Below are 288358 nucleotides of genomic sequence, written 5' to 3' on the forward strand. Positions count from 1 at the left end.
TTCCCACTTCGAGTTATTGATCAATTCACTCTCGCCCTACCATAAGCTTGTCGTCCCAGTCAGCTCAATTGGTAGTGCGACTGCTCCGGTGAAGCGGTGGTCCCGGGTTTGAACCCCGGACCAGGACGAATTTCTCTTTAATTGCGAAGTTTCTGAGAAAGCTGTACAGCTTTCCTTTGTAGCTGTATGGCTGCGCTCAGGTGGATGTCAATCAGCAATTACTCCCTTATTAGAGATCCTTTTTATTGGTACTTTCAAGCTAGGAGGGTGGTTCTCTCGAGTCGAGTCCAAGGATGGCTGTGGCATGCTAGGCCCTCTACCAGCCAAAGGATGTTCAAGGGGTCCGAGTTGGTCAATACCGCTTCCCACTGCTTGTGGCATCTTCTGCTGGCCTCTATATCAGAGTTATCTTCTTCGCATACCCAGACCATAAGATAAGAGATCGGAGACCTCAACACAGTCTGGGCACCTATTGCTATATTTTTCTGGCTAGACCGCATGGTGTCTAGCAAGACTAGGGTATGTCTCTGGGTATGCCTGCCTGCAGTCCCCTCCGGGGGAAACAATGTTCCTCATGTAAGTATGATTTTCTCAGCAATATATGCACCTTAAGCTGCCAAAATAGCTCCAACATAGCCAGAAAAAGCCAAGCAATGGATTTTTACCATGAACAAAAACTGGACAGAATTTGTCTTCAGTGTCACTTCCACTGTAACCAGAACCGTTAACCAGATACATTAGTAACCAGAACAATGTGCCCAACCACTTCAGTTAGAGACCAACTGACTGCCCTACATTGGCGCATTCCACAGCTTACACCAGTGTACAGTGCAGCTTGGCCAAGGTTTCTATATCGATCAATTTTCACTTCCTTCCCTTGTAATGACTTGGTGTGTGGGGTTTGGCATCCCAAACATGTACATGGCCTATGAGAGATGCCAGTAGTGCACCCATTATGCCTCTGAACATGCATCACAGACAGGGCATCAGAGCTCAAAATAAAGCCCGCTTGTACTTTTTTTGACGCAAAGACAGCCTGTAAGAAAACACTTCCATAAATTGACTTGAATTACAAATGAAGTATCCCAGCCGCGGCAGCCACAGTTCAATTGACGTGAAACGCGAAAGAGACCACAAGCAGGCAGAGTTGGTGAGGGAACAAACGCGGGCTAATGACATCCTAGTCGAAATCAAGAGGAAGAAATGGGCTTGGGCAGGGCATGTAATGCGAAGGCAGGATAACCGCTGGTCCTTAAGGGTAACGGAGTGGATTCCAAGAGAAGGCAAGCGTGGCAGGAGGCGGCAGAAATTTAGGTGGGCGGATGAGATTAAGAAGTTAGCGGGGATATGGTGGCTGCAACTGGAAAAGGACAGGGTTAATTGGAGAGACATGGGAGAGGCCTTTGCCCTGCAGCGGACGCAGTCAGGCTGATGATGATGATGATGATGAAACACGAAAGGCGCCCATGTGCTGTGCAATGTCGGTGCACATTAAAGAACCCCATTGCATGCAATGATGGCAAGTGAGTCACCAAAACAAAGACACTTGAGAGGCGGTGTCACAAGATTCAACAGACCAGTCATGTTGCTTTACTGAAGACATTAACAAGATGAACACTGTACACGGGCGAAGGCCCCACACAAACATCACTTTTTTGTCTGCCGCTTTCGAGATTCGGCCATCTGGGCGAGCCGCTTGTCCAATGCTTTCTGGACCTGCGCCCTCTTCTCCGGCTTCACATGGCTGGGTGCCACAGTGCCACCCTTCGAGCGGTGCCAAGCTATTCGTGCCTGTGTGCGAGCTTCCTCCCCACAGCCGTGCACTTCCGGCAAGGCGTGCTTGAAACAAAATCCCCGCTTGCACAACGGGCACGGCCCACCTATGCCAGCCAGGGCAGTGTGCAGCTTCTCGTTGCACTTTTCGAAGCTGCACGTCCTGTCGGACGCCATCACCTTGGCAATGAGCTCGTCAAAGTCTTCCTCTTCGTTAGCGCTGTCGTCCCTGGCCGCTTTCGGCTTAGTTTCTGGCTGCTTCTTTTTTCTTTGTGGTTTGTTTTTGGTCTCCGGTGTCTTCAAGCACGGTGACGAAACAGTTGGTTCCTCACCAGCAGACTCGTCTTCATTCGGCTTGTCTGTATTTGTAGCTTTGGCTTTGGAGTGGCTGGTTTCTGTTCCATCTGATGCATCTTCTGAGGTTCCTTTGTCAGGCTTCTTTTTTTCTTTGCTGCAAGAAGGCAGGTCGGACTTTGGTGGTTGGCCAACGTGCTTTCTCAGCACGATGTGGCGTTCGGCTCCATCACCTTCGCTGATGTGTATGAGGCCGAGTTTTTCGGCAAGCTGAAAGCGAGAAAACAGCAGCTCAGCCCAGGCTGTAACCACAATCACTGGAAGTTAATGGACTGAGATAGCAAACAGACAGATGGCCTGACAAAGACGCATAAGTACTATAAACTAAACTTCTTTTGACGCGAATTATATCAATCAGAATTTTCCAGTAAGTTGTGGAGTTTGGAAGACTCTTCTTAGCTACCCATAGACAATGCATAAAAAATACTTAAAGCAAAACATAAAATTTGAACACAATTGCAGGTAAGACAAACTTCTGCATCACTGCAAAAGTAGAACTCGATGGGCTTATGTATGCAGACATTCTTCCAGCTTGACAAGAGAAATGGTGTGAACACTGTGGATAGTCTTGAATGTTACATGAAATCTGGCACATTCCACACTTCAAGCAGAGTTGCAGTTTTTTTCAAAAGCACAAATGTTGTGGCAACACTTCGGCAAAAATTTGGCACTTGTCCTGAGCAGCAAAACTACAGATGTCTCACAAATAAATAAATAAATAAAGTTTGAGACAACTGAGCAGGTAACTGATGGCACTCAGAGGGATTCTTGAAAACATTTTCCTCTTAAAAAGTTTTACAAATTTAAGCTTTTCTCACTATACCAGTTCACTAATACTGCTTATAGATGACTCGTATGCAATGCCACTAGTGCCATTATAGAGCACCATGCTGAATTTTCACCAAGCTTCCGCAGTGCAAGTGGCAACAACAGGTTTAGACAGGTTTAGATATTTTTTCTGTACTTCTCGTCCAATAACATGGCGGCCACTCTTATGCCAGTCCAAACTGTCCACATATGCTCTCGCATGACCTGATACCTCAAGCATTTCTGTTAAGCTGAATTTCTGAAATGCTGAACAGACATGCAAGGCCCTCTCAGGTTTTGGCTTCAGATGCAATGTTAATGAAAGTGTATCGTACTTTCATTAACATCAGTGCAGTGTTCGAAGTTCAAGCATTGTTTCCTGCATCTCGTGCAAGATGCCAGTGGGGCACAGAGGTCTGCTTGCCTCAGTTATAATCACTCCTTATAAAGTGAACAAGGCTCCTACTTCAGGGCTGTCTGACACCAGCAGAGTTCAGGCAGATTAAGAGCCAGAACAGCTATAGAGTACGGACAACCTGGAAACACATCCCACCTCGTGGACTGTGCGTCTTTCGAAGGCAGTCAATGAAGCCGGAAATGACCGCTGCTTGTCTGTAGACTCTGCAAAGCTTCTGACCAGCGCTTCCCAAGGAGACTGCACGCTTGCTCCCCTGTCACAAAGAAACATGTTTGGAGTCATTTATAAGCCACAAGCGGTAGGGTGGATATAGCGTACAATGCAGTGGCCATGTACAGGCATAATAAACTCACTCTTCAGGCTTTTTAGGGCGAAGAGTGCCTTTGGCAGGCTGCTTCAGCTTGGTGGCGTCCTGACTCCTCTGGGCCGATTCCTGGCCCGGCTTCTTCTTAGACTTGTTGGCTGGTTTCTTTGCCTCCTTCAGTCGGATGCTAGATGGCCTCAGTGTCGATGAACACAATTCCAGATCTGCGGGAAAAAAAAAGCAAAAGGAAGAAGCCTTAAGGTCACAGCAGTCTGCAACTGCAAGACAGCTATTGGCTTAAATATGCTTCGCATATGCCTTTCAAGATTTGCATCAAACGGAGTAGTCCTCACATCCTGAGAGCTGCTTCAGTATGCAGTATTGACACAGCCATAGTTGGAAACAGCACTGTCATAGTCCTGACAGAGCTATTTTTTTAATAAGAATGTTCTCCTCCAACCCTGTAACCACCCAGTGTTGCGAATTCACCACATATTGTCTGCACGCTGTTTAACCATTACAGTAACTACTTCATCCAAAGCACTTCAATGCGCACTGCACTTCAGCCAATGTCATTACTCCACCACCTTTCAATTGGGAAGTGGTTGCAAGCGCCCTTTTTGTCCACAATGTGATGGCTCAGAACCAAGTGCTGTCACTACACAATTGTTTTTAAGCTCAATGTCATCTTATCAGCGGACAACGCACTGAATCTTCAAGGGCAGCGAGAGTGCAGTCTGGTTGAAACGCATCTACGTGGTTGAAGAAGACAAAAGAGAGTACCTGCTTGGCTGTGCAACAAAAACAAAAACATTTGCAGGACCACTATCACACCTTCATCATGCTGTGCAGGCCAAAGTTTTGGAGTTGGATGACGCCGATGTCAGCGTACTGTGGTGTATGTGAGGAAAATGATTTAACAAATGTTCGGTGACAACAGTGAATGAACACTGTAACGTGCTCAACATATTCACATGTCACAGTAAATGAATCGTCCTTCTTTAGGCAGTTCTTTAATCTGCCGGCTAGTGTTAGAGAATGCCTTCATTCTTTTTTTTCCTTGGCTTAGAGATTTTGTGGGGTCAGCTTAGATTCGAGTAAATATGGTACTGCTCTCTGTAGCCAGTGCTTTCATCGATATGCTTAGCGTCACTGTTAGCAAGTTGCATGAAGAAAAATGGGACACGAATAGGAGACTTCCAGTTAGCATTCAACAACTCCTCTCCTCAGCGCTGATTTTCTGACTTATTTTGTGACAACTTTTGCGGGAAAAATGGAAAAACAACTGTTGGATAACTAACTGTTTTCTGTCTCTGGGCCTTCGAGTTAGTTCTAGGCCTCCAAGTTGATTTTTCATACAATTTGAACTTGCTACACAAAATAGACCAAATATCATCACTGTGAATTCACTACATACCAATTTTTCGTATTTTAGTGGTGCTAAAAAATTTTTCATATTGGCTTTCGGAGGCAGGTACATCAGCTAGTATGATATGCCTGTAATGTTACTTTTTTTTATTCCTTCATAATTTGGGCATGAAATCTAACCAGCTTACCTGACAAACCATGCTGGCAAGGTTGTCCTCACAGCTAAGTTCTTTGGGAATAAAAACAGATGCATAAACTAGGCTTTTAAAGATTTGTTTTCAGTAAGAGCACCTTCCTTGTCATCACAATGCACTTACCCTATTGATACAGGATAGCTCCAATTTGTCCTCCACGTCTCTTTAACTAAGAAAGATGCTTTTCTGAAGGCATAGCACCAATGGTATAATGCAGAATGGTTTTTATATATGTATATATATTGGTATTGGTATATATATTGGTACCATTCTGCATATGACCATTAATACTATGCCTTCATACCCGTAAGGCGGTGCTTAAGCGTTCTCTCCGTTTTTTGCTCATATATATATATATATATATATGAAAGAAGCCAACAGCCACAGAAACCAAGGTGCACAGGGGATTTTTAATATATTTATTTATTTTGTGGTGTTGATCAACTTAGAATATTACTGATTATGTTATCGCTTAAAGCTAATTGATTCGAAAAGCATATATATATATATATAGCAAGCAACCTTTCCAAGCAACCATTCATGACCAATCCTTAATTTAACTGCCACCCGTCACGATGGGCAGTTTCCTCCCAATCCGGGACGCAGGTTGCCATATGTTATGGCTGGCAGGTTGTGTAATGACGTCACAAGGTAAGGTCTGGAGACTTCTCTGGAAATTTTTCGCTTAAGCCATCATCGATGACACCGGGTTTTTGCTCCGAACAAGACCCCTAACGCCATCGGCATTAAAAGGGTCCAGACAACTCCTTTCAGTTTTAAAAACCTCACTCACCAGCCGAGTACTCCCGTGCGCTGCGCACCTCCCCCTCTTCGCTGATGTAGTCAACGAGCGACTTGAGGAAGTCATGGCGCGACATGGTCGCACTGTCGCACACCACAGCCAAGTGCCGCCGAGCCCTCGTGACGGCCACGTTGATCCTCCTGTCCTCGGCGAGAAAGCCAATAGTACCTGGAGAGATGCAACACACTCAGGTCTGTGTGGACACCTTGAATGAGGTAACACGCCCTCCCCAAAAGAAATTTCTCAATCCAGCTGCAAACTTCTCAGGGTCATGAGTCTGCTCTCAATGTCCTCCACACCAGGTGGTGCAAAGTGAACATTGATCAATGAAGCATGACTAAACAGTTTCATTTAGTGCCCTAGCACTTATACTAGTGGCCATTCCCCATATTTAGCGGTTTATTTGTTTGTTTGTTTGTTCATTGCAGGCTGTCCATTGGGTTGTGGGCAACCTCGCTCGCACGCACGCGCACACACACGCACACACACACACACAAGAGCTTGACAAGTTGCGATGACGTCACAAGATCTGACCTAAGTGGCATGTGGATGATAAACAATGCAAAACATTAGCCACAGCAGTGCTAGGGCACCTAATTGCGATATATCGACCATCATTTTTTTTGTCCTCTATGCGCAAGGCCTACATATTTTTGCTGCTGAAAGCAAAACTGCCAGTCACTCTGAAAGCTGAGTTGCACAAACAAATAAGAAGGTGCTATATTAAGTAGAATGCAGTAAGCTGCAGTAACTCAAATGAGAGTGTGCCACATACTGAAAATGAAATGAGTATCGTTCCAGACTGCACTTGCGCACAATTGCTTTCTTTTTCCTATTTCAAAAACAGATTAAAAATGATGAATTTCTGCTCTGTTTAGACACAGAAACATCTTGCGCACAAACTCACAATCACTCGCCACGGTGGCTCAATGGCTTTGGTGCTCAGCTGCTGATTGCAAGGTCACGGAATTGACCCTTGTTGCGGTGGTTGCATTTCAATGGAGGTGAAATAAATGCCTCCGTCGCACGTTAAAGAACCCCAGGTGGTCAAAATTTCCGGAGCCCTCCACTACGGTGTCCCTCATTGCCCATGTATCTCTTTGGGACATTAAACCTCATATACTTTCTTTTTTTCTTCTTCTTGTGTCGCCCCCTAACTAGCTGTTCATATCGAATTTCTTTGCAGGAGAAATCCTAGAGGCCCGTGTACCGTGCGATGTCAGTGCCCGTTAAAGAACCCTAGGTGGCCGAAATTTCCGGAGCCCTTCACTACGGCGTCCCTCATAGCCTGAGTCGCTTTGGGACGTTAGACCCCATAAACCAAACCAAACCATATTTCTTATGTTCAAAATCTGTCAGCTGTGCTAAGCACTAGTAATATAAATTCAATTTCCTTCGTACCCACAGTGACCCCATGTGAACAATTATAGTGATCTGCAACTTTTACAATGTATGATGGAATACAAAAAGGTAAATAGATACAGTCGATCCTGGATATATCAAATTATTGTCTATATCGAACAATCAGAACATCCCTTTGAAAATCACACGAAAAAGTATAGAGCTACTTTTAGCATTTGCCGAACTCTCATTCACCAGAACAATCCATATATCAAGGTGCCATGCCCCTGTGAGTGGTGCTTCTCCTAATGGAGAGATCCCTTTTCATACGCGGAGCCACGTCAGCTGTGCGGCCTCAGGTACTGTTAGCAACGCTAGCACTGTAAGAATGTGTAACATGGTGAATGTGGGGTGCGCTTGTGGGCAGCCTTTGGTCCCTCGCACATGCTTTCCACACAACACCACTGTCATGTGGAGAAGGCAGCATTCAGTGCACACCTTGTCAACTGGCGAAGCCAACCTAACTAACTGAAGCCAAGCGACAGGCCTCACTTGGCGTGCTTCACTCACTTCCTTACCGACGGCATGCCATAAAGCAATTCTACCTCAATTTTAACATACTGGTAACAGCGTACTGGTACTGGTAACTAGTAACAAGATCAGACCTCTTTTGTGTGGGGACTCGCCCCGCTCAGTCCCCTTGGGCTTGTTTCTCCGCGATGTGGCACCCTCCCTACAGTCAGATACAACTTAAGTGTGCAGTGAAGGTTCACCCACATTTAGCCTCCGCGCACAGACTCCCTTCACGACGAAAAGTAGTCCGTTGCTTAACCGTTTCTTGTTACCTAAGCAAGAAGCTTGTTACAACAAACAAAAAATTATGAGCTCTATAATTTTGATACGTGGATTGTTTGATAGAGTCAAACATTAAAAAGCTGGTTTCGTTTACTGTTGCGATTGGCCAGTGGAGTAATACAGGACACTGCGGATCACGGCCTAGTGTTAGCAGCTGCTGTTTTTTAAAGTTGTACCCTACTATAGTTGCCTTATCAAGGGAGGGTGCCTGCTTCACAGCAACACTAGCACCAACAGAGAGCGTGACTGTTGTGGGCATGAAAAAAAAAAAAAAAAAAACAGGTTGAGCCTCTGATGCGGGCTCTGCTCTAACCAGCTGGGCGAGACATCGTGGGAAAGTTTCCTGCGAGCTTGTGCCGTCCGGCCTCGAAGTATATCTCCCCTGCCCTAGAGTAGGTGAACACTCGCTCGTAACCCTGCTTGTGAGTCGGATGCCTTCGATTCCTTAGCATGTCTTGTTGCTAGCTGGTGTTATTCTTGCTGCATTCATAAAGGCCATTTTGTGTGAGCCAGCGTCGTTGTTCCTTTGCTCCCAGATAGCACGGCCCATCGTGATCGGCGTGTGCTCGATAGCACTCGCTATCACGGGGTGGGGACAGTGGTCTGAACGGTCAGCCATGCACAAATGAGGAAGACATGCTAATCCCCCTATTCGGACTCTACATATGATACACAGTCACTAGTTCCAAACCACTGTGCCCTGCGGCTTCACTGCGAAGCAGGCTAGGCCTATTGGTGCCTAGAGAGCAGGGTACTGCCAAAAGCACATTGCCAGCATAGGTGCACTGTAGTCTTGCTTCTAGGTTATAGTATGCTTACCGATTGCCATTTTTTTTTATATATTGAAATGTTGATTAGAACTATTTCACGATTTCCTTAGAATTCAACATATCCAAGATCGACTGTAATTGTATTGAGCCCTTCTATGCAAAGTATCTAGTTTCAGATCTGCCTCTGTCAATTGATTGTGAACGTAACACAACCTCAATACAAAGAGCCTTATTTATTTGAGATTCTGATGCACATCCAAATGCACAAGAAGGCAATTGCTTGAACTATAGCATACTTCGTAAATTGGCCCTCAATGCTTGCCAAGTTTAAACAACAGTCGGAAATCTATTAAACTAGGCACCTGACTGTGTGTATCCCCTGCAAAGCACAAAACTTACATCTCACAGCAATGCGTGGCAACTTCTTTTTACCAAAGCAACCCATCAGATATACTGTTGAACTGTACAAGCAAAATTTAATGGAGCCATGAAGCCCACTTCTACCCTTTCCTCCATGCCTTCTTATTTCTTGTCTTCCTCCAGGCTCTTTTGTCAAATTTACTCGTATTCTCTCAAACTGCACAGAATGCCATGACTGGCTGAGCTCCTTACGCATAAGAGGAGGGCGCCTAGCTTCCTGAGCGCATTTCCAAGAAAAAGATTTAAAAAAAATATGAATGCGCTCACACACCTTCTGGCTGATGATGATCCAATTTCAAATGCGCAAAGGCAGTTTGGCCAAACAGCATCACGACTAACATGTTCTTATTATCTGCGCGAAATATGGTCAAACACCCAGTTTTTCAAGAGTTTCAGTCCCAGAGGGAACCGAGCACCAGGCCAGGGAAAAGCTTGTGTACCTACTGGAAGAACAGCGGGCACTTAGTGGCACTGCGGAATTAAAGTTTGCAGCATCCGCGTAGGACACATGATGGACCAAGCACCACTGGCACAACACAAGCACTTTCGGGTGGTGCAAAACCACAAGCCCAGGGCATGTGCTAGTGCTGACACATTCTAACACATTAGAAATGTTGAGAAAAGAGAAAGAAATGTCGCCAGACTTTAAGAAGGAGGCGACCAAAGCTGACCTGTGTCGTTGGAGCGCACAAACGACATGACGACAGCCTCCTTTTCACGGCCCTGGAAGCCATCGACCGAGCGCACCTCCAAGCCAGGGTGCCGAGAGGAGAGGCGCAGGCGAATGAGCTCCACCTGAAACGCAATTCGACAGATTAAATGCATGCCAAGTGGTGATCAGACACACAAACCAACGAGTGCACAACACTATAGTTGGATACAAGTCAAGAAGCAGCAGCGTTTCCCCATCAAAGGACCCCCTTCCAACCAATTGCGTTGGTCAAATTTCATGATCCTGCTAGATGAAAAGTGATAGTCCCCTCTCTGCATTGTCATGCTACTCCCTGCATCTTCATGCTACTCATGCTAGCAGGTTCATGAGAACTGGCCGATGCCATTGGCTGGTAACGGGTCCTTTGATGGGGAAAAGCTGCTTTTTGCTTGACTTTTATTCAACTATAGAGCGCTAATTAACATGGGTTAATGACATCCTAGTCAAAATCAAAAGGAAGAAACGGGCTTGGGCAGGGCATGTAATGTGAAGGCAGGATAACCGCTGGTCCTTAAGGGCAACGGAGTGGATTCCAAGAGAAGGCAAGCATAGCAGGGGGCAGCAGAAAGTTAGGTGGGCGGAGGAGATAAAGAAGTTTGCGGGATACGGTGGCCGCAACTGGCAAAGGACAGGGTTGATTGTAGAAGGCTTTTTGTCCTGCAGTGGGCGTAGTCAAGTTGATGATGATGATGATGATGACAATGAAGTCAGCTTGCTTCCCTCACTTCAGGGCAAGTGTGTACCATAGCGAATGTCACTAGAGGTTGCCATGCGACACTGCTAGATCGACACTAAAGGCAACGATCACCCATTAAAAGTGACACTGCAATTGCCCACCTGACAGGGCACACACAAGGCAAATGCAAAAGGACCTTTTAAGCTTGTCAGGGCAGGGATGCAGGCTCCCATATATCAAATGTACAAATCTTGACAAGCTCAGTAAGATGAGTAACATTGGCAGTGGTGGAACTGGCAACTGGCTTCTTGCAGCAGCTTTTGTAGCAGAAGAAATCGCAGTTTGTAGCAGCAATTTTAAGTTTTGTAGCAGGAAAAATGGCATTTTGTAGCAGAATTCGAGCTTATGTAGCACAAAAAAAAAAAAAAAAGCTTCGTACCAAAATTTCATACCAAAAAACAGTTATTTTAAATAAAGAAGCTTTGTTGTATTCCTGGAACAGGCATTTGCTCAGACGTTTTTAGCAACCACAGCCATGCAAGAGCAAGCTTCAATCCCAAATGCAGTTTAAAGTGGTTGGTTCCTTAAAAAGAGCCGAAAATAAACAAAACAGGACGTTCTCCTAAAAACATTGCCGTTTTTATTCAGAAGAGCGACATAATGAGATGCTCAACAGAACTATAAAAAATGATACCGTTCTTAAAACAAACTTTCAGGTACTATTTCTTCCCTTTTCTTGATCACTCCAGCTTAGACAGTGCCGCTGCGAGCTTTTCCTGTCCATTCTTCAGAAGGGCTTGTCCACTCTCAACGTCTGCAGAATGTTTTGACTTGACACCTTTTGTGAAAAGCAGCTCAGCACTGGTGATCATATTCCTGGCCAGTCTGATCTCTTCTTGTACCTTCTCTTCATTCTGACCACTTTTCTGGGTGTCTTTGTCCTGTACATCACAGTCTTGTTTCGCTTGTTTTGCACGGGTCTCTTCTCCTGCACCCGCCTCCAACCGTTGCAGCTGACGCTTCTGCGATCCTTTCACTGCTCTGATTAATCCTTGTGTCATAGGAATGGCAGCTGGATTTTCTGCCCGATATAAGTTAGTCATAAGTTTTGTTGCCTTTCAGCTTTGACAAAGACATCGAAGACGTGAAGCGTCCATCCACACAGGCAGTGCGCTGACAGTGGTCCCTTTGTTCACCTTCGGTTGCAAAGCAGCGATGGCGATGTGGCTGCCGGCAGATGCGTTGCCGGAAGTGTTGCCGGCAGACATCAGTTTTGGTTTCACGGAAATGAGTTTCGGTTTCGTTCTCGGCAGAGTTATTGGAGTTATTCAGAGATATTTCGGCGCAGGCGTGGCACAAAAGTAGGCAAAAAACCGATTTTGTAGCAGCATGTAGCAGGATTTCCCATTTGGCGCAGTTTGGCGCAATTGGCGCAGCAGTTCCACCACTGCATTGGAACACATACAGTCTTTGTCAAAAGTAACCAGGCTGCACGTTTTTCTTCGCAGTCGTATATTAAAGCTATTGTGACAGCCCTCAAACTCTAAATCTCTGTATGGTAAGGAGAACACCTGTTCTCACCTTCAAAGAGCTTTTTGTTCTTTAGGGAAGCCGTGAGGGCTCTGTTATACGAATGAGAAGCAAACCATGGAGCCTGGTTACTTTTGACAAAAACTGTACATACAGGCCTACACAGCAAGTGACCATGCAGTGTGAACAAAAAGAAAAGATTTGTTAAACCGAGATATTCCGGCTTCTAACCTGCAAGTTGTAAGGTGAGATCACAGCAATGTCAGAGGCCGAGATGCCACTCGAAATCAGACGCTTGACATGAATGGCCACAAGGTCGGCTTCTCCTGCAAGAGCAAGAACATCAGATAAATGAGTTTGTCGTGAATTTCCCTAATTAGGAATATATGGAAACCATGGTACCCCTTCACTGGTTTTCACCAACCTATCGCGATTAGTATCAGAAAGACATGTCTGCACCAAGGATTTGGTGCAGACGAGTCTTTCTACAAAAGAAGTATTATTGAGATACACAAAAAAAAAAAAAAGTTCGAACAACACACTCTTTTGAATTTCTACAGTCATTCATGGGGAAACCGGCATGATTTGTGTTTTGACCCAAAGAGTCATGCTTGGTAGACAATATTCAAATGAATCCCTGTTGTAGGAACTCCAGGGACCCACGCAATAACTTATAGAAGAGGCGTTGTAATTTAGCTTTCCTCATCTGAATTTAAATATATGCGAACAGCACCATGTGGTGGTCTCATTGGGGTGGTCGTCAGAAAAAGAAAGGCTCAGTAACTGTCTCATTCACAGTGGACCCCTGAACTGTGGATAGAGGGAAAGGATGAAGGTGGGGGTGAAAGAAGAAAGAGTCCCTGCAGCAGAGGACTCTTGATTAATTTTCATGCCGTCTGAGCTCCGTTATACGTTTTTGCATTTTGCACCTATCGAAGTGCGGCCGGGACGTGACTCCAAGAGACTTTTGCTTAAACAAGTTTCAGCCCACTGTACTGTTAAAACAAGTTCACCACCAAAGAGCAAAAATGTACCACATGTTTCAGGGAAGCCTGCCACTGAACTTTAAAACGGGGTTTTTGAGGTAAGAAGAAGCTTTTTGAGACGTTCTAATACCAGTGTTGGCGGAAGTAAAAAACAGACGAACGATGTAAAACTAGTAAAGTTATTAACTAAACTTTAATAGTTACCTTTTTCAGCTATCATAGATAGGCGCTCGATTGCAATTAGAGATTTGTAGCCAGCAGTTAGTAATAGCCATATCAGCTTTTGGAATTTCAAAAATGCGATTGCCCCTGCCATTGTTGCCCAACTGATTTGGGCCATTTTTCATGCCATTTGAATGCTGTGCCAGTGAGAGGCCTCAAAGCGACATAAATCCATTCTTGCACTCCATGACGCACACACTGAGTATGCACCGCAGTACCATCCCTGAAGAGGTACGCTGAACCGAAACCACACGAATCAAGCGTCCCAGAAACGTTACTCGCTTGAGGACAAATACTTCAAGATTTCAAATACCAAACACTCAGATCGAACCGAACGCAGAATACTTTACTATTCGACCGAATATTAGAAAACAATCGAAGGATATCTAATATTTGCACAGGCCTATGCGTTTGTCTTACAAGGAGACATGGGAACTGTCCAAGGTGTAAACTGCTTTTCTTGCTCCTTTCTTCCAATTCCAGGTAAAGATACTATACACGTAATGTTCAAATGAGCACTTATCATCTTCCAACACGATCCATTATGCACACATCGTCTCAGTTCTATGCAAGCCACAAATTCACTGACTACACAACCAAGCTAGCGGTGTCGTGAGCTATGGTAAACTCAGTAGAAAAAAAGAAAGCTTTCACTGCTTCAACCCCCTCTAAAACATCGCAGTATCATCATCCTTTGTCCTGCATCTACTGCAGGACAAAGGCCTCTCCCATTCGTATTCAATTAGGCCTGTCCTGCACCATATGCAGTCACCTAAACCTGCAAACTTCTTACTAAATCTCATCCACCCACCTGACACTCTGTAACTTCCTGCAGTGTCAGTAAGATTTAATAGTGTCAATTCTTTTGCATGTTTACAGTGAGAGAACAGTCACAGAAGAGGCCTGCCCCCCACCTACTCTTCCACCCCCAACCAAAAGCAAAATTCTACCGCATACCCTCATTTCCCTTGGATTCATCGTCAGGTGTGTCCAGTTCGACCATCCCACAGCCCGCTGTGTCGATGAGCAGCAAGGGCAGGGCGGTGTCCTCGTTGTCCTCCACACCGGGAAGATCCCTGGCGTTGTTCACATTTTTTCAAGAACATCAGGAAAAAAATAAAAAAATGCAGGGGGCACTTTGCTCTCTAAAGTGCTGCAAGGCCAAAGCCTTTCCTGGCGCACTGTTTCGCATTGACTGCGAGACTGTTGGTGCTGTACTAGTGCTTTATTTGACAACACACTTTGACTGCACATTACAACTACACACTTTGACTGCTTCTTTAGCACGACTCTCTCTCTGCTTCGATGAGTTCGGTTGTATCCATGGCTCTGTTCGCAGTAATGAGGTATGTGATGTGGTCAACCACGGACGCCTTACGCCCCCTGTCGGAGCGGACGACAGCTATTTTATTAGTTGTCGTCCGCTCCAAAAGGAGGCGTCGGGCATCCGTGGGTGACCTCATTACTTCCAATCTGCGCACTCTGTCGTCATAACCATTTCGGCCAACCGAAAAGCGTGACACCTCTGCTACAACCTCCTTTGGACAACGATGAGGCATTAAAGGCTTTCACCTTAAAAGAAAAACACAACTGATCCTGAATCGCACCCGCACATTCCAAGTTGCACCCTATGTTCAAACACTGTTTTTCTGGAGTCACAACCCAACTGTTGACATTTGCTTAAGCGCCAAACAAATGAGCATTTCCGCAAGTAAGTCTTCTGGATTAATTTTCCCTGATCTCAAGAGATTACCAATTTTTTTCGAAATAATTAGCTGCTAACCTTGGCTTGAGCTCACAAATCTCAAACCCACCCTCAAGAACAAGAAACAAAACAGTAGACATCTATTGCACTGGGGCAACAAATTCCTGCGCTAAAGGTGCAGGCACTCATAACCTTATTTTCTCTCCATCACACGTGCACGCACAAAAAAAGAAACTTGCCTGATGCATATGCGTTGTTCATATGCACAACATTGGCTTCGCAGCAGTAACTAACATGGAACAAAAAAATGCAGAGGCGATTACACAATATGGTGCAACAATCTGTGTTAGCAGTATTCATTTTTATGTTGATCACCTTCCCATTGCGTCTCTGAATTTGATTTTGGCATCGCTTTTTCCCATACGCTGCTATGTGGGCTTCTGGTAGGCGGGTGATGAGTGGAAACATTTTGGAAGTGGAAGTGTGCGAGTGGATTGTGGGCAAAGGCTCTTTAGCGGGCCTTTTGTATGAAATTTTGCACAGGTGTGTATAAATTAACCACTGATGCTTTGCACCGGAAAACTAACCAAACGGCTTTCTTGAGGCCTGTGCACATTACTGAGGTCAAAAATTGTTTGTTTTGCATCAAAATGATGAGCAGCTCCAGAAGGAGTAAGACATTGAGGACGCCATCCAATTTTTGTTGATCAGTGAGTGGCAGCCTTCTCATTTCTCTCTCTCTCTCTCTCTCACACACAAAAAGATATACAAAGACACAGAAAACATGTTTTCACCAAAAGAGGACCATACTTCTAACGCATTAAAACAAAGCTAATGACTGGCTCAGCACACACTTCTAGCAACCTTTTATGGCATCAGCATAAAAGCATGAATGTTTTCTGTTTTTCCCTCAATTTCTCACCTGTACTGAACACAGAAACTAGCCAGAAAATGTAGACGTATGCTCTGCACAATGCCCACAGCACACAGCTATGTACTCTGACCTACAGATTCAAGAATTTTTAAGTTACAGCCTTTGAGAATAACGGCTAAAAAGACTTAGCACCTAAAAAGAATGTTGACAGCAAGACAAAACAGTTGCGGAACGGGGCCTAATTCAATCATAACGCGAGTCCATTTACTGATGCCTCATTCCAGAACACCAAGACAAGGACTACAGGTCAGGTTGAGATAGTGAAGAAGCAATTTCCACAACGCTAATAGAGTAAATTTCTGGGCTAGTTGGTTCTTAATGCGCAAAGGTGGAACCAGTGAAACAGACGCAAGACAAGAACAAGGAGGCACACACACAACACCGCTGGACTTGCAACTGATTTATACCAAGGATTTGAGCCACATTTATACATACTTCCTGCTCAAATACACACTTTGGGCAAGGTGAGGGAAAACTTTACGAAGATAAAAACCGAAACTCCTTTTCAGTGATTATGACTGAAGGGTCGTTTACACATATCTGCTTATTTTTCCTGATTAAGACGGGACACTACCCCAAAAAGAGAACTTTGAACCGCTTGCTCGATTTAATTGAAACTTGCGAATATCACTGCTGCGACCACCTCTGCCAAATTTTATTATTCAGCGGGGGGGAGGGGGGGCCTTGTCTTGAACATTGTTGTGCTTAAAATAAAATGGCATGATTTTCAATCATGTGAGTCTATTTTTCTCACCTCCTGTTTCTTCGGTGTCAGTTTAGAAAAACTATCATTCCAATATTACTTAATAATAGTGGCACTGTAGGAGGTTCTCTGGAGCGAAATTTTATGAGGAACACAACTGTGTGCTCAGTTTGTCCATTTCTTTCCCTTTTTCACACTAAAAAATTACTTTAAAAAAATTGATGCGAAATGAAAATCCGATGTCATTCTTTATATGGTATCATTCTTTCAAAATATAGGAAAACTAAGCAAAATTATTCCACAGTTGTGTGCTCTGGACATTCCCAATGCCACATAACACAAAAAAATTGGAAAAATTACCCTTATTTTTCGAACAACAGTTTTCCTAAGCAAGCATAGTCATCCTTGGCACAAAGGTTGCATAACGTGCTTCATACTTACTCTAGAATAATTAAATTTGGCAGAGGCGGTCCCAGCAGTAATATAAACTAGCCCCACAAGTTTCAATGAAACGGAGCAAGTGGTTCAAAAGTTTATTGTTTAGGGTAGTGTCCTGCCTTAAAGGGCAACTGCAGCACTTTTTTGAGAATTTTGCGATATTCAAGGCTTAAAATCTATGTAGGGTGTAGGTAAAGCATGCCAAGTGTTTTTGCACTAGCATTTAAAATAGTGACGTAGTCGACGATTCAATTTTGTGCTTCTCCTCAATGCACTGGAGGAGTGCAGGGAAGTTCAGTGTGACGTCACAGAAGGTAAGATTTTAAATTACCGCTGTCGTCAACCACACCATGCCCTGACTCGTTAGACGCTGTCAAACAACTCTCAGCAGGGTTTGCCTTCGATGGCATTTGTTATTGTTTTTCCTTCAAAGCAGGTGTTTGTGTGTTGGAAATGTACCGATACCTTCGATGACGTCATCATGCACCCCCCACTTGGTGTTGTGCTCTGCGGAGGAGCTTGAAGGGCGTTCGGATTTTAATCGGTGATTACTTCACTATTTCAAGTGCTAGCCCAAAAACACTTTGCATGCTTTACCTCCAAGTTTCACACATTCGACCCTCTTAAGATCGTTGATTTCTAAAACCTATGCAGTTTCCCTTTAAGAACGCTTCCAGCAAAAACACTTGTCCACAACATTAAAACTACACGAAAGTGTTGCCACCCGCTGACCTGAGCAGGTGTGCGGCCACTGAGGCATGTGCCACCAGCCTGCCCCCATATAGGCGCTCCGACGACCACCGCATGATGAGCTGGTGCATGCGGTACTGCGTCACCAGCATCCGCACAACAGCCTCGCCGTGCCGCTTCAGTGTCCGCTCCATCAGCGTCACCTCCAAGCCTCCCTTGGCCGCACTGCACCAAACAGGATGCATGCACAGATATGGTGGCTCACACTCACACCATGTGCGTGAAATGATTCAGCACTCTGTAGTGTGCTCCTTGAAGGAACATTTAGGATGAATTGAAGCTTGCTTGTATCAGCAGATTACTGTTTTGTAGCAACAGAGGCACCACTTTCACTATACAGCCACTAAACAACCACTTCCACTATGAAAAACTATACAGCTTTCTCAGAAACATCGTAGTTAAAGAAAAATTTGTCCTGGTTCGGGGTTCGAACCCGGGACCACCGCTTCACCGGAGGAGCAGTCGCTGTACCAACTGAGCTAACCAGGACGGCAAGCTTGATCAAACTGTTCCCACTTCGAGTTATTGATCAATTCGCTCTCGCCCTACCATAAGCTTGCCGTCCCGGCTAGCTTAACTGGTAGAGTGACTGCTCCGGTGAAGCGGTGGTCCTGGGTTCTAACCCCAGGTCAGGACGAATTTTTCTATTAACTGCGAAGTTTCTAAGAAAGCTGTATAGCTTTTCTTTGTAGCCGTAAGGCTGCGCTTGGGTAGACTGCACTGAGTAATTACTCTCTTATTACAAATATACTCTACCTTGGGGGATTCCCCTACACATTTGACCAACATAATTCAATAGAACTAATTATTTATTAGTGGATGGACAAAAATGTATAAATTGACAAATCAAAAACTAACAAAATTATTCCTTCTCTTAATCAACTTACTCATTCATTCATAAATAGGGAGTGCACACACAATGTTCATTTTGACATGTGCACCGGCCTGCATGGTACACTAGTGGGTGGTCAGCCGCCCCACTAGACACTGGTGATGCCAAGCCAACATAGTGCCAGAACTGGAAGTGCTCACGTAGAGACATGTCTACATTGTGCACTACTGCCTCCATTGACAGCACGAGAACAAGCATTGCTGACTCAGCTTTTTCTATGGGGGCATAGCGAAATAAGTATTTTTGCGTTATGGGCTTTAAGCCAGTTTATGTACATTTCAATCTGTTCTTAACAGCTTTTAATCTTTGAATTCCTCCAGAGCGAATTTTTTTGCATGGAAAAAAAATATGTGAACTGAACTAGAATCCATCCATTACCACGAGTGGCAGTCTATTCTAGTGCAAAGTCTTCATTCCTGACCATTCTTTCTGTCTACATCATAAACACTTGAATAACACCACCTGCTAAGCTAGTTGGTTGCGATCCATATGTATCAGCATCAGCAGCACGAACACAAAACAGGTAGAAGAAGCTGAAGTATCAGAAGTATCAGCACTCTGTACTATATTCCCCTTCTTCTTCCTGTTTAGTGTTCGTGCTGCTGATACACATCACAAACACGGTCGATGCAAACCAATAGAGAGCGTTCGTACGCTTCGGAGACGATGGTTGGTGGCAGCTGGTGGTGGTCTCCAGCAAGGACACACTTGGGTGCCCGAAGCAGGGCCATCCAGCAGGCAACTTCCAGGGCCTGCAGCACCAGAGACACAGGGGGGTCACAAGACATGTGAGGGCACGGTGAAACTTACTGCAACTTGCAGGTTCTGTCCGAAAATGATCAGGAGCTAGTTTCAGTAATTCGGACCAGCTAGCAATAATCAAAAGTCGCCTCATAACTTTCTGGTTCAGCATGTAGCACAAGGAACAGAAACCAACTGGTTACTTCTTAAAGGGACACTGAGGAGAAATTGAAGTTGGCTTGTATCGACAGAATACCCGCTCCTGATTACAAAAATGCCACTCATACTGACAACAAAGCTCTTGTAACGTTGAAAAGAGCAAGAACCAAAATACAGGTATCGCCGCCACAGGCCAAACTTGCAACTACAAGCGTGATGACGTCATAGGACAAAACAGCGTTGCTAGAACCAATGCTTCTAGTAACACTGGGACACGAGAAACCATGAGTCACTGAGACGCAGCCAATGCATGCGCAAATCTCCTTGGCGTCGCCAGATGGCGCCACGTACCCAGCAGCTACGCGCGCTCCTGAAGCATTGGGACCAATCAGCGCCTGCTCACTGGCGGTAGGCGGGCTCCCGGTATTCCGCTAACGGTAACAAGGTACACGGTATGCTAAAGGTGTCTATTTGCTAGAACTACGTTGACGACTTCGAGAACGGGATCCATCGTAACGCTGGCAAAACACTGGTGCAAACGTAAACGAAGCGGTGGTAGCGACGGCCGCAATAGCCGATAGATGCCTTCAATGTGTGGCCGGTGGTAGCTTTCTTTTCGGTTGCTGCTAGGCCGCTCTGCTGGCCGTCAGAAATCACGGAGTCTGTGTTACGTCATGTGTACGTCATGTTTCACGTCACTTAGTCCTGTGTCGTCATAAGAGAATCCCAAGTTTGAATAAGAGCGGTGGGAAAAACTTTTCAACTTCGAATCCAAATTTCTTAGAAATAAATGCATCTTTCACTGCCGGCCAAGTGGCAACAAAGCCATAAAATGCCGAACTATCGGATTTTGCTACAAGAAAAATATTAATAGTGCTCTCCTCACTGTCCCTTTAAGCTACATAACCGAGGCCAGTTATCTCCTCATAGGCATCCCAGCAGACAAGTCTGGTGATAGTGCGTTCAACACCAGCCTTGGTAGCATCTTTGTAGCAGAATTTTACATATGATCTTGCAGTTATGAATTAAACAGTCTCCTGGCTATGTGAAAAATAAACTACTTCTGTGAGCAAGCACCCTAATGCCAAATAACGAATCAAGGTAACAATAAACTGGTATAAATGAACAAGTACAAAGATAGGCACAGCACCCACAGACATCATTTGCCAGCTTCATGAACAAGACTTTGATTAATGAAGCTGTGGAAACAGCTGTTGGCAAACTGGAGCAATTGGTTAAAAATACCGATCTCACAATTCTATGCATTTCAGTGAAATTTCTATCCCTTCAGTTCCTTTACTTCAGATGCAACCTGAAGCCATTTTAAGGCAAGTGATCAAACTTTCAGTCTAAACTGGCACAGAACATGAATAGTTACATGCAACTGCATGCTATCGTTGGAGCTGCCGCGGTGGCTCAGTGGTTATGACGCTCGACTGCTGACCCGAAAGACGCGGGTTCGATCCCGGCCACGGCGGCTGAATTTCGGTGGAGGCAAAATTCTAGAGGCCCGTGTACTGTGCGATGTCAGTGCACGTTAAAGAACCCCAGGTGGTCGAAATTTCCGGAGCCCTCCACTACGGCGTTCCTCATGGCCTCAGTCGCTTTGGGACGTTAAACCCCCATAAACCAACTAAACCATGCTGTCGTTGGATTCCAGCATGTCACTGAGTGCAGCAATCATGCAGCAACCACTTGCCTGAGAACACTCGTCGATGACGGCCACCTCGAAGTGGCTTTCGGAGAGGTTCTTCAGGGGGCCGTCGTCCGATGCTGTGGTGAGCGTTGACAGCACCACATCCGCGTTGGAGAGAATTCGGCCAATGGCCCTCCGCTCCCGTTCCTTCAGTTCCTTGCGGAGCTCCCCAAGCTTGCCATACGGCTGGTAGCTTTTGTCCTTTGACTTGTTCTTGGCTGCCATTGACTACAGGGAGACACGTATGCAAAGAATGCGCAAACTGAGTGTAAGCACCTTACAACTTGGCGATTGCCATTTGCAAGAAACACACCGCAAGAAACACACCTTTCTGAGCTACTACTCCTGTTTCAATTGAATGATCTCTTCAGACCACAAATATAACACCACATGAGTCATTCCTCAAAATGCAGTTAGAGGATATTGAGACAAACTGAAGTTTGCCTGTATTGATAGATTACTTCCACAGAAGACAAGAGCTCTCAATATATTAGGAAGGGTCAGAAAATGAAAAACAGGTATTGCCGTCACCAGTTGATTTTGCAAGCGAGCTGCGCCGCGTCAAGATAGTTAGTGGCACAGATCACTGAGGCTAGACTACATCACCCTTGACCGTAAGACGGCGATCACGGAGTCCTTCTCTGTCTTCAATTAGAGGAAAAATTTTTAGATACAATTTTCTGGGCAGTAAAGGCATTTTTTTTGCTGCCGGAGAGACATCAATATAGCCGAAAAGAGCTACAGAATCAGCTTTTATGAAGAATAAAAATTGGACGGAACTGTCCTCAGTGTCTCATTAAACTCTGAGCTGACACCTCCCCAGCATAACACTTTCCCGAGACAGTGTTACTTCTTCTGTACCAAGCAACACAACAAGTTGTGACATCATGACGGCAGATAAACCTGAATATGACGAAATTCACAGATGTTACAAGCTACATTGTTAGGCTGAGAACTTTGTAAAGTGAGAACATCTGGCTCTACAAGAATTTGCTACACAGGGAAAAGGAAACGTCGAATTTCTGTCACATCAGAACATGGCTATGATTCTAGTGGCTACCGCACGCCCACAAATCCCAGTAATAACGCTTCCATTCTTATTGCACATTTACAAATAAAGCTGTTGGACACGAATATATGTGTGTCTCAATGGAGACCCCAACCACACACTTTACGTAGGTGAAATACTGGACAGTGCTTTAATGCTGCTGCCACATGCACTAGTAACTGTTCAAAAGCTTTTTTTCCTGTTTAATTATTTACTACAGAGATAGACTTTGATATGTAAAATCATTTATCTCTGTAGCCTGCATTCATGCTAAGTCTTCCTCATACATTCAAGCAAGACATTCAAAGGTGGTTCCAGCTGACAGCCACATCAAAGCTTACATCAGATCTTCAGATCTCACCATCAAGCCATCAATTTCCTTGCGGATGTCACCGATGATGCCAAAGTCATCCGACCGTGCCAAGATGGCATCGAGAGAGTGCCGAGCGATGCCGGGAAGCAGCCGCGCTGGGTGACCAAGGCGCACGACTTTGAGTGTCGTATTAGAGAGCCTCTCCACCAGGTTGTCAACGGCCACGTTTGATGGGGCGCACACCAAAACCTGAAATTCAGCATTTGTACCACATTACACCTCATCATCATCATCATCACCAGCCTGACTACGACCACTGCAGGGCAAAGGCCTCTGCCATGTCTCTCCAATTAACCCTGTCCTTTGTCAGTTGTGGCCACTGTATCCCCGCAAACTTCTTAATCTCATCCACCCACCTAACTTTATGCCACCCCCTGCTACGTATGTCTTCTCTTGGAATCCACTCCGTCACCCTTAAGGGCCAGCAGCTATCTTGCCTCCGCATTACGTGCCCTGCCCACGCCCATCTCTTCATCTTGGTTTCAACTAGGACGTCACTAACCCGCGTTTGTTCCCTCACCCACTCCGCTCGCTTCCAGTGTCTTAACGTTACACCTATCATTTTTCTTTCCACAGCTCAAATCACGGCAAAGTGGCAGTAACAGCAGTAATCAAAGGAGATTTAGTAAAGGGGAAATTCGGGACAGCTGGAACTGGTCATTTAAATTAGTAATTTCTAGTGCTTACTAGAAGTCACAGGACAAAAAATTCACAGGGCTGCCTAATTACATTAGCTGTTGATGCCTTTCGTCACTACCGGTCTGGTGACATCATTTCCATCCAGCCAATCAGCGAATTTTATGACTCTCAAGTCACGACACATTTTTTTTTTTTTTCCAATGAGGTTTCTTATGCTATCTAACTAAAAAAAACATGCACACAGAACAGACACTAGTCTCCATGTGACATTTATTTCACATAACCAAAGTACATATACACGTCAGCACTGTGACTTCGTTTCTACTGCTTCCAACAGTAGCAATGTGCGTATGCAGTACACTTTGATTCTCCGCAATAAACATCAGCTAAAGGAAAGTGTCTGTCCTATGTGTATGTGTTCGCTTCATTGCCTCTCTTCTAAGACGCGCTAGAAATAATGAAAGCAAGCAACCAGAGGAGGCTTTCTTTAGCCTGTAGACATAACCATTCTCACACATCATAATTATTGTCCTCAACAACACACCAGCACCTATCCATCTTGCACAAGTTTGGACCCTGAAAAGCTATCCCAGGATATATTCACGTTATTTACTTCCTCAGTTACTTTATTTATTCACTTATTATTTGTTTCATTTGTTTAAGCGTTAAAGAAAACTTCGTGAAAAGCATGATGTCACCAAAATTTGTAGAAGACAAAATCCCTCAACCAATAATAGTGACGGTGATAATGGTAATAAGCTTCCTTTTCACAGTTTCTGCAGAGAACTGCTTTTTTGGATGCTGTTAAGTTAGACCAATTTCATTGCAGAAATAGAGGCTGATTACTATCGTCAGTGCACTGACCGGCAAAAAGAAAAGGTTACGTTCACTGATGTGCTAAAGGAAATAAAGTCTGAGAAACAGTATTTCAAAAGCATTCATACCAATGCGAATTTCTGAAATTTTGTTAAAATCCTGTAACAATTCTAATCTATATTTGCAAATTTGGAACAACTGCAGCTATTTATGACACCACTTTCTGCAATATAAGTCTGTTTTCAAACAAAAAGAGCCAAATATCGGACCTTTGAGAAATGCAAACGTTCACTGAAGGGCAACTACAGTGTTCGTTCAACCTCTATGCATTCCAATGAAAGTTTCATGGTAAGTTCTCCAGAGTCTCCTGATCCCTTGTGCTAAATTTTGCAACGAAGTGGCATTTTGTTTCCGTGCAAATTCATATCAAATTTTTCTGCTTCGTGGCTTCAGTGAGAGGGGCGACTTCTATGGGCAACCTTGTGCGTGCGACTTCACGCCTGCCGATATTCAAGCAGAGTGAACATCAACGCGAAATTCAGCAGCCGAATCAAACCGGGGTCCCTAACCCATAGAGCAAAGCCAAGTACACTTTACTTCAGCCACAAATCCACCCATTCATTCGCTACTATGGCTATTCGTGTCTTGATCAGTGGCAGTCATGCAAGGCGCCATCATTCTGAATATTTTTTTGCAAACCAGCTAGCACTGACTGCACACCATATCCTCAAGACAAGCTATTATTTTTCTGTTTTTTACAGTTGTACAGCTATAATTATCAACTGATTTTTTATTTATTTTTCACTACTTCATGGTGACAGCCTTACCGGCACTCACCTATGGGGCAGAAACATAAAGGCTAACAAAGAGGGTTCAGCTTAAGCTAAGGACAACGCAGCGAGCTACGGAAAGAAAAATGGTAGGAGTAACGTTAAGAGATTGGAAGCGGCGGGAGTGGGTGAGAGAACAAATGTGGGTTAATGACATCATAATCGAAATCAAGAGGAAGAAGTGGGCTTGGGCAGGGCATGTAATGCGAAGGTCTTTAAGGTAACGAAGTGGATTCCAAGAGAAGGCAAGCGTAGCAGGCGGCGGCAGAAAGTTAGGTGGGCGGATGAGATTAAGAAGTTTGTAGGAATATGGTGGCCGGAACTGGCGAAGGACAGGGTTGATTGGAGAGACATGGGAGAGGCCTTTGCCCTGCAGTGGGCGTAGTCAGGCTGATGATGATGATGACTACGAGACGTGAAGAACAAGGACATGCACTCGGTCTGTGACTCTGACCTTTGACCCCTGCTTGGCGCACTGGAGCACAACCTCCACCAGGGTCGTCGTCTTTCCAGTCCCGGGTGGACCATGGATGACAGCCAGCTCCTTCTGCCTCAAAGAAAAAGCTACAGCTTCCTTCTGTGATTCATCCAGGCCCTTGTTGAAAAATTCTTTTTTTTGCAGAGCCAGTGAAAAGTAAAAGTAAAAAAAAGGAGGGTTGGGGAGAAGAGAAAGTATAAGTATTAAACAGTTCCTGCGATCAGTTATTTTGGTACTATTTTATAGCTTCGTTTAAGCATCTATACACTAAACTATAGCGGCACTAAAAATGAGCACAACACTCAAAACTCGCATCCGCCTTCATTCACAGTGTTCACTTTTTAGTTTTAATTGTCAGGACAGTGGCATCTGACGTGGTGCCGTACGAGAACTCCAGCACAGCTCGTGACTAGTCTTGTCAATGCAAATCCCAATGCTCGCCCAAAATAGTTTCTTTGATGAAAACTCCCTAACTTGTTGCCATCCTCAGGCAAGAACAAATAACACCAATACATGTAGTCGACCTGGCGAATTCCGCCTTTTTCACTATCAATATATTAAAGGGACAGTAAGGAAAAATCGAAGTTGACCTGCATCAACAGATTAATTACCGCATTCTAAAGGCAAAGAGGCTAGTTTCAATAAAAACAAAATTTTTCAGATTAAAAGAGGTCAAAAGATTAAATACAGGTGTCGTCACCTACCAGCCAATTTTGCAAGCAAACTGCAGTGACGTTAAGGAAAGACAGTTTTCCTCATGTGGATCCCTGAGGCTAGCTTTAAACTATATACTACTACCATTCACTGTCAAATGGTGATCACGGAGTCCTTTCCGGTCTTGGCATCACGAGCTTGAACTAAGTGGCGGGAAGTTTTTCAATCCAATTTCCTCGGAAATAAACGCATGTTTTACTGTCAGCTTTTTTTTGATCAACAAAACCAGAAAGAACCACTGAATCGATTTTCACTAAATATCAAAGTTAGATGAAGTTGTCCTCATTGTCCATTTAAGGCTAGATATTACGAATCGATTTTCACTAAATATAAAAGTTAGATGAAATTGTCCTCACTGTCCATTTATGGCTGGATATATACCAGTAAAAAGCAAGCCAAATGATCCTTCACTTTTATATTTTTATATTATTACATGAATTGACTCAAGCACTTCACAACGCTCTTCTGAAGAGATAGAAAAATTGTACTAAGTGCTGTGCGTCTAAGTTCTAATACTGCAAACGATTTAATTTCAGTGTTTTTTGCAAAGGGCATACAACTAACGAAAAATTGTTGCCACTGATAAATTTCATCAAAATACGAACTCGTAATTCTCTCTCTCTCACACGCACACATGCAAGCATGCACGTGCACACACACACACACACACACACACACAAAAAAAAAACTTTAAATAGGACACATTGCTTTGATGAATGTGGATCTTATACAAATTAACGTTGCCAGATGAAATTCATGCTCACTCAAATACATTTACTGCCCAATACCTGGCACATATCCATTCTGCACAGCTTCATAATCCCCTTTGCTTTCACTATCCACTTCAGTAAATTATGCTGTGCGAATGGGATTTAACAGATTTTCTGCTCAGTCCACCATTACGTCCACTGCAGTTTGTTCTTGCTCTATTGCCCGCTGTATAAGAGCAGCACTAAAGGGCTTTTTGCTATTTTTACTTCGTGAAACTTAGTGCCTGCAAGATGTTTCTTAACTGCATTTAACTGCATTCATAAAAAAATTTGAGCTCAAAAAAGACAAGTCGTTTACAGCCCGTTGTAGTACCTACCAAAACAGTTTAGCATGAGACGCACAAATTCACAGCTAAGCAGCTTTGTAAATATTACCAGCGCATCCAACGCATCCAATAAAATAAAATGAATACCAGCAAAACAATTTCTCACTCAAATTTGCCATCACTGCAAATTTTTACACTCTCGTTAACTCCACTAGTTCTCTTGAAACGCAACATATTATAAGTGCAACAAGTTTTTGTCCGTAGTACTGAGCTACCAGTTTGAATGCGGCCAACACTGCTACTAGTCCAGCAGTTGATGCGAGCAGAGCATTTCTATGCAAAACTGAAGCGGCAAAAAGCAATGTGAAATTGACCTTTATTCAGCACTAAAAACTTACCCAACGGCTGCTGAGGATGCAAAAGTGGCAGTTCTGTGGGAGACGACGTTCCAAACAGGATCTCGACCAGGTCATTGTACCTCACTTCCCGACATTTTCTAAGCTTCTCGAGGGTTCTGCACAAAAAAAATAACTGTGCTGCAGTGAAAAGAAGGAAATCACAAATAATCTGCACATTTTGATTAACTAAGACATCTCGATTAAATAAGGCAGGTACATAGATGGCACATCATGAGCACCAAAACCAATATTGTTCTAATGCGCAAATGCCGTTCAGCCATCGCGGTGGCTCAGTGGTTATGGTGCTCGGCTGCTGACCCGAAGGACGAGGGTTCGATCCCGACTGCGGCGGTCGAATTTCAATGGAGGCGAAATGCTAGAGGCCCGTGTACTGTGCAATGTCAGTGCACGTTAAAGAACCTCCGGTGGTCGAAATTATCGGGAGCCCTCCACTACAGTGTCCTTCATAGCCTGAGTCGCTTTGGGACTTTAAACCCGATGAAACCAAACCAAATATCGTTCATGAGAGGTTATTTTCAGCAAAATGTGGAGAGAACTAACACACATTTCTTACTGCACATAAAAAATAAAATTCACTGTATACACAGTGACAAAGCACTTTTCAGAAGTGATGATTTCAAGCATAAAAACACAACTGTTTTTTCGTTGTTGGTTTCACAGTTTTCAAAAGGCCAGTTGTTAACACCATGACAAAGATAAAAGTCTAGACACTCAATGTATGCCTTAAAGTAGATGTAGGCTTAAAAAAAAATATTCCAATAGCATTGTGAAAACACTGCCACTGAGCAGTCAAAGTATTTCTAATCACGTACATCTCTATATAGTGATGACACGTAGATTTACACAAATTATTATGTAGTCTTCAAAAAAAAAAAAACAGCTTCCCACAGTATTGTGAAAACATTGCCACTGAGCAGTCAAAGTATTTTTAATTATGTACATCTTTATATAGTGATCACACGTACATTTACACAAATTATTAACATAAACTGTACATCATATTTACCCAGCTGTAGCACGACTACGACTGCAATGTAGGGGTTATTTCTCCAGGCACAGAATAGAAAAAAAAAAAAAAAATGATTTCACTGTCTAATGATATTAAAATGTTTGAAATAAAGTGTTCAATCTGAGTAAATATGGTATACTTGTTATGAAGACGTTGCTATATAGTGTCATTAGTTCTGTACCAAGTGCATTCACGTGACCACCTACCTCTTCAGCCTCCTGTAGGTGACATCATTGGCGAGCTTGAGCAGGTTGAAGATGCGGCCATCGTCACCATCGAGGGCAGCACGGCCGTCATCAAAGGCGAGCGTGATGTTGCCCTGGGCAACGCTGGAAACAACACCGGAACAGACAACTTCTCTGCTAGCATCACTTGCCACGACAACACCGACAATGTCTCCTGGAAGGAAGGAAAGTGCAAACACCCGGTGGTAAATATGCCACTACACACATCGCTGAGACGACAAGACCATAAAGGTCTTAAAGGGACCCTGAAATGATTTCGATGGGCATATTCTAGAGTGCAGCAGATCTGTAGAGGTGGTCTTTTTGGGTATTCCAGTCGAATTTGAAAGCTCTGAGTGGACCCTGTAATTCAGAATTAAGTTTTAAAAATCGCTGTCCGCTGTAGCTCTCAACTGATTAGGGTGACACTTCACGGTCGCGCGTCCCCTACCCCAATGACATCAGTGGATAGACTGAGCGAGCAAAGGCTTGCCCAGCCTGCCCACTGACGTTATCAGGGTAGGGGACACCGCATGGTGAAGTGTCACCCTTATCGGTTGCGAGCTACATCGGGCAGCGATTTTTAAAACTTCATTAATTCTGAATTACAGGGTGCACTCAGAGCTTTACAAATTGACTGGAATTTGACTGGACCACCTCTCCAGATCTGCTGCACTAGAATATGCCCACTGTAATCATTTCAGGGTCCCTTTAAATGGTGGACCCATTATAAAAAACTCGCAGGAAAATTACGGTAAACCGCTATTACAGTACAGCTGTTGCGAGCAAATTCTGCAACTAAATGCAGAAGTTTTTACGCAGTTTTAGGAACCTTTGATGATGTCATAAATTAAGAGCACCAATCACAGCCACCGGTGAGGTTACATGAATGATAGCGTCATGATTTTGACAACCAATTACAAGCATCAAAGAGGTCATGCGAGTGATGGCATCATAATTCTAGGAACCAATCAGAAATGTAAACGTCACACGTTCGGTCTGTAGTCACACGATCTACGAGTAGTCACATGATCTAGTTTAAAATTGCAAAGACCCATTAACAGCTGAGCTGTAAAAAGTGTATCAGTGCGGCAGTGCAAGACATGACAGGAAATAAGTACACTCACATCAAGAGTTGCACGCTTTTTCATTTGCACCAGAAGAAAACAAGCAAGACAACATGAAGGGATGAGAAAAAGAAAACAAAATGATAGTGCAAACAAGGCACATGCAAACAAGAAACAAGATGTTCTAGTTGTCTGAAAATAAAAAGAAAGGTCCTTGCTAAATCACCAGAAAGGAACTGCTATTTCTCATCAACCAGTGCTACCGAAGCTGCATATATGTGTTTTTCAGCTCCTCAGTGAAGAATCCTCAACAGAGTAAAGAATCATATCTTTCGACAAGAAGTTCAGTAAGTTGCTTGTTCAAACATGCCTTGCTGTCACTACCATTTTTATTCTGATTATTTGTCCCTCGTCCCTGCAAATTTTCATGTCAACTTGTGGAACGTTGGAGGTGAATTTGAAAGAAAAGACCATGATACTCTGACCGCTGGCTCTCTCAGTGGACTTTGGTCAGAGTGTTACGGTCCTTTCTCTTGTGTGGAACAATCACAAATGCATAAGCCATCAATACGGGCTTCAGCAAAATTTGTGGCAAGTGGTTCTTCGTGCTGTGTCGTACTTATTAACTCTCACGTCTTTCGTTACCGTACAGAAGCACCTTTCTAGAAAGCATAATAAAGGTCATCAGTGCAGCACTGCACAATTTTCGCTGCTGTCAAGAGCCACATGTGCTTCAGCAAATTGAATGACACTTTTTTTTTTTTCATGCATCTGTCCTACTTTGAACTGGGCCAGTGCCCTCTATAGCCACTCTGAAAAAGGAATTAGAAAAGAAAAAGGAAGCTCCGCTGTCATTCGGCATTAAATCTCGCAAAATTTATCCTCAAATACCGAACATAAACTGTTATTACGAGTGTCAGACCTCGACATACAATTATGTCCCTGTCGTCTTGCTTATCACATCACCACTGCAAAGTGACAGGTATAAAAATAGAGGTATGCAGCCGTATATACAGCCTTACATGCAGCCTTACAGCATGAGTTGCAACACACATCAGGTGGTACGAGCTCACGTCATGAAGAAATGAAAGCCGGGCGCTGCTGCAAGGTTTTGTATATAGCTTCCCAGCAGCATGCCAGCGTGCCTGATGAAGTGCAGCACAGCGTATTCAGTTTATATCAGACAAAAACCAGGAGAAGGTGGCCAGCACAGCGTTGCAAATAATACTGAGCGTGACTGTACTTTTCTGTACAAAGTGAAAAAAAATCTTGGCAGACCCTGCAAACAATTAAACTATACCTTCTAAGGGCTGTTTGCTGAGGCACTTTAATGTGTTAGCCTCCCCAAATAGGCCCCTTAATAGTGTGATTGAGTGTCCATAAGCTGTTACCTAGAGGGTAGCCAATTTTAGCCCGAGACTTTCAAAGCTTACCAGACATTCGCCACACATTTAAGGTAACTTGGGAGGGGATGAAATTTTTGGTAACAAGTGCACAGGTACATTACAGTAAAGCAAATGCACCCCGTGCTATGTTTGTAGCATTGAACGGAATGTACCGAGAAATAATTTTGTGATATGTTTGTAACACTGAATGGAATGTAGTGAGGAACAATTTACACAAGGGAGCTTTAACAGCTAACTCCTCAAGACATGTCAAGTCTCATTTAAAATCTATGTAGTTTTGACGTGACCCCTGCAAATATTTTAGAAACATGAGCATTTTCAATGGCCACTACAGTTGATTTTTGTTCTTCTTTGTTTTTTCAAAACACTAAAATGCATTTGCGGGTAGCACTTGTGTGTGGCCTTATGTCATATACAGTTTTAAGTGTTCCCAAAGTATCACGTATGAGCTTAGAAATGCTTTTTATGAACGAAATAACATTGTCAACAGTGTAGTTTCAATTTTAAGTGCAAAAATACATCTATGTACATTTGACTAAGATTCATTCTAAAACAGCGAAAAAAAAAGACACAGACGACAGGAAGAGACGTACGAACAGGCGCTGACTCACAACTAGGATTTTATTGCAGAGGCACCACCTTGTATAACGTGAGCGCGCAATAAAACTGAAAGTAGTGCGAAAGACACAAAAGAAGAGGGAAATAATCAAAGCATACTTGTCGCACTACTTTGTTTTATTGAGCGTCCACATTATATAAGGTGGTGTCTCTGCAATAAAATCCTAGTTGTGAGTTAGTGCCCGTGTGCACGTCTCGTGTCTTTTTTTCTCTGTTTTAGAATGAACAACCACCAACTCACCCAAGCTTCTACGTTTGACTAAGGTGCCGTGTAAGGTGAGGCAGAGTTTTATATCCTAAATCTAGTACAACCTTTGTTCTTTGATGACTTGCTCACTGCACTTGAGTGTGGTGAGGGCATTAAAGATGGTATTTCAACTTTGATACATCACTTGAGAATCGTGGTTTAGCTTTCAATACATCACTTGAGAATCTTGAATGCGGTTCATGAAATGCCAGCTTGTCCTGAGCAAGATCCGCTTTGGACGAAGCTGAGAGTGACTCTGCAGAATAGTGAGCGTCATGCTCAACCTCGGTGGTTAAATGAACAATGGAACAGCGCTTTGTGAATGTTCATCCCGCAGAACTACAACATAAATGACAAACATGTTCAGATAGCAAGCCTTCTTTTCAATCGCACATGGACGCACGCAGGTCATAATTACTTCCTGCGAAGCTGCTACGGTAAAACAAAAGAGGAACAAAGAAGTAATAAAAACCAATACGGTCGCCCGACCGTTTGAAAAGCCGTGAGAGGGCAGTGGTGCGCCGTGCTGACAGGATCGAAACTTGCATATAGTCCTCCCGTAAAGACCGGTGTGAGCGCAATCAAGGACCAGCTTAGTGATGCAAAGGCCTTTGCTCTGGAGTTCCTTGACGGAGTACTTCTCCTGCAGCTTCCTGAAGAGAAGCATGAGAGCACATCACGTTTCACTGGGTAGTACACTTTTCAATGGTCTCAAAATTTCGCTCACAATCACGTGGGTCCAAAACGAATTCACACGCATGCCATGCGGGTTCGGAGGCTAGCTCACGTGTTTTGTTCAACCTCCTCATTTCGTTCCAGTTCCAGCAGCGCCAGCTGTTTCTCGACAAATTGGTCCAAACCATCGCCCTGCGAGGAACAACCACGACGTGAGTATACACAAAACCGCACGAGCAGCTGAATACGTCGCGGTAACTCGCCAGCGAACCTCACGGCTGTCACTGTCACCGCACTGAAGATTATCCATTGATGTCACGAGAGAATCATGCCTCGCTCACAGTGAATGTGACGTTCGTAATTTTTGTAAAGTTGCTTATGAGCCAAACTGCATAAAAGAATCTCAAAAGGTTTGCCGCGTATGTTGCCGGGAAGCGAAACCACGATTTGTACGATTATTTCAGCAACGCCTTAAGTGCGCATCCATTGTTAGCGCATTTCTGTTTAAACTGACTGCTCACAGACAAAAAAAAATCAAAGTGATACAAAATTATTAGGTTTATGCTTATTTTTTTGCAATTGAATGCCTCATACGGGAGAAATGATGCATTGTTACAGGTACTCAACTCACGCTCGTTGCTACTTCGGAGTGGAGCTTTAAAAATGGACGCCACGGCGACATCTACGGGATCAACGGAGTCTTCTCCGCTAAGCGACAACGGCAAGAAACGAGGTTCTCGCAAGTATAAAGATGAAGATCTAGAATACGACATCACCTTTCCGTCAGCTAACAAACAGCTGACTCTTCCCACTGTCAAGGAACCAGTAGTTTATCTCCTCGGGTGGGCGGGATGCAAGGACAAGCACCTGTCAAAGTACGGTGCCATCTACGAAGACCAGGGGTGCGTTTGTGAAGTTTTCTTTGGTTATATTGAATGTCATAGAAGTGTAGTGACGTTTCTCTTATATTGTTGGGAAACAAAACTGGCCATCCTTGTGTCATTGTTCTGCCTTTACTGCTTTTGGCATAGTGGTGCCGGGAACGGATTAATTTCCTTGTATACCTAATTGTGCTTAATCAGATCAGGTTGATCGGTCATTGTTAGCGACACAGCATAGGGTAAATTCCCTGCGTTAGGTAAACCTAGCTGTTCTGAGGATAAACCGCCCCTGAAGATTCTGTCAAACTGAACTTTCTGAGAACCGACGCATTAACCCGAGACATTTCTAACGCAGTGCATTGACCCGGCGCGCAATGACACACTTTGCTACCGGGTTCAGTTCTCACTTTGTCCAACTGTTGTGCATCACTGTAGTGCTTCGAAAAGGATAATCAATCGCATCAAGGCCCGCAGCGCGTTTACAGAAACCATGTGTGGACAGCTTTTATGCGTGTTGTCAAAGTTGATTGTCGTCAAGATGTGTTCATGCCCGCTGTAAACAATTCTAAGCGCCTTGTACGGCATTGCTTCTTTTGTAGGTGCATCACAATTCGGTACATAGCACCGATTGAGGAGCTTTTCAAGCGGAGTTATGGCGGCACGCTCGAAGATCAAGCCTACGCGCTGCTCGCTTTGCTGGAGGACTTCAAACTCGAAGAACATCCCCTCTTCTTTCACGTGTTCAGCAACGGCGGTGCGTTCGTCTACTCGCTGATGAATCGACAGTTCCGGGACAGCGTGCAGGTGATGTCCAAGGTATAGTTCCTGTTTCTCACTTAGCAGAATTCCTCCTTTTCACGTGCTTTTACACCTAGCGCTCTGTGCTGCAGATGTGTGTCTGAAGGAGTGGAGGTAGCTCATGGATGAGTTTTTTTTTATTCTGCGTATGTAGTTGTGTTCTGTTGTTTTTGCACTGATTAACAAATTCGTTGTTTGAGCAAACTTCTGCCCTTATAGAAACAGGCTTGCTGCTGCGGGATAATCAAAATAGTGACATCTGTTGACCACGCTGTTTTAGAGCGCAGCTCTTTGGCGTTCGTTCCTGGGTTTCGCGTCGTCGGCGTTGTCGTCGGCCTCGTAACCAGCTCCGCCCCCCTTTCATCCCCCCAGCGCTAGCAGCGACCGACTGATACCACTGGATGCCGCTGACGCCGCTAGAGAGTCAAGATAACGTGACTGCATAGAACACCGTCGCCGCCATGCAGAAAGAGGAGGAAAGGGTCCCCCCCTGTTCTTGTGTGGCGGATAGGGTGCTCTTCAGTTGCCGACGCGCCGGTTATTTCACGTAGGCCCCGGCACGTCGACGAATACGTGACCACCTTCCCACGGCTAGACCTGGTTCTTAGCGCTGCAGAAGCGAGGGTATCATATTGTTTGTGTCGGCATCGGCGGCGTTGTCCCTGAAACCAACTCCGCAGCTGGGGTTGACTCACTATCGAAAAGGTGAAACAGCTTATTTGCTGCGCTCAAATTTCGCATTAGGAAGTAACGTAATCGTCGGTAATTTTTTTAAGAACAGTTCACAATGTTCTAGGCACTGGATGCACATCTTCACGAAAAGCCTGAAAGTATGGCAAACTACATGGCTGCAAACTTTTGTGAACAGTCAAATGCCAACTTTAGTCGGATACAACTCAATAACGTAGCAGCTTTTTCCCCGTCAAAGGACCCCCTTCCAGCCAATTGCATCGGCTGATTCTCATAACCCTGCTAGCATGACAATGCAAGGAGCAGCGCCACAATACAGAGAGAGGGGTCTATCCTGACCACAGAGAGAAGGGACCATCCCCTTTCATCTACCACTCCCTGCTTTGTCACACTAGCAGGATCATGAAAAATGTCATTTTGTGCAAGTCTCAGCACCGCAGAATGTAGCTTGGCACCACTGCGCTGTCCCTTTTTATCAGAAGACTATTCATCGGTGCGTTTATCATTCTGCATATTGTTTAGTGTTAAAAACAGGGTACTAGAGCAGTTATACTTTCCTGATGACCATGGTGACTGAACGGCGAGGCGGCAGCAATGAGCAACACCGAAAATGCACTGCTGTATTACAAACATAATAAATGATTTTTAACGCAACGGGGACACAACACAAGAAAGACGACAACACGGGCGCTTGTCATCAACGTTGTTGTCTTTCTTGTGTCGTACTAAAAATCGTTTATTATTTCTGAAAACCAACTAGCTCAGCGGTTAACCCTTTTAATGTATTACAAACTCTTGTCACTTGTCTTGTGTACTTGCTGAGTGAAAATCTCATATTTATATAACTTACAACTTATCTGTTACTTATTCTGTTTTTCATTTCTGTGTGCCCCACCTCTTATGTAATACCCTCTTTAAGGTATTAAAGTGAAGTGAAGTGTGTACCAGCAGCAGAGGTAGATGATGGCTGTCACCATCGTACGTTGTGTTGCCAGAAACATCACTTCTAGTGGTTAACAATTAAGGCTCCAAAAATCATTGGTGCAGTGAACAGGCAGAGTTGTTGCGGTCTTTTTGTGTGGCCGCCCAAAATTTCTGTTTGATTTTGGCTTGCTTTTGATGGCAACAACAGTGCCATGCAGTGTGTGTGTATCATTCCTGGCTGCAGATTCGAGGCGTCATCTTCGACAGCGGCCCCGCCCGGGTTGGCTTCTGGCAGGGCGTCGCCGTCATGGCAACCTTCGTCAAAGGGCGCGCGCCATTCCGTTACTCGGTGGCCTTCTTCTGGGCCGTGGCCCTGTGGGTCTACTCGGCGCTCACGTCTCTGGGCAACCTCGTGTTCGGCCCCCGGTTCCGACGGGTCGAGTCCGCGTACGATGCCCTCCTCGCCGAGAGCCCGCTCTGCCCTCAGCTGCTGCTCTACTCGGAGAAGGACGCCATCTGTTCGCACCAGAGCATCCACGCCTTCGCGGATGCGCGGAGGGCCAAGGGCGTGCCCGTCGAGGAAGTGTGCTGGCAGGACTCTCCACACGTGCAGCACTTTGTCCTCCACCGGAACCAGTACGTCACGAGCGTCACCGACTTCATGCGGCGCTGCCTGCAGGGCACAATTCAGGTCTCCTCGCCCGTCGGCAAGAAGGATCGCTGATGCGTGCCTTCCGCGGAGGATTCTCGAGCTGCAGATGCGATTTCACAGAGGGTCTGCTGGGGAACACGGCACATAGATTTCATTATCTACATGTATATTTATATTTTCTTTACGAGGGGTGAGAGTTATGCACCGGCTGAATGCACTTTGGAACCGAGGTGTAGGGAACTGCTTGCTTTTGGTTCACTTGTACCGGTTCCATCACTTAATATATGCAGGCAAGCATGCTGGGTTGCGTGAGAACATGGTTCGTTTCCCGATTCTAGAGTAATAGCTTGCCGCAATCAATTCTTACCCCAAGGGTTTCCGCAGTAAAAATGAGAGGCAAACGTGTTGTGAAGTTTAGCTCTTCTTTTTACAACTTTTGGCACTTCTACTGTAAATCAAGCGTTCTTTGTCACCCGCAGTATTCAATGCTTCTTTTGGGTACTTATGGGGTCTTGAAGAAAAGCTCTTAGATAAGTGTCACACTCTTTTTTTCGGGGGCCTAAAATGCAGCCTAACACAAAATGCTTTCCAAGTGGAACCCTTGAAACTTGGAATCTTTTTGTGGTATTTCCTTAATTACATTTGTGCTGCTATGTTCTGTGGCAACGATTGTAAGGTAATGGGCCAAGAATGCTTGTGCATAATATATTAACTTTTAATTATTATTTCAGTAGATATAGTGCAGCGTCAATTTATTTTTTACATATATTGCGAAGCATTTTATATGGAGAGCTTTTCATTTTTGTCTGCCAGTTTTTTGATGCGACTATTTTATAAGCATTCTTTACACTTTTGGAAATGGTTTATGATTTGCGTATGTGAGGCCATTAGTTTTATTTTTGTGGTGTATATGCGAAGGCAACTTTTTTTCATAGTTAGTCATTTGTGTCTTGCAGCTGTTGCAATCAAACGAAAAAAGGGCACAATGGAATCGTTATCTCTTTAACAGCATTGAATCATTTTTTCATGAATCTCCTGCTAGCAATAGAAACTACTTCCAGAGAAGTTTAGGCACTTTACTGCTTACTTGCTTGAAGAACTGTTGATCTCGTTGAATACCCTAACAAGATTAACCGATATTGCCTGTGATAAGTGTCTCAAACCACACTCCTGAGAATGTGGTGCGAGACGATGAATCCTTGCATTTGTGTCGATCGTTTTTTCTCATGCAAGGCTCTAGCCTGTTTCAGCTCTTGCTTTTTCATCAGACCAATGTCCCTCAGGGAATGCAAAATCAGGTTAATTGTCGAGGCATTTCAATGTTTGTCAGGGTCCTAGGTTTGGTTTTGTAACGTGGCTTCAGAGTATGTACTAGTTTGAAGGCATTGAGTTTAGTATGATGCAGCAGGGCATGATGAGTTAGTGCATAATGAGATCGATGTGTTGGTGAATTGGGCAGATTGATTCTGCTTCGTATCGGTTATGTCATGCACCTAAATGGGAACATGCACAACAGAATGCTGGACATGCATTGTATTCTGAGTTGATAGTTTGAGACAAAAAACTAATATAACCACATATACCTTGAAGCCTTTCCATGCCTAGAATGTCCTCTAGACATACAAAGAAAGCAAATCTTGTCACATTAGATAACAATTCTTGCATGCGGCATTTGTACCACCTGATAACACTCGGGTCCATCTCATGTTCCTCTGTGTGTATTTTTATCTAGTTCCTGGCTTTTTCAAAATGAATGTTATCTTAATCGTTATTTGAATGCTGCTGGACAGCACATTTTCTGTATGTGCGCGACTTTCAGTTTTATGCTGTACCGCGATCGATTCCTGGGATAATCCTGAAATTCGTTCATGTTGCCTTCAAGTGTCTCCTACAATGCACCGGTGAAACGCTGACGGTTTGCAGTTCGCACTTGTGTGCTTTTTCTTGAGACTGCGCTTTTGTCAGCACCAGTCAGTACAATGCAGACTGCTTGTGGTGAAACCGTCCTTGTTCAGGGGTAGGATATAGTGCAGCCGCTATTAAGCTCCCCGTCTCTTTCCTGTATGAATTAATGACTTCTTGCAGGATGGTAAAAACATAGTACAATAACTGTAATTGGCTTGGTTTATACAGCATTTGGCTACGCATAGTATCGTGCAACTGGTACTGCTTTGTGTAAACATGTCATAGAACTGTTGTAAGCATGGCATCTGTGCTGAATTTGGGAAGGGGGGGGGGGGGGGGGGGGGGAAGGTTTGTTCTCATCTCTGGCGGTGTCATGGAACTACGCTTATGCATGCAGCTAGCTCTTGCATCGAGGTTGAATCACTTTGGTGACTTCCACATCATAGGCCTGTTACTATGCGCCTTGGGAAGTCAGATAGTGCCTTGTGTGGTGTTAATGTGTGTCTGGAATATTGTGTAACATGTTCTGTCAAAGTTTTGGTCATCTACCCAACTTTGAAGTTTATTTGAGAATCGACTTAAAAAGCAAGACATTTTGAATTCATAATTTGGTGTGGCTTATAGTGTGGATTTTTGTTGTTTCCCCAGTATGTGCTACAAGTGGTCTGCATTGGATTGCATGGTTGCGAGATGTCTAGATAAAAACAGATTATTGTTTTTGTGCATTATAGTATATAACTATGTACACATATCTTTTTCTACACACCGACCTTTTTTTCCATGCAAAGTTCCAAAGGGGTTCCCATGCCAGGAAGAGTGCTACTGCAGGCGTGACTGTTGTCGGAGGCCCGGTGGTGTGCATAGATACGGCAACGTTTTACATGACGTGACAGTAATACTAGGCTTGATGAACTGACTGTATATACAAGGCTGTGTGCTGCATTTACATGCACGTTGGTAGTTATACAACTGGCTTGGTAAGTAGCATTAGGGGCATGCATGGTGATATTATTTATACACCTTCCAAGGATGATGTTTTTGTGGCCACTTTTGGCACCTTGTCTTTGGAGACAAATAAAAGTGAGCACTTCTCACTGTGTTGGAGCTTGGGCTTTGGTTTTCTGAGGTCTGGTTCCGAGTTGGAAGTTGCTTTTGTTGTTTGTGAGCATGTATTTTGACAATGTGTATTCTCTACACAGCACTCGGTTTTAAGCCTTTGATATGTTTGTCGGAAAAACATAACAGTAGGTACCACAGTAAGATAGAAGTCCTAAGTTTTGCATATTTTTTTAATTCTTAAACACTGAAACATTGACTCACCACAGTGGCTATAACATTGACATGCACAGTGCCACTGCATTGTGCACTGACATCGCACAGCACAGCTTATTTCTAAGAGCATTAGCTCTTGCTCATCACGTTTCAAGATTTCGTGGGGTCTGCTACCACCCTGAGATCACAGCGCCATCTGTGACAGCAACTAGAAAACAGCACATCTCGCATTGAGACTTGTAGCGCCATCTACAATAGCATTGTAGAAACAACCACCTCCCGCGTGCCAATGATGACACCACGGTTCAATATGGTGGATAGAGATGGAACTTGTGTTACCATTGGTGTACCACCCTTTAATCTCATTCATATCAATTCTAGTAAACCGAACAGCTAATGCTCGTTACTTCATCTTCCAAATGGTGGTGACCATTTTTTGTCATTCCAACTCTTGAGCGGGCTTGCATAAGAATTGGCGTGAATTAAAACGGAGAAACCAGTGACCATACTGCAGTTTTTGTATGCCTCGCATGACCGTGAACATGTCTTGTATGTCGCAGCCATTGTTTGGCTGTTGAAATCGAAACAGCATGAGGGAAAAAAAATTCTATTATAAATTATTTTCCTCTAGTTGGCACAATCCACATGGCTGCCTATGTTTTCTAATGTGCTGTGAAATCTGAAGAGAGGAAACACAACTAAAATTTGATGTCTCGACTCCAGTGAGCCTGACTAACTTCGTAACAGGTGAATAGCCTCCAAAACCACTAAGTTCAGAGAAGCTGTGTTAAATATAGTGGATGTCGAGCTCGGATACCATGTTGAATTATTGCTTGTATTGAACAATAGGAACATGCTCTCGAAAATCCAATGCAAAAGTATGGCACTACTGTTCGCGGTAGCTCAGTGGTTACGGCGCTCGGCTGCTGACTCGAAAGGTGCAGGTTCGATACCGGCCGCAGCGGTCGAATTTCGATGGAGGCGAAATTCTAGAGGCCCGTGTATTGTGCGGTGTCAGTACACGTTAAAGAACCCCAGGTGGTCGAAATTTCCGGAGCCCTTCACTGCAGTGTCCCTTATAGCCCAAGTCACCTTGGGACGTTAAACACCCATAAATCATAAACCATGTTTGCGTTTATCCAACTCGTGTTGAGCGGAAGATTCGATACATGAAACTGTAGTTCACACTCCTGCAAGTAGCGTTTCTCCTCACAGCACTCTTTAGTTACGTTTAGTGCATGGAAGTGGGTTGGCTGTGCGACCTCTGGAGGAACCTGCTGGCAGTGCTAGTGCTGTGAAACTGTGTGACAAGGTGAACGTGAGGCATACTTGAGGGTAGTTTTCAATCTCTTGTACTTATTTTTCACAACACATCGCTGCCATGTGGTGAAGCCACCCCAACTAAAGCCTAGCTGCAGCCCTCGATTGCCGTGCCATGCTAGCTTTTAGTGCAAAAGCACTACTTAACGTGTCCCAGCCGAGAATCTTGTGTAAAGTCTCAGAAGTAACTCTGGTAAGCTCGGGTAAGTTCAAAAGAGCATCGCGCCAGCTGTAGCCAATGGTAGGGTGACCTTGGCTAAACCTAGCATTGCAACAGCCCATCTAGAAATAAAAGAAATATTGCCGAGACTGGGTTTCGAACCCACGACGACACGAACAGATCAGCTTCACTAGCCAGTGCACGAGAGCACTATGCTATCGCTGCAGCTGTTCACGCCTCGTGTTGAACTGTAACATACACTCACACTGTTCATTGCACGTAGTCATCTTCATCAACTTCCAACTGTGGCGCGAAACGACCAGATCAGCTTAATCTGAATCCAATATTGTCGCCAGACGTGCCGACTACCCAGCAAAGCAGAACCACGAGCGAACCAGGCTAAACACGTTTTCGCACGTCTACTCTGTTTAAGTACGTTAAAAACTTTTTACCATTTTTTTGCCAGAGGCATTGCAGACACCAGCTGTAACCCAATTTTAACAAAATTATTCAATTCACAGTGCAGTGGTAACAAGATCGGTCATCTTGCGAAACTGCATAGTTGTTTTTCCTTTTGACAGCAACCAAAATACTCTGGCGGTTCTTTTGATACATTCATTTATTAAGTCCCACACATCCATCCAGTTCTTCTTCATCAGACCACTTGCAAGCCAAAGCGACTGAATATTGTTCTACTCTTTTTTTTTGTCATTAAAAGATGCGAGATAAGTTGAAAGAAAGTAGAAGAAAAGACAACAATTCACTGCAGATACCAAATCCATGACTATTGCAATTTTTTATCAAATCCAGCAGCAGCTTTATTCTCGACGAACAGGTGAATTGGCATAGACAGCTTATCCTGCTTCGCATATCAGAAATGGGGTTGCTCACTGTTTGAAGTTTGAATAACATGGCAAGTGGATTTAAAGCAGATGCTTATAAATCCTAGCAGTAGCATCCGCAGTTTCTGCAAACTCTCTTAGTGTATACCTGCAAGGTATTATTAGGAAAGCGAAGAGTGTTAAATTTTGCTTCATTGGAGGCAAAATAATTATAAAACAAAAATTCTGACTTATGCAAAGCACAAGTTTAGGGTTAACAACTGCTACATAACAAACAAAAAAGAGGAGGAACTAATGTGGAAGCTTAAAAAAAAGAATTTGAAAAAAAAAGCAAAACAAAGCTATTTAGTATATATTGCCAGCTTGGAAAGCTCACATGTGAGTACTGTATCTTGGAAAAAAATACCTAATTCAAGGCAAAGTATTATTTGCTGTTGGAGGTAGTTTGTTTGTTTGTTGGGTATTATGCCACACAGGCAGCTAAGGCCATTATGCGCCAAGCTTATGTTGGAGGTAGTGTCATTGCAACAAAGGCAGCATCAGCAACTACAGCAGTGTGACACTAGAAATCACACAACTTGCCACAGGCTGACATTTTAATCAAAACTGGTTGTTTAATGCTTTTGTCAAGACTCAAAGAATAGTGCTAGGGAGAAAGACTAAAGCAAGATGTCCACACCTTCACATAGGCTAAAATACAAGGGTCTCATTAAAATCTGTCAAGAAGGGTTTAGCCAGTTGGAAATGAGTAGAGTAAATGTTCCAACAGTAAGCCATAATGGGTAAATCAGCTCATATGATGGCAACGCTCTGCAGTTGACAAAATTGTGCAACTTTTGCAGTCACCTCCTTTGCACAACAAAGCTTGCCCAGCATTCAAGAAGTGCTAAAGTGATTTTTCTAAGTTGCGAAGCAGAAATGTCAACAGAGCCCAACACTGAAGTCAATAAGGCATTCCTGTCTCTTGCCAAAGTCCAAAGACTAAGACGTGATGCTACAGAACCTAACAGCACTTAAAATTCAATTCTGGTGGAAAACTCCAGAATGTATGCAAAATACTTTTAGGGCCAATGCCTAGTAGTAACGACACATGAGTGATTCCATCATACAGCTTGCAAAAAGCCCAAATGTTGTCAAAGTGTTCTCTCATTTATTATAGGGCTCATTACTGCAAAACAATCAAACACTGCACGTTGCTCATGCAACTGCTACAGAAACAACAACCACTTGTATTTGCTTACCAAAGATATTTGGTTCCCAAAGACCATTCATTTGCTTACACTGCAGTGATTAAGTAGTACGTCTTGTTCTTTCCAGTTACCAGCAAAACTGGCTAAGGCTGTCATAAATGCATAATGTGTCAAGCGTATAAGTGTCAAAAATTCTGGAGGGTTTAACACTTTAGACAATGGATGGCAAAAGAAAAGCAAGCCATCCATGTTCCAACTGCCGCTGCTGCTGGTGCATTTAATTAACCGCAGCCAAAGGAAAAGTGCTCAGCAGCCTATCGGCAGGTACCAAAGAGAAAGTGCTCAGCAGCCGATCGGCCGGCAGCAAAGAGAAAGTGCTCAGCAGCCTATCGGCAGGTACCAAAAAGAAAGTGCTCAGCAGCCGATTGGCCGGCAGCAAAGGGAAAGTGCTCAGCAGCCAATCGGTCGGCAGCAAAGGAAAATTGCTCAGCAGCCGATCGGCCGGCAGCAAAAGGAAAGTGCTCAGCAGCCGATCGGCCGGCAGCAAAGGAAAAGTGCTCAGCAGCCGATCGACCGGCACCAAAGGGAAAGTGCTCAGCAGCCGATCGACCGGCAGCAAAGGGAAAGTGCTCAGCAGCCGATCGGTTGGCAGCAAAGGAAAAGTGCTCAGCAGCCAATCGGTCGGCAGCAAAGGGAAATTGCTCAGCAGCCGATTGGCCGGCAGCAAAGGGAAAGTGTTCAGCAGCCAATCTGTCAGCAGCAAAGGGAAATTGCTCAGCAGCTGATCGGCCGGCAGCAAAAGGAAAGTGCTCAGCAGCTGATCGGCCTGCAGCAAAGGAAAAGTGCTCAGCAGCCGATCGACCGGCACCAAAGGGAAAGTGCTCAGCAGCCAATCGGCCGGCACCAAAGGGAAAGTGCTCAGCAGCCGATCGGCTGGCAGCAAAGGGAAAGTGCTCAGCAGCCGATCAGCCGGCAGCAAAGGGAAAGTGCTCAGCAGTCGATCGGCCGGCAGCAAAGGGAAAGTGCTCAGCAGCCGATCGGCCGGCAGCAAAGGGAAAATGCTCAGCAGCCGACCGGCCGGCACCGAGCGAGGGAACTCCAGGCGCGGCCTCTGTCGCACGTGCACTCCCTGCAGCCCCTGGCCTCCTTGCCAACCTTGGCAAATATCTCCTGCGCCACCACGTCGAAGAACTCAGCGGGGAGGCCAGCCTCAACAAACTGCACCTGTGAGGAAAGTCACCAAGTTTTAAAAGTCACACGCATAAAGAAAAAAAAAAACAGAACCGTTTGCATGAATGGGGGCATAGGTAGGAGTTACACAGGAGGGCTTGAAGGAGACGAAGAAAATGAAGCGGTAGAAAAGGACAGCTTCGAAAAATACAGAGGTCTCTATGGGAGCTCCCTTGAAAGAGCTGTAATGAAAAAGAGTGAGAAAGATATCTTAGCACATAAATACTTACAGTAGGCTCTCTTTAAGACGGACTTGAAGGGACCACGAAAATCTTTTTGTCTTACCAAAAATTCGTTCTATCAGAAGTGCCCTCAAAAAAGGATTGGGAACGTGCTATATATATAGATGTGTCAAAATATTTGTTACACTGTAAAAATTATAAAAATTTACCTTGCAGTTAGAAGATAATTTCAAAAAGACAGTTTATTGTACTATGCATGAAGTGAGCTGAGGAGTGAAGGCATGAAACAAAGCTCGTGCCATCTCACTTGAAAAAGACATTGATCTAGTTTGCTTTCTTCAGAGTCTTTTCTTACTCTCTCTTTCGCAATGACCACTAGTTGCGTTCTTTTCCTTTTTTTTATTTTTGCAATAACCCTATAAGCCTAAGTGCACCGAAGGTGACCAGCTGGCTAGCTGCGTGCAATGCAGGCTCTGAAATCACATTTTAAATTTTTTTTAGTTTATTGATACTGTTTGCCCATGGGACCGTTACAGGATGGTTCCTTTTTCCTACATGTTTATGCTGTTGCACACCACAAGAATCTTCTATCTCCTATACCACTGCTTCAGCAGCGAGGCTGTTATTAAATACACGAGTAGGTGCACCTAGCGTCTTTCAACCCGCCACAGGCAACGCAGACAGCCGTGTCAGATATCTCTGCACCGTGAATATCAGTGTTGTGATGCTGCATCAGTTTAAAATTAGACTTCCATCTAGCTGTGCAAGTGGCAAGTCAAATAGAAGCTGTACTTCACACCATGTGCCTTTTCATCTACCGGAGGCAACATGTAGCAAATGACTTGTGTGCGACACTGAGCTCTGGCCATATCGGATTGCTTGCGCTGCGCGCAGGCCTTCCCCACCTGCATCCGCAAGAACACTTTCCCGCATTTTCGCATAAGGAGCGGGGAAGCTATCCTGCAGGAGTGAGCGCTAAATGCGGGGAAGCTCTCTTGCAGGCTAGGTTTGTCTTGTGAGGAAGCGTTCTTTCAAATTTTTTATTCTTGCTTTTCTCGAGAGAGTGAGTACTGCTGCATGGACTCGCCATGAGTCACGGTCGTTTCAAAAGTTTGCCTTAACCAAAGAATGCGTGAAACAGTTTGTCCTACGCAATTTTTTTTTTTTTCATGTTGAATATATGGGAAACCAAGTAAATGTTCTCACATTATTCGTCGGGAGTTTACTGAACTAGCACAGACTAGCCTACAAGCTTTTCATGTTACCAAATGGGAAAAAATAAAGATGTTTTTAAATTCTGAGCTTCTGCACCTGCCAAATAGTTAAGTGCAATATAGTCAGCATTTGGAATTCCATTATGTTTTTGAATTATGAGTTCAAAGACAGTACTGCTCATATAAAAGAAGGGGAGGTGTGGGGGGGGGGGGGGGTGGACATTGGACATGACATTTAGCTGTACATGACAATGTGCAGCTAAATGCTTTGGAACATTATGCATAACCTAAACGAAAAAGAAAGAAGAAGCAAAAAGGCTGTTGTAGCAGTGGGAAGTGAGTAATTTCATTAAGAATTTTCTGAATGCCATGGTAAGCTTTTCTTTTGCTTTCTTCTTGTTTGATACACTTTGCTTAGTTAGTTTAACCCCCTATCAGACTTAGACGAGCCAGACTCGTCTTAAGGGGGGACACTGGTCTTTGAGACCAGAAAATGACCAAAAATTCGGTTTTCAAAAAGTGACATTCGTGGAATCTGCAGCTATTATTTTCCAACTGTACCAATTTTTTCCTTCAAGAAATCAGCATATTGATTGTAATATTAAAGTCAGGTCATCGTGTGAGCTGAATTTATGCAGGAGCAAATAATTTATTGGCATGAAAGTTTTAGACATCTAGCTATCTTAGTATGTCGATACCTCAGCATCTAAGACCGATAGAGATTTCATATTGTTTGCTAAGGGAAGCTGAAGGCAAAATGTGTGCAATAATCGAAGCAGATTTGTTCAATAGCTCTTCAAAAATTTATAATTTTGCAAAGTTTATCAATGCATTACATTCGCGCCTTGTACATTGATATTACAAGTGCTGTAAAATTACTAATGAGGGTAAAATGGAAAAATGGTTTTGATTGTTGCACTCTTTCTCATCATACTATGTAGACATGGATTAAAAATGATTTTTTATTCAGCAGTTTTTTTTGCACCGAGGTACTATTGAATGATTAATTAAAATTATTTACCTTGGGAACCGATAAATTTATGAGGAAGGTAATTCCATTGTTGAAATCAGTATAAAAAATTGAGCAAGGTGGTACAGTGTCTAAAATGGATTGGACTAAAATGAAGGAAAATAGGTCTAGGACTAGTGTCCCCCCTTAAGTTGACAGTCGTTTCTGGCTCATGATGAGTGTGGCTTGTCATGAGTTTTCTGACACTCTCCGTCCAATTTAAAGCGAGCAGTGCTCATGTAAAGCATTTCTTTAGTCTGCCGACAGATGGCAGAAGAGGTACCAAATAACCATTTCGGTACCATTTTTGAGAAAAAAAATATGTCTGTTAGAGGGCTAATCTTCGTGAAATGCTAACAGTTGCAATATTTAAGATATCAACATTTCTCAAGGGCTGTCATGCTCACTGACTGACTGCCTGCAAATGAAGAAGAAACCTGCCTAATACACCATTACATAGTGCCACCCACATATAATGCACTCCTAATAATTCGAACCTGCCTAATATTAATATACACTCTATCTGACCTTACTGTTAGGTCTTGTCAATGTCGAGCATATTAAATAGGCTCTAGAAACTCTACACAATTCAAAGAAATTTTCAATCCTCTTTGAGCCAAAGTTATTGAGAGTCAACTGTACTACCTTATATGCAGGGACCGGAAAGTAAAAATATAGCTGTGAAATGTAGTAGATTGGGAAAGAAAGAAGACAGATGAGGGAAACAGAAAGAAGAGAAACCATCAGGATCACTGCATGGGTCTCACCACAGATGCGCTTTATCAGATGGCACCAGCTTGCAATGTGGCCACCGTCTCTTTAGTCTTCAAACTAACGTCATACTTTCTTTTGCATGTCCCATAAAACATGTTTTCCGCCCATATATCATTCTGCCTGTCCTTACCCACATGCCCTTTATTTTTTGTGGTTGCTTGGCAGAATCCACGACCTACTCGACTGAGCAGGCAAGAGCTTCACAAATTGCCTGCTCTGCCAATTCACAAGACATGCTCGAATGCACCACTTACAGCAGTCTCACTGTACCTCCGCAATGCAACAAGAAGAAAAGGGGAGCTATTTCTGACCTATTCTGGTTCTCCCATAACCTGTGACCTTTTCCCCATAATAGCTACATGGAATGGGCCAAACTGCAATCGCAAGCAAATGGAACCAACTGGATTCGTTGCAGTGATGTTTTCCCAATGGGCACTGGAGCTCCCTCGGACGTCCTGCAGATGTCCTGAACGTCCGCAGTACGTCCATGGGAGTTTTAATGCTTACTGGGTTGGTCCGTTCTAATTTGCTGCTTCTTAACTGGGACATGTGGTGCGTAGCAAATGGAACCAACTGGCATTGCAGTGATGTTTTCCCAATGGACCCTGGAACTCCTTCGGATGTCCTGCAGATGTCCCGCATGTCCGCAGTACATCCAGGGAGTTTTAATGTCCACTGGTCAATTGGTTCGTTCTAAATCGTGTTTCTTAACTGGGACATGTGGTGCGTGGTGTTCGTGCCTACCTGGAAAGCAGAACCCTTGGTGGCTGCAGCCAGCTTGGCAAGAATGCCAGCGCGCGATGGGTAGTCGAGGTACTCCTCGCCGGCTGTGCTCTCAGGGAAGACGAGACCGTCAGCACGAAGTCCGAACACGCGGCCCCGCTGGTCCACGGTCGGGTAGTGAGAGAAGGCATACAGGGTGACTCCCGAGGCCAACACCTTCTCATGCAGTGCGTCCAGCTCGTTTCGGGAAGCCTGCATTGTGAGCCAAGAAATAAAATGTACATCGCCTGTGTTTACGTAGCTACAGCATAGAAGAAAATTCAGATTCACAGTGCAAAATAATCTGGTAAAGATCACAATACCCTCTTCCAGTTCAGGCACACTCAATGTCAATGCCAACATTTTTTTAACTTAACAAATAATTCAATAAATACACTTTATAATATAAGAACAGAAACTCTATGTGCAATGTATGGAATGCTTATGAGTCCTACTGCCAAAGTAGTTTTGCAGACTTGTCCTGAAATATATTTTCAGACACACAAATTTGGACAAATAAACTGCATTGTCTTTGTTTGCTGTAGAGTCCATGCTCATGAGAGGGCATTGGTCAGCATTGCCACTTCCATTAAGTAGCCTGGCTTTGTTTTCCCACTGTTATACTAAAGCTGAAGCCTGGTGACAGGCCAACTACAGCAGGCCATTCACTGTAAGCTGTGTCGTTTCTTACTACTTATTTTTCTACCTCTTCATTCTTTATACCTCCTTATGCAATGCTAAGCTGCTGGGCATTCAGCTTGAAAGACACGGGTAAGTGGCAAGCACTATCTAAGGCACCAGGAACAAACATTTTTTTTTTCTTGTAGTGCATGCCATGGGAGCAATGTTCCTCATTATGTCAACAGCAGAGAGGAAGCACAGCCCGTTACACAGAAAATCCAGCATCGGCGTTGTGAGCAAAAAATCACGAGCATTGCTTTGGTATGTGGTCCCCAGAGAGCAACCTTGGAGGCAGGTGGGCCACCTAGGTCACGTGACCTTGTGGCGTCATCACAACCTGCCCACCGGATAGTGAGCAAACTGTCCACCATGGCAGGTGGCAGTGGAATAAACGACTGGTCGCTCAGAAAGAGCAACCTGGGCCACACAAGGCTCACCTCTGGGAGCACCTGCCATCCCAGGGCAGTGGCGCATCGCTCAACCGCTGCACCACTGCGCCAGGGGTGGGTATGACGTTTCTCAGGGATCTATAAATGTAAAGCAGAGAAGACGTTCTGCATATATGGGAGTTAACCCATTACGCATACCCTTAAGGCGGAGCTTAAATGTCTCCTCCAATTTTTTGTTGTGAAAGCAACACTCTGACAGCCAAAGCGAGACCTTGGGTGGCTGCTGTCGCACCGTAGCTACGCTGACCTTGTTTCAATTGGTCGAATTGGTCGTGACGTCACAGTGTGCGAATTTCGAACGGGGCCGATTGTACTTTGGCTACTAACCATGAAACTAATTAAAGGGACCGTATAGTGATGCTCCAAGTAGGTGGAACTGAGTTTAGTTAATGGCTTAATTAACCAATTAGCCTAATTAACCTTTCCAGTCAGACCATATAAATAAATAAAACTGAGTAGGAAATTGGTCGAGTTGGGGGAATCGAACCAGGGTCTCTGGAGTGCGAGACCAGTATGCTAACCACTCCTCCATGCCAGCTCGATGGTTTGGAATGAACAATATGGTGTCTACGTCCACTCCCATCTTCCTCCCTTCCCATTACTGTGAGATTCAGACCGAGATATGCAAGACAGATACATTTCCTTTCCTCAAAAGCCAATTTACAAGACGCTGTCGCGTTCCACTCTTAGAGGCGAAGCTTAAGGTGCACTGAAGAGGATTCTGAACTTGTCTTTTTACCGTGGGAACTCGATCTACACGTTCCTAGCATTCTTAGAAACTGCAACTTATTGCCCTGTATGGCCGATTTCCCTAATTAAATCGAATTAACGTCCGGCTCCCGCCCTTTTTTTTAAATTCTCCCTTGTACGATGGGCGGAGTCGACCAACGCGTGAAGTTCCTTTCAGCCAGCTCCGTGGAGGCTTTGCTTTCGCTTTATTTTGTTTTTTAGGTTTCCATAAATAAATAGTTTTATTCGCAGATAATATAGCCGCAAAATAAGCCCGCAGAAATAAAAATACGCGCGGACTATTTGCTACTATGGACTACTACGTATTACTCCGCCGATGGCAGAGCGGCAAGCCGCCATGGGACTGGGTGAAAGGCACTCCACGCGTTGGTCGACTCCGCCCACCGTACGAGGGAGAATTAAAAAAAAAAAAAAGGCGGGAGCCGGACGTTAATTTGATTTAATTAGGGAAATCAGCCACACAGGGCAATAAATCGAAGTTTCTAAGAATGCTCGGAACCTGCAGATCGAGTTCCCGTGGCAAAAAGACGAGTTCAGATTCCTCTTCAGTGCACCTTTAAGGCTTCCGCCTCACCACACTTTAGGTCAACAAAGTGCCCCCCTGAATTTTTTTTTTATAACTAATGCTGCTCTCGTGCTTTGCGGGAAATTCAAAGATGGAAGCAGGCACTCACATTGAAATCGTTAGCCGTGATGGCGAGGACGACCCTTGTCGCTTCAGCATCAAAAGGCACAGTGTCCAGGGTGTAGTCAAGTGTGAGCGCGAGGTCAGGGGTCGTGGCCTTGCTGCTCTGGCCGATGCTCCTCAGGAGCTTGCCAGCGGCATCGATGTGAGGCACGAAGACATCCCTAAAAGAACAGGTCAGGCAGTAGTGATGTGTGAGAACCATGAAAGGATTTGAGACAGTCGTTAAACTGTAGATTAATGAAATGCACTAGCCACGTTTCTAGCCGCGCCGAAAGGTTACACAACAGGTTTAGGGAAATGAAAGCAGTAGATCAATACAATAGTCAGTGCTAGGCTAAACAACAGTCAAGTCAATGCTGTGACCTGACAACAGCAGAGCCAAATGCATCACTAGCTAATGTTCCTTTTGACACAAGATATTCAGCTGTGCTGAGCACTATTCTAAAGCCTTACAATGCAAATATAGGTCCTTTTTATATTCTTTTTTGATAGAACTAAGTTAAGTTACCTATTCACATTTGGGGGAAGCACAGCCATGCTTTAGCCATTGTGACCGGGTATTGTAAAGGATAGGCTTCCTTGCCTGGTATAAAAGTGGTAATAACCTTCTCTAACCTACATTATTCTCAAATGGTATTAAATAAAGAAAAACAGAGGTTTTCTGAACCAGGCCTGCATCGCAGCTAATTTTTTCACATCGTATGTATCAGACAAATCTAGCAAACACTTTATGATTTGTTTTGTGTGTATTTTCAACAGGCATACTCCAGTAAGAGTAAATGTTCATGCATCCCTCTTTTGGTGGGAAAGCGACGTGCATTTTGTTGCAGGTGTCAAACCATGAAATGTTCTGGAAACAGTACGTTCAGCGTGATGCACTATACTCAGTTATACTATAACACTGCACTATGGTACAGTTCTGTTCCACACCTAGCGAGCATTCTCACACTTACTTGGTCGAAGTGCGTAGGTGTGGGTTCTTGAAGCGGGGGTCACTGCCACCACCGTTCAGCACGAAGGCGTACTTCGTGTCATGACCCCGTGTCTTGAAGACCGTGTCCACGGCATCCACCAGCCTCTGAGTGCCAGCCAGAACAGAGGTCGCGACCGAAGGGTCAAACGAGCTTTCGGCCAGCACCACGACAACCTCCAGGAGGGGCGAAGACTTGACCCGGAAGCTCCTCTGACCTTGCATTTCTGGCAAGTTCACGCAGTGGTCTGCGGTTTGGGATGAATGAGACCAGTGAGGTTTTGAGCTCATATGCGACGTAAATGTCACAATAACGAACGAGGCCAACAGTCATTGAAACCCAGGAAAGCACTGGGCAATAATTTTACTCATTATTATTTAATAGTGGTGGTGGTAATCAAACTGTGAAATAAGTAGTGGAGTATTCATGCCTTAGAAGGAAGATATAATCCAACAGAAAGTAGCATTAGGACAACCACATGCCACCAGTGGTATGTTGCAAATTTAATGTCTCAATGTTGCAAATTTAAAATTAGATAATTTAAGATTAGAGATAGGCGGCCTGATGCGGATGACGAGGCACCTGCGTGTGCTCAGTGATAAATATTTATGTCGAACAAATGTCCAGTAAAGATAGTTGAAGTCTAGCGGGTGTCCTGTGTGTGTGTCTCTTGGTGTTGTGTCTGTTTCTTACCGCTAAGAATATGATTCTTTCGAGAGATAGGCATTCCATCCCTCGTCACCCCAGCGCAAGAATTTTTGAGCTAGCATCAATGACAACGAAGTTATAGACGATTAAAAGGCACGCTCCTCCTCTCCCCCCTCAACTCGTATGCGAGGAGCACCAGGAAAAATAAAGAAAACAGCTCTGGGAGTGGGCCCCACCCACGAATACATCATTCACTGACGTTCGGTTTACGACTTCCGGTTGTCGCACCCAGCACCCCTGCAGCAGCGTCAACAGCGCCTCTCCGGTCTCTCCCCGCCTTCCTGGATCGCGGTGCGCGTTGGATTTCTTCGCTTGTCACTGAGACAAATGCATTGCGAGTGGTTCCCGAACTCCCGACAGAAAGAGGCGCCAGAGGTAAATTGAAAACATATGCGTGAAGGCAATGCCCTGGCTGGCGCTTGCCTGAGGAGGTCGCGCGGCGGCTCGAGCAGACGATTTTCACAGCTACCGGAAGTGTACCCGTGACGTTGTGGCTGCCGTGGCTCCAGCGAATGACAACGTGTGGTGGCCTGCAGACGTCACGGGACTAGTGATGTCTACTTTCCCGATTTTAGTTTCAAAGTTGGTCACTATGAAGACACCAATCGGCCCGCGAATTTTAAAAAACGCTGTTTTATTGCGAAAGCAATACTACTTGCACTTTCACGCCTTTGCCGTGCCGCGGCCGGTGACCACCATCGTGCCGCGGCCGGTGACCACCATTGACCTTCATTTGACCTTGATTGCTTTAGATTGGATTAGATTAGATTGGACTGGATTTGACTGGAATGGATTAGATTAGGTTAAATTACATTGGGTTTTATTGGATTGGATAGGAGTGGATTGGATTGCACTGGATTGGTTTAAATTAGATGGGATTGGATTGCATTGTATTGCATTGGATTAGATTACATTAGATTGGAGTGGATTGCATGAGATTGGATTGGATTGGTATGGATTATATAACCGATGCATCACCACAAGTCTAACCACAAGCACCACCACCAGCTACACTACCAGCTGTACCATGGCGTACGTATGGATATTGCTTTCGCAATTACCGGGCTTAACCAAGCTAAGCCACAGCGAATTTTTTAAGAATGCACAATAAATTGCCGGCTCAGTCCCGAAGACTCATACTCGGTGTGAATGCTTCTTAGCATCATTTCTAAGTATTGAAAACATTCACAAGTGACTTAATTGATTGCATAGTCCCTTTAAGCCCAAGGTGTTGCTTTGGTGCTGCTCACCGCAGTGCAGGTTCTCCACCCAGTGGCCGTGGTGGTTGCAAAATGCCGCCATGGCATTGATGCTGGTGCAGGCACTCGCCCGGTGGCTGACGTCCCAGGAGCAGGCCTCCTGGAAGAGGTCCTCCATCTTGGTCTCCATCAGGCAGTGCTTGAGGGTCTGCGGAACCCGCTGGTGGCAGTCCTCGGCACTTTCCTGAGCACTCTTGACGGGGTTCAGGAGGGCCCGGCACTCAGTGTACCCACTGATCTCGTAGCCGGCGGCGAGCTGAGCTGCGTCCTTGGCAATGTCTCCATTGGGGAGCTGTGCACAGAATATAGTGCATTTCAGTATTACTATTATTATTGCCAAATTTGATTTAGCTGATAAGGTTGCAACTCAGATTTCAGTAAATTAAAAATTAGTGCAGGCTAACGCCTGTATCTGTCAAAATTCACGACAAATTTTAGCACGACTATAACAGGCAAACAGAAAGGAAACAAAGCAAATGAATGTGGTATGGGTGCTAGGTTTTTCTCCCCTTACTGTTTTCTCATGTCCTCATTTCTCTGTTTGAACTGAAATTCTTTTCATTACAGTGATGTGCTGACTAGCCTCTGAAAGGGTAATTTCGCATTACAAACACCTTATGAAGCCATGCAGTTAGCGTGCAAAAGGAGATAATCAATTCAGTACTGAACTTCAAAACTAGTTTTATTTAGAAAACAAAGTGTAGATGAAAATCGTGAACATTTACATATAGGATGCACACACTCACATAAGCACATGCACTTACTGCATAAATAGGTGATAAAAACTTACAGGATGGTTACCACTGTGTAACATAACATTCAGCGACAGATGCTGAGGTATTAGTATCCCCCTTCTTTCCACAGTAACCACCCTCCCAGTACAACGACCACCACCACCACCACTACTACTACTATGACACAAAACCCAGGAATGGATGCTTAACAGCTGTCAATGTCAAATTATAAGAAATCAGATAACTATGACAAGCAATTCTGTTCACCACAGTGATGCAATGACTTCAGTTTTAGCATGGCTAACAACGCATCTTTCCCTTCTGGCATTCATGCCATTAAAACAACAAATTGAAGTAGACCTATATCGGTAGGGTATTGTGCTCTAATCATGGGGAGACCACACTCACCCAAAAACAGAGCTTTTATAAGCTAGGAAAGGCCAAGAAACGAAATATAAGTGTCGCCACCGCCGGCTGATTTTGCAAGTAAAATGCGAGTGCTGGCACAGACTTTTGGTCACGGATCTCAGAGGCTATGCTACACTGTCCTTCACTTCAAAACAGTGACAACACATCCTTTCGAGTAAAGACATCAGGAGTATGAATTGAATAGCGAGAAGATCTCTAAATCCAATTTTCTCCCAGACAAGTGGACTTTTTCTTCTGGGCAAATGTCAACATAGCCAGAAAGAGAGCCAAAGAAACAAGCAGCAAATTGGATGAAGTTGTCCTCAAAAAGTTGTCCCTTTAAAATACTTTCGGGAGTTACCTGGTAGATTTCAATTTGATTCTTATAAAGATTCAATGTTTCATGTTTCATGGAGTAGTCTTTGTACACCTCCAACCTTTTCGTTTTAATTACCTTCAATCAACCCTCTCAAAAAAAGATGCAACTGATGAAGCAGAGAGAGCATTAACATTAGCGTTATGCCCGCATGGAGCTGCAGCTGACAGGTTCAGACAGTGCGAGCAGGTGGCGTGATCCAGTCCATTAATCGTTATGTCTTCTACCCCCTCTCCACTCTCCCCCACCCATCACCCATGGACTCCCACCCTCTCTTCCTCTTCCACTTTCAATCTCCCTCCTCCACTCCCACCCCCTTTCCTAAAAGTGGAGAGGGGGATTTTCTTCTCTCCACTTTGCCACCTGTCAACCAAGGCTTCAGGCAGACAGTTTTTCCGACATGGGGTTTTAATGCCAATGCATTACAACACAAGACAAACATGAATGACAATTGACAACTGTGAAGCGTTATAGTACTAGTAAAGGAACTTGCATTGCAAGCTGTTTCACAGAACCAAAATGTGCCTTTTCTCTCAAGATTCTACGTCATTGTCCCCAGCTGCCAGTAGCTCTTTGTTTTCACCAATTTTCATTTCACCATGACTGGGCAGTACCCTTGTTCTTAATTATACCCTGAAGAAAGAAAGCCCACTCTTCACTTAGTACCACAAAAGCTAGTAAACCACATAATGCTCGTAGTGTTTCAGCACATGCATTACAAGCTGCAAATGAATCACTCAGAAGCCAGGCACTTACCTCGTATTCGTTTTCAACATTGCCATCAGCATTGCCAAGTGTGCCCAGCAGGTTGCCATGGTGAGACCGGTCCAACACAAACGTACAGAAGAACTTGACAGTGTCACAATAAACAGTCAGGCCATGTCCACGAACCCTCACAAGGTGACCCTCGCGGTAGATGTCCACTTTCCTGCACAGAAGTGCCAGAAATGACTAGGCAAGCTGATTGTTGCGCCCAGCTAAACAAACTCAACAGTTTTGGGTGCTTTGTGGGCCATAGCAAGCTTTATCACCATCCTTCCCTTCATGATGAATTCTTTCAGTCACCACATCGTGACCACCCATATAAAGTTTGGTTTTAGGTTTTGGTTTTATGGGGTTTAACGTCCCAAAGCGACTATGGCTATGAGAGACGCCGTAGTGGAGGGCTCCGGAAATTTCAACCACCTGGTGTTCTTTAACGTGCACTGACATCGCACAGCACACGGGCCTCGAATTTCTCCTCCAAAGAAATTCAGCCGCCGCGGCTGGGATATAAAGTAAAACACATCAACTGCCAGTCAAACCATTATGCATGGTCTTTCATAGTGAGCACAATAACAGAATGGAACACCTTATCATTAGACACCGTCATAGAATGTGACCCAACTAAGTTTCACGAACTTATTTGCTCACATGCGTCTGCCTAATCTTATTTTTTTCCAGTTGTGCTTCTCTATGCGTTTTTGTCTTTTATTTATTTATGTGTTTATTTTTGCTATGCTGATGTGTTATCTGTTTGAATGCTTCCTTGTAATGTTTACTTTTCAGATTTGTTATTTTTGTGCCTTGTTTTCGTTATTGTGATTTGTTATTTTAAGCAATGGTTGTTTACACCCTCTCCTCAAGTGATACCCTTATAAGGAGGGCCTTTGGGAGAATTTTGAATAAATACAAATAAACAAAATGTATAAGAAAGAAGGCAATGAAAAACTAGTCTTATGCAATGACATTCTGGTCACTGAAATCAGACTGCCATGGACAAGCAGCACAAAACAACCAAGCCCAAGATTTGGCATTTGGTTTCACACACATATCCTGAGCTATAAATTATAATTTAATGGCATGCAATCATGAAACGACAAAAAGAAAAGTCATAGCCCTCCCAAAATTAGACTGCGCTTTAATCAAGTTATTCTTTGCACCTTATGGCTATGCAAATGAAGCAAGAGCAAAAGCTAGAAATGTACACTTTGTCACCTTTTGGCTGAATCCCAAAGAGGGCAAAAATTGTGCTTCCTTGAATAAAAATAAAATCGCAGCACACTGTGTTATAAGACTTTCAAACAGCTAAGCACTTCTAACTGTTAGTAAGAAACAACAAAGGCTGCTTCAATTTCGATAAATTTCACTCCCCAAAATATGTGATACACTGGGCCTAGGCTTTTTAAGCTTGAAAAAATTGGCTATGGTTTAGCTCTGGTTAAACCTGGTAGGTAGCGAGAGCCGTCTTCAACCGTCGCGGATTCACTGTTGGAGGCTAAGCGAACTCATCTAGCCATGTCGTCATTACGAAGCTTATCGAGACGTTTGACATGCTCTTCTTCGGTCTCTTCCGCACGCTGTCTCCTCCTTGTTTCGTTCCGACGCCGAAGTCTGGCTTCTTTCAGCCTAGCCGACTCATCGCTCTCCATAATGGCTCGCCTCTCACTATGCCGAACCGTATATATATATATATATATATATATATATATATATATATATATATATATATACACACTGTGACACCCTATCACCCTTTACTATGCAGCGCACAACTGGCGAGGCGAGCGGCCTCTCCTCTACGATGAGCGCAATGGCGGAGTGACGTCATGCCAGATGGCGCGCCGAGCGGCAACGCCTGCCAGCTGCGGCGGTTGCTAGGCAATGGCTCAAGGTCGGTGCAACCACGGCGAAAGCTGGCGTAGTGTAGCTCTCGCTACAAAGGAAATAAGCAAACAAAACTCAATGGGCATTAAAACTCCCCTGGACATCCTGCGGATGTTCAGGATGTCTGCAGGACATCCAAGAGAAGTTCAGTGCCCATCGGGAAGCAACAGCTTGTATTCTCAGCTCACCCTGATGCGAGCACAAGCGGAAGGTGGACAGCAGCATCGCTCCCATTCACAAGCACTCTTCCTTCTTGGCCCGAAATCGTGATGGAGATCTCCGGGAAGTCGATAAGCAGGTCTTCGGCACTAGAGGTCAGCGTGAACTGCCGACCGCCGATGTCATGGGATAGCAGGTATGTGCAGTATGATGCTGGGTAGCTGGGGAACTCGAGGAAGACGCCATCGAATGTCACCACGTGCCCACTGCCAAATATGGCCGCCACTTTCTGGCCTCTCTCTAGTCGAGGCAGGGCCCAGGACTTGGCTAGCTGAATGTGCAGCAGTTCTGCAACCTGGTTCTTAAAAGCAAGAAAAAGAAACAGTCACTTTGAATTAACTTTAACTTCAGTGTGAGTGGGCGTTCAAAATCTGTCCAATGATGTACAGTCAACAGCAAAGTTAACAGGATGTGGATGTGTAGAAAAGGAATTTATTTCGTCACTTTCATGCATGCCGATCGCCTGAAGTGCCTGCAAGGCCTACAGGTAGGAAGGGGTGTGTGTCCTCTACTGTGTGGTATTAAATAAGGTAACTGTGTTGCCAGGCAGCACTAGGGTTAAATTTGATCATGAACATATGCATCCTGCAAACTTTTGCTGTCGAGCGTATGTCACAAGATATAGCCTAAAAAGCCCACACTGGTAATATAAAATATACAGGGTGCAGGTGAGGAACGAAACAGAATACATTATTGAATATAGTTAATCACTGATCTGACAAAGTCTGAGGAAGCGACAGGGTATCTTGGTAAACCGAGAAAGAATAGGGGCTCTGTAGTTGTGTGTGCAGAATGGTAATCAGTGTGTTCAGTTAGGGAACTAAATATAACATTGAATTGCATCAAAGTACAGCTCAACAGTGCAAAATTAAAATAAGCACCAATTGAAACAGACGTAGGTTACTCTGTGAACTGGAGTGTTGGCAAGTAGTTTTGGATAAAAAGCAAAAGTGTTTGCACTTTGCTTCTGCACTCTAGGGAGTTAAACAAACACCGAAAATTTTTCAATTAAATTCTACTCAGTTTTAAATTTCCCTTTTGAACAAAGGAAAGATGAAGCAAGATACTCGTCTTTCCACACGGTAGCATTACAAAAATCAGAACCAGGAACAGCCATGCATCAGTTCAAAAACTGCCTGTACCATTCAACTAGCCGACAATCTTTTGATAAGTGGAATGTCAGTTTCTGGACAGGTAACACATAATTTTTAGTGTGAAAGCATTTCTTGTCTCATGAGGGGTGTGTAGAGGACCTGTCACCAGACCTGTCATCCGAGCATGTCGGCACAGCGTGTAATCGGAGCATGTCCGCACAAACTGTCAGTCATCCATTACAGGGGTAATTACTAGAAAAAGTAATCAAATAACTATGTAATTAGCATGACTGAATAATTCATGCTAAGTCACCAAACAATTAATTAAAGAGCAATTAATTTGACAAAGTAATTAAACAAATGGAATCTGTCAATTGCCACAAAATTAATTGGTACCTTAATCAAATTAAGAATTAGTTAGCAGCTGAATAAATGATATAAACAGTTAAACTCAATTATATTCAACTGAATCATCAAATGATTAATAACTGGCAATTAAATAATTGAACAAATTAATTAGCTCAATTGGCGAATTATTATAACATCTATTGATGATTTAATCTAATTGATGGTACACTTAATTACTGAATTGATTGTCATAATTGGTAAACTGAATAATTAACAAAATGATCAATTAATCATTAATTAATTAATTTAAGCTGTTATCATTGATTAATTAATTAATAATAACAGCTGAAATTAATTAACTAATTAATTCATACTTTGCTGTGCTTACTAGATGCTCTAGCATTGGGACCACATCTTTGGATGTGGTGGAACCGAAGTTAAAGTGAGAACACGACTTAGAGACGGCAAAGACATAAAGAAACAAACGCGCAGCAACATAATTGGCAGCAGTAAGAGAAATGCTTGCGCATTACTGCTCTTAAGCAGACTTAAGAGCACCCCTGGAATTTTTTTTATTCACTGATTTGAAGAGTCAAAGAAAAACACGCTGTTTACCACACACACTTTCAACTAAATGTTTGTTGGCCAGAGCCTGTCGACAACCGGATTAAAGCATGCCCTTTTTTCTTGGTATTGCTATCCAATGAGAAGCTATGCAAGCTAGTCATTAGTGAAGCAGCACAAAAAAAATTGCACACAGACAAGGCAGAGAAGAGACAAGGAGATAGAACTGCTTTTACAGCGACAGTGTTAGGGGCACATTTCCTGGTTCTGTCGCGTCACTGGCGTAAAACGGACAAACATTGAACAAAAGGGAAATGTCGCCCTGTGTGCAGTGGTGAAAGCTAATGATTGCATCGTTCACCCATCTTCCCACAAGAGGGCCCCACTCTAAGTTGCGACGAATGGTGCATTTACCACTGCAAACAGCTGTAGCTGAATCTTGCATTACAGGACACAGTAACCATACTGAAAATTTTTTTATGCCAGTTCACTTGCTTTAAACACCGGCCAGCTTGCCAGCCAGTCCTTCAGATGCTTGTTAAGCTAGATTAACCCACATGAAAGGAAAGGAAAATGATAGGTGTAACGTTAAGAGATCGAAAGAGGGTGGAGTGGGTGAGGGAACAAACGCGGGTTAATGACATCTTAGTTGAAATCAAGAGGAAGAAATGGGCTTGGGCAGGGCATGTAATGCGAAGGCAAGATAACCGCTGCTCCTTAAGGGTAACGGAGTGGATTCCAAGAGAAGGCAAGCATAGCAGGGGACGGCAGAAAGTTAGGTGGGCGGATGAGATTAATAAGTTTGCGGGGATAAAGTGGCGGCAATTGACAAAGGACAGGGTTAATTGGAGAGACATGGGAGAGGCCTTAGCCCTGCAGTGGGCGTAGTCAGGCTGATGATGATGATGATGATGAACCCACATGAATTGATCAACTCATTTCATGGAAGATATTGCTGAAAGGAGCACTTACTTTTACATCATCATATGACGGCAGCTGTGGAACGTCTGCAGAGAACTCAAAGACAGCAGGTACTTTGGTTGGTCGTGTGAAGTAAATTTCGGCCATCTTTGCTGATAGCTCAGGTACGTGATGCACAGTGTAGTTGAGAACATAGTCGAGGTTGAAATAGTAGAAGGCCCAGCCTGGAAAGATGAGACAAAATAACAACGTGCATTTTCGAGCACACAGTAATGCCCTACCTATTCAAATGTCACTGATGACAACCACTCACAATAACAGTCAAGCCCTAGTCATAGGAAAGATTGCAAAGGTCTTTGAAAAATAGCAACTGTACGCTATGTGAATCAGAAAGTACACGAAAAATAAAGTTCCACAATTATGCAGCACTCAATTTTGCGTCCTCGTGCGCTACTACTGTACATTCGGCACCCTAATTCTGCACAATTCAAAATATTTGTCTTTTTTATCACTATTTTCAAGAATTAATTTTTTAAAAATTGCACAAGTAGGTTCCCTCTCTGCTTCTACTTACATCATATACTGACGTATATAAATGAGGAAAACTTTCATAAAGCCATCTGCAGCCTTGTTTAACGTGTATTAATGACTAAATGCAAATGAGTACAAAGAGTTTAATAGAATTCTTTAATACACACTGCAACATCTCAACTAAGATCAGTTCACCTTAACATCTAATGTCAGTGCTTTTGTTATATTCAGCTGAATTTTCAGTGAACTTAACTAGTTCTAGGCTACAAACAGGTTTTAGAAGTTTCTCCGCACACTGCCCAACTTTAAAGGCAACATGCCCTACGGATAGGAACGCACAAAAGTTGCATGCTCTTTACAAGGCTGAAAACATCATTTGTGCTTCCTGCAAAATAGCAGCAAGGGCTTGTTAATAAATTGCTCAAGTTTCGACGACTCACGCTGCATCAAACTAGTCATCATCATCATCATCAGCCTGACTCCACCCACTGCAGGGCAAGGGCCCCTCCCATGTCTCTCCAATTAACCCTGTCCTTCGCTAGTTGTCACCACCGTATCCCCGCAAACTTCTTAATCTCATCTGCCCACCTAACTTTCTGCTGCCCTCTGCTATGTTTGACTTCTCTTGGAATCCACTTCGTTACCCTTAAGGACCAGCGGTTATCCTGCCTTCGCATTACATGCCCTGCCCAAGCCCATTTCTTCCTCTTGATTTCAACTAGGATGTCATTAACCCGCATTTGTTCCCTCACCCACTCCCGATCTCTTAACGTTACACCTATCATTTTTCTTTCCATAGCTCACTGCGTTGTCCTTAACTTAAGCTGAACCCTCTTTGTTAGCCTTCAAGTTTCTGCCCCATAGGTGAGTACCGGTAGGATACAGTTGTTGTATACTTTTCTCTTGAGGGATATTGGTAAACTGCCATTCATGATCTGAGAGAACCTGCCATATGCGCTCCACCCCATTCTTATTCTTCTAGTTATTTCCCTCTCATAATCCGGATCAGCGGCCACTACCTGCCCTAAGTAGACGTATTCCCTGCTGTGCTATTCTGCTGTTCCCTTGCGAGACTGTTGAACATTATTTTGGTTTTCTGCATGTTAATTTTTAACCCCACCGTTAACTCATTGATCATGCTTTGCAGTTCATGTCCTGAGTGACTTAGCAAGGCAATGTCATCAGCGAATCACAAATTAGTTAGGTATTCTCCATTAACTCTACTAAGTAGTCATTAAACTAGTCATAGAGAGGGCAAAAAAACAACAGCAAATGAGTGAAAGTAAAGGAGTCACACAGACCAGGAATTGTGCGCTTGAAAGATGCATGTGCCAAATCCAATGCCGTAGTTGCTCTTTCAGCCAGTGCAGAGCCAGTGTAAAGGACAGGGTCATACATGGAATGAAACGTTGCCAGCACTTCCTTTGAAGTTGCCAATGCTTCTGCAAGCATGTCGTATGCCTGAAAATTAAGCATAAATACAAACACAAATGAGGCATAAAAAAGACCCAATGGGCACCAACACTCCATGGGACGTCCTGGAGATATTCGGAACGTCCCACAGACGTCCAGTGCGGTTTCAGTGCCCATTGGGAAAAAGCGCTGCTACTTAAAGGGCTTGGGAATTGATACAACTAACACATTATTTCGAATTTACAGTAGCCCATGCATACAGTACTAGATAACTGCGTGCATAACAAAAACACTACAGCTGTCACTTCATGAATTGAGAGACTACAAAAATTTGCTACCATGCAAAAGTATCAAATGGGCACCAAACACGAAAGAGTTTTTGTTATTTCTTGTGCTGTTAGTGCCTGGTGACAGAACGAACTGTATTGGCTTTGTCCAAACGTATTGCCTCCTTAGCACTGTTGTTTCAAGATGTGTCCAGCTAGAATACTGCAGGACTAGACTGTTGCAAAGTGTGACTGTGCTCACCTTGTCTCAGGGTGCAAAGATGCCATAGAACATAGAATCTTAATACAACTAATTTTCTTTTTGTAAGAGGCACCGCGAAAGCAGGTATACATCACACAGTAACCCACATATAATGTACAAAGGACATTTAACTGCCCACACACCCCCTTCTAATTCTAGAAGTTTCAAATATTTACAGAATATTTCTTGTTATTGATCTGCATTTATTTTTTTTTAAATTTGATAACCACTTTCGCCTGCGCGTTTTCACTTGCATGGGAAAGAGGCATAATGCAGATCGAAAGCTGCTTTTTATTTTCTTTTTCGTTTTGTTTTTAATTTTTATTATTTTATTTAATTTCATTATTCCGTTATGTTGCTGTTTCCATTTTTTATTCTATTATTTTCATTTCGCGCTTCGCTGCCTCCCGAGGTCGTTTTTCATGCCACCATGGCCTTGAAGAATGGGAGGAGCAGAGCATTCGCTCGAATATCCGGCGGAGGTGGAAGCTTGAGTGGAAAAGCAGGTGACCCAAATGCCACCTAGGTCATGCGACTTTGTGGCATCATCACAACCTGCCTACTGGATAGTGAGCAAACTACCCACAGTGCCAGGTGGCAGTTAAAGTAATGATTGGTCACGAGAGGTTACTTGGGGAGAGCAACATGGTTCACACAGTTCCCACTGGTGGCAGCACCTGGTGGCAGCACTGGTGGCAGCACTGCAAGGGATGGCAGTGGCGCATCCCTTAACCATTGCACCACTGCACCAGGAGTGGTATGATTTGGTTTGGTTTATTGGGGTTTAACGTCCCGAAGCGACTTGGGCTATGAGGGACGCCGTAGTGGAGGGCTCTGGAAATTTCCACCACCTGGGGTTTTTCAACGTGCGCTCACATCGCACAGTGCATGGGCCACCGTGGCCAGGATCGAAAGGAGTGGTATACACTCCCAGGATCTATGACTGCAAGGTAGAGAATGACTAATTCCGCATATAACGGCATTAACTCATAACGCTACCGTTTAATACCCTTAAGGTGGAGCTAAAGTGTCTCTTCCAGTTTTCTCAAGGAAGGCTTAAGTTTTGCGTGCAGTAATCTCTCAGCAGGCCTCCTCCGTCTCTTGCAGCTCATACTCTGACTTTACTTTAATAAATACTTCGGAAAATGAGGTATTTGCAAACCTATAAAGAATAGATACTCTGTTGCAACCACAATTAACATTTTCACCGTCTGTATTGCATCTAATGTGCCAGGCATCATAGGGTTAACTGGTTGAATAATTTGGTTCGACATCTACAGCACTCATATTCACATGCCCTAACAATTTGAACTCTGAGCAGTTGGCTAAGTCAGCACTGTCTTCAAAATATACATCTGCTGTAATAGAAATCTGGAGACTGAAATGCCACACGCCGCATATCACACTATAAGTGCTTATGGATTTTTTCCCTCCCATTGAAATGTGTTTCCTGCACTTGCGTATTGACTCCGAGGCCTGCGATCCTTTGATCTTAACACATCTGCCAAGTCACCAGAGCGAGTCAGTTGACACGACCCACCTTTTGTTTCTGCGAGTCGAACACTTCTCCGTACGAAACTCCCATCAGTGGCTGAAGCATCAGGTTGACGGGGTGTCCTGGGTTGTACAAGTTGGAAACAGCAGCCTGTGCGTACTCAGCTGTGGAAGCGCCCGCCACTTCGAGGAGATTTTGAATGATGGCTGCATTTGCGAAACCACGAACCGCCATTTCTGAGTTGCGAGGCACAACTGACGCTCGCAACACGTTCAGCTCTTGGGCGTATGGGTCAAGGTCCTGTGGCGGAGAGTAGGAGTAGTGTTATTATGCAAACAATCCGTGAGTGCCTTGCCGGGCTTAATGCCCTTTGACAAAATGATAATTTGCTCGTTAGGCTAAGACTAAAAGCCCTCAGTCCTTTCAGCATTGGGGAGCCCCAACATATCTGAAGGTGTGCTAGGGACCCTATGCTTCTTGGCTTCCATCGCTTCCTCACTGGCTTAGACCATTGTGTTTAAAGGCAATTCCCAATGGGAACAGTTGAAATGAGGGAGTAATTATTATTAACATAGTAATTACTTATTAAGTGGTTTCAAAGTAAAGCTGTGTAGCTTTCCTTTATGGCCTCATGACAGCACTCGGAGGTAAATGGTAATATGGTAATTAGTCCAATTAGTCCTTTGCTAGTTAGGCATGAAAGAGGTGCTATGCAAAAAAACAAAAACAACAACAAATAAAAACAGAAAGACTGAGAGCTACAAGGCAAAAACAAAGACATGATGGTGTGGTAAAGACCAGTACAATTGCTGTCATTCCTAATAGTACACTGAGACACCGTATTTTCCGGTGTATAAGACGCGGGTTTTTTTCAAAAATCTTGCTGGTGCGTCCTATACAAGGGTGCGTCTTATATGAGAATTTTCCGGGTTTTTTTGCGAGTTCAGAAATTACTCAGGTTCATGTTCAAGCTTTTTTCACTGAAAAAATATTACTACCAATATTGCGGCTGTAACATGGTTAATACTTCAATACGCGGACCGCCGTGCGCAACTTTTTTAGGTTAACTTTATCATGAAACGGCGGTGCTGACCACTTCCGGGATCTTAAACACGTGGCCGTTTCGGAGGCCCCAAGGAAAGGTAATGTGAAATGCCAAAAGATGGCGACAGTCGCGCTTCTCGTCATTGTCAAGGCAAGCCATGAGAAGCCGATGTTTTTTTTTAGTCACCCTTTTCAAGTACGTAGTGCGAAGAGAATGCTTCAGACGCGTTGCCTTTTCGATAGTGCATCCGAAGATGAAGACTTCGAAGGTTTTATGTAAAAAGAAATGGTTATGGACATAAAGAGAGTTCTTTCGCTTTTTTTTCTTTTGTGCTAAAACGTGGGCTGGTATGGTGTGAGTGTTGCCTTTTTCGATCACTTAGCGTTGCTTAAGAACTCACACATACGGTTCATTTTGCGATGGTCGTATAAGCATGTTTAATTAAGCCTCACTAGCCTAACTGGGTAAATTGGGGTGCGTCTTATACACGGGTGCGTCTTATATACCAACTTTTTCAATGACAGCCTGCATATATGGCGGGTGCGTCTTATACAATGGTGTGTCTTGTACACCGGAAAATATGGTACTGCTTGATCAAAATTGATCTCACTCCCTCAAGCACCTTCAAATCAAACGCAAATCAGTTCCATTCAAACGAATTTCACATAGTCTAGTCTATTTCAGTCTTGAGAACATTTCGACAAGCACGGCTTCTGGGTCAGAATGTATAGTTTTGGCAGACGTGCTATGATTTTCCCGATGCAAAGAGTGGACAGTGCAGTTCTCTTTGTGTTTCAACTGTCAACGTTATGAAGCAAAAGTGGATACTACGGATGCCACTGTGGGCAGCAAATGTGGGTAGTAGCCCCGTACCTTTCAAAGAACGTGCAGAATGTGTCTCTCACATTGAGAAGTGTGCTAGCCTTGCTCAAGAGATACTCTCAAAGTCTCAAGAAGAAACCAAGGAAAGAACAGCTTTAGAAGATGACAACAAAATTTCACCAAGCGATAAAAAAAAGCCTTTGCCATGTAGCAGGCACATAAGAGCACAGACAAACTTGCTTAGTTTACGATACTGGCAACACTGAATGCCAAAGTTCAGTAGAAAGCACTCCATCTCATCATAAGTGCTATGCAAACGATAGATTATTTATTTATTTATTTATTTATTTATTTATTTAACCATACTGCAGGCCAATGCTTTGGCCCTAGCAGGAGGGGCATTTCACAAACAATGCGAAGTAAAAAGGCTACACAAACAAAAGAAAAATGTCCAGAAATTCAACACTAGTAAGTCTGGCAACAAATGAATACCTGTCCACAATAAAAGTTGGAACAAAACTAAACAAGAAAAAGGACATCAGTCCAAAATACAAAAAGTACAACTAAAGGGGCATTAATATAGTCCAATTAGTCCTTTGCTAGTTAGGCATGAAAAAGGTGCTATGCAAAAAAACAAAAACAACAACAAATAAAAACAGAAAGACTGAGAGCTACAAGGCAAAAACAAAGACATGATGGTGTAGTAAAGACCAGTACAATTGCTGTCATTCCTAATAGTACACTGAAATACTGCTTGATCAAAATTGATCTCACTCCCTCAAGCACCTTCAAATCAAATGCAAATCAGTTGCAATCAAATCAGTTGCAAATCAAATGCAAAACAAGATGGCAACAAAATTTCACCAAGTGATAAAAAAAAAAGCCTTTGCCATGTAGCAGGCACATAAGAGCACAGACAAACTTGCTTAGTTTACGATACTGGCAACACTGAACGCCAAAGTTCATTAGAAAACACTCCATCTTATCATAAGTGCTGCGCAAATGATACATGCTTAGCATTTGAAAGAAATGCCTTTAATGATAACTTGAGAGTTCTACATTCACTTTGGTCCAGCACAATAAGGTGCACTGCACTCATTTCTTTGAGCAAATTTTCACTTAAGCGAACATTCCCTCAGGGTTCCCTGGAGTTTGATCAAGCGGCACACGACTGCAAACAGTGTTTCTGCAATGTTTTTGTGAGCTTTTTTTGCATCAGTCTTTTGCCTTTGCTTGCACTGCCTTGTTTTTAGACAAAGTTGTCCTTCCTGATTGTCAAGTGCTATTTGCCAGACATTGCAACCAGACAGCAACATCGAAGAGTACACTTTATTCCCATAAATTCAGATAATTTATGCCTTTGCAGATGCCTTAAATTTCCCCAAAACTGCAAAACCTGAGAAACAAATATTCAGAAATATTAGTGAAAAAAAGAAAGGTAGAACACTACAAAGGCACAAAATAAAAATATTTGGGTGAGAAGTTTTGCAAACAAGACTGCTCTGTTGCACTGTCCTCAGTTAGGTATGCGTCTTGCACAAGGGCAACAAAGCTGCTCAAACTATAATCATTAGAGAAGTTACTACTGGACTCCTCTTTTAAACATTGATTAGTCAAGAAAGTATAGAACTATTAAAAGTCTGAAAGAGACACTTGAAATTGATTTCAGACTAATTGATTTGGGTAGTGTTTCTGGAAGTTCTCAGTGTTATTCTTTTAACCCTTTGAAGGTTTTTGCCGTATATGTACGGCGGCGGTTTTCTGTCCCGCAAGGTCTTTGCCGTACGGGTACGGTTTCGATCTTCCGTTTGAAATTTTGCACCAAAAGAACAATGCGTGCTCACTGGGGGGTGCTGCCACCTCTTAGGACTTACAAGAAGTGTTTGAATTTTGTGCTGCCTTCTTACGGAGATAAGCAGAACTTATGTCTAGCTTTAGCGCGGCGGCACAGACTGCGGCAACACCCCTTTTGTAGTTTTGGTTTCGCCGCGTGATCGCAACGCAGTCGTGCGAAATTTGAGTTTTCTTTTTGTCAGCACTATCTCGCAGGGGCTGCCGAAGTTGATTTCTATCTTTATTGGCGCTGCTCTTAGCTTGCTTATCACCGTTGCTCGCGAGGTATTCTCGCCCTCTGTGGCAACACGCCTACGCGGTTTCGATTCCGCCACGGGATCGCAACGGAGTCGCGCGAAACGTGTTTTCTCTTTGTGGGCACTGTTTTGCAGAGGCGGCGAAAGTTGATTTCTATCTTTATTGGTGCTGTTCTTAGCTTGCTTATCACCGTTGCTATTCTATTCTGTTGAACTTTTCCAGTTGTGAGTGATGCTGTCACCAAAGTACTGTTCCTAATATTTTTTTAATATTTATACTCTATTACATACATTTTGTAGATTCAAGATCCGCAATAAAGTAATTTGACCGCCTGGGAAAGTTTTCTTCAAAATAATTCGACCCTCAAAGAGTTAATGGACAAACACTGTTAGTTGATGTCATGGCATGCTGGAGTTGGAGCAGAACTGTATAAGCACTGCTGCCATAGACTTATGCAGGGTACATTACTGGGCTAGTTGGTTCTTGTCAGACATCATGGAATCACACTGCAACAGGTGAGGGCACAGGGAGAACACACTCACAACTGTATATCAACGTACAGTGGAACCTCGATTATACGTCCCCCGGTCATGCGACGACCCGCATTTTACGACGAATTTGTGCGGTCCCGGCAAAACCCCCATAGAGACAATGCATTAAAAACCTCGGTTATACGACGCAAATTTTAGAAGGACCCCGCTTCGTACGACGGCTGGCTCGTACCGTCCGTCAAAAAAAGGTCGTCAGCAAACGCAGGCCGGGATGTGCCGTATTTTCGCGATTCTAAGCACCCCCCCTATTTTCTGAAAAAAAAAAAAAAACTTTGCATGCGAATCTAAGCACCCCCGTTTTTGCGCGGAAGAGAGCGTTGCCGAGGCCGCCAAGTGCACTTGCTCTCTTTTTCGTCGAGCCTGTGCAGTCCCAAGGAGGCGCGGCCTGCCTGTTGTTGCGACTGAGAGAAGGATGAAAAGGAAAGCGCACGGGCCCGCCTACTGGCGTGAGCCAAGCCACCACCGCTGCCGAGGAGAGTTAAAAGATCAGAGGAAAGATAAAGAGAAAAGATAAGACGCGCGTCGGTCGCAGCAACAGATGCGTCCGCAGGAGCCGACGCTGATGAAAAAACAGATAAGCGGGCGAGGCCGCGCTCGCCCAAGCGAGGACAGCGGCGTCCACGGCGCTTTTTGTAATGGAAGTAATGGATGCTTGTGCCCCACGATAAAACTTCCGAAGTGGACAACGATGCAGAGGTTTGCGCTCCCATTCCTAGTTACGCGGACGTGTTGCAGAGCGTCGACAACATCCGGCGCTTTGCTTGCGCGCGCGACGATGTTGGCGACCTACTGCCGGACGTGGCAGCCCTTGAAAGAAAGTTGATGCGCCGAGGTTGGGCAAAGGTGCAAGAAAAAAAAAATTACCGATTTTTTTTAAACGGTAATAAAGATTTTTTTGCAAATCTGTTTCCAACAAATGCTGGGTTTTGTCTTTTTTAATCTGATTGGCGTACTTGCCGCGGGCTTGAAGCCGGTCAACAGTTTTCGGCGCAAGGCCGAGCGCCACTGGCCGCATTCTTTGATTTTCGATTATACGACACCCGGATTATACGACGGTTTCGCGCGGTCCCCTGAACGTCGTATAATCGAGGTTCCACTGTAGTTGTGTGTGTGTGTGTCCTCTCTGTGTTTTCATCTGCAAGCGCTGTGATTCCATGAAGTCTGCCACAGACTGTCTTGTTGCATGACAACAAGTCCTTGCCAGGCACCTATAACACCTTCCACCTGTTCGTCCTCACTTTGTAACACAGAAACCAAAATAAATGAACAAAAAGGCCAAGTGAATGTGATTCAAAGTGCACCAAACATGAGCACTATCACCAAGAACAGGATGCATACTGATACCAAGCAAAATTTTTAAAAAGACTGTTAACACCTTGTGAGCACTCCCTCACCTGCTGCTTATTGATGACCTTGGCATCGTAAACGGCTGCTACGCCACTGCGCACAGATTTCTTGGAAAGGCTGAGAAGCTTGACGCTCGTAGAAGCTTTGTCAGGCATCCACTTGGTGTCAAAAATCCAGTTGTCGTTTTCTTCATTGTAAACTACATCCAACGGAACCCAGTCCGAGTTCTGAATGGCACGAGAACGAAGGAAAAGGTTGTGTCAGCAGAATGAGGGGCTTGTCACCTTGTTAGCAGTAATAAAATTCTCGTAGACATAACTTTTCTTTTTGAAATAAAACTCTGCTGTGGGACGCAAAAAAATCTTGGCTCTGTTTTTAACGCTGGTAACCAGAGGACAGCTTTTTTGGTAGAGGCGGGATAGGGCTCAGACACACAATTAAAGCATTAACCTGAGTGTCCTCACGAATGCAAAGCGGGGCCCTTTATCTAAAGCTTCTTCATTTTCATTTAATGTGCTACAATGAAATTAGAACTTGTGCCAGTCTGTGTCTTTACAACTCATGTAACCGATCTTTAATGCTAGATCACTACTTCTAGTTCCAACATCTATAGCGTGTAGTGAACAGATATTTTTTTTTAACAATCTTTTTGCACTGACATCATCACTGAGCGAAATTTTTTTGCAGGTGGATGTTGTGAGCAGGAATAATGATGATTAGCTTCATGAAGCACCATGAAGCAAATGTGTTTCTTTTGGGTGCCGCGGCTACTTTGTCCCTGCAAACTTCGTAATCTCCCGACTCTTAGCCACCCCCCTGCATCTTTGCTTTCTCTTGATATCCATTACATTACCTTAAGAGACCATCAATTATCTTTCCTTTGCATTACATGCTCTGCCAATACCCATTTCCTCATCGGTGGACACTAAAGCCTCTGTCTTTTTGCACATTTTAAACTGAATTTATACAAGCATTCGTCCAGAGTAAAAGAAGAATGGCCTGAGGGGCGAGTTGGTGCATGATGAAATGAACGGCGGCGCAACAAGAACACTAACGCATGTAGTGTCCCCTTTCTTGTTAGTGTCCTTGTTGCGCCGCCGTTCATTTCGTCCAGAGTAAAACTGCCAGAAATTGGTTACAAACTCGTACCACACCTCAATGCTACTGCATAATGGTGAAATGAGCTATTCGCATGCACACTTTTATCTAAAAATGGCACTTAAGATGGGCAGTGTGGTAGACACACAAGGTCAACCTTCATCTTAAAGCAGCGCGAAACAGGACATAGTGGAAGAAACAAGAGACAACACAAGCAACACGAGAGATGAAGTTAACGCTCGCGTCGTCTCTTGCTTCTTCCACTACGTCCAACTTGCCCAGTTTTCTGTTCTAGTTAAACACAAGGTCAACATCACTCTGTTCATTCGTAGTTACTGAGAAACCACATAAAAAGGCAAATAGATACACGCGTAAGAACACGTGATGACATGCAAGTCGTGACACTTACCCTGTCAGCGAACTTTGCCTGTTTTGTAAAGGAATGTGGATCCCATCGGCCTATGACAGCGACTTTACCAAGAGGAGAAGTCATGTTCATCGATTCGTAGCCAACTGGACCCAGCTCAAAAACCTCTATTAAGATGCAAGAATAGAAAGAGGAAAAACCATCATCAATTACCAGCTCTCTATTTGTGACTACAGGCTCTCTGCTCATTACAACCAAAGAAAACCATACTTTGCAAATTCGGCTTATACAAGAGCACATGTTTTCGCCATTTTCCACTAATATCATGTAAAAAGCCATTAGTATCCCAAATATATATATTTTTTAAATTTAAGGAGACACGGACATACGAAAAAACGATTTAGAAGAAAAAGAGCCCTGATGAGAAGAAATTCACCTTGTGTCACGTATGCGGCTGCCAATAGTATAGCCAAAGAAGAAACAAGAACAAACAAGTGGTCTGTTAATTTACTCCCACACTGGCATTTGAAAGTTTCACCACATTATTACCAATTTTTTAATTCAGAACCATGTTCAGATAAGCATGAACATCACTGTGAACATCAATGCCTTTCTGAAAATAGGTACTGAGGTATAGTTGTAACAAGTTTCAACAGAAAGAAACTAGCAAGCTAACAATCCATAGACTTTAGGATAAAAATTTGAGACATTTGAAGGAGCACTGATTTACAGTATAAATGTAGAGAGCACATCATGTGCAGAACCTACGCAGGACAATTTTATGATGGACAACCATATTGAGGGTTCTACGAAAAAGTTAATGATAAATAGACACAAAAAAAAGAGAACAGAAAATGCACGCAATTTCTGTTTTTGTTTTTCTTGCATGTTTTGCCTTTTCATTTTCTTTCATATCAGTGCACCAATTCACTCAGGAGTACGTACCGTATTTTCCGGTGTATAAGACGCACCCGCCATATATGAAGGCTCTCATTGAAAAAGTTGGTATATAAGACGCACCCGTGTATAAGACGCACCCAAATTTACCCACTTAGTCTAGTGAGGGTTAATTAAACAAGCTTGCTCGACCATCGCGAAATGAACCATGGATGGACTCCTCTGATCGCATAAAAGCTCCGTAGCTCCGTAGGCCCGCAGCCTGATTTCCGTTTTCGGTAGCATACTCGACCGCAGATAATTTGAACTTTGCGGTGTAGCTCTTGCGCAACTTCGGTGGCTTACTGTAGTAAGACCGAGCACGACAGGTGTAGGTAGTGGAAAACAGACGCCGAAGTCACCAACACAGACGTAATACGTACACGGTTGCGAAGTTGCAAAGAATGACTAAAAAAGAATGCCGGCTTGGCTTGTTTTGACAATGGCGAGAAGCGCGACTGTCGCCATCTTTTGGAATTTCACATTACTTTTGCTTGCGCCTCCGAAACGACCGCGTGTGATTCTAGAAGTCGTCATCCCCGCCGTTTCATGATAAAGTTCATCTAAAAAAAGTTGCGCACGGCGGTCCCCGTATTGAAGTATTAACCGTGTTACTACCGCATCATTGGTAGTGATATTTTTTCGGTGAAAAAAGCTTGAGCACGAACCTGAGTAATTTCTGAATTCGCGAAAAAAAAAAGAAAAATTCGGTGTATAAGCAAGATTTTTGACAAAAAACCACGTCTTATACACCGGAAAATACGGTACATAAGAGGAAATATATAAGAGGAAAGTATACACATTTCCTTTGACCTTGAAAATGCACACAATTCCTGTTTTTGTCTTTCTTGCATGTTTTGTCTTTTCGTTTTCTTTCATATCAGTGCACCAATCGACTCAGGAGTAAGTACATAAAAGGAAATACATAAGAGGAAAGTATGCACATTTCCTTTGACCTTGATGTCTCCTTGATTAATCTGCTGGAAGCATCCTCATTTCCTGGGGCAGGACGTTTGGGGCATTTCATTTAACACATCCTCCTGTAGCATTAGCCTTCAAAGTGGCATATCAGTGCTTCTCTAGATTTGTTGACTGGGCCTCAACCCAATCAACAAATCACTCATGAGTGTAGCAGTTGGCCTTTATTTGAGACACTCTTGAAAGACGTCACTAGAATGCACGGCCTAGTTTCTGACAAAAAGCGATGCCATCCCTTACTGCATAAAAAAAATAAAACAATTAGGTGCAATGCCCACCTCAAGTACGGAAGGAGATCAGTGGAACAATCATGTAGTAACAGTTCACCCAAGGAACAAAATATCACAGAAAAACAGTTGCTAACATTCACACACCACAATGAGTTTCAGCAATACAGTCAAAGCTCATTACAATGGACTCGCATGCTCCAGAAGAAAATGTATCTACAGTATGCTTTATGAAGTGACATCAATTATGAAAGCCAGCTGTCTGGTCACATGTCTGTTTCAGAGCCTTTTGCAAAGCTGCTTCACAAAACTTAGTTTTTTTTTTTGAGAACTGAGAGACGATGGACTGTCTCAGTCACTTGAACAAACCTCCAGTAACCTTTTTTAGAACTTCAGCAGAGCACTCGTCTTGCTGCTGCTGGATTTATCCCTTCACAGCTTCGACGTGCTGAATGACATCGTGTGCGCCCAGTTTAATCTCGGGTTCGCTCTGTTCAGTGCTATCTTCATCATCTTCATCGCTGATGGTGACGTTCACACTTGTTGGGGCTCCACGCGTGACAGGAAAGCAGGCTCCGCAGTGCAGACTTGCTTGTCGATGACTCGTTACGCGCCACAAATGTGTGCTGTAAAGTTGCCCTGGACCAAATTTTACCCCAACTTCAACCCACTGTAGCCGACAGCCTGTTATAACCAGGTCAGCGAACACTGAATCATCATCATCATCAGCCTGACTACGCCCACTGCAGGGCAAAGGCCTCTCCCATGTCTCTCCAATTAACCCTGTCCTTCACCAGTTGCAGTCACCATATCCCCGCAAACTTCTTAATCTCATCCGCCCACCTGACTTTCTGCCACCCCCTGCCACGCTTGCCTTCTCTTGGAATCCACTCCGTTACCCTTAAGGACCAGCGGTTATCTTGCCTTCGCATTACACGCCCTGCCCAAAGCCCATTTCTTCCTCTTGATTTCGACTAGGATGTCATTAACCCGCGTTGATTCCCTCACCCACTCCGGCCGCTTCCGACCTCTGATACACACATTCAAATCCATTGTAATGAGCACTGACTGTACTAATATTTTCAGCGAAAGGTGCTCTTACACAATTCTTTTAAACTTAACTGATGAAGTGTCATCATTACTAAAAACCAGCTATCTGGCCACCTGACTGTTTCAGAAGTTGGTAGCAGGCTACTCCATTCTAAACCTTTATCAGTGCAACTCAACAGGTGAACAACTATGAGTTGTCATAAGGCTATCTGACAGTAATTCTTGCTCATGCACCACACCCAGTTCCTCTATTATAGACTGTCGACACATACTGAAAGCAATGTCCTTGAAAACTACTCTTTCCGGTTACTATTGCAGGTTAAAAGCATATTGAGTCCAAGCGAGGTGACTCTCAAAATGTGTCTTTGGCATAAAACAAGGGATCTAAAATTGGGTTCTGCAGAACCCTTAGCTTCCTTGGAGCGCTCTTTGGGTTCCTTGGTCACCTCAATCCGTGCACACCTCAACTCCTATTTTCCCTTTATCCATATTATTTGGGACTAATCACACTGTAGTAGCTCACAGAAGACTGCTTCACTATGCAGCCAGTCATCATAAGTTGAATTTGGACATTTTTCGAGGGACAATGCGTCTGAATGCCCTTTTTACGTGCTGGTCAGGCGGGACGCCCATAAGCGAAGGCACTTGGGGTACCTCAGTGGCTTTTTAAGACCTTTTGAGTTGCCATAACTAAAAAGATTGAGAGCTCCTGGTATAAAATATGAAAGCGCGACTCACGGTTCAGGTCTGCATTGAGCACTTCCCACACTGGCGATGCCGAGAAGACCGTGAGAGTCATGTACGACTTGGCCGCGTCGGTTTCGTGTGTCAGTGGGTCACAGGTATAAGTAATGTTTGATGAGTACATCCACGGTTCTGAGGTGATGTTGTGTCTGAAATCCCACGTCAGACAGGGCTTTGCAGATGTCCTTACTTGCAGCTTGTACGTGCCGAACGGCCTGTCCCTTTGGTGGATGGCGGAGCGGAAAGCGATTTCGCTCGGCAGGCTACCACTGCCTATCCGTCCCTTAGCTGGATCAACGTACTTCCAGTATGCCTCCCACCTGACGTCACTGTTAGGTGAACCCAGTATCCAGTCCATCTCGAACCTGCAAGAATGAGAACAAGGAAGATGGATGTAATAATGAAATGTGCAACTTGTTCTCTTCCAGTGTGAAGAGGGGACAACAATATAACTGCATGTTCCACCAATCCCAGAATAGTAATTGTCAAAACACAGGTGCCCACAGTGGTTTTGGAGTGCAGAAATCACAGAAATCTTTTAATATTCCTGCTGCTTGAAGGCACACCCTGACGTTGAGGGTAGTGCCGCGCAGAGCACACCTTTCAGTTTGTGACTGCATGCTTAGACTGCTAAGTAATTGAAATTTTCTGTGATTTTCATGTCCAAGAAACTTTTGTGGGTACCTGCATGCCTCTTGTGAGAATAAACTTAATGACATCCCTACTCTGGGATCATGCAAACAAATTCTGACCAATTAGATGGAGTGCAGCACTGTTTGAGGTCATGAGACTCTGACCAGCTAGATTACATGACAATAAATGGGTGATGGTGTAGAGTTTACAGTTGTGACACTCTGCAGTGACAAAACTACACTGCAAGCCTCAGAAAACATGCCTTGTTTGGCTAACAATGATATGATAGTTTTACAAGAGGTCTATGAACAAGCATTACTGCATTAAAAAAGACGCACAATTTTACAGGTAGGTTAACCCGCACCACATGAGCACCACATGATGTACAGTTCCCTGCAGGCCATATATTTTGCACCAAGCTACCTTCTCATATACAGAGTGTTCCGTATTTATCTGTCCGGGTTGTAAAAAATTCTCCTGCGCAAGTGTGATCAATTTTTACAATGTATGATCTGTACATCGAAGATTTCATCACTTGACTCATTTCAAAGCTCTCTTTATCTTGAAAATTTTGTGATCAAGATAAAAAGGGGTTTACCGCAGTGTTTATTTTTTTTCAGTGGATAGTACGAGCACTTGTGTGAGTAACAGACAACAGTTAACACTCACCCAGCGGGCAGCAGCGTCATGTTTCCAGTGAGCCGGAGAATGAGAGGTTGGCCACCTTGAGCACGATGTTGCAGCGCGGCTTCCAGAGCTGTTGAGCCCGCTGCCTTTTTGGAGCTGCTGCCGCGAACCGGTCTGGCTGACCACGACAACTTTGTCTTCGTGTGCTTGGCCTCAAAAAGGTGGCTCGTACTGGGATGCCACCACGTGCTCTGGATGAAAACAACACCAGGAGGAGGAGCAGTTTGCACAACCCTCGGCCATTATGGTAGCCAGGGTTGGTGTAATACATAGCGATTCTTTCCCGAATCAATTCCTAAATTCCCTGCCCTTTGCCATTCGCTGAGTCAACGCCAAGCCATGGACTTCAGCCAATAATGAAAGCTAAATGCAGAGCCTGGCGTCAATTCAGCCAATGGTGGAGGGTGGAAAATTAAAAAAAAAATGGAATGAAATTGGTTTGAGAATTATTATCTTATACCGACACAACTTTCAAACGTTTTTGCACACAAACCTCAGTCAAGTAGTGACACCGAATCAATGCTAGCCAAATTAACTGACTAAAACTGAACGCACAAAGCTGTCTGCAAGTAAAAACTGTCCATGGCTCGTTGCATACAACGGCTATTTGTGGTAGTAAATAATATGATGTCGGCCAGTTGCACATCATTCTTATGTGTGGAACAGCTTTGAATAGGGTTCAGGCGATGAGTTTAGTGATTGATTAGCTAACCCTATGCATAACTACTAAAATACTGCACAGTTAGTAAGGCACAGTGCATGAGCCAATTTTTGTTTTCAGGATTTCCCTGAAAAGTCTTCCTAGGGTGGAATATATTTTACATGTCCTTGTTTTAAGAGTGTTCACTCATCACGTTTTGAGATTTCGTGGGGTCTGCTACCACCCTGAGATCACAGCGCCATCTGTGGCAGCAACTAGAAAACAGCACATCTCGCATTGAGACTTGTAGCGCCATCTACAATAGCATTGTAGAAGCAACCACCTGCCACGTGCCAATGATGACGTCACGGTCCAATATGGTAGATATTGTAGAGGTAGAGGATAGGTAGAGAATATGGTAGAGGTAGAAATTGTATTCCCATTCTTGTACCACCCTTTAATCTCATTCATATCAATTCTAGTAAACCAAACATCTAGTGCTCGTTACTTCAATGTCTTTTTCAGGTCCCAATTCCTCCCCTGCCTAGTGACTTCAACTCACTAACCTCCACATCTGAGCAGAGTTCCACATCACCCGTATTAAATGTCTCAACAAAAATCTCTGCTTTTCATCAGAGAGCTTTCTCTCTCGTCATTCTTTTGCAGATGCCGAACGCGTGCACTCACAAAGAATCCCCAGTCGGACTGACGTCTCTGCATCATTTTCTCACTCAGCAGCAGGAGCTGACCGGTGACCTGCGCGGAGCTCTTTCGGCGCTCTTCGTCGAACTTGAGCGCCCACGAGTGATGAGACACCGTGAGGTTGTAGTGGGCGCTGCGCTTCGTCACATCGCCCTTCATGTGCATCCAGTGCTCCTGAGTGTAGTTGGCGAACGCCTGAGGGGACAAAGAAAGGTCGTGGCAGTGTGGCATATGCATGCGCAGGGCTGCAATGCAAAGGATGCAAGTAATGCAATTAAACGAGTTCCACTGCTGTACAAGTAAGACCAGTGCACTTTAGCTTGGTGTGATAGAATGCAGCCAAACTTTCAAGTTAATGAAACACAAATTCGTAAACTTTAGCAAGAGCCAAATAACGAGCCCCACTGAAGATGGCCACAAAGTAAAGTAAAATGTGGGGCCATGCACATTTGTGGGCACTTCTTCGACAGTGTGGTTGGTTGGGAGATGTAAGGGACAGTCCTATTTGCACTATATATTTCTTTAACATCTTTCATTATGAAGAAAAGGGGGAGATCTGAAGGAGGGGGGGGGGGATATTCAGCTCAGTTTTCCTGTGAAAAATTTCTCATCTGGGGAAAACAGCCCCCCTCTGCGCAATTCTGTTCTGTCAACGGTAGAGCCACATAGCTTCCAGTTAGGCAGGCTAAGCAGCGTCGCCATTGGCAAATAGGAGAAATTTCATGAGAACAGATAAGAGCATAATTAAGAGTGCTCACTTCCATCAGTTCTATGGTGAAATGAATTAGCACCGTGTTTATGAACACGTAAAACAGCAGTTTGAATCCTTCAACATAAGTTTTTCCCGCCTCTATTTTCAACACCAAGCATTAAGAGTCACCAAATACTTTACTGCCTCCTCTGGGTGTGTGTTACCTTTACAGTTGTATTTTGACATGTTTCTGAGCCAAATTGGCATCAGAAGAGCTCTCAGACAAGCTAGGTAGGAGGCAATACCGAAAGTTAGGGTACTGTACCAGTGACGGGACGAAGTTATGTCCCTCCCATTTAAGGGGACATGAAGCCTTCAAATTGAGAAAAATGACGAAAAAAATTGATTTTCATAAAATAAAAGTTTCCGCTCATATGACTCGTATTTTATGCTGTCTCGAAGTTTCATTGCTAGAATCTACTGGAAAATACTCCAAAAATTTGTTTTATCAGCCACAATGGTACTTTGTTGAAAAATAGGCATTATATTTGCACCAACATATCTTAGTGGCTCTGTGACCGAGCAATGCTATCTTCGGATCAGTGGAAAGTTTGGTTCTTCATCTTCAGAGTGAATGATGACAGCAAACAGCGTTATGCTAACAGATGGCATTTGACAATAACATAGAGCCTCTAAGTCTGCAGAAGTATGGTAGTGAGCGGTACCTCAAGATGCACAAATGCACTACTTAATTCAATGGCACACCATCTCACCATGCCCCCAGCTTCTCCACTATGTTACTTTTCCCCTTTCATTGAGTGTAATTCCTATCTGATAGCCAGCTAGCTGCAGAGTGCATGTCAACAATACTGACCTTTCTCAATTAAAACCGAATTTCGATAATTGGACTTGGCGTACCTTTACCGGTTTTATCAGTTTAGACCGAAAAGTCGAGCCTCTACATGTAATTGAGCAGTTAGCGTGCAAGATCTCCCAATGGGCACTGGAGCTCCCATGGATATCCTGCTGACATCCTGAATGTCCGTAAGACGTCCATGAGAGCTTTGTTGCAGACAAAAAAACGTGCACTAGTTACCAGCAGCCTCTGTGTCGCCTTCTCCAGTTTGGTGAGGTTGACATGTAGGAGGTGCCGAGACCTAGACTCGAGGAAGTAGGTTGTGAGGTCGAGCGACGTCTTTGGCGTTGCAATGTGGCCATGCGAGGAGCGCATCACCTGCATGCAGGAAAGGAAGCCAGAAAAGAAAACAAAATTGGGAAAAAAAAAGTACAACAAGTGAGTTTTAATAGTCAAGTGTCTATGATACAAATTCAAAGGGGATGAAACGTTAGTTTGAATTATGCAGAGCCTGAATTAAGTAGACCTTTTTCAATAGACCTGGGCTGCATTATGTAACAAACAAATCACCAGCCTGTCTCAAATGAATCTATCAGCCCCGCTCCTATTGGTCAACATGCCTGCCAATCCAACCAATAGAAGCGGAGCTTTGTGACCATTTTGTAACTGTCTTGAGATTGTGATCATTATGTAACTTGGCCCTGATGTTATGAGACCAAAGCTCGAGCTTGAAAAGAAAAAAAAGTTTTTTCATTTCATATTGTATCAACGAGATTTAATTTTGCCAGCCATTGTTCTGGTCACAGTGTGCGCTACTAAGTCAATATTTCAAATAAAGTCTCTAATAATATAATCTAAACTATCTCCAATCCTATTTGCTCTCCTCATAAAGAGAAAGAGATGCCTTTTGAATTTAACGGCATGCACGCTACCTCTTACAGAGACTGAACAAGTAATACAACTTACTTCAAGCAGGAAAGCAAAAAAATTATTAGTAAATAGGAACTGGCATGTCCACACTGACAATTTTAAGTTTTCTCATGTGTACACCCTATGCTCATTAACATCCAAATCTGACCGAAAGACTAGTAGCTACATAATTTAGTTTGTTTCATTAACAATGTGTAGCATTGGACACAGCACAGCTGACTTAAAAATCAACAAGTAAATAGCCAACCGCGACAACTAAAATTGCCACCTGGTGGCAAAAGATGAAAAAAACAGCCCACTGACTACTTGTACAAGTGCTTGCTTTATGTGCTCTGCAGCCGAAGCCTGTGATATAGTTAAATGACTGAACCAGACTTTCTGAACCTGGACAATGCACAAGTCTGGTCCCACATTGATCTTGGATGAACTGGCACCAATATTACTAAAGGTGTCAGTTCATCGTATTGGTGTCAGCAGTGCTGACATCTCTATCAGTCTACCCGCCGCAGTAGCTCAGTGGTTACGGCGCTCAGCTGCTGACCCGAAAGACGCAGGCTCGATCCCGGCCGCGGCGGCCGAATTTCGATGGAGGCGAAATTCTAGAGGCCCGTGTACTGTGCGATGTCAGTGCACGTTCAAGAACCCCAGGTGGTCGAAACTTCCGGAGCCCTCCACTACGGCGTCCCTCATAGCCTGAGTCGCTTTGGGACGGTAAAGCCCAATAAACCATCTCTATTAGTATGAAATGAAACAAACAGCAAAAGTGACTTTTGTGCAAGGTTTCGACATGAACAAGCCAGAGGCATGCACAAAAAAATTTGCTCTATCAGCCCTGCTTCTTGCAGGCGTGTTGGTTAAAGCTGAGTTAAAGTTCCAATAAATAGTTAGACCAAACAGATAAAAGTTGACATGGAGCAGCCTCAGAGGTAGAGCACCGGACGCGTAATTCGGAGGTCGTGGGTTCGGATCCCACCGGCGGCATGTGGTTGTTTTTTCTTCTGCTTTTCTAATCAATTAGCTTTAAGCGATAATATATTCAGTAATATTCTAAATTGATCAACAGCACAAAATAAATAAATAAATTAAAAAAAAATCCCCTGTGCCCCTTGGTTTCTGTGGCTGTTGGCTTCTGTCAATTCTAGTACAAATCACTCAAGACACAGTCAAAGAGGCCATGCAAATGACTGTCGCTAGCACCCACCTTTTGCTTGCCAATGGTTGTAGGTGCCTTCCAGTGGAAGAGGAAATGCACCCATCCACCAGAATCACCCTCAGTGAAGAACTCATCCGTCAAATATTCTCTCAGCCAAGTCACACTGCTGCCAGGGCCCCTTTAAGAAAAACGAAGGAATTAGTGTAGAGCTTCAGCTTCGCATGACATGTCTATGGGGATTTAAGCTCTAGCACTGAACTTGCTGACTGTTTGCAGGCACGAGCAGAACATAGAAATAAACATCGGAGGTGTCACTAATAAGGTGCAGGGGAGTGGACTGAGTCAGGTATAGCGCTGAAAGGGAGTGCAATTGCAATGAAGAAAGGAAGGGGAGATCACAACGGTGATGCTGCTCTCATGATTTGAGCCTTTGTCTGAAATGTAGCAGGTGCTTACAGAAACATGCTTACTTTCCCATCAATTTTGCATGATTCATAATGATATATATGGATTTTAATTCTTCACTGCCCGAATTATGAAAGAATCAAAGAAAAAAAAAAACATTACCTCCCCGTTATGCTTGCTAATGCACCCACACTTTAAAGCCAACATCACTGCTAGCACCACCAAATCTAAAAAATTGGAGACATTACCATTTGGTCCATTTTACACACCTAGTCCAACTTGTGGGCGAGACCAAAACAACTCGAAGGGCCAGTGACAGTAAACAATTTTTTATGTAAAAAAATGTCATCCTACTTTTCCAGAAAAACTTGCCACAGAAGATGAGAGGATAGCAAATGCTTGACGCTGGCTGGAAGTCACGCATTAGCTCGCTCACAGAGACGCCAAACATTTTCACAGAAAAGCGCTGGCTCGTGAGATAACGTTCAAACTTTGCATGCAAACTCGATGTAGCAATAGGTAATAGTAGGTCGCAAATTTGCGACACTGGCCGTTACTTAATTAAAAAAGCTATTGTTTCCATTTATCACTGTTTAATCCAGTTATTCAGAGCTAATCAAGAGTTAATTCAGAGCTAATCCAGTAATTTATACATGTCACAAGTCATTTGCCACGTGTTATTTCTTTATTAGTGCTCTCTTTTTTTTTCTTTTTTCATAAATATCACATCCTTGTATTCTCTACTTTTTCTTGCACAAATGAACATATAAATAAATATATTAGCTAAAAGGTTTTTCATATTATCGTTTTACTGAACCATCTGTCATGTCATGTGGTAGATCGCGATCTTCACACAGAAGCAGGCCATAAGATATCAAATGAAAAGGCTGATGGGCCAGGCCTTTGCACTATAGCTGGATACAACTTAAACAAAAAACAGCAGAAGGTAATGCCCTAATGGGCACTGAAATTCCCTTGGACGTCCTGCGGACGTTTAGGACGTCCATGGGACGTCCAATACTAGTGCCTATTGGGAATAAGCCATGGTCCATGGTGCCCTGTATTGCTTCGTTCTCCAATCACAATGGTAAATGAAATCAGCCTTTTAATGTTTGATCATATCAAACAAGCCAGAAGCATCAAATTTTGGAACTTAAAATTTTTTCTTGGGGAGGAATTCTGTGCATCAGTCCTGAATGTGGGCGGAGCTCTACCGCAGAATTGATTTGTACCCGACTAGAGGTGCCACAAGCCTCGCTTGTGCCAATGAAGACTTCGTTGTGAGCAAAAAGATACAGCTGTAGCTTGGATTGTTAAAATTTTGAGTGCAATGCTATAATAAATATGAACAAGAAATGACCTGCAACTTGGTGAACAGTTAACTAAGGGAAAAAAAAAGGCCTAATCCAGTTCTTCAAACTGCCACTGAACACCTGTGGCTTAGTGATGGCAACTCTTGTTCTGACACACATTTGCGTGAAATTTTCTGCATTACAAAGCAGACAGAAGGGTGCTTCTAGAAAAGTCGCTAACTTAACATGCAATAAAATGCATATATATAGTGCTGCCAATCAAGCCCTTTGAGGCTTTGGTAGGCCTGATTCTTTCTGTATATTAACTGACATGAATAAAGGTGCTACTTATCTACCTATCTAAATGTAATCAATCAAGCAGAAATCCTAATGAACAGAAAGTACTGTTGTTTCTTCTTTTATTCATGCCAATCCCAAGTCCCATATACTGTAGCACGCATTTTAAACTAAGGCAAGAGCTATCAGATACATTCCCAGATTTTTGTGCCAAGACTTCCTCACAAAGATTCGGATTTAGTTTTTATTTCTCAGTAACTTCCTTTTTTTTAATGTCCCAAATGGAAGAGATGGATTTAATGTAGGGAAGGAGCGAAAAGCCAGGTGGAAGGATCTATCTATGACATCCCACTCCCTAATGGGGATCAGGAAAAGGGGAGTAAGAGGTAGAGAGTGAAGGTGGGAGGTGATGATGTCACAAAACGATAGGCTGAACACAAGGCGTAAAGCGTCCAAGCCATAACACACATACATGCCCATGAAACTTATGTCCCAAAGCTACAACACAGGCTCTGAGAGATGCTAAGGGGAGGGCCTTCTGTTAACTCTGGCTGCCTGAAGTTGTAAAACATACGCCAGAAATCTCAGCACATGTCCACTTTTACATTTATGCTCCATGAAAAAGCTGCCGAGGTCAAGTATTCAACTGGCAGCCTTGTTCACAGCACCAAGACGCCACAGCTGTAAAGCGACCAGAATAGATTTCGAGGTCACACCAAGGAAAAAAAGAAAAAGCAAATAACCGCTAGAAGTCACACAGTGTTGAGGCTTCACTTTTTCTTTAGACAAAGTGCCATAGAAAGGTATCTGATTTGTTCATTTGCATACAGTACAAACCCTTATCAGGTTCAAGCAGAGCTGAATACTATAAAGAGAATAAAAAAACTCAGGAGAATGCTGGGAAAAAAAAAGTTGGCATCATTATCATTAGCCAGATTGCATCTAGTACCTCTCCTAATGCTCTGTGATTATCCTTGTCGCGCATTAGCAACCCTAATCTACCAACTTCCTTATATTATCTCTCCCCCCCACCGACCCTGTGCAGGAAGTATTATAGAGGTATGGAATCACGAGAAGAAGCCTAATGAGCACTGAACCTCTCTTGGACGTCCTGCAGACATCCTGAATGTCCGTAAAACGTCCAAGGGAGTTTCAATGCCCATTGGGAGGACAAACCTTTCAAAGTTGATTCTCAGCTCCTGCTTGACCCCAGCAGGCTGTGTGTTCACATTCCAGGACAGCCCGTACGCGTTGGAGCCGGTGTGCAAATTAAGCGACCGCTGCCTCACGCTGACTGTGACCATCTGCGCTCTGGCAATCTTATTGGCTTCCTTTGTTGGCTTTGGTCTCTGCTCTTCTTTTGACCGGTCCTGCAATAGGCCATCATGTGAACACCATTATAAGCACAAAATATTCACAAGTGGTGTTTCATTCATCTAAGACATTCCACAATTTTTAAAAATAAATGGTCTTTCTGAGTTGAAAATTTTTTTTTTCTGACATAGCATTGTCAGCGGTGTGGTACATCAGCATACAGCTAAGACGTGTTGACTAGCAGGCTGGTTAACTAATATTGAATAGTTTTTTTAAATATTACTGTTAGGCTCCTTAATTATAGAAAGGCATGTAGCCCACCATAATTAATATCCATGTCAGTTTTTAGAATTTCGAAAATGCATCGACACTGTGGCCCAACAAATTTTGGCTATTTCGACAAGTAACGTGCACTGGAGAAGCGCCTCGAAAGCACACATTTTGGTGTGGTGTAGCCAAAATTTGTCGGGCCACAGCGCTAAAGGTAATAGCAGTTTTGAAATTCTAAAAACTGATATAATGTTAATTGTGGTAGGCTAAATGCCTGTCAATAATTAAGGAGCTTAACAATAATATTTAAAATGTTAACTATTCAATATTAGTTGACCAGCCTGCTATTTAGCATGTCTTAGCTGTAGTCTGATGTACTATAATGCTGACGATGCCGCGCCGAAAGAAGAGCTCTTCAAACTCAAAAAGCCTATTTTGGAAAATTGTGTAAAGTCTTAGGTGAAATACCCTGGATAGGTTTCAAGGAGGAAAATCAAAGAAACTGAAGCACAGATCTCAGCAACAGCCTGAACATACAGAAAACAGCAATATCTAATCCAATTTATTTTCAACGTCAACATCTACAGACGGTGATGCTGCTGACAGTGGACAAAAAGCCTCAAAATTGGGGTTGACAGCATCCGCTGATCGCCTACTTGACAGCAACACAGCATTGCAAATAAACATTTCATTCAAATAAAATACTAATTTTAGGTACAGAAGGGATGCAAAGAATAGGTGAGTATCACTATACACGCGAGAAATCATAACAGAAAAGCAACAGCATCGTCAAACTGGAATGCAAATCTATACAAATAGTGTACACATATATGCAAACTAGCATACACACGGAGGCCTACAATATAATAAAATGTGGGAGAACAAATATATAAGTATAATCAATGATTAAGTAAGTTTGGATACAAGAAGGAAGACATCATAACTCAACCAATAATTGCTCTATAAGCATGAGTGAAAGGTAAGCTTTGTTCTTTCTTCTAAATAGTTTTCCTTTGGAAGAAAACCACCCATAAGAAATTTTGAACTTCAGTGGAAAAATGGAGAATTTTAGTTTCTTTGAGCAAACTGAACTTATGACAAATGTCAGAGTTCCAAGTGGTGATGTTAAAGCAATGTCACATACAGCACGAGCCTTGCACTAGGATGGTTGGACCACAAATGGCCGCCGCGGTGGCTCAGTGGTTATGGCACTCGGCTCCTAATCCAAAAGACATGGGTTCGATCCCGGCCGCGGCAGTCGAATTTCCATGGAGGCGAAATTCTAGAGGCCCGTGTACTGTGTGATGTCAGTGCACGTTAAAGAACCCCCCGTGGTCGAAATTTCCAGAGCCCTTCACTATGGCGTCCCTCATAGCCTGAGTCGCTTTGGGACATTAAACTCCAATAAACCAACCAAATCAACAAACGAGCACAGCTGCATGAGCTCTATTAAAAGCATTGCGGCAGCATTAGACACTAAGCAGCTGGCATTTAATGCATGCTGCCAGATTTACGTTGAGCTATTTGATTGAAGCATTTCATGCTTACCATACTTTCCGGTGCATAATTAAAATGTGTTCATTTTTCATTGACGCGTCTTATATAACGGTATGACTTATGTCGTATTTAGTCACATAAAGAGTGCACTTTCTTTTTTTCCAAAAAAATACGTCAAAATTTGGGAGTTGCGTCCATCATGTGAGATAAAATTTCAGAAGCCAGCATGTCTTAAGCCAGCATGCATAACTTGCGCAGCAGCCCACAATGCTGTGTGAATAAAGCACCTTTAGAGGTCCCTCTAGCAAGACCCTGAGTATTGAGCTCAAAAACCAACCACAACAAGTTGCTATTGCTATGATCCTTGTTGTGGCAGACCAAAGTAACCCTTGATTCACCAGTCATGAGCATATGGATGCGCCTGCTGGCGAAAAGGCGTTATATCCACAAAGTGCGACAAAGCGAACAGAATTTGTCCTCATTGGGGATCAGAGTACACTTCTGCTTCCAAAAGAAGTAAGTGCTGTAAGCATCGGGGTCCTTCAGGAGGAGGCGCACATGAGCAGCCACTTGGCCGGGCTCTTTCAAGTCCACAGGGCTTATCACCGAATGAGTTGGGACGTGCAGAGTTGTGTTGGGCGGGGCGAGCACGATGGGGACGAGGTTGTACTTGAACGCGTTGTAGATGACTTCGTAAGCGCTGTGGAAGCAGTCTGGTGTCAAGGAGACCACGATGAATTTGAAGCGTTTGGCGATGTAGCCGATGCAATTGGCTCGGTCCCCGCAGTGACTACGTCCGCAGTGGCGAACGATATGTACGTTGAGGTCTCCGAGAATGCTAGTTGCGATGTTCGGCCGCAAGGCAAGCATGTCTGCGTAGATGCGGTACTCGCGCTCGCCCACGATCCAGCCAAGACCGCGCCTCTCTCGGGGTTCTTCCTTCTGAGACTGCGCGGCGAGCGGCTCGTCTCCGGAAAAGCCGCAGCGCCAATACGGGACCATGATACGGTGGCTAGGCAACATGACCACGATGTCCGCGTCCCCGCTACGGCCCGCAGTCCAATTAAAGTGCGGCCCTATCACGTGGAAAGAGGAGTCGTTTGCGGAGTCTTTGTGCGTGATAGCATCAAAGTTCGGTGGCGCGAGATGAGTCTTAGACCACATGACCCACAGCTGAAACCGAGAGCGACTGTGCGGAACGTGCAGAGCAGTCACCCTATCCGTCTCGAAGACAATGGCGTCACTCCTCATGCGCTGGCTGCGGTCGCTCGTGACTTCGCACAAGACGGAGAGAACGTTGCCGAACGAGCAGAGAACGAGTTGCGACGGCCGGTAGTTTCCCACGATGTCCGGCTCGAGGAACGCGGAGGGCTCGACGAAGCGGTTCCACAGCAGGATGCGAGGATAGAATCGATCTCCGGTGCGTTCTCGCCAGAAGAGCCACGGCGGAGCCGGCCACGCTGGAGACTGGTACCGGCGCAGCCACATGTAATAGCAGCAGCTGACGGCGAAGGTGGCGAAGAGTAGAGCTATCATGGCCATCTTGAGGATTCTCTTTCCCACGCACTGCCACAGGTTGAAGTTCGCGCGTCTCGCCGGCATGGCGAGCCCCGATCGTGGGTACCCGCTGAACTCGCACCTCCTGCACACTTTCCTTCCTGCGACGCACGTCTGTTCTTCCAAACTTTCCTCTCTGTCTGCACGTGGCAGCGATCGTGGTTCAGTTCGAGCCAATGGGCAGGCCCGCGAGCTTTCCTTTAGATCCTTCCTTCAGTCCAAACAACGACAACTGGCAGCATGGCTGAAAAAGACCTAATCCATGCCTAATCCCCAAAATCGTGACGTCACAACACATGACTTCGCGCGGGTAATTCAAACGATCCAAATACAATCAGCGCGATCACGATCGCTGCGTCAACGCGCGGAACCGGCGCGTTGAAAGACAAATTCGTGCCAGTGTGCGAGTATATATAAGTTGTAAACGTCTTGAGGACATTTATATATTTAAAGTAAAGTAATTCCGGTGAAAGTTAAACAAGGGGTGAATTAGGTAGGATTCGAGCCCACGACCCTCTGATTGCGAGACAGGCACGCTACCCACAGGCCACAAACGCTCGTCGTTTGAAGCGGGATAGAGGTGGACCTGGTTAATTCGTTGTGGTCTTTGCCTTTGGTGCGATGTTTTAAGGACAGGTACTGACGCGTGCATAGTTAATTATGACTATGCTTAATGAGTGATTCGGTAATTAAACCAGATTAATTTGATTTCTGAGGTGGTTCATTGTACCTGAGCGGCCTGATACGTGTGTATGCGTGATGCATAGATGTGCAAGGTGCGATTCGGGAATCGGGTATTATTGATCAGGGAAAAAAACGGCATAAACTCTCACGCGGGGCCGCCGAGTGTACGTGGTGATGCGATACTACTTTGATATCGCGCGTTGCGCAAATAAACGCGCGCGGTAGAATGCTTCTCCCAACTAAACGGGCTTATTGTTCGAGCTGAAATTTCGCAGAGAAGTGGCATTTGTCGGCAGAATTGTTTTATACCACGTTTGCTTGGGGTACTTACCTGATTCGAACAGAATAAGTCGGATATTCACATCGTCTGCGGCGACGACGAAGGAAATTAAGCCGCTCTGACAGCGATCGCACCGGTGGCGCCATCTCGCGTGTTGGTGGTGAAGATTCGGCAAAGGAGGGGGCCTCGGGAGGTTTGAAGACGCTCTTTCAACTGACCTTTTAATGGTCACAGAAAACTTAACTTGCTGAAAACTTAGTTTGGTCAAGCTAAATTTCTGTGAGCATTAAAAGATCAGTTGAAAGAGCGTCTTCAAACCTCCCGAACCTCGCTCCATTGCTGAATCTTCACAGCCAACCAACGAGATGGCGCCACCGGTGTGATCGCCGACAGAACAGCTTGATTTCCTTCGTCGTCGCCGCAGACGATGTGAATATCCGACTTATTCTGTTCGAATCAGGTAAGTACCCCAAGCAAACGTGGTACAAAACAATTCTGCCGACCAAATGCCACTTCTCTGCGAAATTTCAGCTCGAACTATGCGCCCGTTTAGCTGGGAGAAGCATTCTACCGCGCGCGTTTATTTGCGCAACACGCGATAGGTCTCGTCTGCCTGGCGGAAAGTTTCCATCCGTCGCCGAGTCCGCCGAGGGGCGCTGCAATCTCGTTCGTCTTAGGGAGACATGAAGGCTCCCTAGTTCGTCCATTCAGCTATTCACAGGTGGCAGGCGAAGGAGAGGAAAAGGGAACAAGGTAAATTCCAGAAATGAGGTCACAGTCACAGCAGAAACCGGAAGTTAGGAGGAAGAGAGGAGTACCCAGGTGCCTCTCACTGGTGGCTCAAACGTGAGGAGGTGCAAAGGAGCTATAATGGAGCGCATAAGGGTGATAGGTAGGTATCAGTCGAGGCATTCCCTGCAGGGAGGACAATGGACGAGGTGCTGAGAGAGACAATAAGCAAACTTTCAGAGAATGTCGCAGAGCGCAATTTGGTAGTGGTAGTGGCGGGGCTGAATGATGTCCTGAATGGTGACGCCGCACAAGTGGTGGGAAGACTAGCTCAGGTAGTTGGTGATATAAGGGCAACAGCACAGTAAGTGCAGATCGTGATATGCACAGTATTGGAAGTGCTAGCACAGAATGGGGAGGCTGACAAGGACGTGATGACTGTTAATTGGGAGATGAAGATGTTAGGCCTGGAGAAAGGCTTCGAAGTGACAGACATAAACAGGGAAGTGCGTGAAGAAGGTGTTAGCAGAGGGTGTGCACGAGATGGCATCCATTTTAGTGGAGGAGTAGGAGCAGAGATCGCCTGGCACCTGAGAGTATAGCTTCTTTAGGGAGTCCACTTGGGCTCCGGGTGTAGGATGGAAGCAAAGAAAGCATAATAATGGAGGCTGAGCTCCCAAAAAATGGCCACTAGGAGGTCGAGGAAGAAAACTACAAAAAAGAAATTTAACATCAGGTTGAGTTACATAGACATGCAAGGGGGTAGAAAGAGAGAAACGGTAGAACAGCAACTAAAGAAGGATGAAATAGGTGTGTATGCTCTATGCGACACACATCTCGCTCTACTTCTTTTCCATTCAAATAATTCAGTTTTTACCTTCTGCATTCTTTACCTGTCGTTTGAACCTCTTTATTTCTCCGTCATTGTCTCCTCCATACTTACAGGTTAGTTTCCTATCCCTTTTCCACAATTATCAGTCAATGCTCTTTCTGTATAAGTATTTAAATACCTTAGCTGCCCATCTGTTATCGTCCAATTTCCTCAGGCGTTCTTCATACAGTATTTTACTCTTAGCTTCCCGTGCTTCGAACGATGCCCACCCCATATCCCCCTATACTGCCTTGTTTGTCATTTTGCTGTGGATGCCTAGTGCTAGCTTTCCAACAGCTCTCTGATTTATTTTAATCTCGTCTGAACCACTGCCCTTGGGCACAAAACCGTATTTTCAAACGTAAGCCCTGGCACCATTATTCCTTTCCAAATACCTCTCAGTACTTCATATTTATTGTACCCACATAAGGCCCTATGTTTCATTATCCCGGCATCTCTTCGCCCTTTTGCCCTAAGAGACTGTTTGCGCTTTTCTGTTATATCTGCCCTTCATTTACCCATATCCCAAGATAGTTGAATTCGGCTACTCTGGGCATTTCATGGCTTTTTATTGTAAGCACCTAATCAGTTGTATCATTGAAAATCATCAGGCTTGATTTAAATGTGCTAATACTGAACCCTGGAGCGTCTCCTTGTCTCCACAACAATTAACCAGAGTTTGCAAATCTTCCTGGCCATCTGCTAACTGTACAATATTGTCTGCATGCATTAAACCGGAGAGCCATTGCTTAACAACTTTTCTGCCCAATCTGTATGACAGATTATAACCTAGATTACTTTCTTGTGCCCTACTTTTTATATTTACCATATAGAGCATGAACAGCAGTGGTGATAGAGGACAACCTTGTCTTAATCCTTTGCGTACTTCAACAGTTGTCGTACTTCTTATCCCTTCCCACGTAATTTCAACTTTATTATCTCGGTATAGTTCCATCCTGGCTTGATAGTACGTAGTCCTCTCAGCCAGTAATCATCAGTGTGTTTATTTATCTTTGGATACTATTCCTACAGTTAATTTCAAACTTCTTAGGTTCTTACGTAACATGAAAACTGTCTTAGCTTTGCCCTCCTGTGCACACAGATGCCATCTCAGTTGTGGTCACATTTATTCAAACCTAGCTACAGGATACCGCTTCAGTCTGATACATTTGTTGGTTGCCAAGATGAAAAAACAATGTGGTTAAAACAAGAGCAAACAGAAAAAAAAAAAAAAACTGCTAGCGGTTCTGCATTGCCAACCGCAAAATATTGTGCGAAAGCAGGTTTTTGCAGGTGGACAACAATGTCACATACCTGAAAGCATGTTTGAAAGCGCGTTTCCTTTCCTTTCGTGATTTGCGACCAGATGGAAGTTGATGAAGACGACGATGAGCTATGCACAGCCGGGAGTTTGTTGCAGTTTAACACGAGGCTTGATCGGCTGCGGCGATAGCGTAGTGCTCTCGTGCAGTGGCCAGCAAAGCTGACCTGTTCATGCCGCCGCAGGTTCATATCCCAGTCGCGGCAATATTTATTTTATATCTCTGGGTTGGCCAAGATCACCTTCTGTCAAAGTCTCGTTTATTTCCCGTCATTTGCCGCATCATGCGACTAACCTCAGAGGCTTCACAACACAGGCATTTTCCAGGTTATAAGGCCAAGAGTGCTTTCGGACTAAAAATACAAGATTAAAAAATCGATAAGATTAGAAAAAAAAAATTCAAGCAGCCTTGTACAAGCTCTTTTTGGAACAGTCTAACACAGCCGTTCCGATATGGGGCACCGTGTTTCTATTCATGTGCATGGCAGGGCATGTAAAGCGAAGGCAAGATAACCGCTGGTCCTTAAGGGCAACGGAGTGGATTCCAAGAGAAGGAAAGTGTAGCGGGGGGCGGCAGAAAGTTAGGTGGGTGGATGAGATTAAGAAGTTTGCGGGGATACGGTGGCCGCAACTGGCGAAGGACAGGGTTAATTGGAGAGACATGGGAGAGGCCTTTGCCCTGCAGTGGGCATAGTCAGGCTGATGATGATGATAATGATGATACTTGTGGAAGGAGCAATGCCCTCATTTCTGTTGTAGTGCATCTGATGAAACCTGACAGGACCCTCAGCACCACTTGCATTTCTGAAACCACTTGGCTCGTATTACCGAATGAGCCTGAAACATCCTGCTTAAACATTATGCTCCAGAAAAACTGCAGTCACGTCAACAAATGCTAGCAGGCATTGACACGTTGTGTCACGCAAAAGTTACACAGAAAGTAGTTTGTGGATGATGCAGCCCCAAAACATTAGACACTTTCTTTCCCCCCTAAAGCTCACAGCTATTCAGCAACATTTTTCTCTTGAAAACAGCTTCAAGCATTATGTACGGCAGTGCAGTCAGATATTGCAGGAAATTTCTTGTGAACATTTTTCAACCAATAATTACTGCCTACACATAATACCCTCTCCTTATGAGGCAGTTTTCCCGTTGAGCTGAAGGCTCGTGATAAATTTTAAACATTGAAAGCACCAGCAATTACAACTTCAGCTCTTGAATTCTATGTGCTCCTATGTGCTGGACTGCATCAGAACCTCGTCAGAAACCGTGTGCATTATAATGCACATCTGCATTTTGCAGAATTCCTGAATAATGCATCACTTCTGCACCCTAAGCGTCATTGGAATACAGAGAGCATTTACTGTGTTTCCACATAGTAAGCCTTTTAACAAGTGTTTTTAAAATGATGGCGTTGTTCTGAGCGGCCTCCCAAGTCGGTTTTTTTCTCTAAACCAGATTTCTGCTTCCAGCCGGCTAACAGCTTGCAAGTCTGTCGTGCTTTTCCATGAAATATCTTCTAATATTTATTTAAATATGCATTCTTTCATGCTTGTATTCAATTAAATATACGCCATAAAACGTTCTTGCATGTTTATGTAGGCCCAGAGGCACGTAGCAGAGAACATGGAGAAAACTCCTAAGGGAAGAACTGCGGGACGTAGAGCTGCCAGATTTTCTGTGTACATTCACGGGACTATTGCGGCTTGATATATGTATTGAGATTAACGCTGACAGGCCGAACTTTTGCTCGTGTCTGATAAGGATATGTATCAGATGAGCTGGGGCAATTTACACAAGCAGTGAAGTGGATGCCAATATCAGCCAGATTACAAAATGAATGATTCACTGTTTTAAAGCGAGAGCGCTAGTACCTCCGTGTCGGAAGTATTGTACGGCGTCAGCGTCGGCGCTGGTGACCGTTCGAAGCCTGGTAGCCAGAGTGGCCCAAGCAACCGGCCACTTCGGCAACCCAGGTGGGCCACGTAGCTCACGTGACATTGTGGCATCATCACAACCTACCCATCGGATTGTGAGCAAACTGATCACTGTGGCAGGTGGAATTTAAATGAATGACTGATCGCGACAGGTTCCTCGGGAAGAGCAACATGGTTCACACAAGGGGGAACGCCTACTGGCGGGCGTCTGCAAGACGTGTGGCGCTTCGGCTCCGTCATTTTTTGACAGGAGCCACGACTCAAGTCATTGGATCCCATCAATTTCGCTCCCTTTGGATTCGGCAAGTTCATCGGCACCCGTGAACACCAAATTCATATAGGTGGGCCCCCTTTTACAAATTTTAACGCGGTTTTTCCTTCCCACCTCCGGCGCCGACGCTAAGCCTAACGGCTGCGCCGGCGTTCGGCTGTGAGGGAGCTGCTTCTTTCGGCAAGATGGAAGAAACACTTCTGCAACGCGGCTATGACCCGGACGCCATGTCTTGGTCGACCGTTCCCGTCACTGTGGAACCCAAATCGGCACCTGCGGACTCGATCCGCAATGCAAATCTTCTGCGTCTGCTTGAGCGCCGGTCCAGACGCGAGGCCAAGATAGCGGCGAACGCCACGCAAACCACCGACAAGGCTGCTGCTACCCGCCAAGCTCCCGCCTCGCAAAAGGCGAAGGACGCCGGCCCAAAGGGCCGCAACCCTGTTACCAAGTGGAGGCCCAAGCCTTCACCAAAATTTCACCTAGACGACTTTGTCATCGTCATAAAGCCCCGGAAGTCATTGGCCATCCGGGACGTCTTTCAATACGGCGAGCTCGGTGCCGCGTTCGGCGCTTTCCTCGGGGCGCCTAAGGCGTCCGAGTTGAGCCTCCTTTTATGCAAGGACCAAAATTTGATCCTCGCCAGCACCCGGAACGCCCACATCGCAGACCGTCTGCTGGGAGATTTTTCCATCAAATCGACCATAGGAGATGTGCCTCTCGCCGGCCATCTCAAAGAACATGACGAGGACGTCTGTTATGGAGTCATTACGGTGGCCAACCATGAGACGTCCGAATCTCTTCAACCTAGCGTGCAGTGGAGGAGCGGCACTCTACTGGATATCCGCAAGTTCGGCAACTCCAACAAGGCCCGGCTCACCTTTGCCGGCACGGTTAAGCCAAAATACGTCCACTACAACTCTGAAATCGTCTCAGTGCAGCCGTATTTGCGCACTATTCCGGCCTGCAGCTTGTGTGGAACTGTTGGCCATCGGGCAGACGCTTGCCCCAACCCAGCACAAGATAAGTGTGGCCTGTGTGGACAGCAGGCACCCATAAAAGAGGGGGTGCGGGCCCCTCACCAGTGTATGGCCAAGTGTGCAGTTTGTGGTGGTGGCCATGCCACGAACTCGCGGGACTGCACTGCAAAATACCGTCCCAACAAGCCAGCCGCCCCTAAGGGCGGGAAATCCAGCGTGACGGGCAGGCAGCCACATCACCCTGGTAGCGTCGGCAGCGACGCTTCAAAACAACAGACGCCTACCAGCGGGAAGGACGTCAAGGGCTGTCAAGTGCCACCACCGCCCCCACACGGCGGCCAGGAGAAGCAAGTCCGCTCCCAAGACAAGAATGGCGCGGCCGGTTCCTGGGCCAACGCTGTAAAAAATGGCAAACAGGTGAGCGGTTCAGGCAGGGTTGCCTCCTCCTCCCACCCCCTCTCCCCTCCCCCTCGCTCGGCGGCTGACGCTGAGCTCCACAACCTTGTAGCTTCTCTCCGGGCCCAAAACGAGATGCTACTTGCCAAAATTGAAGCCTTAGAGGCTAGAACAACTCCCCTAGTAACCCCGACACAGAGGCTATGGAGAGCGAGACGGCGGCGACACCGGCTATGGAACCTTCCCTTGCTGAACTCGAAGCCCGTCTCAATGCCAAATTTGACACCTTGTTGGAGACAGCGATGGAACGCCTTATAGCTCGAGTCATGGAGGCTATCCCCTCTATGATCGCTCAACACGTCGCGAGTAACCCCCGCCTTTCTCGCAGAGCCGGCCCCCTTAAGGACGTATCTGGTCGGCCCTCTAGATTATCCCGGCGAGTCAATGACCTCGACGATGACGAAGACAGCTGCCCCCTTCCAGGTGCTGAGCTTCAGCCCCTGGTATCTGGCTCGGGGGCAGCCTCACTACCACCTATCATGTCAAAATCTGAGCATGGCGGGACACCCTCGGTATAGGCGCTCCCCCCTTTCCAAATCGGCTTCCCCCATTACGATTACTCAATGGAACTGTCGGGGGCTCCGGTCCCGTTCCAAGCGCGCCGACCTCCGGCTTTTCCTATCAACCTTTGAGCATTTGCCAGCGGTGGTTGCCCTCCAAGAGCCAGGGAAAGGCGCCACACTAACAAATTATACGACGTTCCAGCAGGACCCCTCGTCTTGTCTCTGCGTTCATAGAAATTATACAGCCAACCAGGTCGACTTAGACATACAACTTGAATACTCCTATGTAATGATGACCCTCCTCCCACTCCGCAAGCAGGACCCACCGTTACACATCCTCAATATATACTGCAATCCGAAATTGCCGAATGTATCATTCGCGGACCTCTTTAGCCACGCGCTGAGAGTTGCGGGTCGGGACCCCCTCCTGATTGTGGGTGATTTCAACGCTCCCTCTCGGATGTGGGGTTACTGCCGTGAAGAGAAGCGGGGACGCAAGTTGGCGGAGCTTGCGTCAACGCTGGGCCTCACTCTTCACACTGACCCCATCCATCCAACTCGTATAGGCAACTCCGTGACAAGGGATACGTGTCCGGACTTGACCTTCACCCACAACATTCAGTATGCAGACTGGGTCAACACCGAGGAAACCCTCGGCAGCGACCACTGCCTCCTGAACATTACGATTAGGACCTATCCTTTCGCGCGACCAACAACACAAGCCCGACTCCCAGATTGGACCAAGTTCAGGCAAAATTATAACACTGCCACACCAATACATGAACAAGGCTACCAGTCTTGGTCAGAACAATTGGTCTCTAGCATTCGCTCCTCCGAAACTCAAATTCAGCTCTCAGAGGCGGTTTCTGATGTGGACAACCACCTGCTCCACCTCTGGGAGGCCCGGCATTGCCTCGTCCGTCGGTGGCGTCGGCAGAAGCACAACCGGAAACTTAAAGCTCGCATCGCCGAGCTCACTCAACGAGCGGCTGAGTATGCGGCCCAACTCGCCGACTCCAACTGGGTGGCACGATGCAACACGGCCGCGCGGCAAATGTCCAGCCGGAACACGTGGCGACTTTTTCGCGCCCTAATTGACCCCACGCAAACACGCACGGAAACTCAAAAACACCTCCAAAGAGCCATACACAGCTTTCAGGGCAACACAACTCAGTTGGCGCACAAGCTCCGGGACCAGTACTTGTGCACCACCCAGGACCCCCGCGGGCCGGCGTACTCTTATGCAGGTTCTGAGAACGTTGAGCTGGATCAACCGTTCCAGCTCCATGACCTGAGGGCAGCCCTGGCAAAAATGAAACGTGGCACCGCTCCAGGTCGGGACAAAATTACAGTCAAATTGTTAGCCAACCTCCCCGACCCGACATACTTGTCTTTACTGAATTACATTAACTCAATCTGGCTTGGGGAAGTACCACTCCCCATCGACTGGAAGACCGCCCTGGTCACCTTCATTCCTAAACCTGGAAAGGCCATCAACACGGACAACCTCCGCCCCATCTCTCTGACTTCTTGTGTGGGCAAACTCATGGAGACGATGGTACGCGACAGGCTGTCCGAGTTCATGGAATCCAAACATCTTTTCGCGGACACCATGTTCGGGTTTCGCCCACAGAGATCTGCACAGGATGTCCTGCTACAACTCAATCGGGCTGTCCTTGACCCCGTCGAATGCGCTCACAATGACAAGGTCGTACTCGCCTTGGATTTGAAGGGAGCATTCGACAACGTTACCCACGAGATCATTCTCACCCACCTTTCTCACACTAACTGCGGCAGAAACGCCTTTCAATACATTCGGCAATTTTTGACAGACAGACAATCTTACATTCGAATCCAGGATAAGGAACATGGCCCTTTTCATTTAGGAACCAGGGGTACACCACAGGGCGCGGTGCTCTCTCCCCTTTTATTCAATCTGGCTATGATGCGCCTACCGGCCCAGCTGGGCGCTGTCACCGGTGTACAGCATGCGCTGTACGCCGATGACATCACCCTGTGGGCCACACAGGGTTGCCTTGGAGACATTGAGGCCAACCTGCAGGAGGCGGCGACCATAGTGGACCGTTATGCTCGCCGCTGCGGCCTCCAATGCTCCACCCAAAAGTCTGAATTTGTGCACATACGCCCCTCACCAAAGTGCACAGCCAAAATTTCGTTGTCTCTTGAGACAGGTCCAATCCCTGAAAAAATCGAAGTCCGGGTACTGGGGCTCTTTATACATCAAGACAGACGGTCAGAAACAACATTGGCCAAACTCCGTCAGGTGGGGGACCAGGTGGGCCGCTTAGTCCGCCGGGTTTCTAACAAGCGCGGGGGGTTACGATGTAAGGACGCCTTGCGGCTGGCACATGCATTTGTAACCAGTCGAATTCTATATTCGACTCCATACCTCCACCTGCGGAAGCAAGACGAGGATTCACTTGAAGTCATCCTCCGCAAAATTATTAAGCGGGCTCTACACCTCCCCGTGACCACCTCCAACAAACGCCTCCTGGGGCTGGGCATGGTGAACACATTTCGGGAGCTCCGGGAAGCTCACTTGACCAACCAATACACACGTCTCTCGAAGACATCGTCGGGTCGCCGCCTTCTTGCCCGACTACACATCCAACATACCACTCTCATGGAAGAGCGCGTACGTATTCCATCCCAGTGGAGATGCGCCCTCCACGTGCGCCCTCTTCCCGCGAACATGAACCGTGAGGACCATAATGGCCGGCGCCTGGCGCGGACGGAAGCCCTGGCCCGCCACTATGGATCGAAACCCGGCGTATTCTACGTGGATGCCTCCGGCCCCCACCATGGGGGATGGTTCACGGCCGCAGTCGTCCACGAATCCAAAACAGTGAACGGCCTTACTTTCCGAGCCCGTGACATAACACACGCGGAGGAGGTCGCCATTGCTTTGGCTGCATCTCATTCCAATTCAAAAACAATTATTTCCGACTCGCGAGGGGCATGTCGGAACGTCGAGCAGGGCTGGGTACCGTATCTAGCCTACCGCATTCTCCAAAACAGCGTCTATACCGGGGACCCCGCTCACCGACGTATCGTTTGGGCTCCTGCTCACATGGGCCTTGAGGGAAATGAGGCAGCTGACGCCGCCGCCCGCGCGCTCTCTCACCGGACATTCCCCTCCGACCCCGACGATCAGGAACTCGAATTCTCTCCAGCTTACTCGTTTAAAGACATTTCTTTACTTTATCAATCTGGCCATAGTCTTTATCCCCGCCCGTGTAAAGGTCTCTCAAAGGCGGAGGAGCGGCTTCTGCTTCGCCTATATACAAATACTTTACTGTGCCCGGCAGCTCTAAAACACTTTGACCCTTCTTTCTCTGGCAGCTGTCCGCACTGTGCGGAGAAGTCTTCGGACATCTACCACATGGTGTGGGCCCGCCCCTCCAACCCTGCTATCCCCCCTCACCCCAACCCAACCCGGGAGGACTGGGAGGCGACCCTGCTCGGCTGCTCTGACCTGCAGGCCCAACGGGCCCTGGTCGCGCGAGCCCGGGCAGCGGCCGACGCCACTGGGGTCCCGAACTAGGGACTTCCACCTAGTACTTGTGAGGGCTGGCCCCCTTTGGGTCAGCTCATACCTCACCTCCCGAAGTTTATCTGTAAATAAATGTTTTCCACCACCATCACACAAGCCCCACCGGTGGCAGCACCTACCACCAGGGGGGCAGTGGCGCAGGGGGCAGTGGCGCATGCAGGCAAGAAAACAAGGATCTAGTTAAGTGCCTCAATGACGATATAAAGCAGATTGGAGACGGTGTCGATATTATTTTGCTTGGAGACATGAACGGCCACATCGAGGATCTGGATGGATACACAGATTGTAACGGGAAGTTAATGCTAGACTTGTGTGAGCGGCACAACTTAGTTATTGTCAATAGAGAAACTAAATGTGAGGGACAAATCACGTGGGAATCCCGTAACAGTCAAACAACCATTGACTACTGTCTAATGTCGCAGGGCATCTATAGCAAGCTCGCAATAATGGAAATAGACGAAGAGGGGAAGGACAGCCTAGGAAGTGATCATAAACGTATTAGTCTACAGTTGGGAGCCCTAGTCAAAAGAGAAATGCAACGAAGTCCAAAAGACAACGCAAAATTAAATGATGAACAAATAGCGCTAATATCAGCCGATATAGAAGAAATAATTGAGAAACGCCACATGGAAAATTGGGATTATAATCAGTTGGAACTGCTCATCGCTACAAAAATGAAACAAGTGAAAGGAGTTAACCGCTGGAGAGGAAAGAGGAAGCCACGAAGCTGGTGGAATATGGAAATTAAGGAGGCCATCGAACAACGACGGGTGGCTTCAAGGGAACACAGAGAAGCAAAGAGGGCGCAGTTATCTGTAGAGGAAATAGGAAAAAAATGGGAATCTTATCGACAAAAGAAACAGCAAGTTCAGGTCCTAGTCCAGGCTAAAATAAAGCAGTCCTCTGATAAATGGCTGGCTGAAGTTCGCGAGGCAAATAAAGGGGGGCCAAGAAAATTCTGGAACCATATAAGCTGGTTGGGAAAAACAAATCAAAGAAAGCAGGAACAGATTATAGATGCTGAGGGAAAATGTTTGGAGGGAGACGATGCTGTGGACTACATTACGTCATTTATAGCTGCGTCTTTTAGCGACGCCAATGGGGTAATCTCCCCAAGTGAGGCGGCAACACAGGACAGCACAAAAGAGAACAGCTTAGAACTGACTAGTCTTAACTGGGAAAAGGCGGAAGCGATTATTCCTAAAACCACATCCGAAGGGATAGACGAAATTCCAATTAAGCTGATTAATGAACTTGGCCCAAGAAGCAAGGACGCGCTGATAAAAGCATTGGAGGCAGTCATAACAAATCAGCAAATTCCGCACAGCTGGAGACAGAGTAAAATGAATTTGATTTATAAAGGGAAAGGAGATAAGATGAACATAAAATCCTTCCGTCCGATTACGATAACATCTGTTATGTACAGGCTGGCAATGCAGGCGGTGAAATTAAAAATGCAGTCATGGGTAGAAGGGAATAGGATACTCGGAGAACTTCAGAATGGGTTCAGAAGGGGTAGGCGGTTAGATGATAGCCTGTTCGTGCTTACCCAATGCATAGAAATAGCTAAGGCGGAAAATAGACCTCTGTTTATAGCCTTTCTAGACATAAGCGGTGCATACGATAACGTGAACAGGGAACTCCTGTGGAGCATATTGAAAGATTTAGGTATTGGTGATGAGGTAATTGATTTTCTACAGGAAATCTACCGAGATAATGAAGTTGAAATTACATGGGAAGGGAAAAAAAGTACCACAACTGTAGGGGTGCACAAAGGATTAAGGCAAGGTTGCCCTCTATCACCGCTGCTGTTCATGCTTTACGTGATAAATATGGAAAGAAGGCTAGAAGAAAGTAATCTGGGTTATAATCTATCGTACAGATTAGGCGGAAATGTAGTTGAGCAGCGACTCCCGGGTTTAATGTATGCGGACGATATTGTACTGTTAGCAGATAGCCAGGAAGATTTACAAACTTTGGTTAATTGCTGTGGAGACGAAGGAGACGCTCTAGGATTCAGTTTTAGCGCAACTAAATCAGGTGTGATGATTTTTAACGATACAACTGATCAGGTGCTTACAATACAAGGCCACGAAATACCCAAAGTGGCCGAATACAAATACCTCGGGATATGGCTAAACGAAGGGCAGATATACACGGAAAAGCATGAACAGGCTCTTAGGGCAAAAGGACGAAGAGACGCCGGGATAATGAAACATAGGGCATTATGGGGGTACAACAAATATGAAGTACTAAGAGGTATTTGGAAAGGAATAATGGTGCCGGGACTTACTTTCGGCAATGCGGTTCTGTGCTTAAGGGCAGAAGTTCAGTCGAGATTAGACGTAAATCAGAGAGCTGTTGGAAGATTAGCACTAGGTGCCCACGGCAAAACCACAAACGAGGCAGTACAAGGGGATATGGGCTGGGCATCGTTCGAGGCACGGGAAGCTAAGAGTAAAATACTATATGAAGAACGCCTGAGGAAATTGGACGATAACAGATGGGCAGCTAAGGTATTTAAATATTTATACAGAAAGAACGTTGACTCACAGTGGCGGAAAAGAACTAGAAAACTAACCAGTAAGTATGCCGGTCATGAGGACGGAGAAAGAAAGAGCATTAAACGACAGGTTAAAAACGCGGAAGTTAAAAATTGGATGAATTCAATGGAAAAGAAACATAGTGTAGAACTATATCGATTCTGGAAAAGGCAGATCAGGAAAGAATTTTTCTATGATAACTCAAGAGGCAGTGCCCTACTTTTTGAAGCTAGATCAGGGTGTCTTAGAACGCGCAGCTACATACAAAAAGAAATTTAACGAAGAAGATGACACATGTGCAGTGTGTGGTAGATCTGTGGAAACAATTGAACACCTCATAATCAAATGTGATGGTATCCATCCGGATGTCGATGCAGGCACAGTCACTCTTTCTGAGGCCCTAGGGTTTAAAGATAACAATGGTCATGTAAATAAATCTGCAGTGGAAGTCAGCAAAAAGCGATTGGAGGATTGGTGGCTGAAAAGCAGAGATGTGGCATAAGGTTAGAATAGTAGGAAACCGTAGGCAAAGTTGATGGAGAATCTTAATGAGAATTGCCAACACAGTAAACAAAAAAAATAATAAATAAAGAAAAGCTGAGCATGGTGGCAATTGCCACCACCCCGTTTCAAAGGGGGCGCTCCTATCCATCCATCCATCCATCCACCGCTGCACCACTGCGCCAGGAGTGGTATGACGACTACCGGGGATCTATGAATGTAAAGTAGAGAATGACCGATTTTGCATATATTGGGGCATTAACCCATTAATGCTATAGCGTCATACCCTGAAGGTAGATCTTAAAGGGACAGTGAGGAGAGCTCTATTGATATTTTTTTTAAAGCAAAATCCGATAGTTCGGCATTTCATGGCTTTGTTGCTACTTGGCCGGCAGCGAAAGATGCATTTATTTCTAAGAAATTTGGATTCGAAGTTGAAAAAGTTTTCCCGCCGCTCTGATTCAAACTTGGGACTCTCTTATGACAACACAGGACTAAGTGACGTGAAACATGACGTGCACATGACGTAACGCAGACTCTGTGATTTCTGGCGGCCAGCAGTGCGGCCTAGCAGCAGCCGAAAAAAAAGCTACCGCCGGCCGCGCGTTGTAGGCACCTATCGGCTATTGCGGCCATCGCTACCGTCGCTTCGTTTACGTTTGCGCTGGCGTTTTGCGAGCGTTACGATGGTTCCCATTCTCGAAGTCGTCAACGAAGTTCTCGGAAATAGACACCTTTAGCATACCGTGTACCTTGTTACCGTTAGCGGAATACCGGGAACCCGCCTACTGCCGGTGAGCAGTAGCTGATTGGTCCCGATGTTGCAGGCGCGCGCGTAGCTGCCGGGTACGTGGCGCCGTCTGGCGACGTCAAGGAGATTTGCGCATGCATTGGCTGCACCTCAGTGATTCGTAGCTTCTTGTGTCCCAGTGTTGCTAGAACTATTGGTTCTAGCAACACTGTTTTGCCCTATGACGTCATCACGCTTGTACTTGTGAGTTTGGCCTGTGGCGGCGATACCTGCATTTTGGTTCTTGCTCGTTTCTACGTTACAAGAGCTTTGATGTCAGTGTGAGTGGCGTTTTTGTAATCAGGAGCTGGTATTCTGTCGATAAAAGCCAACTTCAATTTCTCCTCAGTATCTCTTTAAGTGTCCCCTCCACTTTTTTTTTTTTTTTTTCACATCAGATCTACCAGGCAGCAACCAATGCATTCACCTCAAGTTTAAAATTCTTGAAGAAGTGACTGAAGTGTACTTTAATTTTTGACTGCAGGCGTACAGGTTCAGTCGCACCTTTCCATTGTAAAAAGCTGCAAGCAAAAAAAAAACGATGCTCCGCTGCGGTGGCTCAGTGGTTATGGCACTCGGCTGCTGACCCGAAAGACGCGGGTTCGATCCCGGCCGCGGTGGCCCAATTTCGATGGAGGCGAAATTCTAGAGGCCCGTCCACTGTTCTACTGGTCGACATTTCTGGAGCCCTTCACTACGGTGTCCCTCATAGCCCGAGACACTTTGGGACATTAAACCCCCCTAAACCATAAACCAAGATGCTAATTCTACTATAAATTTGATTCTTTAAACTTGCCCAGTGCCACTTCACATTAATTCTATGGCCGCCGCGGTGGCTCAGCGGTTATGGTGCTCGGCTGCTGACCCGAAAGACGCGGGTTCGATCCCGGTCGCGGCGGCTGGAATTTCTTTGGAGGAGAAATTCTAGAGGCCCGTGTACTGTGCGATGTCAGTGCACGTTAAAGAACCCCAGGTGGTCGAAAATTTTCGGAGCCCTTCACTACGGCGTCTCTCATAGCCTCAGTCGCTTTGGGACGTTAAACCCCATAAACCAAACCAAACCACATTAATTCTATGTTTAAAAATATTGAATATGCAATAAACTGATGCAGACATCCAGCAACTACACAACAGATGCAATAATTGCCGAAGTGTCTGTCCTATTTAGACCTCTCAGAAACTGATACTGAATTCAGAGTTTTGATGGACTAAGGAGTTGCAAAGCACGTGCTGATGTGTCCTGTGCCTTCTCACCTCGTAGGTGAGAACCAGTTGCTGTCCGGGCCCATATCCAAGAATGTATTCCGTCGCTATAGCACTGCTGCCGTCTTGTCCGTCAGTCATCTTCTTTCTCATTGATGCTTTCAAGAAGGGTGCGTCAGGGACAACCATCTCAAACCAGCCACTGCCTTTGTCCTGGAGAGTCAGCTGGTTTTTCACAGCTGCACCTGAAAACGTAAAATGACGGACAAGATGTTTTTGGCGCTTTTTCTAGCTCAGGTAAGCATCGCACTGACGATTCAGCTGTGTTTATTCACAGTAAATGCACGCAGATAAATGAGCGCTGCAAAAACTTGACATCAAGGTGCAATGGCTATTGCATGAGCTTTTTGTTTGAATGTCAGTTTTGAGTACTAGTATATAAATAATAAATTATTAGTGAAAAAAACAAACAAATAAACACATGCCTATATACAATGTAGTTGAAAGCAGATGTAGTGTACACGTGCTTAGCACTCATTAGTTGGGTACCATTTGTTGCTATGCAAAGAAGAAATTGGGAGGTTAGCTCAGCTTCTTGGCTTGGTGAAGTGACTCAGCTGTATTTTTTTGCACACCAGTGGAACATTTCTATTAGGGCTTCAACTCTTACACACAAACACAAACGCAGGTTCGATCCTGGCTGCGGCGGTGGAATTTTGATGGAGGCGAAATTCTAGAGGCCCGTGTACAGTGCAATGTCAGTGCATGTTAAAGAACCCCAGGAGGTCAAAATTTCCGGAGCCCTTCACTACGGCGTCCCTCATAGCCTGAGTCGCTTTGGGAAGTTAAACCCCATAAAACCAAAACCAAACACGAACCTGCATGTTAACTGTTTAATATGCCAAGTTTTCAAGACACATGCTATTGATTCAAATTTGGCGCTCAAAACTTTCTTCCACAGCCTCAAAAGCAAATGTACTGTTCAGTTCATTACAGTGTTGACTTCAGTTTTGTTGAGTTGAAATCTTTGAAATCTTTGGAATGCTGTCACTCATGTCTTCTTGCTTAGAACAGTAAAGTGTGCATGTACTGATGTTCTCACAGTTGTTCGAGACACTGAAGGGCGATACTAATAGAGAAAACTCAGCTGCGCTAAACTCATGGATTACTCTTCGAGAACACTTCCCATGTTTTTTCTGCATGAAAGAGCAACTGCACTGCTGAGAAAATCGCAAATGATGTCCCTGATTTCCTCCATCATTTATGTGTTCGCATATTGCAAACAGTATTTATATCATTTGTAAGACGAGTACTCGGTGAATCAGAGGAAAGAAATGGAAACGAACCTGCTTGACCTGTCAATCAGACAGCCCTCCTTTGATGCGAAACAAAATACAAACAGCAAATGCCTTTTCTTCAACATCATGTGCGATATCAGGGATGTAGAAGAATGCGGCAGCAACAGAGTACGAACAAAAAAAAATCATATGTGTAGATGGACTTTTGTGCAAAGATTTCTTGCAGTGATCAAAATTAAATACCCTATTAACGCCTCAAATAATATGAATGTACACACAGAATAACAATACACAAACACACATTTTTAAGGAAAAACAGGAAAGCTCTTCAGAATGCACTAAATGTTCACAACTCGTGAATTTACACAGATAAAAACAATACACAAACATATACTTTTAAGGAAACAAAGAAACAGAAGACCTCCTCAGAATGCAACAGACCAAAGTGTGTAGCCAGGCCTTGAAGACCCGCTGTGAAAACTAAGAAGGTTAGAAATTTGAAAACTAAGCATTTTATAGCTGTAATTCATTGAAAAGCTCGCACATACCAGATATCGCTGCTTTGTGTTGCGTAACTTTTATTATTAAGCTGTAAGCTAGCCAAATAGTAAAAAAAAAAAGAAGTCATGCTTCATTCGGCTTCATTCATAGCGCTCATGAAACGCTATGTTAGTTATTTTCAACGATGGAAAAAAAACAGGTCAGCTATGAGCAGAAAACGAAAAGCTTGCAACAATACAGCCGGCCTTTTTCCGTGTTTTGTGTGGCCCATATTTCTGCTTGGAAATGTTGTTCGTGCCCACACCAGCTGATGCTAGGAAAGGTTATCAGCAGATTGTGCCTCCATGCTGTTTGCTGTTTTCTCAAGAAATGATGGCCACGCTGGTCAGAAAGACGGCCAATGACCCCGAGAGCCGGTGTGTTTAGCTTGCACTTCAGAAGTTGCTGTGCACGATGGCGTCGTGCAGACTGCCCGGGCGGCATGCAAACCAAGCGAAACCTGGCACTCTTCTATCTCGGCAGCACTTGCTGCACTACCTTTCTCCTGTTTCAATGGCGCTTGTCTGTCAGAGCAGTTGCACGTGGAAGCAGAGAGCCAACTGTTGCTGGCAAGGAAGTCATTCGACTGGGCGTTGTCACCAGAAACTTCGAGACTGTCACTACATGTTATTTCCGCTTTTACAAGATTTTCCAGTTTATCCAGGCTCCGTTTTCACTAAATACGACTTACGTGCAATCTTGGGATCCTAACTGCTTGTTCTAGCTAAATAAAGAATGCTGCTCCTGCTCTCATATCTTTGTTTTTTGTCATCAGCCCTTGCACACTCTTCAAATTATTTGTCTGGTTTGGTTTGGTTTGGTTTATGGGGTTTAACGTCCCAAAGCGACTCGGGCTATGAGGGACGCCGTAGTGAAGGGCTCCGGAAATTTCGACCACCTGGGGTTCTTTAACGTGCACTGACATCGCACAGTGCACGGGCCTCTAGAATTTCGCCTCCAAAGAAATTCCGCCGCCGCGGCCGGGATCGAACCCGTCTTTTGGGTCAGCAGCCGAGCACCGTAACCACTGAGCCACCGCGGCGGCCTCAAATTATTTGTCATTAGCCCTTCTGTATTTGAGTAATTTCAACCAACTTGCTTGTACGCTTTGCATTTTTCCACCATTCATATGTGCATTATTCTGACATGCAGTAGAAAGCATAAATCCTCAATAATCTCTTTGCTTTATTGCATGGATCCATAACTAGCCTTTGGCTAAGGATCCAGGCAGTGATGTTATGTACTGTGCTGAAAAAGTGATAATAATAAAGAACTTTACTGAACTGAATTGACATTGCCGTCAGCGTCCCTTTAAGGACTTTGGGATATCTATCTTCTAGTTTGACATGTCAGGTACTCTCAGAAGTAGCTGAAACTGTTTAGGAGACAAATTTTTGAAACAAAGCAAGACCCAGAGATCAGGAATACCGAAAACTAAAAAGACCGTCAAGCTACATCATCATCACTATTATAACCACCATCATCAACAATTGGAATACATACAGATGCAGGATAATGGTCTATGCTCATGCCCTTTAATGATTCCTGACCCATGAACCAGCAATGGCCACTCCGTATAAGCAAACTTCACAACCTTACCCCTCCACGTGATGTTTTGTGGCCTCAAGCTACGTTTTCCCTTCTTTGGAAACTACTCTGTTGCACTGACCAATCATTGGTTATTTGTTCACTGCATTATAAGTCCTGCCGAAGTTCGTTTTTTCGTCTTGATGTTGGCTAGGATATCACTGATGCACGCTTGTTCTCAAATTTACATTGCTCTCTGTCTCTCCGCTGAGAAGCAAGAGCAGGTTCAGTGAAATAAATCCGCAGGCAGAAAGATGTGTTCACCAAGAGTGCTGGGTAGAAAAGAAGCATCTACACTCTGATCCCACACAAGTGGCCAGTGTTAGTGCACGAGCCAAAGTGTAGAATGGGCTTAGAAAAATAACTAAAATAGAAAACTTCCCGGCCTGGACTGCCAGAGGAGTGCACCAGGCAGTAAAAATGAGTGACCAAGTGTCATCAATATTCTAGCCAGTGAAAAATCAAAATTTTCCCTTTTCAGCAAGAAGACAAAAAGGCAGCCTTCAGTGAGCATATACAGGGCGCATGCCTCTCAACGCTAGAACGTGCATATCCATTTACCTTGAAACATGTTGTCATTCCAAAGCAAAATAATACAGGTTTCAGTATGAAAAAGTACCATCAACCTGCACTAATACTGCGCTTTATCAAATATGAATACTTTTTATCCACTCGACAAGTACATACCAGGCATATACAGTCACTTGAAAAACCTTTCAATGACGTCATGCTAAGATGCAGGAATCCATGAGCGTGAACACCATAAGTACTCTGAATATATTGCGTACCTTTTGTGAACAAGTCGATCTTGAGTTGGCTGTGCTTCGATGGAAGGACAGTATCTATGCCTATCGATGTTATCTCTCTGGAAAAGAAAAGCAAAAAAAAACTAATGTCAAGCTGCTAAGATTGGTCAAATATCTGACTTTGCAAAAAAAAAGAACTGAATATTTATTACATGCCAGCATAAAAACAGTGGCACTAGCCAATTGTAGTCAGGGCAACCAACAAGTATCCTACACTCAGCATAAAAATGCAACAACAGGGAGCAAGCCATGTAAATGTGCTGTTTAAATTAACATACCTAGCCTAACTACTTGACTTGATTGAAACAGACTAAGGGGTTGTGTTATTGTTTTTACTTTTACTTTGGTTAGTTCAAGCTTTCTTGGGAATAAGAGGGGGGTAATAGTAGTTATGAGGTCATTTAGGAGTCAACTCAAGCTTGAGCTTTTAGATGAAAGACTTGAAGGTTAACTATACATAACAATCATGTACATAACCAATCTGCCTACAACTTGCAAAAAGTGACTGATTAGTGAGCTCAAACCATTGAGCTCAAATTAAAAAGCTCCCCAAAGTTCAGCCAGAAAAGGAAAATAGTTGATGACCTTTAACCATTCATGAAACCATTCTGCAGAGCACTGCCTACCGAGGACAATTCTCTACCTAACTTTTGTTCTTTGTAAAACATTATTGCGCAGCTCCTTTTGGCCATGTTGTTTTTTCAACATTTATCCCTGAGAAAATTGAATTTATAAATGTAGCATTTTTTTCCTTCCACTTATTGACTCAAATGCATGAAATCAATCACGAAAAGAGTTCCACCACCACATGATCACCATTCGAAAACGAACAGCAAATTGAATTTACAGTGCACGAAGCCTAGCTTCAGAGGTAGGAGTAAAAAAAAAAAATTTCTGCTTTTCATCCCAGTTTGCTCGTGAAAATGATTGGCAGGGGCGACACCAACCTCTCTATATTGGGCCTTCTCTGACTAATATAAAAGTTCCGTTTTCAATTGCAGTAGCCTCTTTGCCATCAGAATGCAGCAACCTATCAATACAGCTCAAGCTCAGATTGTCACCTTTTTAAAAACCACCATCATCATCATCAGCCCGACTACGCCCACTGCAGGGCAAAGGCCTCTCCCATGTCTCTCCAATTCACCCTGTCCTTTGCCAGTTGCGGCCACCGTATCCCCGCAGAGTTCTTAATCTCATCCGCCCACCTAACTTTCTACCTCCCCCTGCTATGCTTGCCTTCTCTTGCAATCCACTCCGTCACCCTTAAGGACCAGCGGTTATCTTGCCTTCACATTACATGCCCTGCCCAAGCCCATTTCTTCCTCTTGATTTCGACTAGGATGTCATTAACCCGCGCTTCTTCCCTCACCCACTCTGCCCGCTTCCGATCTCTTAACGTTACACCTATCATTTTTCATTCCATAGCTCGCTGCGTTGTCCTTAACTTAAGCTGAACCCTCTTTGTTAGCCTCCACGTTTCTGCCCCATAGGTGAGTACCGGTAGGATACAGCTGTTGTATACTTTTCTCTTGAGGGATATTGGCAAACTGCCATTCATGACCTGAGATAACCTGCCATATGCGCTCCACCCCATTCTTATTCTTCTAGTTATTTCCCTCTCATGATCCGGATCAGCAGTCACTACCTGCCCTAAGTAGATGTATTTTCTTACTACTTCCAGCACCAAGTCATAAAAAGGCCAGAAAACAATGAGGCACAGTCATGTTCAGCACTGCAGTGCAGAGCAAGAAAGATGACAATTGATGTATAGCACAAATGAGCTTACTGGCTGTATGGCTTCAGCACAAACTGCCAGCTAGCAGGTGCTGCCATGAGGAACCACGGTCTCATCAAGTGCGTGACATTGGCGTACGACCGGTCGTGACAGAACTGCAGGCCAGACCATCCCCCCAGAGCATCGCCGGTACACCAGTTGACGTTGACACGCTGGACGTTCCAGTCACCCATCTCTTCAAAACGGTCATGCTTGATCAGCTGATTGGTACGACTGAAAGGAAAATTTTGATGACGCTAATGATGCTGCTGAGTGACAATCGCCTGGTCATACAGTAAGCACAAAAAGGTTAGTCAAAGCAGCTGCCATACATAGTTCATGGCTAAGTGTAAGCTTGTCTGCGTGACACAGGTGCTGTGAGCATGATAACTTAGTGCTAACACCACAAGGAACTGCTCACCAGTTCAAGTACTATGCTCCTGTTGTCGCACAGTAGTGACAACAGGCATGAACTAAAGCCACAGATCACAAGAAGGCTAGTGCAGAACTGAAACTTGTTTATTTCGGCAATCTTGTGCTCCCCCCAAAAAAGAAAGTCAGCTCAACAGCGACGACATCAGCAAGTGCACTTGGCAGTGGTAGATCAGAATGCTTGTTTCTTTGGCTGCGCGCAATTTAAGGATGACATTAAACTTTACAGATAAGTCACCTAAAACACAGATAAAACACCCATCTCCATAACACAACTTCTTGTCATGAGATGCTTAACCAACCGGCCCCTGAACATACATTCAAAGACGACAGTTGCATTTATTTCACTGCTAGCAGCAGTGCAAACTGTGGGCCTAACTCCTGTTTGCTAATGCACTAAGGTAGTGCGTTGAGTGACACCACCATTTGTCGCTCGCAAATGGCTGCTTAGTGGATGCCATATCCAGCTGAAAAACTGTGGACGAAGTATCCGAGATGAAGAAAAAAAAGGAAAGATGACTGTGAGAGGATAATGCTCTAAGCAATGGCTGTGTTTTTATTAAATACGTGATTATGTTTGTTCACCTACCAACTAGCCCAATTTTCCAATATTTTCATCAGATGGCCATTTGAAGATTATTATGACTAAACAGCTCAGAAACAGAGAAACGGCAATGAAGATTTTCTTATTGTAGTCACTAGTAGCATGCCCTCTCATTTTTTTAGTAGCTTGTCTATGATACCAGTAAACGCCAAGTGCCTCGGTGTACCAGAAAGGTCTTGAGCTTTGGGGTTTCATCAAAAGACCAGTTCAGACTGCTGAAATGGTAAAACTTTTTTTTTTGTATAACGTGAACTATGCGGAAATTGCCGCAAGCCAACGGGTGTGAAACAGTGTTTGATATGAACTCACACAAGTTGGAGGATCTTCTGTTCTTTCCTCGGAATTTCAAGCTCGATGCGAGTGGACTGGCGCAGGAGGTTGAGTTCAGCGTTGAGCTGGGTCGTCGTGTACGCCGAGCTGTTGGCCTGGACTCCCATGCGCGTCTTGGTCGGGAAGTCAAGCAGCATACGGTTCAGGAAGGTCAGCGCCCCACTGCAGTTGCATAAATTGCGAGGGAAATGATAGGCTCATTTTGACAATGACACAAGAACAAGAACAAACATTATTGCAGGGTTTATAGGTAAAATTGGTAAATTGGTTTTTGAGGAAAGGAAATGGTACAGTATCTGTCTCACATATATCGGCGGACACCTGAACCACGCTGTAAGGGAAGGGAGGAAGGCGGGAGTGAAAGAAGAGAGAGAGAAAGAGGTGTGGTAGTGGAGGTCTCTGGTTTGGTTTGGTTTATGAGGTTTAACGCCCCAAATTGACTAAGGCTATGAGAGACGCGGTAGTGGAGGGCTCCGGAAATTTCGACCACCTGGGGTTCTTTAACGTGCACTGACATCGCACAGTACACGGGCCTCTAGAATTTCTGGAATAATTTCGACCACCTGGGGATCTTTAATGTGTACTGACATCCCACAGCACACCAGCGCCTCTTATGCTGTGCGATGTCAGTGCACATTAAAGATCCCCAGGTGGTCGAAATTATTCCGGAGACCTCCACTACGGCACCTCTTTCTCTCTTTCTTTCTTTCACTCCCACCTTCCGAATGCCGTAAGGGAAGGGAGGAAGGTGGCAATGAAAGAAGAGAGAAAGAGGTACACAAAGCGAGAATTTGGTATGTCAAGCAGTGCGAAATGTGGCCAAGGAAAATGCAGTATGAGGGCAGTACTCTTTTTTTCCTCACTAAAATTACTGATGTGGAGGAATTTTCATCACACTGCACTGACTTGAGGTCACAGTGTACTGGCACTGTTTTTTAACCCAACATTAATGAAACAAAACTTTGCTTACACCTCTGGTTTCTGTTTACATTTAATGGAATAGCTCAGCTTCACGGCGGTCCAGCAATAGTTAAAAAAAAATTAACTGATACATGATAAAGGGGTTGTAGTCGGTTTAAGTCTGCAGTGAAGCTCCACCCACATTCACACAAAAATTCCTCCACGACAAAAAAACAGTCCTTCGTTAAAACTTCTCTTGTCACCCCCCCAAAAAAAGCTAATCCAAGAAAAAACTTACAAGCTCTACAATTTTGACATCTGGCTTGTTTAATAAAGTAAAATGTTAAACCGCTGGTTTCATTTACTTTTTTGACTGACTAGCGGAGCAATACAGAATGCTGATGATGATGTTTGTAGCCCTCCCTTTGCAACGGGCAATCGACGAAAGTTCGGATCAGGCCGAAACGTCTAAGAAAAAAAAATAAAATAAAAGAAAAACTTTCACTCTTCTAGGTGGACCATGGCCCAGGGTTAACAACTGCTGTTTTTTTTAAGTTGTATCCTACTATAATAGTTTAGCACAAAAGAAAGAAGTTAATATACAAAATGTGCTGCTTGTGAAAAGCACTATGTAGAAAATCCAAAGCGATACTTCGTAAATAAAAAAAGATTAAAAGTATATGCGTAAAGCTGATGATGCATTGCAATCTACTTGGAATAAATACTGCATACGTGTCATCATCATCATCATCAGCCTGACTACGCCCACTGCAGGGCAAAGACCTCTTTCATGCCTCTCCAATTAACCCTGTCCTTCGCCAGTTGCGGCCACCGCAACTGTGAGATGAAGTTCCACCACAACAAACCTTGGGTGGAGTTTGACGGCAAGGTTGCTTGGGCTGGTCTGGTGTGCCTCTGTTCTCATGGACGCCACCAGTGTAGCACTGGTGGTCCAGTTGAGTGGCAGACCCATCATGGTGGGCACCTGGTGATACCCCTCGATGATTCGAATGGTCCGTGTCACATCAAAGGAACGCGGGTGCTTCAGCAGCTCGTGCAGTGGCTCAGGTGGCATAAACATGCTGACGAAGGCTGCCAGAATCTCGCCATAGCTTGAGAATGTCAGGTCAGTGCCTGCGAGATGAAGGAGCAAACCACCATGACCTCAAGTTCCTTTTAAAATACTTTTGAATTCATTCAGGAGCTCTGATGTATTCTTCTTGTGACCATGGCTAGAAAGACAGCATACCACTTTCCCCCTAAACCAGCATTCACTAGAACCACCTATTGCATATGTCTCGGCTATTAGTGGCGTTGTCCATATACAATCTTAACCGCCCATAAGGCATGAGCCATATTTATTTATTTATTTGAACTGCAGACCAATATATTGGCCCATGCAGGAGGGGCTATACAAGGCATTGAAAAAACAAAAGCCAAATGAAATACATGGAGGTTATCAATGAGCAAAACAACAAAATAATCAATGAGCAAAACAACGAAATACAACACTCATTCACTGAAGAAAATGCTTCTCGAGAGCTTTACTGAAATTGGAGGACTGAAAAATGGCCTCGGGAAGAGAGTTCCAGTCGGAAACAGTCTGTATATGTGTGTCTTACATGCATAGAGAGGGTAAAATAGATATAGTAGTTAATAATAGAGAATAAATAGCTAAATAGGATTCTAGAAATTAAATGACATCACTTTTAAGCTGTTTAGACAACTTGTTTTGTCTTTCTTCCCTCGAATTCTTTATAGCGACAGCTGTATATGGTATGTTACGTGAAATTATATCGACGTCAGCGTCGCCCGCACTCTCTCCCTCGCCAATTTACAACATTCCGCTTGTCACGCCGGACACTCACCTTAAACGAATGAATGAGTGACTGTGATACAAGGCCACACCCGAGACGCATGCCTACACCACACCCCTACCCCAGCTCCTCGTGACCTCGACACTCTCAGTACAGGGCATACACTCGACCATACCCGTGGCGCTAGTGTGCTTGCAGCAGCATAAACAACACCGACATCCTACACCCCTACCCACAGTTAGTAAACACTTTGACTGGCATCGGCATTTTGCACCACTCTCACCTGTTGCTGAAAGCCATGCAACTAAAACTGTAAATGTTAGGTTAATTTTTCTCCAGAAAGCACCGGCCAGCACCTTGATACCCTTAATGGGTGTATGCAAAACTCCATAATCATAGTTTCTCTGCACAGCAAAGCTTCCTCCACCACGGTTAAGTGGCCTGCTGGAGACCTCTACCGCAAGTCTCATAGCTTTCGCAATGCTGCACTTAATTCCTCTATAGAAGAGTCTCACGACTGCAGCAAGAGACAGGTGCATGCAGGGTCCACATGTGGGCATAAGACTTGCATGAGGAGTGTCCAGCACTGCACCTAATTTCTGCCTCAAACCCACATTATGCAGCCAGGTTTCACTGTTAGGGAGGCCACAATTAAAAGTTTCAGAAAAGAGTCTACAGTGGCTAGCTGCACTTCAAATTCAGTTAGAGCAGCACACACTATTCAGCAACGTCAGCCTTTCCAGACTTAGCTTAGCTTACACCATGGCTCCCCAAACAGCAAAGCCCTCTCTTACTATTTCCTGCATTTGTTACATCAGTGCATATCATTTTGGCATGAAAGCTCAGAACTAAAAAACACCCCACTTAAACAAAACGCATGCAAAACAGAGTGTGCAGATGCACAGCCTCTAAAAAAAATAGTCAAATTCAAAAACAATCACTGGCTGCATAGCAGAACAATATGCTACGAGCAATTACAGTATGATAAGTCCCAAAATAAAGCAGGCAAAGGAAAAGTCGGGATTGAGGCATGCATAGATTTAGATGCTCAGGGAAGCAAAAAAGCACTACAAGGAATAAAGGGTTCTTCGAAAACCAGTTTGAGAGCCATTGCTCTAGCTCCTTCACCCTCAACCTCCTGTTTTGCACATTCATCATCATATAAGCAGCAGCATAGGCATGCATATGGTAGTGCCTGTTCAAGTTTTCTAGGCAGCAGGACACCATATGGGAAAAAATCTGCATCTCCTTCCCCCATGCCCCCTTGGGGGAGGAGGGGGGTGAGGAACTTCCTTTTACCCTTTCTCTGCAAACCTCCTATGATTATCAGCCTAACTACGCCCACGGCCGAACAAAGGCCTCTCCTATATCACTCCAATTAACCCAGTCCTGTGCCAGATGCGGCCACCATATCCTCGCAAAGTTCCTATTCTCATCCACACCACTAACCCTCTGACACCCATTGCTATACTTGCCTTCTCTTAGCCCTTTGAAGGTTTTTGCCGTATATGTATGGCGGCGGTTTTCTGTCCCGCAAGGTCTTTGCCGTACGGGTACGGTTTCGATCTTCCGTTTGAAATTTTGCACCAAAAGAACAATGCGTGCTCACTGGGGGGTGCTGCCACCTCTTAGGACTTACAAGAAGTGTTTGAATTTTGTGCTGCCTTCTTACGGAGATAAGCAGAACTTATGTCTAGCTTTAGCGCGGCGGCACAGACTGCGGCAACACCCCTTTTGTAGTTTTGGTTTCGCCGCGTGATCACAACAGAGTCGCGCGAAATTTGAGTTTTCTTTTTGTCAGCACTATCTTGCAGGGGCTGCCGAAGCTGATTTCTATCTTTATTGGCGCTGCTCTTAGCTTGCTTATCACCGTTGCTCGCGAGGTATTCTCGCCCTCTGTGGCAACGCGCCTACGCGGTTTCGATTCCGCCGCGGGATCGCAACGGAGTCGCGTGAAACGTGTTTTCTCTTTGTGGGCACTGTTTTGCAGAGGCGGCGAAAGTTGATTTCTATATTTATTGGTGCTGCTCTTAGCTTGCTTATCACCGTTGCTATTCTATTCTATTGAACATTTTCCAGTTGTGAGTGATGCTGTCACCAAAGTACTGTTCCTAATTTTTTTTACTATTTATTCTCGATTGTATACATTTTGTAGATTCAAGATCCGCAATAAAGTAATTTGACCACCTGGGAAAGTTTTCTTCAAAATAATTCGACCCTCAAAGGGTTAGAATCCGCTCCGTTACCATTAAGGGATCACGTGTTACCTTATCTTCGCATTATATGAGCTGTCCATGCCCACTTTTCTCAGTCATTTCAACTATAATACTACTGACTCACGTCTGTTCCCTGATGGACTCTGTTCTCTGTCCGCCTCTTAACGTTACCCTGATCATTTTGCTTTGCACGGCTCGCTGCGCAGTCCTCAATTTACGTTCAAGTCCATTCAGAGCTCACCAAACATGTTCAAGTCCACAACTGGTGTCAGTGACATGCGGCCAGCAGGCGGCATGAGCTCCAGGAGTCTCTTCAACCCCTCCTGGAGCTTGGGGAAGTGCTTCAATGGCCGCTTCAGCCTGGCCGCACCACCTTCGGGGAGGAGCAAGTTGAAGAAGGCCTCCCAGTCCGGCCGCCACTCGCCGTCCTTGAGCTTGGCCGCTCCGAGCACAAACTGCTCGATCTCTGCAAGGCATGCACACAATGTTTGGCACTACTTGAGCTAAGTTCACGTCCCCCAATGAGGAAAATGAAGGTGAAGGCAGATTACACCGAACACTGCTGTTGCCATGGCAGAAAACACCAAAATGGTTTCATTTCGTATTGAACTCATTAGTCAACAATGACCTTGAGGACTGTTATGTCTTTCTTGCATGCGTGAGTATGTTAATAGAGAGTTTTAGTATAGCGTACGTAGACATACGCAAAGGCATAGTGTACGCTATAAAATAGCGTCAGTCGTACTGCGCATGCGCCAAACGCTATTTCAAACCGATGGCTTACGTACGTTCGCGTTACGTACGCTATTTTTTTAATTTAGCGTACGTGCTCTTGCGTACGCAAGGAAAAATAGCATTGTCAACATGGCGGCGCCCATGTCGCCCGCTTCGGAGAGAAAATGTCATGTTATTGGGTTTTAAGGCACATTCATTGCCCTTAAATGGAACGTGTGATATTCGCTTTACCTCCTCTCGCCGACAGCAGAACGAATGAGGGATAAACTTGTCCTATTTTGGATTCTGTGTAATGATTCCGCCGTTCCTAACCCTAACAAAACACCGCCGACTGTGGATTGGCTTGATTTGGATATTTATGCCAAGGTAGTCATAGCCTTGACAAAAATAGCCATTTCGGCTGTAGGGTAGTAGGGGTCCAAAGGAATGCTAGTATGTACCATGACGTTCTTAAAAAACCTTACTCGCTTCGGTTACCTAAAAAAAAATTAAAAAGCTAGGCCCTGCCTCGACTGCGCAGTGCGCGACTCATCGGGGACGCCATGCAACCGGCTATCTACGTGACACGACTTGGATCAGCTTGGCTAATGCCTTGGCTAAGCGCGAAAAATACGACACAAAATGTTTTTGCATTATAACACCAGATTATAACAGCATTATAACACCATTATAACACTGCGGCCTTAGCTATCGTTGCGTTCGGGCGGTTGTACGGTAAACTAAAAGTGCTCTTGCGACTTCCACAGTAACCTCCCGCTAAATGCTTGCGTATAGCGTACGTAAGCGCTCATACGCTATACTAAAACTCTCTAATAAGTAACGTGCGTTTTTCAAAACCTTATTGTCAGATACGACTCAAAAATGCAGTTTAAAATCCCGCTAAAAGGCGGCCCTCCAACAATTGATATCTTATCAGCAACAAATGTAACGCGAACAAGAAAACTGGAGTGCTAACACAAAAATACCAACGTATTAGTAACTGGAGAGCAAATAAAAGTGAGGTTGATTAACACTTCTGAAGAAGAGCCCTCGTGTTTTAGAAGTGAAATTGTCGTATGCTAGTAATAGGCTTCTTCTGGCTAACAGCTGCTTCTTTTGCTGTTCGTGGCTCAGTTGTCTTCTGCGGGTTTCAATTCTTGCTGATATTATGATTGCTGCTATTCCCAAAATGTTGCGGTCAACTGCCTTGCTTCTGCTGGTGTGGTATCACAGCTGGCTGGCAGGTGCAGGGCGGTTGACCACAACATCATGGCAATAGGTAGTGTGTCATTAGATAAAGGCCTCCTTCGAGAGGCATTTGACATTGCGTTTTAGAATTTTATCCAACTATAGCGCAAGGGATGCCCCATAAAACTATTCTGCAGTCACCCCTCCCAGGTCAGCTACTGGGTACCTACCACACAATTCCCCACAAGAAAGCAAGAAATTGGCAAATGTATAAATGCCAGTATTCTTAAAATGGAGTTTGTGGTGCTACTGCGATAAGATGGCCAAACTTTGATGTGAAAACCTGGTTTCTCTGCCCACAGTGTTGAACGTTCTTGTTATGCTTATTCTATTTAGTTATAGAATCAGAAAAAGATAAAAAATACGAGATTATTGCCAAAAAAATGTGCCTTCCTTGAGCCTTGATATGGTGTCTGGTAGATAGGAGCTGTAATTAGCTCTTCATAAGATGCAGAGTTACAGCAAATCTATGCTTATCAGCATACGCTGCATGCAAAAACTCAGTCCCATGATCACTGAGTTTAACAGTGGTGTTAAAACATCCTGCATTCAAATCTACATTTGAAAATCCATGTATCACTGAGTGAAGCATGGCATTTTTAGCCCTTCATGAGATGCAGTTACAGCAAATCTATGCATATCAGCATACGCTGCATGCAAAAACTCAGTCCCATGATCACTGAGTTTAACAGAGGTGTTAAGACATCCTGCATTCAAATCTGCATTTGAAAATCCATGTATCACTGAGTGAAGCATGGCATTTTTAGCCCTTCATGAGATGCAGAGTTACAGCAAATCTATGCATATTAGCATACTGCATGCAAAAACTCAGTCCCATGATCACTCGAGTTTAACAGTGGTGTTAAAACATCCTGCATTCAAATCTACATTTGAAAATCCATGTATCACTGAGTGAAGCATGGCATTTTTAGCCCTTCATGAGATGCAATTACAGCAAATCTATGCATATCAGCATACGCTGCATGCAAAAACTCAGTCCCATGATCACTGAGTTTAACAGAGGTGTTAAAACATCCTGCATTCAAATCTGCATTTGAAAATCCATGTATCACTGAGTGAAGCATGGCATTTTTAGCCCTTCATGAGATGCAGAGTTACAGTAAATCTATGCATATTAGCATACACTGCATGCAAAAACTCAGTCCCATGATCACTCGAGTTTAACAGTGGTGTTAAAACATCCTGCATTCAAATCTACATTTGAAAATCCATGTATCACTGAGTGAAGCATGGCATTTTTAGCCCTTCATGAGATGCAGAGTTACAGCAAATCTATGCATATTAGCATACTGCATGCAAAAACTCAGTCCCATGATCACTCGAGTTTAACAGTGGTGTTAAAACATCCTGCATTCAAATCTACATTTGAAAATCCATGTATCACTGAGTGAAGCATGGCATTTTTAGCCCTTCATGAGATGCAATTACAGCAAATCTATGCATATCAGCATACGCTGCATGCAAAAACTCAGTCCCATGATCACTGAGTTTAACAGAGGTGTTAAAACATCCTGCATTCAAATCTGCATTTGAAAATCCATGTATCACTGAGTGAAGCATGGCATTTTTAGCCCTTCATGAGATGCAGAGTTACAGTAAATCTATGCATATTAGCATACACTGCATGCAAAAACTCAGTCCCATGATCACTCGAGTTTAACAGTGGTGTTAAAACATCCTGCATTCAAATCTACATTTGAAAATCCATGTATCACTGAGTGAAGCATGGCATTTTTAGCCCTTCATGAGATGCAGTTACAGCAAATCTATGCATATCAGCATACGCTGCATGCAAAAACTCAGTCCCATGATCACTGAGTTTAACAGAGGTGTTAAAACATCCTGCATTCAAATCTGCATTTGAAAATCCATGTATCACTGAGTGAAGCATGGCATTTTTAGCCCTTCATGAGATGCAGAGTTACAGTAAATCTATGCATATTAGCATACACTGCATGCAAAAACTCAGTCCCATGATCACTCGAGTTTAACAGTGGTGTTAAAACATCCTGCATTCAAATCTACATTTGAAAATCCATGTATCACTGAGTGAAGCATGGCATTTTTAGCCCTTCATGAGATGCAGTTACAGCAAATCTATGCATATCAGCATACGCTGCATGCAAAAACTCAGTCCCATGATCACTGAGTTTAACAGAGGTGTTAAAACATCCTGCATTCAAATCTGCATTTGAAAATCCACGTATCACTGAGTGAAGCATGGCATTTTTAGCCCTTCATGAGATGCAGAGTTACAGCAAATCTATGCATATTAGCATACACTGCATGCAAAAACTCAGTCCCATGATCACTCGAGTTTAACAGTGGCGTTAAAACATCCTGCATTCAAATCTGCATTTGAAAATCCATGTATCACTGAGTGAAGCATGGCATTTTTAGCCCTTCATGAGATGCAGAGTTACAGTAAATCTATGCATATTAGCATACACTGCATGCAAAAACTCAGTCCCATGATCACTCGAGTTTAACAGTGGTGTTAAAACATCCTGCATTCAAATCTACATTTGAAAATCCATGTATCACTGAGTGAAGCATGGCATTTTTAGCCCTTCATGAGATGCAGTTACAGCAAATCTATGCATATTAGCATACACTGCATGCAAAAACTCAGCCCCGTGATCACTGAGTTTAACAGAGGTGTTAAAACATCCTGCGTTCAAATCTGCATTTGAAAATCCATGTATCAATTAGAGAAGTGCGGCATATTTAGTGACGCTTCCGGAGAATTAATGAATCAGTAAGTTATGTTTAATCCACTTAATCCAGTGAGATTCCTAACTATTAGCTAGAGCTGTACAGTTAGGCAGAGATAGTTAAGCATACCAGAGGCATGCCGTCTCACAACAGCACGTTAAAAACAACACGACTGCAAGGACAAAGAGAAAACAGAACATAAACGCTATTTTTAACATGCGAACATTATACCAAGTAGCCTAACATTTGCACTCGTGCAATCTCACCTTTGAAGAAGATGGTGGTGTCGGCAAAATGAAACTCGGTGCCAAAGAGCTGCAAGGTGACGTTTCTGGAGAAGTCCGAGAGAAGATTTCGCCAGCCACCAAAGATCTCCTCGGAGCCCGCCTTGACGACAAAGTCGCTCAGTTCAGTTGGCATGAACGGCAGCCTGATTCTCCTTTCAAAAGTGCGGCGGTTGGACTTGCGGATTTTTCCAGTTCCAGTGCTACCGTAGTGCTTCTCCGATGTGTAAAGCTTTTCTCCGGGGCTGGAAATATGATACAAAATTGCAAGTCTGTTACACTGTCACCACTGGGTAAAAGTATTAGATATTTTGCGCAGGTACAGCAGTACATTAAAAAAAGATGTAATAAATAAACTGTTAAATTTTAAGACGACTCAGACAACAAAAGATTCCTCTTGCTGAAATAGCTGGAAGCTTTCAGCTTAAAATAAAAATGCACTCATTAAAAAGAAACTTAAGGGGGGACGAGGGTCTTGAAACTAACTTTTTTATTTATGGCTAGAATCTCATGAAATTTTGCACACTGATGTATTTTTCTCTTTTGATTCCAAATATGTAATCATAATTGAGCTGGCGGTCTTAAATCTTAAAGTCTAGATTGTAATTAGGTAATTTCTTATGCAGCTTTAATGAACTTTCTCATTCCATTTTGTTGCTTTTATTTACATGAATTGATAGCCAGAGAGTTCCCATACCCAATGACATTCTTCGTTTTTCTCTAAAGGCAAGTCGTCCTGATATACTAGTCGAGAGTAAAAGGTCGCAGTATTTGACACTGCAGCTCGTTAAGCTAATTGTATATTGCTAGCTATATGTGGCTTAAACAAAAAAAGTAAGAATGTCATCGGTATGGGAACCCTCTGGCTATCAATGCATGTAACTAAATGCAACAAAATGCAATAAGAAAGTTCATTAAAGCTGCGTAAGAAATTACCTAATTACACTCTAGAATTTAAGATAACTTTTGATCTAAGACCACAAGCTCAATTATGACTACATTTTTGAAATCAGAAGAGAAACACACATATGTGTGCAAAATTTCATCAGATTCTAGCCACAAATAAAAAGGTCAGTTTTAAGACCCTCGTCCCCCCTTAAGACGGAACGCATCTTTGTAATCCCAAAAATCACCAGAAACTTTTGAAAATTGTCGCATCCACTTGTATGCCTCGTTTTTATGCTGTCTCGATTTTGTGTTGCTGAAATCGACTGGGAAGTACTCTTAAGAAAAAAACACACTGCATTTCTAACAAAAAGACACTACAGCAGATAAGAAAGGCTTCTGATTTGCCAAGCAGAGCTTGTCACGTGGAAGCCCTTTTCATTGCGATATTGAGCAATTTTCGTGGCAATAAAGGCATCTTTTGCTGCCGGAAAAACGTGAGCAAACCCAGAAGAGCCATAAAATCATTAATTAATGAGAACAATAATTGTATGGAGTTGCCCTGAATGCCCTTTTAAGAGTCAATAAAATAAGAATATATCACAAAAAAGGAATCCATAGCTGCAATGGAACAGATTTGTGTATCATAGTACTGCCGCTCCAAGCGCTGCTTCATGTATAGTACCGTCTGTGTGGTCCAAGCACCGTATTTTGTTTAATACCCAGGCTCCCCGGTCTCAGCATGTACACAACTACGTATATGGACACGGAACTCTCTTCACTCCCTTTCCTCCTTCTCACATGACTGTCTACCCTGCTTGTATGCTTTTGCTCTAAAAGCAGTTCTGCCTCAGACTCCAACCAGAGAACACTTCAAAGACCTTAAACAGCCTTAAACAAAAAGCGCAGCACAAGATATATTTTCGCAAAGTTGAAAAAGAAAGTTTTAAGACCCCCAAAATAAAGTGACCAGTATTAAGTATGTGCATCAATTACAGCACATGCAATGCTAAAAAACTGTAGAGCAAAAGAAAGCGTCCCATGATCAGGCGTTTTCAAGGGAAAAAAACACCTCAGTAAGAGCATTCAGGGGTTCCTTGCACCCATCAAAGTAACCAACAGGTTCCTAATTGTACTGGGATTAGAACCCAGCACCTACCATATACAAGACCACCACGAAAATGTGCCACCACTAAGCCACTGTTGCACCAGCGTAGTAGAATTACAGCCACAACCAATATGCTGGCTGTCAGCTTTCAAAGACTTACATGACGCTGTCACTGTCAAACTTTCCCTGCTCCAATGCTGCCTTCAGCTCTGAGGGGAGCGAGTCGAGGAAGTCCGAAATGGCGTAGTCCACCAGCTCGGAGTGCCGTGGCTCACTGTCCAGCGCATTGGCGACTGCCTTGCCAAACTGCCACCGATCCGGCTCTTTGGTCAGTAGTTTGTACACCGCTATCCGCAGTTCCCATGGCCTTGTGCGGTCGCTGAGCAGACCCCTCGTCATCCTCGACAAGGTGTCGTACGTTGGTCGGAATTCACGCATGGCCTGTGAATTATTGCGAGATAAGCAGAGTCAGGGAGCTTGACAAGAGAACTGGAATGTCCATCGTGCTAAAACGCACTGTCACATGCAGTTTTCTTTCTTGGCATTTGTTCTGGGGTATCAAGCAGGAATACGCCATGTGTAGCTTAATAGGAACACACACCTGATAGGCATTGCTTAACCTCCCCAGCTACTTTGTAACTCATGTTTTGAATCAACAAGTAAGTGACCAAAGAAAGCCTAGTTAGCTTCAATTCATTGACAATTCAGGAACGGTAACAGCTAGGACACACTGAAACTGTACACAGATAGCTGGTCATGTAGTTGCAGAAACCTCTATTACTCTTAGATACTCCTTGTTCAGGTTCAGTATGAAAACTAGCACTTGCCAAAATTTGCTTGTGTTTCATGCGATTACTTGTGCCACATCTCTATGTTGAAAAATTTTTTTGAGCGCCACATCTCTTAAAGGAGTACAGACAACTACATTTGATGGAATGTTTTCATGTCTACGATGATGCGGGAGACACTACTACGCATGAATCACCATGTGGTATTTGCTTATGACGGCTAAATAATTTATAATCGAATTTTCTTGTCATACTGTTTGGGTTTCAACAACTGAACGATGGCTCTGACGTCAAAGTGTGGTTATATGTCACGTGATCCATGGAAACATGTCGACATAATCGCTGCTTCATCGTTTGAATTCCCTACAATGCTGAAGACAGCCTTTTTCAAGAGCCTAAATGACAATGAATCTAGAAGCAGCGATTACTATATTGCAGTTTTTCATGCCTCGTGCGACCTATAACCACACTTCAACGTCACAATCATCGTTCAGCTGTTGAAGCTGAAACCCAAACAGCACAAGAAAGAAATTTGATTACAAATAATTTAGCGGTCATAGAAGAATACCACATGGTAATCCATGTATAATAATGCTTTACATATCATTGCAAGCAAGAAAACACGTACCCAAAAGTTAGGTGTCTATACTCCTTTAGCCCCGCTTTACAGGTTTGGAAATGTAGCCCTCCTATTAGCAAAAAAAAAATACACTCTGGTTACCAAAGACATCTAAGTCTGACCATCAATAGAGCAATAGACCCTTTTTAAAAAGTCTGCAAGCTGGCATTTCCGCTTTGCACACTGACAACAAAAAATAATGGCAGCACATGCAGACGATCGCAAGAAGGCAAAGTGTCAAATGCACTTGCCAACACAAGCTATCGGCATGCGTTGTGATCCCAACAGCCATGCTAACATCTCCAAAGACTCACAGCACATCAGCTGCACCTGTGTTTTCTACAACAGAAACTGACTGTTGCACCATTTCTTGATCAAGCCGCATTGCTGTGAAGCTTCCTTGACAATTTCGGAGGGGGCTAATGAATCCTTCGCGTAGTTACCTCGATTGCGAACACTGCAACTGGAACAGGTAGGTCCCTGTTTTGAGCACAGGCCAGGAGTGTAGCCTCCAACTCAGGGTTGGCGATCTGAGCCACGACACCAGCATTCTTCAGAGCCTACAAAGAAAAGCAGGGGCAAAAAAAAAAATTCAGGGGGCACTTTGACAATCTAAAATGCACGAGGCAAAAGCCTTTCCACGCAACTTTTGCTGCTACTTGCGCAGTAAGCCACCAGCGAGACAAAGGCCGTAGGCACACACGAGGCAGCTATGAGGCGACTTGAATGGATTAGTCATGACTAACTAGTCGTGATCGGTTAATGACTAACTAGTCATGACTAATTAGCTGATGACTAACTAGACATGACCGGTTCATGGCTAACCAGTCATGAGTGGTTAATGACTAACTAGTCATTACAAACCAGTCATGAGTGGTTAATGACTAGTTAGTCATGATTAATTAGCTGATGACTAACTAGTCATGATTGGTTAATGACTAACCAGCCATGACTGATTAGTTGATGACTGGTTAATCCTAGTTAGTCACGACTTGTAACTAGCAATGACTAGTTATGACTTTCACTTCAGATGTAATGGTCATACAGAGTCACAGCTGTGAGTATAAGCTATTAAAAGCTTTTGCCTTAAAATGACTGACGGTCACCATGCCTGTGTAATGCGACAATGTGTGACAGCAGTTTGCGGGACCTCCTCCTTTGTGCCTCGGCTACCGTGGCCCAGAAGCAGGCTTTCTTGCTTTCTCAGTTTTGCAGCAGCGTTTTGTGCGCCACTGCGCACGAAGAGTATGACGAATCCAAAGAGCGGCAGTGTGCACAAGTGCTACTTTGCTCTGCTGCCCACAGAGGGCACCACGGATCCAAACTTGACGCTCGGTTAGTTCGACGGTGCAGCACCGCTCAGCTGACCTTCTCTCCTTTCTTTACACTTCTTCGTTTTTCTACGCCAATGCCTCCAACGCTAATGCCGCTAGCCACGCCTACAGTGTAGTCAGAAGCTGTGCAAGAAAGCACAGGTATGCACCACGTCCAACTCCACCGAAGTGCTTATATTAAAGGAGCAAAGACAAAGAGCTTTCTGATACTCTCTTTTTTTTTTGTTCTTGCTGATGAAGATGGTGCAGAGGGCATTAAGAATGACCCAATGAGCACTGAAACTCTACTGGATATCTTGTGGATGTTAAGGACATCCATGGGACGTCCAAGAGAAATACTAGTGCCCACTGGGGACAGAATTCAGGCAGAAGATATGCACCAGTGTACTTAAGTTAATCTATTACAGGTCAGATTTTCTTCTAGAGTGTTTCCATTTTGGTTTCCACAGACAGTGATGTCAAAGCACACAAGTAATGTGCTCTCCTAAGGTTAGTTTTGTTGTGTTATGCAGTAAACAAAAAGATGGTTTTAAAGGGACACTGAGGAGAAATTGAAGTTGGCTTGTATCGACAGAATACCAGCTCCTGATTACAAAAACGCCACTCATACTGACAACAAAGCTCTTGTAACGTAGAAAAGAGCAAGAACCAAAATACAGGTATCGCCGCCGCAGGCCAAACTCGCAAGTACAAGCGTGATGACGTCATAGGACAAAACAGTGTTGCTAGAACCAATGGTTCTAGCAACACTAGGAGACGAGACGCCACGAATCACTGAGGCGCAGCCAATGCATGCGCAAATCTTCTTGAGGTCACCAGATGGTGCCATGTACCTGGCAGCTACGCGCGCCTGCAGCATCAGGACCAATCAGTGCCTGCTCACCGGCGGTAGGCGGGCTCCCGGTATTCCGCTAACGATAACAAGGTACACGGTATGCTAAAGGTGTCTATTTGCGAGAACTTCGTTGACGACTTTGACAACGGGATCCATCGTAACGCTAGCAAACTGCCGGTGCAAACGTAAAGGAAGCGACGGTAGCGAAGGCCGCAATAGCCGATAGATGCCTTCAATGTGCGGCCGGCGGTAGCTTTCTTTTCGGCTGCTGCTAGGCCGCACTGCTGGCCGCCAGAAATCACGGAGTCTACGTTACGTCATGTGCACGTCATGTTTCACGTCACTTAGTCCTGTGTCGTCATAAGAGAATCCCAAGTTTGAATCAGAGCGGCGGGAAAAAATTTTCAACTTCGAATCCAAATTTCTTAGAAATAAATGCATCTTTCGCTGCCGGCCAAGTGGCAACAAAGCCATGAAATGCCGAACTATCGGATTTTGCTTTAAAAAAAATATTAATAGAGCTCTCCTCACTGTCCCTTTAAGGTATTTTCCACGTAACTAAGTTTAGAAAGAAGTAAGTAACCTACAGAAGTTTCCCAGATAAGTAACGGAAGTATGGGCGTACAGCATATTAAATGGAACTGTGCGTTCCACGATGAAGTTAAAATCTGCTTCACAAAATGACCTGACAATGCCAACATGAAAAGCCTAATGTTGCACTCGAACTGAGCTGGTTTGTAAACCGCTGCATTTTACTGCACGTTACAAGCGTTGATCAGATCCTAATTTAAATGCGCTATGTGTGCTTCCGACTACTTGCCTATAGAATCATGCTGAATGAAGAACTGTGTTATCAGCAGTGCTAACTAACTAGCTGTGCTGATGATGGTGTACTGTGCTCTGTCAGCTTTTGCAGCATAAGCAGTAAGTTGTTGTTCACGCAACAAAAGGTAGCAGCGACTAACATGCACTAAAAAAACACACTTTGGCAGAATTACGTAACAAAAACATGAAGTTAGAAATGCTGTCATACTTAACAAAGCAGTCAAGCATTAGTGCTTATGAGAAGCCTCCAAGCGGAGAGCATTATTTCCTGAAACAATAAACTAATGGAGAGCTGCTCTTTACCACTGAAGGCACAGTACTATACTTCAAGGTAAGTATCAAACCACAAAGATAAAGATGAAATAATCTGCCAGGCATCACCCACCTTCAGCATCATGATAAGATAGTTCATCTTCTGTGGCTTGGTGTACAGTGATGGGTAGGACACCGTATCAATGTCACAATTTCTGCCCAGGAAAGTGGTAACGTGTCTGAGGACTGTATTGAAGATGGGAAGCACCTGAAGTAAACGAGCAACAGTACTGAATCCAAAGTAAACCAACAAAATAAGTCCTCAGATAAGACAAACCAGTGTCATTATGATGTGCATTAAAATAACGATTCACACTGTTAGAAGTTTCTACAAAGATAATTTATTCATGCTTGGTAGATAATAAAAAGTAAGTAGAAAGCTATCCCCTAGAAAGTGATATCTGTGATGAAATGCAAGATGTATGATTTCACAGTGCTTGCATAGTTGATTCTACTGATCTATATTTAGTTTTCTTTGCAACAATAAAAGCCACCAACCAGAGATAGAAGATAGTGGCAAAAAGATAAATATTAACCTAAGTACTCTCGAAGATAAAGGGTATCACGAAAACTACCCAAAATGCTATTCCGCACTGGCATGCAAACACAGAAAATAACATCTTACGGCTTGTTCTTCAAATAAGAGACAAAAACAATAAATTTAATGTATGTGAGAAAAGCATTTGCTTCAAAACTGTGCAGTTGACAATGCCAATGAATGTATTCATCAGAAAGACAAAAAAACTGGCCACAACTTACTGCGTTCTTGTCAACGTTGTTGGCATGATACTTTTGTACCATACGCCCCAAGAGAAGCCAGCACATTCTGTGCTCAGTCGTTTTGCAGATTTCCTGTGTACAAGAACAGAGGCATCAGCCGCCTTTTTCTCAATAAGCTAAAAAATGCAAAGCTGCAGTTTTGTTCCTATTATAATATGTAGTATACTAGTAATAACTGGTTATTGGTATTGGTAATATATTGTGAACATATCGGTAATAATAATCAGCGATTGGTATTGAAGTTGGCCTGTATGGATAGGGCACCATGCTCTAATCGCAAAGAAACCACACTCACCAAAAACAGTTTTTATAAGCTAAAAAAAGATCAAGAAATGAAATACAGATGTCGCCACCACTGACCAATTTTTGCAAGTACAGTGGGTGTGTTGACACCGATTTTTAGGCACGAATCCCAGAGGCTATACTAAACCGTTATTCACTTCAAAATGTTAGCAAACCATCCTTTTCGGTAACGACGTCACAAGTTTGAACCGACTGATAGATGATTTTTAAATCCAGTTTTCTTGGTGCAGTAAATAATGTGACTTTCCGTGCGTGAGCTACCAGGGCCCATATCTTCGGCGGAATCTTCTCTGTGCTCAACCGTCCTACTCCCTTGTCTCCCCTTAAACGGTCCGCGTTCGACGGCGCTGCGTAGACGGAGCCCCCAGCGGCGGCAAAGCCACTGAAGGGGTACAATGGTACAAAGACGCCGGCGGGAGGGAAAGCCAGCCCAATTAGGCTGCCTGGCTGTACAAGGACGCAGGAGAGGCTGACAACCCGACAAGAGAAGAAAGCTGCCGACGGGAGACAAACGACATCCCAACGAGGGAGGCCGGCAGGAGAGGCTGACAACCCGACAAGAGAAGAAAGCTGCCGGCGGGAGACAAACGACATCCCAACGAGGGAGGTCGGGGGTGGCGCATGCGCCGCCGTGGAAAGGAGGACGAAGGAAACAATCCAGCCGGGAAGACAGGAGATCGGGCGTGAGCGGCGGAGCACATATAGCTGGCCAGTGCGGACGAAGAGCACGCTCAGGACGACATCGTTCACGAAAAGGGTCCTTCAGCGCCAAAGCCCGATGGCGCGCAGCTTCTGCCAGCCACTAACGGAGCGCAACTCCGGAGCCCCTCCATCGCCCCCATGAAGGCGTCGCCACGTAAGCTCGGACGCCCCAGCCTCTGATGTACAATGTATAATTATTGAATACATCATTTTGTTTAAACTGAGCCATACGGTGTCTTCTTGCCTCTCCGTCCCGTGTGGACCTGCGCATTATGTGGGGTCGTCACAATAATAACTGCACAGAGTTAGTTCATTTTGGCATCCTTTTAACATCCCAAAAGTGTCACACAGGCTATCGAGAGCTCCGTATTTATTTAGAGGAGAGTTCCAGACTAATTTAAACCGTATAAGTTTTTAAATTTCACTGACATTGCACAGCACACGGGCATTACTGCATTTTGTCTCCATTGAAATGCAGTCACCGTAGCTGGGTTCAATTCCCAATAATTGGTAATCGAGTAGTAATTCCTGCTCTGAAAGGATACAGTTGTAACTCAAACTGTGAACTGATGTAACAGTGTGATGTCAGTGCACGTTAAAGAACCCCCGGTGGTCGTAATTATCCGGAGCCCTTCACTACGGCGTCCCTCATAGCCTGAGTCGCTTTGGGACGTTAAACCCCATAAACCAAAGCAACCAAACTGTGAACTGAGGTGAACAGTACTAAATGTCTTGTCAAGGAAGCAATGTTGTGGTGTTACAGACTCACAAAAACTTCCTCAAGGTAACGTGTATCGTTGTTACGCAGAAAACTCCAGGAGTGGAAGGCAAGTGGCAGGTAGGCATCATTCACGTGACCATTCGTCACGAGATGACGGAAAGCACGCAACGTTGGGACCGTGTTGCTCTGTATCAGCGCATCTTGTAGGAAGGACATGGCCAGCGTCTGTGGGTATAAAAAAGTAAAGTTTTCACAGTTAGGTTAGTCAATGGGCACAACGTGCTTCCAGCGGATAGAGTCCTACACAACGTGAAAAGAAACGCAGTACACTCAAAGCACTGCAGTGTCTCAGCAGCACATTCGTCTTCCTGCACAAATCACTCGCAGGGAAACATGGATCCCTACCGAAGATCACTAACAAGGATTACCCTGCCTTCAAAAATTTGACCAGAGAATATCAAGGCGAAAGCCTTTAATGCCTCATCGTTGTCGACAGAAGGTTGTCAGCAGAGGTGTCATGCTTTTCGGTTGGTCGAAATGGTTATGATGTCAGAGCGCGCGGATTCGAAGTAATGAGGTCACCCACGGATGCCTGGCGCCCCCTTCTGGAGCAGACGACAACTAATAAAAAATAGTTGTCGTCCGCTCTGACAGAGGGCGCAAGGTGTCCGTGAGTGACCACACATTACATACCTCATTACTGCGAACAGAGCCATGGATACAACCGAACTCATCGAAGCAGAGAGAGAGTCGTGCTAAAGAAGCAGTCAAAATTCGGCAGTCAGTGTGTGCTAGTAATGTGTAGTCAAATAAAGACTCGTACAGCACAAACAGTCTCGCAGTCAATGCCAAACAGTGCGCCAGGAAAGGCTTTTGCTTTGCAGCACTTTAGAGAGCCAAAGTGCGCCCTGAATTTTTTTGCGATTTCATTTTCTTTTCATTTTTCTCTTCTGTCAAAAATTTATTTGGTTCGCATTATATCTGTCGCATCTCTTTGCATACCTGTCATGCCAGTGTTTTGTCCTGGTCTTTTCTAGTGACCTCGTCTATACACCAAAAACGTGTAAACATATAACAAACAAACTAAACAAGCAGCAAGCAGTAAAACAACTCACCTTCCATTTGTGAGTGCACAAGTTCTCATCAACGTCGACGTCATCCGGTTTGCGATTGCAGTTTGCAACGGAATCAACAAACTCCAGCAAGTCATTCGACTCCCTCAGCAGCTCCACAAATTCGTGAAAAAGCGGAATCGTGAAGAGCCTGATCTCAGTTTCGGCCGTTTGGACGAGGTCGGCCAGTTGGTATTTCAAAGCATCATTCCGACTGGCCTTTTCGTTGGCATCAAACTTAGCCAGCGTTGGATCTGGCGAGGGTAGGTGCTTGTAACTAATTCCAGCTGGTACCAAATCGAGGAGGTCCCCGAAATCGCTGGAGGACATCCCAGTGGTTCCTTGGGCCTTGAGGGACATCTTGTAGCTAGTGAAAGAAAGGAAATGGTGACTCACTCAAATTGCACTTCCATCAGATACACCATGTGGACTGCATTTCTCGCAAATGAAACTGACAAGGAAGCACTCCCAATTTACACAAGGGCACAAATGTTTGGCTGCCTGTAAAGGACTCAAGGGAGGCTTCTACCTTTGGATCATTGTCTCTGCTCTTAACGAATAACTAGACAAGGCATGAAAACAAGATATCCTTCACTCTCAAAAAACTGTGTGATGTCAATGGGGAGTTAGTACGCCTACAAATTTCATTTCTTATACTGCATCAAGTTATTTGATGCTCGGCCAGTTGGCATGTGCTAGAAACGATGCCACTGAAAATGATCATTCCACAATTTGATGGAACATATGCGCACTGTGACAACTGAATACGAGGTCAGGGTATTGTGTTGTGTTGCTGTCGTGCGCCAGACAATTGTCTGTTGTGCTGAAAGGATTGAAAGTTTTCAAAAACTTACAACTTGTTTAAGGGGGGAAGAGGGTCTTAGAAATAAATTTGTATTACTGAAGTGACAACTATGAAATCTTCAGGGAACATGCATTTTTGCGAGCCGATTCCAAATATGTAACTTAATTTTATGTATAACAAGTCCTTGTGCACTTATGCAATATGTTATGCAACGTTTGCCGAGAGTTTGAAAGAAATTATACTGCAGGGAACATGTTAGATTGCATGCCATTGGTTTCTCTTGACATCAAGCTATGCAATAAGGGTAAAGTTATCATCCTGCCTGTTATAGAAGGTGAGTTATAGGATTTTGAAATCATCAGTTTCTTCCCGTTTGTGAAGTGGCAAATTCAAAACCCTGTAGCTCAACTTCTATGACAGGCAGGATAATAATTTTGCCCTTATTGCATAGTTTGATGTCAAGACAAGCCAATGGAGTGCGTCCTAGCAAGTTTCCTGCAGAAAAATTTATAGAAACCTCTCGACAAAAAGTTGCATAACATACTACATAAGTGCCGAAGATTAAATTGCATATTTGGAATCAGCACGCAAAAATACCTGTTTCTTGGAGATTCCCTTATAGTGACTTAATTAACAAATTTTTTTTTTAAGACCAGCTTCCCCTCTTAAAAGACATCCTTGTTCTAGGATCATAAAGTGACACGGGGGATCTGTATCTGCTTATTCTCCTAAAAGTGAGCTAGAGTAAAAGGGTTGTACATAAAACTGTGAGAAGCTTCTTTTCACTTGATTTCTCAAGTCGTTTCTGTTATGGTCATTTAGAGTCATCAAAACCAAGCTGTTATGAAAGTAAACATTATTGCTGTACTGTATAGCCACTACCAACAAGCGACAGCAATCTCTGGAGGCCGACAGACTTACAAGATGTTGGTCTGCACTGCGGTTGTGGTGCTGTGGGTGGATTCCAGCTTGATGGCATGCCTCTCGTGGCAGCGAAGAGACTCCAAGTAGTCAGCATTCTCGGAACTGACGTACGTACAGTCAACCGTAGAATTTATCAGGTACTGAATGAAATGCTGCAAATGAACAAAAAGGTAGGCTGAAACCATGCCCACATTTGTACAAAGCTACAGAGCCAATAAATAAATTTATTCAAAAATTACAGACGACTCTCAGAAATTAAAACTTTAGAGGGCCAGAGTTTTTTGTTTGAATTGTCAGAAGTGCATCTTAATATGATCCAAAATTAAATGCGATTTGCTTTATGGGTATTTACACATAAAAATAGTACCTTGGATCTTTTTCTCCATGCTAATGTGGCTAAAAGTTTTAACACTACAAGAAATATGGGTGAAAAGCAGTGATATGTTTACTCAAGTGTGGTTGAAAAAAAAAAGTGATCAATAATGCGCTGGTTCCTCAATAGAGTAAAACCACATTAATTCAGACCTCAAGGGACTAGAAATGTTCGTAGGTTGAATAGTCACATGGCTACAAAGAAAAAAAAAAACTTTCAGGAACAGTTCTGCAGGCAGTGGTCGTCTGCTTTTAAGAGAAAGCTGCACGGCAACGATCCTTTTCACGCAAATCTGTTACGGTGTACCGCATTACCACAGTCAAGAATACCAAAGCAGAACTACTGCAAAATAGTATGGCCTTCCGTGGCTTGCATTGTGATGATGACGCAATGGCGGTGGAGCCTCATTACAAGCAGTGGTGTAACGTAGGAGGCTTCACTACACAACAAGCAGCTCGTGGCGAATGCGCATCATCGATGCACCATGTACATGGAAGCAATGGGAACGAATATTTGCACCCAAACGGCGAAACGCCCTCTAAAAATTTTTAGATCTAAGATTACCGGCTTAGCGGATTATTTAGGGAAAGCTGATTGGCATTAGTGGCCAAGAGGTCTGGAGTGGAACAGGTGCAGAGGGACCTCAAGGTCGTGCTTCATGTTGTATGCAACTTCACTTTGATGAGCGACTGCGATGGACACACTAGCACTTTGAAGAGCACAGCCATACGCTCACTTGTTCACTATAAGATTCGACGGCATTGTAAATACACCATGACTCCAATCATGACAACAGTACTACGGTGCTTGTTTGTTTTAGTATGGTGGGACTTGTTAAAAGAAATAGAAATAAAGCGTCCTGGCCCATACCACTAAAGTATAACGAGCTTAAACCAATTAAAAGTAAAAGAATGGGATAATTATATGCAACTATACCACAGCGGTGACCTAGTGGTATGAACATCCACATCGAATGTGGAAGCTGTGGACTGCAATGCCTGGTCCTGCCATGCATTCACCAGTCTTCCGATGGGCAAAAGCCTGGACTGATGCTTGGCTTCTCTGGTGCAGAATATCCCAACAAGCACTGAAACTCCACTGGACATCCGCAGGATGTCCCACACGTCCCCAGGACATCCCAGGGAGTTTCAATGCCCATTGGAGAATGCTTGGAAACACAAGCCTTTGACCTCATGCCATGCAGACCGAACACGTTAGCCATGGCGCTCTTAGCCAAGATATTTAGCCAAGTCATTTGAAGCCGCTCTCAGCTTCAGATGAAACGCGAACAAGAGAATTGAAACGCAAACAGCACAACTCGCAGATAATATACAATGCAGGCAAAGTACAGGAGCAGTTGATTTCCCCATCGAAGGTGAAGAGACCGCTCTTCCAAAGTGTTGATTGGCCATGCGTGTATTTCATCTTCAGCCGCTAATATGCTTGATTGCTTGTGCTCGTGTTTGAGGTGTTTTGGTTGCATTTCATTTGATGCTGATAGTACAAGTACATAAAATGCACACAGAAATGGAGGCTCACCAAGTTCCACATTATGGCCCAGGGACTCAGGTTCCAGTCAGCCCTCTCGGGGTAAGCACAGTACAGCATGTCCTTGGAGCTGTGGGCCGTCCTCGGCTCAGTTCCGGACCACATTTTCCAGGGACAGGTTCCGTGAATGTCAACACGCTACAAAATGTGAAAACACTACAAATGTTGAAAGGGAGTGCCACTCTCTTGTGCCAGGAAGGATTCTCTTGAAGCAAAAGGGAAAAGTGTAAAACAAACCAAATCTGTGAATTTTCAGAAATATGATTAGGCTTATTCTAGCTGATTGTTCTTATGAGAACATCGATTTGCGCTGTTACATGGCTTGCAGTCAGGTAGCACTTCCTTTGCAATGACTAACCACTCAGGCTAATGTTAAACACTTTGTAGATTTCATGAGATTTCAAAGGCTGTCCCTAGATTGTAGTAAATGGCCAAGTAGGTGCTTTCAATAAATGATTCTAATCAAGGGGGTACAGAATAAATTTAGCGGAGAGATGACAACTGGAAAAGAAGAGTGGCTTGAGGAAGTTTCATCCATCTTGAAGATGTAAGTTTAGTTCAAAGGCAACCTTCAGGCCAGCTCAATCAAACAGCCTCATAAAAAGTTCTCCAAAGCTCTCTGTGCACCAAAAAAACGTCTAATTCATGTAAAGAGGCTATCTTTTCTGTCCTTATTGACCATGCATAAAGTAAACTTTGATCTACACATCAATATGCCGAACAATTTTGAGAAAACTGAATTGGTTAAGTGTGCTGATAAGATATAGAAATCAAGGCACCTTTGTTGCACTGTAAAATGTGTAGGGACAGATTTATGAGTAGAAGAACCACATGATCAGCATATGAGAACAGATGCTTGTTTGTTTGTTTATGGGGTTTAACGTCCCAAAGCGACTCAGGCTATGAGAGACGCCGTAGTGGAGGGCTCCGGAAATTTCGACCACCTGGTGTTCTTTAACGTGCACTGACATCGCACAGTACACGGGCCTCGAATTTCTCCTCCAAAGAAATTCAACCGCCGCGGCCGGGATCTTTCGGGGCAGCAGCCGAGCACCATAGCCACTGAGCCACCGTGGCGATTGCTATAACAGATGCTATAACATTCACTGCACCAGCGATCTGCTGCACTAAGCCCACACCAACGTCTTAGCTACAATGCTTGATAGAAATTTAGACAATTCGTCAAAGACTAAGAGAAACCAAGGAAATTAGAAAGGGTGAATTTGCCCTTACCGATGTCTCGCCTCCTTTTGTCATGTGCGACTTCTTCAACACAAAGGCCGAGATAAGGGCACGCTTGATGTTGAGGATGTGCTCAGGCTCCAAAGGCGAAACTTCAAGACCGGTCACCGCACCGCCCGAGAGTGACACCACGACGGGGAAACTGGGGACAATCAGAGGACCAGCATGCTTGTGAAACAAATATATCAAATAATAAAGAACACAACAGCAGAGAGACGTGAGCACCCAGTAAAGGCACAAAAGCGAATCGGTTCAGAACTCAATTACACTTAATGTCCACCCAACAGCAGCGATATGAACTATGCAGAAAAGCTGTAAAGCAACTTCGCTTGAACTTTCACTGACAGAAATGTGTATTGGTGTTGGGACAGAACCTGCAACAACCTCAATTAATTGGCTTACTAGATTAGCTAACAAAATGGCAAATCAATGGGAAGAAAAGCCTGAATTAATCAGTGATATAAACCGACTGGTTATGGCACAAGAAATGTGCTTCTACACAGAAAGACCCTCCTGAACGCATTCTAATAACACTGCTGTTTGGCCAGCTTAATTGGTAGACTACAAAAATTCAAGACTCGTCGTGGTCTTGACCTCAATGCTCTAATTTTCCTGAAACTATGAAGAAAGAGTTCTCTATTCTCACCTTGCAGGCAGCCATATAAGGCTCGGTTCAAGCAGGTGTTGAATGCAATTAGATATTACAAGTTTACAAACTTATTCCACCATGGGAGACTTTCTCATGCTTGCCAAAGCAATGTGACTTGCTCATTCACTGTTAAGCAACGCTGACATGCATGAGAGGGAAATTAGTTGACAAGAAAAAAGTCATTCAATTGACCCTCAATGACACGAACTTAAGGAAAACTGAAAATTCGTTTACGAGCTGCATCTTTGACATACTCGACATTCACAATAACCAGAGTGTTGCTTTTAAATTAAGCAAATTCAAATTAGCGAGAGTTAAACACATTGTTTAGCAGTATTGAGTGCTGCAGTGCAGACAGCCAACCAAGCTAGTACAGATCCTCTAAGTGTGAAAGGGAACAGAGTCTGAGCACTCAATTAAATATTACTCGAAAAATATGTCATGAGCACACTTTTCCTGTTTTCTAACTAGTTTTCTTTTTTACATATAATATCCAAAAGCCATTTTCCGCTTTAGCAGAGAAATGACCAGGAAGTTTGTTGTAATGTGCAAACTTCTTGTTTCCATTCATTATGGAAAGACTTGTACAGGGTTGGTTACTCTTACAGTGAACATACGAGCATGTGGCCTGCTCTTCGCAGTGCCAGTGCATGTGACACAGCCGTGCATTGAAGCGAAGCACCACCTCCAGGTCCCTCTATGCCTATGCCACTTTGCTTCGATGCGTGGCCGTGTCGCACACACAGGCCCTCCGAAAAGTGCGACCATATGCTCGCATGTTCACTGTAAGTGAGGACGATCCTGTGCATATACTGCACTATATATCACCTTGCATATACTGCGTTATATATTATCCTGCAAGATGTATGCTAACCAACTAGCCTGATACGCCGCACTATACGTTACACCCAGCAAAGTAGTGGCTCACTGTGTCATCTCTGAGAGGTCGTCGCGGCCTATCCACATATCCTTGTTGCCAGGAGGTCCACCTCCAGATGAGAAGGCACAATTTTGTACCTGCAAAAATCATTCAATTAGAAAACAGATAAGGTTAACTGGAAATGAATTGCTGTTTCTGCAGTACATGTTAATTTAAGACAGAAGGCTCTAAAGGCATGACATAGTTTGTGGGTGCCTTGCATGTATGTTATGCCTCTATTACAACTTTACTTCAATAGGCACCAAGAACAGACATTACGTGCAATTCAACTCACCTCAAACCACAACCTTACACTTAACAGGGGGACACGGATTTCACCAAAAAATTTTTTATTTCTTGATGTATTTACATGAAATTTTTTCAGCACATAAGAAATAATTATGTGACCTCTCACAGAAAATTTCACCTTTATATCTCTAGGAAATTGTTCCATAATGTCTATTTTTCCTCTGAATCTTGTGAAAAGGCTATGGAGTTCAGAAAATGAGGTAGAAGGCTGGTTCAGCATGCACTATATTCCTACTGGTGTGTTACAGGTCAAGACATTCTTAGAATTTTTTTTTTTTTTGCAAAGCACATGTCTTGATTTTGGTTCTGAATTTTTATAATGCAGTGTCCGTTGAGATATCTGACTAAAGCCATTCTTCATATTATGAAAAATCAGCACAAAGCAAAGATGTCTAGCAGGAGAACAGAAAGTTTTGTTCAATTTATCAACAGTACGCTTTATATAAATGCCTTAAATATGCTATTTACAGAACTGCTTGCAATAAAGTATCAGATGAGAAAATGTCAGCCACTTTAAATGCAGCACAGCATAATTTTATTTGGATGCAGTAAAAACAGTTACTTTAACAGGTATATTTAATGCCCCTCCAACACTGTTAAAGTGAAACTTAACTGAAAACGTAATGCACTGAAAGAAACCACCATACTTTACTGAGTTTGCCATATATAAAATCACATCAGCTGCTGAGTAGTCAAGTGCAGGTATGCAAGAAACCCACAAAACAAAACTGTGCTCATACCTCGAAGAGATACTTGCATGTGCCGATGTGGGAGACCTTGACCTGACATGTCAAGTCCATTTCACTGACATCATCAGTGCTACCCACCGATGCAGCTTCAGCCTTGATGTCGAACTCATACTGGTACCAGTGACCCGGCACCAGCATGTTCTCTGGAAGTGCAATAAAAGTAATGGTCATCTACCCCTCAGTGACGACATTAAAGCTGCCTACACACTGGTAGCTTCTATCTCAGTACAAAGCTCATGACAGTACCAGTGATCTGGTACCAGCATGTTTTCTGAAGGTGAAATATCAGAAATGGTAAGCTTCACTTCCATATTGGCAGCTTCTGCCTTGGCACATGGCTTGTACCAGTAACCACTGATACCAGCAATTCTGATGGTATACTGAAGCTGTTAAGGATCATTTCACTGCTCTCAGTGCAGTCCACAACTGTGCCCCTTGATTTTGATGTGAAGGTTGAACTAGTACCTTTGACCTGGTACCAGCATGTTCTCTGGAAGTGCAATATCAATAATGGTAATCTACCCCTCAGTGATGACATTAAAGTTGCCTACACGCCAGTAGCTTCTGCTTAAGTACAAAGCGCATGCTGGTACCAGTGACCCAGTACCAGCATGTTCTCTGGAAGTGTAATATCAATAACAGTCATCTACCCCTCAGTGACGAAATTAAAGTTGCCAACACACCAGTACCTTCTGCCTAAATACAAAGCTCATGGTGGTACCAGTGACCTGGTACCAGCATGTTTTCTGGAAGTGCAATATCAGAAATGGTAAGCTTCTGTTTCAGAGTGGCAGCTTCTGCCTAGGTGCATGGCTTCTACTGGTACCAGTAACCATTGATACTAGCAGTTATTAAGGCGGAAGCCTTTAATGCCTCATCGTTGTAAGCAGGAGTTGTCGACAGAAAATGTCACGCTTTTCAATTGGTCGAAATGCTCGTGACGTCACAGTGCGCGAATTTCAAATGGGGTCAATTGTACTTTGCCTAGTAACCATGCAACCAATCAAAGGGATCGTATAGTGATGCTCCAACTAAGTTGGACTGAGTTTAGTTAATTGCTTAATTAATCAATTAGCCTAATTAAAATATAGGAGGCTGAAAAGGTCAGAAGAAAGAGGAAAAGAAAAGAAAGACGCGCGCCGCAGCGACAACAGCGTCCGCGGAAGAATACGCTGCTGAAAACAACAGATAAGTACGAAACCGCGTTCGCTCCACCGCCACGCACTTCCCCACTCAGTTCGACGTTGCTCGTTTCATATATGTTGTGTCGAACATCCTAGACAGTTCCAACAATTGACAGGTGAATGACAGAACACGATGGATAGAAATAAAATAATATAACTATGAAATAGCCTAGTTAACCTTTCTAGTTAGACCGCATAAATCAATAAAACCGAGAACGAAATTGGTCGAGTTGGGGAATCGAACCAGGGTCTCCGGAGTGCGATACGAGCACGCCAGCCACTCCGTAATGCCAGCTGAATGGTTTGGAATGAACAAATGCGCGTCTAGCTAATACGGCGTCTTCGTTCACTCCCATCTTCCCCCTTTCCCTTACGGCGAGGTGCAGGTGTCCACCCAGACATGCGAGAGAGATACATTTCCTTTCCTCAAAAAATAAATTTACCGTCCAGCAAGGCGTACAGCCGAATTGGCGATGGCGTTCTGTGGACTCCCTGGCAGCGTTGCAAGACGCTGTCGCGTTCCACTCTTACAGGCGAAGCTTAACATGTTAACCACACATCAGTAACACACGCAGACAGCCAATGGACGCGTCATTCGCTGGCAGCACTTGAATCATCATTCACAACCACATTCGTGACAGAATGCTGTACTAAGGCTTTCGCCTTGCACCACTTTAGTCGCCAAAGTGGCTCCTATTTTTTATGGTATTCTGATGCTGTTAAGAATTATTTGACAGCCCTCAACGCAGCCCACAACTGTGCCCCTTGATTTTTATGTGAAGGTTGATCTAGTACCTGTGACCTGGTACCAGCATGTTTTCTGAAGGTGCAATATAAGCAATGGTAAGCTTTCGCTTCCGCATTGGCAGCTTCTGCTTTGGTGCATGGCTTGTACCAGTAACCACTGATACCAGTAATTCTGATGGCATACTGATGCCGTTAAGGATCATTTCGCTGCTATCAGCGCCGTTCACAACTGTATGCCTCGATTTTGATCTGACAGTTGAACCAGCGCCTGTGACCTGGTGCTGGCATAAGGATAAAGAAGGCCTTCACACTTGTTTCCTGGTTTGGCTCAGTTTATTTATTTATTTACTATGCTCTCAGGATGAGAGGCTTAAAGAGGGCAGTGGCTACAGGTACAACAAGAAGTACAGTACCACATAGTGCAAATTAAAACACGACGTGTAACTTTTCATTACCCAGTGTTGACTAAGGTTTTGACTAACGGCAAATGGGCATTAATGGTTAGTGGTTACAAGTTCTGCAGGTAAGTGGTTCTAGTCAGTGGATTTACAAGACAAAAATTACTAATAAAAAGACCTTATGCGACTTATCTAAGTGCCAAATTTGCGGCAGTTTTGAAAGCTAAATGTTTATATACGGTGGACCTTTCCAGAGAAAGCAGATGTGGTTGGTTGGTTTACGGGGTTTAACGTCCCAAAGCAACTCAAGCTATGAGGGGCATCGTTTCGACCATCTGGAGTTCTTTAAAGTGCGCTGACATCACACAGTACACAGACCTCTAGCATTTCGCCTCTGCCGAAATGCAACTGCCGCGGCCGGGATTGATGAAAGCAGGCGGCTGATACCAAGATGCAAAAGCTACCGGCACCAATCAGCGGCTGCTTTCTCGTATCAGCATTAATCACACTCTAAACAACACTGGTTACTAAAAATGAAGCACAAAAGCAATTGCACAGGTCATTGCAGTGAGCACATAATATACGAATGACTAAAACTTTTGCCAGTCTTTAAATTTTTTACCAATGTAACATATATGGCATTTTATGACCAAACAATGAAATAGAATTCTTATGTCCTGATCTCCCTGGAATCCTCATCATCGTAATAACAGAGAGCAATACAATTCTACTCTGGCATCAAGATCAAAGGGTGCTAATTTTGTGGAGAACGGCTTACCGCTGTGGTCACATTCTTCAGCAGAGGTCGAAAGTCGGCCTGGAAAGTGCAGCACAAGAGATAAGTGGATGGATAAGATCAGCAAGATCAAATGCAGCAAGTTTTCTCTCGATGAATGCGGCACATGCAGCCTTTACGCTGTTTAACCTTCGCTATTGCTTAGTTGCCACAAACATGAGCCTAGTTTCATACTCGCCACGTATGACGTGACCTAAAACTTTCGTTTTGTAAACAAAAAGGGAAGGGCAAAGTATCTTGCAGATATCAAGTTTCAGTGAGATCACGGCATGAAGACTACCTGGTTCAACTTATTCTGTGCCCTGAGTCAGTGTTCTACAAGGGCAACTTTTTTAGAGCTAACAAAAACAAGTAAGCATATTTCATTAACTAATTAATCCATAGAGAGCTTAGTGAACTAAGAATGGTAAATTCACTTAAAATTTTCTCTGTGATGTGTACAGCATGTATTAGCCAAAAACCTGTCTTTGTATTTATTATCAAGTAGCGCTGCATTGACGAACACTAGCATTTCTTTGTATATCATAAGCAGAGTCCACAGTGAGTGAAGAGTGTAGCTTGCATAGAACACACCATCACTGCTGAAAAAACATCCATGCTAGCTCCTGCAGAGTAGTCAGTGTATTTAGTTATGTTATACTGGGTTTAACATCTCAACGTTGCATATGGGCTATCAGAGATGACGCAGTGGGGGGCTCTGGGTTAATTTCAACCACCTAGGGACCGTCACTGTACATACACACGGGCATTCTTTCACTTTGCCTCCACTGAAATGCGGCTGCCATGGCCAGGATTCAACGTTGCAGCCTTTAGCTAGGCAGCCAAACCACTGAGTCACTGCAGCAAGTGTATGCAACAAGAATGGGCATGACTGACCTATGCATTGCTGAAACTGGGGCACTCATGCAAGGTGATGCTGATAAAACGGAACGGTACACAGAGATGCACAACATACACAGACGCACATGCTGCTAAACTGTCTACAAAGCTCCCATTAGTTCAGCTTGATGACTACAAACTATGCTGCACAAGCAAGCTTCAAGGCAGAAGCATTCGCCATGCTCTCACCAACTCACCATCTGCAAAGATTAGGAGAATGGTAATAAGGGACACGGACTTCATCCTTCTTAGAGATAGCTCCGCCCTAGGGAGTCATTCCAGATGTTCGCCGATCTTGTCCCGCCTTTCCTAATCCCGACAAAGCCCTTCACTCCACGTCACGCACAGGAGAATTGCCACCCGTCCGCAACCAAAGTCTTCTCGACAGCGCTAACAATCTGTCGTGCGGTGACCGAGAAGGAATCCACACCTACGCGAAGACTCAAAGGAGGAGCGTTACAGCGAACACTCCACACTTGGAGTTCTGAGCAAACTGTCTCCCAGAGAGGCTCCAATCGGCAGGTCCCTGACAGAACTGAAAGCGCTCGAGAGCAGAAACGATGGTATCCCCAAATCAGCGCCCAGTCCGTCTCCTCAGGGGCTGGCCATGGGGTGATAACAAACAGACGGGCATAAGCAGCTGCAGAAGAGATAGTGTGGCCCTTCAAAAACAGGCTCTTCGCGCTCTGCCAGGAGGATACAAGTGCTGAGCGAAGGGGGGGCACAGATAGCTGGGACTTGCGTTCCAGGCGCTTTGAGAGCGCGATACAGAAAGGCCGCAAGCAGGAGTCAGCTTGCGTAACCTAGCTGTTCACTCTCACAAAAAACACAGTCAGTAAGGCGATGCACTTCGGCAACTAATCTCACGAACACTACTGTAGTTGTTGTTAGGTGGGCGAGGCCTTCTATCGACCTCAACCTACAATATTTATGTAGTTTATTTATTTATTTTCAATACTGCGGGCCCCTTTACAGGCCCCTAGCAGGTGGGCATGCACAACATTTACACTGAGGCAAGAGCTACATCACTAAACACAAGGAAACTTCACGATACGGCAAGAACACATGCCAAGATAAATCCGGTAGAACACTGGTTCATTTGCCTAACTGAGGACAAATGATGTACGATCGGCTCTTGACGAGCTTATCATAAGAAGTAATCAAACACAGTTAACAGTGAACAACATGCACGCAGAAAAGAAAATAAAAAATGAGAGAGAAAACCTTGGCGCTTAAGATAAGATGTGTATATGATGAAAACAATATCAATACTGAAGGATTGCAGACAATCAAACCCAGGAAGACAAACTATGACTAAGCAAGAGGTGATGCACTGATTAACACGACAAGAAGGAAGGAAAGTGAAACAGATTACGAATACTCAGAGCCTCATGTGTATCCCTGAGAGCGTTACTCTGCGGCAATACCGGCCTCGAGCCTTGTAGCGAATGTTGTTAAGGTCGGCACATGGGCCACTGCGCACTATGTAACATCTACTACACCATGTAATATTCATCCCCGTACTCATGAAATAAAAAAGAAAGAACTTCAGCCTCGAGGCCTGCACAGATCCCCGCATAAGATGCACAGCGAGGTTGAAAGGAACGTGAGCGACATCTCAATCCAGTTCCAATGTTTTGCGTGCCCGAGGCTCCACCCTCGCTCATTTCTGGGTATTCCACATCCATCTTCTGTTTTCTATGTCTACAAGATGCATAGAATGCTGTTCACTTCCCACTTTGTTTCATGTGGCTTCCTAGAAATGGATTTGGAAGACACTGACTTAAAAAGCAGCATGCACACACCGTTCCTGGATACTGAAAAATGTGTTTATTCAGTTAGGTGACAAGTAGCCGACATATATCTAGTGAAAATGAATAGGTTCACTATACGTTGCTAAACGTAAACATAAAGCTTGTAGGCGACGCATTTTTCCATTGCTAGACAATGTTTTCATACTTCTATTACGTCTTCCAAAAAAATATAGACATATTAAATATGTCAGCGGTTTACTGGACACAATGTCTGGGAGATGCCAGTTAGCTATGCCCACTAAGAAGCATAGTAAACAATAAATATACTCGGACAGTCCATGTTAAGATAGGCACAACAAGAAAAAGGCCTCAAAGTCATCAACAGGACTTAGGACCCAGTGCTAAAAGAGATTACCACACAGTTGCAGTATTAGAAACTACATCACCTGATGTAGCTTTGAATAAATATAACACAACACACAAATGCTGTACAACTACTAACGAATAGTGCGTCACGCTAATAACAACTGTCAAACTTCATTTAAGCTTTTCACACACATCAGTCTATATCTTAAAAAACAAATGAAACAAAAAAATTGTAACTGCCTTTCCGAGAAGAAACAATAATTTTATGAAAAAAAAGCCAAAAAAACCTTACATTCCTGACAGTGCTGCTAACGATAATTGTGTACAGTTATAAATATACCGGGATGCTGTATACACATGACAAAGGAAGACATATGGAAAGGATAATGGAATCTGCGTGACAAACTGACAGCAGGCACGCAGCTCGCAAAGTTACACGACACTTCCAGCATATGCGATTGAACATGCAAAAAAATTAGACACTCTTCCTTGCTTTAGTGACGTAATAGCTCGATGGGCCATTCATTGTATTATAGGCACGAAACAGCATGCGAATCTAAAGCCTTCCAACAGAGTGATGGAAGCTAAGGAAAAGGTAAGAAAGAGAACAAAACAAGATTATCAGAAAAGCTGCCACACCGGAGCATAATACCACTAACAGCAGAATATGCTTAAGAGTTGCACACCTATGACTATGCGTACGACCAAAACATCTTCCTGGTCGTGTGTAGGGAATGTAGAGAACAGTTGAAAAAGCGTACGTTTCACAAAACACTTTCATTTGTGGATACCGGTGGTCACCATGAGGATGAGAAATATGAGTGAGCACAGGTCAAAATACTAAAGGAAGCCACAGAGCAATGCATGCCAGGCAATTAGTGGACAGTCATGACGTCATGCCGCGTAGATGTTGCATTAAAAAAAAAAGAGAGAATAGGAAGAGCGTGGAGTAAAGACTTGACAGTGGTAACATAAGGTATCGTCCAGAGGATCACCTCAAGGATGTTAACGAACAAGGGCAAGAAAAACTCTATTGTGTACAAAATACACCGAACGGCAGTGGCTACTTGTATAGGTCATCGCGACTTAATATGAAGAGATCCTTTGCCTTGGTCGCAGAGAGGAATTGGAGCCCATCTTGTTCATCCTCATCACAGGCTACAACTGCAACTTGGAAACTGACTTGTGTTGACCATTGGCTTGGCTGCAAGGTGTGCTCCTGAAAGCCGCAGCCGGGACTGAGCAGCAGCTCGGCATGTCGGCATCTCACCATGTACAGTACTGTCCACAGTTAAAGGGAACATGCGATCGCATGCCCTCCGCACTTCACGAAGCCCTGCTGCCTAGATGCAGCGAGAATATGTGGCATGAGGCGCATGCGTGGAAAGACCAACCACCGTGCTTTCTGCACATGCGTCTTGAGCCGACAATTCCCAAAAGTTCTCGGTGGCAGTGCGCCACGAAGCGCGGAGGCCACGTGATCGCATGTTCCCTTTAACAGTGGACCGTACTGTACATATGTTTCACACAGGCTGCATCATAACAGCTCTGAGGATCCACAGTACCACTCCTACAGCAGCAGACTCGCATACGGCTGCTTTTCAAAGTACCGGTACAGTTTCGAAGAGAACAGCAGGCTTCGGAAGTTCGTCATGCGCATGTCCGGAACGTAGTGCTCCCGCGTGTTCCTCACGGGGAACAGAGTACCGCACTCGCGATAGACGTTCACCACGGCCGAGCGTTCGGGCACGAGGATGTTGTCCTCGACGGGATGGTTTGGGTTCCTCAGGGCTGCCACCACCTGCTTGGAAAACCCGCTGGCGACGAGGAAGACTCGGTGCTTTTCCGACAGCCGATGGTACTTCACCTTCCGCTGCGTCACAAAGCGAATCTGCAGAGAGCTCGCCACAATGTCATCGGAAAATTCGTCGCAAAAGTAGTGCGTATGAAACAACACTAGCGGTGTCCTCGTATTGTTGCCATGACCGCGCGGGTTTAACGAGCTGAGTCCACGTGAGAGTTGGTTTAGGTTCTTCGTCGTGGCTAACGATACGAACTGGTTGGTCTCCAGGAATACGGAGTTTCGAGCTCTCTTTTTCGTTCGCAAAAGACAGTCGGCGATGCGTGCAGCCTCGGACACGTTAGAGAACCTCTTTGGAAGGTTCCACGGAAGCAGGTTCAGGCTGGCCAGCGTTCGACCAGGAACCGCGGCGAGGAGTCTTTTAGCGTCGGGGAGGGCGTCGGTGTCATAAAAGACGAAGTCGTCCACACCGAGGTGTCGGTGGTAGGTGACGAACTCGACTAAAGTCAGTGGCGTCACCGCCGCGGAAATCGGCGGAACGCACACGCTGAAATTGCGCGTCACATTAACGGCGGGCGCTCGCGTGGACTCGAGTGGGATGATGTGCGACTTCTCGGAGCGGCCGGACGCGGAGGTCGCCAAGAAAGAGACGCCGACGGGCTCGATCGAGACGTCGCGGACCGCGCACTCCAGGACGAGCGCCGAAGACGCGGGGTCGCCGCTGCCTTCGTCGGCGCCGCTCAACGTCACAACCGTGAGGGAGTCAGCGCGGACGCTATGTTCGCTGTCGAACCACAAGAAGCACATGAGGTCTGCCGGCAGGTCTCGCTCGACGACGGCCACGACTCGCGACACGTTCGCCCCGTCCTCGGCTACGTCCCAGTACGCCGCATAGACGAACAGCGAAGAGCTCTCGAAGGCGAAGACTTCTCGCCAGACAGGGAACACGATGGGCGTCACGGCGGCGCCGGAGTCGAGCTGGGAGCGACGCAGCAGCTCGATCTGTCGGTCACACTTCACGGCCGCTTCCTTCGTCTCGAAGACGTCCATCACCTCGAGGATCACCTTCATGTTGGCGTACCGTCGTTCGCATATCAATAGCGCGAGTACGGAGAGAATGCAAATGACGATCAGAGCCAGCTGCGTGTATTTCTTCATCTTGGTTTCCTCGAAAATTCGCGCTGCGAAGTTCTGTCAATTTCTCCTTCCGGCGTTCATCGGATTTAATCGCTCAGGAGGAGGAGACTCATCATTGTTTCGCAAAGGCGCGCCCCGCCGCAAGCCGTTATTCGCGACTTGAACATGACCTGCAGCGTCTGAGCGTTGATAACATAGCTTACGGCAATTTTCAGGTTGGACCTTGAAGGCGAATGCAATCACCTAAGACAGAACTTTCGTACGACATACACTTCGGCCTCAAATTGAACAAGCTGCATGAAAAATGAAAGTTTACTTACAAAAAAACAAACATCGCACGCGAACGCAAAACGCACAGGCCACCTGGCAGGCTGCCATTTAACTAATGAAAAACACTTTTTACGGTAATCATTCAAAACTACTATCAGTCAATATTGTAGTTAAACGTTATAGCAAATTAGTTTAAATTAAAGCTTGAAAATATTGTAAAACACTTTTTAAGATCGCCCTAGTCGCACAATTTCGAGATGGAAGCAAAAGTCGCGAGAATCACTAACACTGTGCTTGCAAAAACGCGGGTCGCGCTCCCAAGCGGCCAAACCGTGCAACGAAGGGAAACGTTCGCCCCCCTTCCGAAGAAAAGAACACTCCGACGGCTCAGCTCAGTTGCTCAGCACTGCAGTTGCAAGCCTAGACGGCGGTCGAGCGCGCGGCGCCCACCACACCTCACGCCATGGATGTGTTTCTCATGGTGCGCCGGAAACAGACCACCATCTTCCTCGACGCCAAGGAGACGACCTCGGTGCGCGAGCTGAAGAAGATGATAGCCGGGATCACCAAGGTCGCGCCCGAGAACCAGGTGCTCTACAAAGACGACCAGTGCATGGATGACAACAAGGTGCTCACCGAGTATGGCCTCAACAGCAGCACGGCCAAGGCCCAGGCGCCGGCCACGGTGGGGCTCGCGTTCCGCGACCCCGACACGGGCAAGTTCGAGCCGCTCGAAGTGACGCCGCTCTCGAGCCCGCCTGAGCTGCCGGACGTCATGAAACCGCCCGAGTCGCAAGCCCACGAACAAACGGTGGCTTGAAGAAGAAAAGCAGCTGCGTTTTGCCGTCGACGACTTATTTCGCCCCCCTCACCAACTACGCACTCGTGAGAGTGCCTGCAGCGTCGAACTGCGCTAGCCTTTTCCCCGTTTTTTTTTTTCTTTTTTTGTTCCAACCTTATTTGAAACCCCGCAAAGCTCTAACGCCATTTCTTTCTTGTCTGGTTCATCCTTTTTGCCCCTCCAGCGTGCTACCTTCTTGAGCATCATCGCCAAGTGCATAGTGCCTACGGCGCCGGGGAACTCCGTCGGGTTACTGCAGTCACCAGTGGTTTTGCTTCGCTTGTCTCGAGTTTGGCCCTTTGGTTCGCCCTCGCACCGTCACCCCATGGCGTTCTCGGTCGCAGCTACGTGATTCTTCAATTTCCCAGTGCCGGATTGTCATCGATTCGGGAACGAAGGAACTGAAAAAAAAGAGAGCATGATTCGGTGGACGACTCAATTGCTGTGAGGCGTGTGCGCGATAGCGTGCTTTATTTTTTATTTTTTTGCCCCCGAATGAAGTTGGCCATTGAGCACCGGGTGTCACGTGCTTTGCTGTTGCTACCAGCTTGGCGCGCAGTTAGCGATGACGCTGCACTTTCAGCCTGAATGGCAACGAAGTCGACGGGAGGGTGAAGAAGTTTTTTTCGGTTTTCTTTTCCAACTCTCGAGTCTGGGCATGCCGCGTGTATTTTGTCACGTGTGAAGACATCCCCAACTGTCAGATAGCCTGCTGCCCTCTTAATTGTCATAAAAGCCCGCATTAAAACCGGCTTTTTAATTTTTTTTTTACTTCAGCCGCGTTTGCTTGAGCGTCTTTAAAGAACTAAGGGATGAAGGTGTGCATTGACCCGACAGAATTTTTTTTTTCTCATTTTCTGTGACCGGGCCCCATTTTTCTGTCGTGGGATTTACTGGAATGAAAAGATGTTCAGTGTTGCTGTGGTTGAACAGAAAAGATCTCCCTTGTTTGTTCAGGGTTTTGCATGAGAGCTAAATATAAAGCTGTTCTTGGTGATGTTTATGCTGCATTGTTCTTCATTGTGACCTGCCCCAGTGAAAGCCCATTTGATGAAAGGCAGGACTAGGATTTCGCAATAAATAGCAGTTTTTTTTAATATGGCATGTACAGATTTTTGCTTTACTGGCCTAGCAGTTTAAGTTGGCTTTTCTTTTTTTACGTGTGGAATGCAACTGTCGTGAGTGCCCCATGCTACAAGAGAGAGTGATTTAGCAATGTGAACAAATACTACTGTAAATCATAAGACAAGCCCAGATGGGGCAGTCTGATATTTCTTGCCTTTTAAAAAACACCTCTATTCACCCCGAGATTTCTGACCCTCTTTCTCACTAATGCACATTTCTAAGACTGAACACTACAGAGTGTACAGTCATGAAATTTATGAGCGTGAACACGGCAGCGCGTGCCCGATAGCCTCGAACCCTACTCGTGGCGACATGCAGCGGCCGCTTTCATAAACAAAGTGGAAAGGGAGGCGTGTCCTTTGACTTGCCGGAAGCTGGCAAAGCGGCGTTACCCTTTCCACCACGTTGCGGAAAGCTGCCGCCGCGTATCGCCACAAGTAGGGCTCGAGGATATCAGCCACGCACTCCCGTGTTCACGGTCATAAATTTCATGACTGTACACTCACTATCCTAGTTGCACTCTGAGCTCTGCATCTTTTCCTATTCATGGTTTAAAAAGTTGAGCCTTCCACACGCAAGTCGACCAACACGTGAACTGCACGAGCCAGTAGTAGCCGTGATGCTGTGCGCTGCAATCATTGTGATAGATACTCCCTTGAAGAAAAAAAGCTTTTACCGCTGGCTCGCCCGCTGTGATGCATGGCTGGATTTTCAGCAGGTTTTTAACGGTCTTAAGAGCGAGCGTTTGCAGGGGGTAAGGGGGGTGTTGGGTTTTGCTATTGGACACCGGTAAAGGGGTAACGCATAGCTGACTTTGTTGCTGCATCATGACTGGCTTTTCTCGGATAAAAGCAGAAGTCCAGCAAAGGGCCTTTCTTTTGTAGCAGCCGAAGCACTTTAGTGTCGGCCATGTGTGCATGTGTGTGTATAAAGATGGAATGGCAAAAGAGGAGACATAATTTAATAATTGCAAACTTTATCCCCTTGCTCTTCACTTATTGCTAACGTAAAAGAAAACTGTATGTTGCCAATTTGTGTGAGATGAGAGAGATTACTTTTGTTACTGTTAAAACTTGTCTATTTAACGCGAAGGACCCCACCCAAGCCACATTATGTATGCACAGTTCTGAATGGTAGGAAATTTGTACTTAACGAAAAGTTTCTGTAGCAGTTTATTCGGCACATTAAAGTGGTTTGTTTTACGATTGTGCATATCTGTGTCAACCTGGTTCTTCCCCTGGTGTCCGGCTTATTGCACTGAAATGTATGTGCCTCTTGTGTGGCACACATAGCTGGGGTCAAGGTATCCTGGTGCAGATGTGTTGCTAGGAACTGCAATGCTTGGCGTGCCATCTTTGAGATGTTGTGACTGGTGGGAGATTTGCTGTAAACTCTGGGCGCACAATTTAAAACAAATCTGAAAAGACGTCGAACATCTTTGAAAAAGAGGGGATATCTTTAATGGAAAATAATGTGGCGTTTAGGGCAGCTTTTGACGTCCTGTCCAGAGCTTCCTGGTATGAGTGGAAAACTGGGGTTGGCAGAGTACATTGCTGTGAGCATCTCAGTCTAGTTGTGCAACTACAGCCAAAGCAGCTTTTCTATCCACTTTGCAAGTGCAAATTCAAGTTTAGGCTTTCATAAAGCAACCGTTTGTGTAACTGTACGTGGCTCTTACTAATAGAATGTACAATTCCACTGATGGTGTGAGCGTAATAACAGTCTATGAAAGTGTTTTGGTTGATGGAAACTGCTGAACCTAACCACGTGTACCTTCGGTCAAATGTTTGAGGGGAATCGCCCAAGATGGCGTAGATTTGTAATAAGGGAGTAATTACTCATTGACATCCACCTAAGCGCAGCCATACAGCTGCAAAGGAAAGCTATACAGCTTTTTCAGAAACTTAGCAGTTTTTCTTTAACTGCGAAGTTTCTGAGAAAGCTGTATAGCTTTCCTTTGTAGCCGTATGGCTGCGCTTGGGTGTATGTCAATGAGCAATTACTCCCCGATTACAAATCTACTCCACCTTGGGGGATTCCCCTAAAACAATTGACCAACACTGTTCCCACTTCGAGTAATTGATCAATCCGCTCTTGTCCTACCATAAGCTTGCTGTCCTGGTTAGCTCAATTGGTAGAGCGATTGCTCCGGTGAAGCGGTGGTCCCGGGTTCGAACTCCGGACCAGGACGAATTTTTCTATAACTGCGAAGTTTCTGAGAAAGCTGTATAGCTTTCCTTTGTAGCCGTAAGGCTGTGCTCGGGTGGATGTCAATGAGTAATTACTCCCTTATTACGTGCACCTTTGATTTCTTTTGAGTATGACATTGCATGTAAGGTGCCTATTCCATGTTATCCTTCATTAAGCAAAAGCATCGTGCAGACAGCTAGGTATAAGTTAGCATCATGCAACGCTAGTTTTAGTAGATTGTTTAAGTGAATGAGCTTTAAAGGATGTCACAGCCACTGCAGCTGTTGGCTGTTTCTCAGTATTGCATTTATTGTTGTGACAGCGCAGTGCAAAGTGACTTGAAGGCAACCGGTTAGTGGCCTAACTGGATTACGGTGCTTTATTATGGCTTCGTATTGTGTGAAGGCTGAAGCAACATGCAACTGTAGTTTGTCCTTTAGCTGCTCTACTCTTCGGACAGTTTTAAAGATGACCAAATGGCCGTTTCACTAGGAGAGTTCTCTTTAGGCTGATGTGCTACCATGACTTCATATTGTATCTGGCTGTATGGTTACTGTTACACTTACTCCGAACATGCATGCTGTTTTTCATGCAATCTTGTACAGAATACAGAAGCTGCCAGGACTAAACAGTTTTGGGAAAAAGGCTAATATGGCTAGTATGTGCGTTGGCGAGCCAATAGTAGTAGTTTACTCTTTCGGGCACTACGTGCATGATTGTCTACATTGTGAATTTGCAGATTCTTCAGGGGGTGTGCAACAACTAGCATCGGATTTTATTTCAGGCAAATTTAGCAGCTTTCGTATCCAAACTGGGGAGCCATTTCAAGAGAATAATTCTCAAAACAATGAGTTTGGTAGCACGTCCTCTGGCATACCTGCGCAGACTGATTTTGTCACTCGAATTAATTTTTTTTCCACATTCCCAAAGCCATAAGTATTTTTGGAGGAAAAAAAAAAAACCAACTGCTTCACCTCGAGTAGCCATTTAATATATCCTGGCGCAATTACCAATAGTCGTGGCATTTTGTGCAGAATTTTGTACGTGCTTGCAAAAAAAAAGTACTCACTGGTAAAAAAGTATGCATTGTAAACCTTGCCAATTGCCTTTCTTGAGGTTTGCGTATATTATTCAGGTGTAAAAAAAATTCCGAATAGAAATTGTGAGTGGCACTTGAAGGGTTAAAGCACGTTTGTGTCAACGCTCCTATGTCTGAAGAGCCTCAGCGATATATTTGAACTGATGATGATACCACTTTGCTTTCCACTCTAATGTTTGCTTTCTCTAGGCTGTTCAGTAAGCACATCTTTATATCCTAGAATACTTTCTGATGCAATCAGACCCTTTCTTTCGGATGTGAAATGCCTCTATCAACTCACGCGATAGTGTGTTGTTGCCGCTTCCAATTCGCCTTTTTTTAAGAAATGGTGAGCATTTTCCACGCCATTCGCGAAACTTGGAATGAACTGTTAAGTTTCTTCCGGTCCCATTCTCTAAGCATCTTTCATGCTCAAAAAGGCGCCGATTCAGACAACGTCCAGACTGACCACTGTCCCGTTCATTGCTGTCCCTTGTCTTTTCTATCGGGCTACATATATTAAGGCGGAAGCCTTTAATGTCTCATCGTTGTAAGCAGCAGTTGTCGACAGAAAATGTCACGCTTTTCAATTGGTGCAAAAGGTCATGACGTCACAGTGCGCGAATTTCAAACGGGGCCAATTGTACTTTGGCTCGACCACTTAACGCGACCTCTTGCCAAGCTCTTCCCGGCGAATAAAATGTTTTACAATCCAATAGTAACCATGCAACCAATTGAAGGGATCGTATAGTGTGACTGAGCTTAGTTAATTGCTTAATTACCCAATTAGCCTAATTAGCTTTACTAGTCAGGCCATAAAATAAATAAAACCGATTAAGAAATTGGTCGAGCTCAGGAATCGAACCCCGGTCTTCGGCGTGAGAGACGAGCATGCTATCCACTCCGCCATGCCAGCTCGATGGTTGGAATGAACAAAGGCGCGTGTAGTGAATACGGTGTCTTCGCTCGCTCTCATCCTCCTCCATTCCCTTCCGGCGAGGTTTAGGTGTCCACCACCGTGGTGTCCACCGACAAATGAGAGACAGATACATTTCCTTTCCTCAAAAACCGATTTACCGGCGAGCGAGGCGTAGAACCGAATGGGCGATGGCGTTCTATGGACTCCTTGGCAGCGTTGCAAGACGCTGTCGCGTTCCACTCTTAGGGGCGAAGCTTAACATCTTAACCACACATCAGTGACCACACTTTAGGTCAAAAAAGTGCCCCCCTGAATTTTGTGAGACAGTTACTGCGTAATTTCCTTTCCTCAAATACAATTTTCATTTTCTTCATTACGGCTCCTCTTTATCTACCTTCTTTCACTCCCACTTCCTCCCTTCCTCTACGGTGCGGTTCAGGTGTCCACCGAGATGACAGAGAATTACTGCGCCATTTCCTTTCCTCAAAAAGCGTTGCGTTCAAAGGGCAAGGCATCGCGCCGAACGGGTGGTGGCGTTCCGTGGACTCCCTGGCAGCGCTACAACGCGCTGTCGCGTTCAACTCCTAAAGGCGAAGCTTAAGCGTCATTAATTAGCAGTTAATTAGTATTCAGGCATTAATCAGTAATTAACCATTGATTAGTGATTTGTCATCACTTAGTATTTCCAATAACATCTTTATATCTGACAGTATTACGATATTCGTGTTTAAGCGATGGTACTTTATCTGCAAACGGAGCTTTTAAGCTAGAAAAGGCCAAAAAGTGAAGTACAGGTGTTGCCATCACTGACCAGTACTGCAATAAAACTCTGCATTGATGCAGTTTTTTGAGTGCAGATCCCAGGGGCTAGGCCATTTAATTAATTTATTTATAGTACCCTCAATCGCTGAAGCATTGTAGAGGGGATTGGGTTGAAACAAAGATATTGCAGGCAAGGAAAATGAATACGAATGCGTGGCAATATTTTATACAACAGCGAACATTCGCTAATCAGCTTGCTAGAAGTTGACTAGTAAATTTACTAGAAGTCTGCTCCATCACCACTCTAAAACGGTGATCATGGAGTCCTTTTTGAGTTTGAATCATAAGGCAAGAAGATTTTTAAATGCAATTTTCCCTGCAATAAATTTGTTTTTTTAGGTGCTGGACAAACATCAGCACGCTCAAAAGATGCCCCAGAATAGATCTTTACTAAGAGCAAAAACTAAATGGATTTCTGCGAGCATCACTATAGCTGTTTCTAAAAATGTTTTTATTCTGCGCATTCTGGCAAGTGAGAATGGTTGCATACAGTCTGACTATCACCATTTTCTTTACTGAAAAAACATTTCTGCTGAACAACTAATTCCTGCGGAAGACTTTAATGTACTTCCAGGGATAAAAGTCTCCAGGATGCACAAACAACAACAGATGCCTATATCTTTGCTGTTAGCCACTGGCTTGAGACCACACATGTTGTGGTTAAAGTCTGACTCATGCTCCAATATGCAAGTAAGATTAGGGGACCATTGACAGGCACGGCATGTATGCTCCTGAATTGCATTTTACGTGCTTGGAGACTTATGCCCCCTCATAGTACATTGATAAAAACAACGCGTGGCATTGAGAACTGGAGAATAAAACACAAAGCTAAAGCAGAGAAAGTTAGCTAGCCAACTTGTAAGCACAGGCAGTTAGTTATAACAGGTGGAAAACAAGATCCACTGCTTTCGTGTTTGTAGAGTGGTCTTTGACAGAGAAGGTTGAGTCCGTATTTAGCAGAGTGAGGTAAGCCAAAATGACCATTTTTTTTTTAACCGATATTTCAGGAAGTCTGTCCTCTACCTGGTACAACAGAACTCGCATGCCTAATTCAAGCACTCCTTTACCTTGGTGTACGCAGAGTCACGTTCACATTGTGCTCATGTTTTCTGTCTAGGGATGAACTTTTTGATGTGTGCCGTAAGACATGCGATAGCATGGCATCATCACGAAACTGCTACGTTGACAGTCAAACATTGCTTAACTAGGATATATGTAGCATCCCAGTTGTCACCAGGGTTGTTTTGAGTGCCTGTTCTGATGAGCAGAGGTTATTCTAGCTCTTACAGGCTTCCAGTGATGTGAATTGGAAGATGGGAAACAGACAGTGATAAACAGCAAGTGTGCAGATGGCATGGATGCTAAGGCTTGGACTTTCTTGAAGCTTGACAGGCCAGTTCCTGCAGGCATATCGGGTCCATCAAACCCAAGCCAATGATCTTGCCAGGATAATGAGCTGCAAACTTGTTTATGTTCAATTACGCTACAAAAAAAACTTTTCCTCTTGAAACTGTTGCTGACAAAGAAAGGGACAGTACTTTGAAATGAAACTCCCATCGTGAATTTGGAGGCTTTAAATTCCCATCATGGGATGCAGTTCAAGATTTAAAAATACCTGTCCACTTAGTCTGCTTTACGAGCACAGTTGTTTTGAAAGAGCAATTTCAACATCAGCACAACAGGACTGAAAGCAGCGGCAGAACTTTGTGCACAGGAATAAACTGACTAATGTCCACAGCAGTTTATACTCTTTTCAAGAAATTTTCTAAGCTTGACACACTTTCTTTTTGTTCCCAATTGTAACTCATTGAGTCAATGAATTTATGAAGAACTTCCAGGAGAATGGGTAGCAGGAGGATGATACAAAATTGGCAGAGACTTGCTTCACATGGAAGCACCAAAAACCTGGAGGGGACACTTAAAGGTGCACTGAAGAGGAATCTGAACTCGTCTTTTTGCCGCCGGAACTCAATCTACACGTTCCGAGCATTCTTAGAAACTTCTTTTTATTGCCCTGTGTGGCCGATTTCTCTGATTAAATTGAATTAACGTCCGGCTCCCGTCTTTTTTTTTTAATTCTTCCCGTACGGTGGGCGGAGTCGACCAACGCGTGGAGTGCCTTGCAGCCAGCTCCATGGCAGCTTGCCGCTCTGCCATCGGCGGAGTAATACGTAGTAATCCGTAGTAGCAAATAGTCCGTGCGTATATTTATTTCTGCGGGATTATTCTGCGGCTATATTATCTGCGAATGAAACCATTTATTCACGGAAACCTAAAAAAACAAAATAAAGCGAAAGCAAAGCCTCCACGGAGCTGACTGAAAGACACGTAGATTCCGCCCACCGTATGGGGAAAATTCAAAAAATAAAGGCGGGAGCCGGACGTTATTCACGGAAACCTAAAAAAACAAAATAAAGCGAAAGCAAAGCCTCCACGGAGCTGACTGAAAGACACGTCGATTCCGCCCACCGTATGGGGAAAATTAAAAAAATAAAGGCGGGAGCCGGACGTTAATTTGATTTAATTAGGGAAATCGGCCACGCACGACAATAAGTCGGAAGTTTCTAAGAATGCTCGGAACGTGTAGATTGAGTTCCCGCGGCAAAAAGACGGGTTCAGATTCCTCTTCACTGCACCTTTAAGCTCAGGGTATGATGCAATAGTGTTAATGGGCTATTGCCCATGTATGCGGAATTGGTAATTCCCGACTTTTTATTCATAGACCCCCATGAGTCCTCGTATTCCTCCTGGCACAGTGGTGCAGCGGTTAAGCCATGTGCCCAGCAGTGGGACAGCAGTCGGTTACTCCAGCCACACTGGCTGTGAGACTTCCAACGGTTGCCGACGCTGGACAATTCTTTCCGATATGGGGATACTGACACTCAACAGGATAGCTATGCGGGCGAGTTGGTGATACATTACGCAAATAAACAGCGCGAACAAACGGGGACGACAGGAAGAATACATAGGAACAAGCGCTGACTCTCAACTAAAGTTTAATCCCAGGAAACACGCTTATAAAGGGAAACAGAAAACAAAAAACACCAAAACCAGAACGCACATGCTACTAAGTGATATCCAGATATGCAACCTCACAGTCACGCAGGAGCAGGGATGGTTTGCTGACACACAATCTTGCTTTCTTTGCCATGTTACACGCCTCGATGATTTCCCCGGTCAACTGGTCGGGGTGTTTGTACAAAATGTCAGTAAAATGGTTGGTTGGTTGGTTGGTTTGTGGGGTTTAACGTCCCAAAGCGACTCAGGCTATGAGGGACGCCGTAGTGGAGGGCTCCGGATTAATTTCCACCACCTGGGGTTCTTTAACGTGCACTGACATCGCACAGTACACGGGCCTCGAATTTCTCCTCCAAAGAAATTCAGCCGCCGCGGCCGGGATCGAACCCGCGTCTTTCGGCAAGGACGGAAAACAGGATTGACACTCTCGGCAATGATCAACTAGATTAGTGGAGCGATTAGATTCTAATGAATTGAGATGTGGTCAGATATACATTGGGCAAACTGGACGTTGTATCAACACATCTCAATTCATTAAAATCTAATCGCTACACTAATCTATTTGATCATTGCCAAGAGTGTCAATCCTGTTTTCCGTCCTTGCATTTTACTGACATTTTGTACAAACACCATCATCGAGGCGTATAACATGGCAAAGAAAGCAAGATTGTGTGTCAGCAAACCATCCCTGCTCCTGCGTGACTGTGAGGTTGCATATCTGGATATCACTTAGTAGCATGTGCGTTCTGGTTTTGGTGTTTTTTGTTTTCTGTTTCCTTTTATAAGCGTGTTTCCTGTGATTAAACTTTAATTGAGAGTCAGCGCTTGTTCCTGTGTATTCTTCCTGTCGTCCCCGTTTGTTTGCGCTGTTTTTCTGCATGATACAAACACTGTTGTGTTAAAAGCAACAAGTACCTGACACACCTCAAAATCCCAGACGTATGCAGCGTTGGTTTGACAAGTATAAACGTACAGTTCTCTACCAGTGCCTCAGGAAATATGCGAGTTTCAAGCAAATCAAACAATTAGAAGAAAATTTTGATTGCCACCTGCCCTGACTGCAATGCGCACGAAAAGTAATTCATTCACGTGGGTGCCTCTAGCTTAACCCGAACTTTTCACACATCTCAAAATAGTATCCGCCGCCGCGGTGGCTCAGCGGTTATGGTGCTCGGCTGCTGACCCAAAAGACGCGGGTTCGATCCCGGCCGCGGCGGCTAGAATTTCTTTGGAGGAGAAATTCTAGAGGCTCGTGTACTGTGCGATGTCAGTGCACGTTAAAGAACCCCAGGTGGTCGAAATTTCCGGAGCCCTCCACTACGGCGTCTCTCATAGCCTTAGTCGCTTTGGGACGTTAAACCCAATGAACCAAACCATCAAAATAGTATCCATGATGCAGGCAATCTGCAGCAAAGAGTGGCTAAGCAAAAACATTTGCACAGAACCCGCTGATAATCAAAAATGTTTGCACAGGACTCGCTGATAATCAGACACCAAGGACCAAGTGGCTAATCTTAAAGCATATCAATGATAAGCAGCTTTGATTTATCATTTTGCTGTGTTTTTCAAGCCATGGTGATAGTGGCTTTGCAGTGCATTCTCAGTAGAGAAAGCACATGCGACTTTCTGACTGATGAACTGGCTTCCGTGGTACAAGCCGTAGAAAGGAATAGTAGTAATAACAATAAATAACAATACTAATAACTGGTTATGAGGAAAGGAAATGCACACTGACTGTCTCACTTTTGGTGGAGCCGCACCATGGGGGAAGAAGGCATGAAAGGAAGCTAGAAAGAAGCACTGCAATGGAGGGCTCTGAATTCATTTCAACCAACTGGGGTTCTTAACATGCACCGACATCGCACAGCACGTGTTTTTTCACTTTGTCTTCATTGAAATGTGGCTGATGTTACTGGGATTTGATCCTGCACCCTCATTCATAGCCAAGTGGAGAGTGCAGGTGTGTCCAGGTATCACAGTAAAAGTGCAGCGCACTGCACGGGTGAAACAAAGTTCACTTTAACTTTAAATGCTACTTGCTTTAGTGATAAACCATAACATTGTCTTAACCCCAAAGACTCTGGTTCTTGAAGAACCACAGGTAAATGACAAGATGGCACAAACATACCAATACTAGAAGAATAAGAATTGGGTGGAGCGCATATGGCAGGTTCTCTCAGATCATGAATGGTAGCTTACCAATATCCCTCAAGAGAAAAGTATACAACAGCTGTATCCTACCGGTACTCACCTACGGGGCAGAAACGTGGAGGCTAACAAAGAGGGTTCAACTGAAGTTAAGAACAACGCAGCGAGCTATGGAAAGGAAAATGATAGGTGTGACGTTAAGAGACCGGAAGAGGGCGGAGTCGGTGGGGGAACAAACGCGGGTTAATGACATCCTAGTTGAAATCAAGAGGAAGAAGTGGGCTTGGGCAGGGCATGTAATGCTAAGGCAAGATAACCGCCGGTCCTTAAGGGTAACGGAGTGAATTCCAGGAGAAGGCAAGCGTAGCAGGGGGTGGCAGAAAGTCAGGTGGGCGGATGAGATTAAGAAGTTTGCGGGAATACGGTGGTCGCAACTGGCGAAGGACAGGGTTAATTGGAGAGACATGGGAGAGGCCTTTGCCCTGCAATGGGCGTAGTCAGGCTGATGATGATGATGAAGGAAAACAACACAAGGTAACATTGTAAAGTAGGATGTTTATGAGACCATAAAAATAACGTATACGCTGTACATACTTGGAGTACGTTTGTCGAATGCGCATCGAATAAACAGTCCCAGAAATCCTGGTCCCATAGGGTACAAAAATACATCTGCCGTTATACAGTCCTCAACAAGAGCCATTTACCGAACACAGACTGAGGTGGTGCATCACACATTTTCGATCATCACTGCGATGCCTTGGCCACCGCCGATGCATGCGGAACCGATCGCATATTTTCCCTTCCGGTGCCTGTAAATAAACAAAGAGAAGAAAACACAAGTAGTTAACTACAAAATTGCTAGCAGCAGTAACAAAATGAACATCCTTGACTTTTCCGTAGATGAGCACAGCTACTGACCAAAGTCTCAATGGCATGAAATCTCTTTCTTTTAAGGACGGAAGAGGGTCTTAGAAATAAATTTTTATCAATGAAGTCACAACTATGAAATCTTCAGGGAACATGCATTTTTCCGTGCTGGTTCCAAATATGTAATTTAATTTTATGTACAACTAGTCCTTGTGCACTTATGCAATATGTTAGGTAACTTTTGCCAAGAGTTTTAAAGAAATTGTACTGCAGGGAACTTGTTAGACTGCATGCCATTGGTTTCTCTTGACATCAAGCTATGCAATAAGGGTAAAATTATCATCCTGCCTGTTATAGAGGTTGAGCTACAGGATTTTGAAATAATCAGTTTCTTCCCGTTTGTGAAGTGGCAAATTCAAAGCCCTGTAACTCAACTTCCATGATAGGCAGGATATTAATTTTGCCCTTATTGCATAATTTGATGCCAAGACAAGCCAATGGCATGCGTCCTAGCAAGTTTCCTGAAGCAAAATTTATTGAAAGCTCTCGGCAGAAACTTACACTACATATTATATAAGTGCCCAATGACTTGTTTTACATAAAATTAAATTACATATATTTGGAATCAGCACGCAAAACTACATGTTTCTTGAAGGTTCGATTATTGTGACTTCATTAACAATAATTTTTTTCCTAAGACCAGCTTCCCCCCTTAGGCATGCAATACATAATTAAGTCATCACTTTTAACAACTGGTTCCAGTTGAGGAGGTCAAAACCGGGGATTACTCAGGTTCACACGACCGACCGCTCCATGGCACCTCTTTCCTCCTCTGCCCTCCCCCTAGCTCCATTGGCTGAAACCAAACTGGCAGGTTCTGGAGTGGGTATGCAGTTCATTTTGGTGACAAATGCAAGCAACAGATGGCGCCAGCTGTCAAGCGCACACACACACACACACACACCTGCCAATACGTGTGAAAGCAGACTGAGCTTCCATCACCACTGTACATATGTTTTCAACCAGTTTTCTGAGCGGCAAACAAATTTTTGCACACTTCCCAAAGGGCGCTACATGTTGTAAAGAAGCTGGATTGTTTGAAGCACCACAGACAAGCCAACATCTCATGAAGTCTTTCAAGAACAGGCCAACCTCCAATGTCGGCACTCTCAGCTGAATGTCGCAGAAGCTCACTGACGATCACATGCAAATGCATGCTAGACAGGAACGTTTCTTCAGGACGTCACAGAGCGCCGGACTTATGAGTTATTCACCCACACAGCTTCTAGAATTAAAATATGCTCAAGGCTGTGTTCAAATCTGGCACTTTGGGGAAGGTGTTTACATACGCACAAAAGGTGAGTCACACAGGTACAGGCGTGGCCATAAGTAAACGGAGCACGCTATTGCGTTCGAAGTGCAATCACGCTTTCTCCATTGGTAACGAAGAAGCGTTGTTTGTCTACAAGGAAGCCCACCAACCTCCGCTACCAGCATGCGCATACCACTGCTGGAAATTTCGATTAGGTGATGCGTGAAAAATATTCCAAGACAGTTGCGTGCTCTGTTTACTTTTGTCCGCGCCTGTACTTACGCTCAAAGGTTTTGTATCATTACTGGTTTATCTGAATGCATGCAGTGACAGTGGCTGAGAAGATACTTGCAGGAAGCACCCTGTTTACCCTTATTAACTATTTATGATAATTCAAAATTTCGACTGATTTGAACATTTTTTCTAATCCTTGGGAGTCCAAATGAATGAGCATTTGCAGAAGCATCACCTGTGTTCTATAGGTGTGTAAGGGGAAAAAATGGGGGACTGCGTTTGCAACTTTCCCAGAAATGTTGCCTATTTGGGCAGAAAAAAAAAAAAATTCACCAGTGCTTATCCACAGTAGACAAGTTGGAGAACTCTGTGAGAGCTGAGCCGAGTCTGCTGACGAATCACCAATAAATTTTATATGGTTAAGCAACAATTGGCTGCATAATGATTCAACAACGCCACATCGCGGCTAAGCACTGTCTACAGCGCCCTCTTGAGTTAAGTGGACATGGCGCAATCTCGGGTTAAGGGGATGAAGAATAAGCAGCCCTATCAGTGGTTAAGTTGACTTGTAGCGCCATCTCATGCAAAGCAGACTAAACAGGATGGGGCAATGCGCGCACCAGTGCTAAACTGTCCTAGATCTCTTGTAAAAAAATTGACAGACGATTACGATAGTCTGTAATGCGAAATTTGAGTGAAGCTCTTCACACCCTGCCTGCCACTGCTGACAGCTGGGTGTGTTATGCTGCTAGCCACCCTCCGTCAGCAGTCTTCCGGTTGTCCATTTCTCTGCTCTTTCCGTGGCAGATGGCACTACTCTCCGCTCGGTGGCGTATCACGCCACCGACGACTACGATGCGGAATATATGAACGGCGCCTAAGTCTTACGCTTTAAAATGCTCCTAGAGTTCGCAGACTTCCTTGTTCGTGTTATATCTTTTAAGATCCTGTTTCGGTCTTACATTCGTACCTCAATTCGTAAGTAATGTTGGCCAAGATCCGTGCGCCGCTGGCTCCAACAGGATGTCCCAGGGCGACGGCTCCTCCGTTGACGTTGGACTTGGCAGGGTCCACGCCAAGTTCTTTCTCAACGGCGAGAAACTGGGACGAGAAGGCCTCGTTCACCTGCAAGCAGGAGAAGCAAGACAAGTTGCACAAGCGCAAATGTGTAAGGCTTCCTCAGGTAAACGTATTTTAGCAGGACGCAAATGCTTGAATCTGATACTGAAGTGAACAGATGCTTGACAGCAACTCTGACAGCAATTTCCTTCAAAAAAAAAAGAAAAAAAAAAACACCACTGCGAGCAGTGTCCAGTCAGCATTTCTTCCAGGCACTACAAGCTCCTCTTGCAGTGTACTGGGGCACCTTAGAAAGCTGCATTCATCAGTCATACTGCGTACCCCCATTGCATTAAGGCTCGAACTGGAATGTGAACACACGCGTGGGTAGCTGATGGCTTCTTGTCATCATGCCTTGCCACTTTTCAAGGTCACAGGTTCAAAATGTTGCTGTAGCACAGCTAACATTTGTTTGCTTCCACCTGTTCACTCACTGACTCCATTCACTAAAACATATAGGAAACAGTTTTAGCACACTCAATAATTTTTTAGTTGATTTATTAACTGACTAATAACATCCACAGGGCCTGGAAACATTTCAGAAAGGAGCGAAAGTATACTACTATAGTCGTAACTATGCAGTGATGACGAAAGATGGCACTAAACAGTGTGACTAGCTACATTGATGTCAGCTGCATATGTGACAGTGACAACGCTGTTGTGCACTCTAGCTCAATCTACCTGAAAGTGCTCAAGTTCTTTCCATTTTCCCAAGAAGGCTAAGTGAAGTACACAAGCTTAAGTAGATGCTGCATTCCTCCATCCTGCAATGTCATTTTGATTGTGGAGTAAATGATGGTCATACCAGGAAAATGTAGCTTTGCAAAGGACACCTGCCACACATCCTAGCTCGCACTGCCCTTCAATGTATGACATTTATTAATGTGCTGCAGTCTGCAGCATACAAGAACCACTAGTTGAATGACATACGATGATTCCACAAATGCAAGAGAGCTGTTCATTAACCACTTAAGGTGCTTTCTGCACACAATTGCTCACAAAGTGAATTTGGGGGCTTTTTCTGAAAGTGCACTGTACCTAGCAACAATTTATTTTGTATAAAATTAGCATCTTTCACAACGCAAAAAGCCTGCTTTTTTTTTATGCTAACTAGCGAATGGAGTAAAAATATTTTACAAAAACAGTGGGTTTAGTAATACATCATCCAGCATTTTGATGCACACAGACTTTGCTATCAGTAAAATTAACACACTTTTGTCTGAATTTCCAGCATCTTGAAAGAGGCCGTGATTCCATGGCCCCTTGGGTACTTATATGACAAATCTTGCCATTTTGACTAGACAAATTTCAACCACTCTGGGACAATGCCAAGATTTCTTTATGCTTTATGCCAAGATTCTTTATGCCTTTATGCCCACTGGTCGTTTGCGTTTTAAACCTAAAGAATTGAATTTTTCAAGCCCTGGATATCCTATTTTGGGCGGCGAATGGTTTTGTTGTGGACCTAACTAATGAATGGTGCTTGAAAGGTTTAATGCATGTAGCTGTCCTTCTACAAGAGCAGCAGCAGTCTAAAATTAGACACAAGCACTCAGCTTGCATTTTCCTTATGTGACTAGGGTTAAAAAAAAACAAAAACACTCACATCAACCAAATCCACGTCTTGCAGCTTGACTCCCGTCTTCTCGCAGAGCTGTCGTATCGCCGGCACTGGCCCAATGCCCATAATTGTTGGGTCAACACCTGGAACGAGAAGTCGGAATTGGCTGGGTAATATGATGGTAACGTTTTTAGCCATGGGCCACTGCAAACACTGAAAGCACACAGTGCAATGTCTCGAGTGCACTTTTCTGCATGTCTGTAGTAGTAAGACAAATCTCTCAGGCTCCATTCTATCTTACGCGTGGCACTGAGGCTAAAGGTGTTCCGAGATTTCGAATAAATGCCCTTTCTGTCTAGCTTCGTTGGTGCTTATTGACCCAGTGAAACCCTGCCACTGTCTGCAGTGATCAATCTACTTTGCTAGGCTGTTTTAAGTCTATCTTAAAATAACAATACCAGTATATCCACCTACAGTACCACACCCGATTTATTTTGTCACCTTCAAAGCTAACTTCAAGATCAGCTATCCTTTCAGTAGCACGAAAGCAACAACTCAGCTAAACTTGATTAGATATGTAAAAACAGAGCAAGGTGTGACAATATTAACTACAATGACATATTTTACAAGCTTCCCTCAAAAATATAAACAGATCAGAGCCTACAGTTCTGATCTCCACACACAGTCTCAAAGGATAAAAGGTGATGCCAAACCTATCACAGCAGGCAAAACTCTAACAACCCAACAAATCAAAATGTCCTTATGTATGCTAACAGGATGCTGGTACATTTATATATAGTGCTATATATATGCTTACAAAGTAGGAACAATTAGAGCCCCTTCGGGGTTATACATAAAAGCGCTCAATTGAGTGCGCACGATGTGAGTGTGCATTTGTATGTGTGTGAAAAAGAATTGCTGCACACTTTTACTTAACACTGCAGGAAAACATTTTCTTTAGCATGTGCTTACCCACGTAGCTGTACCCGACTATCCTTGCCAAAGGCTTCAGGTTATGTTTCTTGAGAGCCTCTTCACTGGAAATCACAATGGCACCAGCTCCATCACAGATGCCCTGCAAGTAATAAGAGAGCTCCTTTGTTGATGGTAATTCGCTGTTGGAGGTGAAACCAGACTTGAGCCAACCACAGAATGCTAGGCAATGTGACGCCGAACTACGACAACATGCAGCCTCTGTCCAATAATCTTCCCGCGAAAAAAAAAACCGCACTGATTCTTAAAGGTGCACTAAAGAAGATTCTGAGCTCGCCTTTTTAATCGCAGGAACTCGATCTACATGCTACAGGCATTCTTAGAAACTTCGAATTATTGTCCTCTGTGGCCGATTTATCTACTAATTGGGATTAAACTAAATAGGATTAACTGAATAGTATGTAATTAAACCTGTTAAATAGGATTAATCCCACTAAATAGGATTAAATAGGCTCCCATTTTTTTTTTTTGAAGTGACCTCCAAGAGTAGGAGTAGTCAACCAATGCGTGGAGTTCCTTTCAGCCAGCTGTGTGGCGGCTTGCCGCTCTGCCATCAACAGAGTGATACGTAGTAATACGCGGAGTGATCTGCGAAAGCAAAGGGTCCAGGTGTATTCCTAATTTGCGGCTATGTTGTCTGCGGGTGAAAGCACTCATTCACGGAAATATAAAAAAAAGACAAAATAAAAGCGAAAGCAAAGCCATCATGAAAGGGAAAAGCAAGTGCAAAAAGAAATGGAAAAAGTCTCCAGAAGAGAAAACGCTTCTCACCAGTAGAAGCTTGTGACATGGACTCATCAGTTTGATTCTATTTACTATTCATTCCATAGGAGAGCCGTATTGGCCCATGTCCTGACAGCATTTCTGCCATTTTGACAGGTTCCCACTCAGTGACAGTTAAAGCACAAAAGTCTAGCAGTGATGGCATGCTCTCACTTTAAAACAAAAGACTTTAATGCCTCATCGTTGTCGACAGAAGGTTGTCAGCAGAGGTGTCACGATTTTTCTAGTCAGACCAGAAAAAAATCTTTGTGCACGATGGGATTCGAACCACCATCCTTCCGTTCTGCAGCCGAGCGTGCTAATGGCTACGCTACTTCTGCCAACACATACGTAGTTCTCCTTGTCTAGGACGCTGGAGAGTGTTTGCAGAAAGGCGTCGAATCAGACGGATGCCTTCCAAACGCCCTCCAGTGTCTCCAGCATTTAAGATTCACTAACAACTGTGTGCTTAATTAACATCTTACCCACACATCAGTGACCCAAGCAGCAACACTGCGCTAAAGGCTTTCGCCTCACCGCACTTTAGGTCAACAAAGTGTCCCCCTGAATTTTTCCTTCCACGTGGTACAGAAAGGGTTCACTGACTGAGGCATTGCCGGCCGTAACCGTGCCGTCCTTCTTGAACAAAGCAGGCAGCTTGGCTAGGGTTTCTATCGTCGAGTCGGGTCGGGGATGTTCGTCGGTGTCGAAGAGCACCTCCTTGCCTTTGATCTTGAGCGTAATCGGCGCCATTTCCTCCTTGAACCTCCCAGCTTTGTTTGCTGCATGTGCAAAAAGGTGTAAAGGCAAAAAGGCATATGTGCAAAAAGGCATGTGCAAAAAGGCCTTACCATCCTATGGTGCTAGCGAACAACTTACAACAGCTGCGTTGAGCAGAAAAAATACTGCGCTTCAGTTAGCATGCAGCCCTCTACTTCTCTTAATGGGGGGCCTGGCCTTGAAAAGAAAATTTTATTAATCTAGTCATAGTTATGAAATTTTCAGGGCACATGTATTTTTGTGCGATGGTTCTAGATATGTCATTTAATTTCATGTAAAACAATTCCTTGAGCACTTATGACATTTTTATGCAAGTATTTTGTGAAGAGTTTTGAAGAAAATGTGCTGCAGGAAACTCGCTGAAATGTATGCCATTGGGTTCTCTTGATACCAAGAAAAGCAATAAGGGTAAAATTATCATCCTGGCTATCATAGAACTTGAGTTGTAGGGTACTGAAGCTGCCACTTCAGAAACAGGAAGACATACTTTTTCTTCTCATTTCTGAAGCGATAACTTCAAACCACTATAACTTAGGTTCTATGATAGGCAGGAAGACAATTTTACCCTTATTGCATTCCTTGGTGTCAAGAGAACCCAATGGCACACATTTCAGCAAGTTTCCCGCAAGAAATTTTTTACATAGCCCTTAACAAAATACATGCATAAAAATTACATAAGTGCTCAAGGAATTGTTTTACATGAAGTTAAATGACATATTTAGAATCGGCATACAAAAATACATATTCCCTGAAGATTTCTTAACTGTGACTTCATTAATAATTTTTTTTTTCAAGACCAGGCTCCCCCCCTTAATTCATCCCATAATTGAGTACGTGTCTCCAATCTGGAATCCTCACAAACAATGTGAAATTGATCAAATCGAAAGCATCCAAAGAAAAGCCATCAGGTTCATATATCGTCAATATGGTCATTGTTTTTCACCTTCTTGTGCCTTGTCCGTGCGCTGTCAGATGGATTCACTGAAGTTCTTGCACTGCATTATCAGTTCACTTCATCATGTCACACCGAATGCCTATCTTACCCCTGATATTCCCCGATCAAACAGGAGCCATCACAGCCTTAATGTTAAGCCATACTTCGCTCGTACTAATAATTTCAAACACTGCTTTTTTTCCTCGTACTATTGAAAATTGGAACTTAATTCCTGGCATAATGCGGTCTCTTCCATTAAACTCGCTTTTAACAGCTATTGGTGCCGCAAGATGTTTTCTTTGTGGTGTGCTCATTGCGCATTGCTTCAATTTAATAGTTACTGCCTATCACATTGTTTGTACCATGTATTCAACCATGTTAGATGTAATCTTTTTGTATGTGTGTTGTACATTGCCGTTTCTACACAAATTGTTAACCCCACTCCTGCAATAGCCCCAATAGGGGCTGCAGTGTGTAAAAATACATAAATAAATTCTAAACATGGAGGGCTAGTCTAAGGAGACACGTGCAACATTCTACGTGTTCAGCCAATCATGCATCACCACAATGTACTTTTATTAAGGCGAAAGCCATTAATGCCTCATCTTATTGCCTCATCGTTGTTGACAGAAGGTTGTCAGCAGAGGTGTCATGCTTTTGATGGGTGTCCATGAGATATGTGAGACAGTAAATATGTGAAACAGTTACCGCGTAATTTCCTTTCCCCAAATACAATCTTCATTTTCCATTCATGTCCCATTCCACTGCTAAAGGCGAAGCTTACGCGTCATTAATTAGCCATCAATTAGTAATTTGCAATTACTTAGTAATTAGTCATTAATTATGTGTGATGTCATTAAGTAGTGACATTACCAGTCACCCAGAGGCAGTCAAAGTGGTGCGCACACTTTAGACAGTCAAGGTGCCCCCTGAATTTTTTCCCTTTTGTGGATGTAAATGTGTCAGCCCTTTAGGCAAGCAAGGCAACAGTGAAATTTTATATTTGGTCACAAGGAAGAACATCCTGGCACAAAAAAAAAAAACTCCTCAAAGATCATGACCGATTATGATCATGGAAAAGAAGACGCAGATGAGGGTCAACGAGAATGTTGTGGACAGTTTTTAAGAGGGGAAGCTGGTCATACAAAAAAAATTTTTTGTTAATGAAGTCACAATAATGCAATCTTCAAGAAAAGTGTATTTTTGAGTGCCGTTTCGAAATAAGCAATTTAATTTTATGTAAAAGAAGTCCTTGTGCCCTTATATAATAAGTTATGCAAATTTTTTGCTTAGAGCTTTCAATAAAAGTTGCTGCAGGTAACTTGCTACGACACATGACATTGCTTTGTCTTGACATCAGCCTATGCCTATCATAGAAGTTGAAGTTCAGTTACAGGGTTTTGAATTTGCCACTTCACAAATGAGAAAAAACTGATGATTTCAAAATCCTATAATCCACCTTCTAAAACAGGAAGAATGATAATTTTACCCTTATTGCATAGCTTCATGTCAAGAAAAGCCAATGGCATGCAATCTGACAACAAGTTCCCTGCAGTAGAATTTATTTCGAACCCTCGGCAAAAGTTACCTAACATACTGCATAAGTGCGCAAGGACTTGTTGTACATTAACCTAAATTGCATATTTGGAATGAGCACGCAAAAATGCGTGTTCCCTGAAGTTTTTATAGTTGTGACTTTACTAATGAAAATTTATTTCTAAGACCCTCTTCCCCCCTTAAGTCTTGAGCAGTGAAAACTGTCGTGCAATGATGCAATGGCTGTGGCAGCTTGAAGTGCAAGCACATGCCACATTCAGAACTGAGGCTTGAATGCTGGCATTTACAGTCTTTGACAGTGGGGCGACTACTTTGCATACCTTCAGCCCATCGCTTCTGTGACCGCAGGGCAAACTGGTCCACTTCCTGGCGACTGATTTTGTACTTCTCGGCCAAGTTTTCAGCCGTGATTGCCATGGGAAGCTTGCAGTACATGTCTGTCAGTGTGGCCAGGAGAGAGCACTCCATCTGCCACGAGTCAGGCAACAAACGTTTTTGGAAGTTTTACTCTGCGTTAAAAATATGAAATGGTGCTTTACTGAGGCAAAGAGAAGAAAGAGGCATCTAAAAACAGTTTATGACATAGAAATTGAAAGCCATGTCATCACAGCACCAAGAAAACCACCACAGAAGGCAAACAGACTTGACAATAATGCTAGCTATTGTATAATTAAAAGAAATGCTTTGTCAGTAATTGGAACAAAAAGGACAGCTGAAATGTTTCACTGCAAAAAGACTAGTTTGCTTCACATTTTCAATTCTGCAAAGTGCGACAGCAGTCGGCCATGCATGTTATTTGCTCTGCTACTGGTCACATACACCAATAATACCAAGTTCTCAATTACAGCTCTTAACAAAAACACTAAATATTATATTCAAAAAGAAAACAGATCCCTTTTCTATGATATAGATGGTCGATAGTCCCTGAAAAGCTTAAACCGTAGAATAAAAAGATGGAAGTTTGTTCCCACAGAGCTGCAAAGACTCCGAGACTGTTTGCTCTCATAGATGACAATAATGCAGAACGGAGTTAAACAGAGGCTTTTAGTTAGGGCCCAAACCAAGAGAGACAGCCAGTTGAAGTCGTTCTTTTCGTTCCTTTTCTCCAACAACATAGTCGACATAAACCAACAAATAGTAAAAAAAAAACAAACAGTGTTCGTACCTCAGGCTGCAGTCCAAACTTCACACCAAACCTGACATCTCTGACAATAAAGGGGCTCAGACTCATGTTTTCACTCCCAAATGTGAGCGCTATCTCGGCGTTTCCAAGAAGTATTTCCTGCATGCAAAAAAAATTGGCAGAGGGTTTAGCATAGATAAGCGCAGAATATCATGCAGTAGCACTGTTTACAATGGGCACGTAAGGTCCTTACGTGCTAAAGACGTTTGACCTAAAGGCCCTTACCATAAAGGCCTTTGGACCAAGCGTTTTCTATCTAAAGGCCTCCACCCAGAAAGCATTTACTATGAAGACCTTCACCGTTGAGACATTTGACCTAAAGGTCTTCAACACAAAGGCCTTTGACATAAAGACCTTTACCCTGAAGGCCTTCACACAGGTGAAGGCCTGCCTGCTGCCGCAAAGCAGGCTTCAGGGATGCACTATCGTGATGGAAAGAAACGCGAACAACGCAGCAGTATCTACGTGCTCTGCTGTTCAATTTCCTTTTCATCAGGCTTTTACTCGGGTGGTATGAAAAAGACCCAAAGAGTGGTCCTCGAATGTATCACGGACGAATCTAGCATTTTTTTTGCTATCACTGAAGTTCCACCATTCGCATTTCTTTCCATTTACATCGCCCCTGTACATACATATACCCCAAGTCGGAAAAAGTGCTTAGTAGTGCTACCACAATAAAACGTGATGGCGGCTCTGTGTGATGCTGAGGACGACTTCATCTAATTACTGTTCTTGGTAGAAATCTACTATTCTCTGGCTCATCTTCCACCATAAAACCTGCATGGCTATGAAGACTCTTTGCTATGATGAACAAAGGAAAACAGGACGATACTAGCGAGAAAAATCAAACAGCACTCTGTTAGTGAAACCTAAGCAATAGCATGGTTAGCTTTTCCTTCGAATGTGGCGGCTACTCTTAGCGAGAAATACACTTTTATGGAACGTTCGTTCACCAGCCAATACCTGCCCCGTTTTGCATTCCCACTTTTATTAGATTTGATATGCACATTACAGTTCAAAGTGGTTTCTTATCACAAAAACACAGGTTAAGAATATTGAACTATCACTACCCAAACTTGAGTTCTAGAATAATTTGTCTATACCTAATGTATGCCTGCTGATTCATTAAATTTGCGATAGTTTCTTCAAGTTTAATATAAATGTGAAGAGCAACTAGTAGCTGTTGAATGCTGATTGAATGCACTGGGCTACAGCAAACTGCAGAATGCAGCACTGACACTTGCCACAGCCTCCTTTTTTTTTTTTTTTTTTTGCACGAGGAAAGCATCAAGTTTTCGTGAAAACTTGGAGGGAACTTAAAACTAGGGCAGAAATGAGCTGCAAAGCCACCTCTCATGTATTTATGTAGATAAACAATTGTCATACAGCTTCGTGCTACACTTTCTTTTTGTTTTGTTTCTGCCTGTGGACGTGAGTGCTTTGAGTGTGAGCGTAAGTTTAAATGAGTGTGGGTGATTGGATGTGAGTGCAAGCGGACAATAGTGTGAGTGACTGATTGTGAGTTTACATGAGTGGGTGAAAGTGGACAAGAGTGTGAGTGGGCCACCTCTCATGGTGCCGAGGTATACACGGGCACATGTATAGAAAACCGATTGCTTGATCGGGTCAAAACTCAGAGGTTAGTAGACTGTAGTGACACATGTGTGTACTAACATAAACTGTGAGCATGTAACAAACACCAAGGTGGTTGGTAAACGCACTAGCAAATGGCAACAAAACCAGTCAAACAGATGCAGTAACAAAAATACATAGATGTAACAGTCCGAGAGACAAACCATGAGCTAAAACAAAGCAATACACTTCAGTGTTTCTAAAATTAATGGTGAAGGATGGTGACAGTCTTTATTTTCTGCTCCTAGCTGGTTCCTCTATCTGCCTTCATAAAGTGGCCACAGGACGAGTCTGGCTTTGAAGCAGATTATCCCAACTGGCATGTTCAAAGAGTTCTGCTCATAATTATTTCAGCTTTCTGTCCTGCTAAAGGATGCTTTATTTGATTTGCACCGTAGTAAGAATTTCTGGAGGGCTGACAACGCTCTCAATTACGTCTCGTCACCTGTCACTTGAATCATTTTCTCACGTCGAGCTAATCAGTCGGTTAACCTTACAATACACAAATCAGATACAGAAACGAGAAATTTTTCATAAATTAGCAAGAAACATGAGGTACAGTCAAGCTATTCTCACTGGCAAGAAGTATGTTGTCGTTTCCACATAGTTCCACACAGAAGTTGTACACAACGAAAAACAAGCTAACATGAGTGATGGATGAATACAGAGGCTGATCCCAGTGCTTGGGCTTTAACTATATAAGATTCAATTGTGCCACTATCTTAGCTTTGTGCACTCAGTAGTGCAGCTTTCGGCTTTAGCAAATGAAATAGTTAAAACAAAGCCTGGTGTGTGCTCACCTGCACTCCGTTAACAGCTGCTTGAAAACCGGAACCACAGAGTCGGTTTACATTGAGGCACGGTGTCTTCTGTGGTAGACCACAGTGCAGGGCAACGTGCCGCGAGCAGTACGGACTGTCTTTCGCAGCGGCCTGGTCGATGTGAAAAGAAAAGCACAAAAGGTAAATGACTACAGACTCGAGACCTTGAAGACACAGTGCAAAAAGGCTGGATGAATGGCAAGAGACACGACAAAACGATGTGTTTGTGTTGAGAACCATCTAAAAACGGTGCACAGAAAAACACGCAAAACACAGGGAGAACGGACAGGACAAGAGCACTCTTGTCCTGTCCGTTCTCCCTGTGTTTTGCGTGTTTTTCTGTGCACCGTTTTTAGACGGATCGTTACCAACTAGCCCAACTTTCTGCTTTACTGAACTCTATTTGTGTTGAGAAGGCCTGGTGTGCCTTAATGTTCACCTTAGCTGTTTGCGCTTCTTCAAGAACTAACAGCACGAACCAACTAAACTCCGTTTCATACCTAGCAGGCAACGCTGCCAAAGCTAGCAGCGTCTGTTCGCGCAGGCTAAGTCCGCACGCAAAAAGTAGTTCGCCATACAACCAAAGCGAACACAAACGTATTTCGTAGCGCCAAATCTTAAGTGCCGTGACTGGCACCCCCTGGACTTCGTTTTACCTCTTGCCACATTTTCGTCCTGCGACTCGTCGAGATTTCGAGAAGCAAAAAATACATGTAGCGGTATGACACGCGATTGGTAGGGTGAATCGCTTCTACTAAATCCATGCCCAAAAAGTAGTTCACACTCCATGAAAATTATGGCCAAAGAGCCTGAACACTGAGCGCCTCACAGCTCGACCGTGATTTTCAGTGCTACTACATCGTTTTATACTGCTCTTTGTATTCGTCCAAACAGTGACTGGAGTTTTGAGACGAACAAATGATACATGGCGGAGTAATATGGTTTCCCGGATGCACTACTTCAGCAACCTCCGCAGCGTTGCCTGCTATGCATGAAACGGAGTATAGTCCAGCCCAAAATTTTGTTTGGACAAGGCTTAAGTCTCAGCTATTTGGTATAAGTTTGCCACCACAGACCAACAGCATTACACAGACATGGTGAGAAGTGTTTCATTCTATTTGCCTTCTCTGTTAGTGCACACGTAGCGTTGTTGCATACAGGCGATGAATGTGTACCAAATAGCTAAACTTCCAGTTCTGTTACAACTAATTTCCAGTTGAGTTTGACTGGATGATTTCCGGCCTATCTCATCCCCGAGATAGATTGGAAATGGTTCATAATACCCAGCTTTGCACAATACCCTACAAAAAAAAGGAAATCACAGGGACACCTAATTACGTTACGTGTTGTCAATGCTATAGTATCTGAAGCTGTTGATGCCTTTACTGGAAATGAAGCCACTTCCTGTCTCTCGATGTAACTGCTGTTCGCCCAATGGGAATGCTCCAGTCTGGTGGCTTCCCTCTAGCCAATCAGCGAATTTAGCTTGCAACGGCACATTTCTTTTTCCCGATGATGTTTCTAATGGAATCACATTAAAAAAAAATACCTCCTTTTAATTCAAAATGTCATTGCTATGCTTTAATACCACCACACTCTGCTCTTCGGGTATTGCCATGATCACTACTCTGCCATTCCGTGCACCACAGTTATGATCATCCACAACTCGGAGTACTTTAAAGGGTGACTTTGAAGATTATATGGAGAGACAGAGATTGAGCTTCACTGCAAAGTTAATTTCAGTTTCACTGAATTCATTTCTTGAGACTCGCATAATGATGCCTTCCAGGATCTCAAGACTAAAAAGGTCTGAGATTACAGTTGACAATAAATTGCAGTGCCATTGTGATTGCTACTGCAACTCGGTTTTGTGCTCAAGAGACAACAGCGATGTTTTTAGTTATTCTCTCAGTCAAACAGCATACTAAGTTGCCCCCCATACCTACACCTTCAGTAAGGGAGTCTACAAAGGCTATGGCTTACCTGGTTAACAATGCCACCAACGCAGACATCAACATTTTCTGGCTTCACCCCTGCACTCTCTAGTGCTGCTTTGCCAGCAACCACAGCCAACTGCGTTGGTGTGTGGTCTTTCAACTTGCCTCCCATGGCACCAAAAGGTGTGCGCTTAGCACCCACAATGTACACCCCTGGAACAAAGGAGAGAAAGACCAAACAACACTTATGATGGCTTGCACTTGCATGCACTGATGGTGCAGTCAATAACAGGACTGAAAAAAAAAATGCTATGGGATGTCAGTGCACATGAAAGATCCCCATGTGGTGGGAGCCCTTCACTACCACACACCTTTCTCTTTCACTTCCACCTTCCCCATAGAGCAATTGAGGTGTCCACTGAGAAGCAAGACAGTTACTGTGCTTTTCATGCCCTTAAAACCGATTGTCATTTTTCATTTTTCACACTGCGCTGCCCTGCAGTGTCCCCTTGCTTGGTACCACAGCACTTGACCCTTTCTCACCACATGGCCTTCTAACAGCAAACCCTCACCCTTTGCACTGCCCCTCTATATCCTGCTGCACCTCTCTCTTTCACTTCCACCTTCCCCATAGAGAAGTTGAGGTGTCCACCGAGAAGCAAGACAGTTACTGTGCCTTTCATGCCCTTAAAACCAATTGTCATTTTTCATTTTTCACACTGCGCTGCCCTGGAGTGTCACCTTGCTTGGTACCACAGCACTTGACCCTTTCTCACCACATGGCCTTCTAACAGCAAACCCTCACCCTTTGCACTGCACCTCTATATCCTGCTGCACCTCTCTCTTTCACTTCCACCTTCCCCATAGAGAAGTTGAGGTGTCCACCGAGAAGCAAGACAGTTACTGTGCCTTTCATGCCCTTAAAACCAATTGTCATTTTTCATTTTTCACACTGCACTGCCCTGGAGTGTCACCTTGCTTGGTACCACAGCACTTGACCCTTTCTCACCACATGGCCTTCTAACAGCAAACCCTCACCCTTTGCACTGCACCTCTATATCCTGCTGCACCTCTCTCTTTCACTTCCACCTTCCCCATAGAGAAGTTGAGGTGTCCACCGAGAAGCAAGACAGTTACTGTGCCTTTCATACCCTTAAAACCAATTGTCATTTTTCATTTTTCACACTGCGCTGCCCTGCAGTGTCCCCTTGCTTCAGTGTCACCTTGCTTGGTACCACAGCACTTGACCCTTTCTCACCACATGGCCTTCTAACAGCAAACCCTCACCCTTTGCACTGCACCTCTATATCCTGCTGCACCTCTCTTTCCCACCTTCCCCATAGAGAAGTTGAGGTGTCCACCGAGAAGCAAGACAGTTACTGTGCCTTTCATGCCCTTAAAACCAATTGTCATTTTTCACACTGCGCTGCCCTGCAGTGTCCCCTTGCTTCAGTGTCACCTTGCTTGGTACCACAGCACTTGACCCTTTCTCACCACATGGCCTTCTAACAGCAAACCCTCACCCTTTGCACTGCACCTCTATATCCTGCTGCACCTCTCTCTTTCACTTCCACCTTCCCCATAGAGAAGTTGAGGTGTCCACCGAGAAGCAAGACAGTTACTGTGCCTTTCATGCCCTTAAAACCAATTGTCATTTTTCATTTTTCACACTGCACTGCCCTGGAGTGTCACCTTGCTTGGTACCACAGCACTTGACCCTTTCTCACCACATGGCCTTCTAACAGCAAACCCTCACCCTTTGCACTGCACCTCTATATCCTGCTGCACCTCTCTCTTTCACTTCCACCTTCCCCATAGAGAAGTTGAGGTGTCCACCGAGAAGCAAGACAGTTACTGTGCCTTTCATGCCCTTAAAACCAATTGTCATTTTTCATTTTTCACACTGTGCTGCCCTGCAGTGTCCCCTTGCTTCAGTGTCACCTTGCTTGGTACCACAGCACTTGACCCTTTCTCACCACATGGCCTTCTAACAGCAAACCCTCACCCTTTGCACTGCACCTCTATATCCTGCTGCACCTCTCTCTTTCACTTCCACCTTCCCCATAGAGAAGTTGAGGTGTCCACCGAGAAGCAAGACAGTTACTGTGCCTTTCATGCCCTTAAAACCAATTGTCATTTTTCATTTTTCACACTGCGCTGCCCTGCAGTGTCCCCTTGCTTCAGTGTCACCTTGCTTGGTACCACAGCACTTGACCCTTTCTCACCACATGGCCTTCTAACAGCAAACCCTCACCCTTTGCACTGCACCTCTATGTCCTGCTGCACCTCTCTCTTTCACTCCCACCTTCCCCATGGCGGTTGAGGTGTCCACTGAGAAGCAAGACAGTTACTGTGCCTTCCATTTCCTTAAAACCAATTGTCATTTTTCATTTTCCACACCGCTCCTTCGTGCAGTGTGTGCAGTGTCCCCTTGCTTCGTGCCACTGCCCCTAATCCTCTCCCACCACACAGTGTTATAACTGCGAACCCTCACCCTTTGCACTGCACCTCTATATCCCCGCGCTGACACTCCCTCCTGCTGTGTCAAGCTGCAGCTGCCAGTCAGCTGCCAGTCGTCCCCTCCGCCTCAGCGCAGCACCTGTACAGTGCTTGCCTTATACAGCACCTATACAGTGCTCCCGCTTGCCACGCAACATTTGTTAAAAATCACCAGGTGATCAAAACATGCACATGTTCTGGAGCCCTCCACTACTAGGGCACCTCTCTCTTCCTTTCTTTCACTCCCTTCTTTATCCCTCCTTTACAGTGCAGTTCGGGTGTCCACCGAGATATGTGAAACAATTACCACAATTACTGCATGATTTCTTGCACCTCTCTTTTTCCTTTCCCTCTCTCTCTCATATTCCTTGCCTGCTCCACCAAGAAGTGAGACAGGTACTGCGCCCTTTCCTGTCCTCAAAATCAATTTCCGTTTTTTTTTTCAACTCCTGCTATGTCACACCTGCTACGCCTACGTCCTCCCCATACCCCGCCCTTCTGGTACTTATCCTCCTCACCTAGTCCTTCCAGTTTCCGCCGCTTCCTAGACCCCCCACACTATGCGGACACCTACGCCGTCGCGGAGGTTCCCCCCCCCCCCCCATTAACAGCTGTCGTAAAATATCTTCCCAAAGATGACAGGTTTCGGAGAACATATGAACACAGCAGCACAGGCAGGCACTTCTGCAGGGCTGAGTTTTACTTCACTAGTGTGGTTCAAAGAGGAAGGGAGGAAACAAGGGCATAGTGAGATGGGGAGAGGTATGCAAAACCTTGAAGGGCAGCCTCTGGAAACTTCATGCTAGGGCAAGGCTGTATGCATCCATTACCACTACTGTCATTAACGGGTGAAGTCCAATTAGCCATCTCACGCCCACCACAACTACACTATTCAAACAAATTTCCTAAGCTCATCTCTCTACATGACTGCCTGCTCCCCCAGCTGTTTCTCCTCACCTTCGAATTATCTCCTTTACCCTAAAAAAAAAAACACTTATGTGTTATTTGCACTACACACCTCACCTATGTTCATTTCCTCTTCATTTCCACTGGGATATCATGAGCTCGAATTTGTTCTTTGATTACATTCTGCTGCAATGCTACATCCACCTTTAAGACTGAATTCAACAAATGATATTAGCAGGGAACTACGCACACAGAATCATGCTAGACTATGCTGTAAGAGACTGAGCTTGGTAGTCTTGGTTATCAATTATGTGATGACAGCCCACACACAACATAAAAACTGTTCCAGTTGTTCCTGATAATTTTACTTAAGTGGTGTAATAATAAGCCAGCAGGACAATGAAATGTGCAACAAAAATCAGAAGCAAAAAGCTCTGAAACCTCACCCTTGCATTACCTGGGCCCAACCAAATATCATTTAGCAATGAGAATTACGGTGTTGACCATTAAAGAACACAAAATATTCTCTTCTGTAGAAAGGTAGGTTTATTACCTGGCTTTCCTGCAATTATCTTCAAGAACGCGATGAAATTTGGGCAGCATGATAACTTGATGTTTTTATTATTTTACAGCAATAGCCGTTAATGTTTCCCAGTTTTATGGCATTCGTGTAAAACAAAAGACGATGTAAATGGATGGATAGGCAACTGACCACCTGCGACCATGTGTGTTAAGGGCCCGACGTTAAGGGCCCGAGTGTGATGCAAGCCTATCATACACATCATATCATACACAAAATGTTAGTCTGCAGGGTGTTTAAATAAGGTCTAGGGCCGTAACACATATTATTTAAAGCATAACTAAAGTGTTTTGAGAATGCCAACGCACCCAACAAATTTAAAGGTTCACTTGTGTAGAATGAGTGCCCCACCGCCTAATAAAAATTTAGGTACCACCAGTGGTACCACTTAAGAGGACAGTGGAACTACCTGAGCCAAGTGGTTTTCTTACTGACCAAGCCAAGGGAACCATTTGGCATGCCAACTGGTACCACTTACTCCAAAGTGGTTTCCAAGTGAAACCACTTCAAAGACCAGATGAGACCACTTGCACTATACTGGTTCCTAAGTGAAACCGATTCAAAGGCCAGATGAGACCACTTGCACTATACTGGTTCCTAAGTGGAACCGCTTTGTTGAATTGTTGAACCACTTAGTTGAACCACTTTGAATTTTCATCTAGGGGTGAACCAATATGCATGGCAGATGGGCAAGGCACACGTGCACGAGCTGTTGTGATGCTTTACAACCACAAAATACATCTCCCTGCCTTGAACACTCCAGTGAAAGTTCTAGTTATCATTTATGAAAGTAGCTGCTTAAAGCATGTAAGGTGATGAAGTATGAATGGAGAACAACGAAAATGATGTTAATGTCAGTGTAGCGATAAAAAAAGTAACATGCAGGAGTGTGAAAAAAAAAGCTTTAGCCAAATCTCTTCTCACACAAATCGTTCCTTTAGTTGAAGTGAAATTAACGGTGTGCAGCACTGTCAGCACACAACGATACAACAGAGCATCCTAACCTTATGCCACTGCAAGCAGCCACAATTAATTCATGACAGTTCTGACACTTAAACATTTACAAGAGATAAGTTCAATTCTGAATGCATATTTTAATGCAACCGACTTGCAGGGTACCAAATAATGATTTCAATTTCACAGCACTGCAAAATGAAACAAGAACAAGAGAAATAAAATGCCAACACAAAAACAAACATATTAGCTCCTGGACAAAAAATATGTGAGGTTCATAAGGATTTCTAAAGGAGAGTCTTGAAACCTTCAAAGTAAAATCAACATGCACTAGTAATGAACTTCCCCGCTAAGATCCTCTCGTTTTGCTGTTGATAGTTCATGTTTGTTTCATGTCTGTGCCCTTCTTGTTCCGTCCTAGTGCATTGCTCAGACTTAGTGTCACAATGTATAAACTAGCCGACCAATGTGCCCTTTTACAATTCATTTCTACAGCACTGGGCTAGCAACATGCCCTTCATTTTGGTTGCACTGGAACTTTTTTTGTAGCACTTTATTGAACCTTTTTTTTTCTTTGGCCTTTTCTACAGCACCGCCCATGACTTGCATGGCCCATCTTAGAGTACTGTCTGATGCTCGCTGAACGATGTACCAATTTGCCCAATAATATACCCTGCACCTTATGTAGATGTACCAACTAGACCCAATGATATACATAGCATTTGACGTATCACCTAAATGCTGGCACATGACTAATGAATTTTAAATATTTCTTCTTCTAGTAATAGCCGTTGATTGCTCTTCTCATTTAAGCACAATTTAAGCTTCAATAATAGTGTGATGTGAGCCTCTAGGTAAATGCTTAAGGAGAAAGAAGAGAGTCTACAGGTACATTTTCGATCACAAGATGACCGCTGCATTTTCAAGCAAGTTTTATGTGTTTACTGAAACTATTCGGAGCCTAGCTACATAAAATGTTATTCACAGAATTTGTATCCAATAATTCCTCACAGATTGAAACAGTTTTGTACTACGATCCGATAGCAGCAGCAGGAAAACTTCAGCATCGAGGTCCACTGCTGTATCCACGTGAAACCGGACAAAAAATAGATTTCTTCCAAACTCCACATTACAACGAACAAATGTGATTACAACATGATTGTGAAAGGAGGAAATGTCTTTACTGAGCACGCAATCACAATTTTACCTTCGGTGTTCCCCGCACGCACATACCATGCATGTCCTATCTTATCGCTTTGTATCCGGGTCATTCTCGCTACACTCTGCACGGATCCTTAAGTACGGGTCTTTAGGTACTTTAAAATCTGCTGCAGTAGCAAAGCTACACAACGAATTCGCGCCGTGCACGGTGTCGTTTGATGAAAAAAGTTAACTGCAGAGAGGAAAGGAAGTTTGAAAGTCGATCTGTTTACCTCTCAGTAGCGATGCCATCTTGTCGTGGCCTTGTGAAAGTTATTTCCGTGAGACAGTAGTGAAGAAAGTACACTGCAGACAGGCGCAGCCGCAGACGGTGGCTCCAAAGTGCGCTACTATAAAGCCTTAAAGCCACGGAAGAAAAAGGACTTGTTGCAGCAGCCCGCGCAAGACCAAGCCAAGGGAGTGACACTCTCATAGAGCCAATGGGGACGTTTTTTTTCGAAGGCGATGGTGGCGGCACCTGGGAGAGGCGGTAAACGCATCAAAAATCCAATATGGCGGCGCGCGTTTAGGCGGCTGGTTGTGGCCGGTTGCTCGCGCTACAGTGCACTGTACCCGCGCGTTCCTGGTGCTGGCGGCCGCTAGCTCGATCCAAGCTTTGTAAATAGTGGTGATTAACTGATCCCGCGCTGCATTCACGCTTGATTTCCTAAGTACTTACGGAATCTGCTCACTCGCTTTTGTATTTCGATGTGTCTGTTGACGTAGCATGGTGTATGGTGGCGAGCGGCGCGACTGCTTAGCAGCTGCGCTCGATCGAGAACGAAAAACGTAAATGGTTTTTGTACAAAGAACAATTTATTAAAAGAACATCAGCAGTGACAATCGATGTCCAAAAAGTGATTTTAAGTATGAGTGACATTGCAGTATCAGTAACAGGCATCCTAAAAATCAAAATAAAAAAAAACGCCATTATGTAAACCTAGCAGACATGAGCGCACAGAGAATATATAGGGGATAAAAAAAGGTATCAAGGTACAGTATACATAATAAAATGCTACATGACTGAATATACGTTTGTACGCGACTTTGTAAGAGATTTAGGTAAATAGCAGAGAAGTAAAACATCTGACCTGTATTGAAACGCATCAGTCTGTGGCTATGAATAAACACACGCAGAGAAAGGCAGAGAAAATTTTCAACCTTTGACTCGTGTAGAAGAAATCACAGTGCGTTGGGCTAGGGACAACATAATATGCTGCAGTGCTAGTTCTTAGTATAAAGACTCCAAGAAAAGCTCACTGTGTGACTCGACATGACGCCAATGACGCTGCTGCAGTGCGAATGTCGCCGACGTCGCCGTTTTCGCTTGCGCGGCTGACCGTGCGTCGTCTGCTTGTCGTCTGCTGCCGCGTTACCCGCGTCGTCATCTTCGCAACTAATTTCTTTGATGTCTTATTTTTAATACCTATGGCTGGTTATAATTTAGTTCATAAGCATGTTATTATTATTGATAGTGGTCGAAAAATTTCACTTTTATTAGGCTTAACTGCAGCCCCGTTTACCGCCGATACCAGGATCGCTGCAATCGTTTCGACCGGGGCGCCACCCTCGGCGCGGACGCGCAACTTGCAACATGCCACAGCCCTGACCAAGCGACGTGTGGGCTGGGCTGGTTAAGAAGTTGAGGCAAGGAGGAAAGTCAGCTGTACTGTGCTAGATGCATAACCAACGAGACTAAAGTTTAAAGGGAGCATAGGAGCTGCCATCTAGATGTCACTATACACACTAGAGGAGTAAGAACATCAGAGTTAATACAACCAACATCATAGCGTTAATACGGTTGTATTAACTCTATGGTTAATACAAATGAACATGGAGGACAGAAGACATTCCTTCTAGGAAGCTTTCACTCTTTCCTCCATGCATATGATAAAAAAAAAAAGGCGGGTATTTCAAGACGCACACAAACCATGCACAAGAATTTTCCCCCCTCCAGACAAAAGACTTACTAAAGAACAAGAGGTTACGTGGCGTCGTCTACAGACGAGATCGATACGCACCCCATCACTCCTCGCGCACATTTATCCAGATCTTTACAACCCAAACTGCAAACACTGTGGCCACCGTGCTACCTACGATCACATCCTGTGGGACTGCAAAATAGAGCCACCTCCGGGTGATCTAGTTACAGCTCCTTCTCTCGAGCGATGGGAGACCGTGCTGGCTAGCTCTGACCCCAGAACGCAAGTTTTGGCGGTGGAGTGGGCTGACAAAGTCGTCGAGGGCTATGTACTCTCGACCACTTAACGCGACCTCTTGCCAAGCTCTTCCCGGCGAATAAAATGTTTTACAATCAAAGCACAGTCTTTTGCAACGGTACTCCAAGGCTGTACCAAACACCTGCAAACACTGGCTTTTCACGGCTTCAGTGAACTTCATGGTCAGTACCTGTAGATAAATGTTTCGAGTACACTAGAATAGCACAGTTTTCGAAATCAAGAGCAGAATTACACGTTGTTACATTTCGGGGCGATTCGACGAACGACGAACAAGCAGCGACACCGAAGGTTGTCAGGAATGCCTTTATTCCATCTCGGCAGCCGGGCAGGAAAGAGCGGCGCAGCGCTCTGCCGTAGCGCTTATATAGCCCGCGATACCAGCGTTTTGCATACGCGTTACGATAAACAAGAAATCAGCAATACGTTCCGCGCAACAGAGGGTGTTATCACCAAAAGAACGTAACAACATGCTCTGTACGACGCAGTAAACCTTATCGGAATATGATTCACTCATACTTAAGGCTATACAAGTGTCACAAGAAGATGTTTGTTTGCTGAAAAAATAACGACTCCAGGAACGTCCGTGTGAAATATTAGGGAGGGCGTAAATATTTAGTTCTTTCGGTTGAGTGACACCTTAGTGACATCCCATTTTGTAAATATTGTACGCACAATAAGTACTATAAAACGTCCCTACAGTAGCATGTCTGCATCAGAGTCACAGGAAATGAGTGAGTTGTAATGTGCACTAAGTGCAAAAGATGCGCAAACAACAGTTAATTGAACATCGATAAACTGATCGCATATCAGGTAGATTACATCTCGGGAAAAAAATGAAGAAGAGTGACACAAACAGTGCAAGAATTACCGAGCAATGGTCACGCGTTAGGTCTCACTTGGCGAACAGTTCGCAATCAGACGTGCTGTGCATGGGCGCACTTCGAGCACAACCAAACGCTTCTGGGAATGCGTCGCTGTTCTTGACAGCTTCGTTGCAGTTGGCTCGGGCCACGGGTTCATTGGGCGCCTTCTTAGGGACACACAGCAGGTAACACATGGCCACAAAGAATGCCTGGGCCGCAGTATAGTTCCTGAGCCGCTGCGGAGTCGTAGAACCGGCGCTGGTTTTCCAGGCCTTCAGCACGAGATCCACCGCCACCGAGCGGTGGACGACATCGCGGTGGTGGCGAAAGCTCGAGCCCTGGACAAAGCAGCCCAGCCTGCGGTCCAGTTCCGCCGTCAGCACAGGGTTGCCCTCACGTCGGATCCTGTCTGTGAAGAGGTGCGTCGCGGCAGCCCCCAGCAGAACCCCGAAGGAGCCGTAGTTGGCGGCGTCGATGCTGTCAGCGTGGAAGAGCGGCAACATTGAAAATAAGGGCGGCACGCGGATAAGCTCGTGGTCTCGGTCTAGCAGCGTGTAGTTTCCAGCCTCGCGTAGCACAGCCATGTATTCGGATCGGACATCTTTCAACTGTTCTTCGGTAACGCTGAGCATGGCAAGTGCAACGGCGATCCAGTTGTCGAAGAAGGAGTTAACCATGCTGCTGACGTTGGCGAATACCTCGTTGAGCTGCACCTCTGTGACACGAACGTTGTGGTAGAGGGTGTCGCTAAAGTCTGAGTCGGTCACGGCCGGACGTCGCAGCAGGAGTGACCAACGCCCCAGACTGTGCTCGCGCAGAAACTCTTCAGAGACGCTGCGCGTGAGGACACGAACAGCGGCCTGGACCGGCGACCCGGCGTTCTCTCTCTGGAAGGGCTCGTACGCCGCCCAGCCCATCACTGACTCGACAAATTCAAGGCAATCGGCACGATAGGGACGTTGCAGGCCGAAACCCCTGGCGGTAGAATCGTACCAGAGTTTGGAGAACTGCTTACCCAAGACCCTCCACATGGCTTGCAAAGTGATCCAGCCCATGTATAGCTGCAGCTTCTGCTCTCCAATCTCCTCGATAGCTTTAATGAAGCGTTTGAAATAGTCGAGGCCGCGAACCCTCACCATCGCTGCTGCTGGAAGACCCAGGACTGACGTCAACAGTTCCTGCAAGCGCTGCACATACTTTCTGTCCACGTGTTCCCCGATGGCGTGCACAGTGCTGAAGCTGGAAACCGTGTGGTTTTCTCGACCGCTGTGTACGAGATTCAGGGTGACATCGCGCTCAACTTGGAAAAAAATGTCAAACGGCACGACTGAGCCGGAGCCGGTGTTGTACAGTTCTACAGCGGACTCGTAGTACCTCCTGTAGGCGACTCCGTGCTGCAAATATTCCCGCCTTCGGATCCACGCTGACAGCGCATCGCCTGGCTCGATGCTGAGCGAGAGACCCCCTTGCTCCTCGCCCGAATACAGAGCTTTTCGAATTCTTACCAGCGGCGACAGGCGGAACGTCTCGAATACTTTGGCGGCCATTGCAAAAACGTCCGGAGCCTCCGGAATGGCAGGCCATGTCGCACCTATTCCAGCGAGTGTGACCCGGAACTTGTCGACTTCGTTCATGCGGCCCTCCACAGTGTCCAGGCAGCTCTTCAGGAGGCTCGCCATCTTGACGGCTGTCGTTTTCAGCTTCAGGTGTGTCAGCGGATGGTATCCTTCCACGACTGCGTCGAGAAACAGGCTGAGATGTTTGTCGTACACGGAAGCACTCTCCGCGCGTCTACCCCAGCCACTGCAGACGAAGTCGTAAAAGTTGTCGCAAGGGTTGACGCTGAAGTCGGCACCTTCGACGAAAAGGGTGTTCAGGGCGAGGCAGGCGCCCGTCGTGCAGACCTCGGATTCTACCTGCGGTGTCTTGCCGGAGACAAGTGCGACGGCGATCAGCACGACGATGCACGTTGAGGCAAACAGGACAGCTATCACCAGAAGCCGCGGGTCGTAAAGTATGACCTTTGCCGCAGATATGCTGCGTGTCGGTGTTCTTCGGTGACTCGGTCTGTAGAATGAGGTTGAGGTTGCCGCGGTCATTACACTGTACAGTGGGGTTCCGTAGCTGGAAGCGGCAGCGGGGGTTGCCGGTGATGCTGCTCCGGGTCCACTTACCAGTGACCCATATAGTGATCCTGGACCGGAGTCTGGTGCCGTGCGAGCGAAAGTTAATCCTGCAGCTAACGGCGGAGAGGAATTGACGCTGCCGGCCGGGGATGCGCGACCCGAATCGGCGCGAACCGCGGGTGAGGCGTGGCCCCAACTTGGACTTTGGGCGGCTGACGTGTACGGGGAAGCGGGACCGGGCTGCGAGACGGCGGCTGAGGCCACGCGCGAAGGAGACTTGCTGGCGTCCGGTGCCGGAGAGCGGGATCGTGGCGAGGCCGCTTGCCCCGGTGACTTGGGTGGCGAGGCTTTCTGGGCAGAGAGGGAAAACGAACGAATAAGAGGTACAAATCTAAACTTTTGACGATGACCATTGCCTGGGAGATTCAACACGCTTTGAAATAAAAATTGGTGTGGTTTAACTACTCGAACCTGGTTGGAGAGCGAAAGCTATGGCGTAGCAAGCAACTATAGCAGTCTTTGGGAAAAACATAGCGCACTCCTAAGACAAGGACGAAGAAAGAAAAGACGATGCAGCGCTGCATCGTCTTGTCTTTCTTCGTCCTTGTCATAGGAGTGCGCTGTTTTTTTCCCCCAAGATGACTACCAACTAGCCCGCTCTTCCACCCTTGGAAACTATGCGCAGCTTAGCGTATGTAACGTGGAGTGGTGGTGGTGAAAAACTTTAATTTGCAAAGAGAGTTTGAGGGTTAAAAAACCCTGCTACATGGTCGGTATCTTTAGTCCGGGACACCGCACGACGAGGCCCCGTCTCGCGCCCGCTTTACTAGAGCCCTTTGAGACTCCAGTGTGGAGCAGTTGAGGAGGGCAGTCTCCCATGCCTCTCGGGTGAGGGTGGGGGAAGGGGGAAGGTGAGGATTCTGAGTACATGCCCACACCATGTGAAAGATATCACAGATCTCTCCACAGTGCGGGCAGCGCCCATCTGTGTTCTGATCGAAGTGTTTTGCTATGGCAGGACAGAGAAGAGTTCCTGTCTGCAGGCGCCGCAGAGTTCGCTCCTCCGCCTTACTCAGCCCCTTGGCAGGTACTGGGTAGAGACGGTGGCTGTCGCAATAATGAATTAGGATTTCGCGGAACCGCAGAAGCGGTTTATGAGCTTCTGAGCCAGGAGAGCTAGGATGAGGAGCCCGGTGTGTGAGCGCTCGGGCGGCCGCATCAGCGGCCTCATTGCCTCGTAGACCCTGGTGGCCAGGAGCCCAGATCACTTTTGTGCGAGTTGGATCGGCGGGAGCGCGTCTTAGAATTTGGGAGGCAAGAGGGGATATTTCGCCTGCAAGATAATGTTCACAGGCCCGGCGAGAGTCTGTGATAACTGTTCTCGATTTTGGATCGGCGGCAGCGAGAGCTATTGCGACTTCCTCCGCTCGTGTTGAATTTGGGGCCCGAAAAGATAGGCCATCGACATTCATTCCCCGGTGGACTACGGCAGCCGTGAAGAATCCCGTGGGCGACGGCCCTGTGATGTCCACGTAGTAGACGCCCTCTTTATATCCATACTGCCTCTCAAGCGTGCGAACCCGCGCTTGTCGTCTGCCTTCATGTGAAGCCATGTCCATGTTACGAGGGAGCGGAGCGACTAAGAGCATGTGGCGCCACAGCACCGGGATGTTCTCCGTCCTCTCTGGCATGCATGTGTGTAGGATGTGTAAGCGGTTTAGCAGGCGGCGCCCAGGAACCGTCTGCGATAGCCGCGTATATTGGTTCACGAGGTGGGCCTCCCGCAACTCCTGATAGGAGTTTACCACTCCCAACGCCTTCAGTTTGGCGTTGGAGGTAGCCACTGGGAGGTCCAATGCTCGCTTTGTTGCCTTCCTGATGATGGCGTCAATGCGCTCGTCTTGTTGTTTGGTGGTGCGTAGGTACGGCACGGCGTAGAGGATCCGGCTGGTCACGAAGGCATGGGCGAGCCGTAGCGCGTCCCTGCCCCGCAGACCACCCCGCTTGTTGGAAACACGGTGGATCATGCGCCCTACCTATTCACCTATGCTCTTGAGTTTTGCTATAGTAGAGTCCGGCTTAAGTTTGTTATTGATGAACAGACCCAGGATCCGGAGCTCTGCCACTTCTCTGATGGGACCGCCCGACAGAGATATGTGTAGAGACGTGTTGTCCTTGTGGTTTGTCCTGACGTGTAGAAGCTCTGATTTGGCGGGAGCACATTGGAGACCACAGTCGGCAGCATATGCATCGACTATGGAGGCGGCCTGCTGAAGGCGGTCCTCCATCTCCCCAAGGCTCCCCTCGGTGGTCCAGATTGTTATATCGTCTGCGTAGAGTGCGTGTTTTATGCCCTCCACCTGAGCCAGTCGGCCGGGCAGGTGCATCATGGCGATGTTGAAAAGGAGCGGTGATAACACCGCCCCCTGTGGTGTACCTCGTGTACCCATAGAGTACGGGCCGTATTCCTCGTCCTCGATCCGGAGGAGTGTCTGACGCGCAGAGAGGAAGTCTCTGACATAGGCGAAGGCCTTGGCCCCGCAGTTAGTGGTGTTCAAATTAGAGAGTATGGTGCCATGTTTAACATGTTTAACAGCGGCGACTCCTTGTGACAAGATCTGCTTGATTCCCGGCGTGGGCGGAACACTTCATTTGGCAGCGGCGGCGGCTCGTCTGAGGGACGCTGTTTGATTCTTCGTTCTTGAACTTTTGCAGGTTAGTTTTCAAATTCACCTCTTTCGTATCAACTTTCCGCCGCTGCTGCCAATGTGAAGTGTTTTGCGTTCAGTGGCTGCTGTTTGACGTATCTTGCAATGTCGCGTTGCTGTGCTTGCAGGGGTGTGTTTCTTGGGGATTCTGCTCGCTTGGCTTGCACTGAATGCGCATTCTTATTCCATGTGGGGGAGTGCTCCGGGGTTGCTGAGGGAGCACTTAAAACCAAAAACAAAAGAGAGTCACTCAAGAAAAATTGGAAGTGCAGCTCATGCAAGCCAGGTGGGTCAAAAGAAAACTGTGCTGAGTCTCCTGTCTCGCTGGAAACAGACATACATGCAGTACTTCTAGACATAAATGGCAAACTGAACTCTCTCCTTTGCCTACCAGGCAAAGTTGATTCGATTGAGAATTCTATTGAGTTGCTCTCAGCGGAGTTCGACAACTTTGCTACACGTCTTGATGCTCAAGAAAAAGAAACGAAGCAGTTGAAAGATAGGGTAAGCACCTTGGAAAACAAATGTGATTCAAATGAAGTAGCAGAACTAAAAGCTGAACTGAATGACCTTGAATGGCGAAGCCGAAGGTTGAACCTGGAGTTTCATGGCATTTCTCAAACGGATAACGAAATTCTTCTCGACAAAGTAAATGAAATTGGTGCAACACTGAGTCTGGAACCCCTCGTCACGCACGACGTCACAGCAATCCACAGGCTGCCGTCGAAACGCGACAAAATACCTGGTGTCATCGTTCGTTTTGCCCGTCAGGAATTAAGGGATAAATGGTTTGCCAAGAAACGTGCCTTGAGTGACGAGAATAGTGACCAGTACATCCTGGAAAACCTGACAAAGCACGCTCGTAATCTTCTCTTTGTCACAAAGAACTGGGCTGAGGAGCATGGTTATGCGTTTGTTTGGCACGCAAACGGCAGGATCCTTATCAGAAAGAAGCAAGGTGATTCAGTCGTCGTTGTCCGATCTGAAGCGGACCTCGCTCAGCTTTCTTAAGCTTTTTACACATTATGCAGTACCACGAGCTTCTCCTACCGCACGAAGTTAAGAGCAGCTTAGCAACAGAAAACAGCTTTTCAGCTTTACACCTAAATATTCGCTCGATAAGAAACAAGGCCGACCACTTGCCCTATCTCTTAGCACACCTTCAACATAGTTTTGATGTGCTGTTGTTCACAGAAACGTGGGCGGTGCATGAAATTGATTTTATAAACCTTCCTGATTATTCTCTTTTCTATTTGAACCGAAGCACGCGTGGTGGCGGTGTAGCCATTTACGTCAAAAGCGGTCTTAAAGCAGACCTGCTACCCGAGTTTTCTGTTATGAAGGATGATTTTGAGATACTTACAGTCAAAATTGCTGACAGTATTGTCTCAGTGGTATATAGGCCCCCGTCAGGTTGCACTGATACCTTTATTGAGTTTTTTGATGCCTTTCTTGACTTTTGCTCTCGGGAAAAATCTACGCTTATTGGTGGCGACTTTAATCTTAACATTGAAGATAATAGTCGTAACAGCAGTGCCTTTTTAGAAGCTGTCTGGTCCAATGGATTTTTGAATTTAATAACCACACCTACCAGATTTACAGCTACTTCTTCGAGTACACTTGATCTTTTGATTGTTGACATCGCTTCGTATGTCAATTGTGCTGGAACTATAGTTTCGGATATTAGTGATCACTGCGCTGTATTTGCTTCTGTTGTTGCCCAAACACCTGCTGTCAATTGTGAACATAACGTCTTTACTTACCAGTGCATTAATGAAGAATCCCTTAACCGTTTTAGGCTGTCAATACTTTCTGAAGACTGGAGCTCGATTTTCAATTACTCTCAGCCGGACGATTGCTATAAGCACTTTCTTAATAAATTAAAAGTACACTACACACGCTGCTTTCCATGGAAGACAAAAACTAAAAAATCTAAGATCCGAAAACCATGGGTAACCCCCCTTCACATGAAAATGATGAACCGCAAAAGTAAGCTTTTCAAGCGTTTTATGCTCACTAAGGATCCTGCTGATTTAGTTTCATTCAAAAAATATCGTAATAATCTAACAAGTGAGCTAACGAGCGCTAAGCAAGCTTACCAGCAGCGTTTAGTTAGTAATAACAAGCACAATCCCCGACAGCTATGGAAAGTTTTGAATGAAGCTTTTGTCCACAAAAAACATAACAAAACACTAGGTGAACTATTTGTCGAAAATGAGCTTTTATCCGGGGCCTCCCTTGCAGAGAAATTTAACTGTTTTTTTACTGCCTTTAAGCCAACCGGAGATGTAAAACCTGCCACTAGTACAATTAGCAATATGCCTAATGAATCACTAGTCTTTTATCAAACGGATTCGGAAGAAGTGTTCTCAGTATTAATGAATCTGAAATCAACACGCTGTGTGGATTATGATGGGCTGCAAATAAAACCGCTGAAGTTTGTTGCAGACCTAATAGCCCCGTATCTAGCTTTCATTTTTAATCAGTCCCTTTCATGCTCTATTTTCCCTAATGAAATGAAAAATGCCAAAGTAACAGTTATCTTTAAAGGAGGTAATAAAGCCGTATTAACCAACTACCGCCCGATTTCCGTACTTCCGGTTTTTTCGAAGGTATATGAGAAGATTATTCTAAAAAGAATGGATAGCTTTTTTACTAAACACAGCTTGCTAACAGATTCACAGTTCGGGTTTCGAAAAGGACGCTCTACCGAATCTGCTCTCCTCTCACAAAAAGAATTTATCTTGCAAAATTTTGAACATAAATGTCTAACTCTCGGTATCTTTGTTGATTTCAGTAAGGCTTTTGACTTTCTTAACCACACTATTTTGCTTGCTAAACTAGAAATGTATGGTGTTCGAGGAATGTGTCTCCATCTTCTACGGTCATACCTCACTGATCGAAAACAGGCTGTTTTCTGTGATGGACATGGATCCACTCTTCAGGCTATAAACTGTGGAGTGCTTCAGGGCGGCCTTTTAGGTCCTTTTCTCTTTAACGTATACATAAATGATCTCGTAAACATTGACAGTAACGTTAAATTCATTCTGTACGCAGATGACACCAGTATTTTCTTAACGGGCTCCTCAACAGATCAGTTATTAAATCGCGGTAATGCTGTTCTTAAAACTTTGCATGCGTGGTCCGTTCAAAATGGGTTGTCTATTAATACCAATAAATCTAAAGCTGTTTTCTTCAGGCCTAAAAACGTCAAAATTAACTTAAACGATGATCTTCAACTTGGGAATCATAAAATAGAAATCGTGGACACCTTCAAATCACTCGGTGTAATTTTTGACGCCTGTATGAGCTGGACCGCACACGCAACACATCTTCGCAAGAAATTAGCTCCTTCCGTTGGTTTTCTTGCTCGGTACCGCACTGAATTTCCTCCCTGTATAAAACGAATGATTTATCATGCCCTATTCCAATCACACATTAACTATTGCCACATAGTTTGGGCTACCACATCCAAAACAAATCTACAGAAAATTCTAATTCTCCAAAAGAAAGCTATCAGGATTATCGCAGGTGCCAGTTTTACTGCCCATACGGCTGAATTGTTTACTAAGTATGAAGTAATTCGTGTCAATGTTTTTCTTGAGTACCGCCTATTATACTATCTCAAATTTTCTTCACCATCAATATGTAATTTTTTGCTTAATATCGCATTGTTAAAGCCCATAGAAAAGTATGTTCAAACCCGATCAACTGCAAAATGGACACTTCCACGAGCTAGAACTAACTATGGTAAACAAGCACTTAACTTCCTTATACCTAATGTTCTAAACAGCTACGAATCTAACCAGCTGAGCATGTATAACCTCCGACCTCATGATTTAAAAGTGTACTTTGTAAATAATATTCCATAACTTCTTTTCATATATTGTAGTTTGTGTATGTATCGGTGTCCTTTTCCTCTTTGTAATCAACCCAGCAGTGTATAACTTTCAAATGCATTTGTTCAGTTTTAATTGCTTTTTTCTAGTTTCAAACTACATCTCTGTGTACCCATCAGTTCAATCGTAAATATTATAAATTCTTTCTACAGTGTGCTCGTATGCGATCTGCCACCGTTGTATGCATGTGTTTATTTTATTATTTTGTAATGGCTCTTAGATGAGCCACAGGCATTTTCAAGCTATTTTCTTTAGCTTTTGGCCTGTGGCTCATCCTAAAGACTGTATGCACATTTGTAAAATAAAATAAAGTTTGGTTTGGTTAAAAAGATCGAGGGCGAGAATGGCCTTGTCGTTTTGTTGCATGGCTGTGGGTCGTATTATGTCCCTGTGTAGTTGGAGTAGGACATCCTGTGCAGACATGTGTGGGCGGAACCCGAACATAGTGTCTGCAAAGAGGCCCTTACCCTCCATGTATGGAGAGAGGCGATCCCGAACCATCGTCTCCATGAGTTTTCCCACACACGAGGTCAATGAGATGGGTCTCAAGTTGTCCGTAGTCACGGCTTTACCTGCTTTGGGGAAACGTGGAGTGCGCTCTGGACACTGGATAGGCAGCGCCCCTGCCGAGATATGTGAGAGGTACTGCGCCATTTCCTTTCCTCAAAAACCAATTTGCCAATTTACCAGCACGCCCACCGTGCCATTCTGGCAGGTGGCAGTTATAGTTGGTCGCTAGAGTTTGCTCACCCAATGAACGCTGCGCATTGTCGAGCGCCTGTCACAATGTTAGCATACAGCCCACATCTCTCTCTCACGAACCCACGTACCTCAAAAAGGCATCCACTGTCCCAGGAGGCCAGTTATGCACCTCTCCTTTGCTTTCGAAGCTGCCGTTGTTCATGGTTTTGGTTTTTGCGGGTAGGAAACGGAGCAATATCAGCTGTCTTAGATGGCGGATACCTGAACCGCGCCATGAAGGAAGGGAGGAAGGTGGGTGTGAAAGAAGAATGAGAGAAAGAGGTGCCGTAATCGAGGTCTCCAGGATAATTTCGACCACCTGGGGATCTTTAACGGGCACTGACCGCACAGCGCGTGGGCGCCTTTTCGCGTTTCGCCTCCATCGAAACGCGGCCGCCGCAGCAGGGTTAAACCCTGGTACTCCGGCTCAGTAGACGGTTCCGTAGCTCAAAGCGCGACTGAGGTGTCTACTGTCCCAGGGGGCCAGTTATGCACCTTTCCGTTACTTTATCTGAAGGGCAAATGAAGGTGAAATCTCCAGACACGGTGACCGTGGTTTTACCTAGCGTAGTGAAGCTACCGCTTCAAAAAAGAAAATGCTTCATGAGAGAAAAGGAAAGATCCAAACACTCTTGGCAGACACCTCAAGAGCGCCATGAAAAAATTCAAGGGGGCACTTTGTTGACCTAAAGTGCGGTGAGGCGAAAGCCTTAAGCGCAGTGTTGCTGCTTGTGTCACTGATGTGTGGTTAAGATGTTAAGCTTCGCCTCTGAGAGTGGAACGCGACAGCGTCTTGCAACGCTGCGCCGCATCAGCACCCGCCGCAGAGGTATGAAGGAGGATGACCTCTGTCGGCTCACGCAAGCTTTCCTCATTAGCAGGATAGTCTACTCCTACCCCTACTATCACCTCCGCCGGAAGGACGAGGAAGCTGTGAACAGCATTATACGTTCAGCGTACAAAGCGGCACTGGGGCTACCTCAGTACGCCAGCACACAGCACCTCCTCCAACTCGGCATCTACAACACGCTCACAGAACTCATAGAGGCACACAAGACCGCCCAAATCCACCGCCTCTCCCGCACTAAACACGGGCGGCTCATACTTGACCGTCTCAACATCAACCCCATAGGCGACGTCCACCACACGACGCCCATTCCGATAGGGGTCTATAGCCGCCTAGTTATAAAACCAATCCCCAAAAACATGCTACCTGGCCGCCATGATACGCGCCGTCAGCTGAAAGCCCAAGCACTAGATGCCACATACCTTGCCGACGAACACGCAATATACGTAGATGCTGCACGGCAAAGTGCAAACACATACGTGGCTTGTGCAGCCACGCCACAGTCTACTCTCGTCACCGCCGCCACAGTAGTAGCTCACTCTCCGACAGCGCCAGAAGAAACCGCCATCGCGCTGGCCATCGCTGACCCACGTACGCGCACAGTCCTCAGCGACTCCAAAAGAGCAATACAAAATTACTCGGCAGGTTTTATCTGCCACCCCGCTGCACGCATCCTTCGCGGCTGCACTCCCGACCATAAGATCAACCTGGTCTGGGTACCCGCCCACGCGGAAAACTCTGGAAACGAAGGGGTCGACCGACTAGCCCGAGGACTAACCAACCGGGCGGCCGGCCCCACGGACCCAGACGCTCTTGCCGAGGCTCCCCAGACCTTTGCCGAAATTACCAACCTCTACAGAGAGATGAGACGCCAGTTCCCGCCTCCACACCCCAACTTGAATCGAGCGCAAGCCACCTTGCTCCGCAGGTTGCAGACACACTCTATCCTTAGCCATTCTAGACTTTCACTCATCACAGACGGGGAATACGACCCCGTCTGCCAAAATTGTTACCAGGGAGAAATCGCCACCCAGGCTCACATCCTCTGGGGTTGCGCGGGAAATCCGCCCCCTCGAACCTTACTGCCAGCTCCCTCCGAAGACGGACGGAACGAACTCTTCAAAAGGCCAGACAAGAGCATCCAACTGGCACTCATTTCGTGGGCCCAGGAAGTCGCCCCCACCTGGGGGCCACACCAAGCCCACCTGCCCTAAATCCCGCCAATCTATGGCAATAAAGTTGTTTCTCTCTCTCTCTCTCCCCGGACGCCTGCGTGCGGACCCGGAGGTGGCTGCCGCGCCATATTTGGCGGAAATAAATGTTCCTCCTCCATCGCCCATTCGGCTCTGCGCCTTGCTCGACGGTAAATTGGTTTTTGAGGAAAGGAAATGTATCTCCCTCTCACATATCTCGGTGGACACCTGAACCTCGCCGTAAGGGAAGGGAGGAAGACGGGAGTGAACGAAGAGACTGTATTCACTAGACGCGCCTTTGTTCATTCCGAACCATCGAGCTGGCATGTCGGAGTGATTAGCGTGCTCGTCTCGCACTCCGGAGACCCTGGTTCGATTTCCCAACTCGACCAATTTCCTACTCGGTTTTATTTATTTATGTGGTCTGACTAAAAAGGTTAATTAGGTTAATTGATCTTTACCATCGTTCTAATGCAATCCATCATGTCCTGCTACTCATCCGTGAAGTGGATGGATGGATGGAAACAACTTTATAACACACACACAGAATTTTCCAGTGTGGTCCCCTGCTGGTCCAGGAGTCCACGGGCTTGTGCTTCACGTAAAGCCCGATCCACCAGCCATTTCTGGACGGCAGGCTGAGCGGTCCGTACAGCAGCCTCCCAGGAAGAATGAGTGGGATTGGGGACGGGGGGGTACTGCCTTTGGGGAAGGACATTCCCAAAGGTAGTGGAAAAGTGTGGAGTATATAGGAGGTGTTGTCTGGGCACGCCACAGGTGGTACAATCAGGAGGAAAGGTGGGGTGAAAGTATGAGAGACGGTGGGGGAAAATAAAGCAGCCTGTCTGTAATTGTCGCCATGTGGCGCTGGGTGAGGGCGACAAGGTACTGTGGGGTGGTGGCAGTGTTTTGCGGCTGAGTTTGTAGAATGTTGTGATTTGATGATATGTAGAGAGGACCGATGGGGCCTCTTGCGCAGGGTTGGGTGCCAGATCATCCGGCGTCCGGGAGGAGAGTTCTCGGGCCAGCGCATGAACACGCTCATTACCGGGGGTCCAGGCATGCCCAGGGACCCACGACAGAGTAACCGTTCGGTCGAGAGAGGTGGCTGTGGCAAGAATACGATGTGTTGCCGGCGTCGCCACGCCCTTTAGGTAGTGGCGGTACGCGGCCTGGGAATCTGTGCAAATTTCGGTTACATTTTTGTCAATGGTGGAGTGGGCCAGAGCAAGTGCGATGGCGGCTCCTTCCACTTCTGCAGGCGAATTAGTCCGGATAGTGGCGGCGGCCCCCACTGTGCCATCTTCATAGGCTGCGACTGCCGTGAAATATACTGGTTTCGAATTTCCTGCCGCGTTGACAAAAAGGATATCGGAGCGGTTGCTGTATGTTTTCGTGTAATAGCTCGATCGTGCCTGCCCTCTGATGGAGACTAGCGCTCATATTGCGCGGTAGGGGCTTCTGATATATGTGATCCTGAGTGCGCAGAGAAATAATGTAAGGTGTAGGACTTGTTGGGGTGGGGATGGGTGGATTGAGACGTAGCTGTCGCAGTAGGCGTTGTCCTGTCTCTGTGTGACTCAGGCGGATGAATTGGTTGGTGCGTTGAGCCTCTATTAATTCGATCAGTGTATTGTGGGTACCAGTGGCCAGGAGACGTTTCATGCCAACCGTCCGTGGAAGACGTAGGGCGGAGGTGACAGCCGTGCGTATTAGGATGTCTTCCTGTTGTTTTTGCCGCTGAGTGAGAAGTTGGTATGGGAGGTTGTATGTAATGCGGCTAATGATTAGTGCATTTGTCATATTGCGGGTCTCGCGTTCAGACCGCCCATACTTGCTTTCTGCCACCCGCCTGATAAGTGCAGCGACCTGTTTGGTCTGTCTTTGCAAGAGCTGAAGGGTGGCGGTTGCATCGAGTGTGTTGTTAATGAGAAGGCCGAGAATCTTCACCTGAGGCATAGTGGGCACTGGATTCCCGTACATGTGCAGTTCAATCTAGGGGTCACTGGGGAGAGGCGTCAGCTGCAGGAGTTACGATATATTTGGAGAGCAACGGAGGCCTGTGTTTGCTAAATGAGTGGTGGTGATGTCTATGGCAGATTGCAGGATATCCTGGGCTGTTCCAAGGGATCCTCCCGTTGTCCAGAGGGTTATATCATCTGCGTATATGGCTGTGTGGAGCCCTGGGATAGCAGCAAGGGTCTTTGCCAGTGGCGCTAGGGCAATGTTAAAAAGTAAAGGTGACAGAACCACCCCTTGTGAGGTATCCCGGTTAGGCAGGGGGAAAGGCTGGGAGGCAATATCCCCAAGGTGGAGTTCTGCCGTGCGTCCCTGAAGGAGAGCAGAGTGGTGTTCTGAGCCAGTTGGTAAAGCATTTTAAGGGAGGCGTAGCGCGAAAAAACACAGGGACGAGAGAGACACAAGACACAGGACCTCTGTCTTGTGTCTCTCTCGTCCCTGTCTTTTTTCGCGCTACGCCTCCCTCAAACATTCCATGAGGAAGGCCCGAATATATTGCGATATGCGGGTGCCGCATCCCGTGGTGGCTAATGTCGTGAGGATATGGTCATGGCTTATTGTGTCGAAAGCCTTATGAATATCCAGGGCCAGTATGGCTCGCGTACTGGCTGTACGGCGCTTGGTGCAAAAGAGGGACTCTTTAAGGGTGATGGAACTCCCTAGAATGTTCGACACAATGTCTATGAAGCGTCTAGAAACGTGCAACTGTTAATGATGGTTAATGATAGTTAAGCATGACGCACATTTCGTGTTACTAGTTAATGTATGGTTAGTGATAGTTAAGGTACAGGCGCAGTGCACAGTCCCAAATGCCACTTCTTAACTACTACTAATTACCTATTATTCATTTAGTCATGAAGTACAATGATATAATCATGAAACCCCTTTATATCATGTTCCAATATTATGTTCCAATGTCTTTCTTCGATCCCGGCCGCGGTGGCGGAATTTCTTTGCAGGAGAAATTCTAGCGGCCCGTGTACTGTGCGATGTCAGTGCACGTTAAAGAACCCCAGGTGGTCGAAATTTCCGGGGCCCTTCACTACGGCGTCTCTCATAGCCTGAGTCGCTTTGGGACGTTAAACCCCATAAACCAAACCAAACCAATGTCTTTCGATTGCACCCGATTAAGTATATATCGATTGGCATATGCCCATATAAGGCATGCATCCGAAATGCGGACGCATTTGCTAACAAATCTTGGTCACGACAGTATGCGGCATTAAAGGCTTCCGCCTTAAAACACTCTTAGGAGACTGGGAACCGCACGAAAACGAGCGTCGCAAGGAAACAGGGGCGCAAGAAACTGGCAAACTGAAGTGTCACAGGAACATGCTCCTGTGCCGCATTGAAGACCAAAAAAATGCACATTTTCTCGGCTTTCGCTTTGGATCCCGCAGCGAAATTGAATGCGGTCGCGAAGTCAGCAGATATACGCGCAATCTTGTTGTAGTCCATGGCGAAGGCGCTGTTGAAGCTCGTAAATGATCACCATGCATCAGATAGTCATACAAATGGCGTGGACCGATGGAGGGCCCTTTTGAAGGTGGAGGGTGCCATTTCTCGTGGAGTTTGCGAGCGCTTTTTTGTTTTGGAGGAAAGGAATGGCGCAGTATCTGTCTCTCTCATACCTCCGGAGTCACCGGAACCGCGCCGTAAGGGAAGGGATAAAGATAAGAAAGAGGTGCGTAGTGGAGGGCTCCGGAATTAAGGCGAAAGCCTTTAATGGCTCATACTGTCCTGACCAAGACGGGTTAGCAAATTTGTCCGCGTTTCAGATGGTCGTGACGTCACTTCGCGCGAATTTTGACGGGTGTCCACCGAAATATGTGAGACAGTGGGCCCATTTTTTTTACCTACACTGGCTAGAATAGTGTAGCCTGTGTATCATGATTTCTTGATGCACTTGCTACACCAGTGCAGCCAGTGTGGGTAAAAAATGGCCCTAGTTACTGCTCAATTTGCTTACCTCACAAAAAATTTTCGAGTGGCGTCCACTGAGCTATGTGAGACAGTTACTACGTAATTTCCTTTCTTTAAATACGATTTTCAATTTCTTCATTACGGTCCCTCTTTCTCTTTCTTCTTTCACTCCACTTCCTCCCTTCCTGTACGATGCGGTTCAGGTGTCCATCGATATGGCAGAGAGAGAGAGAGAGAGAAAAAACTTTATTTACACAGGAATTCGGGGCACGCCCCAGGGTCCCCGCATGACCCCACAGCACGGAAGTGTTTATCTTCCTGAGGTCCATAACACTGGCAGCACGGCCGGTGGCGATTGTTTGCACGGCCGGGTCCTCCGAGCGCAGCAGGGTCTCCCAGTCCTTCCAGGTCTTGAGGTTCTCTAGGTCCCGCGGGGGAGGGTCCGCCGGGCAGAGGGAAAGGATGTGGAGGGAAGAAGCGAAGGGTTCTGGGCATAGGGCACATGCGGAAGTGGGAAATGATGGATGATAGTGGGTTAGGGTAAGGGGTGAAGGGAGAGTGTGTGTCTGTAGTCTGCGCCAGAGTGTTGCGTGTTTGTTATCTAGGAAGGGGTGGGGCGGGGGGTAGAGCTGGCGTGAGGCTCTGTATGACTAGGTCAGCTCACTGAATGTGTGCATGCGCTCCTTCGAGAATCCCCGATCCGAGGCCACCTGAGCCCGGTTTAAAGAACCTCGGGCTAAAAGGTTGGCAGCCTCGTTTCCGGGATTCCCGGAGTGCGCAGGCACCCATATCAGCTCCACATGGCGGGGCGGGGGTGCATAGGGCGAGTCCAGTATGCCAAAAGCAGGGACAAGAACTCGGCCTCGAGCAAAATTTGAAATCGCAGTTTTAGAGTCAGTTAATATATACCGGGATTCCGTGCGAGTGATAGCAAGTGCAATGGCGGCTTCCTCTGCAGCCTCTGGGGACGTGTCTGGAGGGAGAGGTAGTGTGAGGTGGGTGGATGAAGAGGAGTCCACCACAGCTGCTGTCGCTTCATCACCCGTGCAGGCAGCGTCCACCCATACGGCGTCCGGCTCGGGGCCGTATGCTCGATGGAGTGCCTTCGCACGGGCTCTGCGGCGCTGCTCATGGCGGGACGCGTGCATATTCCTCGAGAGTGGCCTAATGAGAAGCTCCCGGTGAAGGGGTCGTGGGATGGCGAGAAGGGTTGGGTCGTTGGCCGGTATTCTGATGCCGAGGGAGTCCAGGATATACCGACCTGTGGAAGTTTGTGTGCGCCTGATGTATTGGACCTGTCGGTGGGCCTACACCAGTTCCCCGATCGTGTTGTGGAGGCCCAGGCCTAGTAATCTTTCTGTTGGTGTGTTGAGGGGAAGATGAAGTGCTACTTTGAATGCTTTGCGAATCAAAGCATTCAAAGCGTTTATGTCATGTTTGGATAGGTGTACAGCACACGGCTGAGGACAAAGGCATGAATGAGGCGACATAGGTCGCGCTCCTTCATGCCTCTATGACGTCCTGAAACCCTTCGGATGAGGTGCGATATCGCGCCTACAACCTGCTTGAGTTTCTTGAGGGTAGTGGTGTTTTTGCCATCGTTCTGGATGTGCAGGCCCAATACACGGGGGGTGCCAACCTCAGGTACTGGGTTCACCATTCAGTTCAATGGCAATGGGGGAGCGGGGACAGCGGCGGTTCTTAGGACGGATGAGGAGCAGTTCGGACTTCTCTGGGGAGCAAGACAGTCCGATGGTCCGTACGTAATTTTTGGTGAGGGTGGCTGCTTCCTGTAAGGTGCTCTTATGTCGCCGTCACTGCCGTGAGTGGTCCACAGGGTGATATCGTCGGCATAAAGAGTGTGCTTCAGGTGGGGAATAGTTGCCAATTTTCGGGCAAGGGGGATGAGGGTAATGTTAAAGAGAAAGGGGGAAAGGACGGACCCTTGAGGGGTGCCGATACTCTGAAGCGTGTAGAAGGGGGAAGACAGAGGGCCGAAGTGTATCTCAGCCGTGCGGTCAGTGAGGAATGCTTGAATGTAGGCATACGCGCGCACCCACATTCAATAGGGATAGAGCAGTCATGATCGCCTGATGTTCAATGCGATCAAAAGCTTTGGAGAGATCCAAAGCTAAGATTGCCTTGGTGTTACCTGGAAGAAGCGGGTCGAAAATGTCGTGTGTGAGTTGCAGAATGGCGTCCTATTCGGATAGATGGGGGCGAAATCCCACCATGGTATGCGGGTAAAGATTGTTGTCCGCCATGTGACTTGTGAGTCTCGCTAACACAACATGCTCGAGGAGCTTCCCGAGGCATAAGGTTAGCGAAATCGGGCGAAAGTTTTGAAGTGTAAGGACTACCCGCCAGGGGGCCGTGGAGTATGGACGCACCCCACATCGGCTCCACGCAAAAGCGACGGAATTCACCAATCGCCAGCATCATCGGCCCAGATTTCGCCACCCACTGATCTGTTAAGGTGAGCGCCGTACTTCATCAATTTTTGGCCCGACTACGCCATTTTTCGGGCACCCACGGCCCCCATTTCTTCCCTCTGTGACCGCTTCGCCTGAGCTAGGCCTCACTCCGCTGGGAGCTAGGCCTACTCCGACGGACGCTTCCGCCGCCAACGCCAGCATGGAGGTGCAGGTTCAGGGAGAAGTTATTAACCCCCGAGAGTATGACCCAAGGGACTGGACTCACATCCTTGGTGTAGCTGCCCGCTCCAAGGATGTTCGTTCAGCAAACCGAAGCCAGGAGTCCGCAGCCTCTACTACCGGTGCCCACAAGCCTGCATGCCTTGACAAGTCGGCGCACCTGAAAGCAACGCGCTCAGCTGCGCAGCGTTCGCGGCAGCAGCCCCCGCTTCCTGCCGCGGACTACAAGATCGTTTTTAGGTCTCGGGGCGGCCTGCAGCTGGACCTGCTTCCACCCCGACTACTACGGGAGGCCATCCTCCAAGCGGCGTCCCAGCTCCGTGAACCAACGCGTACCCAACTCAGGGTACATCCACTCAATAACACATGCACCATAAGCACGCCCCTTAAAGATGACGCGCTCGCTCTGGTTCGGGTGACCGCCATAAAACACCAAGGCAAGGAGTTCACCGTCGCACCCCCGCCGGACGGAGCAGTACGCGGAGTCATCTCCAATGCGTACTGGAACGAGACCCCGACCGAGCTCCTGCAAGACCTCATCAGCGGCAACCCAGACGCCCTCATCGTGGACGCCCGCCGAATGGGCGCGACGAGTTCCATTTTAATCACCTTCCGTGCTGGACCAGTCCCAAGTGCCGTTCTTTATGGAGGAGCCCTCCACAGGTGCACACCTTACCGAGGGCATATAGACGCGTGCACGAACTGCCGCGTCCCAGGTCACCGGGCGGATGTGTGCGTTCAACCAAGATCTCATAAGTGCCCCCGCTGCGGGCAGTCCCATCCCAAAGAAGATGTGCCCTCATGTATCCCCAGCTGCATTCTCTGCGGAGGCCCTCATATGCCGGAACGGGGAACTGCAAGGGACGGGGCCGCAAACTAGCGACCCCGAGGAACGCTCTCTCTCCTCCGGATACGTCGCGGCTTTCCCGCTGCGATCAACCAAGCACAGCCAGCGGACGCAGCTCGACGGCTTCCCGGTCGCCTTCCACAACCCGGCAGAATGGCATCAAGAACGCCTCGCGTCTCACCTGGGCAGACCGCGTTTCCGACAAAACCACCCGCCAACCCCCACCACCCAGTCCTCCCAGGCAGATCCGAGAGACCAGGAACTCAAGGCCTTGCGTGACGAGGTAAGCCGCCTTTCCTCGCTCCTAATAACCCCCTCCCCCTCTATGCCCCCTCAACCGGCACCCCCTGTCATTAACCCGACTTCATCATCCACAGACAATTCAAGCACCCTTCCTGCAAAGAAACAACGCACCAGAGACGCCACACCCCCGCCCGTGCCCCCAGAAATAGACGCTAAATTAGCAGCGCTCGAGGCCAAATTTGACCAAAAACTAAGAGCTAGACGCCCGCCTCGAGGCCCGATTCAATCACCTTGCCGCTACCCTTACCGAAAAACTGGAGCAGCGCATGGACGCTATGTTTACCAAGATGATGGAGCTCTTGGAACATAATCTTACCCATCGCTTCACTCAACTTCAAACCCCCTCCACTACCCCCATCCTACCTACGCAAGCACAAACCACCTTTCCTGAACAACACATACCAATTGACACCCGTCTTACTGCCCTCCTCAATCCACCCACCATCCAATATGGCGGGGGGGGGAACCCTAATTATCTTCCCATTTTAATTTGGAACTGCCGCGGCTTCCGGGCAAAGCGCGCGCCTCTGCAACTTCTCCTTCCCACCATCACACCCACGCCCCACATACTACTCCTACAGGAGACTGCACACCAGGCAACCCTCCCCTGCTACACATCTACACACTCGGATACCACTAACACACCCAGGGCGTCCACACTCATCCACCGCAGCCTCACCTACAAAACTCATCACATCACGTCTGAGACGCCCTGCGTGATCACAGAACTTATACATCAGAGACATTCACTTCCTTCTATATTTATAGCAAACATATACCACCCCCCGTCCCAGCCGATGGCCTCGCTAGAATCACTTCTGCGAAAGCTACACCATCTAGCAGGGAAACATCCCCTACTCATCGGTGGGGACTTCAACAGTCAGCATACTGACTGGGGATACGCAACCACGACACATCGAGGTCGCAGGCTCTGGCTGCTCCTGCAGAACCTCCAACTCACTGTGCACAACACGTTTCAGACGCCTACACGGATCGGCAACAGTGTCAGCACGGACACCAGTCCGGACCTGACGCTGAGCCGCTGTATCCGCGGCGTTACCTGGAACAGAACACAACATATACTGGGCAGTGATCATTACATTATACAAATCACTATCTCGTATAAACCACCCCGTCCCGCAAATACCATACACAAACTCATTAACTGGGATGCATTTCGCACTGCACGCACTGCCCTCCCAGACACTCCCATCGCAGACATCGACGCATGGGTGCAGTCACTCAAGCATGACGTTCACTACAACACGCGACACATTGAAACTACAACCGAAACACCTACCCTTGACACACGCCTAGCCCACCTCTGGGAGGCTTATCACAGCATCCTGGTACGCTGGAAAGACAACAAACTCAACAGAACGCTTAAAAAGCGGCTGGCCGCGCTGCAGACACAAATACAACAGCACTCTGAGGAGCTATGGCGATCCAACTGGGGACAGATATGTGACGGCATGGCCGGAAACCTGTCCAGCAAACGCGCATGGCAACTCCTCCGACACCTCATTGACCCCACACGCACCAAATCAGCAACACAGCACCACGTGACACGCCTCACACATGAACACATTGACGATCCCGACACCCTTCTAGACACACTTCAAACCACGTACAATCTCCCGGCGGCCCCATACCTCTACCGCACTACACAGGACAAGCAAATCCCACGCTCGACACCGAAATCACGGAGACGGAAGTCAGAGCGGCCCTCCTGATTCTCCGCGCCTGGTGCAGACCAGATCACAACTCGATGCTCCGTAATCTGGATGACCAATCGATCACCGACATTACCAAATACTTCAAACAGTGCTGGAGGGAGGGTAACCTCCCTCAGTCCTGGCGCCACGCGAAGGTAATATTCATACCTAAACCCAACAAACCACTTACACTTCAAAACCTTCGCCCGATTTCGCTAACCTCATGCCTCGGGAAGCTCCTCGAGCATGCTGTGTTAGCGAGACTCACAAGTCATATGGCGCACAACAATCTTTACCCGCATACCATGGTGGGATTTCGCCCCCATCTATCCGCACAGGACGCCATGCTGCAACTCACACAGGACATTTTCTACCCGCTTCTTCCAGGTCACACCAAGGCAGTCTTAGCTTTGGATCTCTCCAAAGCTTTTGATCGCATTGAACATCAGGCGATCATGACTGCTCTATCCCCATTGAATGTGGGTGTGCGCACGTATGCCTACATTCAAGCATTCCTGACTGACCGCACGGCTGAGATACACTTCGGGCCTCTGTCTTCCACCTCCTACACACTTCAGAGTATCGGCACCCCTCAAGGGTCCGTCCTTTCCCCCTTTCTCTTTAACATAATCCTCATACCCCTCGCCCGGAAATTGGCAACTATTCCCCACCTCAAGCACACTCTTTATGCCGACGATATCACCTTGTGGACCACTCACGGCAGTGACGGCGACATAGAGAGCACCTTACAGGAAGCAGCCACCCTCACCCAAAATTACGCACGGACCATCGGACTGTCTTGCTCCCCAGAGAAGTCCGAACTGCTCCTCATCCGTCCTAAGAACCACCGCTGTCCCCGCTCCCCCATTGTCATTGAACTTAATGGTGACCCGGTACCTGAGCTTGGCACCCTCCGTGTATTGGGCCTGCACATCCAGAACGATGGCAAAAACTCTACTACCCTCAAGAAACTCAAGCAGGTTGTAGGCGCGATATCGCACCTCATCCGCAGGGTTTCGGGACGTCATAGAGGCATGAAGGAGCGCGACCTATGTCGCCTCATTCATGCCTTCGTCATCAGCCGTGTGCTGTACACTACCCCATACTTACAACTATCCAAACATGACATAGACGCTTTGGATGCTTTGATTCGCAAGACATTCAAAGTAGCACTTCATCTTCCCCTCAACACACCCACAGAAAGCTTACAGGCCTGGGCCTCCACAACGCGATCGGGGAACTGGTGGAGGCCCACCGAGAGGTCCAATACATCAGGCTCACACAAACGTCCACAGGTCGGTATATCCTGGACTCCTTCGGCATCAGAATACCGGCCAACGACCCAACCCTCCTCGCCATCCCACGACCCCTTCACCAGGAGCTTCTCATTAGGCCGCTCCCGAGGAATATGCACCCGTCCCACCATTAGCAGCGCCGCAGAGCCCGTGCGAAGGCACTCCAACGAGCATACGGCCCCGAGCCGGACGCCGTATTGGTGGACGCTGCCTGCACGGGTGATGAAGCGACAGCAGCTGTGGTGGACTCCTCTTTATCCGCCCTCCTCTCACTACCTCTCCCTCCAGACACGTTCCCAGAGGCTGCAGAGGAAGCCGCCATTGCACTAGCTATCACTCGCACGGAAGCCCGGTATATATTAAGTGACTCCAAAACAGCGATTTAAAATTTTGCTCGAGGCCGAGTTCATGTCCCTGCTTTTGGAATACTGGACTCGCCCGATGCACCCCCGCCCCGCCATGTGGAGCTGATATGGGTGCCTGCGCACTCCGGGAATCCCGGAAACGAGGCTGCCAACCTTTTAGCCCGAGGTTCTTTAAACCGGGCTCAGGTGGCCTCGGATCGGGGATTTACGAAGGAGCGCATGCACACATTCAGTGAGCTGACCCAGGCATACAGAGCCTCACGCCAGCTCTACCCCCCGCCCCACTCCTCCGTAGATAACAAACACGCAACACTCTGGCGCAGACTACAGACACACACTCTCCCCTCACCCCTTAACCTAGCCCACTATCATCTATCCTTTCCCACTCCCGCATGCGCCCTATGCCCAGAACCCTTCGCTTCTTCCCTCCACATCCTTTCCCTCTGCCCGGCGGACCCTCCCCCGCGGGACCTAGAGAACCTCAAGACCTGGGAGGACTGGGAGACCCTGCTGCGCTCGGAGGACCCGGCATGCAGACCATCGCCACCGGCCGTGCTGCCAGTGTTATGGACCGTAGGAACATAAACACTTGAGTGCAGTGGGGTCGTGCGGGGACCCTGGGGCGTGCCCCGATTTCCTGTGTAAATAAAGTTTTTTCTCTCTCTCTTTGAAGTGTAAGTGGTTTGTTGGGTTTAGGTATGAATATTACCTTCGCGTGGCGCCAGGACTGCGGGAGGTTACCCTCCTTCCAGCACCGGTTGAAGTATTTCGTAATGTGGGTGATCGATTGGTCATCCAGATTGCAGAGCATCGAGTTTGTGATCTGGTCTGCACCAGGTGCGGAGTTGGCGCGGAGAATCAGGAGGGCCGCTCTGACTTCCGTCTCCGTGATGTCGGTGTTGAGTGTGGGATTTGCTTGTCCTGTGTAGTGCGGTAATGGTATGGCGCCGCCTGGAGATGTGTACATGGTTTGAAGTGTGTCTAGAAGGGTGTCGGGATCGTCAATGTGTTCATGTGGGAGGCGTGTCACGTGGTGCTGTGTTGCTGATTTGGTGCTTGTGGGGTCAATGAGGTGTTGGAGGAGTTGCCATGCGCGTTTGCTGGAGAGGTTTCCGGCGTTGCCGGCACATATTAGTCCCCAGTTGGATCGGTAGAGCTCCTCAGAGTGCTGTTGGATTTGTGTCTGCAGCGCGGCCAGCCGCTTTTTAAGCGTTCTGTTGAGTTTGTTGCCTTTCCAGCGTACGAGGATGCTGTGATAAGCCTCCCAGAGGTGGGCTAGGCGTGCGTCAAGGGTAGGTGTTTCGGTTGTATAGTCGGATACAACTTAAGTCTGCAGTGAAGCTCCGCCCACATTCAGCATCCGCGCGCAGAATTCCTCCACGACAAAAAAAGTAGTCTGTGGCTGAAACATTTCTTGTTACGTAAACAAGAAGCTTAGCACAAGAAAAAAGTTACGAGCTCTACAGTTTTGATACGTGGATTGTTTGATATAGTCAAGCATTAAAAAATTGATTTCGTTTACAGTTGCGATTCGCCAGCGGAGTAATACAAGACGCCGCGGACCGCGGCCCAGTGTTAGCAACTGCGGTTTTTATAAGTTTTATCCTGCTATAGTTTCAGTGTGTCGCGTGTTGTGGTGAACGTCATCCTTGAGTGACTGCACCCATGCGTCGATGTCTGCGATGGGAGTGTCTGGGAGGGCGGTGCGTGCAGCGCGAAAGGCATCGCAGTTGATGAGTTTGTGTGTTGTATTGGCGTGACGGGGTGGTTTGTACGGGACAGTGATTTGTATAATGTAATGGTCACTGCCCAGTGTATGTTGTGTTCTGTTGCAGGTAACGCCGCGGATACAGCGGCTCAGCGTCAGGTCCGGACTGGTGTCCATGCTGACACTGTTGCCGATCCGCGTAGGCGTCTGAAAGGTGTTGTGCACAGTGAGTTGCAGGTTCTGCAGGAGCAGCCAGAGCCTGCGACCTCGATGTGTAGTGGTTGTGTATCCCCAGTCAGTGTTGAAGTCCCCACCGATGAGTAGGGGATGTTTCTCTGCTAGATGGTGTAGCATTCGCAGAAGTGATTCTAGCGGGGCCATCGGCAGGGACGGGGGGTGGTATATGTTTGCTATAAATATAGAATCAAGACAACCATTTACATGCGTCCCCTGAAACGCCCACTAACACAAGCTCGTGTCCCGGACTGGACGACTTTCCGCACACCTCTACCTATCGTAGATCCCCTCCAGTCGGGATACGACGCATGGTCCAAATCGCTCACGTCAACACTCACGCAACACGAAAAGCAGATACAGCTCACAGAAACACAAACGGACGTGGACAACCACTTGCACCACCTTTGGGAGGCCCGCCGGAGCCTCACCAAACGATGGAAGAAACAGAAACGTAACAGACGCCTAAAGAAACGCATCCTCGAACTCACACAACAGGCAGCGGAATATGCTACTCAGCTAGCCGACACTAACTGGGTGGACCGGTTCAACGCGGCTGCGCGCCAGATGTCTGGCCGCAACACGTGGCGCCTATTCCGCGCTCTCATCGATCCAATACAAACACGCACAGAAACCCAACGCCACTTACATAGGGCACTGCACAACTTTACAGGAACGACAACACAGCTAGCGCACACGCTCAGGGATCGATACCTTTGCACCACTAAGAATCCCCGGCAGGCGGCGTACTCGTATGCAGGCGAAGAGAACACGGAGCTGGACAAGCCGTTCCAGCTCCACTACAAGGTTACGGTCAAGCTTTTGGCCTTGCCGACGCAGCCTACGCCGCGCTCCTCAAATACATCAATAGCATTTGGGACGGAGACTCCTCTCCCGGTGGGAAGGAGAAGTTACAGAGGTGCGCGCTTGGCCCGGAAGCCGCGGCAGTTCCAAGTTAAAATTGGGACATGATTAGTGCTCCCCCCCGCCATATTGGAAGTGGGGGATTGAGGAGGGTAGTAAGACGGGTGTCAATTGGTATGTGCGCTCAGAAAGGTGGTTTGTGCTTGCGGAGGTAGCATGGGTGTAGTGGAGGGGGTTTGAAGTTGGGTGAAGCGATGGGTAAGATGATGTTCCAAGAGTTCCATAATCTTGGTAAGCATAGCGTCCATGCGCTGCTCTAGTTTTTCGGTGAGGGTGGCGGCAAGGTGACTGAATCTGGCCTCGAGGCGGGCGTCTAGCTCTTTTAGTTTGTTGTCAAATTTGGCCTCGAGTGCTACTAATTTAGCGTCTATTTCTGGGGGCACGGGAGGGGGTGTGGCGTCTGAGGTGTGCTGCTTCTTTGCAGGAGGGGTGCTCGAAGTGTCTGTAGATGATGAGGTCGGGTTAATGACAGGGGGTGCGGGTTGAGGGGGCATGGAGGCGGCGGGGGTAATTAGGAGGAAGGAAAGGCGGCTTACCTCGTCACGCAAGGCCTTGAGTTTCTGGTCTCTCGGATCTGCCTAGGAGGACTGGTGTGGTTGGGGTTGACGGGTAGCCTTGCGAGAAACGCGGTCTGCCCAGGTGAGACGCGTGGAGTTGTTGCTACCATTCTTTCTGGTTCTAGACGATGACCGGGAAGGCGTCGAGCTGCGTCCGTTGCCTGTGCTGGGTTGATCGGAGCGGGATGCAGACGGGGGAGAGAGAGCGTTCCTCCGGGACTCTGGTTTACGGCCCCGTGCCTTACAGCTCCCAGTTCCGGTCATATGGGGGCCTCCGCAGAGAATACAGCTGGGGGTGCATGAGGGCACATCTTTGGGATGCGACAGCCCACAGCGGGGGCACTTATGCGATCTTGGGTGGACGCACACATCTGTCCGGTGACGTGGGACGCGGCAATTCGTGCAGGCCTCTATATGCCCTCGGTACGGTGTGCATCTGTGGAGGGCTCCTCCATAAAGAACGGCGCGTGGGACAGGCCCAGCCCGGAAAGTGATTAAAATAGAACGGGTGGAACCCATTCGGCGGGCGTCCACGATGAGGGCGTCTGGGTTGCCGGTGAACAGGTCTTGCAGGAGCTCTGTCGGGGTTTCATTCCAATACGCATTGGAGATGACTCCGCGTACCGCTCCATCCGGCGGGGCTATATAAGCTGCGACGGCAAAGTCCTTGCCTTGGTTTTTGATGTTTGTCACGCGAACGAGGGCAAGCGCGTCATCTTTTAGGGGCGTGCTTACCTTGCAGGTATTGTCGACCGGGTGAGCACGTTAAAAAACCCCCAGGTGGTCGAAATTTCAGGAGCCCTCCACTACGGCGTCTCTCATAGCCTTAGTTGCTTTGGGACGTTAAACCCCATAAAACTAAACTAAACTAAACAAAAAAACTCTTCCAGGGTGGTCCCTACTGGTCCAGGAGTCCACGGGCTTGTGCTTCACGTAAAGCCCGATCCACCAGCAATTTCTGGCCGGCGGGCTGAGCGGTCTGTAAAGCAGCCTCCCAGGAAAAATGAGTGGGATTGGGGATGAGAGGTACTGCCTCTGGGGAAGGATATTCCCAAAGGTAGTGGAAAACTGTGGATCTGGGCACGCCACAGGTGTTACAATCAGGAGGAAAGGTGGGGTGGAAGCATGAGAGACGGTGGGGTGAAATAAAGCAGCCTGTCTGTAATTGTCGCCATGTGGCACTGGATAAGGGCGACAAGGTACTGTGGGGTGGTGGCAGTGTCATGCGGCTGAATTTGTAAAATGTGGTGATTTGGTGCTATGTAGAGAGGACCGTTACCCACGATCATGACGGCGAGCTTCAGTATCAGGGAATCTCTAGAACGCACTTTTAACCTTGAAGCAGACTCGATGCGCTAAAGTTAAAAAAGGTGCACGAAATACGGAAGGGAACGCCTCTGCGTTCACCCAATAGTTGCTCCCCAAGAAAGACTCAGAGGAATACTTTGCTTTTTCTGAGTAGTATTTCTCTGGACGTTAAAGAACCCCAGGTTTTCCACTGCGGCGTCCCTTATAGCGTGAGTTGCTTCGGGACGTTAAACCCCAATAAACCAATAAACCAAACCAAATATCCTTAAGATGACATTGGTAAATTGGTGCTTGAGGAAAGGAAATGGCGCAGTATCTGTCTCGCATATCTCCGTGGACACCCTTCCAGAGAGGCATGGGAGACTGCCCTCCTCAACTGCTACTCGCTTGAGTCGCAAAGGGCTCTGGTGAAACGGGCCAGAGACGGGGCCTTGTCATGCGGGGCCACTCTGTGGCTCCCAAACTCTATTTCATCTATGAAAAGTTTTCACCACCACCACCTGAACCGCGCTTTGAGGGAGGGAGGAAGGTGTGAATGAAAGAAGAAAGAGAAGAAAAAGGTGCCGTAGTGGAGGTCTCCGGAATAATTTCGTTCACCTGGGGATCTTTAACGAGCTCGGACATCGCATATCCCACGGCGCCTTTTGCGTTTCGCCTCCATCGAAACGCGGCCGCCGCGGTCGGGTTCGAACCCGGGTACACCCGCTCGGTGCACAGCGCCTTACCACTGAGCCACCGCGGCGGGTGCACTTCAGAACATTTTAGATGTTCGATGCAGAAGCGAGCAAAATTACCGAAGACACTTTGGAAATTGTAAAGTGTGCTTGGCGAAAGCCTTGTGGTCAACCCACTGCCGCTTCCCCGAACCGCTTGGCGCGGAATCACTGGGCCGCTTCGGAGCCATGCGTCTCACTCACTCGACTGCAACGAGACGTCATGCCATCGAGCTGCCATCGTCGACTCGCGCGCGCTCGTTCTACCGCTACTGTGTGACGTAACGGTTGCTATGCACAGCTAGGCCCTCCGCCGGTGCGCCGGTCGCTAATGAGGGGAGGAGGTTGCCCCGCTGTGCGGATGAGAGGCCACAGTTGGCACGATTCTGGACATTATGCGTGATCCTTCCCTCGACAGCTAGTTGGCACGATTCTGGACATTATGCGTGATCCTTCCCTCGAGCAGTGGGAGGCCGTGTTGGCCAGCTCAGACCCGGCCGTCCAGAAAAGGGCCGTGGAGTGGGCCACCCAGGTCGCCGTCTGCCATGGGTTGATGGCCATCTAACACGGAATCGTCGACACATGCTGACGAAAATAAAGTTTTTCCATCCATGACACGATTCTAGCACACGGACGGACACCGGGAGCGTGAGCGATTAAAGGCTTTCGCCTTAAAATTTGTGTTTAGTAGCGTGTATGAAGCATGCAGGCTTTACGTTAAAATCAATAAAGCCATGCAGTCGAATCCACATATATCGAACTCGAAGGGAATCGTGACAAAGTTCGATATATCGATGATTCGATCTGTAAAATATGGCAACCGGTAACTTTAGCTTTAACCTAGAAGCTCGCACACATTTCACCCCTGCTAGCGACGATGTTCACGTAGCGACGTGACACCCTCCGGCGTGTTGGCAGCCCACTGCTCGCTATAGGCTTTGCTAGGCCTAACCTGCTTCGCATCGATACCGCAGCGGATCGTGCTTTGTAACTACATACTGCATATCATAAGATGTCTGATTCTGTTGCCGGTACATTGAAAATAGAATAATGTCATTAATACTAAGGTAGTTTGTTTCCGCAACGTTTTCGACAGTGAAGCACAGGAGTCGATGTGGTCACTATAATTTTTGCTAGGTTTGCTTGACCGCACGACAGAGATTTGGCATGAAAAAAAAAAAGCTTAACACACTGAAGGCCACCTTCAAGCACATCCCACGTTCATCTCCTCGCACTGTCTCACATCGTTAGCGCTACCAGATGATGCCCACGGCAGAACAGTAGACCCGTTTCAGCGCGCGAAAAGGGATACAAGAGAGCCGTTGGGAGAAGCGCAACCTGCAGGGGTGTGGCGCGTGATTCGATATATCGAACGACAGGCGCAATCGGAGTTCGATATAGGATGCGCCATTCCTATACATTTGGAGCGGATTTTCAAGGGGATAATCTGCGTGTTCGATGTAGCCAATAATTCGAAATATCCGGGCCGACGTCTTCTCGAAGATACAAAAGGGTATCGCGATGGAAATTTTTTGCTTCGCAGCTCAGTCGTCATCAATGGCGGCTGAACTGTGATGTGAGGTAAGCCAGGTAGCCATATATGATAGATAGGCTTGCAGCTTACCGCGAGTGCCTTGGCTTTCTTCTGCAAAAAAAGAAAAAGAAAATAAAACAAATAAATGAAAAAGCAGAGTAGGCGAGAACTGTATGTTCTGGGCGCATAGCACGATGACCGATGCAGCTGATGAAACATCACAACGCAGCTAAATCGAGCGAACCTAGAGACGTTGGCTGTTACATGCTAAACTAAGCACAGAAGGAACTTCTTTCTACCGACGAATGATATTGCTGACCATTGTCCAATTACAACGCGCTTGCCCTCAGACAGCTACGGTCAATCTTTTACTTAGCGAACAGCCAGAACATGGTTTGGTTTGTCGGGTTTGCGTTCCAAAATGACTCAGGCTATGAGGGACGCCGTAGTGAAGGGCTCCGGAAATTTCGACCGCCTGGGGTTCTTTAACGTGCACTGACATCGCACAGTAGACGGGCCTACAGAATTTAGCCTCCATCAAAATTCCACCGCCGCGTTTCGATCCCGCGCGCCCGATAAATTGCGTCTTTGGCCCCAGTTTACGTTGAGCTTTGTCTCTTCGTACGGCCGCCTCGGCCGATACTACAGGTCCCCATTGGTTTTCTGTGGCAGTCTAAACGATTCGATGCGAGCGATGGAAAAATTTTAAAAGAAAGATTTGGCTACGCATCAGAAAAAAAGGTACATTACATTCAGTATGTCCATTATAGTACCTTACAATATTCCAATGTTCAAAATTGTTGTCCAAGAATCGCGGACGTAGTTCATCGTAAATTTGTCGCGCAGATTTCGTCATACAGCGGATATATGGTAACAGTATGTGGCCCTGAAAGAAAACGCGCTACCCGCAGCAATGCTCATGCATGAATTCAAGTAGCAAAACGGGGAGGGAGTTTGCAAAGAGACCAGATTGCGTTGATACCCCTGAGGAGGTACGGCTAAGCCTTACCCGGGGCACAGAGCATGATTAGACATGATCCGCATACTATGTTATTTTAAACACCAAACGCCCCAAAATACGATTGGCAGCCCTGCTTAACTAGTACGATATGGACACATACTGCGCTAATCCCTTTCCAGTGAAATATCGTTGACGCTTTTCAGGCGTCTAGGCCAAGCTGCTGGCTCTTGCGGACATAAGCGGCTTCTAATGGTCATTGCTTGTGACGAGTGACCATGGCTCAACTACCGCAAGTCCGCCGGTCGTTACTACTGCTCGCGGTTGTGTCAAACGTTCCACTACTACAGCGTCTCCTGAACCCTGCATCCCACCCGATATATCTTGCAAGATTCATTTCGAAATTCCGGCGCATTGCAGGGACAGGATGTTTTATGAGGCAGACAGTGGATCCACGGCGGGCCGGTACAGCACTTGAGCCTTGCCCTTTAATGTCTGGTTTTAGCTAAACGCACCGAAAGACGACTCACCGGATGAACAAAGTTTGCGCGCGCGATCCTGAACCCCTGATTTCGCTCGGTCTCTTACCTGGAGGCGCTTCGGGACCGGCATTGCTGAAGAGCAGCAGCCTAGGTAGCCGACGAGCTGGTAATGGCGGACGGAAGAATCACGTGCAGCACGAACGCGAGCGTGGCATGGCCGCTGCGAGCCTCCTAAAGTCATCGTCATTAGAACGATTGCGTAACAGAAAAAGAAAGCACGTGGGGGAACGGGCATGCAGCACGTGCTCTTGCTATTCCCGAAACGACCTTGCTTCCTCCTCTGGGCACAGTAACTGGAACGTGCACTCCGCCATTCAAACTTTCTTTTCATACACGAAACCACTGCCGTCCTAAGCTCTTTCTCATGTTCAAAATTTATCCGTACCCAAAGCTTCCCAAACATGGCACGTTCAGCCCTGTTCCCTCTTTCAGTCACCGATCTCACTGCTTGATTTGTTTATTTAAATAAATCTGAATAATTTTTATTTATTTACTTATTATGATTATCATTTTTATCGGTACCTTTATAATTTCTTAAAATTTTTATTTCATTCTGCTCCCATCACCGCTACGTTTTTTTTTTTTTGCACAGCGGTAAAGAGGTAAAAGTGTGTGAGGGGTTTCCGCCATTTGTTGCTCGGAACAATACAACAACTGCTACAACAAAGTGCACCTGTATTTGATTTAAGTGAGACAAGAGCGCCAACCACAACTGAAATAACAGGACAGTTCGAAACCTATTCGGATCCTTCATCAGGGGTGGCTGCGGGCGAGTTGGAGCTTGCCTTTTAAGCCCTCGTATTGCCAGCCGCCGGGTCACTGACCGTAGACCGTGGATGTGAGAGGCGGGGAAAGGCTCCGGGGATGTTAACGGATAAAGGAAGTAAAGAAGAATAAAATCCATGTAAGACCTCCCGCTTTGTCGCCGGGCTCAGCGACAAAACTCCGCGGAGCTTCCTCGGGAGCTCCGGGAAGCAACGCTGGAGACAGTTCTGTATATCGCTGGGTCCTCGCAAGAGGAGGCGGCAACCCCCAGAAATTTCAGATATTTTTATGCACTAGCAGAAAACAACTACACAGCTTGATTAGCCCGTTTAGGTGATAGTAACTTTTCGTATTTTCTTTATTAAGTTTAATTCCTTATTCATTAATAAAATCCAATGTATGTTCTCCAAGCATAGCATTAATTTGATGTTTGTAATTTTTGTTTCATGTGGGTAGTTTAGACCACAAATAGGGCCTTTTGGTGCTAACCTACCGCATCCCCCATCCCCGGCGATAGCCCCCCCCCCCTCCCCCTCCACTTTGCAAGCAATTCCGCGGACGGCCTTGGAGACTGCTCTTGATCAGGTCTTCTGAGTCCTCAGCCAAATCTTATTTAACGTTAAGATGATTGATGTGGTGAGGGAACTACGAGCTAACGTCCACGTCAGTGCACATGCTGATGACATCATCATCTGGGCTTCTTGTACTACACATGCACAAATGCATGCGAGATTGCAACAAACTGTGTCATCTATATCGTCAAGGTTTGCTCTGCGGGAAAATGTGCTGTGGTCGCATTCACACGCAAATCTATCTGCCGCTACCAGGTGACACTTCACGAAGCTGAGGTACTTTGTCCCCCTCCACAGATTCTTGGGCGTTATCACTGGCCGTGGTCTGTCATGTTTGAGGCACACCAATTTGTCAAAGAACAGATTAATTTTTGCCATTTTCTTCTCTTCATAGCAGGCATAAAACGGGATCCAACTGTGCGCTTCTTAACAAGACTTCACCGGGCTGCTTGTAGGCTATATCCAATACAGCCTTCCAATACTGTCTAATATATGAGCATATCCTGCTTGCGGAGGTTAGAGAGCGTTCAAGCGCAGGTGCTCAAGATTTGCAATGGATTGCCACGGTGCACCCCTAACAAAGGCACCATTGAAGAAACCCGTGCCTGTCCAATATCGACCTACTTGTTACAGGAACCACTTCAAATGTGTATTCACGCCTACTTACCCAACACCGTTGTCACCCACTGACGATGAACCTGGATGAGCGGCCGGATAGTAGTTTGCCAAGTGCACTCAGCTACCATAATTCTCAAACACCATCAGGCTATGCCATTCCATAACATCTGGTTAAGCCACCCTGGGGGATGGCTCAGCCTTCGGCTTGATTGCATGTTCCCGGCTTACTATAAAAATCCATGGTACCTGTTAGCGGACAGAAGCAACTTGCTCTGGCGTAAATAAGGTAACAATATCAGAATTACATTCACGCATACACTGAAGAATCTGTGTCACCAATGGTACAGACAGCTGTGGCGGTGATACGCTTTCAGGTGATGAGTGGCAGATTTGTATTAGGACTTAATTCAACATCAGCCATTGCTGAGCTTGTGGCCCTTCGGGAATCAGTTCGGTACATCTGCGGGAAAAACCTGAAGAGCGGTATATATTCACCGACTCAAAACCTGCGCTGCATATTTTAAAAGTGAGTGAGTGAGTGAGTGAAAACTTTATTAGCTCTAGATTCGGTTGTGTTCGGCGGTTTTGAGATGGCTTCGTCTATCTTGCTCAAAGGTCGGTTGCTTTAGTCCAGGGCTCCGATGGATGCTGCTGCCAGTTGTACTCGCCGAATCAGACCTTCTTGGTCGACCCGGCGATCGCTGGAGAGCACTCCCTCCCATTGCTCCGCACTCGGGTTTGTTATCACTGGTACCACGCTTATCGTCTGGCATGCCCACGTTATGTGGTACAGCGTGGGGGGTTCTTGGCACCAAGGGCATTTGTCATTGTAGTGTGTGGGATACATTTTATTGAGTACGTGTAGCTTCGGGTAGGAGCCCGTCTGTAGCTGCCTCCACGCGACAGAGTCCTCCCTGCTAAGGGAGTTGTCCGGTGGTGGATACCGCTTTCTGCAGCCCTTGTAATGATTTAGTATCGCCGAATAATCTTGGGGTACAGGTTCGTTCCCCTCGAGGTCGCCTACGTTGGATGCTCGGTAATAAGTGTACCCTCGAGCTATCCTGTCCGCCTCTTGGTTCCCTGTTACTCACGCGTGTCCCGGCGTCCATACTATCGTATGCCTGATTGGTTATTCGTTTGTTTGTCGTTGTGTTATGTGGCCCCCAGAGCGGAGTATGCGGAGCGCTCTGTGCCCTATTCTGCCGCGTAGGTAGTTGCGGCATGCTGTTTGTGAGTCTGTAAGGATTTTCAGATACCGCTTAGATCGATAGCCCTCCGCTGCCGCTAGAGCGACGGCCGCTTCCTCAGCCTCGACTATCGTACAGTCTTGTACTGATGCGCTGGTGATCTCGCGTAGGGTCGAGTCAATCACCGTTGTTACCGCATTGCTGTTGTGCTGCCCCGCTGTTCTGGTGTATGTGGCTGCGTCCACGTATACCGTCGTTTCTTGGGGTGCTAATGTCTTTTGTGGGTATTCAGCCCTTGCCTATCTGCGTGCTTTGTGTAGGTTGGGATCCCTGTTCCGGGGTATGGGCGCTACTTTTAGTGTGTTGCGATATTCGTCCGGAATTGTTTCTGTCCTCTGTATCTCTTGAACTTGATCGGCGCGGCCCAGTTTCTTTAGGAGCTCCCTGCCAGATGCGGTCTACTGTAGCCTGCGCAGTTGGGAGACTAGTTGTGCCTCTCTCAATTCATCGAAAGTGTTTTGTAGCCCTAGGGCTAGGAGCTTTTCGGTTGAAGTGCTGTGAGGAAGGTGGAGTGCGGTTTTGTAGGCTTTGCGTAGAATCACGTCTACCTGTTGTACCTATTTAATACATTTTATAAGCCATACCACCTACCGGTTTCTGGCACTAGACATCACTGAGTTCCTTTCATTTCGTTCGCACACGCCGGTCCCCTAGCGGTACTCCATGACCGCCGATGGCCCATGGCTCCAGTGCTGCGTTTCTGCCCCAACGTTGTCAGTGCCAAAGCATGCAGCGCACATCTGTAACTACAGCCACGAAAAGTACCTTAAAGCACGACTGAGGTGTCCATTGTTCCAGGGGGGCAGTTACGCACCTTTCCTTTGCTTTCGCAGCTTCCGATCGGTTTCGTTGCTTAAAGGGCGACTAAGGTGTCCACTGTACCAGGGTGGCCAGTTATGCGCCTTTCCATTGCTTTCGAAGCTGCCGCTCTCCACGGTTTCGTACGCGCGACTAAGTCTTATGGTTTGGTTTGGTTTGGTTTATGGGGTTTAACGTCCCAAGGAGACTCAGGCTATGAGCGACGCCGTAGTGAAGGGCACCGGCAATTTCGACAATCTGGGGTTCTTTAACGCGCACTGACATCGCACAGTACATGGGTCTCTAGAATTCCGCCTCCATCGAAATTCGACCGCCGCGGCCGGGAGTGAATCCGCGTATTTCGGGTGGTGGTGGTGGTGAAAACATTTATTACGAATGAACAGGAGGAATGTTTGTATCAGCCCGTAAGGGACCGATCCTTACAAACACTAGGTGGAGGTTCCCGCCGCCGCGGTGGCTCAGTGGCTATGGTGCTCGGCTGCTGGCCCGAAAGACGCGGGTTCGATCCCGGCCGCGGCGGTTGAATTTCTTTGGAGGAGAAATTCGAGGCCCGTGTACTGTGCGATGTCAGTGCACGTTAAAGAACCCCAGGTGGTCGAAATTTCCGGAGCCCTCCACTACGGCGTCTCTCATAGCCTTAGTCGCTTTGGGACGTTAAACCCCATAAACCAACCAACTAGGTGGAGGTCCCTAGTATGGGACCCCAGTGGCGGTTGCCGCCGCCCGGGCGCGCCCGACTAAGGCTTGTTGGGCCTGTAAGTCGTGGCAGCCGAGCAGGGTCGCCTCCCAGTCCTCCCGGGTTGGGTTGGGGATGGGGGGAATAGCGGGGTTGGAGGGGCAGGCCCACACCATGTGATAGGTGTCAGAAGACACTGCACTACAGTGGGGGCAGCTGCCGCTAAAGGAGGGGTCAAAATGTTTTAGCGCTGCCGGGCACAGCAATGTATTGGTGAGAAGGCGGAGAAGGAGCCGCTCATCCGCCTTCTTCAGGCCTTTACATGGGCTAGGGTAAAGGCGATGACAATTTTGATATGTTGTAATATCTTTGAATGTATAGACTGGATTAAAATCGGGTTCCTGATCGGATGGGGAGAAGAAAACAGCCCGTTGAGGGAGCGCGCGGGCGGCTGCGTCTGCTGCCTCGTTTCCTGCCAACCCCTGATGAGCAGGGGCCCATATAAGGTAACGGTGTGCGGGGTCCGTATCCCGTATGCAATTTTGGTATATTCGATCAGCAGCCGAGCACCATAACGACTGAGCCACCGCGGGCCTCGGTTGCTATGTGGCGGCCGCAGCTGGCATAGGACAGGGTTGATGGAGAAATATGGGAGAGGCCTTTGTCGTGTAGTGGGCGCAGTCAGGATGGTGATGATGATGACGACAGCATGTCACACACGGTTGATGGAGTGGATTGAGCCACCTTCCTCAGTCAGGGTGGAACACTAATTCTAATGAAAACTTTGCCGCATGAATCGCATCAATCATCAGTGACTTTCTAAAATTTTTTCCTTCATGGCATGGCCACTTCTCTTGACCTCCCTGGCAAATGCCCTTTCCCTGCAGAGAATGATTCTCGAATCAATTCCTTTAATGAAAATATTTTGTATCGCATGCATGCAATCTAAACACAAAGGAGTGAAAAGGGAGTGGGCTGTCCTGTAGCGCACACACTTTTATAACGGAGAGTGCGCCACCCTTTTTACTCCCATATTAGGTGTATTAATGTCTAGAGTATAGAAAGACGTATCAGTGGAAAAAGACGCAGTTTACCACATATTTTCGGTAACCACACTGGGCGAGTATGCTTTTAACACAGAATCAGTTTCTGACAGTGTGCGTACACTATTGGGGAATTGATATGACGCCATCCCGGCTTTCCCGCTGCGATCAACCCAGCACCGCCAACGGACGCAGCTCGACAGCTTCCCGGTCGCCTTCCAGAAGCCGACAGAATGGCAACAAGTCTCACCTGGACAGACCGCGTTTCCGGCAATGCCATCCGTCAACCCCCACCACCCCAGTCCTCCCAGGCAGATCCGAGAGACCAGGAACTCAAGGCCTTGCGTGAGGAGGTAAGCCGCCTTTCCTCCCTCCTAAGCACCCCCGCCCCCTCCATGCACCCTCAACCCGCACCCCCTGTCCTTAACCCGACCTCATCATCCACAGACACTTCGAGCACCCCTCCTGCAAAGAAGTAGCGCACCACAGACGCCACGCCCCTTCCCGTGCCCCCAGAAATAGACGCTAAATTAGCAGCACTCGAAGCCAAATTTGAGCACAAACTAAAAGAGCTAGACGCCCGCCTCGAGGCCAAATTCAATCACCTTGCCGCCACCCTTGCAGAAAAACTTGAGCAGCGCATGGACGCTATGCTTACCAAGATGATGGAACTCTTGGAACATCATCTTACCCATCGCTTCACCCAACTTCAAACTCCCTCCACTACCCCCATCCTACCTCCGCAAGCACAAACCACCTTTCCTGAGCAACACATTCCAATTGGCACCCGTCTTACTACCCTCCTCAATCCCCCCACTATCCAATATGGCGGGGGGGGGAGCACTAATTATCTCCCCATTTTAACTTGGAACTGCCGCGGCTTCCGGGCCAAGCGCTCACCTCTGCAACTTCTCCTACCCAAAACACCCACGCCCCACATACTTCTTCTCCAGGATACTGCACACCGGGCAACCCTCCCCTGCTACACATCTACACACTCGGATACCACTAACACCCCAAGCAACCACATATATCCGTCGGACGTACGAGCTAGATCCGAACGTCCTTTGCCGAGATCGGACGTCCATCGGACGTACGAACGCAATCCGATTTCGGATATCCGTATTCGTACATCAGCCGGACGTACGGACAGTGTCCACTTTTGTATATCCGCATGAGAGACGAGGTGTACGTCCGAAGGATGTAAGGCTAAGTATTTTCCCAGGCCATGAGTATGGACGTTTTTTATTTCACAGAAAATTCGCGTCTTTCGTGTATGTATACTGTTTTATTTACATCAGTTGGAGGGTTGGACGCGAAGATGTTTGTAAATTGGTGCGATTCCACTCCTACCTGCAGTGCAAGAGCCGCCAACGAGCTAAAGTTATCTATAAAAAAAAAAGTCGCATACAACTTAAGTCTGCAGTGAAGCTCCGCCCACATTCAGTCTCCGGGCACAGAATTCCTCCACGACGAAAAAGTAGTCCGCTGCCTAAACGTTTCTTGTTACCTAAACAAGGAGCTTATCATGAGGAAAAAATTATCAGCTCTATAATTTTGATACGTGGTTTGTGTGGTATAGTCAAACATTAAAAAGGTGATTTTGTTTACTGTTGCAATTGGCCAGCGGAGTAATACAAAACTCCGCGGACCACGGCCCAGTGTTAGCAACTGCTGTTTTTTTAAGTTGTATTCTACTAGAGAAGCAGGTGCTGCAGAATTTTGCAAGAACTAATGACTAGTTTTATATTTATAAAACTTCTCCAAATTAGTGGAGTTGTGCGACATGTCCACCGTTTTGCTAGCTAAACTTGCCATTGAATACAAGGGGGTACTGCGCACAAAAAGACAAGGACAAGAAGATAACACAACAAGCGCAGACTCGCGACTAACTTTATTTGAAAAACACGACACTCCTTTTATAGTTTCAAAACTGCCACATCACACACATGATGAAACCAAAAACCTGTCTTCATTGTGATACAGTTTGATAGAAGGGTCACTTACGCAATCTTTATCCTTCTGTTTGATGCAAAACGCCTCCGCCAACTCACGCGCCACCTGGTCACGGCTCCTCCTCAAAACTTTTGTATCTGTCAGCAAAGGCAGGCAAGGGTTATTGCGCGTAGCATCCGGGCATGCGCCACAATGCAGGGGTAAATTCGACCCTGTCCCTGATTTCATGGAAAGCTGGTGTTCTCTTAAGCGCTCATTCAGACATCGGCCTGTCTGACCGATGTATACCCTGCCACAGGTGAGGGGAATCTGGTAAACGACACCCGTCTGGCACCTGACAAAACGAGTGGCATGACGCTTCTCGCAGTCCGCTTTCTTCTTACCTCCGGACATGACCTGAAGGCACAATGAGGCCAACTTGCATGGGGCGGTAAAAACTACCGGCACGCCGTACCGTTTCGCCACGTTCTTCAAGTTGTGGGAAATTCTGTGAATATACGGTAGAACCGCTGGCCTCATTTCCTTAGAACGGCCACTATCCCGGCCACTATCCCGGAACATGACAAGCTACAGTTTTTAGATATTAACCTGACTTTAACACCAGATCACGTTTGCTGGATGTACTTACCACGTGCACGGAAAGACCTGTTGCCGTTCAGGTCAGCACATTCCAAGAATGTTAAACGGGCTATCGGAACCTATTGCCTGCAGGGCGCCTTGTCTAAGTCTTGCGCTCACCTGGTGCACGAGAGCCTCAATAATCAGGTAATTAGGATGACGAAGGCTGGTTTTCCTGCTTCAATCATTGTTGCAGTGGCAGAGAAGCTTCTGCGCAAACTGAAAAATAGGACGTGCCGGGATAGTGGCCGTTCTAAGGAAATGAGGCCAGCGGTTCTACCGTATATTCACAGAATTTCCCACAACTTGAAGAACGTGGCGAAACGGTACGGCGTGCCGGTAGTTTTTACCGCCCCATGCAAGTTGGCCTCATTGTGCCCTCAGGTCATGTCCGGAGGGAAGAGGAGAGCGGACTGCGAGAAGCGTCATGCCACTCGTTTTGTCAGGTGCCAGACGGGTGTCGTTTACCAGATTCCCCTCACGTGTGGCAGGGTATACATCGGTCAGACAGGCCGATGTCTGAATGAGCGCTTAAGAGAACACCAGCTTTCCATGAAATCAGGGACAGGGTCGAATTTACCCCTGCATTGTGGCGCATGCCCGGATGCTACGCGCAATAACCCTTGCCTGCCTTTGCTGACAGATACAAAAGTTTTGAGGAGGAGCCGTGACCAGGTGGCGCGTGAGTTGGCGGAGGCGTTTTGCATCAAACAGAAGGATAAAGATTGCGTAAGTGACCCTTCTATCAAACTGTATCACAATGAAGACAGGTTTTTGGTTTCATCATGTGTGTGATGTGACAGTTTTGAAACTATAAAAGGAGTGTCGTGTTTTTCAAATAAAGTTAGTCGCGAGTCTGCGCTTGTTGTGTTATCTTCTTGTCCTTGTCTTTTTGTGCGCAGTACCCCCTTGTATTCACCATGATTGACCGACTAGCCCAACAACGTACGCTCTTGCCATTGAAACCATTCGTAAGTATCAAAACTCCCGTGCATTCTGCTATCGCCATCATCATAGATGTCAGTTCGCGGTCAGTCCAATCCAATCCATCAGTACGGCTCCGTAGCGCTGCGCTGTTGTTGATTTGCTGCGTAGTGCTGTCGCGCAGAGCTTTATAGCTCTGTTATTATAATGTGTGGCTTTGTTCGGTCTGTGGACGAAAGTAGCATGTAACTTAAGCAATTCTAAAGATGCGGGAAGCGCCTGAAGCTCTTGTGGAACACCGGAATCCCGTACTGCGTCGACCTTAGTTTAAAGAAGGCTTAGTGCACATGGGATTGCCTACGAAGGTATGTATCCAGTACACTTCTTGGAACTTGCTTCTAGGACAATGCATGCTCATATAACATTCGTTCACAGGACAGTGGGAGCAGTAAGCGCGAGGAGATGGCTTCCACAAGTGTGTGCTGTTCTCACACTTTCGGGAGCCTACATCACACAGCTGCTGGAGCCCTCAACTCGCGCGGCTAATTCCCACTCCTCTTCAAAGTTGCGGGACGGAGTATTTTAGCATCTTGTTAATTTTTAGGGCATCGCTAGGTTCACTGTGCATATATAAAGAGTGACAACGCGCGAAAGGCAGACCATAGGAAGCACGTGTAGTTCGCAGTGGTTCGCAACGGAAGCTTTGCGGCTTTCTGTGCACAGTCGCGTACAGTGCTGCGCAGGTTAGTGCCCTAAGGCCCATGAGAATAAATAAAGAACAGATACATTGTCAAATATGGTGTGGAAAAGTTAGAGCTGTTATTGCCTTATACTTATTGAGGTGTTTGTTAAAGTGCATTGTCTTTTATACTTGCAGCATTAAACACTTCTATTAATTGGTTCCAATATGTTTTTACTTGGGCTGCTGCATTGTGCCATTTATTTCACAAGACTGATGTTTGCCGCGTTCTTTTTATTTCAGAAATCCTGTGGGTGGGAAGATTACGGATGTGTGTCACAAGCTTGCCACATTTGAAGAGTCACATTTAAGAAATTTTCCGAATATAACCCATTGCTCTGCTGATGTATCATCAACCACAATAAAATATGCGTGCTATGCATCAAATTTTTTTTGGTTTTATTGCATCGCGCGGAGTGAAAAAGCACGCATGCACCATATATGCGGATATTCGAGGAAGATCCGCCAATGGACGTACTCAACTGGACGTCCGTCGGCGGGCGAACCGTATACCTTTGGCCACCTTTCGGACGGCCGACGGACGTCTACCGGCTGTTTGCGGATATTCAGCGGACGTACAGAACATCCGAAACAGACCTCTGTCGGCCGTCCGAAGGATATCGGTGGTTGCTTGGGACACCCAGGGCGTCCACACTCATCCACCGCAGCCTCACCTACAAAACTCATCACATCACGTCTGAGACGCCCTGCGTGATCTCTGAACTTATACATCACACACATTCAATTCCTTCTATATTTATAGCAAACATATACCACCGCCCGTCCCAGCCGATGGCCTCGCTAGAATAAATTCTGCGAGACCTACATCATCTAGCAGGGAAACATCCCCTACTCATCGGCGGGGACTTCAACAGTCAGCATACTGACTGGGGATACACAACCACGACACATCGAGGTTGCAGGGTCTGGCTGCTCCTGCAGAACCTCCAACTCACTGTGCACAACCCGTTTCAGACGCCTACGAGGATCGGCAACAGTGTCAGCATGGACACCAGTCCGGACCTGACGCTGAGTCGCTACATCCGTGGTGTTACCTGGAACAGAACACAACATAAGCTGGGCAGTGATAATTACATTATACAAATCACTGTTCCATACAAACCACCCCGTCACGCAAATACAACACGCAAAGTCATTAACTGGGATGCCCTTCGCGCTGCACGCACCGCCCTCCCAGACACTCCCATCGCAGACATCGACGCATGGGTGCAATCACTTAGGCATGACGTTCACCACAGCACGCGACACTTTGAATCTACAACCGAAACGCCTACCCTCGACACACGCCCAGCCCACCTCTGGGAGGCTTATCACAGCCTCTTGGAACGCTGGAAAGGGAACAAACATAACAGGACACTTAAAAAGCGGCTGGCCACGCTGCAGACACAAATCCAACAACACTCTGAGGAGCTCTGCCGGTCAAACTGGGGACAGATATGTGATGGCATCGCCGGAAACCTGTCCAGCAAACGCGCATGGCAAGTCCTGCGACACCTCAATGATCCCACACACATCAAATTCGCAACAGAACACCACGTGACGCGCCTCACACACGAACACATTGACGATCCCGACACCCTGCTAGACGCACTTCGAACCATGTACACCTCTCCAGGCGCACCCACACCTCTACCCCACTACACGACAAGCAAATCCCACACTCGACACCGACATCACGGAGACGGAAGTCAAAGCGGCCCTCCTGATTCTCCGCGCCAACTCCGCACCTGGTGCAGACCAGATCACAAACTCCATGCTCGGTAATCTGGACGACCAATCGATCACCCAAATTACGGAATACTTCAACCAGTGCTGGAGGGATGGTAACCTCCCGCACTCGTGGCGCCACGCGAAGGTAATATTCATACCGAAACCCAACAAACCAATTACAATCCAAAACCTAGCTTCGCTCGATTTCGCTAAACTCATGCCTCGGGGAGCTCCTCCAGCATGTTGTGTTAGCGAGACTCACAAGTCACATGGCGGTCAACAATCTTTACCCGCATAGCATGGCGGGATTTCGCCCTCATCTATCCGTACAGGACGCCATGCTGCGAATCACTCACGACCCTTTCGACCCGCTTCTTCCAGGTCACACCAAAACAGTCTTAACTTTGGATCTTACCAAAGCTTTTGATCGCATTGAACATTAGGCGATCATGACTGCCCTTTCCCCATTGAATGTGGGTGTGCGCAGGTACGCCTACATTCGAGCATTCCTCACTAACCGCACGGCTGAGATACACTTCGGCCCTCTGTCTTCCCCCTCTGAAATACACGCTTCAGAGTATCGGCACCCCTCAAGGGTCCGTCCTTTCTCCCTTTCTCTTTAACATTACCCTCATCCCCCTCGCCCGAAAATTGGCCACTATTCCCCACCTGAAGCACACTCTCTATCTGACGACATCACCCAGTGGACCACACACGGCAGTGACGGCGGCATAGAGAACACCTTACAGGAAGCAGGCACACTCACACAAAATTACGCATGGACCATCGGACTGACTTGTTCCCCAGAGAAGTCCGAACCCTTCCTCATGCGGCCTAAGAACTACCGCTGCCCCCGCTCCCCAATTGCCATTGAACTGAATGGTGACCCGGTACCTGAGGTTGGCACCCTCCTTGTATTGCGCCTGCACATCCAGAAGGATGGCAAAAACACCCTCAAGAAACTGAAGCAGGTTGTAGGCGCGATATCGCACATCATCCGTAGAGTTTCAGCACATCATAGACGCATGAAGGAGCGCTACCTATGTCGCCTCATTCATGCCGTTGTCCTCAGCCGTGTGCTGTACTCTACCCCATACTTACAACTATCCAAACATGACATAAACGCTTTGGATGCTTTGATTCGCAAGGCGTTCAAGGTAGCACTTCATCTTCCCCTCAACACACCCACAGACAGATTACTAGGCCTGGGCCTCCAAAACACGATCGGGGAACTGGTGGAGGCCCACCGACAGGCCCAATACATCAGGCTCACACAAACCTCCACAGGTCGGTATATCCTGGACTCCCTTGGAATCAGAATACCGGCCAACGACCCTACCCTCCTCGCCATCCCACGACCCCTTCACCAAGAGCTCCTCATCAGGCCGCTCCCGAGGAATATGCACCCGTCCGACCATGAACAGCGCCGCAGAGCCGGTGCGAAGGCACTCCATCGAGCGTACGGCTCCGAGCCCGACGCCGTATGGGTGGACGCTGCTTGCACGGGTGATGAAGTGACAGCAGCTGTGGCGGACTCCTCTTTATCCGCCCTCCTCACACTACCTCTGCCTCCAGACACCCCCCCAGAGGCTGCAGAGGAAGCCGCCATTGCACTTGCTATCACCCGCACGGAAGCCCGGTACATTTTAAGTGACTCTAAAACTGCAATTCTAAATTTTGCTCGAGGCCGAGTCCATGTCCCTGCTTTGGCATACTGGACACGCCCGATGCACCCCCACCCCGCCAAGCGGTGCTGATATGGGTGCCTGCGCACTGCGAGAAACCCGGAAACGAGGCCGCCAACCTTTTAGCCCGAGGTTCTTTAAACCGGGCTCAGGTGGCCTCGGATCGGAGATTCACGAAGGAGCGCATGCACTCATTCAGCGAGCTTACGCAGGCCTGCAGAGCCTCACGCCAGCTCTACCCCCCGCCCCACTCCTCCCTAGATAACAAACAGGCAACACTCTGGCGTAGACTACAGACACACTCTCTCCTTTCACCCCTTACCCTAGCCCACTATCATCCATCCTTTCCCACTCCAGCATGCGCCCTATGCCAAGAACCCTTCGCTTCTTCCTTCCACATCCGTTTCCTCTGCCCGCGGACCCTCCCCCTCGGGACTTAGAGAACCTCAACACCTGGGAGGACTGGGAGACCCTGCTGCGCTCGGAGGACCCGGCCGTTCAGACTGTCGCCACCAGCCGGGCTGCCAGTGTTATAGACCTTAGGAACATAAACACTTGAGTGCAGTGGGGTCGGGCGGGGACCCTGTGGAGTGTCCCGAATTCCTCTTTAAATAAAGTTTCTCTCTCTCTCTCTCGTACACTACTGACATCCCCCCTTCCTCCTCGTTTCCGAGAATACCTCAGGCAAGAAAACTCTCTTTGTTCGGAGACTCATCCCACACATAACCCACTCCACGAATGGACTGAGTAACGTCATTTTAATTTTTATCCTTACTACATTAGTAGATTATGGAGAGTTTAAGGTTCCAAAGCGACTCAGGCTATGAGGGACGCCATAGTGAAGGGCTCTGGAAACTTCGACCACCTACCAGGGGTTCTTTAACGCGCACTGGCATCACACAGTACATAGGCGTCTAGAATTTCTCCTCCATCGAAACTCGACCGCCGCGGCCGGGATAGAACCCGCATCTATTGGGTCAGCATACGTGCGCCATAATGACTGAGCCACCGTGGAGGAGAGGGGTGGGGGTGGGCGAGGGTAGGGTTTTCACCATCCCAGGGGGCCAGTTATGCGCCTTTCCTTTGCTTCCGAAGCTCAAGGTCATTTGAAGGTGAAACTTTGGGCCACCGCGAAACTTGCTTTACCTAGCGTAGTGAAGCTTCCGCATCAAAAATTGAAAATTGGTTTTTCAGGCACCGGCTGTGGTGGCTCAGTGGTTAGCGCGCATGGTGGAGGAGATTGCCATTGCTCTGGCTCTCACGAATCGGAAGTCAAAACACATCATCACCGACTCGCGAGGGGCCTGTCGGAACTACGAGTTGGGCTGGGCTCCCCCGCTTACCTGGCGCATACTGGAATATAGCTGTCGATCTGAAGATCCAACTCGACGCAACCTGATTTGGGCCCCCGGTCACCAGGGACTCCAGGGAAACGAACAGGCCGATCAGGCCGCCCGCGCACTCTCTCCCCGGGCTATCTCCCTGTCCTTGGAAGGGTACTCCCAATCAGACAATCTGGCCATTACATTCAAACAAATCACCGATTACTACAAGGAGGAGCACCGGCGCTACCCGGCCCCTTGTAAGGGTCTGGATGGCGCTGACGAGCGCCTCCTCATCAAAATTCTCACTAACACTGTACTGTGCCCGGCGGTGCTTAAACATTTCAATACATCCTTTGATGGCACGTGCCAGTTCTGTGGGGATGTGTCTGACACCTTTCACATGGTTTGGGCGTGTCAATCTAACCCATCTATCCCCCCCAACCCCAACCCCACCAGAGAGGACTGGGAGGTGGCCCTGCTCGGCTGTCAAGACCTGAAGAGCCAAAAGGCCTTGGTTCAACGGACGCGGGCGGCGTTGCTTGCCAATGGGGCCCCGGAATAGGCGCTCCATCTAGTACTGTGAGGGGAAAGGGCCAATAGGGTCCTACCCCAATCACCTTTCTGTAAAAAATTTCATTGCCCATAAATGTTTTTCACCACCACCATGGCTACTGAGCCGGAGTTCCCGGGTTCGAACCCAACCGCGCCGGTCACGTTTCCATGGTGGCTCAGTGGTTGGGGCGCTCAGCTATTGAGTCGGAATACCCGGGTTTCGTACCCGACCGCACCGGCCGCATTTCGGTGGAGGCGAAACGCAAGAAGGTGCCCGTGCGCTGTGCAATATCAATGCACGTTAAAGAACCACAGGTGGTTGAAATTATTCCGGAGACCTTCACTACAGCACCTCTTCTCTCACTCCCTCCATTATTCCTTGCCTTACACACTTGAGGTGTCCACCGAGATGTGACATAGATACTGCGCCATTTTAGTTCCTTCAAAAACTAATTTTGAATTTTTTTTTTCATCCAAGCAAAGGAAAGGCGCATAACTGCCCTCTTGGGCAGTGGACACCTAAATCATGCTTTAAGCTACGCAGCGGTTGAGACAGATGTGCGCTTCATGCATTGGCACTGACACCGTTGTGCCATTTTAGGGAAAGGAAGTGCGCATAACTGGCTCCCTGGGACAATGGTTGCCTGAATCGCGCTTATAGGTACGCGGGGTGATGAGAGAGATGTGGGCTGCAGGCATTGACAAAGGTGTTCCAGAAACGCGGCGCTGAAGCCATAGATCGTCGGCGTTCATTGTGTTCATTGGCGTTGGCGTTGAGAACGTTTTACTCGCCGATCATTTTAAGGAAAGGAAGTGAGCGCAACTGGCCCCCTGGGTCAGCGGATGCCTGAATAGCGCTTATATATGTACCATCAACGCCAAATGAAACGCGAACAAAACACCTGACACGCGAGCACGAAAAATCAAGCACATTAGCGGCTGGAGATGAAATACAGGCGTGAGAAAGAGAGAGAGAGAGAGAAAAAACTTTATTGTACAAGGAATTCGGGGCACGCCCCAGGGTCCCCGCACGACCACACTGCACTCAAGTGTTTATGTTCCTAAGGTCCATAACACTGGCAGCTCGGCCGGTTGCGATGGTCTGCACGGCCGGGTCCTCCGAGCGCAGCAGGGTCTCCCAGTCCTCCCAGGTCTTGAGGTTCTCTAGGTCCCGCGGGGGAGGGTCCGCCGGGCAGAGGGAAAGGATGTGGAGGGAAGAGGCGAAGGGTTCTTGGCATAGGGCGCATGCTGGAGTGGGGAAGAGGGATGATAGTGGCCTAGGATAAGGGGTGAGGGAAGAGAGTGTGTCTGTAGTCTGCGACAGAGCGTTGCGTGTTTGTTATCTAGGGAGGGGTGGGGCGGGGGGTAGAGCTGGCGTGAGGCTCTGTAGGCCTGCGTCAGCTCGCTGATGAGTGCATGCGCTCCTTCGTGAATCCCCGATCCGAGGGCACCTGAGCCCGGTTTAAAGAACCTCGGGCTAAAAGGTTGGCGGCCTCGTTTCCGGGATTCCCGGAGTGCGCGGGCACCCATATCAGCTCCACTTGGCGGGGCGCGGGTGCATCGGGCGAGTCTAGTATGCCAAAAGCAGGGACATGGACTCGGCCTCGAGCAAAATTTAGAATCGCAGTTTTAGAATCACTTAATATGTACCGGGCTTCCGTGCGGGTGATAGCAAGTGCAATGGCGGCTTCCTCTGCAACTTCTGGGGAGGTGTCTGGAGGGAGAGGTAGTGTGAGAAGGGCGGATAAAGAGGAGTCCACCACAGCTGCTGTCGCTTCATCACCCGTGCAGGCAGCGTCCACCCATACGGCGTCCGGCTCGGGGCCGTACGCTCGATGGAGTGCCTTCGCACGGGCTCTGCGGCGCTGCTCATGGTGGGACGGGTGCATATTCCTCGGGAGCGGTCTGATGAGGAGCTCCTGGTGAAGGGGTCGAGGGATGGCGAGGAAGGTTGGGTCGTTGGCCGGTATTCTGATTCCGAGGGAGTCCAGGATATACCGACCTGTGGAGGTTTGTGTGAGCCTGATGTATTGGGCCTGTCGGTGGGCCTCCACCAGTTCCCCGATCATGTTGTGGAGGCCCAGGCCAAGTAATCTGTCTGTGGGTGTGTTGAGGGGAAGATGAAGTGCTACCTTGAATGCCTTGCGAATCAAAGCATCCAAAGCATTTATGTCATGTTTGGATAGTTGTAAGTATGGGGTTGTGTACAGCACACGGCTGAGGACAAAGGCATGAATGAGGCGACATAGGTCGCGCTCCTTCATGCCTCTGTGATGTCCCGAAACCCTTCGGATGAGGTGCGATACCGCGCCTACAACCTGCTTGAGTTTCTTGAGGGTGGTGGAGTTTTTGCCATCGTTCTGGATGTGCAGGCCCAATACACGGAGGGTGCCAACCTCAGGTACCGGGTCACCATTCAGTTCAATGACAATGGGGGAGCGGGGACAGCGGTGGTTCTTAGGACGGATGACGAGCAGTTCGGACTTCTCTGGGGAGCAAGACAGTCCGATGGTCCGTGCATAATTTTGGGTGACTGTGGCTGCTTCGTGTAAGGTGTTCTCTATGCCGCCGTCACTGACGTGGGTGGTCCACAGGGTGATATCGTCGGCATAAAGAGTGTGCTTAAGGTGGGGAATAGTGGCCAATTTTCGGGCGAGGGGGATGAGGGTAATGTTAAAGAGAAAGGGGGAAAGGACGGACCCTTGAGGGGTGCCGATACTCTGAAGCGTGTAGGAGGGGGAAGACGCTGATATTACGTGGGGTGATGAGAGATAGATATGGGCTGCATGCGTTAGCGCTGACAACGGTGAGCAAACTCTCGCGGTGGTGGTGAAAATATTTTAATGAAATAGTTTAGGAGGTTGTAACGGTGGTTGGAGCTCTCAGCCCGGAACCCCATTGGCGTAGGCTGCTGTCCGGGCTCTTTCGATGAGTTGCTTTTGACTCTTTTCATCCGAGCTGGTCAGAGCTGCCTCCTACCTCTCCTGCGTTGGCTGCTTATTAACAGTGATCGCCTGTTTCGTTGGCAGGCTCGTACCATATGGTACAGGTCCACGTTCTCCCCGCAGAATTTGCATTGTGAGTCAAATGACTCCGGGCCTATGGCCTGTAGTCTTCGTGGGTTGTTGTAAGTGTTGGTCTGTAGCTTTCGGAGGTGTTGTTCCTCCCCTTTATACAGTGTCTTAGCCAGCGGAGGGTAGACCCGACGGGATAATCTTAGGTGCTGAAGTATGTAACACTCGCGCTGAGCCATTAAGTGCCACCTGCCTGGGTGACAGGGCGGGTGGAGACTTTAATGTTGATATAAGAAAAACAGGAATTTCTTACCACTTATCAGGGAGAACATCCCGTTCCTCTCGCTCGTAACACCTCCCACGGCTGTAACCTCGCGAAATACTTGAACAGACCTCGTCTTTGAGAACCAGGCATTTGTGCAGCAAGCCAAGCGTATATCGATCTATTGCTCCGACCACAAAGCTTCCTTCATGAGAGTCAGTAACTTTTTTCAGAGTGTTTCTTGAGGAATGAATATGTGTGAGAAATAAGTTGTCTGTAATTGTACATACATGTCTTGCTGGAATTCTTTGCCTCAATCTGTCGAGAAACTAAAGCAGCAGATGAGCTACGCTCAAATTTTGAATTAGGAAGAAACGTAATGATCGGAAATTTTTCTTTTCAGGCAAGAAAATGGCGCAGTAACTGCCACACATCTCGGTGGACACTCTAAGCGCGCCTTAAGGGAAGGGATAGAGGAGGGAGTGAAAGATGAAAGGGGTGCCAAAGTGGAGGTCGGAATAATTTCGGCCACCTGGTGATACTTAACCTGCACCCCCATCCCTCCCTCGACAATTATCATCAGACAGAGTGACACGTACTGCTGGGCGAGTTGGTTCATCTTGGTAAAGTGAAAGAGAGAGAGAGAGAAAACTTTATTTACAGAGGTACTCGGGGCACGCCCCAGGGTCCCCGCACGACCCCACTGCACTCCAGTGTTTATGTTCCGAAGGTCCATAACACTGGCAGCACGGCCGGTGGCGATGGTCTGCACGGCCGGGTCCTCCGAGCGCAGCAGGGTCTCCCAGTCCTCCCAGGTCTTGAGGTTCTCTAGGTCCCGCGGGGGAGGGTCCGCCGGGCAGAGGGAAATGATGTGGAGGGAAGAGGCGAAGGGTTCTGGGCATAGAGTGCATGCCGGAGTGGGGAAGGAGGGATGATAATGGGCTAGGGTAAGGGGTGAAGGGAGTGTGTGTGTCTGTAGTCTGCGCCAGAGTGTTGCGTGTTTGTTATCTAGGGAGGGGTGGGGCGGGGGTAGAGCTCGCGTAAGGCTCTGTGCGCCTGGGTCAGCACACTGAATGAGTGCATGCGCTCCTTCGTGAATCCCCGATCAGAGGCCACCTGCTGAAAGTGAAAGCTTTTAGCGCAAAACGACTAAGAAAGGACGGGGACAGAACACAGACACTTTGGAGGGGGCTCCAAACACGCACGTTGCCCTCACCCTATATACGCTCGCGATATCACCAAGTCCACACGAACCCTTCCTGTACCCTCTGCCACCACCCCAAAGCCACTCTCGACCATATCCTTTTCCTCTGCCCGGCGGACCCTCCCCCGCGGGGCATGGAGCACCTTACCACTTCGGAGGGATGGGAGACCCTACTGCGCTCTGAGGACACGGCCAAGCAGGCCATCGCCGTAGGCCGGGCTGCCAGCGTGATGAGCCTCCGGGACATGAACGTTTGAGTGCAGTGGGGCCGTGCGGGGGCCCAAGGACCTACGTGGCCCAAACTCCCCTGTTGCAAATAAATTTTCACCACCACCACCATCACGGAGAGAGAGAAAAAACTTTATTGTACAAGGAAATTCAGGGCACGCCCCAGGGTCCCCGCTCGACCCCACTGCACTCAAGTGTTTATGTTCCTAAGGTCCATAACACTGGAAGCCCGGCCGGTGGCGATAGTCTGCGCGGCCGGGTCTTCCGAGCGCAGCAGGGGCTGCCAGTCCACCCACGTCTTGAGGTTCTCTACGTCACGCGGGGGAGGGTTTGCCGGGCAGAGGGAAAGGATGTGGAGGGAAGAGGCGAAGGGTTTTGGGCATAGTGCGCATGTCGGATTGGGGAAGGAGGGCTGATAGAGGGCTATGGTAAGGGGTGAGGGGAGAGAGGACACCTCACACTACACTGGCGCCTTTTGGATTTCGCCTCCATCGAAACGCGGCCGCCGCGATCGGGTTCGCGCCGAGTACAATAACATCGCTGTCGGTGCTTATCGAGGAAAACAGTTTGAGATAACTATTACTACATAAAAAAATAAAGTAAACCGCGACCCAGCTCGGAACCATCACCAAAACCGTTACAAGGTTAAACAGCATTGAGCCACACAAGACGATTGGAAAGCAGTACAGGAACACACGCTTGTGGCGCAGTGAATACGAAGAAAATGCACTTCATCTCGGGATTTACCTTGGATGCAGAGAACGTTTGAATGTGGCCGCGAAGTCAGCAGATTTACGCGCAATTTTGTTGGATTAGCCAGTGGTGAAGGCGCTGCGGAATCTCGTAAATTCACACTACGCAGCAGATCGTCATACAAATAGCGTTTACCGGTGGAAGGCCCTTTTGAAGGTGGAGGATGCCGTTGCTGCTTTCGCGGAGTTTGGGTGTTTGTTTCTTTTTCTTTGTTTTGGAGGAAAAGAATGGAACGGTATCTGTCTCACATATTGCGGGGGACACCCGAACAGCGCCGTAAGGGAAGGGATAAAGGAGGGAGGGAGAAAAGAAAGGAAGAAAGAATGAGGAGCCATAGTGGAGGGCTCCGGAAAGAGAGAGAGAGAGAGAGGGCCTCTTTGATGAAAAAAAAAACGGAATTTAGCCGCTGTCTAAATATCGCTGGCATGCTGTTCAGGAGAGCGGTGCGGCCCGCGCACTCTCTCTCCGGGCATTTCCCACGGGACCCGACGCCGACCAGGACTTCCATTTCAATCCGATTTACACTTTTAAGGAAATATGCGATTATTACAAATCCACGCACCAAACTCTTCCCACCCCATGCAAAGGGCTGGGGAAGGTCAACGAGCGGGTACTCCTGCGCATGCTCACCAACACGATGTTGTGCCCGGCAATTCTAAAGCATTTCGATCCTAAATTCGACGGGCGGTGCTCACACTGTGGGGAGGTGTCTGACACCTACCACATGGTGTGGGCCTGCCAGCAGAACCCATCCCTACCCCCTATCCCGAACCCCACCCGAGAGGACTGGGAGGCGACCCTGTCCGGTTGCTGCACCCTCGAGGCCCAAAGGGCCTTAACGCAGCGCGCCCGGGCTGCGGCAAACGCCAATGACACGTGTGCCTGACTAGGCATCCCACCTAATGGTTGTAAGGGCGTGACCCTTCAGGTCACGACCCCCAACACCTCTCTCTATGATTAATAAATGTTTTCACGACCACCACCCCCACGGTAAAATAGAAAAAAGGTGAAGAAGAGAAAATGAAGCCATTAAATGGCACTATCAGCGAGCAGTGATGTTGGATATGAAATGATGAAGTGCTTGGATCTTAAGCGTGCACTGACATCGCACAGTACAGGACGCATTTTGCGCTTCGTCTCCATCGAAACGCGGCCGCTGAGGCCGGGTTCTAACACGGGAACTCCGGCTCAGTAGCCGAGCACTCTAACCATTGAGCCACCGCGGCGGGCTTTTCCATCTCTCAATTGTCATCCGGCTCGAGGCAGGTAACTTTATTTTGGAAGGTTTTTCTGGCATTTTCATATAAAATACAGTCCACGTTTGTGCCGTAGGGCAGCCAGCGGACACCAACCTTATCAACACCCCTGAACAAGTTCAAATCGAGGAAGAATCCGGAACCGCTGAAAAACATAGCGTCCGTTCCCCCAGCCTAGTAGAGCGGCGTATTGAGTAAATTGACAGTTACTGCTAACATGCCCTACACGAAAAGAATGATATTAATAACTATCGACCGATATCTATACTTCCTGTATTTTCAAAAGGACTAGAAAAACTAATATTTGCACGTATTAACGCCTTTTTCTTGAAGCACAGCTTACTAACCGACTGCCAGCACGGTTTCCGGAAAGGCAGGTGTACTGAAATGGCTTTACTTACAATGAAAGAACTTATGATTAACAACATTGACAACAACTACCTTACACTCGGCATATTTATTGACTATAGCAAAGCTTTTGACCGCCTAAATCATCAAATATTATTACACAAACTGTTTGCATATGGCTTACGTGGTGTATGTCATTCATTGCTTGAATCTTACTTTTGTGACCGCCAGCAGTGTGTTTCTATTGACAATATCTGCTCGTCTTTTCAAACAGTTACCTCCGGCGTACCTCAAGGTAGTGTTCTGGGGCCGTTTTTGTTCAATGTATATATTAATGACGTTGTTGAAAATAGAAGTACTTCATCATTTGTGCTTTATGCTGATGATATGAGCATGTTTGTTTCTGGCAAACATATTAGTGCAGTTCTAGCGGAAGCTCAGTCTGAATTGCTGAAAATTTGGGATTGGTCCAATCTTAATGGACTAAAAATTAATACAACTAAAACTAAAGGTGTACTGTTCAAAGCCAGAAACAAACATGTGGACATAAACCACCCTTTTGTACTTGGTTCTGAAGTGATAACAATAGTTGATAAACTTAAAATATTGGGTGTAACCTTCTCCGCTGATATGTCATGGACTAGTCATAGCGAATCATTATCAAAACACCTATCAGCAGCAGCAGGTGCAAAAATCACGATGCCGGCAGCTCCTACCAGTGAAAGCCAAACTCCAAGTTTATCACGCTCTTTTTGCTTCTCGAATTAATTACTGTACACTTGTGTGGGCTACAACGAGCCTTAAGAATCTGTGCATTCTTCATCGTTTGCAAAAGAAAGCTTTGTGTTACATTGGCAATTTCCCACGACTACATGCAACCGGCCAGTTATTTACAGATTTTGGCATTATCAATGTGATGACTGTCTTTGAATTCCGCTTAGTCTACTCGTTGTTCTTTTCAAGTGAAGATTTTAAAGCATTTTTAACCCCTTCTTCTTGCTTAACTAGTCAAAGAAGTGATCCCCGAACCCATGCTTCAGACATGTGGTTTCTACCGCATCGTCGCACCGGATACTTACTGCAATCACTTACATACCAGGTTCTCTTTGTGTTGAATAAACATGAAAAACTGCTTGCTGATTTCACTGCTTTTACTCGGAGAGAAGTTCGCGAATATTTCGTGAAACGTTGAAACTATCCTTTTGATGCTTTGATTGTATCTCTCTGGTAATACCATACCATGAGATTGCTCTGTTATTTCGGTAACCACATATCTATTCTTTATGCCTGCGTTTATACTGCGTTTATATTGCGTTTATACCTGTGTTCATCCCTGTGTTTATCCCTGTGTTTATGCATGTCTGTATGCCTGTAACATGTTATGTGTTTATGCCTGTGTTTATGCCTGTAATATGTTCCATGTAAAGCAGCTTCCTGCTAAAACTGTCGCCTGCTGATGTATGCGAGGGCCCTCGCTGAGGTGCCCCCAAACCTAGAGTTGGAAAATAAACATTGAATTCAATTGAATTGAATAAACTGGGTAGGGAGGTACCAAGTCAGAGGTATAGCCCGAGAGACCCCCACTATGACTGCGAGTCCTTGACGAGACGCACTTCCTCGCTGTCCTAGCGAATACTCCCGCTTGCAGGCACCCAGAATTCGGCGAAAGTCCCTTCCGCGCTCGGTTTGTCCTTGTAAATTTTTTTTCGCGTTCTTCGGGTTTTTCATTCTTCGTGAAAAGCTCGTCAAGCCACAGATGCATCTTTACCGACGTCATCTTTTCGCTAGCGACGGACTTGTTTTCGTTATCCAGCCACACTGACGTCTCCACCTTCGCAACTGCGGCCGAGACGAGTCTGGAATCCAGAGCCAATGGCCGCCCTCTATTTTAACGCGGTAGGTTAAGGAGCTCGTGTCGCTGAACATTCGACGTCGTCGGCGTCGTTGACCGCGAGCGAAAGATTCAGGAAAAATCCCCAGAAATGCAACCTAGGAGGCAGGTGGGCCGCCTAGGTCACGTGACCCTGTGACGTCAACACAACCTGCCCACCGGACTTTCCCTCTCCCAAACTGGTAGTCTGGGCGGTGACCCTGTGGCAGAGCAACCTCCTCGCGTTCGGGAGGTGCTGGGTTCGATCCCCAAGGTCGCCGGGTACCCACCGGGTTCCTTAATGGGTACAAGATTTCCCCTGACTTGGTGCTCGGCTCTTCTAGGGTGAGATGCTTGGGAAAAGGGTCTTGGACCACAAATTGTGCTTCTATCGCACGAGGCAGATTTAGCATTGCTTGACGGCGGAACTTATCTCTGATCCGTCAAGGTAACTGTTATTTGACCCCCAAATTCCCAAGCTACCAGTTTGGGGGAGGTATTGATGTGGTTGAGGTCCCTTGACTGGGCTGCATTCTCTATTGCTGCTGCCTGTGTTCTCTCGAGGAGTCTCTCCCGGCTCCCGATGTTTAGTTCCATTTCCGGATATTCTTGGCAGGCCTCCATCACATGATGCAAGTTGTTTTCCTCTCCAGGGAAGTAGGATTATTTACAGATAGACGCTGGATCCATGGCATGTAATCCGGACGAGTGATTAATGGCCCGTGTTTGCAGTCACCTAAAATGAACTTCTTGTTTTGTTGCGAAAGCTACATTGGCCACGAACTTGCGATTTCGCTGTGGCGGTGCACCGAGGAGGGACAGAGACCGACCTTGAGTCGTTGCCTAGCAACTTACGCAGTTGGCAGACGCCGCGCGCTCGCCGCGCCATCTGGCATGACGTAAAATCGCGTGCCTCGCCGCGGAGCCGCCGCCGCCGTTTGGTGTGACGTCACTCGGCTTGCCTCGTCGTTGCGCTCGCCTCCGCTCACTTCGCCAGCTGTGTCGCATGCCTGACAACATGTCGGAGTATTGAAAAGGAGAGCTCGCGTGCGCCGCAACCACAGCTGAGGCGGCAGCATGAGCGGCGACTTAGCTTTCCCCACGTATATCCTGGCATAGCCGAGCTAAGCCACTGCCATTTTTTTTTCCGGAGGCCCTTGGTAGGAGGGTTTGTCTGATTTGAGTCACGTACAAATGGTGCGTCACTCACGCACTGTCTTGCTTCTTGACGGAGACGGTGATTTTTTTAGGACCATTCGCGCTACCTCATTTTCTCGTGGCTCTTTTGCGCAGCTCATTTCCTGTTAGTAAGACACCAAGGACCCGGCATCCGTAGCGTTCAGGAGACGCTGACACGAGCAAAGACAGAACCAGCACTATGGCAAGCGTCGTGCGCGTCGGGAACTGCAGCGACTCGAGCCGGGTCAACAAGTCTCCGTGAAGAACTCGGAGCTCGAATCCAGTTTGCAACGCTCCTGAGAACCGCTCCAGACCTAAGGTCATATCGGGTTCCAAAAGACCGCAAGGCCTTTCGGCGGAAGAAAAGCACATAACTGCGCTTCCACTGAAACAGAAATTGGTGCAAACTCAAGAGACCCTGTATCCCAAGTGCCACCGAGTCAAATGCCATCACGGCCAGCAAGAAGAGGAACCGATACACCCATCATTGGGAACTGCCGGCAGGCAGGGTTCATTATGAAGGAACACAGTTACACAACACAAAAAAAAAACGGAACAAAAGAGAACATACACGTTCGTGGGTCTCAGAGGTCTTGTGCGTTTGTTCTCTTTTGTTCCTTTCTTTTTACGTGTTCCTTCATAAAGTTCACTAACCAACTCGCCCAACAACGCACCTTAAGGCTGTGTTCACTTGAAATGTCACTGCGTGTGCCAGAAAACACAGGCGACAAGCAACAGACGACAAGACCTTGAATGTTGTCAGAAAACCAAAGAAGGCGGGATATGAGTAGCCTAGAGTGCGCTGTTACAGTGAACAGTGCGGTGGGCCAGGGAACGCTGTTGTAAAATGACGAGCACTGGTGGAATACATTTCTTACTGTAACGGGAAATATGTGCGTGCTATATTTTTCTCAGTATGTATATTAAAAACAGGAAACGTAAAAGTAGGCTGACCGCCAGAGATTCCCACGAGAGCGAGCGATGTGTAAAGTTCACATGTCTTGGGAGCGCGGGGATGCTCGTAGGGCTGATCATCATAGAGTTTCTTTCTATTACCTAGAGGGAAAGCTGGCGGCGCTGCACTTCAGCCACCATGGAAGCTCAAAGAACCATGGGGCGGTGAGCTATTTGTTGGGGTTAGTCTTGGGACAGTCGTGTTTTTTCGGGAACACAGATTGTCTCTATTAAAATGTTTCATTCCGAAAATGCTTTGCGTGTGTGCGCAGACGACTTTCGCGCGAACGCAGTGTGCAAAACGATAGTAGTGAAAACGCAACAGCACACGACGCCAATAAAAGGCGTCACTTTTCTGAAATGCCATTAAAAAGCTCTTAAAGTGTTTAAGCAACATTTTTTTAAGACATATTTACTTTTAAATGTGAGCTTGTTAATTACGAAATATTAGTTTTTGTAGTGTTCATTACTTGGCCAATAGGAGAGCTAGCCATCTCTTATTGTGGGCAAACTTTGCCCCTAAATGCTTTTCTACTCGTTTGTTGCAATTTACAGACAATATATTGAATGTTAGGACATTCTTAATTATCGAACAGCGTTCATTTTTGCGTTATTTCTTGGCCAAACGTTGTCGTTGTGCAGTCTGTAGCTCCACGGCCCGCGATGCTTTGAGCGCCCATGGTGGCTGAAGTGGTCTTCAGGGGGCTCCACGCAAACTCCCATAGACGGGGCGCCAGCTTTTCCTCTAGGTAATAATAAGAAACTCTAGGCTGATCATAGAGTTTCTCAATATTACCCTATAGTGAACTAGAATAGTATTCTAGTTCACTATATATTACCCGGAAGGAAAGCTGGCGCTGCGATAATTCGTCTTCCCTGGAAAGGCCCGGGAATGCTGAGGAAACGAGGTTTTGGATTTGGCTTGGCTACTGTTGTGCATAAAAGGTGGATTCAGCCTTAAAAATCTGGCTGCTCTCGAGGAATATCTCGGAGAAATGCTGCAGCGCTTACAGACAAGCCTAACACTCGCGTTAAATTGTATTGAAGAAGAGAAAAATGCATCATTAATGTAATGAGATCTGATATTGACGCCAAATATGAAACCTCATCTTACCCGCGGCACTTCCGTGGTGCATGAAGGGCATTTTATGAAACTCGCATAAAGAGTGGCATCCATTTTCTCTCTTGTTTGTATTAGAACCTTTATGGGGCTACTAAAGCTCTTTGTGTTCTTAGTCCTAACACGTCAATTTTCACAGCCGCTCTTTTTAACTAACGCTCTTTTTAAATTTTAACTAATTTCGAATTTTTTTTCTTTCAAGCAAAGGAAAGGCGCATAACTTCCCTCTTGGGACAATGGACACCTAAATCGTGCTTTAAGCTACGCATCAGTAGAGACAGATGTGCGCTTCATGCATTGGGACTGACACCGTCGTGCCATTTTAAGGAAAGGAAGTGCGCATAACTGGCTCCCTGGGACAATGGTCGCCTGAATCGCGCTTATAGGTATGTGCAGTGATGAGAGAGATGTGGGTTGCAGGCATTGACAAAGGTGTTCCAGAAACGCGGCGCTGAAGCCATAGGCCATCGGCGTTCATTGTGTTCTTTGGCGTTAGCGTTGAGAACGTTTTCGCTCCGATCATTTTAAGGAAAGGAAGTGAGCGCAACTGGCTCCCTGGGTCAGCGGACGCCTGAATAGCGCTTATATATGTACCATAAACGCCAAATGAAACGCGAACAAAACACCTAAAACGCGAGCACAAAAAATCAAGCATATTAGCGCCTGGAGATGAAATACAGGCGTGACCTATTAACAGTTCGCAAAAGCGGTCGTTTCACCTTCTATAGGAAAATCGACTGCTCCCGAAAATTGGCAACTATTCCCCACCTGAAGCACACTCTTTATGCCGACGATATCACCCTGTGGACCACTCACGGCAGTGACGGCGACATAGAGAGCACCTTACAGGAAGCAGCCACCCTCACCCAAAATTACGCACGGACCATCGGACTGTCTTGCTCCCAATAGAAGTCCGAACTGCTCCTCATCCGTCCTAAGAACCACCGCTGTCCCCGCTCCCCCATTGTCATTGAACTGAATGGTGACCCGGTACCTGAGGTTGCCACCCTCCGTGTATTGGGCCTGCGCATCCAGAACGATGGCAAAAACACCACTACCCTCAAGAAATACTTGAAACTGGGCTTGATGGTGCATATTCGTGAAAAACATGAGAGCGCAAAACGGGGACACGGACGAGGAAGGGAACAGGACGCAGCGCTCGTCCTGTTCCCTTCCTCGTCCGTGTCCCCGTTTTGCGCTCTCATGTCTTTCACCCTCAAGAAACTCAAGCAGGTTGTAGGCGCGATATCGCACCTCATCCGCAGGGTTTCGGGACGTCATAGAGGCATGAAGGAGCGCGACCTATGTCGCCTCATTCATGCCTTCGTCCTCAGCCGTGTGCTGTACACTACCCCATACTTACAACTATCCAAGCATGACATAAACACTTTAGATGCTTTGATTCGCAAGACATTCAAAGTAGCACTTCATCTTCCCCTCAACACACCCACAGAAAGATTATTAGGCCTGGGCCTCCACAACACGATCGGGGAACTGGTGGAGGCCCACCGACAGGTCCAATACATCAGGCTCACACAAACTCCCTCGGCATCAGAATACCGGCCAACGACCCAACCCTCCTCGCCATCCCACGACCCCTTCACCAGGAGCTTCTCATTAGGCCGCTCCCGAGGAATATACACCCGTCCCACCATGAGCAGCGCCGCAGAGCCCGTGCGAAGGCACTCCATCGAGCGTACGGCCCCGAGCCGGACGCCGTATGGGTGGACGCTGCCTGCACGGGTGGTGAAGCGACAGCAGCTGTGGTGGAATCCTCTTTATCCGCCCTCCTCACACTACCTCTCCCTCCAGACACGCCCCCAGAGGCTGCAGAGGAAGCCGCCATTGCACTAGCACTCGCACGGAAGCCCGGTATATATTAAGTGACTCCAAAACAGCGATTTTAACTTTTGCCCGAGGCCGAGTTCATGTCCGTGCTTTTGGAATACTGGACTCGCCCGATGCACCCCCGCCCCGCCATGTGGAGCTGATATGGGTGCCTGCGCACTCCGGGAATCCCGGAAACGAGGCTGCCAACCTTTTAGTCCGAGGCTCTTTAAACCGGGCTCAGGTGGCCTCGGATCGGGGATTTACGAAGGAGCGCATGCACACATTCAGTGAGCTGACCCAGGCATACAGAGCCTCACGCCAGCTCTACCCCCCGCCCCACCCCTCCCTAGATAACAAACACGCAACACTCTGGCGCCGACTACAGACACACACTCTCCCCTCACCCCTTAACCTAGCCCACTATCATCCATCCTTTTCCACTCCCGCATGCGCCCTATGCCCAGAACCCTTCGCTTCTTCCCTCCACATCATTTCCCTCTGCCCGGCGGACCCTCCCCCGCGGGACCTAGAGAACCTCAAGACCTGGGAGGACTGGGAGACCCTGCTGCGCTCGGAGGACCCGGCCGTACAGACCATCGCCACCGGCCGTGCTGCCAGTTTTATGGACCTTCGGAACATAAACACTTGAGCGCAGTGGGGCCGTGGGGGGACCCTGGGGCGTGCCCCTAATTCCTGTGTAAATAAAGTTTTTCTCTCTCTCTCTCTCTCCTCTATTTTCCCTCCCTTGTATAATATCTGCGAGTTGTGCTGTTTGCGTTTCAGTTTTCTTGTTCGCGTTTCAGTTGACGCTGATAGTACGTGGGGTGATGAGAGAGAGATATGGGCAGCATGCGTTAACGCTGACAACGGTGAGCAAACTCTCGCGGTGGTGGTGAACATATTTCAATGAAATAGTTTAAGAGGTGACAGCGGTGGTTGGAGCTCTCAGTCCGGAATCCCATTGGCGGAGACTGCTGTCCGGGCTCTTTCGATGAGTTGCTTTTGACTCTTTTCGTCCGAGCTGGTCATAGCTGCCTCCCACCCCTCCTGCGTTGGCTGGTTATTAACAGTGATCGCCTGTTTCGTTGGCAGGCTCGTACCATATGGTACAGGTCCACCTTCTCCCCGCAGAATTTGCATTGTGAGTCAAATGACTCCGGGCCTATGGCCTGTAGTCTTCGTGGGTTGTTGTAAGTGTTGGTCTGTAGCTTTCGGATGTGGTGTTCCTCCGCTTTATATAGTGTCAGCCGGCGGAGGGTAGACCCGACGGGATAAACTTAAGTGCTGGAGTATGTAACTCTCGCGATCAACCATTAACTTCCACCTGCCTGGGTGACAGGGTGGGTGGGGACTTTAATGTAGTTATAAGAAAAACAGGAATTTCTTACCACTTATCAGGGAGAACATCCCGTTCGTCCCGCTCGTAACACCTCCCACGGCTGTAACCTCGCGAAATACTTGCACAGACCTCGTCTTTGAGAACCAGGGATTTGTGCAGCAAGTCAAGCATATATCCATCTATTGCTCGACCACAAAGATTCTTTCATAAGAGTCAATAACTTTTGGCGGAGTGTTTCTTGAGGAAGGAATATGTGTGAGAAATAAGTTGTCTGTAATCGTACATACATGTCTTGATGGAATTCTTTGCCTCAATCTGTCGAAAAACTGAAGCAGCTGATGAGCTGCGCTCAAATTTAGAATTAGGAAGTAACGTAATCATCGTCAATTTTTCTTTTCAGCCAAGAAAATGGCGCAGTAACTGCCTCACATCTCGGTGGACACCGTAAGCGCGCCTTAAGGGAAGGGATAGAGGAGGGAGTGAAAGAAGAAAGGGGTGCCAAAGTGGAGGTCGGAATAATTTCGGCCACCTGGGGATCCTTGACCTGGGGATCCTTGATCTTTGACTTTGATACGTGTGCTCTATCATAAAGTCCATACAAACACCTCCTGTACCCTCTGCCACCACCCCAAAGCCACTCTAGACCATATCCTTTTCCTCTGCCCGGCGGACCCTCCACCGCGGGGCCTGGAGCACCTTACCACTTGGGAGGCATGGGAGACCCTACTGCGCTCCGAGGACCCGGCCAAGCAAGCCATCGCCACCGGCCGGGCTGCCAGCATCATGACCCTCCAGGACATGAACGTTTGAGTGCAGTGGGGCCGTGCGGGGGCCCAAGGACCTACGTGTCCCAAACTCCCCAGTTTCAAATAAAGTTGTCACCACCACCACTACGGGCACCGCACACCACACTGGCGCCTTTTGCATTTCGCCTCTATCGAAACACGGTCGCCGTGATCGGGTTCGAGCCGAGTACAATAACATCGCTGTCGGTGCTTCTCGAGGAAAAGAGTTTGAGAAAATTATTACTGCAAAAAGAAACACAGTAAAGCCTTGAAGAGAAGTTTATTGGACTGATTATTCATACAAAGGGACCATAGTCCCTCACAAAGACAAAAACAACAAGGCAGCGACTAGTGTCGCTAGGTGCAAACAAGCTATGAAACAAGAACACGACGGCGACTGCTGTCGCCGTTCACACAAAATCATTCACAGCACAGAATGTTCAAAGGGTCCATAATGTCCAGGCATCGCGGGGGGAAGCACGCTCACTAAATACGATGAACGCGCACCGACACCGCGCACCACACACTCAATACGGCAGGAGCCGCACCGTCACGCGGCCCCCGCTGGCGGCGATGAAGCGGGTGCTCCACCGCCGCAGGAACTCGTCTTCTGGGAGGGTCACATGATCTAAACACACCTGTTGAAACAGGCGCGCCCGAACCCTCTGCAGCATGGGGAACATGGCGCGTTGAGGCCGGCCCTGCAAGGAAGCGACGCCTCTCTGGCGCCACAAAACAAAGGCCCCGACACACAGCAAGAGTCGCACAAATGCGTCGCGCGGCCTGGTGTGCGAGTCGAGGCTAACAAAAAACATGCGCGACATCAGCCTCCAAAAAGTGCGCGCTACGACGCACTCAAAAAGCGCGTGTTCGAGGGTCTCTGTCGCACCGCACTGGGGACACCGAGAAGAAGGAGCGATGCCCCACGCGGCGATGCGGACCCCCGTTGGGAGGACTCTCCAGCCTCGCAGCCAGCCGAAGTCGCGGACGTCTGGTGGTATCGAGTGCGACGTCAAGTCTCGCCACCGTACCCGCCTGCTCCGCTCTAGCTGTTCAGCTGTAGCCTCCTGGATGGCAAGGAGCTCGCAAACGCGGGAGGCCTGCGTCTGAGAGACGTCGACCTCGGGCAGGGTGGCGGTGAGAGACTCGGCCGTCCGACAGACATACCGGAAGAACTCCGGCTGCCGTTCGGCTGAAGGACCTACGAGTTCGCCAAAAAAGAGGCGCCGCGAAGTCCCGAGAAAGTAGGCGAGGAGCCCTCTTCCCGGGTAGTCGGTGGCGTCGACCAGGTCGCGGACGCCTCTAACAGCAAGCACGCTGCACATTGTGCGCAGGTTGGGCAGGCTGAACCCGCCCATGCGCGTGGGAAGACGGAGGAGCGCGCGAGCGACGGTCTCCGTTTTTCCCGCCCAGAAAAAACTGCCACAGAGAGTGGCCAAGCGGCGCGTAAAGGTTCGCGGCGGACAAGCGACGCGAGCTATATAATAGAGCGGCGCGCACACCGATGACCTGATAATAAACGCGCGTTCCGACAGCGACAGGCGGAAACGCGCTGCTACCGTCAGGCGTCGCTCAGCGGTCGCTCTCAACTCGGTCCACGAGTCGCGGGCTACCTCCCCCGAGGAGAGGAACACGACTCCAAGCACCTTACAAGCCGGGACCCACTCCACCTCGCCCAGCAGGTCCGACGCGAAGGCCCCGAAACGCAGAGCCTTGCTCTTGCCCCTGTTGAGGAGGGCGCCGGACAGCTCGCTGTAACTGAAAAAAAGCCGTACAAACGCTACGAAGCTGTCCGCGTCCCTCAGAAACAAGGACACGTCGTCAGCGTACGCTGACACCTTCACCTGGCCCTGGCCAGGCAAAGGGAAACCGCGAATCGATAGAGACTCTGCTACGCGACGCAAGAGCGGGTCTAAACATAACACGAAGAACATAGGTGACAGGGGACAACCCTGGCGAATACCGCGCTCTATCCCGAAACGTGCGGACAACGCCCCGTTGAAGAGCAAGCAAGCTGTAAGATCGGAGTACAGCCGCTCCAACCGCTCTACGAACTCCGGCGGAAAGCCGAAAGCCCCGAGAACTCCAAAAAGGTATCGGTGCTCGACCCGATCGAAGGCTTTAGCCTGATCGAGAGAGACAAAGCAACCCGGAATTCCTGTTCTCGAGATGAACGTGAACAAGTCGCGCGTTAGTGCGAGAGACGAGAACACCGAGCGTCCAGGCACGCTGCAGGTCTGCGCAGGGCTTACGAGCACCGATAAAACCTTACTCAACCTTTTAGCCAGCAGTGACGCCACGATCTTGTAGTCTGCGTTTAGCAGAGTGATCGGGCGCCACGCCTGCGGGTCAGATCGACACCCGCCGGGCTCATCATGACCCTCCGGGACATGAACGTTTGAGTGCAGTGGGGCCGTGCGGGGGCCCAAGGACCTACGTGTCCCAAACTCCCCAGTTTCAAATAAAGTTGTCACCACCACCACTACGGGCACCGCACACCACACTGGCGCCTTTTGCATTTCGCCTCTATCGAAACACGGTCGCCGTGATCGGGTTCGAGCCGAGTACAATAACATCGCTGTCGGTGCTTCTCGAGGAAAAGAGTTTGAGAAAATTATTACTGCAAAAAGAAATACAGTAAAGCTAAGACGTTTTTTCGAGACCGTTACAAGAGTAAACAGCATTCGGCTGCACAAAACGAATGGGAAGCAGTACAGGAACACACGGTTGTGCCGCAGTGAATACGAAGAGAATGTTTCTTTTCTCCGGATTCAATTTGGATGCAGAGAACGTTTGAATGCCGCCGCGAAGTCAGCAGATTTACGCGCAATATTATTATTAGCTAGTGGCGAAGGCGCTGCAGAATCTCGTAAATGCACACTACGTAGCATATCGTCATAAAAATAGCGTTTACCGGTGGAAGGCCTTTTTGAAGGTGAAGGGTGCCGTTGCTGCTTTCGCGGAGTTTGGGTGTTTGTTTCTTTTCCTTTGCTTTGAAGGAAAAGAATGGAACAGTATCTGTCTCACATATTTCGGGGGACACCCGAACAGCGCCGTAAGGGAAGGGATAAAGGAGAGAGTGAAAGAAGAAAGGAAGGAAGGAAGAGGAGCCGTAGAGGAGGGCATAGATCTTAAGCGTGCACTGACATCGCACAGTACAGGACGCATTTTGCGTTTCGCCTCCGTGGAAACGCGGCCGCTGAGGCCGGGTTCTAACCCGGGAACTCCGGCTCAGTAGCCGAGCGCTCTAACCATTGAGTCACCGGGGCGGGCGTTTCCATCTCTCAATTCTCATCCGGCTCGAGGCAGGTAACTTTATTTTGGAAGGTTTTTCTGGAATTTTCATGCAATATACAGTCCACGTTTGTGCCGTTGGGCAGCCAGCGGACACCAACCTTATCAACAGCCCTGAACAAGCTCAAATCGAGGAAGAATCCGGAACCGGTGAAAAACATAGCGTCCGTTCCCCCAGCCTAGTAGAGGGGCGTATTGAGTAAATTGACAGTGACTGCTACGGTGCCCTACACGCTGTCATAAATTGGGTATGGAGGTACGAAGCCAGAGGTATAGCCTGAGGGACCCCCGCTATGACTGAGAGTCATTGACGAGACGGACCTCCTCGCTGTCCTAGCGAAAACTCCCGCTTGCAGGCACCCAGAATTCGGCGAAAGTCCCTTCCGCGCTCGGTTTGTCCTTGTAAATTTTTTTTCGCGTCCTTCGGGTTTTTCATTCTTCGTGAAAAGCTCGTCAAGCCACAGATGCATCTTTACCGACGTCATCTTTTCGCTGGCGACGGACTTGTTTTCGTTATCCAGCCACACTGACGTCTCCACCTTCGTAACTGCGGCCGAGACGAGTCTGGAATCCAGAGCCAATGGCCGCCCTCTATTTTAACGCGGTAGGTTAAGGAGCTCGTGTCGCTGAACATTCGACGTCGTCGTCGTCGTCGTTGACCGCGAGCGAAAGATTCAGGAAAAATCCCCAGAGAGCAGCCTATAGGAGGCAGGTGGGCCGCCTAGGTCACGTGACCTTGTGACGTCATCACGACCTGCCCACCGGACTCTCCCTCTCCCAAACTGGTAGTCTGGGCGGTGGCCTTGTGGTAGAGCATCCTCCTCGCATTCGGGAGGTGCTGGGTTCGATACCCAGTGCTGCCGGGTGCCCACCGGTTTCTTTAATGGGTAGAAGATTTCCCCTGGCCTTGTGCTCGGCTCTTCTAGGGTGAGATGCTTGGGAAAAGGGTCTTGGACCACAAATTGTGCTTCTATCGCACGGGGCAGATTTATGGTTGCTGACGGCGGAACTTATCTCTGACCCGTCAAGGTAACAGTGCTTTGACCCCTCTCCCAAACTAGTAGTTTGGAGGAGGGATTGATGTGGTTGAGGTCCCTTGACTGGGCTGCATTGGCTATTGCTGCTGCCTGTGTTCTGTCGAGGAGTCTTTCCCGGCTCCCGATTCCTAGTTCCATTTCCGGATATTCTTGGCAGGCCTTCATCATATGATGCAAGTTGTTTTCTTCTCCAGAGAAGTAGGATTATTTACAGATAGACGCTTGATCCATGGCGTGTAATCCGGACGAGTGATTAATGGTCCGTATTTGCAGTCGCCTAAAATGAACGTCTCGTTTTGTTGCGAAAGCTACATTGGCCACGAACTTACGATTTCGCTGTGGCGATGCACCGAGGAGGGACAGAGACCGACCTTGAGTCGTTGCCTAGCTACCGACGCAGTTGGCAGACGCCGCGCGCTCGCGGCGCCATCTGGCATGACGTAAAATCGCGCGCCTCGCCGCGGAGCCGCCGCCGCCGTTTGGTATGACGTCACTCCGCTTGCCTCGTCGTTGCGCTCACCTCCGCTCACTTCGCCAGCTGTGTCGCGTGCCTGACAACATATCGGAGGGTTGAAAAGGAGAGCTCGCGTGCGCCGCAACCACAGCTGAGGCGGCAGCATGAGCGGCGACTTAGCTTTCCCCACGTATATCCTGGCATAGCCGAGCTAAGCCACTGCCATTTTTTTTTCCGGAGGCCCTTGGTAGGTGGGCTTGTCTGATTTGAGTCACGTACAAATGGTGCGTCACTCACGCACTGTCTTGCTTCTTGACGGAGACGGTGATTTTTTTAGGACCATTCGCGCTACCTTATTTTCTCGTGGCTCTTTTGCGCAGCTCATTTCCTGTTAGTAAGACACCAAGGACCCGGCATCCGTAGCGTTCAGGAGACGCTGACACGAGCAAAGACAGAACCAGCACTATGGCAAGCGTCGTGCGCGTCGGGAACTGCAGCGACTCGAGCCGGGTCAACAAGTCTCCGTGAATAACTCGGAGCTCGAATCCAGTTTGCAACGCTCCTGAGAACCGCTCCAGAACTAAGGTCATATCGGGTTCCAAAAGACCGCAAGGCCTTTCGGCGGAAGAAAAGCACATAACTGCGCTTCCACTGAAACAGGAATTGGTGCAAACTCAAGAGACCCTGTATCCCAAGTGCCACCGAGTCAAATGCCATCACGGCCAGCAAGAAGAGGAACCGATACACACATCATTGGGAACTGCCGGCAGGCAGGGTTCATTATGAAGGAACACAGTTACACAACACAAAAAAAACGGAACAAAAGAGAACATACACGTTCGTGGGTCTCAGAGGTCTTGTGCGTTTGTTCTCTTTTGTTCCTTTCTTTTTACGTGTTCCGTCATAAAGTTCACTAACCAACTCGCCCAACAACGCACCTTAAGGCTGTGTTCACTTGAAATGTCACTGCGTGTGCCAGAAAACATAGGCGATAAGCAACAGACGACAAGACCTTGCATGTTGTCAGAAAACCAAAGAAGGCGGGATATGAGTAGCCTAGAGTGCGCTGTTACAGTGAACAGTGCGGTGGGCCAGGGAACGCTGTTGTAAAATGACGAGCACTGGTGGAATACATTTCTTACTGTAACGGGAAATATGTGCGTGCTATATTTCTCTCAGTATGTATATTAAACACAGGAAACGTAAAAGCAGGCTGACCGCCAGAGATTCCCACGAGAGCGAGCGATGTGTAAAGGTCACATGTCTTGGGAGCGCGGGGATGCTCGTAGGGCTGATCATCATAGAGTTTCTTTCTATTACCTTGAGGGAAAGCTGGCGGCGCTGCACTTCAGCCACCATGGAAGCTCAAAGAACCATGGGGCGGTGAGCTATTTGTTGGGGTTAGTCTTGGGACAGTCGTGTTTTTTCGGGAACACGGATTGTCACTACTAAAATGTTTCATTCCGAAAATGCTTTTCGTGTGTGCGCAGACGACTTTCGCGCGAACGCAGTGTGCAAAAACGATAGTAGTGAAAACGCAACAGCACACGACGCCAATAAAAGGCGTCACTTTTCTGAAATGCCATTAAAAACCTCTTAAAGTGTTTAAGCAACAACATTTTTTTAAGACATATTTACTTTTAAATGTGAGCTTGTTAATTACGAAATATTAGTTTTTGTAGTGTTCATTACTTGGCCAATAGGAGAGCTAGCCATCTCTTATTGTGGGCAAACTTTGCCCCTAAAAGCTTTTCTACTCGTTTGTTGCAATTTACAGACGATATATTGAATGTTAGGACATTCTTAATTATCGAACAGCGTTCATTTTTGCATTATTTCTTGGCCAAACGTTGTCGTTGTGCAGTCGGTAGCTCCATGGCCCGCGATGCTTTGAGCGCCCATGGTGGCTGAAGTGGTCTTCAGGGGGCTCCACGCAAACTCCCATAGACGGGGCGCCAGCTTTTCCTCTAGGTAATAGTAAGACACTCTAGGCTGATCATAGAGTTTCTCAATATTACCCTATAGTGAACTAGAATAGTATTCTAGTTCACTATATATTACCCGGAAGGAAAGCTGGCGCTGCGATAATTCGTCTTCCCTGGAAAGGCCCGGGAATGCTGGGGAAACGAGGTTTTGGATTTGGCTTGGCTACTGTTGTGCATAAAAGGTGGATTCAGCCTTAAAAATCTGGCTGCTGTCGAGGAATATCTCGGAGAAATGCTGCAGCACTTACACACAAGCCTAACACTCGCGTTAAATTGTATTGAAGAAGAGAAAAATGCATCATTAATGTAATGAGATCTGATATTGACGCCAAATATGAAACCTCATCTTACCCGCGGCACTTCCGTGGTGCATGAAGGGCATTTTATGAAACTCGCATAAATAGTGGCATCCATTTTCTCTCTTGTTTGTATTAGAACCTTTATGGGGCTACTAAAGCTCTTTGTGTTCTTAGTCCTAACAGGTCAATTTTCACAACCGCTCTTTTTAACTAACGCTCTTTTTGGAAGACGACGAAGTGCATCCTTGTGGAATCGCTTTCTATCTGTCTCCAGCGTTTTTAGTGCATCTTGTGTGTGTATTGCGGGGACGCCGCCCCCGTCATACGGCGATGGATGTGGATCCTCCTGGGCATCCGACCCGACTGCCGGCTCCTTCCTCGAGTTCTTCGAGGAAGCGTTGCAGCCTTCCCAGTGACCCCGACAGCGAGGATACCATAAAGTGCTTCAGCGAGGACAGTACCGAAGGTGAATTTGAGACATACCTCAGCCGCAGGACCAAAAGAAGACTATTAAGAGCCAGCTCCTCATCGAGCCAGTCCACGGTGAAGACACCTGGCCAAGCATCGAAGCATACTATTCTCATCCTGCCTGCGCATCGATCCCACAACATGAGGCGGCTTAACAGGCAAGCTGTCTCAATGCAACTTGAGGCCCTTGTGCCGAACGAAATTAAAGACGTTCGCGTGAACTCGCGCAAAAACGTTGTTGCTGTTGACGTCCATCATGCGCCAGCACTCGAATCACTGCGGGCCATCACTGAACTCGGAGGCATGTCGGTCCGTACAGTTATCCCGCTCGGCGAGGACGTTTCTTCTGGTTTCATCTATGACGTCGATGAGACGATCACGCAAGAAGATCTGCCCATACTTGTGAAGCCAGGAAACGAAGGCACCGTGATTCTCCGAGTTTCACGTCTTGGGAAATCTCGCTGTGTCAAGATTGTCTTCAAAGGCGACAGCCTTCCGTCACATGTGAAGGTAGGCCTTTTTCGTCACGCAGTACGGCCATTCATACCAAAGCCCCTACAATGCACGAATTGTATGAAACTGGGCCATGTTAGCGGAGTCTGCGCCAACGCGAGTGTGTGTTCCCGGTGTGCCGAGCCTCATGATTCTGAGACATGCACAGCACAAATTCTCAGGTGTTCAAACTGCAACGGTCCCCATGACGCCTCATCTAGAGACTGCCCGCGGCTAAAAGAAGAGCGTGCTGTCCTAAGACAAATGGTCCGAGACAGCTCGACGCACCGCGAAGCCGCCGCGATCGTTCGCAAGAGACGTGCCCGACGCAAGAGGAAATCCAGACAGGCTGCTGCGAATGACAGCCGCAACGACGCGCTGTTGGCGCCTCCTGCTCACCCTCCTTCACCTCCTGTTCCACCTCGCCCCAGTGTGCTCCGTCCGCCCTCTGTGGACAAGGGTGGCCAGATGTCATCAGGTTCCGATCCTTGGCCTGCGCTTCCGCCATTATGTCCTCCTGAGGCCCCTCCACGTAAGCTCCCATCGCCGAGCACGTCGGCCGCTGCAGACGGGCTCCCGGAGCAAGACCGCCAAACCCTCGTGATTTTAAAGACCGTGGTCAACGCAATTCGGCCCCTCCTACAGGCTCTGCAATCCCCAACTGCTCGAAGCGTTTTACTAGTGCTGGACTCCCTGGGTTCAGCACTTCAAGGACTTTAATCCATAATGGCTGGCCACCTTCCCTCCTTTCGTGAGGAAGTCAGAGGCGCCACAATCTTCCAATGGAACGCAAGAGGTCTGAGGTCGCGAATGTCAAGTTTTCGTCCTTACGTATTCACTAACTACTTCCCGATATTGGTAATCTGCGAGCCCAAATTATCAGAAGCAATCAGGCTCTCCGGATACGAATCTTTCTTCGCCCCTACATGCGGGGAACGCAGCCAAGTCTTGGTATACCTCCGCACTGACATGACGTATGTTTGCTGCCCAGTTCCACCTCACAATGACAATCAATACGCGTGTTTCTTAATCAAGACAAAAACGCTAGAATTCACACTGATTGCAGCTTATGTGTCACCCTCCTCTCAATTAGACTGCGAAAGGCTGAAAGCCATCATGGAAGAAACCCGTGCTCCTTGGATCATTACTGGCGATTTTAACGCCCACCATTTGCTATGGGGTAGCACCAGAATTAACGCCAAAGGAAGACATCTGGCGTTATTTGCATCCGACAATGATCTGTATGTTATGAATGACGGCAGTCCGACATACCTGCGCGGCTGTAACTACAGCAGCTGCCTGGACCCGACATTAGTTTCTAGGTCATTGCACCGGAGTTTTCGCTGGTTCTGTGATGTGGAGACCCATGGAAGTGACCACATTCCTACCTACCTCAAAATAAGCGGCCTTGGTGCGTCCTCCCCAACCCAACTCGCGCGAATTGACTGGGCAGTATTTCGAAAACATATGGAAGAGACGAGCAAAGAAGCCCTCACTGGCAGGCTGGAGCACACTATAGCTAATGCTATGAACGTTGCGAGAAGTCACATCACGTCCTCAAGAATACGCAGTGATTTTGATATTGAACTAGAACGCCTGCGTGCTCTTCGGCGGCGAGCAGAAAAGCGATACAGACGAACCAAGTGCTTAAATGATCTACGGGAGGCGAGACGTACGCAGAAAAAAATCAAACGAAGAATGGATCAGTTGGCGAACCAGCGCTGGAGGTCCTTTTGTCAGCACTTGGATCCCCGCAAGCCCATGTCCCTTATATGGCGTACTGTGCGGGGCCTCCGTACGCTTCCGCAGCAAAGACAACCCTTCTATGCGTTGGCTGTCTATCAAGATCGACAGCAGTCTGAGGTAGCAACGGACTACTGCAGGAAAATTGCTGGTGTACCAACAACTGCTTCGAGTTCCCGGCGTGTTCCTCCTGCCTCGCGGGTCTCAGCCATGGATGTCCTTTTTTCTCGCGAGGAACTCGACGCTGCTCTTGCAGGATGTCGGCGTTCGTCTTCACCAGGGCCAGATGGAATCACATATGCTGCGCTGTCCCACCTTGGCCACGACGCGCGAGAAGAGCTCCTCAAACGTTACAACGACTCTTGGCTCGACGGTGCTGTTCCTCAAGAATGGAAATCGAGTCGATTGATACCCCTACTAAAACCAGGGAAATCTCCACTCGAGCTATCATCGTATAGGCCAATAGCTTTGGCCAGTTGCGTAGGAAAGGTCATGGAGAAAATGATTTTGTCGCGCCTTGAGTGGTACCTCGAACACTACAAAATATACCCCGACGCTATGGCCGGCTTCAGGCGGGGTCGCTCTTCTATTGACAACGTCGTTGATCTTGTATCCACGGTTCAACAACAGAAGCGCTTGAAACGTTTGTCAGCGGCACTCTTTCTGGATGTAAAAGGTGCCTACGACAACGTGACCCATGAGGCCATCCTTGATGCGCTGGAAACTGTGGGCATAGGTGGTCGGATGTTTGCGTGGATAGAGAGCTATCTGTCCAAAAGATCATTTTTTATCCGATGTGAAGATGGCCCGACGCCTGAGCATTACACCTACCGTGGCGTGCCCCAGGGCGGTGTCCTTAGCCCTACATTGTTTAATCTGACTCTCATCGCCCTCCCTGAGAATCTCCCCAACACCGTCCAGATGTGTATGTACGCCGATGACATCTGCATTTGGGCCTCCTCTGTGACGCGTCCCCAGGTGCGTGCAAGACTTCAGCGGGCAGCATCGATCACTTCTTCCTATCTCCAGAAACAAGGTCTCAGCGTTTCACCGGAAAAGTGCGCGCTAGTGGCATTTACACGTAAATGTATGACTCCATATCCGGTACGCATCGACGGTCAAGTCATTTCTTACAGCAAAACTCATCGTTTCCTAGGGATCCTGATCGACCGCAATTTATCATGGAGCCCGCATTGCACTCTACTGAAAAAAAGCTAACATCTATCGCTCATTTACTGCGATTTCTAGGTGGAAAATCTTGGGGCTCGTCGGTCCAGTCAATGCTGGAGTTGTACAGAGCTCTATTTGTCGGATGCTTGCGGTACAGTACACCTGTACTCTCAAACACGTGCAAAACTAACATGCGTGCCCTCCAGTCAGTGCAGGGTCAGGCCCTTCGCACATGCCTAGGTCTACCTCGGAGCGCATCAACAATGGGTAGCATTGCACTCGCCAAAGACCACCAGATATCTACTTATATTGTCCTAGACTGCTTGCGAATGCACATACGTCATATCTCAAGGATTCCACAGCATCACCTTGCGCCTCTGCCACTGCAGAGACCACATTCTGCATTTGCAAAGGTGATAACGACGCAACAGTCGTCGATCCCACAACAGTTCACCCCGGCAGCACTACCTCCCTCTCCTCTGTGGTGTACGCGGCTCCCATGTGTGCGCCTTGCTATTCCGGGGATAGCGAAGAAGTCAAATTTATCGACGCCAGCCATTAAGCAACTGACACTGTCCATGCTCCACTTCGAATATTCGGACCGCACTCACGTCTATACGGATGGATCAGTAACCTCTACTAGTTCTGCTTGCGCTGTGGTCGTTCCTGCGCGACAGACTCAAATTCACCAACTAATTTCGCATCGGACTACCTCTACTGGAGCAGAGTTGGCTGCGCTTCTTGCGGCAGTACAGTATATCTCACAACAATCACCTCAAAAATGGGCTGTTTTCTCTGATTCAAAAGCTGCCCTACAATGTCTTCAATCTGCCTTGAGACATAGCGACCATGAGCAACTTACAGCGGAGATACGATATCTGCACCACCAGGCAATCGAACAAGATCATGAAATCATCTTCCAGTGGGTACCAGGCCATAGCGGCATTGTTGGTAACGCCTTAGCTGACGATGCTGCTCGATCGGCTCATGATACAACCAACACTGTCCGCATACCACTGACAAGAGCTGACGCAGCAAGGCACCTTCAACTGCTCGCCCGAAACCTGACTGTAACGTCGTGGTCTGCCCCTGGAGGTTGGTCACCCCGCTCGCATCACTTCAACCTCTTGCTCCAACATCACATACCATTTGGCCTCCCCCGCGGTGATACTACGCTGTTGTGCCGCCTGTGGCTGGGAGTGGCGTTCACAAACGCCTATTCCCATCTGATCACAATGGCTGACTCTCCTGCGTGTGACCAGTGCGGTTGTGACGAAACGATCAGCCACCTCCTCTGTGACTGCCCTCGTTTTGAGCGAGAGCGCGGTGTCCTAAGTGTTTCTCTGCTCCGCTTGGACTCGCGTCCTTTAACAGAGTCTAACGTTCTGGGGCCTTGGACTCAACCTTCCAGACAACGGAAAGCGGTGAAAGCGCTCCTGACTTTCTTAAAAGACTCGGGGTTGCATTCCCGCCTATAATCTTTTAGTTTTCAGTGCGCGCCCTCTGTCCCTGTGACATGGTGGTCGCTGGACACTTAGAAAACTCATTTCCTTGCCGCTCTTTTTCCTTTTTTCCCCTTTGTTCCCCTCCCCAAGTGTAGGGTAGCCAACTGGGCATCGCCTGGTTAACCTCCCTGCCTTTCCGTCCTTTTCTCTCTCTCTCTCTCTCTTTTTAAATTTTAACTAATTTTGAATTTTTTTTCTTTCAAGCAAAGGAAAGGCGCATAACTTCCCTCTTGGGACAATGGACACCTAAATCGTGCTTTAAGCTACGCATCAGTAGAGACAGATGTGCGCTTCATGCATTGGGACTGACACCGTCGTGCCATTTTAAGGAAAGGAAGTGTGCATAACTGGCTCCCTGGGACAATGGTCGCCTGAATCGCGCTTATAGGTATGTGCAGTGATGAGAGAGATGTGGGCTGCAGGCATTGACAAAGGTGTTCCAGAAACGCGGCGCTGAAGCCATAGGCCGTCGGCGTTCATTGCGTTCTTTGGCGTTAGCGTTGAGAACGTTTTTCGCTCCGATCATTTTAAGGAAAGGAAGTGAGCGCAACTGGCTCCCTGGGTCAGCGGACGCCTGAATAGCGCTTATATATGTACCATCAACGCCAAATGAAACGCGAACAAAACACCTGAAACGCGAGCACAAAAAATCAAGCATATTAGCGCCTGGAGATGAAATACAGGCGTGACCTATTAACAGTTCGCAAAAGCGGTCGTTTCGCCTTCTATGGGAAAATCGACTGCTCACGAAAATTGGCCACTATGCCCCACCTGAAGCACACACTGTATGCCGACGATATTGCCCTGTGGACCACTCACGGCAGTGACGGCGACAAAGAGAACACCTTACAGGAAGCAGCCACCCTCACCCAAAATTACGCACGGACCATCGGACTGTCTTGCTCCCGGTCTATACATTCAAAGATATTACAACATATTATCAAAATTGTCATCGCCTTTACCCTAGCCCATGTAAAGGCCTTAAGAAGGCGGATGAGCGGCTCCTTCTCCGCCTTCTCACCAATACATTGCTGTGCCCGGCAGCGCTAAAACATTTTGACCCCTCCTTTAGCGGCAGCTGCCCACACTGTAGTGCAGTGTCTTCTGACACTTATCACATGGTGTGGGCCTGCCCCTCCAACCCCGCTATTCCCCCCATCCCCAACCCAACCCGGGAGGACTGGGAGGCGACCCTGCTCGGCTGCCACGACTTACAGGCCCAACAAGCCTTAGTCGAGCGCGCCCGGGCGGCGGCAACCGCCACTGGGGTCCCATACTAGGGACCTCCACCTAGTGTTTGTAAGGATCGGTCCCTTACGGGCTGATCCAAACATACCTCCTGCTCATTCGTAATAAATGTTTTCACCACCACCACCACCCCAGAGAAGTCCGAACTGCTCCTCATTCGTCCTAAGAACCACCGCTGTCCCCGCTCCCCCATTGCCATTGAACTGAATGGTGACCCGGTACCTGAGGTTGGCACACTCCGTGTATTGGGCCTGCACATCCAGAACGATGGCAAAAACACCACTACCCTCAAGAAACTCAAGCAGGTTGTAGCCGCGATATCGCACCTCATCCGCAGGGTTTCGGGACGTCATAGAGGCATGAAGGAGCGCGACCTATATCGCCTCATTCATGCCTTCGTCCTCAGCCGTGTGCTGTACACTACCCCATACTTACAACTATCCAAACATGACATAAACACTTTGGATGCTTTGATTCGCAAGACATTCAAAGTAGCACTTCATCTTCCCCTCAACACACCCACAGAAAGATTACTAGGCCTGGGCCTCCACAACATGGTCGGGGAACTGGTGGAGGCCCACCGACAGGTCCAATACATCAGGCTCACACAAACTCCCTCGGCATCAGAATACCGGCCAACGACCCAACCCTCCTCGCCATGCCACGACCCCTTCACCAGGAGCTTCTCATTAGGCCGCTCCCGAGGAATATGCACCCATCCCACCATGAGCAGCGCCGCAGAGCCTGTGCGAAGGCACTCCATCGAGCGTACGGCCCCGAGCCGGACGCCGTATGGGTGGACGCTGCCTGCACGGGTGATGAAGCGACAGCAGCTGTGGTGGAATCCTCTTTATCCGCCCTCCTCACATCACCTCTCCCTCCAGACACGCCCCCAGAGGCTGCAGAGGAAGCCGCCATTGCACTAGCTATCACTCGCACGGAAGCCCGGTATATATTAAGTGACTCCAAAACAGCGATTTTAACTTTTGCTCGAGGCCGAGTTCATGTCCCTGCTTTTGGAATACTGGACTCGCGCGATGCACCCCCGCCCCGCCATGTGGAGCTGATATGAGTGCCTGCGCACTCCGGAAATCCCGGAAACGAGGCTGCCAACCTTTTAGCCCGAGGTTCTTTAAACCGGGCTCAGGTGGCCTTGGATCGGGGATTTACGAAGGAGCGCATGCACACATTCAGTGAGCTGACCCAGGCATACAGAGCCTCACGCCAGCTCTACCCCCCGCCCCTCGCCTCCCTAGATAACAAACACGCAACACTCTGGCGCAGACTACAGAGACACACTCTCCCCTCACCCCTTAACCTAGCCCACTATCATCCATCCTTTTCCACTCCCGCATGCGCCCTATGCCCAGAACCCTTCGCTTCTTCCCTCCACATCATTTCCCATGCCCGGCGGACCCTCCCCCGCGGGACCTAGAGAACCTCAAGACCTGGGAGGACTGGGAGACCCTGCTGCGCTCGGAGGACCCGGCCGTGCAGACCATCGCCACCGGCCGTGCTGCCAGTGTTATGGACCGTAGGAACATAAACACTTGAGTGCAGTGGTGCCGTGCGGGGACCCTGGGGCGTGCCCCGAATTCCTGTGTAAATAAAGTTTTTTCTCTCTCTCTCTCTCTCTCCTCTATTTTCCCTCCCTAGTATAATATCTGCGAGTTGTGCTGTTTGCGTTTCAGTTTTCTTGTTCGCGTTTCAGTTGACGCTGATAGTACGTGGGGTGATGAGAGAGAGATATGGGCAGCATGCGTTAGCGCTGACAACGGTGAGCAAACTCTCGCGGTGGTGGTGAAAATATTTTAATGAAATAGTTTAAGAGGTTACAGCGGTGGTTGGAGCTCTCAGTCCGGAATCCCATTGGCGGAGACTGCTGTCCGGGCTCTTTCGATGAGTTGCTTTTGACTCTTTTCGTCCGAGCTGGTCATAGCTGCCTCCCACCCCTCCTGCGTTGGCTGGTTATTAACAGTGATCGCCTGTTTCGTTGGTAGGCTCGTACCATATGGTACAGGTCCACCTTCTGCCCGCAGAATTTGCATTGTGAGTCAAATGACTCCGGGCCTATGGCCTGTAGTCTTCGTGGGTTGTTGTAAGTGTTGGTCTGTAGCTTTCGGATGTGGTGTTCCTCCGCTTTATATAGTGTCAGCCGGCGGAGGGTAGACCCGACGGGATAATCTTAAGTGCTGGAGTATGTAACTCTCGCGATCAACCATTAACTTCCACCTGCCTGGGTGACGGGGTGGGTGGGGTAATGTAGTTTTAAGAAAAACAGGAATTTCTTACCACTTATCAGGGAGAACATCCCGTTCGTCCCGCTCGTAACACCTCCCACGGCTGTAACCTCGCGAAATACTTGAACAGACCTCGTCTTTGAGAACCAGGCATTTGTGCAGCAAGTCAAGCATATATCCATCTATTGCTCGACCACAAAGATTCTTTCATAAGAGTCAATAACTTTTGGCGGAGTGTTTCTTGAGGAAGGAATATGTGTGAGAAATAAGTTGTCTGTAATCGTACATACATGTCTTGATGGAATTCTTTGCCTCAATCTGTCGAAAAACTGAAGCAGCTGATGAGCTGCGCCCAAATTTAGAATTAGGAAGTAACGTAATCATCGTCAATTTTTCTTTTCAGCCAAGAAAATGGCGCAGTAACTGCCACACATCTCGGTGGACACCGTAAGCGCGCCTTAAGGGAAGGGATAGAGGAGGGAGTGAAAGAAGAAAGGGGTGGCAAAGTGGTGGTCGGAATAATTTCGGCCACCTGGGGATCCTTGACCTGGGGATCCTTGATCTTTGACTTTGATACGTGTGCTCTATCATAAAGTCCATACAAACACCTCCTGTACCCTCTGCCACCACCCCAAAGCCACTCTAGACCATATCCTTTTCCTCTGCCCGGCGGACCCTCCACCGCGGGGCCTGGAGCACCTTACCACTTGGGAGGCATGGGAGACCCTACTGCGCTCCGAGGACCCGGCCAAGCAAGCCATCGCCACCGGCCGGGCTGCCAGCATCATGACCCTCCGGGACATGAACGTTTGAGTGCAGTGGGGCCGTGCGGGGGCACAAGGACCTACGTGTCCCAAACTCCCCAGTTTCAAATAAAGTTGTCACCACCACCACTACGGGCACCGCACACCACACTGGCGCCTTTTGCATTTCGCCTCTATCGAGGGTGGCACTGTGGGAACCACAGTGGGTGGCACACCCCTCTATCGAGGGTGGCACACCCCTCCTTCGCCCCTCCACCCTACAGCATGGCCCCTCCGACGGACCATAATTCTTTACATATTATTCAATGGAACTGCAGGGGCTTTCGGCGTAAGCGCGATCCTCTGCTGCAGATTATCGCTACCTCCTCATCCCCACCAGACATCATCGCAATTCAGGACGCAAACGTTTGCAAACAACTTCCAGGATACGCTCTTATCCCCTCGGACTCTACTGATCTTCCTCGGGTGGTTACATACGTCTGTAACTCTTTGCATTACATGGAACACACAATTACCACACCTATCGCTCACACCTTCATCGATATTTTACCTCCAACCCCTGCTCAATCTCCCTTGTTCGTTCTTAACTGCTATCTTCTACCACGGCAGCCAGTTAATCTACTCCCTCCACTCCTCAAATCCGTGACGCAATTGGCTGGATCAAATCCCCTAGTCATTGCCGGTGACTTCAACTGCGCACACGTGGACTGGGGCTATCGGCGCACAAACCACAGAGGCACAGTTCTCTGCAATGAAATGATGGTGCTCCACTTGTCCATCTTTAATGATTTCAGCCTGCCTACGCGGGTTGGTAACAGTGTTACTACAGATACCAGCCCAGATCTCACGCTTGGAAGAAATGTGGCCCACCTGCAGTGGGAAAGAACCCAAACCACACTAGGCAGCGACCACCACCTAATTCGCATAACACTAAGCTATCGCCGCCCTCAGCGCAAATTTACCGTTAGACAAACTAATTGGGACCAGCTACGAAAATTTCGCCAGGAACATGTACAGTCAACACAGGTACCCTTCGACCTAGACACCTGGACTACCCAGTTACAGGAGGACATTCGCCAAGATACCCAAACGCTAGACACTACCCCAGACACCCCCGTAATTGACAGTAAGCTCGCGCACCTCCTTCAAGCTCAAGAACGCATAACACACAGATGGAAAACTCAAAAACACAATAGGAAACTAAAACTCAAACTGGCACAGCTTCAGACCCAAATAGAACACCACAGTACCACTCTTTGCAAAGCTAACTGGAATCAGATTTGTGACAATCTCCGCGGCAATCTCTCCACAACCCGTGCCTGGCACCTCTTACGCCACATGCTAGACCCCACGAAATCTAAAACCCAGACACGCCTTAGCATTCGCCGCCTTACTCATAACCACAGGCAGGACACGAACGCCTTCCTCGCTCAGGTGAAATCAACATATACCACCCCAGGTGACCCTTGCAAGCACCCCTAGTACACGGGTCCACCTCAACCCCAGCTTGACGCCCCTATTACAGAGGCGGAATTTCGGGCAGCCCTTTTGAAATTACGCAATACTGCACCCGGGGAAGATCAAATTACCAATGCTGCCATCCGAAACCTTGACGATGCCTCCATATCTCATCTAGTCACCCACTTCAACGAGTGCTGGAAGTCAGGTACACTCCCTGCCACCTGGAAGCATGGAAAAATCATATTTATTCCTAAACCCCACAAACCCATCAACATAGAGAATATCCGACCAATTTCTCTGACATCTTGTCTCGGCAAGGCATTCGAACACATAATTCTTGCCCGACTAACCACGTACATGGAAGACAACCACCTTTTTCCGCACAGCATGGTGGGCTTTCGTGCGCATCTATCAGCACAGGATGCCCTACTACAAATTACACATGACGTGCTTGATGACACGATCCCCCACTTCACTAAAGCTATTCTGGCGGTTGACCTCACAAAGGCATTTGACAGGATTCGACACGATGCCATTTTGCGAGAACTACAGGCACTACAGGTAGGCTCAAATACCTACAACTACGTTCGCGCCTTTCTCTCGGGCCGCACTGCCTCCCTGCACATAGCTGAGCTGAGCACACCACCTTATACACTCGGCGAGCTTGGAACACCCCAAGGCGCGGTCCTCTCCCCCCTTCTATTTAATATTGCGCTCATCCCCCTAGCTCATAAACTCGCTTTCATCCCACACCTAAGGCATACCTTGTACGCTGATGATATTACGGCATGGACCACTCACGGATCTGATGGAGAAATTGAGGAAACTCTTCAATTAGCAGTTGACACCATCTCCGCTCATGCGTCATCTATTGGGCTCGAATGCTCCCCCTCTAAATCCGCGCTTCTCCTCATAAGACCGAAATCTGCAGCTAATTCGCCCATTCAAATCACTTTACAAGGAACCCCTATCCCCGTCACCCCCACCCTCCGTATCATTGGCCTTTACTTGCAGGATTCCGGACGCAATGATCATACCCTTAAAACACTCAAAGCCTCCACGCAATCCGTGTTGCAACTTCTACGCCGCGTATCCTCCCTGCACAAAGGTTTAGACGAAGCGGATAGCATGAAAGTAGTGCATGCTTTTACACTTAGCCGCATTTTATACGCCACCCCATATCTTAAGCTGAACCGCATAGAAACAGAGCGAGTGAACGCCATGATTCGTCTAGCAACCAAGGCAGCCTTAAACCTACCCCGCAGCACTAGCACAGCCAAGCTCCTTGAATTAGGCATGCATAACACCATTCAGGAACTAGTAGACGCGCACCTTCAGACACAGTATCTAAGACTTGCCGCGAGCGCAACTGCAGGCATATCCTCGCTTCCCTTCGCATCAACATTCCCGCTAATCAGACATCCCTTATAGCCATTCCTCGACACATTCATACCCCCCTCGTTGTGAAACCCCTTCCCCGGAACATTCATCCCCAGTACCACATCCCTCGCCGCATGGCTCGCGCTACGGCCCTACACAAGTATTACGGACAAGCCCAGGACGCCATTTGGGTAGACGCCGCGTGCACAACTCATGAAGCTGTAGCAGTTGGTTACAATCCAGCCCTAGCACAGCCCCTCACACACCGCCTTCCCTCGGGCTGTACGTCTGAGGAAGCAGAGGAAACCGCCATCGCCCTAGCCCTTGTACATTCCAATGCAAACTACATCTTTAGCGACTCCAAAACGGCTCTGTTCAACTTCGCGAGAGGCAGGATTCACGCCCTTGCTTGGAAGTTGTTGAACACCCCCTCCAAAAACTTACCACGCAGGGTAGAGCTCCAGTGGGTGCCGGCTCACTCTGGGAATCCAGGAAACGAGGCTGCCGATAAATTGGCCCGAGGTTTGATTTGCCGGGCTCAGGACGGCCTCGGTCCAGGTTTCTCGAGAGAGCGGGTGCACACCTTTGCAGAGCTCACGCAAATGCCCAGCTTGGACCGTCGGACTTACCCTCCTCCACACCCCTCCCTTACCCATTCCCAACAGATCCTCTGGAGACGCCTCCAGACCCGCTCTCTCTCATCCCCTCAGCTGCTATCTCTCTACTGTGGCACCTCCCCTGCATGCACCCTGTGCGGCGACCCTCACGCCACACTCTCCCACATCCTTTTCGGCTGCCCTGCTGATCCTCCCCCGCAGGGACAGCCCGCGTTATCAAGTTGGGAGGACTGGGAGGTCGTGCTCTCGTCTCCGGACCCGCCATCGCAGCTTGCTGCGGTGCTTCGGGGTGCCGACGTCATGGACAAACACCGCATGAACGTTACGACGTAGAGTGGGACCGTGCGGTGGTCCAGGGACCCAAGGGGGATCTAAACACACTTGCCATGATAAAGTTTTTCTCTCTCTCTCTCTCGCCTCTATCGAAACACGGTCGCCGTGATCGGGTTCGAGCCGAGTACAATAACATCGCTGTCGGTGCTTCTCGAGGAAAAGAGTTTGAGAAAATTATTACTGCAAAAAGAAATACAGTAAAGCTCCGACGTTTCTTCGAGACCGTTACGAGGGTAAACAGCATTCGGCTGCACAAAACGAATGGGAAGCAGTACAGGAACACACGGTTGTGCCGCAGTGAATACGAAGAGAATGTTTCTTTTCTCCGGATTCAATTTGGATGCAGAGAACGTTTGAATGCCGCCGCGAAGTCAGCAGATTTACGCGCAATATTATTATTAGCTAGTGGCGAAGGCGCTGCAGAATCTCGTAAATTCACACTACGCAGCAGATCGTCATACAATAAGCGTTTACCGGTGGAAGGCCCTTTTGAAGGTGGAGGATGCCGTTGCTGCTTTCGCGGAGTTTGGGTGTTTGTTTCTTTTTCTTTGTTTTGGAGGAAAAGAATGGAACGGTATCTGTCTCACATATTGCGGGGGACACCCGAACAGCGCCGTAAGGGAAGGGATAAAGGAGAGAGTGAAAGAAGAAAAGAAGGAAGAAAGAGGAGCCGTAGTGGAGGGCTCCGGAGAGAGAGAGAGAGAGAGAGAGAGAGAGAGAGAGAGAGAGGGCCTCTTTGATGAAAAAAAAAACGGAATTTAGCCGGTGTCTAAATATCGCTGGCATGCTGTTCAGGAGAGCGGTGCGGCCCGCGCGCTCTCTCTCCGGGCATTTCCCACGGGACCCGACGCCGACCAGGACTTCCATTTCAATCCGATTTACACTTTTAAGGAAATATGCGATTATTACAAATCCACGCACCAAACTCTTCCCACCCCATGCAAAGGGCTGGGGAAGGTCAACGAGCGGGTACTCCTGCGCCTGCTCACCAACACGATGTTGTGCCCGGCAATTCTAAAGCATTTCGATCCTAAATTCGACGGGCGGTGCTCACACTGTGGGGAGGTGTCTGACACCTACCACATGGTGTGGGCCTGCCAGCAGAACCCATCCCTACCCCCTATCCCGAACCCCACCCGAGAGGACTGGGAGGCGATCCTGTCCGGTTGCTGCACCCTCGAGGCCCAAAGGGCCTTAACGCAGCGCGCCCGGGCTGCGGCAAACGCCAATGGTGTGCCTGACTAGGCATCCCACCTAGTGGTTGTAAGGGCGTGACCCTTCAGGTCACGACCCCTAACACCTCTCTCTATAATTAATAAATGTTTTCACCACCACCACCCCCACGGTAAAATAGAAAAAAGGTGAAGAAGAGAAAATGAAGCCATTAAATGGCACTATCAGCGAGCAGTGATGTTGGATATGAAATGATGAAGTGCTTGGATCTTAAGCGTGCACTGACATCGCGCAGTACAGGACGCATTTTGCGCTTCGTCTCCATCGAAACGCGGCCGCTGAGGCCGGGTTCTAACACGGGAACTCCGGCTCAGTAGCCGAGCACTCTAACCATTGAGCCACCGCGGCGGGTTTTTCCATCTCTGAATTGTCATCCGGCTCGAGGCAGGTAACTATATTTTGGAAGGTTTTTCTGGAATTTTCATGCAATATACAGTCCACGTTTGTGCCGTCGGGCAGCCAGCGGACACCAACCTTATCAACACCCCTGAACAAGTTCAAATCGAGGAAGAATACGGAACCGCTGAAAAACATAGCGTCCGTTCCCTCAGCCTAGTAGAGCGGCGTATTGAGTAAATTGACAGTTATTGCTAAGGTGCCCTACACGAAAAGAATGATATTTATAACTATCGACCGATATCTATACTTCCTGTATTTTCAAAAGGACTAGAAAAACTAATATTTGCACGTATTAACGTCTTTTTCTTAAAGCACAGCTTACTAACCGACTGCCAGCACGGTTTCCGGAAAGGCAGGTGTACTGAAATGGCTTTACTTAAAATGAAAGAACTTATGATTAACAACATTGACAACAACTACCTTACACTCGGCATATTTATTGACTATAGCAAAGCTTTTGACCGCCTAAATCATCAAATATTATTACACAAATTGTTTGCATATGGCTTACGTGGTGTATGTCATTCATTGCTTGAATCTTACTTATGTGACCGCCAGCAGTGTGTTTCTATTGACAATATCTGCTCGTCTTTTCAAACAGTTACCTCCGGCGTACCTCAAGGTAGTGTTCTGGGGCCGTTTTTGTTCAATGTATAGACCAGATTTTTTTACCCTCGCACGCAGGCTGCGGACGCGCGCCTACTCTCGACGCCAGTCGCCATCTGTCGGCGCGCGCGGCCCGAGGGACTGCGGGTCGCGCCGGCGCCGCGCATAGAACGCATGTTTACGTGTTCGCTTCTGCCGTTTTGTGCTCCATCAGCTAACGTGTGAGGGTGTGTGCTGTGTGTCACTACTCACATTTGCCCTCTTCCAGACAGTGCTGCGGTTATCTTGTGTGCAGTTACTCGTTAACGTGACATCCGAGGGTAGTCGACCAGGTAGTGTACCGACTGGAAACCGGCACTTCGAAGCAGATTTCTGCGCTGTCGTGTCGATTGTTGTCGCCTTTTACGTGCGATATCATCTATGATAATATTATGCATTAGAATGTAGATCTATTGACTTGACTCAGTGGAGTAGTAACTGGATAGGCGAGCTGCAGACTGAAGGTTGTCCCGACGCAGCGCGTGTTTTCGATCACCAGTACGTGTTCAGCATCCTTGCGCTGAGCTTGCTCTTGTTCGCATTAAGAACATTTCATGCACAGGATTGTAAGCATGACCGCTACCGATTTCAGCTGCTTTTTCCGCACGCATGTCAGAGGTATCTGGGGGGTAACGGTTTATCTATAGTATCTTTCTGCTGTTGGTATCTACCTTAGCTTGGTTTGGTTTATTAAGGTTTTACGTCCCAAAGCGACTCAGGCTATGAGGGACGCCGTAGTGAAGGGCTCCGGAAATTTCGACCACCTGGGGTTCTTTAACGTGCACTGACATCGCACAGTACACGGGCCTCTAGAATTTCGCCTCCTTCGAAATTCGGCCGCCGCGGCCGGGATCGAACCCGCGTCTTTTGGGCCAGAGCAGAGAGCCGTAACCACTGAGCCACCGCAGCCGTGCGGTATCTACATTATTCATTGGAAAATATGCGCGATTTCATTACATTTTCCACACTTAGCCAAACGCCTACGCAACGCTCTCACACGCGGCGAGAGCTCCTGAATAAAATAACGCGACTTCGGACCTCAGAATTAGTGAAAGCTGGATTAGCTGCTCATATCTATTCAAGCTTTTATAAATTAAGCGGAAGTACGTTTTTATGCACCAGGTTGCATAAACCATGACAAAATTTGTTTTCTGTTGGCGCTGCGACTCAGTTGAGCTCACAGCGGTAATTTGTTGATAAACTGGCGCGGCGACAAGAAGGCCGTTTGTGGAAGGGGGGCGGGGGGCTTTATGGCCGGCAGGAAGGAATAAGAGTGCATGGGAATTGGAACTGCATACTAGCCGCACACCTAATTCTTGATATTGAATAAAAAGTTTCTTTGCGGTGGAGCACCAAGACGGAATTCGATTAAGCACGAGCGTGTTCTAAGCGCCGGCACAATTAACCTGAATGTCAAACTAAATGTCATTAAAACGCGTCAATGTTATCGCTTTGATAACGTAAATACTTCCTGCAACACAGCCACGCAGCGGAAGTATGCTCGACAATATTTTTTTAGCGCCCGAAGCGCGGCTATATGCAGGCGCGGCCGCGGAACTGCCGCAGCCCCGCAGTCCCCAAAGAAACGCCCGCACCGCGGCGCGCCAGTCGGTGCAAAATGGCCGCGCCCTGGAGAGGCTCAAAAATCTGGTCTATACATTAATGACGCTGTTGAAAATAGAAATACTGCATCATTTATGGTTTATGCTGATGATATGAGCATGTTTGTTTCTGGCAAACATATTAGTGCAGTTCTAGCGGAAGCTCAATCTGAATTGCTGAAAATTTGGGATTGGTCCAATCTTAATGGACTAAAAATTAATACAACTAAAACTAAAGGTGTACTGTTCAAAGCCAGAAAAAAACATGTGGACATAAACCACCCTGTTGTACTTGGTTCTGAAGTGATAACTATAGTTGATAAACTTAAAATATTGGGTGTAACCTTCTCCGCTGATATGGCATGGACTAGTCATATCGAATCATTATCAAAACACCTATCAGCAGCAGCAGGTGCAATATCACGATGCCGGCAGCTCCTACCAGTGAAAGCCAAACTCCAAGTTTATTGCGCTCTTTTTGCTTCTCGAATTAATTACTGTACACTTGTGTGGGCTACAACGAGCCTTAAGAATCTGCGCATTCTTCATCGTTTGCAAAAGAAAGCTTTGTGTTACATTGACAATTTCCCACGACTACATGCAATCGGCCAGTTATTTACAGATTTTGGCAGTATCAATGTGATGACTGTCTTTGAATCCCGCTTAGACTACTCGTTGTTCTTTTCAAGTGAAGATTTTAAAGCATTTTTAACCCCTTCTTCTTGCTTAACTAGTCAAAGAAGTGATCCCCGAACCCGTGCTTCAGACATGTGGTTTCTACCGCATCGTCGCACCGGATACTTACTGCAATCACTTACATACCAGGTTCTCTTTGTGTTGAATAAACATGAAATACTGCTTGCTGATTTCACTGCTTTTACTCGGAGAGAAGTTCGCGAATATTTCGTGAAACGTTGAAACTATCCTTTTGATGCTTTGATTGTATCTCTCTGGTAATACCATACCATGAGATTGCTCTGTTATTTCGGTAACCACATATCTATTCTTTATGCCTGCGTTTATACTGCGTTTATATTGCGTTTATACCTGTGTTCATCCCTGTGTTTATCCCTGTGTTTATGCATGTCTGTATGCCTGTAACATGTTATGTGTTTATGCCTGTGTTTATGCCTGTAATATGTTCCATGTAAAGCAGCTTCCTGCTAAAACTGTCGCCTGCTGATGTATGCGAGGGCCCTCGCTGAGGTGCCCCCAAACCTAGAGTTGGAAAATAAACATTGAATTGAATTGAATTGAATAAACTGGGTAGGGAGGTACCAAGTCAGAGGTATAGCCCGAGAGACCCCCACTATGACTGCGAGTCCTTGACGAGACGCACCTCCTCGCAGTCCTGGCGAATACTCCGGCTTGCAGGCACCCAGAATTCGGCGAAAGTCCCTTCCGCACTCGGTTTGTCCTTGTAAATTTTTTGAGTTCTTCGAGTTCTTCATTCTTCGTGAAAAACTCGTCAAGCCACAGATGCACCCTTACCGACTTTATCCTTTCGCTAGCGCCGGACTTCTTCTCGTTATCCAGCCACACTGACGTCTCCACCTTCGTAACTGCGGCCGAGACGAGTCTGGAATCCAGAGCCAATGGCCGCCCTCTGTTTTAACGCGGTAGGTTAAGGACCTCGTGTCGCTGAAAATTCGACGTCGTCGGCGTCGTTGACCGCGGGCGAAAGATTCAGGAAAAATCCCCAGAGAGCAGCCTATAGGAGGCAGGTGGGCCGCCTAGGTCACGTGACTTTGTGACGTCAACACAACCTGCCCACCGGACTCTCCCTCTCCCAAACTGGTAGTCTGGGCGGTGGCCCTGGGGCAGAGCAACCTCCTCGCGTTCGGGAGGTACTGGGTTCGATCCCCGAGGTCGCCGGGTACCCACCGGGTTCCTTAATGGGTACAAGATTTCCCCTGGCCTTGTGCTCGGCTCTTCTAGGGTGAGATTCTTGGGAAAAGGGTCTTGGACCACAAATTGTGCTTCTATCGCACGGGGCAGATTTATGGTTGCTGACGGCGGAACTTATCTCTGACCCGTCAAGGTAACAGTGCTTTGACCCCTCTCCCAAACTAGTAGTTTGGAGGAGGGATTGATGTGGTTGAGGTCCCTTGACTGGGCTGCATTGGCTATTGCTGCTGCCTGTGTTCTGTCGAGGAGTCTTTCCCGGCTCCCGATTCTTAGTTCCATTTCCGGATATTCTTGGCAGGCCTTCATCATATGATGCAAGTTGTTTTCTTCTCCAGAGAAGTAGGATTATTTACAGATAGACGCTTGATCCATGGCGTGTAATCCGGACGAGTGATTAATGGTCCGTATTTGCAGTCGCCTAAAATGAACGTCTCGTTTTGTTGCGAAAGCTACATTGGCCACGACCTTGCGATTTCGCTGTGGCGGTGCACCGAGAAGGGACAGAGACCGACCTTGAGCCGTTGCCTAGCAACCGACGCAGTTGGCAGACGCCGCGCGCTCGCCGCGCCATCCGGCATGGCGTAAAATCGCGCGCCTCGCCGCGGAGCCGCCGCCGCCGTTTGGTATGACGTCACTCCGCTTGCCTCGTCGTTGCGCTCACCTCCGCTCACTTCGTCAGCTGTGTCGCGTGCCTGATAACATGTCGGAGGATTGAAAAGAAGAGCTCGCGTGCGCCGCAACCACAGCTGAGGCGGCTGTATGGGCGGCGACTTACCTTTCCCTACGTATATCCTGGCATAGCCGAGCTAAGCCACTGCCAATTTTTTTTTCCTGGGGGGTCCTTGGTAGGAGAGTTTGTCTAATTTTAATGGCGTACAAATGGTGTGTCACTCACGCACTGCCTTGCTTCTCGACGGAGACGAAGATTTTTTTAGGACCATTCGCGGTACCTTGATTTCTCGTGGCTCTTTCGCGCAGCTCATTTCCTGTTAGTAAGACACCAAAGACCAAGCGTCCGTAGAGTTCAGGAGACGCTGACACGAGCAAGGACAGAACCAGCTCTATGACAAGCGTTGTGCGCGTCAGGAACTGCAGCGACTCGAGCCGGGTAAACAAGTCTCCGTTAAGAACTGAGAGCTCGAATCCAGTTCGCAAGGCTCCTCAGAACCGCTCCAAAACTAAGGTCATATCGGGTTCCAAAAGACCGCAAGGCCTTTCGTGGAAAAAAGCACATAACGGCGCTTCCACTGAAATAGCCATTGGTGCAAACTCAAGAGACCCTGCATCGTTGTATCCCAAGGATCCCAAGTGCCACCGAGTCAAATGCCATCACGGCCAGCAGGAAGAGGAACCGATACACTCATCTTTGGGAACTACCGGCAGGCTGGGTTCATTATGGAGGAACACAGTTACACAGCACAAAAAAAAACGGAACAAAAAAGAACATACACGTTCGAGTGTCTCAGAGCTCTTGTGTATTTGTTCTCTTTTGTTCCTTTCTTTTTACGTGTTTCTTCATAAAGTTCAGTAACCAACTCACCCAACAACGCACCTTAAGGCTATGTTCAACTAAAATGTCACTGCGTGAGCCAGAAAACACAGGCGACAAGCAACAGACGACAAGGCCTTGCCATGTTGTCAGAAAACCAAAGAAGGCTGGATATGAGTGGTCTAGAGTGCGCTGTTAGAGTGAACAGGGGGGTGGGTCAGTGAACGCTTTTGTGAAACGACGAGGACTGGTGTAATACATTTCTTTCTGTAACAAGAAATATGGGCGTGCTGTTTCTCTCAATATGTATATTAAAAGCAGGAAACGTAAAAGTAGGCTGACCCCCAGAGATTCCCACGATAGCGAGCGATGTGTAAAGGTCACATGTCTTGGAAGCGCGGGATGATCGTAGGGCTGATCATCATAGAGTGTCTTACTATTACCTAGAAGGAAAGCTGGCGGCGCTGCACTTCAGCCACTATGGATGCTCAAAGCACCATGGGGCGGTGAGCTACTTGCTGCGGGACAGTCTTGGGACAGTCGTATTTTTTCGGGAACACAGAGTGGCACTACTAAGATGTTTCATTCCGAAAACGCTTTTCGTGTGTGCGCAGACGACTTTCAGGAGAACCCAGTGTGCAAAAACCTTAGTAGTGAAAACGCAACAGCACACGACGCCAATAAAATGTACCACTTCTCTGAAATGCTATTAAAGACCTCTTAAAGTATCTAAGCAACAACATTTTTTTTTAAAACATATTTACTTTTAAAAGTGCGCTTGTTAATTACGAAATATTAGTTTTTGTAGTGTCCATTACTTGGCCAATAGGAGAGCTAGCCATCTTTTATTTTGGGCAAACTTTGCACCTAAAATGCTTTTCTACTCGTTTGTTGCACTTTACAGACAAGACATTGAATGAGGACATTCTTAATTAACGAACAGCGTTCATTTTTGCATTATTTCTTGGCCAAACGTTGTGGTTGTGCAGTCTGTAGCTCCACGGCCCGCGATGCTTTGAGCGCCCATGGTGGCTGAAGTGGTCTTCAGGGGGCTCCACGCAAACTCCCATAGACGGGGCGCCAGCTTTTCCTCTAGGTAATAATAAGAAACTCTAGGCTGATCATAGAGTTTCTCAATATTACCCTATAGTGAACTAGAATAGTATTCTAGTTCACTATATATTACCCGGAAGGAAAGCTGGCGCTGCGATAATTCGTCTTCCCTGGAAAGGCCCGGGAATGCTGAGGAAACGAGGTTTTGGATTTGGCTTGGCTACTGTTGTGCATAAAAGGTGGATTCAGCCTTAAAAATCTGGCTGCTGTCGAGGAATATCTCGGAGAAATGCTGCAGCGCTTACACACAAGCCTAACACTCTCGTTAAATTGTATTTAAGAAGAGAAAAAAGCATCATTACTGTAATGAGATCTGATATTGACGCCAAATATGAAACCTCATCTTACCCGCGGCACTTCCGTGGTGCATGAAGGGCATTTTATGAAACTCGCATAAAGAGTGGCATCCATTTTCTCTCTTGTTTGTATTAGAACCTTTATGGGGCTACTAAAGCTCTTTGTGTTCTTAGTCCTAACAGGTCAATTTTCACAGCCGCTCTGTTTAACTAACGCTCTTTTTAAATTTTAACTAATTTTGAATTTTTTTCTTTCAAGCAAAGGAAAGGCGCATAACTTCCCTCTTGGGACAATGGACACCTAAATCGTGCTTTAAGCTACGCATCAGTAGAGACAGATGTGCGCTTCATGCATTGGGACTGACACCGTCGTGCCATTTTAAGGAAAGGAAGTGCGCATAACTGGCTCCCTGGGACAATGGTCGCCTGAATCGCGCTTATAGGTATGTGCAGTGATGAGAGAGATGTGGGCTGCAGGCATTGACAAAGGTGTTCTAGAAACGCGGCGCTGAAGCCATAGGCCGTCGGCGTTCATTGTGTTCTTTGGCGTTAGCGTTGAGAACGTTTTTCGCTCCGATCATTTTAAGGAAAGGAAGTGAGCGCAACTGGCTCCCTGGGTCAGCGGACGCCTGAATAGCGCTTATATATGTACCATCAACGCCAAATGAAACGCGAACAAAACACCTGAAACGCGAGCACAAAAAATCAAGCATATTAGCGCCTGGAGATGAAATACAGGCGTGACCTATTAACAGTTCGCAAAAGCGGTCGTTTCGCCTTCTATGGGAAAATCGACTGCTCACGAAAATTGGCCACTATTCCCCACCTGAAGCACACTCTGTATGCCGACGATATTGCCCTGTGGACCACTCACGGCAGTGACGGCGACAAAGAGAGCACCTTACAGGAAGCAGCCACCCTCACCCAAAATTACGCACGGACCATCGGACTGTCTTGCTCCCCAGAGAAGTCCGAACTGCTCCTCATCCGGCCTAGGAACCACCGCTGTCCCCGCTCCCCCATTGTCATTGAACTTAATGGTGACCCGGTACCTGAGGTTGGCACCCTCCGTGTATTGGGCCTGCACATCCAGAACGATGGCAAAAACACCACTACCCTCAAGAAACTCAAGCAGGTTGTAGGCGCGATATAGCACCTCATCCGAAGGGTTTCGGGACGTCATAGAGGCATGAAGGAGCGCGACCTATGTCGCCTCATTCATGCCTTCGTCCTCAGCCGTGTGCTGTACACTACCCCATACTTACAACTGTCCAAACATGACATAAACACTTTGGATGTTTTGATTCGCAAGACATTCAAAGTAGCACTTCATCTTCCCCTCAACACACCCACAGAAAGATTACTAGGCCTGGGCCTCCACAACACGATCGGGGAACTGGTGGAGGCCCACCGACAGGTCCAATACATCAGGCTCACCCAAACTCCCTCGGCATCAGAATACCGGCCAACGACCCAACCCTCCTCGCCATCCCACGACCCCTTCACCAGGAGCTTCTCATTAGGCCGCTCCCGAGGAATATGCACCCGTCCCACCATGAGCAGGTGGTGGTGAAAACATTTATTTCGAATGAACTGGAGGTATGTTTGGATCAGCCCGTAAGGGACCGATCCTTACAAACACTAGGTGGAGGTCCCTAGTATGGGACCCCAGTGGCGGTTGCCGCCGCCCGGGCGCGCCCGACTAAGGCTTGTTGGGCCTGTAAGCGCCGCAGAGCCCGTGCGAAGGCACTCCATCGAGCGTACGGCCCCGAGCAGGACGCCGTATGGGTGGACGCTGCCTGCACGGGTGATGAAGCGACAGCAGCTGTGGTGGAATCCTCTTTATCCGCCCTCCTCACACTACCTCTCCCTCCAGACACGCCCCCAGAGGCTGCAGAGGAAGCCGCCATTGCACTAGCTATCACTCGCACGGAAGCCCGGTATATATTAAGTGACTCCAAAACAGCGATTTTAACTTTTGCTCGAGGCCGAGTTCATGTCCCTGGTTTTGGAATACTGGACTCGCCCGATGCACCCCCGCCCCGCCATGTGGAGCTGATATGGGTGCCTGCGCACTCCGGGAATCCCGGAAACGAGGCTGCCAACCTTTTAGCCCGAGGTTCTTTAAACCGGGCTCAGGTGGCCTCGGATCGGGGATTTACGAAGGAGCGCATGCACACATTCAGTGAGCTGACCCAGGCATACAGAGCCTCACGCCAGCTCTACCTCCCGCCCCACCCCTCCCTAGATAACAAACACGCAACGCTCTGGAGCAGACTACAGAGACACACTCTCCCCTCACCCCTTAACCTAGCCCACTATCATCCATCCTTTTCCACTCCCGCATGCTCCCTATGCCCAGAACCCTTCGCTTCTTCCCTCCACATCATTTCCCTCTGCCCGGCGGACCCTCCCCCGCGGGACCTAGAGAACCGCAAGACCTGGGAGGACTGGGAGACCCTGCTGCGCTCGGAGGACCCGGCCGTACAGACCATCGCCACCGGCCGTGCTGCCAGTGTTATGGACCGTAGGAAGATAAACACTTGAGTGCAGTGGTGCCGTGCGGGGACCCTGGGGCGTGCCCCGAATTCCTGTGTAAATAAAGTTTTCTCTCTCTCTCTCTCTCCTCTATTTTCCCTCCCTAGTATAATATCTGCGAGTTGTGCTGTTTGCGTTTCAATTTTCTTGTTCGCGTTTCAGTTGACGCTGATAGTACGTGGGGTGATGAGAGAGAGATATGGGCAGCATGCGTTAGCGCTGACAACGGTGAGCAAACTCTCGGGGTGGTGGTGAAAATATTTTAATGAAATAGTTTAAGAGGTTACAGCGGTGGTTGGAGCTCTCAGTCCGGAATCCCATTGGCGGAGACTGCTGTCCGGGCTCTTTCGATGAGTTGCTTTTGACTCTTTTCGTCCGAGCTGTTCATAGCTGCCTCCCACCCCTCCTGCGTTGGCTGGTTATTAACAGTGATCGCCTGTTTCGTTGGCAGGCTCGTACCATATGGTACAGGTCCACCTTCTCCCCGCAGAATTTGCATTGTGAGTCAAATGACTCCGGGCCTATGGCCTGTAGTCTTCGTGGGTTGTTGTAAGTGTTGGTCTGTAGCTTTCGGATGTGGTGTTCCTCCGCTTTTTATTGTGTCAGCCTGCGGAGGGTAGACCCGACGGGATAAACTTAAGTGCTGGAGTATGTAACCCTCGCGATCAACCATTAACTTCCACCTGCCTGGGTGACAGGGTGGGTGGGGACTTTAATGTAGTTATAAGAAAAGCAGGGATTTCTTACCACTTATGCGGGAGAACATCCCGTTCGTCTCGCTCGTAACGCCTCCCATGGCTGTGACAACCTCGCTAAATACTTGCACAGACCTCGTCTTTGAGAACCAGACATTGGGGCAGTAAGTCGACCATATATCCATCTATTGCTCGACCACAAAGATTCTTTCATAAGAGTAAATAACTTTTGGCGGAGTGTTTCTTGAGGACGGAATATGTGTGAGAAATAAGTTGTCTGTAATCGTACATACATGTCTTGATGGAATTCTTTGCCTCAATCTGTCGAAAAACTGAAGCAGCTGATGAGCTGCGCTCAAATTTAGAATTAGGAAGTAACGTAATCATCGTCAATTTTTCTTTTCAGCCAAGAAAATGGCGCAGTAACTGCCACACATCTCGGTGGACACCGTAAGCGCGCCTTAAGGGAAGGGATAGAGGAGGGAGTGAAAGAAGAAAGGGGTGCCAAAGTGGAGGTCGGAATAATTTCGGCCACCTGGGGATCCTTGACCTGGGGATCCTTGATCTTTGACTTCTATACGTGTGCTCTATCATAAAGTCCATACAAACACCTCCTGTACCCTCTGCCACCACCCCAAAGCCACTCTAGACCATATCCTTTTCCTCTGCCCGGCGGACCCTCCACCGCGGGGCCTGGAGCACCTTACCACTTGGGAGGCATGGGAGACCCTACTGCGCTCCGAGGACCCGGCCAAGCAAGCCATCGCCACCGGCCGGGCTGCCAGCATCATGGCCCTCCGGGACATGAACGTTTGAGTGCAGTGGGGCCGTGCGGGGGCCCAAGGACCTACGCGTCCCAAACTCCCCAGTTTCAAATAAAGTTGTCACCACCACCACTACGGGCACCGCACACCACACTGGCGCCTTTTGCATTTCGCCTCTATCGAAACACGGTCGCCGTGATCGGGTTCGAGCCGAGTACAATAACATCGCTGTCGGTGCTTCTCGAGGAAAAGAGTTTGAGAAAATTATTACTGCAAAAAGAAATACAGTAAAGCTAAGACGTCTTTTCGAGACCGTTCGAAGAGTAAACAGCATTCGGCTGCACAAAACGAATGGGAAGCAGTACAGGAACACACGGTTGTGCCGCAGTGAATACGAAGAGAATGTTTCTTTTCTCCGGATTCAATTTGGATGCAGAGAACGTTTGAATGCCGCCGCGAAGTCAGCAGATTTACGCGCAATATTATTATTAGCTAGTGGCGAAGGCGCTGCAGAATCTCGTAAATGCACACTACGCAGCATATCGTCATAAAAACAGCGTTTACCGGTGGAAGGCCCTTTTGAAGGTGAAGGGTGCCGTTGCTGCTTTCGCGGAGTTTGGGTGTTTGTTTCTTTTCCTATGCTTTGAAGGAAAAGAATGGAACAGTATCTGTCTCACATATTTCGGGGGACACCCGAACAGCGCCGTAAGGGAAGGGATAAAGGAGAGAGTGAAAGAAGAAAGGAAGGAAGGAAGAGGAGCCGTAGAGGAGGGCTCCGGAGAAGGGAAAATGCAGCCATTAAATAAGTACTATCGGCGAGCAATGATATTGGATATGAAATGATGAGGTGCATAGATCTTAAGCGTGCACTGACATCGCACAGTACAGGACGCATTTTGCGTTTCGTCTCCGTGGAAACGCGGCCGCTGAGGCCGGGTTCTAACCCGGGAACTCCGGCTCAGTAGCCGAGCGCTCTAACCATTGAGTCACCGGGGCGGGCGTTTCCATCTCTCAATTCTCATCCGGCTCGAGGCAGGTAACTTTATTTTGGAAGGTTTTTCTGGAATTTTCATGCAATATACAGTCCACGTTTGTGCCGTTGGGCAGCCAGCGGACACCAACCTTATCAACAGCCCTGAACAAGCTCAAATCGAGGAAGAATCCGGAACCGGTGAAAAACATAGCGTCCGTTCCCCCAGCCTAGTAGAGGGGCGTATTGAGTAAATTGACAGTGACTGCTACGGTGCCCTACACGCTGTCATAAATTGGGTATGGAGGTACGAAGCCAGAGGTATAGCCTGAGGGACCCCCGCTATGACTGAGAGTCATTGACGAGACGGACCTCCTCGCTGTCCTAGCGAATACTCCCGCTTGCAGGCAGCCAGAATTCGGCGAAAGTCCCTTCCGCGCTCGGTTTGTCCTTGTAAATTTTTTTCGCGTTCTTCGGGTTTTTCATTCTTCGTGAAAAGCTCGTCAAGCCACAGATGCATCTTTACCGACGTCACCTTTTCGCTAGCGACGGACTTGTTTTCGTTATCCAGCCACACTGACGTCTCCACCTTCGTAACTGCGGCCGAGACGAGTCTGGAATCCAGAGCCAATGGCCGCCCTCTATTTTAACGCGGTAGGTTAAGGAGCTCGTGTCGCTGAACATTCGACGTCGTCGTCGTCGTCGTTGACCGCGAGCGAAAGATTCAGGAAAAATCCCCAGAGAGCAGCCTATAGGAGGCAGGTGGGCCGCCTAGGTCACGTGACCTTGTGACGTCAACACAACCTGCCCACCGGACTCTCCCTCTCCCAAACTGGTAGTCTGGGCGGTGGCCTTGTGGTAGAGCATCCTCCTCGCATTCGGGAGGTGCTGGGTTCGATACCCAGTGCTGCCGGGTGCCCACCGGTTTCTTTAATGGGTAGATTTCCCCTGGCCTTGTGCTCGGCTCTTCTAGGGTGAGATGCTTGGGAAAAGGGTCTTGGACCACAAATTGTGCTTCTATCGCACGGGGCAGATTTATGGTTGCTGACGGGCGAACTTATCTCTGACCCGTCAAGGTAACAGTGCTTTGACCCCTCTCCCAAACTAGTAGTTTGGAGGAGGGATTGATGTGGTTGAGGTCCCTTGACTGGGCTGCATTGGCTATTGCTGCTGCCTGTGTTCCGTCGAGGAGTCTCTCCCGGCTCCCGATGTTTAGTTCCATTTCCGGATATTCTTGGCAGGCCTCCATCATATGATGCAAGTTGTTTTCTTCTCCAGGGAAGTAGGATTATTTACAGATAGACGCTGGATCCATGGCATGTAATCCGGACGAGTGATTAATGGCCCGTGTTTGCAGTCACCTAAAATGAACTTCTTGTTTTGTTGCGAAAGCTACATTGGCCCCGAACTTGCGATTTCGCTGTGGCGGTGCTCCGAGGAGGCACAGAGACCGTCCTTGAGCCCTTGCCCAGCAACCGAAGCAACTGGCAGACGCCGCGCGCTCGCCGCGCCATCTGGCATGACGTAAAATCGCGTGTCTCGCCGCGGAGCCGCCGCCGCCGTTTGGTATGACGTCACTCCGCTTGCCTCGTCGTTGCGCTCACCTCCGCTCACTTCGCCAGCTGTGTCGCGTGCCTGATAACATGTCGGAGGATTGAAAAGAAGAGCTCGCGTGCGCCGCAACCACAGCTGAGGCGGCAGCATGAGCGGCGACTTAGCTTTCCCCACGTATATCCTGGCATAGCCGAGCTAAGCCACTGCCATTTTTTTTTCTGGAGGCCCTTGGTAGGAGGGCTTGTCTGATTTGAGTCACGTACAAATGGTGCGTCACTCACGCACTGTCTTGCTTCTTGACGGAGACGGTGATTTTTTTAAAACCATTCGCACTACCTTGATTTCTCGCGGCTCTTTCGCGCAGCGCATTTCCTGTTAGTAAGACACCAAGGACATGGCGTCCGTAGCCTTCAGGAGACGCTGTCACGAGCAAAGACAGAACCAGCACTATGGCAAGCGTCATGCGCGTTGGGAACTGCAGCGACTCGAGCCGGGTCAACAAGTCTCCGTGAATAACTCGGAGCTGGAATCCAGTTTTTATTTTATTTTTATTTATTTATTTATGTACATACTGCAGACCATGGTTAGGTCCAAGCAGGAAGGGCAGGTGCACAAAAAGCAAAATTGTAGCAACAAAAATACAACAATACAGCAAAGATAATGTAGTAAAACAACAATACAGCAATGTAAGACAAAGCAGAAAAAATACATAATACGCAATATCAAAAAAGATGGCTGAGGAACGCGTCTGATTTTCAGGGTTGATTAGGTTCGGTTAATGAGTTCCAGTCGGATATGGTGCGTGGGAAAAAGGAAAACTTGAACGAGTTAGTCCGGGAAAAATATGGTTTTAAAAGAGCTTTGTGATAGTGTCTTGTATTCCGTGTTGGCATTGGGGAAAGATAAGCAGAAGGGTCAAGTCTGAGTTTATTGTTAAGAAGTAATGAAAGAAAATCTAAACGAAAATTTCGTCTTCTTACCTGTAGTTCTTCAATACCGTTAGCATGCATCAAGTCTGAGGGTGAGTCAGAGGGTAGATATTTTGAATATATGAATCTAATTGCTTTCCTTTGAATGTTCTCGAGCTTATATATGTTAGACTTAGTATACGGGTCCCAAATTATGCAAGCATATTCAAGCTTGGGTCTAATTAGAGTATTATAACCTAAGAGCTTAACGTTAGCGGGGGCGTTTCGAAGTTTATGCCTTATATAACAGAGCTTACGGAATGCGAGTGAACAGATGTTATCTATGTGAGAGTTCCAAGAAAGGTTATTAGTAAGTGTTACACCCAAGTACTTTACGGACGCTACTTGTTGCAATGGTGATGTTTCTAATTTATATACATATTCTAGAGCGTTTATCTTGTTAGTTATGCGAAGAGAAACGCTTTTATCTGCGTTCAGTGTCATGTCCCAGCGCTTGCACCACTGTACAATATTAGTAAGCGTATTTTGTAGGTCACTCTGATCGTTTTCATTGTTAACATCGCGAAAAAGGACACAGTCATCAGCATATAATCGAATATGTACGCCAGGGCAAACTTCATCGATGATGTCGTTAATGTATATTAGAAAGAGTAGTGGCCCCAGTACGCTTCCCTGTGGCACACCTGATGTGACTGGGAGACAGCCAGACTGGTGCCGACCGATTGAAACATGTTGACTCCGGTCAGTTAAATAATCATTTATCCAGGAAATAAAAATAGGCGGAAGTCCAATAGTTTTCAGTTTTAGAATTAGGCTATGGTGAGGAACTTTGTCAAACGCTTTACTGAAATCTAGAAAGATCGCGTCAATCTGGCTGTTATTGTCAAGTGATGCCGCAAATGAATGGATAACTGAAAGTAGTTGAGTTACTGTGGAAAACCCTTTGCGAAAACCATGCTGGTAATCTGTCAGAATGTTGTTGCGATCTAAGAATTTATTAATGCTAGTTGCGACAATATGTTCCATTAATTTGCAGCAAGATGACGTTAAGGATATAGGTCGATAATTGCTCACCTGAAGGCGGTCGCCTTTTTTAAATACAGGTACGACTCGG

At 46.8% G+C, this 288358-nt stretch overlaps 7 protein-coding genes and 1 pseudogene across 7 annotated transcripts; 2 read left to right on the top strand and 6 right to left on the bottom strand.

Annotated features, from left to right (window-relative positions):
* Nucleotides 1-1559: 1559 nt before the first annotated feature.
* LOC149366969 (DNA-binding protein SMUBP-2-like) lies at nucleotides 1560-33618 on the bottom strand. The gene is made up of 17 exons (XM_089553416.1): nucleotides 33421-33618; nucleotides 33262-33341; nucleotides 32964-33127; nucleotides 29119-29311; nucleotides 27883-27998; nucleotides 25711-25865; nucleotides 22960-23160; nucleotides 21554-21778; nucleotides 19609-19706; nucleotides 18045-18227; nucleotides 14490-14608; nucleotides 12556-12650; nucleotides 10078-10201; nucleotides 6012-6188; nucleotides 3706-3880; nucleotides 3488-3605; nucleotides 1560-2337 (listed from the first exon to the last, which is right to left on the bottom strand). Exons 1-17 carry the CDS (start codon nucleotides 33457-33459, stop codon nucleotides 1648-1650), a joined length of 2952 nt encoding a protein of 983 aa, XP_089409542.1. The 5' UTR covers nucleotides 33460-33618; the 3' UTR covers nucleotides 1560-1647.
* LOC149366970 (transmembrane protein 53-B) lies at nucleotides 33240-40103 on the top strand. The gene is made up of 4 exons (XM_089553424.1): nucleotides 33240-33361; nucleotides 33768-34051; nucleotides 34630-34846; nucleotides 36687-40103. The coding sequence occupies exons 2-4, from the start codon at nucleotides 33813-33815 to the stop codon at nucleotides 37164-37166; spliced, it is 936 nt and encodes a 311-aa protein (XP_089409550.1). The 5' UTR covers nucleotides 33240-33361; nucleotides 33768-33812; the 3' UTR covers nucleotides 37167-40103.
* A 2249-nt stretch (nucleotides 40104-42352) lies between these two features.
* LOC149366971 (uncharacterized) lies at nucleotides 42353-146457 on the bottom strand. The gene is made up of 38 exons (XM_089553433.1): nucleotides 145890-146457; nucleotides 144796-144834; nucleotides 141680-141831; nucleotides 140640-140728; nucleotides 139054-139204; nucleotides 137812-137958; nucleotides 135897-136051; nucleotides 134174-134537; nucleotides 133107-133283; nucleotides 131312-131404; nucleotides 130626-130760; nucleotides 127690-127806; nucleotides 126000-126280; nucleotides 123829-124091; nucleotides 119106-119330; nucleotides 115698-115965; nucleotides 113911-114093; nucleotides 112578-112799; nucleotides 110774-110850; nucleotides 106612-106805; nucleotides 86456-86649; nucleotides 83334-83463; nucleotides 81443-81580; nucleotides 79641-79850; nucleotides 78296-78504; nucleotides 76988-77358; nucleotides 73101-73225; nucleotides 71641-71820; nucleotides 65783-66037; nucleotides 63603-63762; nucleotides 61822-61994; nucleotides 58813-59144; nucleotides 56735-56906; nucleotides 54452-54752; nucleotides 52476-52740; nucleotides 51509-51683; nucleotides 48937-49167; nucleotides 42353-45007 (listed from the first exon to the last, which is right to left on the bottom strand). Exons 1-38 carry the CDS (start codon nucleotides 145933-145935, stop codon nucleotides 44846-44848), a joined length of 7161 nt encoding a protein of 2386 aa, XP_089409559.1. The 5' UTR covers nucleotides 145936-146457; the 3' UTR covers nucleotides 42353-44845.
* On the bottom strand, nucleotides 87409-90377 carry LOC149366972 (lewis-type alpha-(1,3)-fucosyltransferase-like; annotated as a pseudogene).
* A 1046-nt stretch (nucleotides 146458-147503) lies between the features above and the next one.
* On the bottom strand, nucleotides 147504-151122 carry LOC149366973 (uncharacterized). The gene has a single exon (XM_089553444.1). The coding sequence runs from the start codon at nucleotides 150769-150771 to the stop codon at nucleotides 149383-149385; it is 1389 nt and encodes a 462-aa protein (XP_089409570.1). The 5' UTR covers nucleotides 150772-151122; the 3' UTR covers nucleotides 147504-149382.
* Nucleotides 151123-151356: 234 nt separating this feature from the next.
* On the top strand, nucleotides 151357-154198 carry EloB (transcription elongation factor elongin B). The gene has a single exon (XM_089553467.1). The coding sequence runs from the start codon at nucleotides 151484-151486 to the stop codon at nucleotides 151838-151840; it is 357 nt and encodes a 118-aa protein (XP_089409593.1). The 5' UTR covers nucleotides 151357-151483; the 3' UTR covers nucleotides 151841-154198.
* A 9498-nt stretch (nucleotides 154199-163696) lies between these two features.
* On the bottom strand, nucleotides 163697-185427 carry yip2 (yippee interacting protein 2). Its single transcript, XM_089553469.1, has 10 exons — nucleotides 185226-185427; nucleotides 178900-179066; nucleotides 176896-177027; nucleotides 174446-174562; nucleotides 173601-173748; nucleotides 170616-170791; nucleotides 169227-169329; nucleotides 168300-168397; nucleotides 166545-166699; nucleotides 163697-163970 (listed from the first exon to the last, which is right to left on the bottom strand). Exons 1-10 carry the CDS (start codon nucleotides 185242-185244, stop codon nucleotides 163889-163891), a joined length of 1197 nt encoding a protein of 398 aa, XP_089409595.1. The 5' UTR covers nucleotides 185245-185427; the 3' UTR covers nucleotides 163697-163888.
* A 2164-nt stretch (nucleotides 185428-187591) lies between these two features.
* On the bottom strand, nucleotides 187592-190611 carry LOC149366976 (endothelin-converting enzyme 2-like). The gene has a single exon (XM_089566221.1). The coding sequence runs from the start codon at nucleotides 190192-190194 to the stop codon at nucleotides 188125-188127; it is 2070 nt and encodes a 689-aa protein (XP_089422347.1). The 5' UTR covers nucleotides 190195-190611; the 3' UTR covers nucleotides 187592-188124.
* Nucleotides 190612-288358: the final 97747 nt, after the last annotated feature.

The sequence above is a fragment of the Amblyomma mixtum genome, chromosome 1, assembly GCF_055824585.1.
Source record: "Amblyomma mixtum isolate Tamu chromosome 1, ASM5582458v1, whole genome shotgun sequence".
NCBI lineage: Eukaryota > Metazoa > Arthropoda > Arachnida > Ixodida > Ixodidae > Amblyomma > Amblyomma mixtum.

Coding starts and splice junctions, on each gene's coding strand:
- LOC149366969 (XM_089553416.1), bottom strand. CDS start 33,459: ATGGATAATCTTCAGTGCGGTGACAGTGACAGCCGTGAG. Junction 10,202..12,555: donor TCTCACCTTACAACTTGCAG/GTTAGAAGCCGG, acceptor ATTGCGTTTCAG/GTGGAGCTCATTCGCCTGCG. Junction 2,338..3,487: donor AAAGACGCACAGTCCACGAG/GTGGGATGTGTT, acceptor TCTCGCTTTCAG/CTTGCCGAAAAACTCGGCCT.
- LOC149366970 (XM_089553424.1), top strand. CDS start 33,813: ATGGACGCCACGGCGACATCTACGGGATCAACGGAGTCTTCTCCGCTA. Junction 34,052..34,629: donor GCCATCTACGAAGACCAGGG/GTGCGTTTGTGA, acceptor CTTCTTTTGTAG/GTGCATCACAATTCGGTACA. Junction 34,847..36,686: donor GCGTGCAGGTGATGTCCAAG/GTATAGTTCCTG, acceptor TCCTGGCTGCAG/ATTCGAGGCGTCATCTTCGA.
- LOC149366971 (XM_089553433.1), bottom strand. CDS start 145,935: ATGAAGTCCGTGTCCCTTATTACCATTCTCCTAATCTTTGCAGATG. Junction 112,800..113,910: donor CAGAAGATCCTCCAACTTGT/GTGAGTTCATAT, acceptor TTTTCCTTTCAG/TCGTACCAATCAGCTGATCA. Junction 63,763..65,782: donor TCGACTCGCAGAAACAAAAG/GTGGGTCGTGTC, acceptor CTTAATTTTCAG/GCATACGACATGCTTGCAGA.
- LOC149366973 (XM_089553444.1), bottom strand. CDS start 150,771: ATGAAGAAATACACGCAGCTGGCTCTGATCGTCATTTGCATTCTCTCC.
- EloB (XM_089553467.1), top strand. CDS start 151,484: ATGGATGTGTTTCTCATGGTGCGCCGGAAACAGACCACCATCTTCCTC.
- yip2 (XM_089553469.1), bottom strand. Junction 173,749..174,445: donor AGTTTGGACTGCAGCCTGAG/GTACGAACACTG, acceptor GACTCGTGGCAG/ATGGAGTGCTCTCTCCTGGC. Junction 163,971..166,544: donor AACATTACTTACGAATTGAG/GTACGAATGTAA, acceptor GTTTATTTACAG/GCACCGGAAGGGAAAATATG.
- LOC149366976 (XM_089566221.1), bottom strand. CDS start 190,194: ATGACCGCGGCAACCTCAACCTCATTCTACAGACCGAGTCACCGAAGA.